Source organism: Colias eurytheme, chromosome 26 (genome assembly GCF_061535395.1).
Source record: "Colias eurytheme isolate Ceu_HAF_F1 chromosome 26, ilColEury1 Martin Lab GWU primary, whole genome shotgun sequence".
NCBI lineage: Eukaryota > Metazoa > Arthropoda > Insecta > Lepidoptera > Pieridae > Colias > Colias eurytheme.
The window spans coordinates 6,004,042-6,246,409 of NC_143005.1; the positions used below are offsets into that span (position 1 = coordinate 6,004,042).

The 242,368-nt window shown below is 32.8% G+C and overlaps 6 protein-coding genes and 1 non-coding gene across 9 annotated transcripts; 4 read left to right on the forward strand and 3 right to left on the reverse strand.

Moving 5' to 3' along the window:
* The first annotated feature begins 18,259 nt into the window (after positions 1 to 18,259).
* LOC149897212 (paired box protein Pax-6-like) lies at positions 18,260 to 60,741 on the forward strand. Of its 2 annotated transcripts, none has more exons than XM_090116579.1 (9): positions 18,260 to 18,344; positions 19,120 to 19,285; positions 21,473 to 21,653; positions 41,457 to 41,706; positions 54,961 to 55,137; positions 55,741 to 55,823; positions 59,140 to 59,372; positions 59,948 to 60,135; positions 60,653 to 60,741. In XM_090116579.1, the coding sequence occupies exons 1-9, from the start codon at positions 18,260 to 18,262 to the stop codon at positions 60,739 to 60,741; spliced, it is 1,452 nt and encodes a 483-aa protein (XP_089972705.1). The 2 variants fall into 2 exon arrangements, with proteins under 2 accessions (XP_089972705.1, XP_089972706.1); XM_090116580.1 differs by having other exon boundaries at positions 19,159 to 19,285.
* On the forward strand, positions 58,480 to 58,552 carry TRNAK-CUU (transfer RNA lysine (anticodon CUU)). Its single transcript has one exon. It is a non-coding gene; the product is annotated as a tRNA-Lys (tRNA).
* A 4,660-nt stretch (positions 60,742 to 65,401) lies between the features above and the next one.
* LOC149897214 (uncharacterized) lies at positions 65,402 to 74,362 on the reverse strand. 2 transcript variants are annotated; one of them, XM_090116600.1, is made up of 7 exons: positions 74,205 to 74,362; positions 73,882 to 73,963; positions 73,523 to 73,642; positions 73,175 to 73,312; positions 72,385 to 72,502; positions 71,285 to 71,482; positions 65,404 to 67,320 (listed from the first exon to the last, which is right to left on the reverse strand). In XM_090116600.1, exons 2-7 carry the CDS (start codon positions 73,939 to 73,941, stop codon positions 66,305 to 66,307), a joined length of 1,650 nt encoding a protein of 549 aa, XP_089972726.1. In that variant the 5' UTR covers positions 73,942 to 73,963; positions 74,205 to 74,362; the 3' UTR covers positions 65,404 to 66,304. The 2 variants fall into 2 exon arrangements, with proteins under 2 accessions (XP_089972727.1, XP_089972726.1); XM_090116601.1 differs by lacking the exon at positions 74,205 to 74,362 and having other exon boundaries at positions 65,402 to 67,320; positions 73,882 to 73,958.
* Positions 74,363 to 78,772: 4,410 nt separating this feature from the next.
* Positions 78,773 to 109,979, reverse strand: msps (msps cytoskeleton-associated protein 5). Its single transcript, XM_090116870.1, has 37 exons — positions 109,817 to 109,979; positions 108,741 to 108,973; positions 107,326 to 107,456; positions 106,533 to 106,777; positions 105,814 to 105,977; positions 104,651 to 104,889; positions 103,950 to 104,144; positions 103,694 to 103,874; positions 102,892 to 103,025; positions 102,419 to 102,548; positions 101,932 to 102,060; positions 100,815 to 101,022; positions 100,327 to 100,548; positions 99,793 to 100,030; positions 99,048 to 99,206; positions 97,945 to 98,164; positions 96,386 to 96,565; positions 95,639 to 95,808; positions 95,112 to 95,292; positions 94,613 to 94,726; positions 94,045 to 94,162; positions 93,410 to 93,647; positions 92,997 to 93,132; positions 92,471 to 92,664; positions 91,513 to 91,656; positions 90,714 to 90,805; positions 86,023 to 86,187; positions 84,796 to 84,928; positions 84,274 to 84,456; positions 83,257 to 83,444; positions 81,877 to 82,104; positions 81,379 to 81,502; positions 80,842 to 81,045; positions 80,315 to 80,468; positions 79,729 to 79,793; positions 79,416 to 79,550; positions 78,773 to 79,037 (listed from the first exon to the last, which is right to left on the reverse strand). Exons 2-37 carry the CDS (start codon positions 108,940 to 108,942, stop codon positions 78,942 to 78,944), a joined length of 6,039 nt encoding a protein of 2,012 aa, XP_089972996.1. The 5' UTR covers positions 108,943 to 108,973; positions 109,817 to 109,979; the 3' UTR covers positions 78,773 to 78,941.
* Positions 109,980 to 112,334: 2,355 nt separating this feature from the next.
* Positions 112,335 to 181,514, forward strand: LOC149897216 (E3 ubiquitin-protein ligase goliath-like). The gene is made up of 12 exons (XM_090116561.1): positions 112,335 to 112,652; positions 149,266 to 149,784; positions 167,960 to 168,157; positions 170,093 to 170,192; positions 177,721 to 177,853; positions 178,236 to 178,353; positions 178,602 to 178,673; positions 178,877 to 178,959; positions 179,244 to 179,340; positions 180,747 to 180,854; positions 181,076 to 181,185; positions 181,433 to 181,514. The coding sequence occupies exons 2-12, from the start codon at positions 149,584 to 149,586 to the stop codon at positions 181,512 to 181,514; spliced, it is 1,302 nt and encodes a 433-aa protein (XP_089972687.1). The 5' UTR covers positions 112,335 to 112,652; positions 149,266 to 149,583.
* On the forward strand, positions 130,925 to 133,244 carry LOC149897217 (uncharacterized). The gene has a single exon (XM_090116786.1). The coding sequence runs from the start codon at positions 131,530 to 131,532 to the stop codon at positions 133,045 to 133,047; it is 1,518 nt and encodes a 505-aa protein (XP_089972912.1). The 5' UTR covers positions 130,925 to 131,529; the 3' UTR covers positions 133,048 to 133,244.
* Positions 181,515 to 185,976: 4,462 nt separating the features above from the next.
* On the reverse strand, positions 185,977 to 200,462 carry Gcn5 (Gcn5 acetyltransferase). The gene is made up of 20 exons (XM_090116716.1): positions 200,210 to 200,462; positions 199,899 to 200,077; positions 199,430 to 199,559; positions 198,592 to 198,737; positions 197,102 to 197,326; positions 196,719 to 196,768; positions 195,884 to 196,049; positions 194,747 to 194,882; positions 194,281 to 194,361; positions 193,693 to 193,853; positions 192,695 to 192,827; positions 192,322 to 192,394; positions 192,022 to 192,097; positions 191,552 to 191,696; positions 191,020 to 191,180; positions 190,118 to 190,195; positions 188,673 to 188,795; positions 187,555 to 187,645; positions 186,868 to 186,994; positions 185,977 to 186,189 (listed from the first exon to the last, which is right to left on the reverse strand). Exons 1-20 carry the CDS (start codon positions 200,286 to 200,288, stop codon positions 186,123 to 186,125), a joined length of 2,427 nt encoding a protein of 808 aa, XP_089972842.1. The 5' UTR covers positions 200,289 to 200,462; the 3' UTR covers positions 185,977 to 186,122.
* Between the last annotated feature and the right edge of the window lie 41,906 nt (positions 200,463 to 242,368).

Sequence of the window (242,368 nt, forward strand, 5' to 3'; positions counted from 1 at the left end):
TTCGAAATTCTAAGAAATTTCACTTCAAAAATTTAAACTTTATTAAGATTTAAGGATAAAACATGCATTGTGTTCTATGCTTCAAAAACTATTTTGAAAGGAATAGTGAATGAGACAAGCATAGAAACATAATGAAACGTTGCTAGTAGCTTTATTTGCGTTATGAATTACGTAGAACGACGCCGAAATGGTAATCTTTTGCCGCGGGGAGATCGCAGAATTAAGGACCAGGGTTGCTACAATTAGAACAAAATGGACGGTATGTCCCTTTAACTGAATGGTTACTATGGCTTTATTTGAAAAAAAAAAAACAAGAATATACTACTAACGAAAAATCATAATTTTCTTAGATTATCCATTATACACAATACATAAATCTGTTATTGGACCTCCGACATAAGCTCGAGTTAAGTAAGGATATCTCGATTACGGTATAGGTATGTCGTTTCTGTTATAAGTCTTGTATAGGAATAGTAATTTAAATTTTAATATTGAAGCGAAGAAAAATCAGCAATAGCCAATAGCACTCTACATAAATGGTTTAAATGAAAAGCAATGTTATCTATATGTAGGTAGTTAATACGACAATCAAAATAGACAACACTATCCTAAAGGCATACAATCATTATTATAATTTAATAGAATATTATATGGCAACCCTGAAATTTTTAATGGCAATACTGTCCCACGAATTTAACTATTCAACAGTGTCTAGTAGAATTAGGATCACTTAAAATATCCAATAAATTGAAATTTACATTTCGGGATTGCTAATGGATAGAAACTAGATCACTTGATAATTTTATTAGGACGGGAGTTTGAGATTTGTTCAACAATTGATTTGATGCAATTTTAGAACTGCCAAATGTTATTACTACTTGAATTTACTCTTTGTTATAGTAGTTTTATTATATCTAGGCATGAAAGTGCTTTCGGCATATTTAGGGTCCTATCTTAGAAAGAGTAGGTATGATTTACTATCTATATCTTGGTGCATTTGTCAAGAGATGTTTTAGGAATTTTTAACCCACCTAATTCCACAGTATTTACTGAAGTGTTAGGCTAAACCCCATATAAATTTGGTGTAGTTATATCTTATACAAAATACATGTATATTTTAGTAAAGTAATGGCCATATTATTAGAATTTATGTGCCAAGATGACATACTCAAATTTTCAGCAGAGTTTTCAGCATTGTTCTTTTGGACTTATTAGACTCCATTTTCTTGAAATTGGACGTGATCCCACTAATAGAGACTACTTTTATTGAACGGAAATTAATCAAGCTATAACAAGAACAGTATTTGATTGTTTCTCACATTTATTTTTAAACTAAGTACCTTAGTGCTTCATCATTTATATATCCTCTGATGAATTATGAAACTTTTACGACACCAAAAAATATGTTAAATTTTGCTTTTGTTAAATTGTGGTACATTGATAACGTAATTTAAATTAAATGTACACAATCGTGGAGAAATGAAATAAATGGCTAGGTACATCGCGTCGCGTCGGTCGTGAGAAAAAAAAACTGTTGCATCTTTTGTACGGAAAAGTCCTTAATTTATCAGCAATGCAAACTTGCAGTTTGAATGGAATAAGATATTATATCTAGATAATATTATACATAAAGCATATTATATTACATAGGTAGCAAAGGTCATCAATATTTAACACAATTTTCCAATAAAAATGCTGATGAATATTTAGAATGATAAATAATAGTTGTATCCAATTATACACAATCATTAATTTGAAATTTAAATTGTAGCCATGTATTTATTGAGTAATAATGATCAATATAGTCTAATATTGACACAAAATATTTTTTTCAGACGCCATTCTTATGTTAGTCGTTACTCAAACAAATCTTAACTCAGCACAAATTATTTACAGATACTGCAATTAATTTTCTAGATATATGAATTTTGTAACCTTTTAAACTAAGAGCAAATTATTTGAAATAAATTTCATCCCTAGGTTACCTTACCTGTTACCATCCTAGGTAATCTATATTGTTTTTTTACCGTTTTGTAACGTTAATTTTTGTCTCTACAATAAATGTTGTCACATTTCAGTAACGCTTCAATACAATATGTAATATGATGTAAATACGAATAATAATATATTATGTAATACGAATAATCGTACATGTACAAGTGAAAATCTATATATATGAAAGAAAATCTTAGCACCCTTCAAGAACGATTGAACAGATTTTAATGCTTTCTGATTTACGATAATGACTTTTAAAATTTGACAAACATTAAAATACACGGGCGGATCCAAGCTACTAGTATTTTATAAAATATATTAAAAATTGTAACTTTAAAAATTTGATAATCATTTAAAATGCACCCTGGCTAGCTATTAGTATTTCAAAACCTTCGAATTTAGTATTTTATAAAATCTAAGAAAATATTACTATCAGCACTAAATCCCTAACATCCACGACACATCCAACTTACCGTTGTACACCACCTGTTGCCACTGAATGCTGTGTTTGCGCCTGAAGCACACTTATATAGGACGCTTCGCCTGCGATACAGCGCTTCTCAAACTCTTGAAATGCAAATTATCCCCCTGTGTGAGGATTGCGTGGTTGGAAGACTCGACGACTGTTTAAAATATTTGGAATGGAAGATGTGAAAATTGCGGAAATTATGATAGTAAGGTATATAAGTAACTAATTTGTTTTTTTAATAGGTTTATGTAGTTTTTATACGAAAAGTAATGGTCCACTTATACCTGTATGAAATTGAAATTAAATAGTAAGAAAGGGTTCCATAACTGGTATAAATTCAATGTCCTATAATTCATTGAAGATGTATTTTTTCATATTTTTCAGTGTTCAAAGAAACTATAAAACAGAAAAGTAAACTGAAACTCTTTTTCAATTCAATTGACATAAATTATGTTGCAGTTGGTACTTCGTCTAATGTCGCAAGATATCTCTAGGCTCTATGTCTATTGAAGTTAAATTTTAGAAGTGCACAATATAATTAAAAGTGACTTAAATTCTATTCCAATACCTTTTTGGAATAGAATTTACAAAGCACCAAACTGAACATATCCACAACCAATAGTATTATGCAAAATACTCTATTCTCAGGGGGTGATTAAGCTACACTTTGAGAACCCCTGTCCCCCGGGTCCGGGCATCACGTCCGCAGCGTTTGAGGTAATTCATTTTCACGACCGCGGGATTCTTACTATTTTCAGTGCGGATTTACTTGTATCAACGACATTATTATCTGTACAAATGTCATATTTTGTTCGTCATTGTTCATTTGTTTGTGACGTAGTTTTTAATACATGTTGAGTATCAGTTGATTGTTTGATTGAGTTAAAAATCTCTTTATTTTCGATTTATTCTTTTGGTGTTTTATTGATTATTTTTATTCGTTTTTTACATTATTACTAATTTTAAATGCTTGCCTTGATGCTATTTAGACTTCATTGTCTCTATAATATTGTTTTGAATTAAGGTATAATTAATACGATACAAATAAACTATGACCAAAGACAAATTATTAGGCAGGCTTATTTTTAAGGTTATAAAACAAATAATATGTAAATTTTGTAGAAATACATTTCAAACATTATAATTACTAAATCAGATTAATTTAAAGCTTTGTAATGTCATGGGAATACCTGTGATATGAGGGTCTTTCACTAACTTACCTCTCGTATTAACATCATATTATTGAATTATTATTAGTATTAATTTAATTTGAAGACCTCTTTAGCTTTTATAATCTATTAAACGTTTTTTGGAAATATAATATACCTATAGGTACGTTTTGCAAGTTGCAAGAAAGTAAAAAGATTTTGCAAGTTTTCTGTTTGTTAATTATAAGAACCATATATTATATTACATTAGTTATGAATTTAAATAACAAAGTTATTACTTTGAAAACTATTAATTTTATAAAAATTAAAAACTTCACACTAATAAACAAAAATAAATAAAAAATATGTGCGTACGATAGTGTCACATTGAACTAATTTCAAAATTATTTTAAGTACTTACAACAAAGTATTTATGAAACGAAATATGTATTCCAAAGTTCTAAATACATTGAATACAAATATACTAACTTATTTAATACAAAAGGGTTGCTTTTAATTAGACGGGACATTAATGTGATTTGCATGCATTTTCGAAGCTTTCAAACAAATTTGGTAATCAGTAAAAAGTTTGTTAGGCTACCGTTCATTGTTTTTGATGTGAAATATATTTATGATATTAATAATAGGTATGTATGAAATACTTAATTATTCACCTATTCAACATAGTAGTGCTTTTCTTATGCGAAATCGCGAAAGCTTGCAGTAGTGTTCTTGCAAAATGCTTTTTTTTAATTTAGATAAAAAATTCAGACCAGACCAAAACTATGTCTTCGTTACACAGTAATTAAAAACTAAACCAAATGTTAATACCTATAAAAAAATTACACACAAAATTCATATAACCTATCAACTAAACAATCCTAATGTTGCTTATTATGGGGAATTATAAAGGGGAATGTTTGACATTAATGGTACATCGCAAGAATAGCTGAACAGCTTTTACTGAAATTTTCACAGAGGTAGATAGCTAATAGCTTATAGTTTAATTCTAGCATGCTTAGGGCAGGGCATGCACATAAGTTATTTGAACAACATGCGAAAGATGTAGCGGGTAAGTAAGTCTGGAATAGAATGCACCGAGACAAGCAATTAAAAAAATATGATTTTTAGTATTAAAACTAAAAACGAAATTTAAAACGTATCGACGAATAATAACACGTTACAATAATGTTAGAGACGTCGAATTGAAAAAAATGTGATATCAAAAACAGATTCAACAAAATATAGATAGCTACACAGGCTTTTCTACCCTGATGTTCAAACAGTTTTAACACCATAATATCTACTAATCATAGCTTCCATACTTTGTTTTATTAGAATCGTAAGCAGTTTTAGTTTTATGCATGCAGAATTTTGTTAAAAGACTAAAAGTGTCTTTATTTTAGATACGTATAATATAGAATGTATAACGCCCCAGACGATTTTTAACCTATCCCCAAACACACATCCTCATTAACCGACTTACGAAACAGATTGTTCAGATGAATGAATGAATAATGCATGTAGCGTCCACACTTAGTACAAATTGTGAGTGAGTGTGCTACGTGACAATATTAAGATCACACTTAGATCTACAACTCGAAATAGAATTTACATTACGTATGTTTGAAGGCCATTGTTTTTGTAACAGTCTACGGTTTTAGACATTCTTCGGAAAATTATACCTAAGGTCAATAATGAATGTTGTCGCTGCAGTTATTATAATTATTGATGAATTTTAATATAGCTAACTAATATTTTAGTAAGAAATAAGATTTGTAAATCGTAATATATTATATATAAGGATGCAGGATAATACAATTTAACTAGGTGTAATGTAAAAAATGTATATTCCATTTCGGTGACTATTGATATAAATACATAATATAAATACTGAATAGCTTTCACTACATCTATTCAAAACAACTTATTTTCTCTCCTAATCGACCTTTTTCCTCCTAATGATTCTTTTTTCAGCAGTTAGCATAGACCTTACATAATTAATGTATCTATCATAATAATTAATATATCACAAGAGATAAAACGAAAATTATGTTCAAATTATATTGGATGACGAAATTTGATAAACAATAAGACCATGATTTGAGTAGAGAGCTACTTATGACGTCACAGCCGGCAGCCCGTACAACTTAAAGAGAAAAGTAGTCTGTAAAATTAAAAACGGGACCTTCTGTTTTTAATAAAATACTATTAGATAAGCCTTGGACACCTACATTTTAATGAAATTAACTGCTAATTTGTAGACTATTCTCAGCAGGGTCCAAATTAATTAAACTATTTACATGATTGTATTACCCGTTGATTAAGTATACAAATGACTACATTAGCTCATCAGATGGAATATATCTTATCTTAACGGAAAAATACTAAAGGAAGAGACTAGCTGCTTGCCCCAGTTTTGTCCGGGCTGACCAGATATAAAAAAATAGTACATGCAGCAATAAAGATGCAGCTTCTGGTGGTAAAAGAATGTTAATTTCAGTTTAGTAGATTCAGAGATTGCCTGGCTACTCACTTATCAGCCAATTCAAATGTTCTGATTTTATAAATTTATTGATTTTGCAAAAGCAAACAGCAAACAACGCATGAGATGCTTGATGTTATATTGCTAACGTCTACAAATATTTATCATATTAATTGGTCATTGATTAAAGGAAGAAACATGAGATTTTATTTATCAAAAGATTTTGATATATTTCTGTCCCTTACACTTCAAATAGGTTATCTTTAGTTTAACAAAAGGGTAATTGGGTCTTGTAAAATAGGTGTCTTTAACAGTAGACAGAATATTCTGCCTTTAAGTAGGTACCTACCAGCGATTCCATTTAAAAAGAAAATATTGCAAATGAAAATGATATACCTAATAAAGCAATATTACAATTTTATTTAAAAAGATTCCTTTCTAATTTAAGCTCTTTATCAACCATTGTTTTTAGTGGCTCGAATGAAAACTTATTTTGATACTAGCGCCACCTAACGTTATTACCCAAAATTACAAATAAGCTTCCCTTTTCAACTTTCAGTTCTCAAAATCAATGTAAGCGCCATCTACTGTTTTTTAGAAAAAATGCTAGCTACAGTGCGGCCATCTATGGGGTGGTTGAAACATTAAGTTTCACTTACCATCCCATAGATGGCGCCAGTGAGATGTTTACGTTAAGGGTGCACTCACACACATCAGTCACCGTCAAGTCACCGATGACTGATCGGTGACGGTTTGTGTACGTATCCACAAACACCAGTCACCGTCATGTTGTCCGTCAGTCACGTCGCCGGTTTGACTGAATCATTGAACACATACATCAGGTTAGTCAGTGATTAGACGTGTGTCACGCTAGAGAACATGTAGCAATTGACGGTAGCACGACGCTGACTGAACTGAGACGTGACGGCACCGGGTGAGTGGGGATAAAAGTATGATACATGTATGGAAAGATTATTTGACGTGCCTGACCGGTGACGTCACTGATAGATTTCGTGCCGGCGACTGTCGTGTGGGAACAGAGTCATACTAGAACTATTGATACATATTTTTTTTTAATCCTGTCCGGTGACGTGCCGTGACGGTGACTGATGTGTGTGAGTGCACCCTAAATCTACAAATCTAGCACCGTATGTAGAATTACTGTAAGATTAATTGTATTTCAATGAAGAATTACACAAGTCACAAGTTTATAAATGAGATATTGGTTCGCAGTTATTTCTTCTATCTTTGTGTATTCCTCTTCTTATATCATCAAGTTCTAAGAATAATTTCTACTAGGAATGATAATATAAATCGTAATTTTAAACATTTGTAAAATAATGTTTGTTTAATGCTCACAATAACTTAGAATTCGTTTCAAAGGTAGTCAAGAAAGGCTTTAACAACATTTTAATATTGTATTGCTTTTCGTACAGCGCCTCTAGCGGTTACGCGAGGAATTACACAATTAAAAATTTTGCTTTGCAACATTAACTATCCGAATTCTTCATGTAATAACTTCTTATTTTAAATTATAGAGAGATTTACTTATAACGTAAGGAAATTGCTTAGGAAATTGATATAATAAACGAAACCGTAGTAGATAGTAATATCAAACGTAATTGAAGGTAGATAGAAACAGCATGGTGCATTAAAGGAATGAATGCTTTATCTTTTATTTATATACAACTAAGCGCTTGCACCGGCTCCAGTAGTCTTTTGGAAAGTTTTCAAAATATTAACTTATTAAATATAAGAGCGAGCGCGCACGAGCAACTTTGTCTCCGCAACTATTTTGTCTCTCCCATCAATTTGTATGGGGAGTTGCGTCGCTACGTGCGCGCACTTTCATACTAGCCCATGGATGGAGAGACAAAATAGTTGCGGAGACAAAATAGTTGCGGAGACAAAGTTGCTCGTGCGCGCTCGCTCTTATCCTAATCCAAACGGCGAAAAATAGATTTTCTTGAGTTATAGGTAAATCGTGTAAACAACACCAAAGACGACTTTCACAGACACAGATACCTAAGGACAACAGTTTTTTATATAACTTGATCAGATGACACCATCATTTCACTTAAATCTATTCATCCAACATCCGTGCACAAAGTATGTACTAGAATAGAAACATAATTATAATAGTAATTAGCATTTTTATCGCAGTGCTGTGTAGGAAGTGAGCCCAGTGGGTGCACATTGCAACGTTATATGAGACCGTGGTCGAGATAACATCTAACAATCATGTAGCGCCTTTTGTATGGTAAATAAGGTTTTTATATAACCCTTTTATGTGGTACCCTTTACTGGGTACTTTGGACCGCCTCCTTGGCACAGTGGTTGACGCATGAGCGAAGACCCCAGGGGTCCTGGGTTCGATTCCCGGTGGAGACGAAAAAAAAATGTCTCGGTCTGGCAGGACACAGAAGGCTGATCACCTACTTGTCCCTAAAGAAAATCGATCAGTGAAACAGATGTATGAATCATATGCCCCTTACCCCACTAGGGGCCACGGGACTTCACTTCTTACTTTGTGGAGGTTATACTGGGTTACACTGAAAGAAAAAGGGAACCAAATGTCTGGAAACGTAAGATGTGCCTTTGCCAAGACGCTAACAACCAAACGCATCCACAGCAACATAGCATACCACATCTGTAGTGGAAAACCACTCTAATAACATCTACTCATGTTAAACTTACAACACCTAAGTTTATCGTCGAAAGTAATAACATAAACCTATTTGTCCTGGCCGAAAATAAACGTACCACACATACCATTCAGGATTTTTGCGTAATCTTCAGTTTCTAATTTATTTTTCTCTATATCTTATTCATGTAGGTAGGTAAAAAGCTGAAGAGTTTGTTTGTTTGAAAGCGCTAATCTCGGGAACTATCTACTTGTCCGATTTGAAAAATTAGTTAATAAATTATTAGGTAATTGAGGAAGGCTATATATCATCACGCTAAGACCAACAGCAGCGGAGCACTATACGGGTAAAACCGCAGAGCATAGCTAGTTAATTATAAGAGCACATTGATGCATTTTCTAGGAAAAGTTATCTTGCTATTCAATTTAAAAGTCAAGCCTAGACTGAGCCAATAATATTCTGCTAATCTTATTTACCTACTACTAATATAAACACGAAAGTTTGTATAAATGTGTAGAGGTACGGTATGGATGTTTGACTCTTTCACGCAAAAATATCTGATTGCATTAGAGCTGTCTGGATAAGTACAAAGGCTACTTTTTGACATGATACCACGTCAATGCAGTCGGAAGAATCAGAACTTTTTTTTAATTGAACTACAAAAACAGAACGTATGAATGTGAATAAAATTAAATTTGATTTATCTTACCTATACTGATCTAATATGGAGTAAAAAATAGAATAGTAGGTTCATAATTGTTATGAAGTTTCACAAAAGCAAGACTTTTATCCAACTCATAGAAAAATTCTAGAAGAATTAGCAAGAACCTTCCCAGTCACCAGATTGTGAAAAAATGACCTCGATCTTCATCATTCTCTATTATTCTAGTTTCTACAAGTACTAGGTACATGGTACTACTGCACTTTTCTAAGTGCATTACCATTTACCACGGCAACGATCGGGTTGCTTTATAATTTTTGTGTCAATTTTTTGTCCTTTGCAGAATGTTTATTTGTTCAATATTCGCAAATTCTACTGCCTTCTCATTTTGCGGAGATGAATGGCTAGGTAGATACTATCTTCTACTACTACTCTATCGCGGAAAAACAGCCATGCTGTTACCTACCCTATGAACAATCTGTGCTAAGATCTGTGCCTTTCTTTTTCAATCTTCCATCAGCTTTGAAAAATATGGCACAGATAGGTCATAGCGTAGACCGTACATTTTAAAGAAGGAAAATTTTTCCTCATATCATATTCGAGTTTATGTATTGTGGTCTGAATTAATTCCTTGTTAAGTAAATGTAAATGTCAAATTACCACGCTGTAATAAGTAGGGTAGTTAATACAGCGGATACAAACCTATAAATAGAAGCTATAATTAACATAGTTTTATTTAAAAATTTTTAGAGTTTTAAAACAACAACCAAGGCTCTCTCAGAGGCATTAATGTAGGTATGAGGATTGTTAAAAGAAAGTTTCTTATTTTTCTTTATTTCTTTTTCTAATCAATTGCAATATTTGAATAAGGAGACTATAGATCAAATAAACGCTAAGAGTACCATAACAAGCCATGCCAGAGTTAATATTATAGGTACCTACTTGACCTTTAAATATAGAGATACGTTTATAGACAACTTAATTTCAACCACTTCGTATAATTCTTCATTAAATATATTCAAGCTGAAAACAGAACAAATGAATTAATATATTAACTAGAAATTTTATTTTAGATTCGTAGATTCTAGTTGAAGCTTTTACCACATTTTACACTTAGCTGAAGTATCCACTTCTTCCAATAAAAATATTGATTGATCGTTAAAACATCCAGGTTTTTTTTCTTTCTAATTTTATCAACCTATATTACAAATTCGTTATACTTTTAGAACTGTTAATAATATCTGAACCCAAATTTTCTATAGGTACAATATACGAAAAAAAACAACATACAAACACAATATACAGATAGGTACATACAGTAAGGAAACTTCATACAAAATGTTCGAAATGGCTCCCCCCCCATCAAGCGTGTTTACAAGGGTATTGAGGGGGATCGATAGTAGCGGGTGACACATCCACAGATTTTGAATATAGTATGGAAAAAAGTTTAAAGTGATGTCAATTCACATTAAATAAATATCGATTGTTTCAGTTTGTAGCCCTTTCAATAAATATATTTGTAAATACCATATCTGACTACAAGTTAAAAAGAGACTATTTTTTAATTTCTATAGATATGGCAGTATGAGTTTTATATTATGTTGACATATTTTCTATCAAAATGATAGCTACAAATAGTACCTATTAGGAGTCCAGTCTGTTTAAAGATCGCATCTATTTTTTACGCAATCTAGAAGAGCACGAAAATATAAAAAAAGGAAACCTTAAAAAAATCTTGTTTAAATTTATGTGCATAATTACGTAAATATTAGGGAAGAAAAAGATAGATATTATAATTATTGTATTTTTATCGATACGTGGCGTCTCCACTTTGTCAAGCACTAAGCCTGTCAAACTATTTTCTTTTTCTTCCTAAAACAAAAAGGTAGAGGTTCTATGCTCGTATAATAATAATTTTAATTTATTTTTGCATATTTTGTGTTTTTTTAATTTAATTTAATTTATCGTTTTAAAAATAATTTAGTAGGTATACCTACATACAAGTATTGTAAATTCTGGTTTAAAATAATTATTGAATATATGTATAATACAAATAACAAGCATTATAAATAATTTAGGTACATTAAATAGCCTTCGGCGTCCATAACAAAACTAGATTTCGAAATATAGCACTGATAAAAACGTATTTACTTTTACAAGCTGTATTAATTCGGATTGTTTCTTCTTGTAAATTCATATTTAGGCTACACCATTTTTGTATTTTAACGGGTTTTAATCTCCAAATTACCACAAAATCAACTGTGAAAAAAAGCAAACAGAAATATACAGGCCGAATTGACAACCTTCTCCTTTATTTTTCAAGTCGGTTAAATATCAAAAAGTAACAGCCCTATAGCTATACGTCATAATTTCATGGGGGGGGCTTAGTTTCCTAACTGTATGTACGTAGTATATATCTGTCAACTGTGATACAAATGAGAGAACCATATACAGAGTGCTCATAATCATTGTAAAATAGAGCCAAACGAAAACATCCTTAAAAACTCAATTAAACATGCAAACAAAAAGACCAACAGCGCATCCGACAAAAACCGTCGCGAATAACGTTCAAATAATAAAACAAAAGGAACGGTAAAGCCAAAAATTTCGACCGCTTGATTGGCTGAAAATCGTTAGCGCTCACGTACTATTGGCCACAGATAATATTTGTGCGACTAAACTGTTGTGCGGGCCGGGGGAGATAAACCAAAATACGACCGCAAATGTTGACAGACCATTTTCCGTAATTAATTAACCGAAAATGCACCATGTATGCATTAGCTTAGGGTACAAAATTTGGTGACGAACATTTCTTAAAGACTGTGGGTTAGCTAGGAGAGCGAGATGGAATATATTTTTTTTAGATATTCAGACTAAAGGATTATGAGTGCTTTCTTGAAAAACGTGGACAGTATTTTCAACGAAAATATCAACTTGAATCAAGAAATACATTAAAAATGTCAAGTAAATATTTCCTCAACATTTCTTCTTATACCTTGCAAAGTGTGCATTCCATATAAAAGATGTAAATTATAATAAAAAAATGATTCTTATAGTATACTTCAAAATTTATTAATTAAATGAATAAAGCCTAAACAAAAGTAAATTAAATTAATAGGAGAGTAATGTATGCAATCGCGATATTGATAATTATTGAAGTAGACTTAACGCTAAGGACACCGTGGCAAATGAAACACATCATTAACAAAACCAACCCCTTATTTCACGAAATAATTTTATTATAATAGATAATTTAAAACTGTCCAACTTCGCCCCACCACTTGGGAATAAAAGAGAAGAGGGCGGAGCGAAAATAAAACAGAAACACGGCTAAAAATATAAGCGTCCTTCTCGCGCAAATGAGCAGTCCCAAGTACGGTAAGCGGCTTACAATGGGAGTTAAAGCTTTCTTGCCGTCTCTCTCTGTCATGGCGTCGGCAAATAGAGCTATCTCGATAATATCAGCCCTTCATTTCTGTAAAGGTATAAGCGGACGGCACGGTCATAGTTCCACGTGAGATTGTGTTTTGTAATCAGTGAAGTGGCGCCTTTATTCTGAACTGGAGGTACAATGTTCGCGCGCATGACTGTTTGACATTTGTTTGGCGCGAACACAATTTTCGCGTTTTTCGACACGCAAAGGCTCTAGTTAATACAGCCAAACTTAGTGATTACATTTTAAATGAGTGATGAATAAACGCAGTTAAAATTTAACCACGGTTATTGCATTGCCAATAACGAGGATTTAGTTTTATAAAGGTTTACAAGGTAAGAAAAAGTTATCTTACATTAATTTAGGGACCTCCCATAAATACCAGTGGCCTCTGAAAATAAAAAAAGAAAATGTACTTAATCTCATATGAGCAAAAATTATGTTAAAAATCAAATTTATAATTAATTTTACTTACCCCTAACGTAGATCTTTTTGTAATAGCTGATTTATTTTTAATTAGTGTTTTATTTATTGTACTTTTACGTTTCGGTGTTTCACGCTTAGGAGAAACTGTTGTTGAGTCAGTGGTTGAGTCATTAACTTGTTTTGTGAAAACTTTTATTGTTCCTTCATTTTTATTTACTTGGATAGTCTTGGGATTATTACTTGTAGAAATCTTTGGTATTTGATCATCATTTTTATCATTGTCAGTTTTATTAAGAGCCTCTTTTAAATTCGTCGTCAAATAATCATTTGGTTGTACAGCTTCTCTATTCGTTCTCACTTCAGAACGAGGAAAATCTACTAAAGAAGTTGCTGTTACTTCAGCCTCAATACCTTTGGATGTTCTTACAGTAGGATCTATATCATCAACAGCCGGCCTATAATATATTAATTCTTCATTCTGTAACGGCTCATGCTTACTACTTATTTCTTGCTTTGTACTATCGGAACTTGTTGTAGCTTCATCTATTATCTCTATATGTAATGCATCTTCGATCCTTTCTTTAACCATCTCAGTAATAGCACTAGAATTATCTTCAGGTGTAAATATAGAAGATACCGTTGTAGCCAATGTTTTCTTCTTTGATTTTTTAGTTACTTTCGCATCAGATGCTCTTAACATGATGTCCTTTTCGGGAGCGCTGTATAAACTTTTCAAGAATTTGTCAATATCATTTCCTTTATCATAGAGAAGTGTTTGTAATGAGTCTTCATAAGTTGTTCGTGTAACCTTTTTAGTATAAGCTCTTTTCATTTTATCCACATCGAGATACTCGATCCGCCTCGCTTTTGTCGTGAGTTTTTCTCTTTGTTTCTCAACTCTTTTCGTAAGCGCTTCTTTAAATTCTTCTAACGTTAAATACGCGTTGGGTAGTTTCGATTCTACTGGATTATTTATATAAATAAATGGGTTGTTACCGGATCTGGGATTCCCTTTGATCATAAGGTTGTGTTGTTTTAATCCATTTACTTCTTTCAACTTTTTTATATGGATTTCGAATAGACGATTATGATCAAATAGACGTCTTAATATAACGATATCCGCATCTATAAATGTAAAAAGAATGGTAAGATTGATGAAGAGATCGAATTATCTACCTATGTGCTTAAAAAAGGTATTGACTGTATAAAATAAGTTCTTCTGAAAAGTATAGACAATAGGTTTAATAAGTTGTTGTGCCTTATTTGACAAAGCTTAATATCCTACTTATAAAATCATAAAAAGTAGGAACTGATACGTGCGCAAAATATAAAAAAACCTTCAAATGAATTTATGTAGAGTCGAATCTTAGCGACAAGTTTGTTAGAAGTAAATTATCCAATGAAATTTAATACACATTATAATACATACCATTAGACACAGCTTCTTTATATTTCTGATACAAATCGTTAATTAAACGCTCACTTAAGTGTCCACTATCCTGCTTCGTTTTTCCTCTAACAATTGTAACGTAAACCAGTAAAATAACGATAGAAATGAATATTTTCCCTCCAAAAACACAATTCATGTTCACACATGGTGACATTTTCTATAAACAAGCAAATGATTAGAGGTTTCGTTTGAACGCTGCTGTGAAATTTAATCACAATATCGGTTTTCCAATAATGAATTATTGGGGACGATTTGTTGGGCAAAAGTGTTTTATTCATAGCGATTAATATTTCCTATATAATCTGGTAGATAATGTAGATGTCGTAGGTTACGGCCGTATTAAATTATCAAACCTGTAGTTTATGATTTTGAACATGAATATCATTGTCTTATGTAGAAGCATTTTAAAATTATCTAAATACATAAAGGTCTTTTAAATCAGTACATATCAAATGTAGCATAGGTATATTTTCATTACCTTTTAATCGATATTTATGAACAACTAACCGTCCGCCTCGGCTTCGCCCACGGTACATATTTACGTAAGAACTCTACATAAGAACCATCCTCGTCCTTCGAGGAATATAATAAAAAAAGAATTATTGAAATCGGTCCACCCGTTCACGCGTGATGCCGAGACCAAGGAAAACGGGTTTCATTTTTATATATATACTTAGATAGATAAAAAAATTATGTAACTACTAGAAAATACCGATATTTAAAATTTCTTGTTAAAATTAAAAATTAATGTTACGTATCGGTAAATTATTAAACGCCTCTAGCTATCTAGTTTATATCTCTACCTAAGTCTTTACCTAAGGTCTCTACCTAAGATCTCTTCATTCTATTGCACTTCAAAATGTAGATAATGCTTTGAGTATTATTAAGAACTTACCTACAGGTAACGATCTCCAGATGAAAATTTTTTACAGCCAAATATTCAAAATATTATCAAAAATATAAACAGGTTCTTGAATAATATATTATAAGAATAAATTTATATTTTATGTCAATTAATTTATTTGTCGTACAATAAATTTTCAAATATGTCAAATAGGAAGATGATGATTAATTCAAAAACGTATTGCCAATAAAAATAAAAATTCTGTCAATATTTTTGTGGATGGTACACACTTAAAAATACCATCACGCACACCATAACGTATATAATTATCTTTACAGCAATACAAAAAATAGGGTTGTCATACCTTAACCCAACGACCCTTTTAGCCAACGACCTTAACCTATAGATTAATAAAAAATTATCAATGCACATACCTTGGCACATACAAAATAAAAAAATGTCTTACATTATCATTGAGATATACATATGGAGACGACACCGCCTACATCACTTATGTTCCGCTCAACATACGCCATATGGCGTAACTGTACGCTCATTTTTTATTTGTTTTAAAGTGAAACGCATCAAATATGCCTTCGTGTGTGTTACGATATTGCACAAATAATACAAATAATACGGAAAAGTGCAAAGGAATAACTTTTATCGGTAAGTAGTTACATAACTAGATAATAATTTTTAAAACTTAGTTAGAGCAAAAAAATGGCGCACAGATTTTGTTTGTGGTGTCTCCTCCATACGTAGTAATATTATCTCAATGTACATTATATTATATCATTTCACAAAATACTTCTAAATGATATTCTAAATACAAATACCAACTCCTAAAGCATGGTTTTAGGGGATGCCAGTTTTTCCTGATGGTTTTGTCCACATATTTGATTTTGTTTATGGCTTTCTTATTTATTCAATTTTCTTTATTTATGCATCTCAAATCAGATCGCATTTTAAATGTTTATTTATCGGATTCTGGACCTACGTATCTGCTCTTGATTTATTTATTTCTTTACTTTCACAACCCAAATTACGTTTAGGTACCATATGGCATATGCATAGGTACCCAAAACATTACAAGGCATTTATATGTATATTAAACTAAGATTACATTATGTTTTATAGCTAAGAAAGGACAAACTTATATTTTTAAATTTATATAATTTCATACTTATTACACAATTAATACATAGGTCATATACTATTCAGTATAACAAATATTCAAAATGTTCCTACGTAATATGTATTTCAAATGTTATGGCTAAAATAAGTAATGAAAATAAGTAGGTACCTAATGTTTTTTTTTTAAGTGGATTCTGTGCGTAGAAATAAAAAAAATGCTTAAAATTTTAATAACAGTAGATATGCTACCTATCTTGTTTTAATTCAAGAAAAAAGTCATACGTGTTTATCACAATCTGTTTAGGCGTTTTTTTGGAATTGATAACAAAAAAAAATATACCGGCCGAATTGATAACCTCCTCCTTTTTTTGAAGTCGGTTAAAAATATTTTTACACACATTTAAACAAGTTTAATCCATACTAATATAATATTACAAATGATGCGAAAGTAACTCTGTCTGTCTGTCTGTTTCTCAATCACGCCTAAACTACTTAACCAATTTTCATGAAATTTGGTATGGAGTTATTTTGATACCCAAGAAAGGACATAGGCTACTTTTTATCCCGGGAAAATGACGCAATCCCGGAAATCCCACGGGAACGGGAACTATGCGGGTTTTTCTTTGACTTCGCGGGCGAAGCCGCGGACGGAAACCTAGTCCTGCATAAAAAGCTCATTGATTGTCCGATAAATAAACTGCCTAATTTACTACGAATGTACGAGTAAAATTTACAATAAAGGACTGTAATTGATCGTCTGATAAACCAGCTGACGCAATTTAAACTTTAAAAATATAATAATTTAGTACTTATTTTAGGGCAATAATAGATTCTTTTGAGGTATTCTTAAGAGGTTTAATTATGGACCAAAGTTTGAAGGGCAAAGGCGTCGTAGTCTTTAATTCTTAAAAATTTAAGCAAAGATTTTTTTGTAAGCCTTATCTTTTTTTCTCTTATATCTTATGACACGAATGTTGTATATAATTAGATTTTAAACAAATAAAATAGTTTGGGCAATCAATAAGAAAAACATATTATTTACCTAGGTAATTAAAATTTATTTACAATAGAAACAAACAATATCAATTAGTTTCATATATACCTATATTTACGAGATATTTTTAGTAAATAGTAGTAATTACTTTTAATTTTACTTTGAAGGTTACAAATTATAATTAATAATACACCTAAGCATGATCGACCTTACATTATGATTTTGTTACTCTTTTTTCAAACCTTTCTACAAGGAACTAAATAACACATTGGCATGGTCTAACATTCTATGTTTTTAATAAAACCAATTCGTTTTTGTTCTCGTCATTTTTTCCATTTCTTCAGAATATCTATATTCTATACTTTTGACGATGTTAATATATTCTTTATCCACCAAATTTCGTATCACATTAAAATTCAACCTCCGAAAAACATCAACCTGTAGCTGTAGGTACCATAAAAATCACCTGTACCTACCATAAAAAAACATCCTGTACCATAAAAAAACACCCTGTACTATAAACTCATACCATGTTTACAAAGGGCATCACCATAGAAGAATACGGTGTATACACGATGCTGCCGGCGCAGCAGATCACCCCCATCTCACCCTGGCCGCCGGACCAACTCTTGGACAGGATGGACGACTTGGCGCACAAAGGTAAAGGTAATGGTGACCACCATTGTTTATTTAATGAGTCTGATTGGAATATTGAAACTAAGTAATAAGAAAAGGAGTTTTTTTGAGAGGATGATTGATCTGTTAGATAGATTCAGTCAATGCAGTTTTGTAGAAATTCTTTACACAATTTCAGAATATACACTATCTATTTAGTTATTTCAGAGAAATTGAGTATCGGCAAAAAGGCAATCAAAATATCTACTACGTTAATATTGAAAAGCATTAGATTATAAACAAGGCTTATCAAAAGTTGTCAATATTTTGATCAGATTCTCACAACGAAACGATTTGAGTAGTGTTTGCCTTTTGATTTCTTACTATAAAGTGTCTAGAATCCGCTTATAACACCTTCGTTTTTATTGATCGGCTTTAACAAACCGTATTCAATTCTCAAGTTGCTTTATATTTTCACACAAGTGCACGGCAAGCTTGAAATATTATTAATCATATCACCTTATAAAATAATGGTAATAATAATTTCAAGAACGCTATTTTTCAGATTACTATTAAGCTTTTTAGTATATATGGGTCATCCCTATAAGCCAAATCAAGCCACGTAGTATTTAGACCTAGAAATATTAACTCACTAAACCAAATAACATTCTTGTAACTTACAAAAAACGCAGCGCAGGTGTGCTGCGTTTCTTGTAAGCTCGTTCGCTGCATTGCTGTGGCAGAACCTGTTACATTATAAGTCTGTGCATCATGAAGTGGAAACTTGATTAATTAGAGTAAGCAGGCTTGTGGTGAACAGGTCACAGCGGTGTTAACCAGCTCGGCGGCGTGTTTGTAGGAGGCAGACCGCTGCCCGACTCCACGCGGCAGAAGATCGTCGAGCTGGCGCACTCGGGGGCGCGGCCCTGCGACATCAGCAGGATCCTGCAGGTCTCCAACGGCTGCGTGTCTAAGATACTCGGCAGGTAACGTATTGTCGCTTTGTGCCACATTTTACTTATTCCTCACGTGAACGGCATACCGCTGCTCGACTCCACGCATCAGAAGATCGTCGAAGATTCATGATATTTCTTCAGCATTTCTACAGTTTGGACGGATAGACCTATGCTCAGGTACACGGTATAAATCGGAGAGGATATTAAACGACACAGAAGTGTTTATCAAAGGATATAAATAAAATTATACCACATTTTCAAATAAGATTCTATTGGGCTACTGTTCTAGGTGACCACTAATCCTTGGACCGGATCAATCAAACGGCTCAATCAATCGTAATATCCAAGATCAAACCACAATCGTCATAACGTAGTAGCATAGATCCCGACCAGCGCTGGCAACACTACACCCAGTTATCCGAAAAATGTTGCCTGTAATCAATACGAGGTCTAACAGGCCCCAACCGCAGTATCATAGTTGCAACCACATTTCATAGCAAAACAGCCAAACCGGCTAGATTAAAAATACCCGATCGAAGAGATTAATGGAATAAATATTGAAAATATAAATTGACGGTATTATTCGACGGACAAGGTAACTCCGAAGGTTGGTTTTAGGTGACAGACGTGTAACGTGACACGGTCTATTTTCATGACGCATTGAATATTGATTTTTATTAAGTTTGCGGTTGATATGTATATTGAGGTTTTATTTACTGATAACGGAATTCCATGTCGATTTGATGAAGGAGATTTTATATTTTTAATTTTGCATTAACTAATATTTATTTCTATCCTTGACTCATCCATACTAATATTATAAATGCGAAAGTAACTCTGTCTGTCTGTCTGTTACTCAATCACGCCTTAACTACTGAACCAATTTGCATGAAATTTGGTATAGAGATTTAGATATTTTGATACCCGAGAAAGGACATAGGATAGGTTTTATCCCGGAAATCCTACGGAAACGGGTTTTTCTTTGGAATCGCGGGCGAAGCCGCGGGCGGAAAGCTAGTAGGCTATATATCATCACGCTAAGACCAACAGGAGCAGAGCAATGCGGGTGAAACCGCGGGGAACAGCTAGTATGTATATAAAAATCAACAACATTTTTGCAATGTGAATAGAATGCAAAATAATGTTGTCTCTAAGATTTCCAAGCTCAACCACTTAAATTTCGAAGACTTTTTTTAAATAAATAGATAGCAATAGAGAAGATTTATTACACAAAAAAATATTTTTTTTTAAATAAGAGCTAGTCACTTTTCTGGGAATTGGGAAACAATACGATTACATAAAATACATGTAGATTCGTGTAAATAATAAAAACAAAATCAATAATTAATGCATAATATCAATACAGTTAACATTTCCCAAACGTTACAACTTATAGGTAAGGTATATTTTAGCATACTAAAAAACTCATAGTAAACATATGGCCAGGTAATAAAACAAAATACGTCTTCAAGAACCTGACACCAAACCAGTTCGCAACTTGATATTAGATAAAAACTTTTGCCGTGTGATATCGGCACAGGAAACCTTTTTAACATTGTAAATATCAAAATTCAAAAGCATACATAGATCTTTTTCGAAATATAAGTCTAGTTCTAGAATTTTTTGAAAAATATAAATATTCTCATGTTTGTAGTAAAACTCCTCCGAAACGGTTTGACCGATTCTCATAAAATTTTGTATGCTTATTGGTCTAAGAATTAGAAAAAAAAATATTTTTTATATTCCTAAGTGATAAGAAGTAAGGCCGAACAACGTTTTCCCGGGCAGCTAGTAAATATATAAAAGGGTAAAATTTTCGCACTAATTCATACACGTGTTTCGCCAAAATATAAACAGAATTACAGCTCAATATGTAGTAATATTTACGACCAATTTAACCTTCGATGATTTCCTTTAAAATATTTAGGTACTATTTTTGGTTTGAGAATGAAAAGGTGAGTCGACAGTTTTTTCACGAGTATGAAACAGCCAGAATAATTAAAATGTTTCTATTGTTCAATTAATTTATGCATCTTACTTATTTACATTTTGGTTAGCAAACGAAAAAATCTGTTTGAAACATTTCACAAATACATAACATAGCCAATTTAATTGTCCATGATGTTATTGATATTTCTATGTAGGTACATAATATGTATTTGTACACATCGATATGTCCTATTTAATTGCCCATATAAACAGTCTTCTACTTCACAGATACTACGAAACGGGGTCCATTCGACCTCGTGCGATCGGTGGTTCAAAACCCCGGGTGGCCACCGCAGAGGTGGTCAGCAAGATAGCCCAGTACAAACGTGAATGTCCTTCTATCTTCGCCTGGGAGATCAGAGATCGCCTGCTCAGTGAAGGAGTGTGTACTTCGGATAATATACCTAGTGTGAGTACCTTTTAAATTTTTATATACAGATTATTTGGGAGGTGAAATTCGTTTTATTATTAAGATCTCGCCTGTTCGTTCCACTGCATGTATTGCGATAATACATTCGAAAATTAATTGTTGTTAATAGGTGTACTACAAGACGACGATTGCTTATTTTTATTAATATAACATCAGTAAATAATTCTGCACTTATGCCTGCAGAAATCAAATTTTTTATTTCTGCAGGCATAAGTGCAGAATTATTTACTGACTAAGGGCGTTTGTCCACTACAAGGAATTTTACGGTCCGGCATTCCGATTTTTTACGGTCCGGTATGGCACGCAATTAATCTAAATACTAGCTTGTGCACTATACGTAATTTTACTGTCCGACATTTTTACTTTTCCCTATTCCGGATGGTTTTTTGAGTTTACGAGTCGCTGTAGGTATAATTGTTTTCGAGTGCCCACTTGCTTGGATTTTACTCTTTTTATTACATATGCCAATTGAAAGCAAGCTCTTGTTTTACTTTCTTTTAGCTGGCAATGAGATTTGAGAAGTCGGTATTGTTATTTTATATACATTGACCTATAATTATTATCTAAGTAAGTATTGGTAAGTTAAAGTTCAAGTGGGAATAGATTTAGCTCCTCGTCACCGATTAAAATAAATAAGTGAAACACGCATTTTAAATCTCTTACGGAACTTTACCGTAACTACTTTACCGTACTTTACTTCGTTTATTATAACGAAGTAATATAATATTTCACCTTCTATATTTTTACTCGTTTCTTGTAAAATGCGAAAACAATCATTTATGATAGCATTATACCGCCATTCTTCCTTGAACTGTATCGCACTGATCCGAGTAAAGACGGACAGGTGCACAAGCAATTCATCGGTTTTTTCATGCCACACCGGACCGTAAAAAATCGGAATGCCGGACAGTAAAATTCCTTGTAGTGCACAAGCGCCCTAAGAGACTGACTTTTACATTGACTGTTTACTATTTAGTAAACAGTCAATGTAAAAGTCAGTCTCTTATTTATTTAATTCTGACATGATATTTATTATTTACATAATATCGAACTTCTCGACCCGGGAAACTATATGTCACTCGAACCATGAATTTTCTAAATTTTACCGTCATTTTCCGATGTTTTAATAACAATTAATTATTCTTCTAATTAATGTGGAAACTAATTCGAAAAATAATAGACTTTTGTCTTCTGACGGTTTATCCAACTTGAAAACCTCGATCTAACTAAACCTACCAAATAAATCAATCGCAATAAATGTATATCTATGCATCTATATGAGTATTTTTATTTACGTCTTCAACTAAGTTATCTACGAATATTTATAATGTATAATCCCGGACATATCTAAATTGTATATTATTATTAGGTATGGTTAATTTGTAATCTGTGTATTGGAAAATTGAAATGTATGTGACAATATTAATGTAATTTTAATATAAAATTGTATTGCAATAACTGCATAAGGTTTCTAATATGTAAAATGTATTAGTATGCAATAAATTATTTGATTTGATTTGATTTGAAATCTAACCTTGTTTTAAGTCTTGATTTCAATTTGAAATAAATTGAGTGGTACAATAATTTAATAGGCTTATGTGAACAATAACGAATGTCATGCAACATGACCGCCTGAGGTTTACCTACTTGTAAACGACTTTACCAGCCTAATAATACGTTTTGTGGCCGGCGTTTAAACTCTTTGTTAGTGCACTTGGCCTACAATTATTTGAGTATCGGAATATAGAAATAGGAGTACACTCTATAAATGTGGTTATAAAAGCGATCAATAATGTAGTTTAGTGCTAAAGGTTTAATTAAGAGTGTAAAAATACCTTTTATTATTAATCAAATTATTTTTTTAATACTCAGGTAGTTAAAAATTAAGCTTATGATCGATAAAATGTTCTAAAACTAGGTCTTCCCAATGAAAATGTTTGCAGAATGCGACACAATATTATAATAGTAAATTTTACAGTGTTATTTAATTTAATCGATTAGGTACAGTATCGCTCTATCATATTAATCAAGTGGAAACATAAATTACATAAGTATTATTTAATTATACGAAAAAAGCTTGCACTCAAACCATTTTAACATAATTCAAAACTTCTACACACTTCCATTCTATAATACACGATTCGTTCAAATTTAAAATCCGTATCAAACTAAAGTATTTCAAATCGTATAAAACATCATACTAAAATATACATAGGATGTCATAACGCCTTATCTCCCGCACTAGCCCCCTCCCACCCCTTGGCAAAACAATATGACGACGTTATAACTTTTTTCTTCGTCTTTTCCCTTTTTTGAATAAGGCTCTCCCTACTGGTGCCTTGCGTCGTCGATGCCTCTATAGAGGTTGATGCTTTTGTTTGCTGGTTTTATTAAATGTGGATTTTATAATCATTTTATTTCTGATATTTATAGGAAAATATTAATGTGTTAGTCAACTAAGATAGGTAGATAGTTATTGGTATATAGGTAATTGTCTAATATGTAATCTAAAACTGAAATCTTTGTTCTTTCCTGCCCGTAAAGATTCTTATAATTATTAAGCTATACCTAAACAGAGAAATGATTATGGAAAGAAATAAAAATAATTCAGATAAGTAATAAGTCTGAATTTTTCCATACAAGGGTGTTGACAAATGAAACTCATAACAAAACATTTGCTACGTATAACTCATACTTTACTGTAGTCTTAACTCTTTACGGCCTCTAAAAAGAAACGGCGCAAAGAGATATTAAGATGCGAAAATAACACAGTCATTAAGTCGAATTTAAGCAACGGGCAAATTCCTAAACACCCCTTCTACTGAATACTTAACATAAATTAATTAATAAATTCATGCCATCACCCTGTCGTTGACGGTTCGAGAAAAAGAAGCATTAAGCACTCCGCCAAGAATATCGAGAAAAACATAAAACCCCGAAATGGAAGGTATCTATAAAATGAGATGAAGATATCGGCTTTGTAATAGGTGCGAAAGAGTTGGACGTTTTTTCAATGGATGGGGGGAACAGGGCGATTTTGACACGGAGCGAATAAAGAAAATATGAAGGCTTTTGTTACCGTAAAAATTCCTGTACAGGGGATAAAGTCTTTAAGTTATCAGCGAGGGTAGGGTGGGCTCTTAGGTATCTATAAACAGGTAGATGATATGTAAACGCTCTCTGTATTTATCGAGGACAGGGTTATGTCGTGTTTACGTAGATACATTTAAGGGTGCTTAAAGGTGAATATATTAACGTCAAGGGATCGATTCAGTATGACGTCAACTCTCGTCTGATTTTGTTAATGTGATGCCTGAGCTAAAATTAATATGAACGGGACTCTATATTAAATTAACATATGATTAATTGATTTTTTATTTCGTTGCTGTACTTACTTTTATAAGTATTATATTTTATTTCTTCTTATACTTTCATTCATAATTTCTAAACTACGATTTTAATGTTACGAACAAAGTAATGTAAGAATTTAATTTATTTCTTATATAAATTTATTTGAATGTTACAATTTACAGAACAACTTTTGTAAAATATTTGAATTTGAATTTGTGAATTTGATTCCCTTATTGAATCGTCTCGTTTAGCTTAATAACAAACAAGATTGAAACTACAGTTAAACCTTTACAGTAACGACCCTTAACTAAAAAAGCGGAACCACTCAACCTTACTAAATACACAGCCCTAAACGATTCGTTTTGCCGTTCAAATGTGTGATTAATACCCATAATGTTACAGTACGATTTTAATTAACAATAAAAATATGCGGTGAGAGGGTATATTGTCGTCAGGGTTGTCATAGGGTCATATCGTGTTGAGCATGCTTTCCCGTAGCAAATCACTTCCGGGCCACTAAATCCAGGCCAAATTAATGCATTTAGCACGCTCCCGGCACTTTTGCTGGGGATGACAACTTTATTTTATTGTATCGCGATATTTTCTTGTCACGTTACTGTCGGCGCATGATGTTGGACCATTTTTTTGGTGACACATTCGAAGTCGCAAATGTCATGGTAATAAAATTTAACACAATGTCATTTATATTTATTATTTCGTTCTAAAGTTGAATGGAGAAGAACGGTGTTGGAAATTGAATATATCTAATTATCGCAAACACTTTACATACATTATAAGTTGTATAAGTTAAGAGCTTATCTTATTTTACATCTTTTAACATTCGTACACTCAATAGGCAGGGAATCTGCCGTAATTTTGTAATGTAAATCGAGTTTTAAATCCCTAGTGAAGGCCCTATCTTTGTTCTTATTTCTACTTATATATTTATCGCATAAAGAATTTTAATTTTTATTCCTGTTTCCTAAATATATCCTTTACCGCTTTCCTTTATTATCCTATCACATTCAGAATGGCTTATAAATTTACACACGGAAAATAAATAAACAATATACAACGATATTAGGCGCAGATTGTTCCGGCAAATAGCTCAGAACACTGATTTAAAATATCATTACGTATCATATCTGAGACGGCGATCTCACGGGGGTTGGGATATCGCGGCAACAAATTGTAACAAAGAGAGTCAAAGAAGATTATCGCAGGAACGCGTGGCGCGCACGCGACATGCATGTGGTCCAGTATTACCCATCTTCCCCTTAAACCTACGCACACTGCAAAACATACCTTATTGCAACGCAGTAATGATCAATTTTCTATGACAATGCTAAATAGATCTGATAGCCAAAAATTTTTCGAAATTGTATTCTATTCATTAAACATAGAGTTCAATTTGGTTAGACATATCTCGTTATAAAGTTGCTTTAAAGCTAGAAGCGTCAGAGGGAAATTAATACCACAATTCGTGGGATTTAAGGCTTATATTAAACTTGAGTGTGATCGGTCCGGCAAATAAATATGTATTCGTAACAATTGTTTAGTTTTGCTGTTTGTGACGATGCCACATGCAAATGCCTTGTAGCTATAAAAAAAGAGAAACATAAAATCCAGTTAATCGAATTGCTCGTACTTACAACAATTGTAAAGAATTTTATAATTATAGATTTTATCTGAAAGTTTTTAATGTAACTTCTGCAGTTTTCAATAAAAAGCTTTCCAATAAATATATTGAAAAACTCATATAGATTAAGCTATCCCAAATGCACATTTGTTTTGTGTCTTCTTCTTCCAAAAATATGTTATCAGTTAAATGCATTTTTTTTGTAGAGTTAACCTAGAGCGCAAATAGCAGGATAAAGAACATTTGAATGTCCTAATTTACGTTTTTAAATGTTTTCCATACTACCCTAGCACTTGCAACATAATTACAATACTTATAATTTAATGAAACCAATAACTACAGCTAAGGTGTCAATAGAATTCTCCCTCAGTTAATTACAGGTTTTGAGTGCAATAAGGCGAGCCGGCACGTGATCGCAACCGCCTCCTGGACTATTGTGTTGAGTTTAATTCTTATTGATTCTTTATAAGTACCATATGGATTTTATACTAGCCGCTTGCCTTGGCTTCGCTCGGGATAAAAATAATCGTATTTCACTCATAATGTTAGTCCGGGATATAAATAAGCGTATTTCACTCATAGTGTAGCTTTTTTAAAGAATTCTAATGATAGGATCAATACTTCCCAACTCACCTACAAACAATCAAAGTCAGATATTTATAATAGCATGATAGTAGTAGGTATTCATCTAGGCCGATTTCAGTGCTTACTGATAAGATTCCTGATAGCCTATTTTACACTTTTAACGCGAATTTTCATACGGTATTTGTCGTTTTTGATCTGCAAAAAAGAAAGTGCTATCATCATCTGTATTTATCAATGTTGTTCTTAATTGATAGATAAGATAATAAGGCTGTGAAACCAGCCCCTGTGGGAGTACCCGTATAGATTATACATACCTAAATCCATAAAATGTAGAGTGGTATAACAATACCAACTACAAAATATACTATTTATATATGTATTACTATTTATAGCTTTGGCTTCCATTTTTAATAATATTTACGGAAAATTGTTTATTTATCTGTTTAATTCTTTTATAAATAAATCATGGTATATTATAAATTACGTAGTCAAAACGATTTTATCTAATCACAATTCTTGGTAGAGTTAAAATAATATTATACTTTAAATTATAAAAAAAATAATAGATGATAACTCAATAACTTTTTTATAAAAATATTATTAACAGTTAAGTAAAAACTCTATTAAAATTGTCTGGGTATTTAGATTCAATTTTTTATCTACGTTCAAGTCCACAAACAAAATTCCTTAAAACATACTGAAACATAAAACTACGCAAGTAAAGAGAACCTAATAACGTCACAGAACATACTATATACATATTTATATCTCACGTCGGTTTTCCGTGAGCATAATATTTGTACTTTTCAAAGCTCATCACTAACGCGAGCCGAAGGGTGACAATCGAAGCGAGATAAGTATCTAAACGCCACGTGCGTCGATGCAATTTTTATATTATTTCCTCTTATTATTATCGACTTGTGCAATATTTAAAGTGTTGTATTTTGTTCTAGTTTTGAACGAGATTATTTGGTATTGTAGTTCTGTAGAATTTTAAGTTTTACATTGAAGAGTATTGGAAATGTTTTGGTTAGCTCTTTTATTGAGAAAATATTAAATAATTTAATGTTATTATTTTAAGAATTTACAAAAAATTATATCATTGAGTTAAATTTGGAAAAGCTATATTTTCAACAACAGTTTTTCGCGATTTTTTTCCTTTTAATAATGCAAATAGTGTTTTTGCAGGATTTTTATGCAGGATTCTAGCTCTACTAAATTATGAAAATACAAGTATAAAGTATAAACTACTAATCTAATGTTATTTTTTTCTCTTAGAAAAAATTCCAACAATAATTAGGGTCAATGTACCACTAGCTGACCAAGCGCCAATGCATGACCGAAATTCAAATATACGCGCTAATTAAGAAAATACGGCAGCCCCAGATGATAGTTTATTGTTTTTTCTATAAAGCAACATAATTTATAAAATAAAAACAAACCTTGCTGCCAATGGTCAGAAATATTGACATTTTTTCAACACGAAGATGTCATTAAGTAGGTGCCCCGTAAGTAATCACATTTTTTACTAAGAGTTTTTTATCGGGAGTTGATTGGGAAATCTTAATTTATCTTGAGAGCAATCGATTACTCTTTATATGTCTTGTTATAGGCATAATGTTGAACCATTCTGTTATAGACTTTCGGCTTCATTTTTGGCATGAACAGTTTTTCATGATTTTTAGCGGCCTGGTTATCTTTTGGAGCAACAAAAACAATTTTTCGCCTATTGTTGACCAGTATGGTCAGCTCTTGGTTCTTTATATTTTGCTAAGAAAGACTTGCTTTGTTTTGTGCTTATACCTACCTAATTTAACAAACCATATAAGCCGCAGTTAAGTCATAGCTTTATGTTACATATTTCCAAAAGCTGACCACCGTAAAATTTTTATACCGAACTTAGTTGGTCAGGTTTCGGGGCCGAGAATATTATTAACCTTGAGTTGTCCACTTGATTTCCGTGACCAAGTGGTTTGATTTCATCAACCTATTTTTATTTATTAAATAATATATTTATTTATTAAACAAAACTAATGTTCGAAGAAGGACATTTTGTTCATTTTGAAAATGGTCAACTTTTAGAGCAATGATGGTCAGATATTGGTGATCAGTGGTCAAGTAATGGTGTTTTTAGCAGAAGTAACTTTCAGAGTAGTTTTCATAAAACCTTTAAAGGTTATCAAATTGATATTAAGAAGAATAGTTGCAGTGAGTATTCAATTATCTGTGTCCCAAAAATAACATTGAACGTAAAACAAATAACCCGTTTTTTATATGTAGCTAAAGATAAAACCGCTTAAATGGTCAACTATTGGTACATCAACCCTATAACAAGTTATACATATAAAAAATACCACTTTGTTCGTCGTATGAATATATTATGTACACAGTATAATTACAACATTAAAATCAAGTAGGAACGGATTGCGTATATTAGCGCTTAATCCCTTCGTCCACTACAGTTGAGATGCCACACTTGTGATCCCACGTGTACGGACAGCAAAAAAATTGCTAAGAAAATATAATAATAAAATAAATAAAGTGAAGATCAAGTAAAATTGTTTTCAATATTATATTCGTGCTGAAACGGAATTAGACAATTTTTACGATAAAAAAATGCAAGCAATAGCGTATCCAGTTAATAGGTAGATACTAAAATAAAAATGTCAACACAGATTTGTATTTATTTATTGATAAAGTGTATTTTTTCAGAGAAATTTTGAATACGATCCTATAATATCGCACTTTTAAAATCTCTCGAGATTAGGTCTCTTACTAATGACTAATATTTGCCTTTTATTCTGACCGTACCACACCCCTGTACGCAATATCAACAGATACTTGATTAGATAAAATACGAGATTACTATCAACTTGGGACTACATATTGGGGTATTGTAACGAATTAAACGCTTTTATTAGGCTAGGGTCTAGTTTGTAAAAATCTCTCATTATGTATTTGATTACAATTAAAAGGAACACGTGCGTTTTACTACGTAGTTTAAAGTGGCTTATTCATAGATTATATCATTTACAGAACTTATTTTTCACAATAACATAATAATTAGTTGGGTAGTATAATTAATTTCGTTACATAAGACAAATTGTTTCAAATAGTCACTCATATTTTTCTAATATTACTAGCCACAAACAACATAAAAATGGACAAAATTCCAACAATGAAAACACCGAATCAATAAGCCTATTTTATTGCTATAAAGTTTACATAAATCGGATGCAACTCTACATTTACACAAGAATTAATTGACTCTGTGTGTATTTTTTTATTTCTAGATATGTGTATTTAACTACATATTTATATACATACCACGCGTAGTCGTTTTAAAGTTCTATTTAGGTGCCAATATTATGATATCAGAGCCCGTGGGAGACCCATGACCACTTTTCGATAGGCAAGCAATTATAGGCATATTTGTTTATAAAAAATATTTAAAAAAAAATACGTCTCATCTGGTTATCAGATCGGTGAAGGACGATCTCCCACGGACTCTCCTACATTACAAAATTACATAATTACTTATTAATATACCTAGTAGTAAGCTTGTTATCATTCAAACTAGTTACTTTCATCTCCATTTACCTTCAAATATTATATACCTATGTTCTCTATACCTTATATATTTGCCTAGCAAGTTACGCAGTTAAAGGCATTCTTAGGGCCACAACGCTTGACTGCACTTCAAACGGAGTACTACCAAACAGTCATAATCAGCCTCTTAGGCTTTCTTTGATAAACATTAGCCGTTGTGAGGGAATTTAATTTGCTTGTCGTATTATCTTGTTAAATTTTGTAATGGAAATTCTGTGTATTTATGATAGGTCTTTGTATGTTCATCTGAGGACTGTTTTCTTTGGTGCTATAATTATAACCACTTTGTAAGATGTAGGTTTACCTTATACAGTGTGGAAATTTTCGATGGATCCTGGAGGGAAAGTACTTGAAATAATGGAGATAGCAAATTTTGCTTAAAAGAAATATTTCTTTATTTTTCAATAGAAATAGATCTGCATTCAAAGATTTGCGAAAATTCACTTGTTTCGCCCGGGAATTGAACTAACTAAAAATTAAAAAAAAAAGCTGTTTCCAGGGCCAATCGAAAATATCCACACTGTATAGTTGTAATTTAGGTAGGTAGCTTATATTTTAATGCCACATAATAAATATGGTCTATAATATTCAATTTGCCTCAACATTTTCTCACAAAAACAACCTCTGTATATGATAATTTGATTATTCTATAAGTTAATAACTAAAAGCAACTAATTCAAAGTTGAAAGCTTGGAATAAATAGTCATCAAAAAATTATAAAAAGAAAGATTATTTAACTTAAAATATATTAAGTTACAATAAAAAAACCCTCTACACAAATAGTCTCAAGAAAAACCGTTAGAACAGCCAATCTATTAACTAAACATCAAAAAAGCTTCCAAGACTAATTAATTTTACGTATTTGCTCACAATCAGGAACTTGGGAGCGTGATTTTATTTATTTTTTATAAGAATAAAATCTTATTTAGTGGGGTGCGGCCCTCGCTATCGACATATGCTATACGTTTTACGCAAGTTTAATTTTAATCCCACTTCAACCCGCTTGAGGAATCTCCCTATTTATGATATATTCAAATTAGTTAATGGTCGTTGAAATGTGTAAAATGTTGGAATTACGGGAATCGGCTTTATTTATTCGCAATATGGCGAATACGAAAGACAGGATATGTCGTGTTTAACAATATTTTTCTCAATTTAGTTATAGCTATCCAAGTATCTGTACGTTTAACAAATATATATTTCTGATTTGAAAATTAACGAAGGAAGGTATATAAACCTAATTAAAACATGTGAATAACTTAGTTGTAGTAAGTACCTAGTTTATAACTTTAAAGTGTGATGCATGATTCTTTGAACCAAAGTTGAAATTAGGTACTACTTTGTGACTTTGTGAGGTTTATAACTTTATAATTAAGGTACGAAAAAACACGTTTAAAAAAATTTTAAATATCACAAATATGATGTTAGCTTTACAAGCTCTACACTCGTAGAAGAGGGTAGAGCTTATTTATATATTTAATTATTACTTTTATTATTATAGTCCTATATCCTAGATTAAAAAAATATAATAACAACTGTCTTTGTATGAGTGTAATAATATATAATAAAGTGCCAACTAAATTAAAAAAGTTAGATACTAAATTATTTTTTATATCATAAATGGCTTCAACAGAAATGTTTTTATAGTGTTAAAGAATACCTAAACTCGTAATTAACATTGTCTACTTGCGTCTTAATATTAATTTTGTAATAATGTATGTAATTTTTGTAATGAATATGAATGAATTGTGAAATATTAATTATAATAATGTGAATGAATAACAAATGAATTGATTTTAATAAAATAAAATTAAGAAGACATAATATAAAATGTAATATCTAATGTAATCGAATCTAATCTAATGTAATGTATCTAATGAAAAATGTATTTGCATGCCGTTGAATAACGGCTAAACATGCTGAAATAATGTATCTTATTCTTAACACCTAGGTATGTATATACCATGTTTACTTGCAAATAAATGATTTATTTATTTATTTATTTAGTCACTAATATATCTCAAACAAACATCATGCAAACATATTAGAAGATTAGCACAAAAGTAAAAGGGATGCCTTGTATTGAATAGTTGATGAAACAAATCAATACGCTAATATCCAACTCAAAGCTCGCCGGCCAAACGCAGCCGACCATTCATTACCCAATCTGGATTAGCATTCCACACACGCCATCCACTGACCACGCATTCTGCTTGTTTAGCTAAATGCGACTGTTAGCATTCACTTCTATACATACAGCTTACATCTGTGGCTATAGATGCAGATTATCGTGCGTATTAGATAGGGAAATGAACGTTCAAACGCGCAGACAGCGCCCAGACACTGTTTCTTTTAGACAATGACAATTTAACCAATTTTTACGCCGAAGCCGGTCGAAGAGATAATTAAAAAGCAGTCAATACGCAATTATGCAATCTCCTAGTTAGGACCACATTCATGCTCCCATAGTCCCCAATAATTTTGCGAATTTAAAACCATTTTACAATAATTTAACAGATCACGTCGACCCTAAGAAAGCGTTGACAGCGTCGTCACCCGACAATAATAGGTTTCGATCTAAATCAGAATTCATAGTCATTACGATACCCCTCCTCGAGTTAACATGAGTTATGACTTATTACAACTACCCTACAACATTGATGCCCCCAAATGACATGTCACTATTGTCACCTTGCGATTTACGAATGTGGCAACACTGCAATAGCATTCGCGATGACCGCTCTACCCATCTTTCTCGCTCCGACTATAATTTATAGCTCTTTCTCATATTTATTATAATTTTATGCAGTGTGCAGTGCTTTTGTGCTTAAACGATGTCCTTGTCGGGTTTTGTTGTTCGAGGGTGGGTATTAAATGTAATAATAGTATCGAGATATGCTTAAATGAATATTTATGAAGTTTTTTTGGGAGATTTAATTCGGTGATTACAGGGTGTCAGTTGTCTGTAATTATAGACGATTGCGCAGCCGCAGTTTGGTTGGTGTTTGATTTATAATTATTATATTCATTGCAATTCGTAAAATTTATTACTAGAGTATCTAGATCTAAAATGGTTGAAGTTCACACTTATTGAACTACGACTAATTTTGATAAGTTCACTGCTTACAAACTTTCTATGTAGTATTAATTTTATTTTCTATATTGAAACAACATATAAAAGGTGAACTTTAAAATATAAATAATTTGTATCAAACCGTTTAGGTAGGTATTCGAATGTAAAGTGCTTAAGAAAAATTCGTTCAATAAGGTATGAGTACCTACTCTATCATTAGAAATACTTATACATACATTAAAATATCATTACTACCTAATTATCTTTTTTTATCTCACTTCATACAATACTTACTCAAGCGCACCTTTCGACGCGTCGCGTTGACTTGTATTGTTTCAAAAGTATATTTCATATAACACAATAGCACGCGTCAAACCGAACACGTTTTAACAGCAAACAAAAGTAACGCTTATTTTCATAAAATATAAACGTAAAAACGTCCGTTACCAGTCTTTATGATTCAGTCGAGCGTTCATCCTCGTGCCGAATATAATACATTATATTAATAATAATGATTATTGTCATTAAAATAAAATCACCATTATCGACGACTCGGAGCGGTTCATGAAATAAACACAATTGACTTTTGCCATTTGGTTGATTCTCAAAGATGAAGGTATTTAATTGTGTTGACCCTCCCTGTTTTCACTTTATTATTTGCTAGTTTAAAGAAATCTTCGTTGTGCCCTGGAGTGTACCTACCTATGTGTGAGTTTATTATTAAAGTATAAAAATAAATAACACACATAAATAAAAATGATAGTTTAAATAACTTTAATAAAAATACATACAAAAGTTACATGTCTTTAATGAACCCAATAGCTTTATGCTAATCATACAGATTAAAATCGGTCCAATGAGTATTTAAGCATTTAAGGGCAATCCTTACTCAAATATAAGTCTAACCTCAATCAATAAAATAACAATTTATCACGCTTTTACGACCGGCGCAATCACTTCGTCACACTTCCTATTATTTCACTCTTACCAAGCTCGAAAGGAAGCCACCCTTATCCATCCTTAAAAATATAATAAAATAAATCAATAATCAATTTCACGCCAGCCCTTTCGGGGGTTTTGGGCTCACACTGGAAACAGTCGACCATTCCGCGGAAAATAGCGATATATCTGCCGACTCGGAAAGGTGAATATTATATAAAATGTGATTTACTATAATATTTTCCCTATTACCCCTTCGAAGAAAATCTATTTTGGATATCACTTCGTTATTCACTTTGTTTAGTAAAGGAAATACTAAACAAATATAAATGTATTGACATTTTAATTTTCAACGTAAATAATAAAGGACGAACAATACATATTTATCGGCGAATTCCAAGTTTACCATTCAAACAAAATTAATTAAGTACCCCACCATATTGACGAAATAATTCACGGATCGATTCGCTCAGCAGCCACCATGAGAAAGCACCTAATAAATGGTTGCATATCATTTCACTCTCAAATGATTCAGAATGAGGAACGAAACACCTTAGATTCTTGTAATATTGTATGGGCGCACCCCGCAGCGTCACAATGCAATGCCGTATTGATAAACTGCCTATAAGTCTCAATCAAACAATGGAATTTATGAGCTCTTTACGTATTGACCCATTTCTTTGATTGCAAACAACAATAGTTAACGATTAAATTGAAATTTCAAATCGTGGGAATGACTCGAATTAAATGTTGACCCGCGATGTCATCGAGCATGGGCGGGAAAGTTTTTTTTTTAATTCAGAAGGCGTCGGTTCTTAAGTCAAGGGGCGTCTTGTGGTAGCTTTATTTCAATTATTCCAAGCATGAATTCTTTTGTCCTTTTATCACGCGGAATTAAGTATACAATAATTCAAATTTCGCAAGTCATTGTTTGATATTCTCCTTTAAATATTTTATGCAAAATATGAAATTCATTCAGCGTCGCGGCGTGCGCATTCGTATTAAGTAAGCATTTCAACAGATAAAAAAGCAACAAAAGGCTGAATATAATGACGCTGCATCAACACCAGATTTTCGCATTGAATTCGAAATTCAAAACGTGAAAAGAAAAAACAAAAGGATAATCAATGAAATGCAGCGAGGCCCGACGCACTACGAGGTGCGCAGTTGTACGCTTACGTTGCAAAGATTTAAAACCTCTGACAAGAGTAAAAGTCAGCCAAAATATTGACTCGCAAAGTGCCGACTTCGCGCACAATACACCCAGCAGGTTGCCTATTGTGAAGGACCCTTCAGTATTCAACAATGCTGAGAGTAATGCACTGCTTTTTTATTCGGCGACATTATAATTCTGAACGAAGTAAGCGAGCGTTGTACTAGATAGCGCGATAGTTTTAAATGGCATTTTGCAAATGATAAATACGTAAACGAAAGAAATGAATATGAAGATTGAATTTAATTGCCTGCAACTCGAAGATTTGATGCCAATAAACTTATTTGGATGTTTTATTGGGTTTAGGTATTTAAAAAACATAAAAAAGGAAAATCGTAGGTAGCTAATATTTTACGAAAGTGTCACAAAACTCATGTAGTTAATTTAGTTCTTGTCGTAGGCGTTTTGTGTGAAACCATCATGTAGTAGGTACGTTTAGGTGTTTTAATAACATACATAGAACCCTGAATCGCCCCTTCGGTAGAACTGTTAGTAGGTTTATTTTTAGATCAGAGACTTTAAACACGATATAGAGGGAACATTTTAATCATGTTTATAAAATAATGTAACTCTACCTGTGTGTGTGTGTAACGGTTTCATGCTTAACCAGCTTACACACTTGTAAAGTTTGTTAATTGATCTTTAAATGGAAACAATTCATGAAACATCAGGAAGTTCTTGAGATACTTTTATGAATTTTACTAAACTATCATATATTTCAGTAGTTGACATTTCCAAATCGATTTATTTTTAACTATGAACCCAAACATTTAACTCTATATTGTTCTCTTTTAATTAAATAAAATTAGGGTATTAAGTAAAAAATAAAATAAAAATGAAGATCTTTTTCTTTAAAGTTTTTCCAATAACTACCACCAAGATCCATGAAAATAAATGCATTCCAAGCAGGCTATAAACCGATTAAATGCAATTAGAATTATTAAATGCTCCCATCGATTCGTTTACAAGATGGCCGTGGTAAAAATAAAAAAAATCCCTAAGCTTATTGAAAAGTATTTTCGCCCTACGTTCACGGCGTCTGAACAAATATAAGATAATTTTTTCGCTTCACCTCACCCGGTATTTAGAGGGTACCTTTCATTTTTACTGTACCGTTTCGTAGGTACGGTAGGTATAATGTAATTTATTTTGTATTCAAAACTCGACTTCTCGTATCGGGGCTACGATTGTCGGTATGGTGTTTGAATTTCATTTCGTTATACGAATATTCCGTGGATGTCGCAGCGTTTATATATTTTTATTTCAAGTACCTTTTACGCGAGAAGAAACGCTCTTTCAAAACACAGGATATAAAATCGTGCGTGCGACATATTAAAATTCTGAATTTATTTTTTTAAGTTAGTTTTCTCTAAAATGAACCTGTCCAATAAAGGCATAGTTTACTTGTGTGTACTATTTAGCTATTGGTTTAAATATGTGTGGGTTTTGGCGACAGTGGTTTTCATTATAATTATGACATTACTAGCTTTCCGCCCGCGGCTTCGCCCGCGTTTTCAGAGAAAAACCCGTTCCCGTAGGTTTTCCGGGATAAAACCTATCCTATGTCCTTTCTCGGGTATCAAATATATCTATACCAATTTCATGCAAATTGGTTCAGTAGTTCTGGCGTGATTGAGTAACAGACAGACAGACAGAGTTACTTTCGCATTTATAATATTAGTATAGTATGGATAGCAGTTCTAGTGTATTGTTATTTAGATTTCTATGGTAAGAACATTTGTAATCTGAACAAGAAATATTTACCTACTAAACATCATTCCATACTAAATTCAATTGCTCTGAATATATTCAAAAGATTCTATGTACAATGTACATACTATTAGATAAATAGATAGGCTCTACATATTCGTAAACAAGACCGTAAGCGACTACGTAAAGTATTATGTTTCCTATTAGCTTACGGTTATGTTATATTTTTAATATGATATCGTTATTTTAATAGGCATTTAAGCCAAGATATAAAATGTCAATCTTTAAATACTAATTGAAGTAAATAAATCAGTCTTCTGTGATTTTATCAAAACAAAATATTTGCTCTACATAAAAATGTAATACCAAAATTTGAGATATATCAATGCTACAAATACATCTTATATATAAAATTCTCGTGTCACAATGTTAGTCTGCATACTCCTCCGAAACGGGTGGACCGATTCTCATGAAATTTTCTGTGCATATCGGGTAAGTCTGAGAATCGGCCAACATCTATTTTTCATATGTACCACGGGCGAAGCCGGGGCGGACCGCTAGTAGAGCTATAAATATGAAAGCTCCGCTACGTATTTTGCTTATTTGGTAATTGGTTTAAAAGGTTGAGTATTTTTTAAGTTCTTTTCTTTCGTGTGTGTATCTTTTTATTTATTTTCTATATGAAGCTTCTTATACAGTTTTTTTTGCGCTATCAAACTAAAATAAATCAGCTACGAATATATGCTACATCAAATCGAACTTAAGAAACTAATCTAACTTTTGAAAATATATATCTATAATATATTAAACATATGAAATTATTATACTAAATACTTCTTATAACATAAAACAAGTAAAGACTCTATAATCCAAATCCCAAAGGATACCTTTTTAAGAACATTTAAAAAGATGTTACTTGACATTTACGAGTTAAATCCTTCCAATAAATATAAGTAATTCACTAGTCACTACTTACGTTAGCTGCATTGTAAACTTAATTCCCCGTGAACATTTAAAACCACAAAAAATCTATTTAAGTCCAACCGAACGAGAAACGATTGTTAACTGGACATTGTCTAAATGCATTCTCATAAAGAAAATTAATATGTGTAAACAGATATAAACATAAATACCTACAACAGAAGGGTTATTTACTAATTGGTGAATTAGTCGAGTACAATCGTGAAAACAAGTCAATGAGTGTGTAATACGAATTATGGAAGCATTTACAGGTCCTTTGCCGAGTTTATTTTTTTACAAACGACCAGCGCACAGACGTTTTTCACACATGGCCACACTTCTACACGGACCGCTTGTTTATGGTTATGCATAATTGTTTTTTACAAACCGCGCACCTTTGAAAGCTTTCAGAGCACTCTAGTAGGAAAATATCTTTACGTTTTTATTCGCATTATTCATTAATATTGTTATGCTTATTTTAATACGCATTCATCCTAAAGTTTTCTCAGATTTGTTTTTCGTTTTAAAGCTTCGCTTGAATATTTAAAATTGTTGTCTATTATTAAAATAGCAAATATTTAATTGGCACGAATCATTGGCGTTCAATCTTTGAAAAACATCACTCGTTCCTTGTTAAAAATTTTCAGTTCATTTTGTTAGGAAATTTTATAAGTTGCAACCCCTTGAGAGCCATTTTTCTAGTCGGACAGTCAAGATTGTCGACTTTTAATTAGACGCCTTGTTATAATTTTCTAATCGAAGTATTCTGATCACCTGAGATTGCAATTAAGAATTCTTTACAGTAACAATAACAGTATCTTTGAATTGGATAATTTTAATTCAATTTTATTGTCTATGTTTCATAGGTATTTAGACATGAAGAAATGGCATAAATAGAGTCAATTAGAAAAAAATATGTAGGTATCTTTGCTTTCATATCCCTATAAATTCATGAAGGTGTTCATTTTCCTAAAATTGCAGCATACCTAAGTTTTTTAGATCGTGCTTATCTCTAACCAACGTTAACTACAAGTGTGTTGTAATTCGACAATCACAGCGCTCAATTACCCGCCAAAAAAAGTTGCTAATCATAGACAATAAAAAAATATCGAGCGTTCGTTTTTCGAACGTGCCGCGCTTTCTCGCTCGATCGGGCATCGCGCCAGCTGCCAGTCAGCACGCCGATCGGACCACCGCGTGTCTGCGTATCGTGTTACCGTGTCTCGCCTTCCTGCCCTACGTCTAAGTTACCGGTACGTCCGTTTGCCGCGCTGTCACATGTCAGTGTGACAGTTGGTGTGTGGACAGTTTTGGTCTACGCGTACCCGGGTGGCCTGGAGGCTAAATCTTGAGACTTGGATATACTATCTTGGGGCTTAGCTACTATCTAGGAAATTTAGACAGTATTAACTTTCATAAAAAAGATCAATTCAATACTTAGCATGCTTCTCCTATAAGCTGATGTTAAATTAAACAAAATCTACTGCTCAAGAAAGAAATAATTCATAATAGAATGTTAGTCTTGTATATTCAGGTGATCAAAACCGTAGAAGGATTCGATTACTACCTTATAATAATTTGTAATTTTACTTTTAACATAATCTTATTTTCAAAACGTACTCTATAATTAAAAATTTAGTCAAACTCTCTCTACCATTGCAAGTAAAATATTTAAGAGATTACAAAACAAATATTCAAGAGCAGTTTCCTGTTAGTTATAAGAATATAACATTGAACCACCATTAGTCTTAAAATAGATACTATATAATATTTAATAAAACATACCAAAACATACATAAATTCCAATAAGACGCGTACGTTACACGCTTTTCTGATCTCGCATTGACGACATTATCAGTGACATCGAACGATATCTTAATATTATCTTCCTATAGGACCACACAAATAATTTATCACGAGTCACAGTCTAATTAATATAGAAATATAATAGATATAAGTTGATGTGAACTTATGTAAATCTATCATATTACCACTTATAGATAAAATCTGCTATATGCAAAACATGTAATAAGGGCCTAATTATAAAAATATTTTGTCATCGATTTATTTAATTAGTGTTTTGTCTCTTTTACTTTCAAGCTATTTAATAGAAGGAAAAACGAGATAAAGCTGTTTAAAAATTGATTAATAAATTTCAAAAGAAAGTAGCGATAGTTTTTATTTTTACTTATTATCAATTTACTTAGCATTATGGAAAATACATGGCTGTTAATACGAGTGCTACCCAAACTCTAAATAGGCATGCTTATCATACATCACTGATCATAAAGCAAACTGACACAGCTAAATTCTTTTAGTGCGTCTATTTTGCTATCTGCTTCATCAATCAATTCCTATTCATTCAGGGTTCAATTATTATGAAGTGAATGCGATTTTAAGCACCATTAAGATTTTAGGGTATAAATGTCTGCAAAATTAACTACGTTAAAAACTGTTATTTTTTTGTATCTATGGCAAAGCAATGATAAGTTAGAATAATGTAGAGTTTTGATAAAAGTTCCTTTGACTTTTGGCCACTTTTGCCAATCTCCGTAGAGACTAATCGAGTTATAGATTTAAAAATGGCTCCAGAAAGCTTCTCCTTTCTCTACCTAAACACTGCTGTAACAGAAGACTCATTAACGTTAAGACATTTTTTAACAACTCTTTGTTGCAATTTTGCTAACGCTTCCTCTTTTCCAGGTATCATCAATCAACCGAGTACTCCGGAACCTGGCAGCTCAAAAGGAGAAGTCCACAAGCCAGCAACCACCTACAGACTGTTCTACACCAGTTTACGAGCGTCTGCGGCTTTTGGGCACTCCGGGGGCAGCTCCCAACTGGCCCAGGGCTCCCTGGCCGACGCAGATCGATACTCGCAGCCCGTACCAGCTGCATAGCTTGAGCCCTGGACCGCAGCCGATGTGCAATGGAGATATGGGGATGAAGAAAGGTCAGTGGTTTTGTAGTTAAGTGGAATGAAAAGAGGATCTAAAGCAGTAGTTGTTATATTGAAGTTACTTTCAAACACCAATGTAGGTATATAATTATTCTGCTTAAATACGCATCATAACTTCTTCTTTAATTCACAGTAAGGTAAAAGTTAAGGTTCGTTTCATTTACACGTTAGCCGCTTATATCAGTCAAAAAAATAATGATATATTTTATATAAAACATCATTTGTACATACATTCCTTTATAATATTACATTCATCAAAAAAACACATGATAAAAATTCACCAACTCGAAAACCAACCTCTAAAACAGCGGAACCCGCAACCGCAACGCATCACAGACGGGAATAATTAAAAAAAAACAACAACAAAAAAACAAAAAAAAATCGCAAAATGGCAATCCGCGGTCGGTCACAGTCTGGCAACACTTTTTTCCTCGGCATTTTGATAGTCGATTTGCGGGACACCCCCCGGCCTCCCTACCGTCAAAAACATTACTCTGCCCATCCGCTTGGAAGATTTAATTTTCATTTTTATCTCAAACATCCCCCTTTGTAGTGGTCTGTAGTCTGTATCCAATTAGGTTGGCTTTGAACGTTTTTCTCAAACCCGGACAACGGCACGGAGCAGTTATGGAATTTTTAATTTCGATACCTATTGAAGATTACGTTTCTGTAAAGTATTTCCTTATGTATTTGTGTTATATTATTATTTTAAATATAAATGCTTTTTATTTATATTTCCTACACACTCATGTGTAGGAAATACATTGATTGAATTCAATGAAATTTGTCGTTTCTTTAAAACGACTATTAAAATTCTTATAAATGTATGTATGTCTTGTCAGCTTTTAATAAGAAGTTTTGCCAAGCAAGTCAGTATAACTTTATAACAAATGAATATTAAAACTTAAAAGTACATATATTTATTTTTGGTTGCAAACAATAGAATGATAGCTCATAGCATCCTACTTTTATGGCAGCATTGTTAATAGATAACGATATGATAAGAAATACATTTTATTTAAATAAATATATAACTAATATCCTGTAAACATTTGGGAGAGGGTATTTAAAACTAAAAAAAGAAATTGTAGAGATCGCGACGCAGGATGCTCTACTATTTTAATTAACAATTTACAAACTTAAAAAATTCTGAGATTTGTCCATGTTGACATGTTTAAATGTTTTAGGTAAAAAACAATATAATATACAATGATGCTTTCTAGTTCACTATGATTATTAAAAAAAAAACTTTAAATGGTATTAATACAATCTTCGCTGTGGTTATATCGAAAAAGCTCAATTTCACCCGCTCTGAAATTTATATCCCCGCCATGAAAACCTATGGCTTTTACAAGATTTCATTTATCTTCTGAAAATTTACAATTAGTTGGTGTGAATTAAAAGTGATTAAATGAAAAGAGAAATGAAAGCTTAATTTTTTTTAATAAAAAAACATTAAATTGTTATATATGTAATTTAAAACATTTCATAATCGCAGCAAGTACTCATCCTACTTATTTACATAGCTACAACTAAAAGTTACTAAAATAACGTCTACTTTAAACTTTAAATTTTCTCGTATTTTTCTATCCCAAATTCGTACAGCTAGTGATCAAATATATTTAATGTAAAAATAATTATTTAACGAACTCTTCAAAATAATATGCGACAAACGCAACAATATCTCACGTGTGACTCTACATTGCGTGACACAAAAAACTGTATCGGAACAAGTCTTTTCTTTTGACCCGAAATAACTCAGAAGTGAACTCAAACTGGAAGACAAACAGACAAGGTCAAAGGACCCGAAGAATAAATCCATTAAGGACCCAAAACTAAATAACGCGCACTAAGGGGAGGTGGGTTCCGATAAACGCTGCGGAAGCGAGACGACACCACGCCAACACGTAAGAGTAAAAGAGACAAAATCACGTCTGGCCTGAGCCTTAGATAAGGCGAAGAAAAATGTCGCAGAATATTTATTCGCAGGGACCTGATAAATGGTTATTATGGGGTTCCGTAGTAGTAAATTAGTGCGATATATGGTACTGGTTAAATATTTATTTATGCGACGAGTAAGTTATGTTATCGTTAGGCCTAGCTGTGGCAAATGGACTGGTTTATTTGGATCATCTTCAGCTTCCTTCTTGAGTTTAAGAAAGTTTGCTCAATGATAGTTGACACGTTTGACTAGTAAAGCACTTATAGTCACAATTTCTTTCCTAGAGTTCAATAATCTTTATTTCACAATTAATTTTAAATATCTAATGTCATTAATATTGTTGAACTAGAACAGTCGAAACTGCCAAGTTTAATAATTTAAAAAACGGAATGAAAAAGACCGATAATACTCAATAAAATATTCATTGTAAATTTAATCAATCGAATAAGAAACGAGAAGTATGAATATAACAAGATTCAGGAACACGTATTTATTTTAACAATTATTGAAACAATTGAAATTAAATTATTACATATTCATAACCGCATAAAATTGGTGTCAAATCTAGTCATATATTTTTTATTCTTCATACTATCTAAAATATATATTCACAAAGATAAGGAAACGTATAAACCGAAGATTATTATAGGCATTACCATATTGAAAACTTTGCGTCAGATAACCGATGAAGGAAAATATCACACGAACGGGAATTTCCCGACGTATAAATACATATAGACTATTATTGCAGACTTCCTGGCACCTTGAAATATCAATATTTTTCGAACAGCAACATATTCTATTATTTATCTGTAATTATAGATGAAGTGTATGAATCTGAAATCTCAAATGTAGTCATAACTAGTATAGTATTAAGTCTACTTATAAACTTATTACGATTTTTAGTTCAACTTTTGACATTATTTAGGACCGATGAAACCTGTTAAAAAAAATTTGACTGACCTTTTTAAAATCGTACGAAATTTTCATACTTTTCTGAAACCTCAATACCTTACTTTTCAACTGTATTTACGAGACATCAAACACCCACACCCATCACACGTTTATCAAACCATCACGCATACATAGCACATTAAAATCCCGTACATAAGCGTATGTGATCCACACTCGAGTACATACGCCTGTCGGCGGCGGCACGCTCAAAGCACGCCGCAACCCTTTGATCTGTTTAGGTACACTAGGTAGTAGGTACCTACAGAACCCTTGCATTTTCGTCTCCTATTTTGAATCTGTGGATTTTGTTTTCATGTTTGTGTTAGGCTATTCAATATATTCATAACTGTTGATGCTTATGGTACTTAATCTATTTATTGGATACAAACATGATAATAGAGACCAATATACTATGCCTACAAGGCGTATTATGTTTGTCAAAGAGTTAAAACGATTATTTTATTATTAGTGTCTCTTAGAATATGTATCAATGCAAAATCAGTGGAGTGGAATCATGAGTCTCTACAGTATATATGAATGTGTAAAAAAACAATGAGACTCTACATTATAATATGTATTTGAATGTGTAAAAAAACTGGCTCTACTACTACATTTGCAAAATATTTATGATAGGTAATTTTATTCTAAACAAGTACCAATATTTAGCATATTTTTCTTTTACTTTGTAAAAATAAGTTTACGTTGTATCTAGTGATTCAGTATACGGTTAAATTATAAAAATATTAAGGTAGATTGTAGAGTCTGATCGTCATTTGTTAGTAAGTAGTAGTTAATTTATTACTATAACACAACGTGACACAACTTAGCTTTATCAGCAATTTTTAATACTCCATATTTTTTTCTGGTCGACGTTAGAAACATAGCTTACATTCAAAACAGTAATTTTTCGAATACTTAAACCAGAAATAGTAAAGTTACGGTCAACTCAACGGTCAAAGAAAATAAAAATTGTCTCTGATTTAAAAAAATACTAATTGCAATCGCTTAAAACGCTTGTTATTTAATGATATCCCTCATAAAATTCAACACTCAACATTTGAGATTTACTCAAACACATTAATAACTCGAAATATGACGTTAATAACGGGTATCTTCTCTAAACGGCGGATACACAGCAAATCCCCCAAAACACTGTACACATAACACAAGTAAAATAGCAATTAAAGCGTGTACCCTACGATACAGCCCGCGCGACCAATGAGGGTGCACTCATTGTGAAAGTATTAGCTTTGACAGAACGAAGAACAAAGTTATTACGCAAATTGCTCACATACAATAGTTTTAAGTTTTATTATATAAGTAAAAAAATTATTTGACTAATACTATGAATGTTCCTTTGATTAATATAATGATTGATACTATGGAAATCTCTTACATCTAAAATCTTTTCATGTTTGTTACTTCAACAGTGCAAATAAAAACCTTATTTTGTCAGTATAATTCATAAAAATCAAAAATGTATTTTCACCTAACTACAATTTTTTATTCCATATTTACAATATATTAACTCTATTATTATCAATATTTTTCAATGATAATTAGTATAGGTAGTTATATTAATATTAATTTATCTCTGTTATACTCTTTATCAAAGTAGCTACTTCAACGTGTAAGAAAATGCTCATTTCAACAAGTAAAGAAATATAACTTCATTGCAAGTGTAATAGAAGTTTAATCCTACATTCAGCAAAATACTCAGCCAGTTGTTGCTATTTATTCCCAAAATAAGAAAGCCCTCACACATACCTGTAAACCCACGTACACATATCTAACAAAAGCAAATCGTCAAGGAAACCCCACACCTCAAATGCCTATATTATTCAAAATTAATTAAAATTAACGAATAAACCCCAGTCTCCGAAACGTCGCACGGTAATCGAGCGAGCGGCCCATACAAAGGGTTTACCGACGCCAATAACGCATGAAACGGGATTATAAAACATGAAAACGTTAGCTAAAGGGCGGTTTCAACCCTCTGTTACTTTACATGTAATTATAGCTGTTAATTTTCGTGTGTTGAGGTAGTTACCTCGTTTGGAGCGCTTTCATCTGTATTCGTTAATTATATTACATATATGTATACTAGAGGTCCGCCCCGGCTTCGCCCGTGGTACATATTATTTCGCAATAAAAAGTAGCCTATGTCCTTTCTCGGGTATCAAAATATCTCCATACCAAATTTCATGCAAATTGGTTCAGTAGTTTAGGCGTGATTGAGTAACAGACAGACAGACAGACAGAGTTTCGCATTTATAATATTAGTATGGATTGTATGTGGAGGTGTAATACATTAATATATTTGTATACAGTAATAGAAATATAGAATAGATATGAAATTGATTTACAATAAAATATTGACTGAATATCTATTATTTGCACCAATTCACTTATAATGTCTAAATTCTTACGTCCGTTAAGAAAACTGTATCTATTCCTAAAATTATGGCAAACAGTACACAATTTAACTAGATGATGGCAAAAAATACTTAGAAACATACAGAATACAAGGTGGACGTTCATTTTTAAACTTTAACCATTAATTGTTTTTTAAATGTTACGAGTTTACCTTAGCCCTAAGGCTAACTTAGAAATCCTCATAATTACCTATTTTTGCCCCTAATTACATAACAGTATAAAAAAAATTGTATAAGTTTTGTTTGATTTGATTCGATTTGCTCATTTTTAAATATTGTTTCTCTTTTGATATTTTTATATCATAGACAAATATATCAACATTCAACAAAGCTTCCATGCAGACTAAAAAGTTATGGTAACTACATTGTCTAGACTCTGTCTAGAAGTATACTCATATAATATCATTTAAACCGCGACTAAACAAACTAACCACAATGGGAATTAATTTAAAAATCCATTAATTCAGTATCGAAATAGCGTATGAAATAATAAGTTAAAAAAGGCTAGGGCGCGGTAGGCGGGTCCACATTAGTGCCGCCCCGTTGCGCCGCGCAAACACATTATAATTATACTATGACATATGCGATGCCTACAAACCGTACCTATATGTTGTGTGGGGTCTTATAACGATTCGTATATAAGGCTTATAATTAAATGAAAATATGTCCAATCAATATACATTTTGGTTAAGTTTTGGGTCTCGTAAAACTTGGTCGAAAATAGAAGTAGAGCTCTGTTTCGATATCAATTTGGTAATTAATTTTAAAAAATTAACTTTGAAGTGTTATTCATATAATCATATTATGTTTAATTTAATTAATATATGTCGACGAATAAAGTTAATGATAGAAATTGTACGAATAAATACGAAAAAAATAATATTTTAAACAAATTCTGATGAACTCTACATTAGTAAAATACATATTAAATTGTATCTAAGTCAATGGAACAAACATATTATATGGAAAGTAGTCAAAGGCAGATTAATGAGAATTAATACTATAAAAACTTAATCTACATTATAATTATTGCAAACAATAACCGCGATATTGAGTTACCTAGTTTTACTTTTAGTTCTATTTGAATAAATTATAATGTATAAATTGTAATATAAAATTTATCGTAATAGCCTGAACAAGCTGACAGAATAACAATATCTTAACCATTATGCAATGAAATAATATTTGAGCGTTAAATTGAAAATAATTTCAAATATTAATTTTAAATTCATAGCACGGCCGCCCGTATCGGTTACAAAACACCTGTGCGGCCCTTTTCCCGCCGTTTTCCTACAAAATGGCCGACGCGTGACATGCCTGCTAACTACAAAAATTATTTTCCTAGCCCCGAAAAATGTTTAAATACATTTTTGGAAATTCATTTTTAAGGACATAATTTGACAATAATTGTTCATTGTAGATTGATTTGTAAAGTTGGAATTTAATCAATTTCTAAAAAATAATTTTATACTAAGTACTTAATTTGCGATAACTTTTTGGTCATTATTACAACCAATTCTAAAGATATACTTGCTCATTAAGAAAACCTCGCTCTCAGTACCCTGTCCGGACTAATTTTGAGTGACATCAAATAGAGACACATCTATTATCTGATATGGATCTCCGTACAGCACCGCTTCATGAAACATTAATGTTTTCCCGCCTGACAGATGGGCTCCCGATACACCGAATGTCATTTCACCGTCGTCGTGCCGTCGCCAGGGGATTTGATATTCTATAGCAGAGGACTGACGGTGTAACTGACGGTGCGTTATTTTTCGAAGATAGGAGATCATGTTTCGAGGTGTCATATTCGTTTGCGAAGAGAAGTGGGTGGGCTTATAATTACGAAATGTCAGCGGTTGAGTTCGCTTGCAATTGGAGTGAAAAAATAGGCACTTATTTATTTATAACTTAGTTATTTTTTGATATAATAGATCAGGTGCTAGAAGGTGACAACGTTCTTTATGTATGTTTTTTACGAAATGTGTGTAGAAAACACGATGAATTCTCTATATAATAAGTATATTTACGTTCAATAAGTTATTATATATTATTAGGTACGAATCATTTGAGATGCGGGAAGCATTGAAGTTTTAGAAGTTTGTCATAGTTCTCAGCATAGTTTTAGTGAACGAATTATTTGTTTGGTTGACTATTGAATGTAATATTGGTAGCTATTCCATTGCAAATATATTTATATAAAATAATTTAATTTGTTGCATAATGATTCATGTATTTCGTCACAGTCAGTAGCTTTTTATTTATTTTACTGTAATAAAGCTCTATAATTCAAGTCACTTCAATGCTTATTAAAAGAACGTTATTTACTTTTCACTACCTCCATATTTAAACACCGGGATCATTAATTATCATTGAACGCAATAGTTTTTGAAAATAAATATGATAATATATGCAAGCATGTGCGACACTTCGGAAGGTAAACTCTCACATCAGACGGGGGTTACAAAAACACTCGACTATGTAGTGCGTCTCTACCATGTTACCGTATCGATATCCTGCAGTAATTTAATAAATATTACATTTTTCATACATTACGCTTTAAAGGAAAAATTACTAGATTTGTGACATTATGCACATAGAGTTAACTAAGTTACATTGCAAATATTAGATTGAATGAAACTTTATTATTTTATACTCCTTTTTTGTACGTATCTTCTAATAACTTAAAAGATAAATATCTCATACTGTAGTGAACTAACTGTACTCGTATACGAAAATTATTTTTAACCGACTTCAAAAAAAGGAGGAGGTTATCCGATTTCTATAAATAATTAAGATACTTACAATAAATAAAACGTCGCATCGGTTCTTGAAGTTCACAATGAATTAATATGCAGACTTCGAGAACATTTCCCGATAAAGTTCAATTCTCTGTTGACTCTAGAACTCTAATTCATTAGTTATAAATTGATTAATACTTGTATAACATTTTCAAACACATAAATATACAATTGGAATATTATATTTAATTCCATTAAAACTTAATATATTACCTTTGAAGCAATCCATACTAATATTATAAATGCGAAAGTAACTCTGTCTGTCTGTCTGTTACTCAATCACGCCTTAAATACTGAACCAATTTGCATGAAATTTGGTATAGAGATATTTTGATACCCGAGAAAGGACATAGGCTACTTTTTACCCCGGAAAATAGGATAGGGAACGGGAACTATGCGGGTTTTTCTTTGACTGCGCGGGCGAAGCTGCGGGAGGAAAGCTAGTAAGTATATAAATTAAATATTACCGATGCTTATATTATGTTCAATCACCATGACGTGCCTTGTTCAACGTAAAGGAAAATATTTCTGCAATAACTGATAACTAGTATTATATAACCTATAAGTACTTTGTAAGAGATGGAAAGATCAAGTATTAGATACCTTTTTGCGAGATTTTTTTCTATAGAACCTGCTTTCCATACTCCCTACCTAACTAAATTAATAATGTTACTTAATTGCATTCAATAGAATAATTACATTCATTAATTTGTTAAAAAGGCTGCTTATAAAATATACATGTATGTATATTTTTTGTCTTCAGACTTAAAAACAACACCTTGCCAAAAGAACACTCCATTATGGGCCATACATTTTTAAGTTGAGATAACGCTATCGCATTCGCCAGGGTTACGTGGTAGGCTGGGCTGTTATCGTGTCCTTCCACATGAACGCGCACGTTACCCCCCCCCCCCCTCCACCGCCCGACAGACCCCCGCCAACGTACCCGGAGCGAACAGTCTTGACACTTGAAATTTACTACTGTAACTTAAAAGATAAGGGATATATTATTTGATACTTTGTTGAGATTTTTGTTGGTTCGGAAAGCTCAGTCTCAACGTTTTTTTAAGGAGTGCAATTCGTTCTACAACAAAAAACATCCAATGTTACAATATTCGTTATAATTTTAAATAACTATACCAATTGTATATCATTTAACTGAAGGGTACGTCTCCATATAATAAAATACAAGTTTAAATGATATTAAATATGTAATTCTCATGACTCATGTGTGTCTACATAACTATGGTTTGTTTTCGAATAACTTACATACAACAATAGCATGAAACAACATCTCATAAAATAATAATTTATCCAAACAAGTATCAAGGCATACAATGTACGTAGCACCGTAGCGGCTACGGTACTACGCTCCGTAGTGGGCCGTAGCGGCGAATCTCAGAGGATTACAAGATCTACCGCAAAATAACCTATCCTCCTAATCGGAATTACATATATTTAGAACACAATACGATTCAGATTCCTTGAGAATATTTGCTTATTAATAGAAATTTGCTTAAATTATATTGTTTAACGTAATGTCTTGTTCGAACGAAGTTTTTATACCTTTATTAAGTACGCAGTACTGCTTTAAAAACGTAATTGAAGTAAGGAGTAAATGGTTGGTTTGTTGCATACAAAACTTCACGATTTCGTTAGAAATATGATTGTTTAACTGTTATCTGCAAAACAGGCTTTTTGACTAGCGACGGATTGGTGAATATCATTAGACTATTGACTCAAACAAAAAACAATAAATAAAAAACTTTTTTATTCTTAAAATGACATACCTACAACATATTATGGATTTATTACAATATTATTATTAATAACTATAACTTCCTATACATGTATGTATATCAAAAACACAGAATAATGTGTTTTCTTGGAATTCCCCTTCCCTCGCAAACCAGGAAAACGAATGTTTCCTCGACATGTCATATTCCTACATCGAATATTGCACATCACTCCAAAAATACTACCAATTTTATTGACATCTTCTGATAGACAAATATAAATATTTCTGCACAGCATGTCATAATGTCTATAATGAATGTTAAGTTATATCTTTAACTATACTACTTAACTACTAAATATACTAGGTAGGCAATAAACTTATTATGAATTCTGAATACACATTTATAATAAAATAATGCGTAGATTGGTTTTACATATAAAACAATGCGTACATTAAAACATTTAAATCCTATTTTATTGTCACAAATGTAGATTGCCTGGGAGAGAATGCTGATAGTGTTTTTAATTTATTCAATCATGAACATTTGCATTAATATCAACGCAAGGCACAATAAAATAAATAAAATATTTAGTACATTAAGTATATTAGAAAAATCTTCACACTAACCGCAAAGTAGAACAAGAATGAATATAGTTATAAATCAAAAGCAATGTCACGGAGTTTTCAACTGAATAAGTTGTGAGTAACGATTGTTGCCCAACTTGCGGAAACACGTCGCGATAAGATTCCGTATCTGATACTTTGAACATTATTTAAAGGGAGTTGTGATTCATTGCGTTAATTTTATACGTTTGTATGTTGAGGTGATATCAAACTTGGTAGTAAAATATAGTACCTACTACGTACCATACTTGGCACAAAAGTTATAACTTTTATTTTATTTGGTGAAGCATTATTTCTGCTGTTTATATAGGTTTATATACTACATATATCAAAGTCAAGATTTTCAACAATTGATAAGATTTAACAAATAATTGTTTTTATACCACATCAAATTCAGCGTTAAAATATAATTACATGTTAAACTTACATTTAAAAAAAAGTGTGTGCGTGTAACCTTTACGCGCGATTGAAGTAAAACTTCTTTGGCGTTGACGACATATATCACTGAAATGATTAAATATTAACTTAAATAAATAAATATTATATTATAATTTAATTATATTTATTATTCATGTGCTTTACAAAGATTATTTAAATGTTATATTAATATTATTCATTCGAAACAGGTAATTGAATGTCATCATAATTTCTTACGTACGAAATTATAGGTTTGTGGTAACTATAATGTGAAACATAAATTTTACTCTCTAAATTTGCTACTTTTCTTGAAAATACAGCATCTATCGTTGTACCGAAACGCGTTGTTGAATGAAGTCGAGAAGTCATAGATAAATCAAATTTTTCTTCTAAAAAATCAATTAACGGCTGAGATTCCTGAGAGCGAAAATTAACATTAAAATCTCCAGTTAGAATCATCGGTAATTCATGATAATTACTATTTAAAAGTCGAGAACCTTCAATTGTGAAGTGAAGTAATTGCTGATGAATAAATTTTATGATATTTGTCAGGCTAGTATTTGTAGAAATATAAATAACAACGATAATCACAGGTTGGTCATTCGTATTAACACATCGAACCAAGGCGATGTCACCAATTTGTGAAACCTCATCGGAAATTTGTGATAATATAGTTGGTGAAATATTTTGAATTGGTGTTACATTGTTCAGTGTATCTGTAGATGAATGATATACAGCTACTCCACCAGCAGTTGAGTTGGGTCGTTTGTATTGGGTAACGCAATAAAAATTTTCAATAAGAATTTGTTCGTCATTTTTCATCCAAGTTTCGGAAAATAACAGCAATGTGGACCTTTTTAATACTTTATCATTCAGATCAGAAACATGAGCACGTAAACTTTGGCAGTTGAAGGAAAATAGTGTAATGTTACTCTCATTTACAAGGTTATATAATTCTTCCTGTTGTGTTATTAGGCGAGAATTTGAAAGTCTTTCAAATTCACACTGTAAATCAACTATTCCCCCTGGACGCTTTCTTCCATGATAAAATTTGTTGTCATCGGTGTTTGAGACAATGAACAATCCATTTATATCAGTTACTCGTGATAATGCTACATATAACAGCTGCTGACTGTGACTTTTATTGTATTCATAAACGATTTGATCAAAAGTACCACCTTGAGACTTATGTATTGTAAGCGCACAAGCAGATACTAATGGAAAGTGATTTCTCTTTGCAAATATTGTCTTATTTCTATTCATTGGTACAGATGACGATCTTCGTAAAATTGGGACTGCTGTTCTACTAATGTTTAGAGTTTGAATATGATGGGCAGCTTTTTTCCTAATTTTCTCTCCTATCTTACCAGGAAACTCAAGCCATAAGCGTATGATGTTATCACTGTCATCACGTTCAATATACACTAACTTTCCAACACAACCGTTGGCTAAGCCATCAGATACATCAATATTGGTTGTAATAATGTAAAATTTGTTAAGAACTAATATGATTTCATAAGGCGATCCTCCTGTATCAATAACTGACATTTTATGAAATTGTTGGCGTACATATGCTTCTTGTTCAACTGAATGACAACCTATATACATACCTGTTGCTATGGATACTACTTTGTCTTCAGCAATATTTAAAATAGATTGATTATAATCCGCAACATGTTTATTTTTATTTTTAATTTACTTATTTTAAAAGTAATAAATAAACAAGTATATTTAGAGATTTTCAAAAAATTTTGCAATTTAAAATAATGTTTTTAAAACTGTTGAATTTTTCATTCACTTTGCTATTCACAATTGATCCGTTTGAAAATTTGAAAATAAATAATCCTAATTGATTATGATATTTGCCACTAGCTGGCGTATAAGTCAAGAAGCGTGTAGTATATGACATATACTTACAACCAATCAGAATTATTATTTTTAAATGGCGGAAACTACGCAGACTATAGTAAGCGTTACTTCCGTCAGAAAATAAATCTGAGTTACTCCCTAGTCGCGCCTAAAGAAGTTTTACTTCAAAAACTCGTTGTTAAAAGCTTAACTGACTTTATAAATTATTATCTCTTTTCAATAAAATTACCACTCTTTTAAAAGCTTATTAATCCTACAAACCCTACATAATATATCCCTTTACAGGATACCTAAACCTAGGTATTTAATTAAAAGTTTAAACTTATCCTTATTAATAATAATAATATAATACAAAAGATTTATTGCAACCAACAGAACAACAGCTGCAACTGCATACACTTATACATATTACATTATATTACATTTCAAACACTCATTTATTTTATAACTCCAAACTTTCAACAGGCGAGGAAGCCCTGGAAGGCATAGAAGGCCTGAACTCCGACGAGACGGGTTCAGGCGACAACTCCAACGCGGGCTCTAGCGGTGCTGATGAGGATGCTGCAAGGCTGCGGCTGAAACGCAAGCTGCAGAGGAACCGCACTAGCTTCACTAATGAACAGATTGATAGCTTGGAGAGAGGTTATTGGTTTAAATTTTAAAAGTTAGGTGTAGGCATGCTGTTGTTTTATGTTTAGTTGCGTTTATTGTTTGGGTTTTTACTTTATTTAGCGACAACTTGGAATGAGTTATAAAGTCGTGCTTTTAAAACGTAATTGTTTGGTTATTGTGATTTGTTTGTTCATGGATGTAGGTTAATCACAAAATAAATATTGTATGCAGTGAGTGAGTTATTACCTAATTGTTAAACGAATTTTTTTCCGAATTGAAAGTTTGTTTAATCGCTTCATGCAGTTAAACGCAAAAGAGAGGGAATAAGAAGGTGGAATAAAGACAACCATATCTCAGTTCCTATAATGACAAATTATTATTAATCGTAATTTGTAATGTGTAAAAGTTTATTCTACAAACATCTGTTGCCATCTCACGGAAATTACACAATAAATATAACATGTTACTACCAACGCCATCTGTTGGCAACGAAGAAAATCGTCAAAGCTGTGCTTTTGCTTATACATAGTAAGTTTAAGAGCTATAAAATATCGTAAAACTTTGCATTTAATGAATTTTAGGTAGTAATTACATATTTATGTTAATATTTTTTTTGCAATAATATTATTGTAGAATTCGAACGAACACACTACCCAGATGTGTTTGCCAGAGAGAGACTCGCCGCCAAGATCGGCCTTCCTGAAGCTAGAATACAGGTAAGCTGCTACTATATTTGAATTTAAGGATTGTCCACTTTTTTTTAAGTCTATTAAAAATAGAAATGGCTTTGAAAATAAAATATAATTATGAGAGTTAATCATAATATAATATGGTCGATATAAGCACAGACTAATAATTACTACGTGATATAAGTAATATGAATATATTGGTCAATATTGTATAATATATAATTAATAGTAAAACCATTTAAAATTTCAAATAATTTATTTGTTAGAATTGTGGTAGATCATCACACACATCCATTTTTAATTTTTATAATAAAAAAAAAAGTGTGTGCGTGTAACCTTTACGCGCGATTGAAGTAAAACTTCTTTGGCGTTGACGACATATATCACTGAAATGATTAAATATTAACTTAAATAAATAAATATTATATTATAATTTAATTATATTTATTATTCATGTGCTTTACAAAGATTATTTAAATGTTATATTAATATTATTCATTCGAAACAGGTAATTGAATGTCATCATAATTTCTTACGTACGAAATTATAGGTTTGTGGTAACTATAATGTGAAACATAAATTTTACTCTCTAAATTTGCTACTTTTCTTGAAAATACAGCATCTATCGTTGTACCGAAACGCGTTGTTGAATGAAGTCGAGAAGTCATAGATAAATCAAATTTTTCTTCTAAAAAATCAATTAACGGCTGAGATTCCTGAGAGCGAAAATTAACATTAAAATCTCCAGTTAGAATCATCGGTAATTCATGATAATTACTATTTAAAAGTCGAGAACCTTCAATTGTGAAGTGAAGTAATTGCTGATGAATAAATTTTATGATATTTGTCAGGCTAGTATTTGTAGAAATATAAATAACAACGATAATCACAGGTTGGTCATTCGTATTAACACATCGAACCAAGGCGATGTCACCAATTTGTGAAACCTCATCGGAAATTTGTGATAATATAGTTGGTGAAATATTTTGAATTGGTGTTACATTGTTCAGTGTATCTGTAGATGAATGATATACAGCTACTCCACCAGCAGTTGAGTTGGGTCGTTTGTATTGGGTAACGCAATAAAAATTTTCAATAAGAATTTGTTCGTCATTTTTCATCCAAGTTTCGGAAAATAACAGCAATGTGGACCTTTTTAATACTTTATCATTCAGATCAGAAACATGAGCACGTAAACTTTGGCAGTTGAAGGAAAATAGTGTAATGTTACTCTCATTTACAAGGTTATATAATTCTTCCTGTTGTGTTATTAGGCGAGAATTTGAAAGTCTTTCAAATTCACACTGTAAATCAACTATTCCCCCTGGACGCTTTCTTCCATGATAAAATTTGTTGTCATCGGTGTTTGAGACAATGAACAATCCATTTATATCAGTTACTCGTGATAATGCTACATATAACAGCTGCTGACTGTGACTTTTATTGTATTCATAAACGATTTGATCAAAAGTACCACCTTGAGACTTATGTATTGTAAGCGCACAAGCAGATACTAATGGAAAGTGATTTCTCTTTGCAAATATTGTCTTATTTCTATTCATTGGTACAGATGACGATCTTCGTAAAATTGGGACTGCTGTTCTACTAATGTTTAGAGTTTGAATATGATGGGCAGCTTTTTTCCTAATTTTCTCTCCTATCTTACCAGGAAACTCAAGCCATAAGCGTATGATGTTATCACTGTCATCACGTTCAATATACACTAACTTTCCAACACAACCGTTGGCTAAGCCATCAGATACATCAATATTGGTTGTAATAATGTAAAATTTGTTAAGAACTAATATGATTTCATAAGGCGATCCTCCTGTATCAATAACTGACATTTTATGAAATTGTTGGCGTACATATGCTTCTTGTTCAACTGAATGACAACCTATATACATACCTGTTGCTATGGATACTACTTTGTCTTCAGCAATATTTAAAATAGATTGATTATAATCCGCAACATGTTTATTTTTATTTTTAATTTACTTATTTTAAAAGTAATAAATAAACAAGTATATTTAGAGATTTTCAAAAAATTTTGCAATTTAAAATAATGTTTTTAAAACTGTTGAATTTTTCATTCACTTTGCTATTCACAATTGATCCGTTTGAAAATTTGAAAATAAATAATCCTAATTGATTATGATATTTGCCACTAGCTGGCGTATAAGTCAAGAAGCGTGTAGTATATGACATATACTTACAACCAATCAGAATTATTATTTTTAAATGGCGGAAACTACGCAGACTATAGTAAGCGTTACTTCCGTCAGAAAATAAATCTGAGTTACTCCCTAGTCGCGCCTAAAGAAGTTTTACTTCAAAATTATGTTAAAGTAATAATTTGAGTTGATTATAACATGAAATATGAATCCGAAACTTATTGTATTAAAAAGATTTTAAATAATAAATTATGTGTTCCTGTATGTTTGTTACAAAAAAATTACCATTGATACAGAATTATTTTGTCCAATTATGCAAAATTTTTCTACTATAGTAAAAATTATTTTCATCTCACTCTCATTTTCGGAAACTAAAAACGAAAGAGAGAGATAAAAATAAACTATTTTAAAGGTTACACCAGTACAAATCATATTCTTGAATACCCAAAAATATAAACAGATACTATAATACCTATAAGCTAGTTGCTAATTTCCCTATCATCGTCACAGCCCGGCTAGCTCAGTCGGTAGAGCATGAGACTCTTAATCTCAGGGTCGTGGGTTCGAGCCCCACGTTGGGCGGAAACACTTTTTGTGTATTTAAATATTTTTCACGAAATATTTTGTTTCACAGTTACTTAATTTTTATTGATAATAATCCAATTTACTCATGTTTAAAATTATAATATACCGATTTTACTTTCCTACGATAATACTTTATATTAGGTACTACGATAATAATTATTATCTGTATACCTAACCGTAACCTGTGCCGTAACCTCACAGGTTACGGTTATATCTATTTTTAGATTTTACTTGTTTGCTCTCTCATTCAAATCGGTTGTCTGAAAAAGTGAAAAATAACTCTTTAGTCTAATAGCTCAATGTCTGTATGTATGTCCGGGCTAAACTCGAAAAGTACTCCATGGATTTACTTCAAATTTGGTACAGATATAGCTTGAAACTAGAAGAAGGATGTAGGATAGGTTTTATTCTGAAATTCCCACGGGAACGTTAACTATGCGGGGTTTTCTTTAACTATGCGGACGAAGCCGATCGCAAAAAGCTAGTATATAATAAAGAGGGCTTAAAAATACATAAGACTAGAAACAAACATTAGCCAAAATTCGCGTCCCGCGCGCGTGTTGTTAACCTAACCCGACATTAAGGTATGGTTCTCGAATCGTCGCGCGAAGTGGCGCCGCGAGGAGAAGATCCGCAGCCAACGGCGCAGCCCCGACTGCGCGTACCCGCCGCCCGCGCACCCCTCACACCCCTCACACCCCGCGCACCCCGCACACCCGTCACACCCCGCGCACCCCGCGCCCGCGCCGCTGCCCGCGCCGGCCGCCCCGCACGCGCACCATGCGTACCAGCCGCCGGTCAATGTGGATTCTTACAGGTACGTTGATAGAGTACTATAGCTTATAGGTTCATATAACTAGAACTTTCCAAGACAGCTAGAAAAATAAAACAGCAATTTGTTCCAAAAGTTTCAGTGAGGATAATTATCTACTGTTCTAACAGGTCCTAGAACAATAACTATACACCAGTCAGTATCGACATTCGAAATCGAAAATTTAACAATAATTCCAAAAGTTTTGAAACTTCGGTCAAGTGAATGGTACATTGGGACGACAATAAATCTCATTTTACAACCTTGTCCGCAGTCCGGAACATTGTTAAAATTGCAATTAAATTATTTTTTGCTGTATGGTCGTGAAAAAAATTCCAAAAGTTCTGCAAACTTGGGGGAGTTTTCGATATAATATTTCATATCACGTATTAAATTTGCAACCAATATAAGTGTACGGAACATTTTTTGTTATTGAATATTAATGTTTTTTTTTATAATGACCTATATCGTCGTACTGCGTACATACAGAACATAAGTAGAGCTTATTCTTTCGCAAAAAAACGTAGCCATAATACAGTATACTGCATCAACCTACAAAATATATTTAATAACACCCTTAGCCCGCTAACCCCCATGGGCTACGGAGCCAGCAGCGGCATGGTCTCCGACGCGTCAGTCTGCGAGGGAAGCGAGGCCGACCTGTGCAAAGGGGGCTTCCTGGGCTACCCGCGCTACGAGCTGGGCTACCGACAGCCACATCCCTATGTGAACCACGGGTACCAGCACGAGCCGGCTTCCCCTCCACCAGGTAATTGAGTACCTTATAACAGAATATCTAACAATATCCTACAAAGTCTGCATTTTCATTCCGACAAATTTATTGAAGTGAAAACTTCTTTATCTGGGTTGGACAAAAATTTAGTGTAACATTTTTGCGTTACGCCGTACGCGTGACATTTTTGCGTTACGCCAAACTTGTGACATTTTTAAGGTCATAAAGAAGTTTCACTTCTTACGTGTGTACTCTAGTACACGCATACATTTTTTTTTATTGTGTTTAGCAATAAGCCTTCGCCCTTCGATGTATATTTATTTTATAACAATGTGTACTTGCTTTGCACAATTTAAATTCAAGTTATAAGATGCAATATCCTTATAGTCGGCAACATTTTTCAGAGACCTATTGTAGCTTTGCGATATCCAGGTCTTAAATGACCCTTTTACGGAAGACTAAATTAATTATCTAAGAATAGTTATCGGAGTAATAGACACTGTCTCCTTGCAAAATATAACTACCGAACCTAATTCTAAACATCGATCCTCAGAATTAGGAGGTCTCCTGGGCGCCGGGGTATCAGTCCCGCTGGCCGTGCCCGGACAGGACTCGCAGCAGTACTGGTCGCGCCTGCAGTGACCCTGGTGGAACTAGACCTCAACACTATACACTAGACCTTCGAGAATTTTCTCCTTGGAGGGTTGAAAACGCTTTTTAAAGAACACGGGACAAAATGATCAATATCATAAATTTTATGTCACATATTCATTTCTGGTTTTACATTTTCATTGTATTTTAGTTAGGTACTGCTATTTTTAGAAGGTACCATTATAATTAATAACTAATGTTCTAAAGATAACTAAAAAGCTTTGCTCTAGTTAATTTATGTCATTTGCCAGGAATATTGTAATAAAATAATTTATTTTGTAGATCAAAATATGTGCTATGTCCCATTTTGTCCCGTGAACGTATGTTGTAGAACAATTATTGAGATCTTTCGGTAGGGATCCTATCGTTCTAATGATTGTAATTTTGGTGTTGACAGGCTTTAGTTCTTCAATTCGTAATTTTTAATAAAGCCTAATTAATTAAAAAGACGTTCAACACATAAATTACGAGTGTCGAAGTGTATGATAATGGATCGATGTTTCAATTCACATTTCATATTTGATAACTTAATAGCATTTAATTTTGAATCCACGCCAAATATAATTATCAACAAATTAAATTTCATTTTAAATATATTTTGGTTATGTGGCTTTTTATTGCAAGAATATAGGTCAATGTGATGTTATCAATCATAAATTTATTGTTGCTTGGTATATATTGCAATTATTTGTGATTTGTGCTCTATTATATACTATTTTATGTAAAGCATTATAATAAAAATAACAAGGTGGTTAACCACCTTCCAAACCTACATAATGTACTTTTTTTCTTCATAAATGGCTTTTTCATTCATTCTTCATACGAGCTCCTTCTCATCGACGGATAAAGCCATAGGCAAGAATTTCAAACGCTATTACAAGTAGGGGTTGATTTTTGAAAAAAGCATTGCTCTGGTCCCATAGCCTTTTTTACTATTTTTTATTCCAATCGGCTCTTTAGTTTAGCCGAGAATGTAAAAGATGATAGAGTAATGTAAAAGACATACTTGTGAATTTGTAATACCTAATACCTATTAGTAAGTACTAATAAGCATTTGCATAAATGTGTCACGTTTGTTTAAATTTTTATTTTACATTTATTATTTAAGTTAACTACATATCTGTCACAAATCGCACATAGCAAATGTACATCACAACTATAGGTAAAACTAAAATAGCAGCGTAAGTTTTAAGGAATTATTTCTGTTAAAAAATCTTATCATTTCATAATATACTAGAAACTTATTTATATGTACGTACTAAGTGCTTATTGTGTTACCTCAATTCCTGATTGTAAATTTCCTTTTAGTTTTAACTATTCTACCAACCGATAGTATAAAGAATTAACATATCTGTTAGCCAGCACACAGAGCACAAAATAAGGGCTCAAATTGTATGTATGTATTATACTTACCATTAAAATAAGCATACCTACTTAGTATTTAGTGCATCTTTGTATTAACATATTATTGTAATAGTTTTCATTTCTGCAAATTGTAATAATTTTAATACTTACGTTACATTATATGTATCTATCGATGTATGATGTAGCGGTGTACAAAATAATAATTAATCATGAAATTGGTGTCCATTTATTCGTGATTTTATGAAGTAATTAGGTGTAATTTTGTTAATCAACAGGGCTTCTTAGATAACTTGTAAATATTAAGACTTTATTGAATGGTAAACGTTTGAACTAATATGTGATCATTTACATCCTTTCATTTGTCATCAGATTTTTCTATGTATTTCTTTTCAATGAGTAGAGAAATTAGATTGCAATATCGTCCTGTGTTTATCAGCTGCTTGAATTTACAAAATCATAGCAATGTACCTATGTAGCGTAAAAATAAGATGCATGTCTTGGGTTCGATCCTTGATTGACTGTCGTCTCAAAAAGTATTTAAAATGTGACTCATAGTAAATTCACTCCGAAATAATTTACTTTAGAATGTATATTTTAATGATTTATAATGCATCGTTATATTATAAACATAGGACGATATAGCCTAGGTACAAAACCTTTGGGTTACTAAGCACAACAGTAACTACTTCTCACAACCGTAGAACTCAAAGTCCATTAAAATAAGACAATTAGTGTACAAAAATCAATTATTTAGGTAATTAATTTCGAATTTATTAATATAAATGTAAACTTGATAGGTACTTAACATTGTGAATAATTGTGTGATGTCGATAAAACGTTTTATTAATTGCATTATATTATATTACATTTTTGGAGGATATGTTGTGTATTATTTTACCCCCACTCCTTTGAACTACGTATAAATTAACTTATTTGTGACTAGCTGCGCCCCGCGGTTTCACCCGCGCGCGTGAATGAGTGTTTCCTTTTAATCATAATCTTGAAGGAATACATCGAGATATATTACTAGAGGGGTTATTCCAAACAAAAACATTGCGCGCGGCCGATGTGGTGGGGTACGTGTGGAACGAGCGAGGCGTGGCTTCAAGTTCAAAGATTAAGCAATGCGTGCAGATGCGACACATTGTGCAATCTGTTTACTCGGTACTATCTGGTGGTACTGATACTAGGGAATTAATAAAACGAGGATTTTATATTAAACTATGTTTTTTAATTTCCTTTAAATAATATCAATTTATTAAGCTTTTGTCGTTTTGTGTAGTAATCAATAGTTTTATCAGTTTTTGCTTCATGATGTAATTTAAATGGATACGATGATTCAATGTTGATGGCGTTTACGTATAAGAAACTCACATTTTGAAAAATCTCACGCGAGATTCGAGGATGGGGGAGGGGTTGAATAAATTCTCACGACATCTCACCAGGGGGGGAGGGAGGTGCAGAAAATTTTAAAAAACACCTCACGTAATTTATGGACGCCCCCTTACTCGATCACAATTTTTGTAACTTTACTATAAACGGAACTACATTTAAAAATATACTTTATTTATTGAGTTATAAGGTTGCTTCCATTCTGTTTATTTACATTCTCAAAAACATCAATCGCTGCAGAGGTGGCTTGCGACAAAGGCGGCTTGTGTCAAAGGCCTCGGCGATATCATTTAAGAACATAATATTATGTACTTTAGGCAAACTTGTTATAAGATCTATTTTACTTTCTTATTAGTCCATTTGACAAGGATATTGGGTAAGATACCTATTGGAATAATTTTATTATTATGTATGTACTTATTAAATCCGCGAATAAAAAAAATTTTTAGTCGTGAATATAGAAATTGGGTCGCATTTTTTTAATCCGCGAATAGTGAAAACACGAATAAAGGAAGCGCGATTAAGGAACTTTTACTGTATTAGTTTCTGTGAATGTTGTGTTTATTTGTAATTGTTGTGCATAATAATTTATAAATCCTATTGGAACAACTATTGATTAGGCTTTTTTTAATAAATAAAAATAGGTAAATAAATAAATATTACTTAATATAACCTACCGTTTTACTTTGCGTAGTCGGGTAAAAGTATAAATATTTAGGTACTACACCACGGTAATCTTTCCTAGTAGATATTGTATATACATAGTTAAAAAAATCCAGTTACATTTTTTTAACAGACTCATCGATAGTGTCACGTCTGTGCTGTTAGTCTATGAAAAATGGCGCGAAACGCAGAACGCGTGGTGATTTTTCGCAAAATGATAACAATATTAGTAAAATGCATGACTTACTCATAATAAGGAAACTTACTGGTGAAAAGTCACTCCTCGGGCTTTGTTTGTATTATGGGAACTGTTAAAACAATATCTAAGCAAACACGAAGGCATTTTGAACAGAGCAATAACACGTGTTGACGCGGCAAGCGGGGGGCACAGTCCGACACAGACTAAAGAGACTTGTGATTCTTACCTCTAGCTCGTGTTAAAGAGAGTGTAGTAGCGATCGCCTCTCTAGTACGTAGTACATTCTATCTCGATGAAGGAATATCAAAAATATCCTTAGTTACTCCTTATAACAGCCATCTGTCAGTGAAAGTCCCGTAAAAATCGGTCGAGCCGTTCCCGAAAATAGCCGGAACAAACAGCCAGACAAACATGGTAAAAATTACTATTTTGGTCTATGTACAGAATTTAGGAAAAATCGATTTTTTCAAATTTAAAAACACACTCAATGTTTGAAACCAAAATACTACACAAACTGGTGTAATCTCATATTCGTATGTCTTTCGAAACATTAATGATTCAAGATTAGAGAAGAATTGAGGGTTAAATAAAATAAAAGAAACGAATCATGTAATATTTTTTATTAACCATAACGTTAATTAAAGCTCAAAAATTTTCAGTTTTATATTGATTTTAATTTTTTGAAAAGTAATTACAGATAATACAAGTTTTTTAGATAACAGACAGATAACATAAATACACAACGAAAACAAATAAATTATGCATAACATAAACTTGTACAAACACATTGTAAGGCTGACATGGTACTTTTACATGTGGAAGAGACAGATAAACAGATTCCTGAGTTATGAACTATAGAAAAAAATTTTAACATTACAATATTCAACATGTTTTCATAAGATAGCAAAGTGTAGACGCAAGTTAAGCCTAACAAATATTGAGTCAAACAATACTAGTTACTTATAAAATTCTGGCAGTGATTGACAAAATATAGCTTGCTTGTTTTAATATACACTGCCATCTATGGGCGTCTTTCCGCAATAAAAAAATCTCAATTCTTTTTGGAACCAAAATCTCCAATACTTAGGCCAGTTTTTGTCCCAAATTTTCAACGAATGGATGAAACCTGTTGCTGGCTCTCACTAATTCCTAAAGCCAAATCCTTTTCAGCCTTAATTTTTTCTCTAGCTATTTTATACTCCATTTCTGCCGCGCGGTATTCCAGGTAACTTTGTTTTTCTAGTTCTTCATCACGACGTTTGCGTCTACGCAGCCTTGTATATACTCGTCTTTTTCTTATACGTTTTTCACGTAACATTGTAAGTTCTTCAGACCACCAGTATGGCCATCTCCGAAATCCGGGACCAGGTACCAACCCTGCCTCTTCCATAGCTAAAAATGTACCACTACATACATTTTCTATGAATTTATATACAAAGTTTCACTGAATTAAGGAAAAGGAAATAGAAAAATATAACTTCTATGGAAAAGAGATAATTAACATGAGATCAAATGTTCTACAAGTAATTTATTGCAAGTTACATTTTAGATTATTTAGAAAATAACCATCAAAGTATAGAAAACACAAGTTTAATTTTTAAGAACAAATTAATCTACCTACCTTATAAATGTGCTTATACGAAAAATAATAATAAATACTAATCACGCTCTTATACGAATATCGCACAGCTTTTTCAAAACGATGTCGTCCATTCAATAATATCAAAATGTTTAATAGTTTAGAAACACTAAACTAAAAAAAAATTCTACGTAACGTAGTACCACTAATAACATGTCTTTTGGTAAAACAAATTGTTACCAAATCGCTACTAATATATAATAAGGCGTAGATAATTGAAATAATTTACAGTTTGAACTAGTATAAATCACGTTTTACAACCTATATTGTGTTAAGCCCTATGAATTAATCTACGATCATAAATCCTCCAGGATAGCATCTATATCGCTTAAAATATCTTTATCATCATCAGGTTTAGTTAATACATTGCGACAACTGGCGACAACGTCTGGAACATTCTTAACTAGATCTAGGTCTAAATCGGCGATTGTAATCTCATTGTCTTCCTGTTCATCACACAGGTCTACTATATCTACCGGCTCGCCCATTCTTGTAGTTTCCACTTCTATAATATCACTGTCAGAATTCTTATCATCAAAACACTTTTCTGTTAACTCCACGCTAACGAATTGTACATCTGTATCTGAATCTTGATCTGTTCTACAATAGTCGTCGTCTTTACTTTCACTGATTGATTTGTTTGTGCTACGACTTCTGATGAGTCGAGGTTTGGATGTATGTTCCCCGATTTTTATTCTTTTAAACTCGTAACAATTATCGACTAGCTCATCTTCTTGCATTTCATACACATCACTCTGTTCTGATAACGTTCTCTTTCTACTATTAACTTCATCTGTCTTTTTACCATCCGATTTAGTTTGACTCGGTTGCGCGGGCGCATTCTTATCTACCTTCTTATAAACTATCGAATTGCTCCTAACTACTTTAATAATTTTATTGCCCGACGTCGTTATCGTCTCTTGTGTGGACAATTTTCTCTTCCTACTTAAATTTAGCGTTATAGGCGTAGTGTGAATTATCGTTTCGGACACTTTCTTTCTGGCCCTGATTTCATCAAGAGATAGAACTTTGAAGTCTAGCGAGTTCCTTCGTTCCGTGGCCGGTGTCTTACCTGCGATCTCGTCGAGGGTTAGTTTATCGTATTTGTTAGTGAGGTTGGTGCGGACTATTTTTCGTTCTTTGGGAGGTTCGGCCGGTGGGAGGGAGTCGTAGTTGTAGAAGGCGGCAGCTTCGGCTTGTATCTTTTCCAGCAGCAGCAGTTCCTGGGACTTGGAGCGAGCTATCCGCGAGGGATCGTCGAAGACTTCGCCCTTGGTCGGAGTAGTGGAAGGCGCGCTCTCGTTGTCCGACTCTGCGGAACACACCAAGTGATCGTTAAGGCCCGCTCTCAACTCGTACATGATTTTCGTAATTAATTTTGATACGACCACGAAAACTTGGTGTGTTCCTCGCAAGCATCTGAAACTGACTCGGGGGTGGACGGTCAAAAATAATTACAAAAATCATAATACGAAACGTATTTATTTGCTCGTCGATAAATTAACACAATTTCGTTAAAACAAAGCCAGAGTACATTCTCGTTACCGGTTAAATTAGTATAAATCGAAGTGCTCGATACGCATCGCTCTAAAATTATTGAAACTCTTATAGTAATGCTAATATTAAAATAACAACGTTTCCTCGAGAAGTGAACGAGAAACTCGGGGCGTTCCGTCCCCGAACATTAACATAACAGAAAACCTTCTACGTATCGACTTGTACTACGTGTATAGACGACATTATGGGATTCCACGCATGCCCACGACACTTCAATGCGCCATAAAAATTTAAACAATACATAACTTCATAACACAACTAAAGGACGCTGTAAACTGAAGCAGGCCATCCCTGGATCACCCACGCCTATACCGATACAACCTAACCGCCATTCCTTCCATACATGTATAAATAAAGTTAAAATATTGACCTGTAATACATTTTGCTTTGCGAATTTATCCTTTTGGTACAAAACCTTAAAAACTATGATACATGTATAAAACAAACGTCTTCCGTCTCTTTTAATTTCTTTCGAAACAATTTTAAAATAAGTCTCAATAAATACTTGACTATTTACGTACATATACATATTATGCAATTTTATCCAAATTATAAACCATTATAAAAAGCAGTCTTCCCATTCCATTTCTGTTATATTGAACAAAACGCTTATACGTATCGATATATAAATAGAAAAAAAAACAGTATATCTATATACCTGTAAATCATACAAACTAAACAGGTACAAACGAAACCGAATAAATGAGCTGCCTACCAAGATGACATTTTGTACTCAATTACCGAAACCGCCAAATAATAACAAACTTTTAAAGCCACAGTCGCTTCAATTTCAATCCTATTTTTATTAGACAAAAGTAAAAAAATCCCACGCGTTATCTCTATACCCACCACCGATTAAAATCTATGTTTTTATGTTAAAATATTGTTAAATAATCGTCGTACATAAATAATATAATGACTAGGCGTACCGTGGACCCTAACGAATTTTCCCATTAATTACAAGCATTCCGTGTTCGAAGTGTAACAATAGGAACTTTACTGTCAGTGCAAAACAATGTAACATCTCATATTATGGAACGAAATCAATTCCGCTATTCAGACTACAGTGCCGGTGTTGGATGCTCCAAGCGAATGCTCCGTCATACTTCAATACCTAATATTATATACTTTATGTCACCTAACTCGGTAATACGTTTCTTAAGCACGAAAATTTTAAAAATCGCAATAGAAATCACAGTATTACAAAACAAAATGTTCAATTCACATCGTCTCAGTCTAGTTGCAGTGCTGTGACATCTATCCGCCTACCTAACTACTTTTTTTTTATTTTTTTTTTTACTCATATATTAAACGCTCACAGTGCGAAATATAAATCATGTAAGAAGACGCGAACCTCTTAATTTTTCTAGACGTACAATATTAAACGCATCAAGCATTACTTTTTTTTCTTTTTTTTTTCTCATTTCACCTAATATTAATGAGTTACAGTATTGTGTATATATATTTTTATTTTTTAAATCGTTAACCTATATCTATGTACTTGGATTAGACAAGGATTACATCGACGTCTAAGTGGGCACCGCATTTCAAACGAATCCATTAGACATGTTTGAAATGTCAGTGTGTTTGTTTACATTATAACTAGAAAAATGAAAAAGCGAGTTACAATATTCTTCTAATAGATATAATTAGCTAAGATATGAACGAGAATACGTCTCTAAATTATTGCACATACAAAAATACCGACCTCGCTAGCTAATTTCATTTACGGTCGGACTCAGAGAGCTAAAAATAGTCTATAGGTTATAAATATAGTGAAAATTTATAAAATAAAATCTAAGAAATAAACAAAACTCTGCCGCTTCTGGCTTCATAAAAATAATACAACTATTCTCTCTAGACATAACTTCAGTTGTTGTATATGCAGTTTGATACAGTGTGTCCAAAAATGGAAGTGACCACAACCCAACAATTTTATTTTCAATACATTTAAATATCTTTAGTTCATATTTCAAAATTTAAATTTTATTTTAGTTTAAAACAATTAATTTCATTTTTAAATTCATGAAGGACACACTGCATAAACGCCTAATATAATATCAAATTTGCCCTAAAATAAAAATCCTTTGAATACATTTACTAATGTATGTAATATATAAGAAATAAACTTTGCACACTTATTTTATAATCTATGAAAAAAATATATTTAAAGAAACTAAAATAATATAACGTGTGAAAATAAATATTATCTCTAAATATACGTGAATTCATCAGCTTATGAATGGCAAGTGACAAATTCTGCCTTCTTAAGGATGAGCTAAAAAATGGCCTGTTATATATTACATTATCCAAAGCCCTTTGACACTAAAACTTCTACTTCGTCTCTCTTTTCCTTTCTAATCTAATTCATTTAACTTTCGCCTAACAACCTTTATAAAAAACAAACTAGTATAGTTTCCCTATTTTTTTTCTAAATCATCCAGGATTTAGCATTACAACCAAACAGTTGATACTCATATTGCTTTCCAAATAATTCAATCATCACCTATCTATACTTTAAATTTTCTGTAACAGAGTGTTTCCATACTGCCATTTTTCCTCGTTATTTTTGTATAAATACCGTAATATCCAAACCTAATTGACCGAACTGAAGTTCCTTCTTTTTCACGTAAAAATTTTTTTTGGCGTAGCGACTATATTATAGTCTACAATACTACTACTATATTATAGACTATATTATAGCGAGATATATTATAGTCTATATGCAGCAATGTTCTTTCCTACATATTACTTTTACAAAATAATGTCGATGTTTCATATGTTTTATAGTTGGCATTAGTGTTATCTTGCATTATATCGGTAGTTCTTATTACTGTGGTATAGAGAATATTTTTCGTTGTAGTGAATATTTTACTTTCTACATCGATTCGCGCCTAACTTCAGCTCGGCCAAATATATTATGGAGTACATATTCTTTGTAGTTTTGACATAGTGCCTTTTCATAAATAAAATGATTCCCTAATTCATCTACAAATATCTTTAATGCAGAAGATTTTTACGACTTGTGTCAATTTTTCTTCACATCAGGTATTATAATGGATTAAAGTTAAACCAAAATGTATAAAAGACAGAATATATCACATTTCCGCCACAATTAAAAACTATGCAGTGTCATTTAGGTGTGAGCGAATTTAACAAACAATATATTTTTGATTCGCTCACTCATATAAATATTGAGGAGTTATCGATTCACTCAAAACATTTAAAATGTCCGCCAGATAAAGTTTCAAGTTACAGAAAAAATAATATCTGAAAACTCCTACATATTTATACGTTTACACAATATGTAATGTCTTATTTTATTACTACTACAGATAATTTATACTGAAAACCGTCTGAATAGAATGTATCTAAATGAGTTTTTCACTTCAAATAGTATATTTGCGCCCTTGGACAACTCTCTCAAGTAAGCGGTTCCTCATTTCTACAACACTTCATAGTATTACAAAATTCGACTAGCTCTGTATTATGCTGTTTGTTAACATGGAATTCCCTCTTGACTCATAATAATATAGATTGAATCATTTCAATCTTTATTTTCGCACATTTAATTATCAACGGTTTACATCTCAATCATCTACCGTTACCATAGCAACACAGGGAGCTCCACTAAACAAAGGAACCGCTCACGTACCGCTTACACAGCGCACAATATCCACGGTCCAAGGGCGTTCGGCGCGTTCAATACAGGCGCATACCTTCCTCGAAGTTGACCACGAGCGGGTCGACGGGCAGCGGCGCGTGGGGGGCGTACGGCTCGTGGGCGTGGGCGTGCGCGTGCGCGTGGGCGTGCGGGTGCGCGTGGGCGTGCGTGTGGGCGTGGGCCACCACGCGCCGCCCGCCCAGGAGCTCCGTGGACGCGGGCAGCACGCCGAGGATCGCCGAGTCGAGCACCACTGGAATGCGGGAAGTGGTGTGTTAGTACTGCCGGAGTGATCATATAGTGAAGTCCCGTGTCCCCTAGTGGGGTAAGGGGCAGATATTATGCATTATGCATACATCTGTTTCACTGATCCATTTCCTTTAGGGACAAGTAGGCGATCAGCCTTCTGTGTCCTGCCAGACCGAGAATTTTTTTTTTCTTCATCTCCACCGGGAATCGAACCCAGGACCCCTCGGTTCTACGCTCACGCGTCAACCACTGTACCAAGGAAGCGGTCAGGAAGGAGTGATCATATGGAAAGTGTATATTAGTAGTATTGGAGGCATAGGCGTATTATAGTCTATTAGCGATGCTGAGTGATAATATTGCGAAAAACAGAAGATTTATTGTTATCTTGAAATTTAGATTTTGAGCTGGAAATGTTATAGTAATGCAATAAAAATTAGTGATGCTACAAAACGAAAAATATATGTCCTAAGCATTACTGATTTCTTAGATTTTTAAATGTATAATAAATTGAGGAAAAAATTAGATCTTGATTAGAAGTTAATTTTAATCTAATCTATGATGAAATTAATGGTATTTTTATATGTAAATCTATTGTCAATTGGTGTATAGATAAAAACATTCTGAAAAATGAGTTTGAGAAATGTTATCTACCCCTCTAAGTTAATATTAGAAATTGTCAAACATAATTAAACATCCATACTAATATTATAAATGCGAAAGTAACTCTGTCTGTCTGTCTGTTACTCAATAGAAAATGACGCAATCCCGGAAATCCCACGGGAACGGGAACTATGCGGGTTTTGCTTTGACTGCGCGGGCGAAGCTGCGGGTGGAAAGCTAGTAGTTTATAAATGACCCTCTATTCTTTTATTGGTCATACTCTCACATCAAAAATAAGACCTATACCTTGGCGCTGTTGCTGCCACAGCAAGGGAACAGCGGCTGGTGGGGGCACATTGGGTGTCGGCACACCGGTGAGGGCCTGCTCTGCACTCGCTTCTGGTATGCTGCTGGTTGCGGGGCTCTGCAATATTGTACAGGAATACATATTCACATAATTGTTGAAGTGAAAACTTCTTTAGCGGCGTTGGGTATAAAATCCTAAACTCGCGTCAGGACACGTGGCCTGATCGAAAAAGCGTAAGACGGATTTTTTTTAGCCCTTATATTCCATGCGTAAGACGGATACCATTCCAAAATATTAAACATGCTGAACGTTAATAATCAAGTTTTCACTTCTGCCGGCACTCCCGGAGTGCAACCCGTCTTTTTTTTTATTATTAAGTTGTATCATAAGTAATTTTGTTTCTTTGACCTTTTTTATATAGTTTAAAAAAATATTAATTTGATGAGATTGATCTATACTAAGTTTTATTGTAATACAAAACTTCTTTATAAAATTTTTGTTGTCTATACAAAGTTGTATTTATTTTCTTTGTATATTAGGCATTATAGATAGCCGTTTTGTATAAATATATTTTTGCCAAATATCTGGATGTGACTAAATATTTAAGTAAGAAACAATATTATAAGATAACATTTCTGATTAATCCATCAGGCCCCGGAATCACAGACACAATAGAAAATCTATTGTGTTGCGGCCGGATCTGGCCGTTTGGGGCTTAATGGGTTAAGAACAAACATAACAACATTATAATCATAGATTTAAGAAACATAGAGAAAATAGAATACATACAGAAGCAACAGGTATTGGCTGGCTCGGAGCTATGCCATCAGTGCGAGCATCTGGATTCTTGTGCATAAATGGGCAGTGCTTCTTGCGGCAGCCCCCTGGCTGGTTCTCCCAGTAACAGGGGATTTGCTTACGGTTTTTCTGTAATACCAATCAATTTATAAAGATAAATTCAAATTCAACAATTGTTTATTTGAAACAAAAAATAAAGTGTACATAAATGTATAAATAAGCTGTAGCTAGACAAAATAATACAAGAATTGAGTATCACAATTAGTTGTTATAATCCAGAATTCAACTTGTAATAACATTTCACAACAATTTAAAGCTAAATGTAAGCCTATCACTTACCCTTAGTTCCATGTGACGGAGTTTACAGTGTTTATCTAGACACTTGCCCTGCTGCCAAGCTGTGCACATAGTTTCGCATCCAAGGGCCGAAGGCTCATGGCGAAACACACAGTTATCACCCTGTTAAATAATTCTTCTATCAGAATTTATATTAAAATTAACAATCAACCAAAAGCTATGTTATAAAAAATTCTTGGAAAAATTTAATGAATTTCATGTTTTATCGCGGTCGTTAAATACGAAAATAAAACGAACGATTAAATTATTTTACACGGTACACAGTCGGTATGACGTTATGTAAACGATAAAACACCATTTATATAAAAACTTTTACTGTTTATAAACAAAATTAACCATACCTTAGTGCAAGTAGAATAATAATAGAAATAACAGTCATTAAATTTTCTCGGCGACTCCATCCTCACTTCGTGTATCCAGGGTCTGGAGAGAAATATATTCCGTATGTTACAATGTAAAACGAGTTGTCAAATAAGTTGCACATATACGCTACATCCAAAACAATATTTCCTTATTATTTGATTTATTTTGTCGTATGATTTTAGGGAATTATAAGATAACAAAATAATTTTAAACATTGACACAATCTCGAAGACACCGCGGTTAAAACATTTTTTAATTAAAAATGCTTTTAATGGATATTAACACTTTAAATTTAACTCACCGTGACTATTATAAACTAAAAATTAATTAAATTAACAACAAAATATTACACAACACTTCTATCTAATACGAAATAATATTGAACGTCAGTATTAGAAGAAAATGTAGTAGATATGGCGGACATGTGGCGGAAAGCGAACTTTCATTCGGTTTCTTTCACCTTGTCTTTGGTTTCCTTGTTTTAGTTGTGTTGCCATTTCTGCCATTGCGCATTGTTTAAAGATTTTTACCTTAGATTTTTACACATTTTTATATAATATCATTTGAACCGTTAATACTTCGTTAATATGATTAAAATATGTAGCGATGTAAGCTTTTGGAAGCCATTTTATTTTAAATTTGTAAAAATTGTAATGATACAATGATTTTTTTTAACGACTCATATAATTACAATATTACAAATTATTCATAGGCCAAAAGTTGATAATAATTATTAAAAGTTGTACAATTTGCGTGGGATTATAAAAATAAAACTTTTTTGAAACCAAATGTACATAATATATTTTGTTTTTATTGTCTATGACACAAGGTCAGCTTTTGCCGCTTTTGCTAATGAACTTTGACCTTAACAATTTCTTGCCAGATAAGAAAAATAAATTACGTTTAGGGAGATTCGTGGGAGATTCCTACTTATCATCTCATTAAAAAACAATTTCATTATTGAAGTTCAGGTATTAATTGAATTACTGAGAAAAAGTACAATAATAATAAGTAACTCTAAGAAAATTGAGAACGAGATTGTATTCCGAACGATGAACGATGGAGAAAAAGGAAAATGTATAGTTACTTCAGCTTGCAGTCTATAGGTCTACCAGAATCTGATGGCATATTTATATTTAAGAAATAAAAGATTTTCATGTGGCAACTTTCAAGTTGGTTGTCAAATTATTTGTTTCTTCGCAGTTGATGAATAATTTTTTTTAGGATTTTGTCTAAAAAATCTTCGAAAATGTTGAAAATGCCGCTGCGATCAGAAGCAAGAGGTGTTATTTATAATGTGTATAGAGAAAATATCCCATAAAGAAGGGTCAAACACATCACAATTTTCAATTTTGAAGATTTTATTGGTAAATTGGACTTACCCGTTTTGATACTTTAAATTAAAAATATTATAAGTAGGTAACTATAATATTGTTTGTTGATTACAATATAATTTTATGAAAACTTATTACAGGAGTTTCCAATACGGCTATTTGTCAAGTCCAAGCCGTCCAAGTTAATTTTATAATGTGTCTATCCGTTAATACTTACGAAAATAAACATGATTTTATTTTATTATTGTTTTATTTTATAAAAAAAATGTTGTGTGGTTTTATGAAACCACGGTAAAAGTGAAACTGTTCGAACGGTTCCGAACACTGCTTTGTGTAGCGCATGTCGATGTCGAGCACAGACCAAAAAGTTTGAGACGATGTAATAAAAGTTTCACTTTTAAAAAAATATAAACAATCTAGTTTTGATCTGCAATATCATTACATCTATATTATTACATGACATAATGATAATGAAATATACAAATATAGGTACGTGTAAATACATTTAATATGTATTACCTATAAAAAAGTAATATGTGTAAGTATGTACCTTCATAATATTAAGTCACCATTAAATTAGAAACGTATTGGAGGCGTCTAAAAATATCATTTATTAATGTTTACGTAGCTTTATGCCATTATAATGATATTCTGTTGGAATTATAAAAATTCTTAACATGTACGAGAAATTATATCAATCTGACTTTACGTTTACGTCCTACAAAACTTACATCGTTGGCATTTATCGAATAGTGCGGAAAGTATCGATAAACAAATTTCGATAATTGAAACGAGTTCATATTTTTTCCATGCTTAAGCTTTAGTTCATTCACTATTGAATGGAACAGAAGATCACAGCATACAACAATTGTATACTCAAGAATATTAAAAAACTTTCGTTTTACTTACCTACTTAATCTATGCTAAAAAACTTAAATTAATACATAACAACATAATAGACGTTAAAAATTTTAGTTCAAAATTAAGTTTATAATAATTGTAAAAACATGTTTACCGACGTGGCTGAATGCAAACCACGCCTTTGCCTATAAAACAGTAAAGTATCGACACGACCCATCATACGAGCAATCATTAAGAAGAACTGTCATAGGGATCATCATTCGCCGAGCCAGGTATAATGATATCGAGGACAAAATAAAAAATAAGCAGTATCAAGATCGTTCAGTCCATTTTCCCTAGGGTTGCACACTCAAAATTTTGATTTCCCTAATTGCCATCAGATTCTGGTTTACCTTTACCGAAAATAAACATTGAATGCAATAATCAATATTCGATAAGGTAAATATTTTTAAATAAATATAATTGGCTTCTTTTATAAAAAAATAAATAAATAAAACAACAAAATAAGTGTTGTATGAACTTTATTAATATTACATCATGATTTATTAATTTACATAAAATAAATAAATGCTCACAATTATTATTTAGTAGGTTCGTAAAAAAGCGCTTACTTATGACATCAATGCAAAATATTATGTTATTAAAAATAAACACGTACTTACTAATATTTTTTAATTTCACAGATTCTGTTTTAAAGAAATGCACAATGTTACAAATATATGGCTCTAAATTTATTTTATATCTCATTTCTCTTCTTTACTAATCGTTGATATTCTATTGAACCATTACTTTCTATTCTGGGCTATTTCTTAATACAATAATAATAATTGCTCTGTTATTATTTTCTTTTAGACTTGCCTAAATATGGATGTTTAGGAAATTTGAAAGCGTTTTCATGATTAACATTAGGCCTTATTGAAAAGGATAAACAATACCAATTTCTCAATTGTTAACATAAAGAACTGTAAACTATTTCAAAATCAAATACAACACTAACATTATCGACAATAAAATAGTGAAAAATCAGTCAAAGATTAATAATTTCAAACACTCGTAACTTTTCTGACAAACAAGAACATGTCATATCGAAACATTAAATAATTCATATTATATAAAATCTTAAAATCCGTAATTGTATGTCATAACTGCCAACATAAACTTGGAAACACAGTGGTAGGTGAATGCTAATACTAAAAACAATTGCACTGTCGTTTTCATACTGAGTGTGTAAGCCAATGTAGGAATGTTTTGTTCGATTAATGGGCGATGGATGGGTTAGAACTAAATGGAAAATGCCTCATCGCAGCTACAAAGTTTACTAACAAACCTACTGGATGACTGCTACTTAAAAACAAGAACATATGAGTATTCCTCGAAATGATGCCTCGATACCAGTCTTATAATCGTTCGACAGTCCAACATAGGATATAAAGTGAGTTACTATCAAACTGCTTGAAGTCATGGATAAATGTGTATGGACATTTTGTTCCACTGTGTCAAACGAACATGTAAACTCAATAGGCACTTTTTAACATTTATATTCCCAATATTAGAGTAAGTGTTATATATTTGATTGGTTGACTTAAAAATTTTGTCCATACAGCCGCTCTTAAAATCTAAATCACAAATTCATTGCCCTATAATCAGTTTGACAGTAACGTTTGAGAAAACAACTAAAATTAAACATAAAATACAAAATGTCAATCGAAGTTTTCAATACATTGAAGACTACATTGACATTATACAAAAATAAGACAATTCACACTACATTACTACATGGATTATCATTTATAATTAATGTACTATTCTCTACATGGTAATGGTACATGATTTTTTTTCACATTTCAATGTTTATACGACTTCAACTAGTTTCAATTACACATTACCTACATCGAAACATACATAATATCAAACATGGGGCAAAGGGATTAAGACACACGTGCAAAAACGAGTGAAAATGACTCCACTTTTTAAATATACTTTTCGACATTTCCATATATTTTCAACAGATTAATGACAAGCCATGAATGAATTTGATCATCCAAATCTATATAATAACATCACTGCAATCAAAAGCATGTTCAAAAACGGTGGAGTCATGAAAAATTAACACATTGCGGAAATTCCTCAAACACGAATGCCACAGTAACCGGCAAGAAATGTGCCAATTGTATCAATTTCAACCCCACTTACCCTGCAAGGACATTTATATTGTCATGATATACTAAGGGGTTAATGGACGTCATATTATAGCGTTAGGAACTAAAAAGCTTGGAATAATGCTATAGTAATGGTTCCAAACCTGAAATAGAAGCAACCTTAATTTAAAATCCTCTTTTGCGTTATGAAGACTTGAGTTCAAAAAAAAAAATAACACGCTTCGTTTACATATTTTCGCAAAAAATTCATAGACATTGTTAATGAAACAAATTTAAATATACTCAAATTAATAATTAATAGTGTGTTATACAATGTTATGACGGGAATGATAAAATTCGTGCATAGATAGCTCAATAGAGTCGTGCGTACGTTGATAGACAAATAGACTGCCAATAATACTGCGAATACATTATGTTGTGTCGATTCTCCTTTAAAGCATGAACTTATAGACAGAAAAGATCTCATGACTTTTTAATATGACCCTAATATAGCCTGACCTAGACTTATAAGAGTTATAAGTCACACATGATTAATATTTCCATAATGTCCTGATAGTCAGCCAGATTTTGGACGAAATAAAACGTAAATCGACACAATTTGTCATGTCGCAGTCTATTCGACATAATATAAACGTATTCCGCACATAAGTATACAAATAGATGCCGTGTGGTAAAGATGAATGCCTATCTCTTGGACGAGCTTTTGATTTGTTGCAGTTTGAGTCGTAGAGCATCTACCGCCGCTTCGTTCTTTTGTGATACCGACTGTGTTGAATGTAGCTGGAAAATAAATTCAAATTTATTTATACAAATTAATTTCCTAGTTAGTTCTTTTAAGTTGTTAATCGTAACAAGTTGTAAACTAAGTTGTTGTTGTTTTATTTTATAAGCATTGTTTTTTAGAATTACATGAATTTGTCGCTTTACGTGAAATTAAACTGTAAGAAGAAATAGTTGAATTAGACTTTTTTTCGATCTATTCTTTGCAAAATCTATTAAAGTGATACAGCTGATTTTGATTGGAATACCCTTTGAAAGTACGTCGATTTACTTTTATTTTACATTTTGTATGTACACTGGTAATTCTCAATATCTTTACTCTTACACAAGCTATTTATAAATATTATTTTATTTATACAATAAACTTAATAATTTTACCTCTAATTGTGGATCGATACTATGAGTTCTTGGCAAGGTGTTGTCATTGATAGAGTCTGTAAGCACTCGATTGTCGTTCACCGGTGTTCTGGGTTGAGATGATGGGTTCGAATCCATTTTGAGGCCAGCTTTAACCTAATGAGAAAGAAAATTTATAATCTTACTGTTGAAAATCGTCCGGATGTCTATTAATATCACTTTTCAAGTATGTTTCATGAATCTTAGTACAAAAGTTAATAATTACCAGCTACAACCGGTTTTTTTCAAATATATGCTATTAAAATTGTAGAATGTAATTTTAAATCCACATTACCTGCAAAGCTCGCAATCTCTCTAAAAAGTCGACGTGTGATTTTTCATCGTTTTCGTTGCTAACATCTGAAAATGAAAGTTGCAAAATGCCTTCAAAATAATCAAATATAATAAACATATTTTTTTTAGATTATCGTTCACGCAAGAAACTTACGCTACTACAACTAGTGTTCGTAATCAAGATCATCTTAAAGATGGAAACTCAAATATTTCCTATACATATTTTAATTAGAAAGCACAGAATATACTTTAGATAGAGAAGGTAGTTGAAGAATTGATTAATTTCTTATAATGAAAAATCTCTTAAATTGTTTTTTTACACTCTTGACGGTAGTTCCAACCAACACATACAAAAACTAACAAGAAAAAAGACGGGTTGCACTCCGGGAGTGCCGGCAGAAGTGAAAACTTGATTATTAACGTTGAGCATGTTTGATATTTTGGAATGGTATCCGTCTTACGCTTTTTCGATCAGGTCACGTGTCCTGACGCGAGTTTAAGATTGTATACCCATTACAGAAAAAGTGCTCAACGCCGCTAAAGAAGTTTTCACTTCAAAAATTGCGGGTAGTCACAAAATATCATACCAATATGCTCCGCCTTAATATCGGGCTTGTATACAGGGTGTGCCCGCATTTTACGCTGCTCGGCCACTTCTCGTAGACCGCACTCGACATAGTTACGGAAGTAGAACGAGGAGCCCGCCATGAACGTCCAGATATCTACTTCCGGGTGACGCTCCTGTGGGCAAATAATAATGTTTTATATCTACTGATGAAAGGATAACATGAAAAATTTATCTTAAGTAATGAGTCACAAATGTGGCATTTTTTACATTGTAAAAATCTTTCGCAAAACACTTAGATAAGTAACATATAACATACACAAGAGGTATAAAACCTTTATAACACCTGTTATTACACACTACAAAGTAAATATAACCTTTAATTAAGTTATTTGAAATAATGAATCAATTAAATATTGTTTATCGTACCAAATATATCCATATTTAATGGTTTTAAAAAAGTAAAGCAACCTAAGCTCCTCCTAACACAGTTAAAACAATACAAAATGCACCATAATTTCCTAGACCAATACACACACAAAAACTCACTCTCAAATCATACAGCTGCGCAAGCGCCTCCCTATTATGTTCCTTAGAGCCGATCCTTTTCAGAATAAGCGCTAATTCTTCATGCAATGCCCGTGGTAGTCTTCCAGAAGTAAGGGCAGTGTTCGTTACACCCATTCCCAGGCTTTGAAGGCTGCCGTTCATATTGTCTGGAGGTGCGTCTTTTTTCTCGTCTAATTTTAGTTGCTGAAATGAATGTATTACTTATTATTTATTTCTTGAACTTACCAATAGAATATAAGTTGAATATTTATGAAATGAAATCTAAAATAACTTTTCTGTATTCATTCTTTGACGTACCGACGTACATTCATAAAAAGGCGAAATATTAAAACATTAATCCGAATTAACATCTTATTTCGTTGTAGTAATCTTCAAAAATCTTTGCATACGCTCATTAGAAACTCTGCCCAATAGACGCGTAGGCAGAAATTTACTTCAGACAATTTTTGATTAATTGCCCTCATTTTCTTTACAGAAAATAAAATCAATTTCGACAGTATTCATCTTAAAACATACCTTCAAAACTTTGTGCAAATATGGATACAGGTCGGACTCGTTAACATCTGGTATCTGTGTGAGATGATTGGTGATGGACGCGCCTTTCATCTTCACAAGAGTGTGCACTAGGGTTTTTACCGTCCTATGGACGTATAATACATTGTTAGTGTCAAATAAAATAAGAAATAGTCCTTTTGATTAAATAGGGATATAACAGTGTTTGGGAATCTCAAACAGAACAACTAAAACATTAAACATTAGACACAAGCATTGTGACATAGAACTACACTAATATTTTAAAGTGGCAAGATTTGTAATTTTGGTATGTAACAAATAAACTCAAAAACAACTGTATATATTTTAAAAAATATATTCAAAAACCAAAAGACTTCAAATAAATATTTTAGCAAGAAACATAAGCCTTTTTTATATTTTGTGTCAAAAGGAAACAAGTTACATATGCAGTTTGTTAGAAAAGGACAAAGATATAATAGAAAATAAATAAATAAATCTTACCTGTACGGCGTATCACTAATTTCCGGATTCTTCTTCCAATAGCTATTCGGATATGCCTTATAGAACAAGTGTATCTTGTATAGTACTGCGTCATAGTCTATCGAATTGACTTCCCATGAAGATATCATTTTAAGAGTTTTCCAGAAACATTTGAGCAGTAGATCTTGATATCTGGGGTAGGCTGGGTCGGATTCAACTATCGAGTCGTGTAGGAGAGAAACTATTGCGCTGTGAAATGAAAAAAAAAATGTTTGGTTATTTACAATCCATACTAATATTATAAATGCGAAAGTAACTCTGTCTGTCTGTCTGTTACTCAATCACGCCTTAACTACTGAACCAATTTGCATGAAATTTGGTATAGAGATATTTTGATACCCGAGAAAGGACATAAGATAGGTTTTATCCCGGAAATCCTACGGGAACGTGTTTTTCTTTGAAAACGCGGGCGAAGCCGCGGGCGGAAAGCTAGTATGTATATTATAATACTCTATTGGGTGGAGCTATAGCACATAATAAGTGAATGTAAAAAATAATGTATAATGTATTGATATTAAAAAGGAGGAATCTGACGAACGTAGAATTTTCATGAACATTAGTATTTATTACTATGTAATTCAAAATCAATAATTTTAAAATTCTAATCAATAATTTTCCAAAATTAACACGCCCATTTGACTACCATACTTGAAGTTAATATTTAAGTAAGTTTCGCTATTCCACATACAAAATAATAAATAAATAATAAAAATGTTTATTGACACAAAATAATACAGGTAAAAATAATGAATCTTTCGGCTCTCGAACTAGTTTAATATCATGTCTCAGGAGCCAGAGGCTTCTCCCAATATTGATCTTAATATTACTTATGTCTAAACTAAAAAAAGCTCTGAAATAACAAACGTAATGCAGAGGTAAGTAAAAATGAACAATCTAAGATGTAAAGCCACCAGTAAAGCATGTAGAGATTGTCTAATCTAAAAATGAACGCCCTTCCACTAAACTTAATTGTTTCAATGTGTGAGGACAAATAATTATTGAACCACTTTTATATGTGTGCGCGCGGCGATTCTACTGCAAACTTTGACTTTCGCGCACTGATTTGTCAACTAATCGGGCGATCAGTTCAGGTGCCTAGCATTGTATGGCGGGGAGAGTGCGCTATGTACGGAATGACACGTCCGTTCTGTCGTGCATCGCGTCATTTATGCACTAGTTGGCCAACTGGTCCTGTCGTTCGGGCATGGACAGGACTGGAGGACTGAACGACCAATGAGGCAGACCAATTTGTGTGTATTGCGTCTATACACGTACTTTGAATGTGAGCGTAAACACAGTGGAGGGGCGTTCATTTTTAGATTAGACAATCTCTACAGTTACCATAGCAACGGCGTCCTGGGCGAGTGCTCGAGCACGCGCACGCACACGTTGTTCAGTATGCGCACGAGCCGCTCCGCGTCGGGCGCGGGCCGGGCTGGAGCAGCGCCGAGCAGCAGCAGCAGCTCGCCGATTAGCGCGCGGAGGGCTGCTTCGCCTACGGAGCCGCCGCAACCGGCTGTTTCGTAGAACTGTGTAACATATGACACATGTTACTTAATGAATATGGAATGTAATGGTAACTGGTGTCTTGGCTCGTTGTCTCCTAGAACTTCACATTACACATTAGTTATCTGTGACACGCATATATTAATGTATTGATAATCGGTGTTTTTGGCTGGTGTCTTGTAGAACTACAACTCCGCTTACGTAAATATGCATCGTACACACATATTATTAGCTTTTTTTTATTTTATATAGTTATGTGTGGCCATATCACGGTGTCTTGTCAAACTATTGTCTCGTCCAACTATCTATGTGTGTGTGTACAGTACGCCATAATTATTTTCCGGTGTATCGTTAAACTAGTGATGTAACGATACATGATTTTTCCGATACGATACCGATATTTGTATTTAATAATCGGCGATACCGATGCCGATATCGATGGCTTGGTTGATAAACAGGTAATGAATTATGCACTTATTATGCATAAAAGTTACCTACACCAACAGAAACTTCACTATAAATCGTATTTTTTTAAATACAAATGTCAAATCAAAAAACAAAGAAAGCATTATTTTAGTATCATCATTTTACAAAGTCAATAAAAGTATTACATAAATCAGTAATCAAAGTTTACTGTTGGTAGATTTATGTTCAGAAAACAAAGTGTCCTCCCGCCTCGTTCATTCGGCGCGCTTTTTGAATTGTTTGATTTCGATATCGGTTGTTTTATAATCGGTGAAACCGATATATCGGTCTGTCGATTATATCGGCCGATATATCGGTATCGGTATCGTTACATCCCCACGTTAACTATTTACTCGTCCATCTGTATGTGTGTGTGTGTGCACGCACCGTGGTGAGCGCCCCAGCCAGGTACTTGTAGGCGGGCAGCGCGCTCGCGTCGGGCGGCGCGGTGCGCAGGCGCCGCAGCTGCGCCGCCACCGCTGCTACCAGCCGCGCCTCGTGGGCTGCCAGTGCTGCGCCCCGACCGGATACCAGCGCGCCGGATATCAGGGACAGCGCACGAATTGCCGCCTGGTGGACGAACAAACATTTTATTTGTATACAGTCATACATGCTTTCAAAAAGTTCTAAAATTCACAATTATCTGCACATGTTCTATTATTAAAAAACACAACATATAAAAAAAACCAAGCCTCTCGCAAATGAACTACTTATTTTTACTTACTTTTCTCTATCTACCCATAAGAAAAATAATAAAGTCCACATTTCTATACAAACTTATTAGTTATTAGTTTTAAATTTTTTTTTAAATGAAATTTTTCGGTAACCTATAAAACTATTTTCTATACACAACTATAACCAAGCATAAATCATCGAGAAAATATTATTTTTATCCAAAATAGCACTCACATTCAAATCAGGACTAGCTATAGAGTGTATGGTGTCAGCCAGCTGCGAGTCATCCACAGAGGCGGGCACTGGTTGCGCCGACACTAAAGGATGCGGCGCCGTTGCGCGGGGGGGTGATAGTGCCACCATTGAACTGGAATAGAAAATTACTATAAGAAACGATATGCACAAAAAATTTTAATAACAATCGGTCGAGCCGTTTTTCTTCAAACATCGCGACTCGAGATTTTTATATATTATGTTATGCTAGTATACAGTGTGAACTATGTGATTGTGCAAAGTGTAGTAGTTTATTAGTGCACAATGCGCAAAAGTAAAGCAGTAATGATATATAATATGACAGTATACATAATGTAAGATGGTAATATTGCGATATGATAGTATGATGGTGAGTTGCCGTGTAGCAGTAGAATGTCGCAGTATAGTTGTATAGAGCGACTGGGTGTTGTTAGATTGCGATATAGCGCTGCCTTGTAAAGTTGCAGTTAGTAGTGTACCGGTGTGGTGTACCTTTATCTATGTTATATGGGTAGTGCGGTATTACAGCGCGGTGTATGGGAGTATATCAGTATATTAGCTAGTTCAATAAAGAAACGAATCTTCAATGGCGGCCAAAGCTGACTTTGACAGATGGTAGGATCAGCAAAAAAGAAAATAAAAATAACGTAAATTGATAATTATTTTATTAATTATTTCAAATTGTTTGTTGACAAACTTTTTTGTTATTGTATTTGTGTATTTATATGAATTATCATATTTACGTATACAGAATGTAATAAAATCCCCATAATACTTGTAATAAGCCCATAAAACTGAACAACTTTTCCCAAAGAACATATTTTGTCAAATTCCAAGAAAACATTATTTACTTTCGCAAATGCATAATTGTCATTGTAAATTTATGATAAAAACTATTACTTATAGGGAAAATCAAATACATTTTAGTGATTTTATTTTTCCATTTTTTTTTGCATACCGTACGGCCGTGTGTGAGCGAGAGGGAATGATAAGCGCCGCCATTGAAGATTCGTTTCTTTAAAGAACTGACTAATAGTATATGTATATAATATGTATGTGTATAGTCTGTATGTGCGATGTGACGATGCAGTGTATCGGAGTATATCAGTCTATCAGTCTGTATATTGTATGTATTTATGTATCGGTATCGGTGTATAGTCTGCATGTACGTGTACGTATATACGTGTATGTATGTATGTACATGCATACCTCGGTCGGTGCGGCGCAGAGATCGCACGCACGGGTTCGTCCAGGAACTTGAGGTCGAGGTCGGGCAGGTTGGGGCGGCGCACCACCGGCACGGCCGCGTCCAGCCGCGCGATCAGCTCGGGGTCCAGCCCGAACGGGCCCGTCACCGTGCGCACCTCTTGTTCCCTGGACACCGCGCTTTAGTTGTGGACATTACACAAATTTATTATCAAAAATTGTTTATGTATGTAAATTTTCTAATCTTCACAAAAATATATTGAGCCGTACTGTAAAGTTTCACAAAAATATATTGGGCCGTACTTAGTAGTCTTACTAAACATTTTTTTTATTTTTATTATACACCAGCTTTCCGCCGGCGGCTCCACCCGCGGTTTCAAAGAAAAACTCGCATAGTTCCCGTTCCCGTGGAATTTCCGGGATAAAACCTATCCTATATTACTCGTGGATAATGTAGCTTTCGAATGGTGAAAGAATTTTTAAAATCGGTGCAGTAGTTTATGAGCCTATTCATTACAATCAAACAAACTGTACGATTACCTAATCGTACAGACAATAAGTACATGTATGAATGCAATGCGTCGGTGGTGCATATTTTATTATATTGTATTAATTATTATTTTAAGTTTTAACACACAGTTCAGTTCGCATTCGGACTCCGTACCGGGCGGAGCTTCACCATCTCATCCCATTACAGTTAAAAATAAATATATCTCTTTATCCCAATCTCATATCTTATCTTTTACCCCAAAACTCCCCCTAACATTGGTCCTTCGAGCAAACGGTGAATTGCGGGACCGGGACAAAAAGTGTGCATAAATTTTGTGCTGTGTTTGTGTGCGTGGTTCTGGTTTCCGTGATCACATAGCGACCTCGGTGCTTTGGGAAGGCACCACACATATCTTCACATCTCTACCCTGGTGTCTTGGGGGGACACCACACCTCAACCTCGGTGCTTTAGGAAGGCACCACACATCTTCATATCTCAACATTGGTGCCCTGGAAAGGCATCGCATCTCTACACATCGACGGAATAATTCACATCTCGGCGCGGCGTAAGCGTAACTTGAAGCTAACCAAGTAAGGTTTCTTATTTTATCTCTTATTTTGAAACATGTCGATGGAGGATATTTTAGCTACCCAAGAGCAATTAATAGATGCATTGGATAAGCTACATATAAACTTTAAAAAGGATGGAGCGGAGCGAAAGACTTCCGATTATATACGACGAAGACTAGAAACGCTAGAACAATATTTTGTAGACTTCCACAACAACCATATGATACTTCTATCTTTTAACGATCACTCTCATGAGTATTTTGCATTCAATAGATATGATCAAATTAAGAAAAAATACAATAACATAAAGACAGCCTTGCAAAATTATAAATCTTTAGAAAACCCTGAATTACAACCTCCAACCTTTCAAACCCCGTCAACCTCTCATGAATATCAAGAAAAACCTCCCAACAATATCTCTAATATGAATAAAACGGAAGAGCTTATGAAAAAACAAACAACTAATTTTAAGGCTTTTTTGCGAACTGTTTCAAACATAAATCTTGATCTTATATCGGAAAAGTGGGAATTTGAGGATATCCTAAAGTCCTTGCAAATCCGCTGGTCGGCAATTGATACCTTGCATTGGGAATTAGAAAACGAATTGAGCGGAACGAACACAGAATATGAAGAACAATTTACTAATTATGAAAAACATTACTATAAGTTAAAAACAGATATCAATAAAAAGATGTATTCTCTATCTCATATAGAAAAATCAACCCCAAAAGTAGAGCTGCCTACATTCGAAGGAAATTACATGCAATGGGTTTCCTTTAAAGATCTATTTACGGAAACTATTCACAATAATCCGTCACTATCTAATGCACAAAAGTTACAGTTTCTTAAGAGTAAAGTTAAGGGCGAGCCTGAAAAAATGATACAACATCTCCAAATCAGCTCCGACAATTATCTCATATCTTGGAATATTCTCAGTCATCGTTACGATAATAAGCGACTAATCTTTACATCTCATCTTAATAATCTCTTAAATATCCCTAATATTCAATATCAGTCGTATCAACATATTAAACGGATTCATGATGTAACATATGAGAGCATTAATGCAATTGAAAACCTTGGCATTAACGTATCATCTTGGGACCCTTTTCTTGTTTGTATATTATCTCAAAAGTTAGATACAGAAACATACAATGATTATATGCAATCCTTAAAGTCGCCAAGAGAAATTCCTGTATTGAAAGATTTTCTACAGTATTTAGAAACTAAGTTTATGACTCTAGAGACCTCACGAAAAAAGCATGAAAGCTACACAACAAAAGTATTTGATCAACCATCCAATCAGCATACACATTTAAGAAACTACAAGAATCAATCACCCTTTTCTAAAAGTTATAACAATAAATTTAAACAGAGTTTTAATAACCCATATTCTACAAATCATGCTATTTCGCAAGTAACTTATTCCAATAATATAACAAATGTAAAACGCAAGCGGTGTCCGATATGCAATTCTAGCGAACATCGCCTTTATACATGTCCGACGTTATTACAAATGCATCCTTATGAGCGAAGAAAAACGGTTGAAAACATGAAACTTTGCCTCAACTGCCTACATTACCACAAAGGAATGAAATGCTTTTCACAGATATTGTGTAAGCAATGTAATAAAAATCATAATACCCTTTTACATGAATGTTTCACGTCACAAAATATGACACCGGAAGCCTCACGTTCAAGGTTACACGGGGCTCATTCGAAACCTTTACGCCAGCAACAAGAAAATATGAACACATTAGTATCCCTTCCATGTGACCCCAGCGAAATACCTATTACCCGCTACTGCAATTATCAAGGTATCAGATGGATCTCACCTTAACACGAGAGCGCTTCTAGAACAGTGCTCACAAATCTCAACTTTAAAAAATACCCCGTAAAAATGAATATATCCATGTAATCTTAATTTAAATAGCAACATCCAGCAGTTATGGGAAATGAAGGATGTACCTTACTTTAAATCTATCTCAGGAAGACCTTTAAAGAAAATTTCGAAGAAAAATTGGGTGCGTCAAAATCTCAAATGTATCGCCTAATTTAAATGCGATTAGAAAACAAATTAATAAAACAACGTCAATTAGCACGCGAATATAAGCTATTCATATTGGAATACAAAGAACTCAGACATATGATACCCTGTGTGTCGCACGCCGACTTAAGGCCCAGTGGCCACCTACCGCGCACCTTACTCGCAGAGTCATCAACTACAGCCTTGCGAGTGGTTCGACGCATTCTAGAAAACCTTAAATGGATTAACCCTTAATGATCTCATGTATAGAGCGCCTAATCTGCAACATGACCTTCAAATCCTAATTTTAAGATGGCGCCAATTTAAGTAAGGGCTAACGGCGGAATTGATCTCAAATCCTACAAAGCGACAATTTTTGTCCGAAATATCGAAAATCTTTGATCCCTTTACAAGATGAGATTACATTATAAAATAATGTGATGATTATAATTATCTTACTATCTTACTATGAAACGATCTATTGTTAAGCTATCACTGTTACCTTCGTAAATACTATGATATAAATACTATTAATGAATCTACCGACTATGATAAGGAAGAAATTAAAACCTCGAAAACATAGAATTCATATCTCAAAATAATATGTACCATGATAAGAGAACATATTTTAAACACAATGCGAAGCTATAATATTACAGCGTGCGCACGAGTTCGGCGAAATGGAATATTATAATAACATTTTATTTATGTGTGATTCATTTGATATTGGAGCTGTATGAGTATATGTTAATTGGAATCCTGGTTGTTGTGGTTGTTTGTGGAAATAATAACGTACGAAACAATTGCTTCGTCAACGAGCTTCAGCAGAGCCGGCGGTGGAGGCTGCGACCAGTGTCGCGGTCCCCGCCCGGCCACCTCCAACCCCAGTGAAAAGTGATTATGTGATAAGTGTTAGTGAAATAGTGAGTGTGATGTGCGCGTAAATAAACATAACCAAATCTTTCGAGTGTTTTCGCTTCCCAACTTAAGTGAATCTCTGTAACGCTATTATAAAAAACAATTGTAACATAATCTTGTAACCCTATCGTAAAGAACAAATGTATCTTAATCTTATAATTATTGTATCTTCATCTTGTAATCATAACTAACACAATCATTTAGTAAATAGACACAAAATTGTAATATCACCTTGTTAGTTTTAAGTTCATCTTTCATCAAGTTACTAACCTTCACCTTTTTCTCCCCCGGGAACATGTACGATTACCTAATCGTACAGACAATAAGTACATGTATGAATGCAATGCGTCGGTGGTGCATATTTTATTATATTGTATTAATTATTATTTTAAGTTTTAACACACAGTTCAGTTCGCATTCGGACTCCGTACCGGGCGGAGCTTCACCATCTCATCCCATTACAGTTAAAAATAAATATATCTCTTTATCCCAATCTCATATCTTATCTTTTACCCCAAAACTCCCCCTAACACAAACAAACAAAGTTTTCCTCTTTATAATATTAGTGTAGAAGTGTAGATAAACTATAACATATCATAGAAATAACTAACAACTTCTTATTAACCTCACTCCGATCTCTGTCAAAATAAAATAAGACAAACAACATTATTCTACACAAAAATCAACTCACTGCTGAACTGGCGGTGGGGGGGGTTCATCCGGTTCCTCCTCCTCATAGTCCACGCCCGGCGTCGTTTCCACCGTGATTACACGCTCGTTTTCCTGAGAGCCCACCATCACACACGTTTATTTATTTATTTAACAATTTAATATATCACACCAAGTAATATTTACAATTATACAAAGAGGATTAATATGGTAGGTACATAAGGCGGCCTTATCGCTTACTAGCGATCTCTTCCAGACTGCCCACGTTTTATTATACTACTAATGATATATCATGATATATTTTCCTAGAGTTGACAAAAATTGTTATATCACAACTCGAGTTCGTAATGAAAAAATCGTGCGAGTACGAATAAGATTTACGCACGTAGTTATATACGCGAGTTACATCTCTACGGTGTTTGTTGAACAGGTAATTTGAGAAATATTTGTATCGAATGATTTTAAGAATGTGGAGATTACATTTATGATAATAAATTGTGATAATAAGAAATTATAATGTATTGATAATGTGATTAGCATGCGCGATAAGACGATGCGAATTTTATAATATTAATGCAAATTTTATCAACGTTATTCATTTATAATTATTGATACGATAACAGTAAGCGCCTGTCTAATTTCCATACGATAAAATCGTAACAAATTTTGGCTTACTTTACTGATAACAAAAAAATATTTGATGGTATTCGGATTCATACTTTTTTGATATTTTCAATGTCATTTTTAACAATATCATTATAATTCCTTTGGAATATTTGTGTTTTTTTTTACAAAGTATTTAATAAACATATTGAAAGTACCTCAGGCATCTGTTGTTGTTGTAATATTATGGGCTTTCCAGTCGCCGAGAGAGGGACAACCATAGAGCGTCTCGCTTCCGCGCTGCGTGTTTTTGTCGCGCGCTTTATACGCTCTTCTAGGAGAGATAAATCTTTGTCTGATATCTGAAAAATAAGAATTTGTTGAATTATGTTTATGGTGCATTACTTTCGAAATTTTTATTTACAAACTAGCGGTCCGCCCCGGCTTCGCCCGTGGTACATTTTTACGTTTTCTCTATATAAAAACCATCCTCGTACTTCAAGGAATATAATAAAAAAGAATTATCGAAATTGGTTCAGCCGTTCTCGAGTTATGCGCTTACCAACACATTTTGCGATTCATTTTTATATATAAGATGAGATTACATTTTTATATTAAAGATATATGTGATTTAACGCTAAAAAACTTATAGATGTCATATCACTCATACGTTTTGTTTAGTTTGTTTCATTTGATAGCGTTCTCACCTATAAATACAGTCCTAGTTTAGATAAGTATTGTTTATTTTATTGCAATTTCTGTATAATACTAGTAACAAACAAGTTTTAAACTTTATCCATGTTTGTTGGATAAAGTTTTCAACATACATACATCTCACAGAAGTTTTTTTTATTAATAGAAATTATAAAAGTAGGTACGACTGAATTTGTCTCGAATTCTACAAGTATTGCTACAACAAAAACAAGAGATCATAAACATGTAGGCAACTAGAAGTTTTCAACCAACAAGTTTCATATAAGTGCATCTTTTGTATACAACATATTTTACACATGTCTATGAGAAACGAAAACATTGCATCAAATTTGTAAAATACATGTATTATACTTTGGTGAAAACGAGGGGTTAGAAAACCACCACTTCAGTTTCACCCTCATCCGCTTCCAAAATTTACGCACAACTGGCAACATCAACCAGGCAACATCTGGCAACACTCACCTGGCCAATACTCTTGTACACCTTCTCGCCGTCCAGGAAGTACGCGCTGGCAACACAGTTGAGCGCCGCGGATCGCACCGCATTATCTCTGTCGCCGATTAGTCGCGCAATGTCGCGCAACGATGCGCCACCGCCACCCGACATTACTGTTGACCCGTAGGTTTCGAGCAGGTGGTTGATGCATTCGAGACACTCTGGTAGAGAAAAAAATAAAGACATTACCGTAAGAGTAGAATAATATGTTTAACCCATTGAGCCCCAAGCGGCCCGATCGGTCCACGACACAACAGATTTTCTATTGTGTCTGTGGTGCCGGGGCCTGAGTTATTAAACAGATTGCAAGTTGCAAGTTGCAAGAAATGGCACACATAGACATGTAAAATTATAATTGAATCTAAAGACGACAACTTTGCTAGTAACATCTAAAAGAGACGATACATAGATTAACAATTAACTTTTTATCGACAACAAAATAAACCTAAATTATTTAATTCCAGAAGCAAGAACGTCAATAAATTAAACTTACCAGCTCTTTGTCTCGCATTCTTTGACTTCAATCCTTCCATCAAATATCCAAACAGTTTTGTTACAGAGTAAACCACGCAAATTTGTCTGAACAGAGCCTTGACGCCATTCCTCACTGTGTCTTTAGGATCACCCACCTGTGAAAATAGTGCGAAAAATATTTTATTAATATAGCCCGTTTAAATATGTTAAAAAGATTCCAGAATTTTTAATTACCGAGGTTTACATATTTATTCCAACACTACAGAAAAAGTGAAATTATTTACAAGTTTTTTTTTGTATATTCATTTTTTAGACCAATTATATCTATAAATTCCTTCAAATAACTCCAGTAAATAACTCAATTTGTTTTGTATAATTTATGTATAATAAAATATCGCACTAAAATTTGTTACCATACTAAAAACAACATACCTTCAACACCAAATAAGGTATAAAGCAGTTCGCTTCATACTCAGCCATGGTATAATCACTATCAATCAAGTACTGGAACACTTGACTCAAATACTCCAATCCCTTTAGTATGACCGATGGGTTAGTGTCAAAGAACCGTAATGTTAACCATTTGAGTACTAAATCCAAGTTTGCTGTTAATGCTTGACCATTTTCGTGTAAATCTTCGGATAGCGCTTCTATGGCTTTTAAGTGATACCTGTGTGGAACAAGAATATTGCATATATTATCGATTGTAATAAGGTATCAACCTTATTACAAAAGACCTATGTGGTAAGTATTGTACACCGATTTTAGGTGGTTCAAAAATAAATGAATCTGACTGATTTGCACATATAAAAAAATAGTAATAAAATGAGTAATGGTAAGAAATAGGGTTATGTTTATGTAGATATATGTCTTCAATGTATTGAAATTACTGTGAGCTAACTGATGGCAAGAAAAAAATATTTTGCACAATTGTAATAAGTTCACATATTTGCATTTATGATGTGGTTGACGAAGTATCACCTATAACCATTGGATTTGAATTATATCTAGTAAAAATATCAATCTTTATAAACAGAGTAAAAAAATACATATAAATGTTATCTTACCTAAAATCACTGTGGAACATATTAGCGATAAGTTGTTTATTCATGCCAGCACTATTCATTTGATCCTTTAGTAAGTCAAAGAACTCCTCTCGTGGCGTTGTGAAATTCCATTTTAAAACTAAAATAAATACCGTTAAAATAAATCATATGTTGGCTAACTAGTTTATGGGGGTAATTTAATTTTGAAAGTCATATTTAAATAAAAAAATAGGTTACTGGACATTTTTTTTTTACTTTAAATATACTTGTAGCATAAAAATGTCAAGGTAACAAACTATACTCACTTTACTAGTATTTAATGGTTATAAATTGAACTCAATTCTTCATAAATTAAATAAATGTTATTTTAGAGTCGATTTTTCAATGCTTGGATAAAACTAATTATCCATCCAATTAAGTATTACACGATAATAATAAAATGTCACGTAAACTGCCAAATACGGGCAATTAGAATACGTTTTTAAAATTGTAGTTTTATACATTATTCGACGAATAAGTTTTAACCAAGGATTGAAAAATCAGCCCTTAAGCAAATACCCATTACTTCTTTCATAATATTTTCACATACCCTTTAACTTCTGATCATCGACAATACGCTGATTCTTGGCATTATTGTTAGGCAGTAGCGGCGTGCAATCTTCGTCTTCTTTTTTACCGCGACTGCTTGCGGACGCTGGTTTTGCTGGGCCCTATATTATAAAGATATAATTTAAAGACTATGGATGGAATTTCAAATGAAAATTGAAGTCATTAAATATCTTATCCTACTAATATTATAAATGCGAAAGTTTCTGAGAATGCATGTTTGTTGCTCTTTCACGGAAAAACTATGTGATGGATTTGAATGAAACTTTACAGCAATATATGTCACACATTAGAATAACACATGAACTATACAAATATTCGATTTTAGATTTACGGCTTCGTTAGCGGCTGAAACCTTGACTTATCAATTTATCCAAAAAACAAACACTTTTTTATATAAAATAGGGTAGATTGAGTCAAGCTTTTTCTAACACCGCTCGCGCTATTACTATTCATTTTAACCCTGGCTGTACAAAACCAACAAATAATAATTACCTTAGCTTTAACAGCGACTCCTTTCTTTTCAGCTTCCTTTTTCATGGCTCCCGCGGATTTAACCCCCCTTGGTTCTTCTTTTCCTTTAGCTTTTGCGGGTAGTGGCTGTACCGGTAGGTTAGGTCGAGCCTTGTCTAAAACCGCTAATACTACAGATTTCGATCCTGGCTGTAGAAATAGAAATATGACGGTTATAATGGGCAAGAACAATAAATAATACATGTAGAAAGCATAATTTTGGCTTTTATGCTGCTATAAATCAACACCATATTTTTTTTTCATTGAGTTGCATTAACCCATTGAGCCCCGAACGGTCCGATCGGTCCACGACACAATAGATTTTTTATTGTGTCTGTGATTCCGGGGCCTGAGTTATTACACCACTTGTTCCTTACACAATTTTACTCAAGCGTTTTCTTCTGCTTTATTGTGTCGTTAATTTTTTTCTTTATTTTGAAGATTCTTCTCTTCGAAACAAAATCTATAAATAAACGTTTCTTGTTACACAAATTACCTTAAGTTTATCCAGCTGTTTGTGCATAGGCTCGTAACCGAGGTGCAGCATGAACGGCAGCACACAATCAGCGGCCGCTTTTCTTACATCAGCTGACCTATCTTCCACACCCGCGTATAGTAAAGCCACGCACACTGAGAGCTCCTCGCGCGGGAACGAGCGGGGTGGTACTGGGGATAATAGTAGTGTTAAAATTAATAAATAATGATAGGTAATAACTGCTCAATTTGAATTTTAATTAGGACGAGGCATTGAATTGATTGATTGCTTTGAATTTAATACTAGATTTATGCAAATAATTATTTTGTTGTTCAGCTAGAAAAAGATTTAGCAATAGTCGGATTGAAGAGGAGCTACAATCAATGGCAAATTTAAATTAAATTAAAATTTCATGTTTAATTTTTGAAGTTTCACTTCTTCTTCAGTCGCGTTGAGACTAAAATTTCAAGGTCACGTCATGGAGTAAGGCGATGATTTATGTATGTTTGAATCTTGCCAAAAAAGTTTCACTTCTGACACGTGTGCTTGGCTTACACGCTCTTTTATAGTTTCACAGTGTTGCTAAATATCAAAATAATAGCTGCCTATTTTTCTCAGTATACCAATTACCAAGTTACCCAACTTGAAACAAAGCAAACTGGCCACTTCCCAACACCAACAAATAAAAAAAACGAACAACGCGGTAATTCCATTCCAAAAAAAAAAAACATTTAAAAATGTTCGAAATTCAAATCCCCCGGCACTCACTGTGGGGCAGCTTGTCCGCGAGCCAGGCGAAGAGCGCGGCGCGCAGCACGGGCGAGCCGCTGCGCAGCGCGTCGTGCACCATCTCGCCGTCCAGCGCCGCCGCCGCGCCCGCCTCGCGGCACCACGCCTCCACGCACGCTACTGCTGCGGTGCGTATCCACTGCTTGCTGTCGCCGAACGCTACACAACACGTGTACTGGTTAGTTGGTAATGTATACTGTATAAAGATATGTGTACAATGACACGCAAATTTCTATTGCTTGCTGTCGCCGAACGCTGCGGGTGGAGGAGCATTAGAAACGGTTAATGTATGGCGGATATTATGAGTAAACTGTTTATAGAATGACTATTTGCTGTCGCCGAACGCTGTGTAATGTGTGAATTGTGGAGTGATTAGCGATCAATGTGTTATGGACAAAAAAAGTATTATAAACATATATTAGTCTGTTTATCTGTCTGAAATAACGCAGTACCGATCTGTATAAAACACATTTTTTCGTTTTTAAAATCAACTGATTAACCCGTGACGCGTCCGGCGCTCAGCCGGCACCGATCCCGATAGTGTCAAGGGAGTTCACGAAATCTAGCTTTTTTATGACTACCGAGTTTGAAAATTTTATTTACCCTATTGTTCTATAATTATATGCCATGTATGATATATTTTTGGAAAGAGGAAGAAACTAATTATAGCATAAAAATGTAATCATGACGATATATTTTTTCTATAAAATTATAAAAATTGATTTTCTTTTGTTTTAATTTTAATTGCTTACATACTAACACTTACATGATAATGCTGAGTCATCAAATGATCATATTCACGTTTTCATATCACTACACGATTGCCAAATACATTCACTTATATTTTCACACATTTAACACAACGTATTTCACTATGAATAATAACAAATCTCCATTATTCACAAACAAGAAAAAAAGCGCCATTTTGCGTCTTCCGCACTGAAAAGTTGAGACACTTTTTCACTGAGTATTCTTCAAATATCCCTAAAACCAATATCATAAACGTATTCTACGTAAAATTTCCAGTAATATACGTCTCAATTATCACTCATCTAATTATTCCTCTCGGCATAATTCACAATCCAAATATTCGTTGAACAAGACAAATGTCACAAACTATGGCCGATGACGCAACTCAATCAATGATTCACTTTTTTTTTTTATTTTGTGGTTTTAGTCTTTATTGCCAGCGTCGGAGTCGTACCGATTCGAATTAAAAATGTATAAGGCATAGACAAATATTTTTTATACTGGAAACATTCACTTGTAAGCAGCTACAGGTGACCTTCAAAGTCATTGGCCGCGTTATGAACAGTCGTTGTTACACAGGACGCTACAGTACAGTTTTAGTTATGAGCAACCGCCTGTTCATAGGACGCGTCACGGGTTAAGGTTTAATGTAATGAATAACTAAACTACTATAAGTAATTTATATGACACGACAAAAAGAACAGTAACTTTGGCCAATTGATGCACACAAAAAGTTATATTAATAAAAAATTTTGAAAAATCAATCATAAAATATCTCACAAAATTACCTTGAAAGAATCCCGGGAAGAAGGTCCGCACGTGCTGCTTACACTTCGGCCCCATAGACGTGGCGATCACTTCACAAATCTGTAGCGCACTCTGAGCCAGCTTAGAGTTCGAGTCTAGCAGTCTAGCCGCTAGGGCTGCTGGCAATTCGCCGAGTGTTGGTTTTATTGGCGCAGAGTTTAGAATTATCGCTTTTAACTTATCTAGTGCTTCGTTTCGGACCTGAAATGTAAATGTATAGAAAAATAAAACAATACTTTTTATTATGTAGGAAAAATAAAATAATTTGGAAAATCCAAAAGTGCACGCCTCATAATTTTTTTTTAATAAATATTAATTATTATTTTTGTTTATTTAATAACAATTAAACCACATCGAATCAGACCCTGAAAAATGAAAGGGTTCTATTCCTGAGCATACTCAAGCGTAAGAGAAAAAAAAAGACTCGATTAGTAAAGTATTTCGGTCGCTATCGTGTTAACAAGAAAAAGGATCCGCACATACAGACACACGGACATCCAAGACAGAACTTTTTTAAACTGTTTTTTAACTAGTTTAAATAACAAAAATGACATCAAAAATATCATGAACGTTAAAAATAGTGTTTTTTCTTAATATGTGTGTGTATGTATTATCTTACAAGTGCAATGTATGATACATAAAGACATTTTAAGTTTGAAAAATCAGATGTTTTGCGCGAAGTGACAGTAGTACCCACCTCAACGCTTCGCTTATGAGGCGTGCAATACGCTTTAAAATACATACATACATTTTTATTGGAGATTGTTATTCAATGTTAAAATCACATTCACAATGAAACTCGATTTAATTTTAGCTTTTTACTTTTTATCAATTTTACACATTTGGATGAACTTTTTATACATTATCATTTTATACATTACATATAATCATCAGTCTTTTTTTTTGTAACTACACGAGGAAAAATGGATAGAACAGAGAAATTATCAACTCAAATACAATCCCTTTTTTATATTCCATTATTAAACCATATTTTTAATTTATTGTTTATACTTTCCAGTTCTTCACCGGCGGCTCATCACCCACCGAACTTTGCTTGCTAACTTGTAGTCTGTATAACACATACCTTCCAGTTCTTATCGTTCATCTCGGCCACGAGCGCGTCGGTGATGAGCGGCGCGATGTCGGTGCGCGGCCGCGTGTCCTCCACCACCGGCGGCTCATCATCCGCTGCGTCCTCGTACACGTCTTCCAGTTCATCACCCACCGAGCCTTTGCTTGCGGACTGGAAACAATTATAAATATTTCAGGACAATTTTCACACACGGCACAATCTGATCCCATACTAAGCTTTCGCTTGTGTTATGGAAACCAGATGGCTGATAAACATACATATATAATTTTAAACTAATACTTATATCGATAATTAACATCCAGACACAGAGCAAACATCTATGTTCGTCACAAAAATATTTGCCTGGGGTGGGAATCGAACCCACTACCTCTGGCTTGGAAGGCACGGGTCACTACCAACTAAGCCCTGGTCAGTTGAATCAAATCATGGTATCAGTTATCTATATTCATGTTGAAGAGATGAAGTCTGTTTGAATATGATAAATTACGCAAAAAATGGGAAAACATTGCCTTTGAAAATATATACATATATGAGGTTACATGCTAGTTGGTATATGAAGTCAATCAGCTGTTTAAAACAGCCATTTCATTAATAGCCTAGGCTCTTTATTAAGCGCCTATACAACATTAAACAAATTGACTAGCTGGTGCAACTATTCATATAACATTTAACAAGGCAATAACAAATAACAATTTTAACACGTAATTTCATACTTTTGCAGTATCATAATAATTACCTTACTAACACGTCCCAATTGTCGTGTAGGCGTGGGTGGTGTGCTATTAGCGTATTTATCAATTTCCAAACTGATCAGCTGTTTTGTGGCCGGTTTCTCGCTATCAAAGTGGTTGAGTAATGATGGGCCAGTGTATAGAGACAGCACACCAAGGAAGTTTATAGTTGATGTGCGGACATTTGGATTTGTGGCGGATAGAGCCTTCTTGCTGTGCGCTATTATTGATTTGATGTTCATTCTGTAAATAATTAATAGAGATTATTAAGTGGAACATATTAATATGGCAACGTTGAATGTTAATTTTTTAAAGTTTTTTGTTTAGTGGCAAAACATACAACTATTTTATTGAAAAACAAATACATAATCAAGTTGTAACACAAAACTTAAGATAAGTATGATAAAACATAAAATATTGCTGTTATTTATCATACGAGACACTATTTATCTAGTCTCTAAAATTTTATTACACATTTTAAATACTGTTTAAACACTTATTAGAGCTTCACTTGTTTTCATAGTTACCAAAAAACTTACGAGAAACCAAACTCCTTTATCGAGCTAGTCATCCAGTTGAACATCTCCGACTGCACCTTGGGGTTCTTCTGCGAGTCCATAGCGAAGCCGAGCCCCTCGGTCACCACGTGTTCCAACCCACAACCTTCGGCTAGAGAGGTGAGACAGTCTGATGCTATGGCCGAGCAGGATGCTTCACCGAGCTTGTTCACAACGTCGTGGAGCACGAAGTCCGCTGCCGTCCTGTGAGTAGTTAGAATACGTGATATAAAAATGTTCTTAATTGCTTTAATTACTGTTCAGAAACAGAATAAGAAAATATTTCAGAGAAAACAGTATCACGAATGGATTCAGTTATTCACACAATAAAACGAAGCATAATTTTTAACAAACTCATTATATAAGCTTAGAAGGAAAGAAGAATTTATATATTTGCACATAGATTTTAAATTATTGACATATTTTCAATAAAAATGCTAACTAATATATAGTTGATATACAAAACTTACGTAGAAATAGGGAAGTTCTCCGTAATATACTTGCAGGCTTCCAACCTGGCCTTCAACACTTGCACATTGGTATCTTTAAGACCTGGCTTCTTATTCAGCACTCGGTATAACACTTGCGCATTTGTGTCTTCCGTGGTAAGACCTTGGACAGTTGAGTGGAATGATTGTACGGCAGCCAGACGATTCTTCCAATTGCCATCTACGAGGCCTGTATTTGAAAAATGGGAAATAATTTTGAGTCGAAATTAAAATTCAATGTTGCAAATATTTTTTTTGAATATCAATAATACTTGTTCAAATTACTCAAACCGGGAATATTGACAACAGGATACAGGAATCAATCAATCATTTTTTGACCAATTTATATTTTCTTTTAAAAAATTCTCAGCATGGAATTACCGTTCACAAATAACTTTTCAATAAGACATCGAAAGTATTTAGTTTAAAAAACAACAAAAGGATTTAGTCCGGGATACATCGCCCATTTTTGCAAGTGATTACTATCAAGCTAATTTTTCGTGAGTAGCTTTATTTTGATGAGATGCCCAATAATTTCATGTACGAAACTCTCGATTGTGGTAGCTACCAGAGGAAACAAGGATAAAATATTTTGATTTGATGGTTCTCAAACATTAATTACTAACTGAATGTTTTTTTTTTTGTTCAATCTCAAGATAATTATCTAAATTATTCGAAAAAATATTTGTCCTACAAAATCTATGGTTTGATCAGAGAGTCCCCCTTTCCAATGTGTATCGATAACGAAGTCATCATAAATGATTACTAACCAGCTGATTTTTTTATTTTCACTTATTTAATACTTATATAATTCAACAGACATATTGTCCTACAAATTGCGTAATAAATATTTGAGAACCGTCAAATCAAAAATTTTTATCCTTGTTACCTCTGTAAGCTACCACAATTGAGAGTTTCGTACATGAAATTATTGGGCATCTCATCAAAATAAAGCTACTCACGAAAAATTAGCTTGATAGTAATCACTTGCAAAAATGGGCGATGTATCCCGGACTAATTCACAATGAGTGTTTCTTAACAATAACTTTAAACATATCACATCAATAAAACAAATATACTTAATATAAAATTATCTCACCGTTTATTACATCAGGCGGGAACAAAACCTCGGCTTTAGCGTCCACCTCCTCGGGCGACAACTCTTGCTCTCTAGGCGGACTCTGTTGCACTTTGCCCACCGCTTTCTTTGTCACTGTTGGTTTCTTGGCTGTGTAACAAATAAAAAATATATAAAAGCCCGAAAATTTAATAGAAAAAGGCAAATTTTTAATCAACCATGAATTCAGGAGTAAGGGATAGATAGATAAAATTTTAAATATTTATAACCAATTTCACAACTTCTTGATAAATTCTGATTAGCTTATCTGTCAGTTAAAATTAGAAATATTGTATGAAAACATACATAAAAGTGATAAATGAGATATCAGAGACTTTTCAGCAGGCAATAAAAATGTCTCTATAACTTAAGTTACATACGTCACAAAACAGTACCGATAAAAGTTCAATTAACCATTAAATAGACAACTAACAAACAAAAAACTCATTAAATTCAATATAAATCATACCTGAAGGTGGCCTTTTCACTGGTTTAGGTTGTGCGGATCCCGCACTGGGCTTAGCGTCTCCTTTACCAGCCGGTGCCGCTTTTGGTTTCGCTTCTTTCTTTGGAGCTGATATCTTTACTTTGATTTCAGCCTATTAGAAAAGGATAATTACATGTACAGATAAGTTAGGTTACAGTTTACAATTGTAAAGGGTATAAAAAAATATGGGCATGTTTCTGCAACTCAATATCCATTTTAATGCATCAAATATATTTGAGGTAATAGTCAATCTTGTTGTAAACTTTACAATTATTTTCTCTTTAAAAAAGATCCTGTGTAACTTTTGTATCCCAATGGAGTTAAACATTAATATAATTGTGAATAAAAATTACAACAAAAATTTGAAAAAAACAAGTGTAATACAAGTCCAGCTATTATTTAAATTTTATTGTAATGTCAAATAAATATAATGCTCTTTATAATACTGCACATACCTTATCTGCAAACTCCTTAATCTTCTGCTCTTTCAAATTGTCCAGTTTACCAATGTGTGGCGCTATGTTCTTTTCACCAACGAGTTTCGTGGCCGTACCCAAGGCTTCAGACGCTGCGTCTCTTACTATTGGATCTAGATAAAAAAATATCACTTGAATTTCTGTGTTGCTATAATATATAATGTAGTAAGGAATATTTTTGCTATCTTTTCATTATTTTTTTTTTATCTATGACAGGGAAACGGACTGTAAGTAAGGCCCTGCGCAGACGGCACACTTTTTGTGCGATCGAGTCTGCGGCGCACAAAAAGTCTGCATGGCGCGCAAAAAGTCGGTCGCGGATTTTTCACAGACTCAACGCACACGACGCACATCTTCGTCGATACGTTCACCCCTAGCAAATGCAGATTGCCGACTAAAGTGTGCGCGTGGTGTGCGCCGTAGTCTGCGTTAGCGCGCGTTGAAGCAAACGTTCAATTCTTTTCACACACTTTTTGTGCGGAGCGGCGCGCCGCGGCGCGGTGCGGTCTGCTCGAATTACACGGATTTTTTGTGTGCCAGACTTTTTGCGCGTCGTGTGCGTTACTGCATATAATTTCATAGGTTCTATTTTCACAGACTAAAAAGTGCGTCACGGATAGTCTGTCGTCTGCGCAGGGCCTTATTTTTCATATGAAACACTATTAACACTGCTGCATACCCTATATAAGATAGCTATCTAGAATTAAACGAACGAGCTAGGAACGTAGCGCTTTCCGCCTTTATTGACGGGTTCTTATTAAAACAAACAAATAACACTTACCAGCGCTTTCAAGCAGCTTCAGCAAGCTGGCCACATAAGCTTTAACGAGTTTCTTGTTAAACGCCGCGGGTTGTGTGACGCACAGCGAGCGAGCTAGGAACGTAGCGCTTTCCGCTTTTATTGACGGGTTCTTGTTATCGAAAGCCGCTAACATGTCTTCCATTATCGCTTCTAAGTTGGTCTGTACAAAGATACCTCAAATTAATTTATATTTTTAACGATATACTAAAAATGTTAAAGAATCATTAGTACTCACCGACGGATAAATAGCATCGATACAATCCCTCAAAGCAGTCACCACATTGGGTTTTTTTTCTTTAAATTTCTCTAAACACGCCTGTATACACGACACAGCATACGGTTGGAATTTGGAGCGAAGGCCACTTGCCACCATGCCCATTAGTCGAGTGCCGAGCGCTACTAGCATTACGTTTGTGTCTTTTGATATCACCTGGGGAATAAATTATTACATAATACAGAAAAAAATGTATGCGTGTACTAGACACGTACACACGTAAGAAGTGACCTTAAAAATGTCACGAGTATGGCGTAACGCAAAAATGTCACGCGTACGGCGTAACGCAAAAATGTCACGCGTACGGCGTAACGCAAAAATGTTACACTAAATTTTTGCCCAACCCCGATAAAGAAGTTTCACTTCAAAAAAAAAATTATAAAACAATATAGGTAATATTATTTTGGCAGTCAAACACAGAGATGACACTAATCAATCCTATAATCAATGGCATATTTGTTGAAAATTAGTTAATTGAGAAAGTAGATAGTTAAGCTACATTATTAAGTTATAATTTTTTTTTTAATATTTATTAATATATTATCTATCGCTTCTCAAGGATACCCATTTATATGACGATAGATATCAATATATCATTAGTAAATAAATTAATGTTTCTTTTTCTATTTCATATTGGAATTTAATGTAAATTGCTACCTTACCTTTTTCAAAGCTCTGACTAGATCAGCATAATCACCAGGTTCCAACTTAGGAGCATTTTTCAAAAGATTTTCTAAAGCATCTAGAGCCTCTTTTCTTTCCTGCCATTTCTTATTTTCGAGTTTGTCGTAAAAGTCTTTCGGTAATTTAGATAATATTTCCACGGGATCTAATAGATCGTAAGGGTCCATTTCGCCGGAATCACCGTTTCCTATTTCTGCGTCGTCATCTTCCGCGGCACCTATTGTATAAGAAGTTAAAAAAATAAATAAATAGCGTATTCATTTTAAGGCTAATTTATTTGTAAGTAACTAAAATCAATAATTTTCAGCCACTGTGACTTTCAACTCTTTCGTAAACAGTTAAAAAAAAAATGGTTGCCTGTAAAGTCGGTTTTACGGGCGAAGATTTTACGTGACAACGTCTTTTTCTCGATCATAGTTGAGTGGGAGAGAGACGCAAGGCATTCGGCGGGCCTCTCTCTCGTTCGGTGACTCATCGTAACGTTACCGAGCGTTACACTTTTTCATAAGTGACTCCCAGTCGCAACCTAATTTAAGACGTTGTCACGTCAATATTGGTATGGTTAATAATACAAACTTGTCAAGTTTTCCATTCATTATACATGTTAAATTCATTCATTGCCAAATATATAAACAGCAAAAGTGTCATTACATATACAATGTTTATTTTTTTTGAGGATTAATTTGTTCTGCCTATTCAATATTAGCCATGGCCATAGAAAGACCCGAATGGAAGAGATTGGAGGAGGCCTTTGCCAACTGACAAACGGACACGCAAAAATGGATCTAACCGAACATATATAATTACATACATGTGTAAAGTCTGAACAAAGGCTAATAATAAAAAAAATGTATGCGTGTACTAGAGTACCTACACACGTAAGAAGTGAAACTTCTTTATGACCTTAAAAATGTCGCGAGTATGGCGTAACGCAAAAATGTCACGCGTACGGCGTAACGCAAAAATGTCACGCGTACGGCGTAACGCAAAAATGTCACGCGTACGGCGTAACGCAAAAATGTCACGCGTACGGCGTAACGCAAAAATGTTACACTAAATTTTTGTCCAACCCCGATAAAGAAGTTTCACTTCAATAATAATTCAATATTAAACCAAAACTACCATAAACAACAAATCTCACCATCAGTAGCATCAGCAGTGGGCGTATCCCTAACCCTATTCTGTTGAGATCTCAAATACCGAGTGGGCTGGGCTCCACCGCTGCCTGCGAAGGCATCTCGTAGCTCCTGTTGTACCACTGCTTGTAAGGAAGCTATGTGCGGCTCTATCGCTCCACCGATCCATCTGGAAATTGAATATATGAATCAATTCAAATTTTTAACGTGATAACGTTTTTAAAATAGTTTTAGTCGGGTGACATGTTCAGAAACTTGTGTCACATCAAAACCTCACGAGCGCGATCGCAGGTATAACGAGAGAGAGACGGACCGATCTCCATCTCATCTCGAGCGCTGCCAACAATAAGACGTTATCACGTAAACATCTCAAACGTAAACCTACTTTACAAACAACCAATTTTTTATTGTGACCTATATGTTGCTTTGCTGATATATTGGTTGTGGGATAACTCAGAATTTTCTTTCGAAACAAATTTTGAACTAAAGTTGTATTGAAAAAGATTTTAATTGAAAAATCAAAACAATAGTTATCTCAGTTGCAATCTATTAATCCGTCAGTCCTCGGATCACAGACACAATAGAAAATCTATTGTGTCTCGGCCCGATCGGGCCGCTCGGTGGTCAATGGGTTAATTTTAAAAAATTTCTTATTAGACATTGAAGTTAGGAACTTCACAAAATTAGAATTTAAATAATAATATAATAATAAGTACCAATTTACCTGTGCATTTCAACAACCAGCGCCTTCATTTCATCTCGTACAGTCTTGTCTCTATCAGCAAGCAGTATTGGTATTTTCTTCACCATAGGTTTGATCGCTATAACTTTGTTGCCAAACTGTTTAAGTGCTGTATTCAATGCTGCTACACATGCTGCCACAACTTTAGGGTTCTTCTGTTCCATGCCTTTTAAAAGTTCTTCCTCAACAACTTCATGTTTCTCTATTTCTATGTACATTAGTGTGATCTAAAAGAGTAAAATTTATAACAATATTACAATTTACAACAATGATACAATCTTGATGTTAAAGTAGCAGCATTTATCTAGGAAACATTTTATTTAAATAGTATTAAAAATATATAAAATGTATTGTGTTATCTTAATACTATTATAAAGGCGAAAGTTTGTATGGATGTATGGATGTATGGATGTATGGATGTTTGTTACTCTTTCACGTAAAAACTACTGAACCGATTACAATGAAATTTAGCACACATATAGAGGGTAACTTGGATTAACACATAGGATAGGTTTTATCCCGGAAATCCCACGGGAACGGGAACTATGCGGGTTTTCCTTTGAAAACGCGGGCGAAGCCGCGAGCGGAAATCTAGTGATATATAAAATGCACTATTCTTTTTTCATAACACAAGCAAGGAGCGTATGAAAAATGTCCTGAAATATATAAATATGTATTATGAAAATAAATAACTATAATTATTTTTCATATGCAAGAAATATTAATAACAGTAAGCAAGGTAATAATAGGTAATTAATTATTTCTTAATTTATACCTGTAGGGCAAGATCTTTAGTCTTAGTTCTAGGAGCTGCAATGCACTTGGCCACAATGCCTGACATAACTTCCCCTGTCGTCTTTCCTGCATGTCCACAATTTTCCACAAATACCAATGCTGCTTCAAGACCTATAAGAATATTACATTTTAACATCATTGGAACTTATATTACAAGATTAAGTTGTAAATTTCAATAAGACAACACTATTTTTAAAAAAAACTAGCGGTCCGCCCCGGCTTCGCCCGTGGTACATGTTTACGTTTTCTCTACATAAAAACCATCCTCGTACTTCAAGGAATATAATAAAAAAAGTATTATCGAAATCGGTTCAGCCGTTCTCGAGTTATGCGCTTACCAACACATTTTGCGATTCATTTTTATATATAAGATTATGGCATTCCCATTATTTTGCCTCATTATATTTTGCCTGTCATAACAAATAAGTTTACATTTCCACTATCAATTCAGTATACAGGGTGTCCCACTTTCGGTATACTAAGCGCAAAGGGACTTGTAGTTTTGCATACGCTGAGTACGTAAAAAATAATTATAAAATTCCAGACACATTTTTTATTAAAAAGAGGAATTCTTAAAATTCCATGTGTACACCCCCAACAAGCAAACCGCCCAACTTTGCCACCCGCATGTGAGCTATCGTTTAAGATTATGTTTTCATAGACAAAATACTCACATTAGCGAAGCGGTATATGCCGGCTGCGCGAAGCTAGAGACGAATACATGGATTTTAAGGAAAAATTTAGCAAAAAATTTTTCGCGTAATTTTGTTATTTAAGTATTTTTTATGTGATCAGTGTATGCAAAACTACAAGTCCCTTCGCGCTTAGTATACCAAAAGCGGGACACCCTGTATAATTATATAAATAACTTATGAAAGCATAAATTTCCTATAGGCATGGTGACTTCATTTCTAAATAACAATATGAGCAACAATAAATTTAAATAATGACCATAAAAGAAACTGTTCTATATATGGATGAATAGTTAGGCGTATATATGTGGGTTGATCACTTTTTGATAAAATATATGAGAACTGGGGTCATAAGGTTATTGTTCTCCTTAAAGTATAATTGGTAATAGCAGGAAGTGTATCAACTTGCAGACAATACGGCTAAACAATAACTAATTACTCTTTATTAGTCTTTAATTGAGATTCATTAGTTATTAAAGATTATGCCTAATTTATATGAGAACATTGCAAACAATAAATTGAGAAGACTTGTATATAAAAGGTGGTTATAAAAAGTATTTAATTTTAATTTAGTTCAGTAGATATAATAGTAAATATTATGGTTTACTGTTATAGCCATTTATGGTAAAACAATGTTGCCTCCTAACCAATTATATTAATGTATTTGTGCAGTTTGATATGATATCCTTTATAAATATCAAACCTTTTTCCTGCGCCACAGCATTACTGTCAATCACAAACTTTTTGACAAGCCCCAGGTATTTATTCCATTCCGGTGACTTCTCATCGTCAATTTGATTAAATAACTTGATGGCTTCTTCGTAACCAGCCACGCGAGCCTTCCATAACTTGTGCACACATTTCTCCTCTGTTGGTAACTTTTTAAATTCATTTTCATCTTCCATTTTGATGTTGTGTCTTCAACTTAACTTATAACTGCCAATTAAAATATTGAAATAAATATTTGTTCACTAAGGATTGTTTATAATTGAATGCAGTTTTTATTTTTTTTATGAATCAGAACAAAATAGATAAATGATACTATAAAGAGAAACTTTCTGAGACATATTATGTTTGTTAATATTTTTTTTTCGGGACTGTTTTGTTTATTTCATGTTTCTTGGTCTCAGATTATACAGATGATATAAATGTATTAAAATCAAATAAGGGTTTAAAGGAAGCTGAACTGCAGACTTTAAATGGATGTTGTTTGCCATGAATACAATTTGTTTACTGCATGCAGAATGACCTTTTGTTGCTTCCCTTCCAAGGTCAAGGACTGCAGCTGTTTTAATGCAGAGGAATTGCATTTTTGAAAAATAAAATATCATATCAAGTTAACATGAATAACTCTTACTCAGAGCACGAAATACAATGAGTAATTATTTCCAATCGTATTGTCTCGCGTGTTACAAAATTATCTGAAAATTGTTACGCTTTCTACATACTACAGATGATGCATATACATTTAAAATTCAGAAGAATGCAAAACGATATCGCATAAACCGTTGGCACATTACTTTATTTGAAGAAAATGAGATGCAGTAGAAACGGATAAGTGATGATTCAACGCGTTAACGATAGGTACCCGTCTTGTAGACAACATTGCAGCTAAAGCGCAGCTGGTTCCTTAAAGACGTAACTAAATTACTAAACGGTTAATTTATAGCCAGATGTGAATCTAGAGCAACTAAATAGTGTAACAACCGCCCGACAACGGTTACTTTCTATCCACTATTTTAATAATACAAACAAAATGTCTTGAAAGCCTTAACTTACCGTTATTCTGTGAGTTATGTCCTGTTATGTTTTAAAACTAAGAAAAAATACGAATAAGACTCTACATGCAATATTTCACATCGTTTTAAATGGGAAAATTTAATAAGTCAACCGACAAAAGAAATTCTTTTCGACGTCGTTTTTTTTAAGTTTGCAAATTGATAGAAAATGGACGTAATATGAATGTTACCAGATTAAAGATTAAATTACTATCTCCGTAAAAATAGTGCAAATAGGAAAATAATATTAAGTAATTAAGTTTGGTTGCAGACTGCGGATTTATTTTTATTTAATTAAACACTTCATTGTCAATGAAATATTAAAATTAAATAATAAATGAATTTGTAATATTTTTTATTATGTGCCTTCTCTGAAAAAATGACCATTTCAAGTGTGAATTCACATGACACATACACCATATTTATTGGGCCATACTTGATATTTTATACAAAAAGTTTTTTTCATTCAGTTTCAATACAGTTTAATTTTATATTGACATACTTTGTTTATTGGATTTTGACTTTTGTCTACATTCTCATAGTGGTCATTAATCGGGAGATTTGGTTTAAGCAATGGCAATTTTTAATTTGCTGTCATTTAACCATAGATGATAGAGCGTGTAAAGTCTTCCAATCTCGGAGCAATTAACAAGCCTGGAGAAGTAACAATTAATTGAACGTTTCTTATATAGTGGCTCTCTTTTATTCAATACCCTAATTAATGCGATAGAAAGAGACAACACACTGTTATCGGCTTGGCATTCAAATCCACATGTAGCCACTTTTTGTTCTAAAAAGGTAGTGCTTGCCACTTTATCGAATACTAAAATATCGATAAATAAAAAAATTAAGTTATAAAATTGCTTGAAGATAATTTAAGATTCTTTTAATTTTGAATTATGGATAGGTAATTCCAAATTTTAAGATTCGTTTAATTTGGAATTATTCATTTACGATGCGTATTGACTGCCGTCTGCCTTGCATTGTATGGTAGTGGTATTTATAAAAAAATATTATTAGGTATTTCGGTTTAGGTTGTTTTTTATGGTTTCGTAAAAAGGTACGTATTTTTTCCTGTTTTCATAGATTCATTCATAGAATTATACGGAACCCTTCGTGCGCGAATCTGACTTCCACCTGGTTGATCTTTTTACAAATCAATAATCGTATCCTACTAATATTATAAAAGCAAAAATATATAAGAATGGACATTTGCTATTCTTTCACGAAAAAACTACTGAATGAGTTTATAATTTATATGGAACTTTAGGTACAATTATACATATTATAGATTATATATCAGAATAACATATAGGCTACAATTTACCGCGGGAAAATAACTCATTCCCACAGGAAAAAAATGGTAAAAGTTTTTGAATAAATTGCTTCAAATAAAACAAATAAAATTTTAAATTTTTTTTAAGTACAACATTTTATTTCGATACTTAATTAACAAATTACAATATTTATTATTTAAAATAGATGCCACCTTAAACTTGTGGCACAGCATCTCTGCAAAGCACTTTATTTTTCTTCCCGTCTGATTCGAAATGATTTGAACAAGGCCGAGAATGTTTTGAAGGCTTCCAATTTTCCCCGTGCTATAGCTTTAACCCAAACATCTTTTAATTTTTCTCAAGCCAGAAACCTGCAAATAACAATAAAATCCATACTTAAATACCTTTTTTTTTCTCCTAACCTAAAGCAGTCATTATCAATGAAGTACTTCGTACCTACTCAAGTATCGATAATTGCACAACACTATGGAAGTTATATTTTGCATTTTTTCTAAAAACTAAGCTGATTATGATTTCATTTCAATGATTACGGTTAGATAAAACATAGATGATTATGAAAATAACGTAAATTAACTTATTTATAATGCAATTAACAAAAAAATTGATCAAAACACTAACCTGTGAAAAGACACATTCCAATCTTCATCCGATTTCCCAGTACTACGGCTTTTACAGCCGTGAACAACACAAGCCATGTAATCTTTAGTAAATTATCTTTTCAGAAAATAACATAAGAAACTAGAAAACACGTTTTTCACTTCAAAAACAATAATTAAAATCACCATGCGTTAGTGACCAGACTGGTCACTAAAACAAATTGTAATGGCTACATGTCATTTCAAACTGTCGAACTGACATATATCTGTCCTCTTTTTTCGCATGACATTTTGCCATAAGCCAAAAAGGCCAAACTAGTGCTTTATTGTTCAATTAATTGTTACTTCTCCAGGCTTGATAATTGCTCCGAGCTTCCAATACTATTGTCTATTTTCATATTATGATTGAATCTATCTAATTTAAATTACAAATGATAAATGGAATTATTTAATTAAATAGGTAAATAAAAATTATCATATTAATGACCCATTATTTTTTTTTAATATTAGGTGTTTCCAGTTGCGACCTGTAATATTTTTCACATCCTCCAATCGCAGCTTCGGTATCCACTACAGTGTTGCCAGATTGTAATCTATAAAAATCTTCGCTCAAATCAGAATTTATACTCAATTTTAATCAAATGGTTTTTCGCTCGTCTGCGTGCGAGACGTGTGTCGCGCTGCCGTCGTGACTACTGTGCGTTCGCAGTTTTGTTTTTTTAATTCAACGTACATTATCAAAATAGCAATTATAAGCGTTTAACAGCAAATAAGTGTAACTTTGATAATATCTGACGTTTTACAGTAGAGAATACAGTGAATTTGATAAATAAAATAAACAAACAGTTTGTTGTTTTCATTTGTTGTTGGGGTGAGCAGATTGAGTTACTTCGAACCGTGAGGGAAAAATTAACAGCTGTTTGAGCATAGTATGCTTCGTATTGTAAGTAATTTACAATATATTTGTTTTTTTATAATAGAAAAGCTAATTCATATCGCGAATTTAAAAACGATCACAGTGTTAAATGTTGCTTATCGATTACTATCATGCATTGCCGAAGCTTCATTGTTTTCTCATTGTTTTGACCAATAAATACACCAAGTGAGTTTTACTTTATTATTTATTTAACTCTTAAATAGCTGTAGATGTTTATAGTAAAATAAAATAATATGCTTAAAGTCAAATAACATAGTGATTAGTGATATTCTATTGAAATCAACGAGTTATAATAATTTTATAACAATTATGTTTTGCTTACAATAAGAAACATCAATTTAAATACAATACAAAGTACGTACCTTCCACACGATTATATTTATAAGTACCTAACATAATTATTGTCTGCATAAAGTGTGTATTTTTTAAAAATGGCGAATCTTTCAAATTACCTATTTGTAGATTATCTACTAATGGTACGGAAGCTAGCAACGTTTTAAAAAAAGTCATTTTAGTATAGTTGGGTTTTTGATATACTTAACTGTTTCTCTTGCTATTTCGGTTAGAGTCCGGGCTGTCAGGCTGGCGGTACATAGTGGTTGCGTTTATCACTCTCTTTAAAATTCTACCACGTTCTACCTTGGTCCTTGTCCTCTCTTGAAGTAGGTATCTACCTACCTATCTACGGACTACGTATCGAATCGACAATCGTTGTCGATTAGTTTATTATTTTCATAAAATAAAACAAAATATAAAATGCAATTAAAAACATCACAAACAAGTTCAAAATATATACCTACCACCTACAGGGTTATTGAAAACTAGCTGCTCCGCGCGGTTTCACCCCCGTGGTTCCACCCCTGTTGGTCGTAGCGTGATGATATATAGCCTATAACCTTCCTCGATAAATGGGCTATCTAACACCGAAAGACTTTTTCAAATCGGACCAGTAGTTCCCGAGATTAGCGTGTTCAAACAAACAAACAAACTCTTCAGCTTTATAATATTATGTATTAGTACCTATAGATTAGCGCATCACCTCTTTCAGGCAGCTTCACTCCCATCAATCCCAACAACATTTTATCGACCTACGTCTTTTTACATATCTTGATGATATAAAATTAATGTTATGATGTCTGAATGTATGAATGTCTTAGATTACTAACATTGGTTACGATTGATTTTAAAATTAATGAGGTTTCCGCGAGAAGCGAACAAAGTCGCGAGTTTTTCTGGGCCCTCCAAATACACACACAATTTCAAAATACTTATCTTTACAATTACAATAATACCTAGTTATGAACATACGTATTACATATGAAGAACGTTTAACGCAGTAAGCCCGGTATTACACGGATGCGTATTGCAATTCCCGCCATAATGCAGGCGCCATTTTTGATGATTCATCCGCTCAGATGGACGGACTCTTTGTTGAAAACTAATATCCTGGTTGATTTTTAAATTATTGTGAATCATCATGTCCGTTATGACTTTCTTCGAATCTAAATTATTGCAATTTAAATGTTTTATTTCTTAATTTTGAGAGTTACTACCGAGTTATCTTCTAGGAATTTATAAAAGGCTTAATTTTTCTTATATTATATACCTATAGACATAACTTTCGTTCTGGTTTTCAAGCCAGATAAACCAAAGTATAAACCAGACAAAAAATAATTTTATCATCCGTTGGATTTGCTTGATAAAAATATGTTATTCAGAATATGAAACAGATACACACATGTATGTATCATGCTGCCAATCACTTTACAATTGAAAGAAGAAATTTCATATTATGGTTACCACCCAAGGACTAACGGGATCTAAATTTTACCGAAACATGCTCGAGTCCGACATGACATGACTGATCTATGCGAACCCACTTTCATTTTCACAATCAATACAAACTTTCATCCATTGATTCACATACATTTAGTTGATTCACATACATTTAGTTGCTTATCGATTACTATCATGCATTGCCGAAGCTTCATTGTTTTCTCATTGTTTTGACCAATAAATACACCAAGTGAGTTTTACTTTATTATTTATTTAACTCTTAAATAGCTGTAGATGTTTATAGTAAAATAAAATAATATGCTTAAAGTCAAATAACATAGTGATTAGTGATATTCTATTGAAATCAACGAGTTATAATAATTTTATAACAATTATGTTTTGCTTACAATAAGAAACATCAATTTAAATACAATACAAAGTACGTACCTTCCACACGATTATATTTATAAGTACCTAACATAATTATTGTCTGCATAAAGTGTGTATTTTTTAAAAACGGCGAATCTTTCAAATTACCTATTTGTAGATTATCTACTAATGGTACGGAAGCTAGCAACGTTTTAAAAAAAGTCATTTTAGTATAGTTGGGTTTTTGATATACTTAACTGTTTCTCTTGCTATTTCGGTTAGAGTCCGGGCTGTCAGGCTGGCGGTACATAGTGGTTGCGTTTATCACTCTCTTTAAAATTCTACCACGTTCTACCTTGGTCCTTGTCCTCTCTTGAAGTAGGTATCTACCTACCTATCTACGGACTACGTATCGAATCGACAATCGTTGTCGATTAGTTTATTATTTTCATAAAATAAAACAAAATATAAAATGCAATTAAAAACATCACAAACAAGTTCAAAATATATACCTACCACCTACAGGGTTATTGAAAACTAGCTGCTCCGCGCGGTTTCACCCCCGTGGTTCCACCCCTGTTGGTCGTAGCGTGATGATATATAGCCTATAACCTTCCTCGATAAATGGGCTATCTAACACCGAAAGACTTTTTCAAATCGGACCAGTAGTTCCCGAGATTAGCGTGTTCAAACAAACAAACAAACTCTTCAGCTTTATAATATTATGTATTAGTACCTATAGATTAGCGCATCACCTCTTTCAGGCAGCTTCACTCCCATCAATCCCAACAACATTTTATCGACCTACGTCTTTTTACATATCTTGATGATATAAAATTAATGTTATGATGTCTGAATGTATGAATGTCTTAGATTACTAACATTGGTTACGATTGATTTTAAAATTAATGAGGTTTCCGCGAGAAGCGAACAAAGTCGCGAGTTTTTCTGGGCCCTCCAAATACACACACAATTTCAAAATACTTATCTTTACAATTACAATAATACCTAGTTATGAACATACGTATTACATATGAAGAACGTTTAACGCAGTAAGCCCGGTATTACACGGATGCGTATTGCAATTCCCGCCATAATGCAGGCGCCATTTTTGATGATTCATCCGCTCAGATGGACGGACTCTTTGTTGAAAACTAATATCCTGGTTGATTTTTAAATTATTGTGAATCATCATGTCCGTTATGACTTTCTTCGAATCTAAATTATTGCAATTTAAATGTTTTATTTCTTAATTTTGAGAGTTACTACCGAGTTATCTTCTAGGAATTTATAAAAGGCTTAATTTTTCTTATATTATATACCTATAGACATAACTTTCGTTCTGGTTTTCAAGCCAGATAAACCAAAGTATAAACCAGACAAAAAATAATTTTATCATCCGTTGGATTTGCTTGTAAAAAATATGTTATTCAGAATATGAAACAGATACACACATGTATGTATCATGCTGCCAATCACTTTACAATTGAAAGAAGAAATTTCATATTATGGTTACCACCCAAGGACTAACGGGATCTAAATTTTACCGAAACATGCTCGAGTCCGACATGACATGACTGATCTATGCGAACCCACTTTCATTTTCACAATCAATACAAACTTTCATCCATTGATTCACATACATTTATATTCCTCGCGACGAGCGTAAGCCCTGTTCCTTCAAGGTCTTATTTGCGGTTCTTTGGTAACACGTGATTAGGAAAGACAGAGCATAGACAAACTGTCACATTTATATATGATACGCTATTTCGCCCAATGCGAATTGTTTTGCTATGTTAATCATACCATCACGTGCGACACATTCTAGACTAATAATGGGATTGAGGTGTTCTAGTCGTTTAAGCCCGCACTACGTGGGATTCATCGCTCTGATTCAATTACAAATGGTGCCTACGCATGTGACATGTATTCTGTTTCTAGTGCAGTCCATGTGAAAAGCGATAGTGTTCGACCCATGACCTATCGTAATATAAAAGGATATTAATAGCCCAGCCCGTGTTGAAAGCGCAGGAAGGATCTCATATCCAGCCCCCGCACCATGATGTCTTAAAGCGGTATTATTTCCAATGTGGAAAAATGACCCTGCTATTATAGGTCGTTAGCGCAATCAGTTTTCCAAACTGCATATAATACTGCTATAAGAAGGCTATAGCCTATAAGGCATCTTGATGACCCCCCTATTCGTTACAAAAAAATAAGCAAAAAATAGACATTGTGCTTGTTGTTTGTATGGTTTTTTTAATAATTATAAGAATGATGCCATGTAAATAATCTTTGAATGCTATGTTGTAGGTAATCTTTAACGATCGTTTTTATAGCAGAAAACTCTTTTATAAGCTAAGAAATTACGTGTAAAATACTAAGAAAATACAAAGTAACAGTATAATAATAGTGAGGCTTTCACTTCAAGAGTACTTTAAAACACATTCAAACCTACAGTCGTAAGCATTTAATAAACCTTAGTTAGAACAGGCTTAAGAGACAAGAGATTGTTTAGTTCTTTGATTTTATATGCACTATAGGTGTTCTAGTCTTAAGTAAAATATATTTTATACTAAGAGTATATGTATCTTATTTAAAAAGTCACACAAAAATATTGCTAGCTATCTATATGCACGTCCTTCATGGTTAAAACATTAATCATGATATTACCAAATATGTCTGAATTCTTTTCAAGATTTACACATAAGTTCGTTCTTTATATCGAATCTTTCTCACCCATAATATAACTCAAGAGCTTAAAAAGAAAGGTTGATAGGTACATGCCTAAATAAACAAAGAAAAATAACAACATATTTTTTCTTCAAACAACATTTGTGTTATATAGAAAGCGTCTTGTGCTACAAGTGTGATACGCTGTTGCATTATCTTCGATCATTACTACTTTCTCCATTAAGCTTTCTTTTTTTTGTGAAATTATAGATTATAATAAAGCGATATTGTAGCTAATAGATAATCGTAATCATCCATGGTTACCATTTCAAACAGAAATTTGAACAATGCATTAAATTACTGAAGAATTAATGTAACACGCAAAACATATTATTTAAAAGCAAATTGGCTGCAGTCCACTTCTTACTTCTTAGTGTCAACGCAGAAAATATATGGGCATGTATAAATAGTTTTAAATGAATTCATAATTATCATTAGGTACTGTTACTTCACTTTATCTTAAATCCCAGAATCCAGGTAATCAAACGGATCAAAGCATCTTGTAACATCTCCTGGACTCCTGAACGTTTCCGACTTCGTATACATACCTAATTATAATTAAGAATTGATCAGCTGAAACATAAAATAAGCGATGAAAAATATGTGTGTATTATACATAGTACAATGCACATATCATCGAAATTTCGCGTATCGGCGTTAGGTGTGTCGAAAAATATGCAATTCGTTTTTGTATACATCTGTATTTCAGACCCAAGTACTTATTATTTGCTATAGATCCAACTAACAAAGTTGTTTTAAAGCACTTTTAAAGCAATTAAACAATTGTACGGTAACTAAATATAGTTCGGTAAGCGCTGATTCATTTTAACTGGAGTGTCATCTAACTTGTTTATAGTTGCAGCTGTTCCAATTGTCTATTAACTGTGTATTTTATATTTTAACGGAAAATAAACTGTAATGGATTGTTGTTTTACGATTCAATTGTGTTACTGTACGCTATTATGTAATTTGTTGTGGTTATAATTGGTAAAAAAATATGTGGACAGCTGTCTATATCATCTGGTAGAATATAGTTTATTCATCGATTATCGAAAATAATTAAAAAACAAATCCTTTCTATATATTTTGCTTCATTAAAATATTATGTTTATAAAAAAAACTAATTGTAAATTCAACAAACTAGTAGATTAACATTTGAAAATCATACTGATCTTGTTTCATGTGTTTGGAACCTGTTTTATAATGTTCAAAACATAAAATAAACATATTATAGGCTTATATTCACTTTATTTATTATCTTGAAAAAAAAAAAATACGCAATAACACAGGATAAACAATTACGTCAACATTTAATGGTTGCTATCGTTTCATAATTAATGAATATATAATTGGTTAATATTAATAGCGCATTACGAAAAATCGATTACGAACTAGGTTAATGTATCTAAAGTGGATATAACAGTAGATACATGAGATCTTCCTTTGAGATGTAAGTATCGATCCTAATGTATTTGGGTCACACATTTTTGTCGCAATAAGATAAAATGCACAACTCATTGCGCTGAGTGATCTTTTTGGGGCGAATTCTATTAATGGAAGTGAATTGAAAACGAGAACGAGTTTATCTCGTATCGCTTTGGTTGATGGTGATGATGTTGAGGTATTTTATAGATATTTGTTGTAAGATACGTTGGTTACGAAGTACGATACGAGGTTGTAGACGAAAGATCTTGTGCAAATAAAAGACAGAGAAAATACCGATAATTTCTCCAGAATACAAAACTGCTTCTGTTACGCAAATATTGCAGTAAGTTATATGGAAATGATTTCGCAATTTCAATACAATTTGAATGCATTTTGATTTCATGATAATTCAATCCATTAAGATCACTTTCACTCGAAAGTACGAAATACTTTCCGTAATAAAACTGCGCTAAATACTTTCTTCATAACTTTAATTAAAATATGTAAAATCGAAATAATGTCGCGTCGTAAAAATCAAAACGGATGATTTCATAACCCAGTTGCGTGGCGAGCAATTTCAGTTAACAGTGAATAGTGATCCTAAATTTAAATCGGTGCAACTTGCGGTAGGTATAACGAGTTGCAAGATATCGACAGATATATCGCGTTATAAAGTTTGGAACTAATGTTTTTGTGCGTTGAAAGTTATGTGTAAGAGTCAGAGAATAAGCCGGTGTAATCATGCTGGTTCGGTAAATATTTAGTTATGTATTGGATTGCAAAACGATTTTAAAAGAAGTCCAGTTGAGTGTGCTGAAAGTAAATGATAACGTGATTGTCTAATTTCCATTTTTTCACGTACTTAAATGTTCTAATGTTGTCATTTTATCTGATGGATAAACTAAACGTAACATATACGTGCATATATACACAATACTAAGAGCGTTTTTATTAAGATTGTATGGCAACTGGCAAGAATGATAATCTTCCAGTTAAATTTCCCTGTCTTTCTCCATATTTTATAAACTTTTTTAATAAGCAATATTAGTAAAAACGATATTATTGCACATTTTGTTTTGGATCTACTTTGGATGCAGCATTTAAATTATTATTTAACTTTTTTTGGTGTATAATTGCAAACATTCCTGCATCAGAAATTGTAATTCATTTTTTTCATTTTTTCATTAAACTAACTATTGTTATCCGTTTAAATATACGATTGTTGTAATTTCCTATAAGTAAAGAAACATATATTGTTATTATACGATAAGCAATTTTAGTATTAAGAGTTTTTAAATTATGTTTTCTTTGTTGGAAATTCTTAATAAAAATGAAAAATGAAATGAAACTTTCGATTAACATTATAATGTGGTGTTTTATGTTGTCGTTCTGTAGATATTACAAAGTTTAAATGTGTACGCTGTTAAAATATGCAATAAACATGTAGGTAATAGGTATGAATAATATGAGCTTCATGTGTAGATACGACTAATTTATTTTAGTTCATTTGTAATTGCGGAGAAACGTTTTCGGTGTGTCATGTAAAAGTATTGTCATACATTCAGGTATTGCGTACCCAACTAATAAGTAAACTCATGATAACAAAAAGTACAAAGCATAATGAGGCAATTATTGGGTAATGTGGTAAATATTTTATAAAACAATTACTTCCTGATGATTCAAACCTACAACATGATAAATGTTTGCAAGGCTTAAGCACAAAGATGCCTGAATTGGCAAGATGGTATATTTAGATAACAAAAGACGAACGAAGGTAAATATTGCGTATGCGAACGTAGGGCTTATTGTTAGTACTTAACCGCTTTATTTCGTCAAGTGATAAAGGAGATAAGTAGGATATTACTTCACTAAAATGCAGGCGAATATAAACACGATGACGTTACATATAACATTTATCAGATATATTACCTAGGTAGGTACTACCTTAAAGTGTTTAAATAAAATAGTTCAGTAATTTCGTTAAGTTATCAATTAAATGGCTTATTATTTAAATCTCAAACTAAGTATAGGTTCATTAGTAGATACGATAACAACTTACCTTAAATCGCAAAACAATAAAATCAAGAGTCATTCAATATAATACCTCCTTAAAATATTTTAATAAATCACGACGCATGTTAATAAATTTCGAATTAATGTATTATTAATTCAAGTAACTTCCTCTTCTCACTCACCATTTTGGTCAGCGGCGAATTTAGTATTCAATAAACAGATGGGACAAAGGAATTGAATAAATGATGCTATAGGAAAAAAAGTTTGATTCAGTCGCGCTCCGCATAACATTAAAGTTTCGATTAGGCTTCCTGATGTTTAAAAATAAACAAATATGGCTGGCGGAAGCCGATCGGCCTTGATGGGTCCTTTTGTCTCGACTCTCGTGTCTAGATATCGTGGGTTGTTATGGGCTTTAAGTTGTTGTGAATATTGTTCTTTGTTAGTTAGACCTATTAATACATACTTATCTCTTAAGCTTAAATGTCTTGCGTTAATTATAGTTTGTGGGAATCTCTTTGAAAATTAGGGAATTAGGGCAGGTCTTTATAGCACATTTTACTTGTAGTACGTTCTCATCCTTTAATCTATTTATGCCTGATATTACGGCCAATGCCATACAGTTGTATAAAACAAGATGTCTTTACTGTTGTGTTCTTTATGGCTGCGATAAGTCTAGTCAGTATTTGTTGTTGATAAGAAGGCATACATATTTGCACTGCATAGCGCTATTTTCAATACACTTTCTTGCAAAAGGATCTTCTTCTTCTTGGGTCAATCATTTGTAGATAAATATGTGAATATTTTCTTATATTACTTATCCTTTATAATGAACAGAGCCGGATTAAGTCGGTTTCCGGTCAGATGGAAGCGCATTGAAAGTTAGTTCAATATTCAGTTTGTATTTGTATTACAAAAACTTACGTGGCTACACATTATATACTATATCTATCTAGCAGACAAGTTATACGATAAATTATATAAAGTACTAGTTTAATTATATAGACGCGGGCGCAGTCACGTACGACATAAAAAACAACCTACTTAAACCATATTTAAAACCTTTAATATTCCAAACCTCATAACGTCCCGATATTCACGTCCATGCTCATTAATATTAAAAACAACATGCGATGAAAATAAATTCATCCAACCGCTATAATAACGTCTAAACAGATATTATGAGAGCTTAAAAGTAAATATGGTGCGCGGCATGTGGGCGGCTGTTATCATAATAAGCTGGTAGCAATTTGGTTCACGTGTGGTGACATTGCTAAATATAGATCGTATCGGTAAATGGAGTTATTACATGGTACTGGGAAGTGGGAACAAGGCAAATATACGAGCATTGTATAGGATAGGACAAGCGTGTGTAAGTTTCTGAAATGTCTATTGTATGCAGCTGGTAGCGGTGTGGTAATAGGTTTAAGATGTAATAATATGTTGGTATCTGTGTCTTCGTAGATCAGGCGGGTGAAGCGTGTTGAATGTGATTTTATCAAAAGACGTATCTGGGAACGATTTTTTACCATGTTTGGCGCTAATAGATGTACATAGTATGTTGATACATACTCTGATGAATATCTGGATATTTGTAAGTTTTAGCAATTTCTATATTTTATTTTGAAATGCTCTCGTTAATCGTTATTAACAATTCGGTTTTAGTCCATTATACTAAACCAGATAATAAACTGGATTGGATTATATTATTCGGTATGCGCTAAGGAACAAAAATTGGACTTAATCTTTATCGCCTAATGCAAGAGCAATTTTATCTTATATTTATTAGCTGCGCGCGCTACGTGCTATATTTATCAAAATTAAAATAGCCTGTATGGATAATAAAAAGTGAAGTCTGTTGACCCCTTGTGGGGTATCATGGGTCAGATGCATAATGCATTACATCCGATGTATCTGTGGCATTGACCATATACATAACGAGAAGTGTTTTATATTATTAACTTTTTATATCCTGAAAACGTTTTTTATATCAAAGTTTTCAATATACTTACCGGTGATAAAAATACAGTTTTTGAAGTCAGTCAAAATAAAGATTAAAAAAAAATATTTTTTTTTACTTTTAAGCTATCTAGTATCTACTGTAAGTAGATAGTTTTAAGTCGGTTTGTTTTATTTTTACTACTCGAAATACTTGATTATTATTATCAAGTCGTGCATGACGCATGCAGCATGACTGGCTTTCATGCAATCATGCATCTAAAGACCAAGCTAGTTGTGAGGTGAGTAATAACCCAGGTTGCCTGGAAGAGATCACTTCTAAGTTATAAGGCCGCCTAATAAAGTAAACAGATATTTATACTGTTTTTTTTGTTCTGTATAAATTAGCAATAAGTTTCCCAAGGCAGATCTATTCCCATTTGTGAATTAATAAAAACGGCGTTTTCCAACCTATAAAGAAGAAACAAACGTTACATAATTATTATATAGATTTAGTCGTAAAATCAATTGTTGCAATTGAAGACCTTGTTATCTTAGCTTTCAATTACGGTTGGCAATGATAGAGTTCATGGTTTTAATAGGGAAGTGACGGAAAGTGGTGTAAAAAACAATCTTAGAAAAAAAAATTGAAGACATAGAGTCCGGATGTGTAGTACGGTTAATTTAACGGCATCTAGAAGATCCTGATTCGATTTTATCTTACGTAGTTTAGAGGGATCCCTCAACGTACCTACAATAATATCGTTAGGTTAGGTTAGGTTAGTTACTAGCTTTGTGCCTGTGGCTACGCTCGCATTAGTTCACGTTATCGTGCGATAACTGTTCCACTATAATATTATATTGCGATAGATCCCCTATTTTACTTCAATTTTGACTCAAGAAAGTTGTAGCAAAGTTTAAAGAATACTTATATGTTTATATGTTTTCTATTCTCTTCGAATTTCTAGTATTGTAGGTACTGTAATCACCATAAGATTAAGTCAGTTTACGATAACCAGCAACAAGAGAAAACCTTCTAGACGGGTTCTAGGTTAAGTGGCCACACGACGATTTAGCCTTTTACAAAAAATAACAATAAGAAAGAAAAGTGACCATACATTAACATCACGCGCAACCATTGTATTCAAGGCTGTCGTGTCTCGACCGGATCAAACGAACTGCAGTCAGCGGAATTTAAAGGAAATTAAACTCTACTTCGTTGTGATATGATGTATATTGCTATGTAAAAGTAACGATTTGTTGTGGTGGTGTAATTGCAAAAATGATGCACGCTTTCTGATCGGCGAATTGTCCGTTTGGAACAGAGTTACTGAGTAAACTATGAAATGGGTAGGTCGTTTTTCTTCATTTTCTGTTTTATTCAAGATATCCCAATAGTTTTACTGAAGGTTCTCATTAGATAACCTTCTTACTTGTTCCATTTTGTCGATACATGGATACTGGATAAATGACTTGATGAAAATTTAAATAGGTAGCTAATTTTTGCGCTGGCTACAAATCAATAGTCTCCCAGGACGAATCCACAAGATTTTAGAGCATTATTAGGTATATTAATTATTAAGCAACATTTACATGTACATACTTACATAAAAAATGAAACCGTATTACAGTAATTTCAATACAAATTTTCTTTATCTTAAAACAGGTAATTGTTTCAGTTTCGACCTTTGCATACTAAGTATTTAATATTTTTCGCCTTGGATTAGATGTTTCTATTGCTTTGACAATAATTCACGAATATCGGGGTCATGTTTTCTAAATTCCTTCAAGGATTAATCTCTTGATAACGGTACAATTAAAAAGATTTTCTCGTTGAATTAAAATTGCTTTAAAATAAAACATGTCTTACAGAAGTATTTTTTCCTGTGTGAGAAAGTGATGGCGCTAGACGACCCACTGCTGTCTTTTTTCCACACTGGATATAACACTGTTTTAAGACATCATGGTACCGATGCAGGTTTCACTATTTATAATCTTGAATATTTGAATAAATAAATAATTCATAATTTATTTATAAATAACGACTGTATCCTTGATGTAGGTACTGGTTAGTGCTGAAACCTTATCAAAATATCCCGCTTCCATTCCTATAACGGGTAAGAAAGTTCTAACAGGTCCTGGGTTAAAATTCTTCGAGATTAATAAAATACAATATATCTTAATTATTATAGACATTATAGTAGGACTCAGAATGGTTCAGTTGAGGACTCAGGTGGTTATCAGCTATAGGTACTTGCCTAAATAATATTAATCAGTAAAAAATGTTCTGCTTATCTTCCCTATCTAACATAACCTCATATGTTTGAATGCCCATCTACAACATAAGCTTGAAGCATGTGAAACCCCATTGATTTTTTCCATTGATTGACCCCCATACACCGAAAATAGTCATACCAGGGCAAAAACAAACACACAGTTCATGTCCATTATTATTGTTTATACCAAGATAATGCAACCGAAGTCAATTAGCACGTTATTCGCATTATAATGCTTCTATTATTGTCTTCCATTACTATTGTACCTACACTAATTACACCATGACGATAAGTATTATACAACGCTGTGAACCGTGGCTTCATTAGCACTTTGGCACACGCACTTAGTATTGCCAGATGCTATAAAGTATAAGGATTAAAATAGACTTTTTTATCTGTATAGAAAAAGAACCTTTCAGTTTTCACGGACGCGCAAATGCAATGGCGCGGGCGGTAAAATTGTATGGTTTGTTGTTATGTTAGTTTGCGATTTCTTTGTAAACAAGTAATTATATAGTTAAATATGTTATATATATGTCTTTGTTATTGGAATTCCATCAAAAAAACCTATTGGCTAATTATTTTGTTTTTGATATTGTTTTTTCACTTTTTATCTTTGATCTTAAGTATTCATCGATGCAACTTTATTTTGAACTAAATTACACTGCTGCGTCCATTTTAATGAATAATGTTCAAGACATAAACATACATAACTATTCCCGTTGACCTTAGACCTCGCATCGAAGTAGCAAAATAATGAGCAATAATTTCCCACTTACCTTGTAATATAATAAATGGTGCTTGCATATAACAAGTTTCCGTCATTTGGCGACGTTCCTATTTATTTGGCGAACGTATAGCTGTCTGCAATCGCTGTATATTCTAGAATCTAGGTGTTGCTATAATAAGCTGTCTGTGTGATGTAAGAAAATAATGATAGAGGTATTATGAGGTTTTTAAATGGATAATTTTAAGGCAACTATTATCTGATCAAAATTAGGAGTGTGCAGACTACAGGGCTGCAACTTTCATTTTAAAATTGTTATGTTCATACATTATTAACTGGTTAAAGAAGTACCTACATATAGCATAGAATAGCTTAAAACATGTTATTCCACGTGTCTTCAATCTTCATATCATATTCCCTTTTCGTATAAACTTAATATTATTTACAATATTCCAAAGATAATTGAACCAGCACGTTAAACAAGTTTAATATACATTGCAGTACATAAAGATGTAACAACGCTACTGTAAATGCCAAGGGCGCAATGAAACGCAATCACCATGAGCTGACCTGCGGGTAGTCGAGGCTAAGGATCATGACGTCACGCCGCCCACGACATGCTATTGGTGTTTACTACTGTTTATTGGCTTTAAGTATTGACGTACTGCATCGATTTTAACTATAAAGTCAACTGAAATGTTTTCTGTTTTTAACATAGTGTTATTTTTAAAATAATGTTTATTTATATGTGTAAATCAATTCACTAATTTTCAATCATTTTGTATCTACGCATATACGATTTGGTAATGAAATCAGCAAAAAGTTCAGTAGTCCGTACCAGTTTGTAGCATTCAATCAAAAAATAATAATATTACGATACGCAGCTGAGGTTTTATAGTTAGAATAATTTATAGATAAGTTAAAACTTTTGTTTGAGAAAGAAAAAGTAAGCCCAGTCAGATAACAAACAGGGTTTTGGCGCCACCAATGTAAATAGTAAATACAGTGAATGCTGCCAAAATAATTTAAAAATTGCAAATGAATTATTTATCAAACGTTTACCGCCGGTGCTGCCAACATAATAAGTAGCATATTCATTGCAGAATAAAAACGCAAATTAACAATTTCGTAGTCTATACCCGTAGTTTGTATTGAAAGTAAAAACACCATGAGAATTACGTCGCATTTACATTGACGATTATTCTTTAAGAATAGATGTTGAGATGATAATCATAATGGATTAAAAACAATTGTTATGAATAATTACATTTTATTTGCATTAAATAAAATTATCTACAGACTACAATTACAGTGTTTATCTAAAATAAGGTACACGTAAAATGTTGCTATATTAGTAGGTTTTGACTTTTGATATACATTATTAAACTTAAAATAATTTAAAAGCTTTTTTAACAAGTGGAAGAATATTCATCAGCTTAGAACTTCATCTTTGTCTATTACCACAGACTAATAATAATATACTACGCTATTACAAACATTCTATTCCTCAATAATGTAAATGTAGAGAACGCTTTTCAACAGCCAATTTCATTTCTCATTTATAGTTCCTATTATTTCTAACCTTCATATTCCAATGTCAATATCGAACCATAATAACCTTCTCAGTGTACATAAGTTAATGGAAGTGAAGTAAGTATAGGACAAAAGCCGGAAGGGCGTTTTACGATGCTTAGACAATGTCAATTATTAATTCCACTAATTTTCAAGGGTAAGGGCTGAGGAATGAAAGATTGAATTTTATGAATGTAACAAGAAATAAATTATGTAAATGAATTGATAAATATGTATCTAGATTTATTATTTCATTAATTCATTTAAAGAAAGATGAATGACTAAAATACTGTGGTGTCGGTACGATTTTCTTCGTAAAATAATTCGTTTTTTTCAGAGAATACTGAATCGTTTTTGTATAAAAATAGTGAAATAGTTCAAAACCAGATAATATATTTTTAAATTATACATTTTTTAAACACGCATAAGTTAGAGCTTTTAAATTGTACGTAGGTTTATAAATTACTAGCTGCTTCGCGCGGTTTCACCCCTGTGGCTCCACTCCTGTTGATCGTAGCGTGATGATATATACCCTATAACCTTCCTCGATAAATGAGCTATCTAACACCAAAAGAATTGTTTAAATCGGACCAGTAGTTCCCGAGATTAGCGCGTTCAAACAAACAAACAAACTCTTCAGCTTTATAATATTAGTATAGAATATAGTATTCTTAATAATTCTTGTTAAATACGTCGTGGTCCGCTTTCAACTGTCATCCCATTGTAATTCTATTTACCACTTGAAGGCTTTAAGTGACCGTGTATCAAGATAAGCCTGTCTTGAATAGTTTTTATGTTTGTTTGTATTTTTTATATAATCCTCTTCGCATCTAATCATGAACTATTCGAGATTACTTTCCTTTTAAAAAGAAAATAAAGTATTTCTCGATAACAGGTACTTATTATTATAACATTTTCAGCGTTCAAACTTCAACAACAAACAAACGAAAAATAAGCTTTATGTGTCATAGCTAAATACTGAATAGTATACCTACGTTTATATTTATTTCAAAGCATTGTTAATATCACATTTGGTATACCTTTATACTGATTTTAAAGCGTTTTTTATATTTTATAAAAGCAAGAATACAAATCAGTTACAGGTCGTGGGAGCATGAACAACCACTTTATGTAAATTTCACTTTCTAAACCTCAAATAAAACAGCCATTAAAATGACGTTAGCGTAACTTATGATTTTTATGCATTTTAACTAAAGTTTTCAAATAACTACGGAATACTAAATCAACTATGTACAAACTTTCAACTACATAGTGTAAAACAAAATCACTTCCCAGTTCCCGATGTCTGTTCCTATATGTAGATATGATTAGATCTTTAGAAGTTAGAACTACGCAACGGATTTTGATGCGGTTTTATTAAATAGATAGTTAGGTTCCTGACAAAGATTTTAGTAAGTATGTACTTACCTAATTTGTTAAATTGTACACAATGCGGGTACAGCCGTAGGGGAAAGCTATATAATCTGAAAATTGATTTCAAACTAAATTCATCTACATATTTAGTTCTATACAATGCCTGATAATATTATTATAAGTGTTATTGATCTTCAAAGCATAATAGATATCTCAACAATAAACAAATGATCCTCACGTACTCGATTCGTAAACAATTATATAATATCTCGTTCTTATATAACATTGCATAATGTGACTAGGCATGCATGAACGATCGTATGACTTCTATTGACCTCAGAGTATTTCAATTATTTTATATCAAAATGTTTGCAATTTAAGGCTAAGGTTGCTGTCACGTGTTTGTGAACAAAAAGTATTATTGTTACGAGCATTTCGAACATCGCTAGACGAAATGAAGCCAGTGTTTTGGTTGCAACCTAAGTGAAATGATGTGAAGCTTAAAATGTAGTTGTATTATAATCGTATTTAGAAAATGTTTGCAGAAGCATGTCTATTGTTATGTGGTTGTGAGTTACCTATTGGATTTTGTGATAAAGACTGAGTCAGACATTAGAGAGTGGTATGTATTAGTTATTACACGGTATAATAGTACCTACCTATGATTAAGAATTAATGTGAATTTAAATAGGTATCACATTCGATACTAAATATTCGATTATTCAAGCAAAAAAATAAAAATTGTTCGTGCAAATTTTAGGTGCAAATAATGTATTTGATTTTAATTCCCAAAAGTGTGAAGTGATTGATGAATCATAGTTTTAATGGAATGAAAAAAATATTGCGTGCTAATTTATAATTGTAGGGTGGGAATCGTGTGTATAAACACAGGAATTCGGTCAAGGCAATACGATTTCATGTAAAAAACGTAGGTACTTAAATTGTACGACGATTTAGTTTTATTCGTTTTGATAATCATCGGCCTTCGGTAGGACCACCTGTCCTTGAAACGTAAAACGGGAATTAATTAAATAATACTGTCATCGCTTTGTGTTTGGTCGTTGTATATAAAAAATAATAGATGTAAATGCTTGTATAGCTACATAATATATAGAGAATTCGGTATTGAAAAGTCGAACATTCTCCAGCCTCCTCCGAAACACATTTAGCATATTAATTCGATCACAGCTTTGAGTAAATATTCACGCTATTTTCTATAACGACCTACTATTAATCAAACAATAAATTGTTATAGCCTCCCACTATATTATGTTTACGCGTATTCAACATTTTCTTGAGTCATCAGCACAACACAAAGTATAAGGTACTAAGAAAGTAGGTACCATTCATGCATCTTTGACCCAACATGTTGATAAGAAAAGCGTTGCATTCATTGTAATTTTATAACGATACATGTGCCGACATTTTAGAGTAAGTACTTATAATATAGATAAAATGAACTTGATAATATTATCTGTAAACGTGTTTATTGATCACGTGAATAATTAGATTTAGATGATTATGAGAATCTATGGGATAATGTAACAAGGGTGTTTATATAAATGTTAATAATTCTTTTTAATTTAATGTAGCGATGATTATTATTAATTGGCAAGTACAGGCTTTCCCTTCATGTTATTAGGTGATAATAATATTGCAGTATCTTCATTGGAGATCGTATTTAAATTGATATTTCTAAGATCAATTTAAATCTAAGATCTCTATTAGATTCTCTACACTTTATATTAATTGAAATTTACATAAATGAATGTTAATTATATTCCTAGGACCGTAGATACAGATATTTCCTTCCTTTTATTCCTTCTCTGTTATGATTGTACTGATTGATATTATACATATTAATTCAGTTTCTCCATAAATATGATTTACAAGTAAATTAACGACCACCCGCATTTCATGTCGAAACTTATAACAATATTATTTATTATTATATTATTACAATATTTATAACAGGAAATATAAATTTGATACAACTGTACGATAAGAGTTCCTTCTTAAAATGCCTATAAATGTTCCTTCGTGTGTTTATAAATGTTCCTTCTTAAAACGGATGACAGATGTCAACAGCTGAGTGAATATCAGCTCCTTAGTTTTAAATTCAAAAATCATATTAAATTCAATAATTACTTGTAAAAACAGTATAAATTAGTAATAGTTAACTATCTTATCAACGTACAAGTGTTATTTAATGTGAAATACGTATAATTACGTGACTGAAGCTGCGTTTTGTATAACGTGGATGTCAACGGCAACGGAAATTCAAATTCGAATTTCTTCTTGGATAAAACCAGGGGAGTACTAGTTTTAATATATCTTATTTATAGATACACACAACATTCACATTCATTTAAAGTTTAAACTAATAACACTGCTCATATTTTATGAGTAACGTCACAATAAATACATGAGCGCATAGTTATCGTCTCACTTTGCTTGACAAGTTGGAAGCAATTTAGAGGACAAAAACTAATAGCTCCAGACAAAATATACTTCAGTTCTAATACAAAACCTATATCTTATCCATTCACTATCTACTCTTTTCTTATAATTAAACCATATTAAGCCTATCTAACACAAGCAAAATTGTTTTAATTGTATCATATTATTATATACAATTTTTAACATCTATTTCACCTGTTTCAGCAACTAAAATTACAACATGCTGACCCGCAAGGCAGTGGCCAAAGATATGGAAAACAAACTAAAGGCCACACTACAGGATTTAAAGGCTTCTCAATCCCTGTGTGAACAACTCTTGCTGGAGAGAGAGGAACATGAGGTAGAAATCCAGCAAATAATAAACAAGAATACTAGTCTGAAGGCCGAGCTAGCTGAACTCCACACTCAATATATGGACAGCCAAAACAAATGCACAGCCCTTCAAGACCTTGTCGACAGCTTCCAACAGTGTTCCAATGACCACGAGAAGGCTCTCAGTCGTATCGCTGAACTGGAATGCAGTTTAATGGAGGTTCAGGAGGATAACTCCAAGCGGCTATGCAATTCATCCAACAGTCTTTTTGATGAACTGCTTGAATGTGGACAGTTAAGTGGTTTTGAAAACAGTAGAAACATTAAGTTCAATTCACACAACAAATTGAAAAAATATCTTAGATTAAGTAAGTTTATAAAACGTACAAAATCAATTATTAGAAATAGATTTTCATGGAAAAATGTAGTACAATTACAAAATAAAAATAACAGTCTTGTGAAAGAGTTAGATAGATATCATAGGGACTTAGAACATTATAAAATGATATATGAAGTGGAAACTACTGAACTGAAGGAGAAAATAGACTCATTAAATGATACATTACTTGACCTCAACCAAAAATATTCTGCTGCCCAGTTACAAATTAATGAACACATAAAAGAGGCAGATTACCTAATTAAGTTAAGCAATGAAAATATGGATCGTTTCGAATCTCTAACCAATAACTATGTATGTAAGTGTTCAATAAGTGACAATAAGCAACAGTCGCCCCATAAGCTAATTGACTGCACTGATATACATAGTATTCAATCAACGGCAACAATTCCATCTACTAAAACGAAACATCTTTCCACGCAGGAAATTATTGTGTTGTCAGACAATATTGGTCAGGGATTTGGCGCTTTGCTTAACAATTTGGGGCATAAAGTAACTAATTTTTGTACTCCTAATAGTTCATTTACATATATCATGAATTCATTAGATAGTTTTACTTTTAATGAAAATAGTATTGTTATTATATTATATGGAGATAGTTTTAAATTAAAAAAACATGACATAGATATAGGATTTCAAAAAATGTTAAAAATTAGTAGTGAGACAAAATGCAAATTTATGTTGTGTACATTACCATATTTGCCTGGTTTGACACAAAATCAATATAAATTTATCTATAATATTAACTTGAAATTATATAATTTAACAAATCATCATAGTGATGCATTTATATATTTTGACATAAATTCTTGTATTAAATCTTTTTGTTTGACAAAGAATACAGTGTATCTGCCATTTAGATATAAGAGAGAACTTGCTATGTTAATAGCATATAAAATTATTAACCAGTCTGGTACATGTTTAGTATCAGACCCTGGATCTACTATAATTTTATGTAGTAGTAATTATATACATCAACCTAGTTTAAGTGTTGACAGACAATCTAGCCCTAAGCTAGATTTAAACTAGTTTATAAGACAACAGCTAAGCAGTCTTTTTCTATTGTGCATCAAAATATTCAAGGCTTGGCTAGCAAATTATTAGAAATAGAATTATTTTTAAATCATAATAGAATTAAAATATTTTGTGTAACAGAACATTGGCTTAAACAATGTCAGTTGTTAATAAATATTGATAATTATAAATTAAAAAGTATATACTTTAGAACAAACTAAAATTAAAAATTTTTCTTGTAGGTAATTCAATTGTTTGATTATATAGATATTTTAGTGTTTAATTATGGATAACATATTTTGTAATTCTGGAGCTAATGCAAAAATTGCAATTTTAAATAACACCAGTAAACCAATGTTTGTTTTTATTTAACAAAAGAGGCGTGGAAATAAAATTCATGTATAAAACAATGGACATTATCTCTACCAGGCACCTCGAGCCTAAACTAGTTCTACTATTAAGTATTCTGTGCCCATACTATATTAATAAGCACTCTACAGGGCCTAAGAGAGAAAATAAATATCCACTCACTTGCGAAACATTCATTTTATTGTACCATATTTTCTTTATATCTGTACTTGCGATATTACCATAAATTAGCAACTCATGTCGTAACATACATATTGAAACGTTTCCTGTATGCTCCCAAGGATCTTCCTGGGTTACACGTGCTCTGTTTTATAAATTACAAATTCACTTTTTGCAAATATGATTAAAATTATGGACATGCCCGTTTGTGTATGAACGGACATCTAGAATTTTTATCAAGTAGAATTAATAGGAGGATATCAATTTAGAGTCCATGTTTTTGTATCTATTTTACGTGATTATATCCCTTCAATTATTATATTTTAATGCTTCAAATTATTTTGTGAGATCATACTATAAATAAATAAAAATATAGTATTTTATTTAAGACGTATAGCTTTAAAAACCTAAATAATAAAACTAATTAAATTTGTGTCAACTCCAAGTGCCCAGAGCGAAATAATGTTAAAATGGAATCTAGTATGTAGTTAGTGAACAGCTGTTTTAATAATTCATTAATTCACATAAGGTAATGACCCTAAATTAAAATTAATTAAACATATTAAAATATGTAATACTAAAGTTAAAAGTTACCTAAATATTACGTATATTCTCGCTAATTTTGTATAATATATATTATATTATACAAAATTAGCGATTTATATTAATTTACTTAATTTATTTGATTTTTATTGCCATGGCTAAGTGCACATTTATATTTATTTTTTCTTATTCGCATTTGTTGCACGTATCAAAATGTATGTATCCAAACTGTGGATAATGTTGTTGGTTGGACAGTTATACCTGTAGGTATTTAGATTAAGTTTTATTGTACAATTTACCACTGTTCTGCTGTTTATTATCCCTAATAAAGAAAATAAAAAAAAATATAAGCAAATTTATAGTAATTGTTACAACACGTTTTTGTTCATTGTTTTGATTCGAAGAAATGTCTGATTTAAAAATTGCTAGCATAATTCTATTTAGTCGACTCAGCTTATAATTAAATACTCAAAGATTCTTTAGTTTTTACAATTAATTGAATTATATTTTATTTTTATTAGACGATAGAATACGTTTTTTAATGAAATTTTTACATATTTGATTGTTAACACTTCGTGACTTGTTTAATCATTTCGCGTTTGTTTTTACCGGGTACTGACTCACAGATTAGAGGTTAACTAAATGCTAATGTATTCTGCAATGTTCGTACTTTATGCTAACAAACATAGTTTTAATTTGTATCTGAGTGTGATTAGCAACATGCCAATTATAGGCACGAAGAAAAACTTTATACATTCACCATAATATGATGTCAGATTATTAGATACTAGCTGTGCCCCGCGGTTTTACTTGATTTGCTTTCCTGTTCGTCTTGGCGTGATGATATAATATACCTATAGCCTCCCTCGATAAATGGGCTATCTAACACCAAAAGAATTTTTCAATTCGATCAGGCTTCGGGCTTTATAATATTAGTATAGATATTTTCGTTCTGAGCTTTTCTTTTAATGCAAACAAAACTTAACAAACATATAAATAAAGAGATATATGTATTTGCATTTAAAATTAAAATTTACGTATTTAACAAAGCATGAACATTTGAATTTCTACGAAAATTCTGTCAATCATAAATGTTCCTTAGATATTTTGATATTTCATGAATTTAATTTCTATACGAAAATACTGAATGAATGTTTATAAATTAATATAAATAGAGCACAAAATTAACACGATTAATGTCAAAGGATTAAGCGTGGGAGGGCTTAATAAAATACGCCTCTGAAAGGATTTTCAACTATAAATGAAAAGCTTTTCGCTAATGGTCGGTTAATTACTGTTCTATATTATTGGATATCCGTAAAATGAATTTCAGGGAACGCTATTTTTAGAAAATTTTCATCGTAAAAACGTCAACTGCAGAAAATATGTATGAAATGAACAATAATGTATGAAAATATACGTTTAAATTTTCATAACTAGTCTTCCGCTTAGTATATTTTACTAGCAGGTATAATTAATGTATGTATTTATACATGTATAGATATAGGTATACCTACATCTAAATATAACGCAAACGTGACTGACAGACAATGCACACTGCACAGCACAAACAACTGCACCTATTGGGCTAATATTTGGCATGCAGATAGCCACTAGGTATGATGTAGACATCCGCTAGGATTTTGATTAATTCTATTCCCAAAGGGTAAAAACATGGAATGAAAATTTGTACTATAAAAATTTACACCACGCGGGTGAAGCTGCGGGCAACAGCTAGTAAGTAAATAAGTACATATATATACATATATAAGTAATTAATATGAATAGACCACTAGAATCAGCATTGACGGGCAGTAACCCCTATCTTCAGTATACCATTACAACATTGTTTTACGAAGAAAGCGGAGTAACGGGAAAAAGTGGTGTTAAATATCAAGTGTTTACACATGTATTGTATGTTGGCGCTTACATTATATAAATACGTCCAGTTCGTCCTATTTAAGTTTACAATTTACAAAGCTGATGTGCAGTTTTTACTAGAGGCTTATTTCTTTTGCTGGCAGAACTTATGTTAGGGAGCCAGGTGCAAATTGGGTTCATTATTTCCTCTCAAGAGATAATTCGTCAGAAGCATCAGAGTATAGTATTATAAAGCCTCGTGAACGTCAGCTGGCGCTCGGTTGGGGGGGTGAGCGGTTGTAGCCTCCCACGCACGTAGGAAAAAAAATACATTCATTCATTCATTTCCTCTCAGCTAAAAATTTGTCAAATTGTAGCTAACCCAATATCTCAACGAAAAAAAATAATCAGCTGGTTACAACATGGTGTATTATACGTCAGCTGGTGTCTCGAACATGAAAGTTAAATTTAAAGAAAAATTTATTTTCCGTGATTTCCTCTCAAACAAAAATTTACCTGATGATAGCTTATATGTAACTGTGGATAAATATATAGGTCAGCTGGCTGTATCTTGGTGGAAAAACCGTCAGCTGATACGGGAGGCTACAACCGCTCTTCCCCCCAACCGAGCTCCAGCTGACGTTCACGAGGCTTCATAATACTATACTTTGATGCATTTTACTAATTACCGCTTGAGAGGAACTTGGTCATAAAATCTGTTCCTGGCTCCCGTACCATAATAATTTGTAGGTGTATGTAAGATATTTTTCAGTAGGTATTGGTTTTGTGGAAATTATATCGCTTTTAGTTTTAATCATATCGCAAGTTGTAAGTCCTTGATTTCTAAATATTAAACTAAACAAAAGTAACTAGACCATAAGTAATGTTTTAACGTAAATGGAAGAAAATTGTCGACATAAATATAAATTGAAACAATACATTGAATACAAACATATTGAAAAGACGCAAAAAATAACAATCTCTTTGTTGTTTTAGAAACAAAGCGGTAATTATATAAGAATATAGTAATTATTATGTCGATAGTTGTAATGCTTCCTCAATAGATTGTGAAATAGTCCTTGTTAACCTTCCTATGTCTAGATAATAGTAATTTTATTACATACTAGCGGTCCGCCCCGGCTTCGCCCGTGGTACTTACGTTTTCTCTACATAAAAACCATCCTCGTACTTCAAGGAATATAATAAAAAAAGAATTATCGAAATCGGTTCAGCCGTTCTCGAGTTATGCGCTTACCAACACATTTTGCGATTCATTTTTATATATAAGAAGATAAATTCCACTTTTTATAAACAGTTTAAAGCCATACAGTATGCAATTATGAGTGGCAGTTTATTATTTTAATCGTTATTACTTGAATGGCTTAGGGCATATTATTTATAGCTATACTTTTTCTTCTGAAAGCAGAGTATATAATGTATTAACATGTTGGTCTATAAAATTCTCGTGTCACAATGTTAGTCTGCATACTCCTCCGAAACGGGTGGACCGATTCTCATGAAATTTTCTGTGCATATCGGGTAAGTCTGAGAATCGGCCAACATCTATTTTTCATATGTACCACGGGCGAAGCCGGGGCGGGCCGCTAGTACAATTATATAAATGCTGTGAATGATTTATGTTTTTGTTGATGTATTACGAACGAAAACAATGTTTTTATACTTTACTTTTCAGTTGTACAAACAGATGGTTTATAACTTCACAACAAAATAATATAAACAATAGATCTGGTCTTATCAGATAAGCATTATTAGCAGACTTAATATTTTTTCCATGAGTTGTTAATTTAAAGTAGGTAATAGCAGAGAAACCTTACAACATCCACGCTCATGTAGTCTAGTACAATCTAGATACTTGTGGATATTTTCTCATTATATTGACCTACTTGGGCTTCACATAACATGTTGTCTAGGCATATGTTGTCATTGTTAAACACAATTCAAAAACCGCAAGTTTCAAACATATTTTCGAGCAGCTTGAAATATTTTTGCATAATTTTCTATTGTTCTGTTATAGTAAAATTCGTTATTGTTATGAATCTTTGTTTGGTTTGTTATGAGACCCGTAATATGTATGATATTAAATAAAGTCTATTTCGTTTTGTTAATAAAATATAACATTGTAGGATGAAGCTTACTACAATAGAAGTTGTATTTTACTGAAACGACAAAAGCGCTCATTTCGCAGAGCATTATTCACGGACCACGGTTCCATAAAGTACCTACTCAGTTGTATTTCTTTTACATTATTGTTAACTTCTTTCCCTTTGTTAATCTATATGATATAGTAAAGAGAGTATTTTTCCTCTATATTAAGAAACTAGCTGTGCCCCGCGGTTTTACACGCAGTGCTCCGCTCCAGTAATCTGTTGGTCTTAGCGTGATGACATATAGCCTTCCTCAATAAAAGGGCTAACTAACACCGAAATAATTTTTCAAATCGGACCAGTATTTCCTGAGATTAGCGCGTTCAAACAAACAAACTCTTCAGCTTTATATTATTAGTAAGTATAGAATATAGATGTTATGTCGCGTGACGTTGTCGAACAAACAAATTATCTAACTCAATTATTATTGTAACTGCGCCCATTAGCGGTAATGATAAGCCCAACGTGTTATTGTTTGTGAAGAATAAAGATACTCATATGTCAGGTTATATTTTAAAGTGTAAGGAACTATATTTTTGTGAATTAGCATAGGTATTGTATTCTGGTTATATGTTCCTGCTATACATTTTGTGAAAATTGTAACCTACAAAAATGTGAATAGCTTCAAGTACTTAAGTTTTTTTAACTTTATTGTATTCGTTACTTAAAAGTATAATGAACATCTGGTATAAAAAATGTATTAGAATTTAGAATTCACGTATCTTTATCCATAAGTAGAAATTCAATCTCAAAATAACATTTCCGATCAGAAAGTCATTTGTCTCAGAGGTTAATCAATTAGTAGCGTAAAAATAAAAAAATATTGTCCGAAACGAGCTGTGTGAGATTAGTTCTCATTGTTATTAAAATTGTAATGTTTTTTCTTGTTTTAATGTGTAAATATTTGTATAAGTTGGATTTCAAAAGGATATGTAGATAAAGTACGAGTGTAAACTATAAAAATAATATTTTTTTCGTAATATTATTAAACATAGATTAAGAATAATTTGGAAAATCCAAAAGTGCACGCCTCATAATTTTTTTTTAATAAATATTTTTAATTATTATTTTTGTTTATTTAATAACAATTAAACCACATCGAATCAGACCCTGAAAAATGAAAGGGTTCTATTCCTGAGCATACTCAAGCGTAAGAGAAAAAAAAAGACTCGATTAGTAAAGTATTTCGGTCGCTATCGTGTTAACAAGAAAAAGGATCCGCACATACAGACACACGGACGTCCAAGACAGAACTTTTTTAAACTGTTTTTTAACTAGTTTAAATAACAAAAATGACATCAAAAATATCATGAACGTTAAAAATAGTGTTTTTTCTTAATATGTGTGTGTATGTATTATCTTACAAGTGCAATGTATGATACATAAAGACATTTTAAGCTTGAAAAATCAGATGTTTTGCGCGAAGCGACAGTAGTACCCACCTCAACGCTTCGCTTATGAGGCGTGCAATACTTGCATGTGTATTCAAGAATTAAACTGTTCATTGTAAAGCAGCATATGCGTATTAACTTATGCATTTAATAACAATAACATCTTTATATTTCCTATTTACACATAACATTGAGATCGTTAACCAACATTGAACTTGCAGTTGAATATCGGATTCGACAACACCTCAGCATTGAGCAGAGGAACGTTGCTCTCTGATAAAGCTAACCCTTTGACTCGCGATAATTGAAACAACGACACTTTATCCTTATCGCACTTTTATTGAGGAAACAGATGGAACGTATTAATTGTCCTCGTTGGTTTCTTTATATCCTGTGTCTTGTGCGTATTGTGCATGTGTATGATAAATGTGCATTCTAAGTTGCAATTGTCATGGAGATAATTGAGCTAGGAAAATATTGTGTACTAGAAATTTTAAACACAATGCGTTCACTATTTCATTCAGCTTTAGATACCTTTCAAATAACTATACTTCCTTTTTTTAATATACATTGATATAAAGATTGAACAAAACTTATTTCATCTTATTTCTGCCATACATTCAAAGCTTGGCCCTGCCAATAAAAGTGTACCTACCATGTTTTATAGGAACCGTAAGTTTTACCCCAATTGCGCTTGTCCTAAAAACAATAATTGAATTACGACTCTTCTGTTAGTAAAATTTACTTGGTATCATACCGCGTTATCAATTAATTAGAGGCTAAAGCAATACTTGTCCGTATTCTCGCATACAAATGGAATAAACTAGTTTACGTGATCTATCACACCGTCATGTCACGCAACGCGCTGGTATTTACGCATGGAGGGTTTTGTGGTCAGGATGTTGAGGATAGCTGTTCCAGCTGTTCACACGGTCGCAGCTATTTTGTAGCCGTGTGAAATGAAAGAGAATTTATTACTGAAAATTTAGTTCTAGGCAAATGTGTGTGTGTGAAAAGACCCTTCTTTGCTCTCTTTACTCAAACTGTACCTAATTAATTTTTGGAATGTCACTTATACCTAAAAAAAACTCTAAGAAACAAGTCTTTTCGAAATATATTTTAATAAACCGCCCATGTGTAGATATCTAAGGCTATAATTTCACGCTTAGTGGTGAATTTAATTAGACGAAAGAATACTATAAAAGAGGTCATAAATATAATGCTATGATTTTACGCAGTCCTAGTACTTTATATTTAGAATTTGAGTGAAGATTACAGAAACTTATACCTAAGTAAAATTAAAATAAAACCTCTTGTATTTTTTCATCAATTTTCTTTTCTTATATTTAGTTTCGAATTAAGTTTCTTGTATGCGTATCGCCTCTAGTGCGTCAATTTCAAAGTAACAAGAGTTTATGTACGTCTATAAAACTAATATTTCTATGACGATGACGCGTCTACAATATTTATATAGGAATACACGGTATAAATTGACGTAAGTACCTGAGTAGCTGTGCTGGTCATTCATGACTTGAGAAAACATACAGAAATCAGGTAATATGTATTTTTTTCTTTACCTCAATCTCGTTCTTCATAGACGAATTGTTTGGTTTGAGAAATAAATGCTTTTTTTTAGTTGTAAATTTGTAATACTTGTTAGTCTTTAAATTTTAAAGCAACTAGGTATACCTTTAAGACGTACCTGGTTTAAAATAGAGGCAAATTGAAATATGAGATTATAATGTGTACTTAATTACTTTTTTCACTTTCATATAATTTAGTTTACATCGTAACTTCCACAAAAACCAAATTAATAGTTTAGTGAGGATGAACGGTTAATTAACGACCTCTTGCAGATGAATTAGTAGTCGTTTTTCATAGGGAAGTGTCAGCGAACAAAAACTGACCAATTAAGACTATTTCGCTCCATTTCGCCTTTTGATTGAATCGTGCAAAAACATTGAGGAAGCTTGTTCCGAGTCACTGGACGTTGAGATGGGTCTCTTTTTAACCTTATTATTCTAGTACTTTCCTGCGCATTTTGTTATTAAACCCCTATAAGAAGTTGCGTATTTCACATGTTTGTCTGTATCGCAGATCTGAAACGGATGAATCGATGGGTGTTTTGTTTGAATCGATATTGTTGAAATGATCTCTTATGTGAGGTAGAAATTGAAGCAGTCGCCTCTCGAAAGTTTGGGTTAGTTTTAGTAGCATTTTCAGGAGATTTTAATAAAATTTATCTATATTTGTACTTGTCCCTAAGGTGATTAAAATATGATCATATTATTGTATGTTACTTATCTTTCTTATTGGCAAACTGGAAATCGCAGGTTTGACTCCAGGGGCGGCAATCATATTAAATTATAAATATTATCACAATTACGACCACTTATTAACATTTATGTCAAGGCATGAAAAATAGCTTGGTTTGTAGTTATTAAATATGTATTTATCGTAAAATACGAGTTGTCCTTCTACAAGTATTATACACGCAGGGCTTATTAAAAACTGGTTTGTTATAAAAAAATAAAAACCGGCCAAGTGCGAGTCGGACTCGCGCACCGAGGGTTCCGTACAAACCTGCAAGGTTTTTTATGGTTTTCGTAATTTTTCCTTTATCTATGCTATAAGACGTTGCTTCGTACCAAATTTCAAGATTCTGAGTTCACGGGAAGCACCCTGTAGGTTTTGATTCCCTTGCAAGTGTCGAAAATTTGCGGCATAAACGGCTGTATCTTTTGATTGCGTTGGCTTAGAAGTTTGATTTTTTCACAGCTTCAAGGGACAGTAGACTTGAGTAATTGATATAAATTTCAGCTTCATACCTCCACGCGTTCCTGAGAAAAAGGGTCTTGACAGACGGACGGACGGACGGACGGACAGACGGACAACAAAGTGATCCTATAAGGGTTCCGTTTTTTCCTTTTGAGGTACGGAACCCTAAAAACTGTTTTATATACGTAAATCAGTGCAGCTATCAACTCATGTTCACAAATAGTAGTGTTCTATTTTATATAAGCTATAAGTATTCATATTTACTTGCACCGGTAGATATTATAATTAATGAATTTCAAAGAATGCATCATTTCCCTTTTAAAAACGAAGTACCTATCTGATTTGAGTATGATTGTATCCAACTTTTTCTTTAAAAAATCAAATAAATGAAATCAGTGAAAATCGATGGTTTAGTAAATTTATAGCAAGACACACACATATATTTTTAATCAAACGTGAGATGTTGTCATGCACATGGTTTTAGCAAAATGAAACACATTAATGTAATATAAACCACGACCCTCTCAATAGGTGTAAGTAAATAATATTAAAAGACCATCGCGAACCTATCCAGTCGTATAATTACAATTGAACCTCACTTCAGGATAGATCTAAGAATAAAAAGTAAAAAAGTGAAGTCCCATGTCCCCTAGTGGTGTAAGGGGCAGATGCATTATATACATATGTTTCACTGATCGATTTTCTTTAGGGACAAGTAGGTGATCAACCTTCTGTGTCCTACCAGACCAAGACATTTTTTTTTCTTCGTCTACACCGGGAATCGAACCCAGAACCCCTTTGTATTACGCTCATGCGTCAACCACTGTACCAAGGAGGCGGATATAAGAATACACGAGCACAAATCCTGTTCCCTATACAATGCTACGACGAATAGCCACAGTTCATTGCCAATGTCGATCCATTAGGTTAGGAGTTCGTAGCCTCAAACAAATGGTTAAGTTCATGACAGAGAACACGCGAAGGGAAATAACAAGGTCACAGGGAGTTACGTGCCTTTTTGTTGTCGATGGTTATATTGGTTGTATTCCAAAGAAGTTTGCGATGTTCGATGTTGGAATTGACTGCTGTGTTTCAAATTTGAATTGATATCTGATGCACGAGCACGAAAACTACCTATCGTCAAAGAATTCCTATTTTTTTAGCTATTTATTTAAAAATATTGTTTAAGCTATGTAATTTTTACTTTATGATAAAAGTACTTCCTTAAAAGAAAAAAACTTAAAAAAATGCATGGTTTTTTATCAATGCCAGAACAATAACATAAAATATATGAAATTGATAACATTCCTACAATCAACATAAAAATAACAATGCTAATTATGCGGTTCATTAATTCATGCATTATTTACAAATAATCAAGTTCATCGACCCTCCATTTATCGATAGCAGACATCACTACAACACGGAAGGCAGCGAAGGACGCGCCTTGGCCCTCATGGTCAGAATATGCCCTTCCGACGTCGCTTTCTCTGTTTGATATATTTACCATAATTATATGGTAAACTGTTTTTAGTATGTGATTAGATATTAATAGTCTTTATTCGTTTTATAGTCTATTGGTGTGAGTGTTTTACAAGGTTTTATATTATGCGGTTTTCACAGACATGTATATATTTTTATTGTGTATGTAGGTACCTATCTTGTTGTTTACAAAGACGTTATTCTGATGAAGTCTATTAATTTATTTAAAAAATAAAAAATTGTTCATACCTACTCACTGGATTTTGATTATGTACCTACATATATGTATTATTTGTTTTTATACAGATTAAGGCAGAAAGTAAAGAGATGTGCCATCTGATGTTAAGTGGTCACCACCGCCCATAAATACTAGCAGCATTAATTTAAAATAATGTTTATGCACATTCCCAAATTTAATGAATCGATACGTATCAATTTTATAGTTTCAAATTTAATGATTTTTGTTTTATAATTTATATTTTGGAATGATAATATGTTAGTTTTTCAATTAATTTCCAGGACAAATATCTAGAATACTAAGCCCCGATAGCCTTCTTCTAGTACTAATCTGCAAAAAACATATCGTAATGTTCTGCTAACCGATACAGCGGTTATTGACCTTATGTAGAGATAGCAAATAAATAATTGTTTGTTTTTTAATTTTTTTCAAAATTATGTCTTTGTGAAACTTATCGTGAGAATTATTTTAAATGAGTTTATGTAACCTTAATTTTAGTATCTCAGTGGAAGATAAGATAAATAATGAGAACGTTAATTACTTACTTATTTGTTTAAAACGTTTCTCTGCAATATTTCCTTAAAAGATTTAAAGAATATGTGCAAAGATAAAGAAGTAGTCCGTAATTGTAATATCAAGGTCTTTTAGTCAAAATGTCGATATAATATTTGCATATTTTATCAATTAATTCTAAGTTGTATGTACCTATGTGTATAATGTAGTGAATTTACAAGTAGAACGTTAGTTCAAAAGATTTTGGGATCCATTAATAGTAGAATTCTATTTAACAGTATTTCATTGAGATCGGTTTACGCTAACAGGTGACCTGTTTTAAAGGATAACATTAGATTTCGTAATCCTTTTTCCTGAGATTAGCGCGTTCAAACAAACAAACAAACTCTTCAGCTATATAATATTAATATAGATTTGTGCTATTTTATACGGAAGGGTAACCGTTTCTTTGTGAAAAAATAGGTTAGTTGTTATACATATGTAGTTAGACTGTACAATTATAATAGGGACACTTTCATGAAATAAAAGAAACGTATAAAATAGAAAAGACCGACCATACAAATACATACTAGTAAATTAAATGCTACATAAAAATACTTCCTATTTCCTACACAAACTAACAGCTAGAACCTAATACAAACAAGTTTACTTTGCACTTTGCAGATTAATTCAAACAAGTAACGAATACAAAACGTTTCAATATTTTAAAATGATTAAATATTTGTAATAAAAACCTTCGGCCTTGTAGATAACATAATATACAGCTATCTACAATCATTAAAGGTGACGTAGAATTAGCAGACAATAACTACATAATATAATATTATGTATGTCCAATATTCATGTTTGAATGATATCTTTTTGTTCAATTTTATTCTCCGGATTTATATACTTATAAGATCATTCAGTTAGAGATATCCTACTATTCTTATTTCTATTCAGATTCATGTCCAAAGCTTTCCTAATTTTTCAGTGTTTCATTCAGATCAGATTAAACACACACGTTTTCCTAATTTGACGTCCGATTCCTAAAATACATAATTTAGGAAATAATAAAAAAAAGGTAGGAATAGCGTTACGTCACGGATACATTTTAACATAGCAAAATTACCAATACTTTACTCCATAACTTTACCTACTTCCTCTAAAGATTGCGCCTTATTTCATTGTTTGCCAATAAAACTGATGAAGATAAATCCCGCATTCCCAAAGAACTTTATAAATTCCATTCCAATAGTGCAATAATACAGGATGTTTATTTTTTATTACGAAGTCAACGTTAAGTTACGCAATACTAGATACTATTAAGTATTACGATATTTATAATGCAATATATACAGTAGGCTGTAGAAAAAAACATACATTCAAACAAGAAAACAATAAGCTCGATTTTGTAATCTTTCCTATATTAAACAAAAAATGACATAGACAAAAAGGGCCGTTCTGGAATTTGAAAAATGAGTCTTCTCGGGATATAAACTTCTTAGACAAAATAATAGACCATACATATACTATGGATACCGTATAGGTACATATTATATCTAGCTAGACTTAGTACCTACTTTTTTTAATACTTGGCACACACTTAGGTTTTCTTTTACGGCTCGGTATAGTGTCCTAATTTCCTGTACCTTTGTGTTTTTATGACTATTTCACGGCCTCAATGCGTTTTATAGTTTTTTTATTTCGCCATTTGTCTGTAAAAGACGTATTAGTTGTGGGCTTAATAATGGAAGACTTGTAGTATGTAAACATTGTGTGTATGTAAACATTATTTTTGGTGCTCCATCAACTATTAATGAATCAGGTATATTCGTCACAAACAAAATAAAATGAATATATATTTCAATTCATGAATATTCCTTTGGAGTCGATTATTGAGTTTGGAATAAGCAATGACTATGTAATAACATCAAAGGCTGAAGAAATCAGCTTGGTTTACTCTGTTGGTAGCAAAACTCCTGTCGCCTTCTTGGTACAGTGATGAACGCATGAGCGTAGAACTGAAGGATCTTGGGTTCGATTCCCGGATTCTGGAGACGAAGAAAAAGTCTTGGACAGGCAGGACAGAAGGCCTACTTCTTTAGTTAACTAGACACGGGACGCGGGAGTCGCTTCTCACTAGCAATCCTCCTAATAATAGACAAAGCAGTTTATTTTACTGTATAGTGGCGATAGTCTGTTTTCTTTTAGATAAAATTGTATATTGTATAATATATCTCTTGGTTGGTTGTAACTAAAAATGTTGCGGTTAAGCAGTAGTTAACACAAACACGCTGCGGTCGTGTTCAACATTATTACTTGTAAAACCAATTATAGGTGAGCATTAACTATCATGTTTAAATATATTAATGCCACATACTAATTCCTCTATTTGTATGTAGAAAAAACATCCCTTAGTCAACTCTTTTTAAGGAATAACGTTTCCCATTCATTTTCACTAAGCTTGTAGTTCACACATCGGTTCTTATTTGGCTTTATTTCAATGTTAATTTCCAGTAATTTATTCTCTCACAAATATTGCAAATTCTCTCGACACATATTGTACACATTCATCCCGAATGTGTTAATCCTGTGTTTTTAATTAATTTAAGTCCTTTGTACCCATTTTCTGGTCTAAGGGTTTTCAATTACGCATTTAATGGAATTCTTTAACATTTTTACATACGTACCTATACAGAATATTAGATTTAGAGACATTTATTTCAAATAATTTTACAATTCACTTATTCTAACGATTTATAATAATATGCGCTGCTATATACATATACGTTTACATTTTCCATTGCGTATTTTGTACAAAAGTCGTGAGCATTCTAATTATTATTATTTAATAGAAAAATGTCGTGACTCCTCACAATTGGAAACGTGTGGAAATATTGTTACACCATCGATAACCTTAATAGGGTATTTAATAAAGGTCATATCGGACGTCGATCGAAGATTTTTATTTAATTGTTTTGTTATCTTCGGAATTATTAAGATACTAGCGGTTCTCCCCGGCTTCGCCCGTGGTACATATTTACGTTTTCTCTACATAAGAACCATCCTCGTACTTCAAGGAATATAATAAAAAAGGAATTATCGAAATCAGTCCACCCGTTCACGCGTGATGCCGATTAGAGTATAATTTGACTATGGTCATTTTTATAATCTTTTGTAAATTAAATCATGCAGTCGAACAGACGTTCTGATTTCTATAAAATCATTTATTGAATTCTTTAATTTTCTGCCTATAGTTTGGTTTATTTAAAAATATAACATTAGTTATAAATACTTACAGTTCTATATTTAATACACGTATTTACTATTTACTTACAAAACTGTTTGTAGTAAGAAATTCTATCTTCGCAAAATTTATTTTACCGATTTTATGTAACTTTTACGGTTTACCTACTTGGAACGAAGCCTTTCTTTCATCAGAAAATTAATGAAGCCTCTATTATTATTTATTATGCGGTTACTTTAAAATTATAACTATATTTAAAAATTTGTGTACATTGTATTTTTGGTTTTCTTATTTTAGACGACTTTTAAAAACCAACATTTTTATAATTAACGTGTTTTATGCATTTTGCTAAAACCTTTTGTTTTAAATAAATAACATATTTCTTTTAATATTTCTGCCAATTGAAAAAAGGGGCCTATCTTTTGGTATGAAATAAAATATAAATAAACTTATTATTTTATTGATTGCTACGGTTATTGACCGCGGTTCAATGACCTTTCCATCTGTGTGTTTGTCCGTGACCTAATTGCAATAAAATCCAATATGATTATAGTTTCTTTCGATGTGTTTTAAATATTTATAATAGGTTTGTTTAGAAATTTTATAAACATTTAATTTTTCAAAATATGTGTAGAATTTAAATTTAGCTTGAATAATCGAAATAATAATGAATTTAAGATACAGATGTAGGTTTTAAGCTCATCAAGAAAATACTAAGAAAAGTCTAGATTCCGTTAGGTATTATACGTGCAAAAACTGCCTACGTGAGACCTAACATGTAGCCTGAGTCCTATAATTTGGAAAGGCATGGCACGAGGTTTTGTGTCAACTTCGTGTACAGATTTACATGTTATGTACGAGGATCACTGCACATAACTCGTGTTACTAGATAGACTGGTTTCTTTATGTATATTGAATGTAGTAGGGATACTTCATGAAAGTTACTTTGTTGCTTTTAATTGAATAAACTTTTAGTTATTTTTATACGTGGAAAACACGAGAGCTATGCTTTTGACACTGTTTTATGACATAAATAAAAAGCCCTTTGTATATTTTTTCTTACCTTATTACCTCTTTGCGCACTTGTTAATGGAAAAGTTTCTGTAAAAATAGTGTTAATTTACGTCTTCAAATAAAGTTAAATTTAAATAAAACGAGGTAAAATGAAATAATTGAGCTTTAAATTCATTCGATGAACCTTCATATTATTGGTTCAGGTTATTAATAATTTGTTGTATTGTTCTCATTCAATACTTAAAACGGAACAACTGCGCAAATAAGAATTTATTCTTCAGAACGGACATTACATACGTAAATTATAATACTAGGTATGAATTGTTTGTCACAGTTGTGAGTTGATATTATAAGGGCAATAATTTCCGTTTCTCAGTAATGAAAATACAAACTTGAGGACAAGCGATGGTTTTCTTCGAATCGCCAATTAGGCTACGCGAGTGATTCATTAGCCACGATATTAAAACAACTAACGTCATGCTTTTGTTACAGGTGCCGGCTGTCGTGAAGTACCTCGCCGGTTATGGGGCAGCTGTTGACTTTCAGACCCGTGTTATGATATCCTAGCACCACCCATGCGGGAGGCTGCGTCGAAGACGATAACTCTCGCATAAACTCCACTCGGATATGACAGCGTTCTCAAACTAGTGTCTCGATAACGATAACAAGAACCATCGCGTCTGACGGTCCGATAACCCGGTCACACTGTGTAGAATCGTGCGCGCACGCAGACGTGTTCCGCGTTCGAGCTGCATTGACAGTACGTAGCCGAAGTGAGTTTCGATTGAATGTGCAGTGTTTGTTGTTAAAATGCGTGCGGAAGACCTCTGGTCGGGCCTGGCGTTGAGCTGGGTAGTGACTTTAGTGGGGTGCCACTCTCCGGGGAGCGAGCTGGAGTCGGTCCGCTACGGGCCCGGGGACGAACGCTTCACGAGCGACACATACACCATTGCGAATATAAACATTACATACGAGGACGAACACGGCGAGATCTTTAATGATACTTCTGAGGTGAGAAAGACACACTTCGCAAGTCAATTCGTGAGTAGATATTATGGACATTCGTTTTATTACATTATTGACGTAGTGTAAGATGGTTTTTGCAACTAAACATTAACTAAAAAAATAAGATATATATATGTTAAATGTATACGTATTCGACATAAAACCTTGCACGTTATATTCTTATCAATACAAAAAATATTAAAAGCAAATAAACTTTCGCATGTTCATTTTTTTTGCGAAAACTAGGCCGTTGATATCGTATCAAAGTAGGTACCTACGTTACTCTTTGAAATTTTATGTTTCTATTCAATTAATGTTGTGTTAAAGATAAACCAACGGTTGCTATGCTGTGCGAGGTATTTATTTTAAATTGTAATAAATTATCGATAAAAATAGATTTTTGCTGGCCGGGCTTATCGTACAATTACACCTATTATTTTATAAACAAAAGAAATCTACGTCAGACGATATACATTTTCCGTATAAATAATAAGTACACAATAATATTGTGGAAGCGATAATTGTTCCAGTTTTTTTTAAATAACGTCCGACATTTGTTTATTGTTGTAAAATAAGTGATTCTTTTCCTTTGAATAGTGAACAAACATCAAGAACCGTAAATAAGGTATTTATTTAATACTTAAACATTATTCTAGAAACGTCCATAAAACCTAAATACGTGTATAATCATGGTTAACATTACAATAATTTTGATAAGAAATGTTTGAACTAGAGCAGTTGAGTTAGTCTAGTACCTATTTGAAATTTAAATACCTACTTACTTTAGATAATGTAGTTTTTAATTCTTCATTCTTCAAAAAAATAATGAACTATTTGTATTATAAACTAAATTAAAATTTTTGGGCATCATTAAAATATGAGTATTTCGCAATAGGCAAAAATAGTATAAATATTGTATGAATATTTTGTGAAAGGATATTTTTTTTCATAAAAGGCTAACACTATATTGGATACTATAGATAACCGCCCGCGGCTTCGCCTGCTTTGTCTAAAACCTAATTAATTATATACTGAAACCTTCCTCTTGAATCACTCTATCTATTACAAAAAACCGCATCAAAACCCGTTGCGTAGTTTTAAAGATTTAAGCATACATAGGGACAGAGAAAGTGACTTTGTTTTATACTATGTAGTGATAAAGACTGTAACACTGTATACTAAATAGCATGCAATGGGATGTTTGTTTGCACTATTATTTAAACATACATTTAATCGTAGTCTCCATAAACAAATTACTAAATACATAATTAATTGCATTGGGAAACATCTAGAAATATCAAATCACGTAATTACTCTTGTAGCACGTAATAAAAACGTATTTTTAACCGACTTCAAAAAAGGAGGAGGTTATCAATTCGGCCGGTATGGTTTTTTTTTTTATGTATGTACACCGATTACTCCGTGGTTTCTGAACCGATTTACGTGATTCTTTTTTTGTTCGATGCGGGATGGTGTCGAATTGGTCCCATAAAAATTTTATTCGGATAGGCCCAGTAGTTTTTATTTTATGAGCATTTTTGTCTGTATTTGTAAATGTTGCAAGTGCAAGTTTGAAGTCGGTTGTTTTTAACGCAGTTATTGACTTGTTAACATTAGATATATCCTATTTATTTTACATTTATGTGTTTATTAATTATTTATTAACTAGACAGCTAGCTCATTGCAGCATCAATTATTATTTCAAAGTAATTTCCTTCATCCTTAATCTAATTTTATTTCACTGTTCGATAGTCCATTTATCGAGGAAGTCTTATCGGCTATGACCAATTGTTAGGAGCGGCGCAATGCGGGTAAAACCGCTGTGCACAGCTAGTGTATTCAGATAATTGAAATTTGAAACACTTAAATTGTAACAGCCTCAGTAACAGATAACTCTCTCTCATAATAATACCCAATGATTTAAGGAAGAACCCCGTAACTATTAACTGTAATGTTTATTTAACCGCAATTAAACAAAACACGGATAATATTATTGTATAATTAGGTGAGTTAGCGGTAAAATGTTTCAAGGTATTTGAAAGGCTAAATATAATTAAGTTTTTATTCCTTCGGTGGCTCGAATTTTCTTTTCTGTTAAACTAACTCTTCGTAAATAATGTGATATTTATTTAGTATGCTTGACTACCCTCGTCAATATAGCTACTTAAAGTCTTTAAAATATACTCATCTATTAATATATACATAATATGTATTTCGCTTTTTTCCTTTAGAGATCACTGCACAGTGATAAAGCCGCCCTTTGTGCTTTTTATTAAATGTCATATTATTACCTTTTTGTACCAACTTGTTGCTATGCAGAAAAATGTCTTAAATTTAATAAATAATTGTATGATAAATTTGGTATTAAATGAATGATACATAAGACAATTTTTCCTATCATCATGACCATAGAGTAAAGCTGATTGTACAAGCGTAGTATTACTTCAACAAAGTGAATGTATCATCGCGATACATTGAGAAATCTCGCTGAAATATATACGAGATTTTTTTACGTTTAATAATAATAATATAGAAAAAAAAACTGTTTACAAACATCGTGTGAATGTACTCTACGCTCGAGCTCGTTGGCTCGGTCTCAAATTGAGCCTTTAGATACATTGTTGCGATAAATTTATCAGTTGTTAGCCTCTACGAAAATATCTGATTAAATATTTCTTACGTATTATCCGAAGTATTGATAAACAACTTTATTATTGGACAAAATATATAAGTTGATGTCTCGTTACTTACTAAACTAAATTCTTTTACATATTAGTCTGAACGACAGCTGAATCAATCTTCTTCATCTTGAAACTGTTCTCTAAAGTCTAAACATTATTACTAGTTTTTTACTTTTTTGTAAATTTCCTGAACCCTCTTATTACACATAGTTATTTAGATTATTTGTTTTACAGCACTACCTTATAGCTTTTATAATTGCTTTCTTACATTTTATTTCACAGTTTTCTATAGCAGGGTAGTAAAAATTCATATATTTTGTATTTTTAGGTTTTAAAGATTTTAAAGGCACATAACAACTAACAAGGTTTGCGCCACAAGCTTTGCCCGCGTAGTCAAAGGTCCCATGGAAATGTGATGTGTAATCGCGGTAAAAAATAATTAAAAAATCATAATATCACTCAGTTGTATCGTGAAAGACAGACAAACAAGCACACATTCGTAATTTATAATACATATTAGTAGGATTTTATGATAGCTTTATTTTGGCTCGCCATTTCGCTATCACATTGGGGAAGTTTGTTGACTGCCGTATCTATAGATATTGTCTGTAGATATTATTATTATCTTTATTATCATATCTTGAATTTAAATCCATAAACAATATTACTAGAGATATGTTACGTAAATGTAACACATTCGACTATTCAATTGTTTCATTGTTTCACGGTGGGTTATTTTACTACAAAGATACTGTTATGAGAAATAAGAAATAATCTATTTGTATGAAAGCTTATATCGTGGCACTCTGACTATTATTATCGAGGTTAATTTTTATTTTTGGTCTCATATATTAATCTTTAGTAGGTATTTCTGATTGTTTTTCTAATTAATTTATATTTTTGCTCTATCAGTGTTAAATGACTCATGTTGTAGATACGGATTTTCTGGAAAGCTGTAACTCTTGTGTAAGAATAAACAATACGACACAATACGAACGTTTTACTTGATAATGTCTATTTTAGTCATAAATGCAATTAACCGTTTGGAATTAACAGGGAATCCCTCCGGGTTTTGTAGTGATAAAATATTTCTGTACTTAACGTTTATATACTTTATTCCATTGAATTAAGATTAATAAGTAGTCAATGTTTACAAAATTACTTTTTTAATGACTGTTACTATAAATATACACAAAATACATACTTACAGACAAACATAAAACCTCCACCTCTTTGGGAGTTGGTTAATAAAAATATACTTACAAATCTTCGTAATACATATTTTGTTCCAGTTAAAAATTTCGGTCAATTAACAATATCAAATTGAATGTCATTTGTATGACGGTAGGGTTGACTCACGGTAGTAATGAATAGTAATGATTTTTCACAAAACAATTAGTCATTGTTCAGAGGCAATCGATTGTTAATGATTTTGGCGTCAGCATTTTGTATTGTTACAATGTAACATATCAAAATGATATTTGCGGCAACCCTGAGCACCTGAACTGAACCCTGTTGTTGTTATTTAAAGTAATAATGTAATTTGTGTAATGAAATAAATAGTAGAAAAGGTCTATCCTTTATTGTACCATTATTTCTTACCTTTATGACCATTTTATGACCAATTTACCAGAAGTGAAATACAGAATTTTGAATATGTGCCATATTATACAACCGACAACATCTTAATTATTAAACTGAAAGCTGAATTTCTCTCTCTCTGCTATTATTTGCGAAAGTAACTCTGTCTGTCTGTCTGTTACTCAATCACGCCTAAACTACTGTACCAATTTGCATGAAATTTGGTATGGAGATATTTTGATACCCGAGAAAGGACATAGGCTACCTTTTATTGCGAAATTAGATGTACCACGGGCGAAGCCGGGGCGGACCTCTAGTATAGTATATGTCTTTAAACTAAAAACCACTACACGTGTACATAACATGACGAAAGTTAAAAGAACAAATAAATGTCGTAACATAGATATCATCAACACACTAAAGGGCATTGGGTATCATATATCACGATTCACGTTATATAACAACTTTCACTCAATTTATTAGCTTCATAATAAATAACCTTTACCTTTCGCCTTTTATACGTAGATGGAATAATAACTAACCGTTATTATCTTAGCTGTTTAACTAATTTACTTGTTAGGAATAATAAGTATACGTAGTTGATTAAGGGTATGCCATTGAATAAACAACTTTCTGTTTAAATGTTTTTTTTTTTCAAGGACGTGTATGTAATGATACTGATATTTCTATTTGATAGATATTTGAAGGATCCTTATTCATTGTTATAATAATATGTGGTTCACTTTTATTGCAATATATTGGATTGTGAGTGAAACCGTAGTGAATGTTTTTCTGGGAATTAATAAAGATTATTATTTTTATCAATTGTAAATGTTAATATATTTATAACCGATATATGACTCACGTTAATTGTAAAGCTTTCAACATCGCTTTACAAATGCAAACTGCAAGTTACGCCCACATACGGTTTGTTAACTGTACTAATTTTATTAAACGATAACGTATTTACTGCGAAATTCTATAAGTTGAATATGTAGTACAACTTATAGAATGTGTATTTGTTCATAAATGTATCTGAGTGTAAACTACTCGATTATAATAAAATTACATTGACAAGTTCAGACGTTTTCTTAAGTACCAGAAAGTATTGTGTAGATGTTCCACAATCAGTAAGTTTTTTATAAATTTGTAACTTTTTTGAGTATATAGTTTTCGTTATTATATATGGGGCTTTCGTTGTACTAGCTATGCATCCCGGCTTGGCGTGCTGTATACTATACAGTGCACTGCGCTGTATAGTTTACAGCACGAGGTACACACTGGCGAAGATAAGTCGTACCTCAGGGTCGTACAAACTCAAAAACGTTCGTGAGCTCATGCACAACGTGTGTGTGTTTCTGTGCTGAAGAACATCACATGATCAAATTCATAGTTTACACTACTATAAGGGACATAAAGACAAACAACATTTATGCAAAGGTATGTTATATAGATAGTGCAAATACCATTACGTGTGTTACAGTGTCGGTTATCATTACAATTACGATAAGCTGGGGACATTAAATACTTTTATACTAAAACACGTTTAAACCAGGAAGTTTAAGGACTTCTTTATAAACCAGTATTGCCATTTTCGCAAGTTGACTCAGCTGACCGTTACACGTGTGCAAAAAACCTTGTCGACGTAAATGTACATTAGTTTTTGTTTCATTTATTTTATAGTTGTTTTTTTTCCTATAGTTTGTATGAATCAACTGAATAGTGTAAGATGGTGTAATTTTGGTTCTAAATTATTGACAAATCATTGCTGAAGATATATTGTCGTAATAAAGCGAATAAGAACAAAAAAATATAATCTTCATACAAATATTTATTTTGATAAATCGTAAAACTGGTAAAAGTGGAAAATTTTTGGAACTTTTAAACATGATAAAGACGTCAAGTCTCAGTAATTTCGACTCGATTGAAACTTAGCAAAATTGTAATACCTATTGTGAGCCGATTTTTTGATTGATCGAAGCCAGTAAAACTTTGAGAGATAACAATTTAGTTCGTTCGATATTATTTTGCTGACTGTTATCTGATAAGCGGCTTACAACTTAATCTTCTATCTGGGTGACTTTTAAATATACACTGTGTACTATAAAAACAATTTTATCATTTACTTTACTTCAATATGGGTATGTTTTCAATCTCGATTTGTTAGTTTATTAACTCGATAATCAGTATTTATTGTGCAAACTGTCGGTATTGACCATAGAAATCTAAATAACAAGACACTAGAAGTCGTAAGCGTGCGTGACCTTGTCGCCACTCAGGTGATTTGCACATCACCAGTGCATTCGTCACTGTTCAGTTGCTCTGGAGACGTATGAGTGTATACATGGTGTGTTTCAGCAATTCCCATTGCGGAAATTCTTCCACAAGTTGTAATTATACTTATAAAGGAATAATATTTCATCGGAAAATATATTTTTTTAGAAATAATGCCGTTTTTCCTTAAAATTATAGAATATTTACAAGTATTACGAGTGTCACCATAGTAATCGAAATAACAATGAATGACACAGTCGACCATTCTTATTATCACGTTTGTTCGTATTGGAGCAAAAAGTCTCATATACTTAGGGATGTTATTCTAAAATAAACCGTAAATTCGTGCGTTAGGATACATATTCAAAAGCTTAATTTAATAGATAGTTAGTTTTCACTAAAATCAAGCTGTCCAATAAAAGGCATAGTTTACTTGTGTGTACTGTTTAGCTTTCGGTTTGAATGTGTTGATTTTGGCGACAGCGGTTTTCATACGAATTATGACATTATAGCCCTTCTATGTGTCTTGTTATTTAGATTTCTATGGTATTGACACTAATTAAAATAAACAGCATGTGTTTTCTATTTATTTGCAGGAACAACTTTATACATAGATACCTATAATATGTCTTATTATTACCTACCTTAAATCTTAGATTCTTCTTATTTAAGTCATCCTAAAACGAGGAAGCGTAGGTATTTGTTGCTAAAATCTTTTAATATATTAACAATTATACCAACATTAATAACTGTTGTTGTAGTTAATATATTTTCACATTTTTAAACTACTTTTCAGTTACAATGCAGAAATTTTAAATCGGTACATAGTACATACCTATCTAGGGAAATGTTTACACTGGAACAAAAGTTTGTCGACACTTTAATCCGAGATTTTTGGGGAATATATTGATATCGAGTGCATTGGCCGTGCCAAATCGTATCATTGGCTGAGTGCCATGGGCTTCTATAAAAACTAAATGACCTCAGGTTATAGACCTGGATTAAAAGGGCGAATACCAGTTGGTCCTAATATTTATTAATTTACATTAGAAATGATTCGAATGATCGATGACAAGTGAAAATAAACTTCCTTTACTCTAAGTACTAAGTAGCAATCAAAATGCTAAACATATACTCATTTGATATTAGTGGTAAAGTTTTGACCGGTAATATTTACTTACGTAGGTATCAACTATCTCATACTCTAATAATATTAAGTACGTATAAATATGTATTTCTTTTTTTTCAAAAAGTTAACTTACGAATGTTATGTTTCTCAATAAAGTTGACATTGATTCTGGGTGCTAATTGTGGGTGTTGCTGTTAAGTGTTAACGAAATAAGTGAATATTTCTTGACACATAGGTACCTACTACAATTCAGGGCTACATCCCTGACCTTTTGTAAAATAAAAAAAAAACCTATTAGTGTTCATAATACAAAAATGTTTTTCCTGTAGGTATATTTACAACAGCTGTTACTACCCAGCTGTTTATAGTAAAATATTCATTAGTACGTTTGTATCAATATTTGAACAAGATTTTACGTCGCGGGTGATAAAATTTCGGTAGAAAAACAAGAACTACAGGTAAATTAGCTTGAAGAAATTTTTGCGTTTGTAGTAGTGTATGGTCAGCAAATAAAATAAAACAACATTTTATTTTTAGTTTTTATTTTATACAGGGTTACTTGTAAAACACCAGCAACCTCGCAGGACAAGATAGCTAACATCATAAGTAACAACATTTGTTCTACGACTTTTGGCATAACGCAATAAATTATTTTTAATTGATTTTTTAAACTTTTATTGTACTCTCCTTACATTTGTAAGTCTATGTTCTATTAATTATCGGATGGACGACGCGACGCCCCCTTCCCCCTCTCGTTCGCTTTTTGTTTACGTAATTTTTGGGAGGCGTAGAGTTTATAATATTCAGACGGAAAATTAAATGAATATTTATTTTTGTATGAAAATAAAATCTAACAAATTATCAAAAGTCGAAATGTTGTTACTTATGATGTTAGCTATCTTGTCCTGCGAGGTTGCTGGTGTTTTACAAGTAACCCTGTATATATAAGGGATTTTAAATTAAACTATATGTGTTTCTCCTCTGAAAAAGATGAGACTTTATTTTAATATTTGCACATTTAACATACATATAACTTTTACATTAACAATGTTACTAAAATGAAAAATTTACTAACCTGAAAAAGAAACGACATTTAAAGTTTAATTCTTTAGTTTGAGAAGTCAAAGGCTTGCCTCGACCATGTTTTAACACTGGAGCCATATTGAATTAACAATATAAAGTTACACACAAATTAAACACTAGTTATGGCCCTGCCTTCATACAAAACTGCTGAATACGCCGTTCGCACGGGAATAGAATGTGGATGCGATTTCCCTTAGTTAGCATCCAAGCTTACGTCTTTATAATTATTAAACTGTATAAATTCATTCTTTAACTCCGGTCTGCATCGTGCAGACATGGGTGTAAAAGTCTCATTTTAGCTATTAAATGTAGTTTTTAAGTACATCTGAGTTTTCATTTGGGGCCTCCGGCTGCGGGACATGTAATTCACTTCAACAAATATTATAACAATAATAACAAATAATAACAACAATCAACAAATACAAAATTTATCAATTAAACTACGTACATAATAATTATAATTTTTGAATGAAATGTGCTTTATGTTCTAACGCTACCAAACGACTGCACGTGGCACCTGCGGACAGCGTAAACTGGTTTATTCTGGTTTTGTGCGTGTTTCCACTTTCCACTATCAAGTGACGATTTATTTATTTGTTTTGTTTCGTAATTATTATGGTCAAATATTAATTATGAAACAAATTATTATGGACACGATATTTTATTGTTTCACGGTAGTCGCCTTGTCGTTTGCTCAAGGACGTAAAATTGAATGATATATTATTTTTATAAAGTCAAAACCATTTTCTTTCAAATAAAAACTTGTTTTTATTGAAAACAAAAGTGTTGCTAGGAATAAGTATAAAATTAAATAGTAATGTTAGGATATCGAAACATTTTTGTATAGGCCAGAACGATATAGTGGAAACGCGCTCTAAGATCTGAGTAATATACACACCACTACATATGCAAAAATTTCTCCAAGCTAATTTACCTGTACAAATATATTTATTTGTTGAAAAATTTACTTTATAACATTAATTTAACGATTTTAATATAGATTGAAATAATGCGAATTGCCTATCAACATACAAATGATTGCAATTTGCTATTTCATACATATTATACGCAGATAGATATGAACAGTAGTAACTAGTAACACACTAGTCTTTGATAAATTATGGTATTCTTTGGGATAAACTGGAAGCAACAGGAGTTTCTTACAGTGTAGCGCGTCTGTTGAGATTCTGGTACGGAAATCAAACAAATTATGTCAGATGGGGCGACTCCATGTCTAGCGGGTATAGGTTAGAATGTGGAATACACATGTACAATTCTATTATGTACATTGTAACTTGCATATGGGAACACAATATGTCCTGAAATAAAACAATTTTATTTATTTTTATTTTAAAAGTTTCCAAATAACATGTGATAATTACAAAATTTTCATTAATTGCTATCTTACACAGCATTGCGACAAGTCAGTGAATAACATTACCGTAAATCGTAATGATAGGATTTGTATACAAACGGTAAAAAGATAAAACTTAATATTGACTTATGATTCATTTTTCACCATTCCGTGTGTTTAATGATGTGCCAATATTATATTAGCTTATCATTTTTGTTAGTTTGTCTGTATGATAACAAATATATGTGATAAAAACTTATTTTATCTTATTTTGTAGACGGAATCTGATCTTTTAAAATGTATAGTAATGAAGCCAATATGAATTAATAAACATTGTATGTAGTGCATTAAAACACAAAATATAACATAACTTATAATAAAATAACATACATATTTGTAGGTAGGTATAATCGTGCTGTTTGAAAGGCACTAAGTACGTCAGAGAATAATTAATGCTTATCAGTTACCGTTAGGAAAAAAATTACCTTAAAAATATCTACTCACTTATAACTAGGTTATACATAAATAAAAATTTATACAACCGTCGTTCCCACAATATCCATAAACCATATCCTAATTATTAAAACAAATCGTCATACAACACCAAAAAATAATTGTAATTAACACAGTTCAAAGTCCATTTGCATGTTTATTATACAATAGCTTAATAAGATTTAGATAAGCGAATGATTGTTTATCTCGATATATAAACATACAGTAATTATGTAACCCATCTTACATAAGGTTCATTATTGTACACTAGCTATGCCCTGCGGTTATACCCGCATTGTTCCGCTCCTATGGCATAATATATAGCCTAAATGTTGACCCGATCTGTTAGTACATACTTAGTAATAGTGCAAAATTTGAGTTTAGCTCGGACATACATACAAGCACAAAAATTCTAAAAAAAATCTCAAATATTTTTGTACTCTATATCGTTTTTGGATCACGCCCTAAGTATTCTTAAAAATATTCAATGTATGTAAATAATATTTAGGTATCTGATAATGAAGCGTTTTAATGATGCAAAATAGAACAAAACTATGCGTGACTCAATGTCAATGTAAATCCAGAAATACAGTCAGAGAAGTTAAAATAGATTCAGATGGTTCAACGGATGTCATCGATCAATGTGTTGTTTTGCAAACGGTGTGACCGTGTGTGATATACTGAATATTTTATAGTGTAGCTTATGATGGAATGTAGCTTAATGAATCATTTAACACCTATACTATCCACAGTAGAAACAAAAAGTAGGAGTTGGTTTAACAAGATACAAAAGGCTGATCAATTAAATTTATCGATGAAGATATTATGTGTGAAATTTCCAAAATTCCAAATTTTCAATTTTGCATTTCCTCAATAGGTCCACGAGGGGATACGAAAAGCATGTCTTTTTTAAACCATAAAACACTTATCGTAATTAATTGTGTCTTTTAGTGCTGTCAGTATCATATAGCCAGAATTTAAAACGATATGAAATATAAAGCCTACCATTTGAAGTGCGAGTTACATATTTCTTAAATATCTTTTCAATACAAAACACATACTTTCACACTTTCTATTATTATTAATGCATAATTTGATCTATTTATTCTTGTTACGTTTTCAAACCTCAGCCCTTAGATTACAAACTAAAAGAAGAGCTAGCGCGCACGAGCAACTTTGTCTCCGCAACTATTTTGTCTCTCCACCCATGGGCTAGTATGAAAGTGCGCGCACGTAGCGACGCAACTCCCCATACAATTGATGGGAGAGACAAAATAGTTGCGGAGACAAAGTTGCTCGTGCGCGCTAGCTCAAGCCTCAGCCCTAGTCAAAAAACATATAAAACAAAGCTGTGGACAGAAACTATTAGAAAGCATGCAATAATAACAGAAATTAGTAGTACAGTCATGTTTTAGCTCTACATAACTACAGAAGTAATGATAGATAGTTATTTGTCCGCAACCAAAGTCATTCAAATCTATTATTAAAATAAAGGATAAACCAATATCCTATTCCTGAAACCGATTCGTTATAATTATGGCGGTTTTGAATGACATTTATGACACAGTGTGATAAATGTGTATTGTTTATAAATAACGAGCAAGCTCGGCTATAATGTAATAACTCTCTAGAGTCAACAATATCGAATTAAACTCGTTACCGTTTTAATTGAAATGTATGCGTTCAACAACTAATGTTGATATGACTATTAATAAACATATTATAATATCGAGCCAATATACTCTTTATTACACTCTCATTACGCTTGTAAATTGGTTGCACTATTTTCACAATAATGAGATATGTTGTGCGTATACTGTTTGATTTCCGTGCACATGACTCATGAAATAGACGTGGTCTCCAGTGACCTCAAAGTTCATCGGCGATAGTTGTACATCTTATTATTGTATAATATGCAAATACTTTTACGGATATTAAATATTATAATTAATCTGAAGAGTACTTGAATTGGGTACATTTTCGAATTTACTTCTTTATTTGTTTTGGCATCTTGTAAAGTTGAGTGAAATGCGTATTAATGTTGATAAGAATGTTAATTTTAAGACTGGTTCGATTTGTATATAAATACTGTAAATACATGCTTAATGTAAAACAGATATTTCTCTGTTTGTAACTTGAGATTTTACTACCAAGTAAATTATAAGGATGCGTGTTTATAGAAATTACAAAAATTACTTTCATTACCTAAAATTACTCATGAACAGTAAGGAAAATATGCCAGGAACATCAAACAAGTATCATAGATATAAATAGCACACAACAATCTGTGAAAATTATTCCATGTTAACATTATTTCGTATATTGTATTTCGTTCATCTGAAAATAATTAAAACTGCGCATAGTCCCGTATTAAAATGGCGTCTATTGCATTGCAGTGATCGATTTTTAGTCCTGGATAGTTGTAACTACGACATTACACAGTAATTTGTTATTTCAGGTGTTTTTACAGTTATTTTAATGATGTTAGAAGTATTATTGCTTATGTTGAAGTGCTTTAGTCGGTACAAAACATTAGTTCAGGTGCTGGGTCTTTTTTGTTAAAATTGAAGAATGTCTCTAAATTTTCTAATTAAAAATATTGACGTATAACATCTTAAAAATATAATAAACAGCCAAACAGCAATAATATAACGGTGTATCATGAGGTTAACTGAAACAATATCTACGGGATACTATCAATGGATATCTTGATTGTCAATATTGGTAGGTATGTATAATACAAAGTTACTTTGTTTACATGGTTTTTGTTTTTGTGTGATTTGGAAAACTACAGAATTTCATTGCAAAGTCCTTATAATTGATAACCCAAATAAATGTTCGGGCGTCACATATAAAATGAAATACACTTGACAAATTAATAAACGTTTTCAAAACAAGCAAGTTACCATACAGGGAAGCGGAAGACTCGATTGGTCCATTTGTATGCAGAGTATAGGACTGAGATTGGCGATATGGCGACTTATGTATGTGGGGTCTGTTTTAACTGTACTCAGTTTTAAACTGTCAAACATATAAAATTAGTTTATTTTAAAATAAAACAAAGATTCGAACTACTTCCAAAGAATTTCGTAGAAATTTGTTATGTAACAGAACATGTTTTCCAATTCTTTTATTTGAGATGACGTACAACAGTTAGGCCTCTTGTACACACACGGTTTTTCAGGACACAACTGTACAAGCTTCCATTATAGTGACCCATACAACACTGACGACCGTGCCTACACACGGCGAATTAACCGTAGATTTTCAAGTCGGAAAACCGTGTGTGTACAAGAGCCCTTAAGCGTACCTACGGTTTAACAAACATTTATGTTTAGCATGGCTTTGTTTGAAAATTTAACAATACGTTATGTCATAGTTTTGTATTACCAGTATGTACCTACTAGAAACATTGAGTTTAGAAATTGTAAATTAAAGTTGCTTGAAATTACGCTATTAGAAATATTTACAAAATTTACAACACAATAATAGATCGATTTATTTAACACATGTTTTATCTTGTAACTAATCTTATCATATCGCAATTGTATCAACTTCTAAGATATTAAAGACAATTATACCAGAAGTTGAATAGAAAACAATTATCGATTTTATTGTTAATAATAATCAATTTTAATTATCGTGACATAAAAGTAACATTAGCCTTATTATCAATAGATTATCATATAATATATAATAAAACGCAATTTTAAAGTTACATTTTATTATAAGACCTTACATACAGTAGGTAGGTCTCATAATGAGAGAAACCTCGACTGCATACACGCGTAAGAATGTCAAAGAATAAACTACACAAAAGAATAAAAGTTATTGTAGTGCAGTACCGATACCGATAAATAATACATTGATTACAAAGGAAGAAACCTGAAAAATTATATTCCCGATAACTTCTTTGTAATGGTTTCAACACAATACGTTTTGCATACTATCTTAGGATCTCGAGGCTGGGCTACATTTGCAAGTGTAATGACAGACAGATGTCAAACCTGGCTATATTAAGAGTATGCATTGAATATATAATAGCAATTCAAGGCCGAAGGCCCTTACGAAAATACTCTGTAGATGAGAAAATGTATGAAAATTTAAAGAGGAGATTCCATTTTATGACCATACAATTTTCAGGCGTTTGTATTGCATATTATATTATTGATACAAGTGTATGTGTAAAATTGTGTTTACTATATATCCAAATTTGAATCGTCACTTGTTTGAGTTTTACAAAAGTGTGAATACAATAGTAATCCATTGCCTTGCTCTGATTATATCTGTTTTTAAAATGTTTATTTTTCACATTGTTTGCGTTAACTTGTAGATAAAAAATGTGGGGAAGGATAATGAAAAACATTTTCCGAGTTACGAATTTTGTTGTAGTATTAAAATATATTGAGGGATTAACAGTTAAATTTTACTGATAAAAACATTCTATTCAAAACTACGAAACCGTAGCAAGAGCTGAAATTGTGATAATACACACGTGAATATAAGCACGTGTACCTATATTATATATTATTTAATATTTTATATTAAACCTATAAACAATGGAGAGGAAATATTGCAACGAATGTTTTATATTGTAAATTACTGTGTCCGACCGAACTTTCGGTTTCGGTTTCGGTTTCGGCCGAGTTTCGGCCAAAAATCAAGTTTCGGCCGCAGTTTCGGTTTCGGCCAAAATCGGCCGAAACTTTTGCCGAAACCGAAACTTATTTCGCAAGTTCAGTGAACTTAGTTCACACACGTTCACGCTCGCCTAACTTCGTTTTCCTCTGCAACGCTTTGACGGACGCTGTCAAAGCGTTGGTTGTCCCCAAGAAGCTTATATCTAATACACTGGAGATTGCACTATGACCATTAACTTGTAACAAGAAAATATGATGTTGAATGACGCCTGTATGTTTTTTTATCCCTTGGCAAGTTGACCCACGCTGGTGGAAACAATTTTTGATTATCTATGTTGAGATTGGAACTGGGTGTAATAGTAATTTATAATTATTATTTTTATATGTGAGGTACCTTAAAGAGACTGATTATTCTTCTAAGTACCAATCCAAAGTATTAAAGACTCTTTAATAAAGAGAAAGATCTCAAAATACCAAAACTTAGTATTTAAAGTAACAGTAACAATTACTGATTTGATTTAGATGACTGATTTTACTGAGAACTTAATTTGAAAAAATAATAAAAATTAAAATTGTTATTATTAATATTTTAAAACTATTATTTTTTTATTTTATATTAAACTAGCTTTCCGCCCGCGGCTTCGCCCACGTTTTCAAAGAAAAACCCGTTCCCGTAGGATTTTCGGGATAAAACCTATCCTATGTCCTTTCTCGAGTATCAAAGTATCTCTATACCAAATTTCATGCAAATTGGTTCAGTAGTTAAGGCGTGATTGAGTAACAGACAGACAGAGTTACTTTCGCATTTATAATATTAGTATGGATAAATGATTACAACTAATTTAATATACTGTGTTTTCATTTCATGCCCTAATTTAGGCAAAATAATAGGTAAAATGCACCAAAGTTCAGTATTTTTAAAAATTTCATACTTGACCACGTGAGTTTCGGTTTCGGTTTCGGTTTCGGCCGAAACTGAAGCCACGGCCGAACATTCGGTTTCGGTTTCGGTTTCGGCCTGGAAACCAGTTTCGGTCGGACACTATGTAAAAGTAATATGTGTGATATTCTATGATTTTTAGCCATGTATATCTATATAGAATGAATCTTTTTACCCCTTTTAATATCTGTACCATATAACAATATGATGCAGCAAAGCTAACTGAGAGGTTGATGGCGAGAAAGATAGTAAGTAATAAAAATTAAAAATATTACAAAAAAGTTTTTGCGTGGGGATACAGAAAATTTATCAAGTTTTATTACAGATTACAGCAGACGGAACATATTTTTAAAGATCAGCATATATTATATCAAAAGCGTTTTTCTTGTTATACTAACATTAATTTGGCACTCACGTTTTATAAACTCTTTTGATCTTTGGACCAATTCCTTTGATGGAAGAAAATACTTATTTGGATTTATTTATTTTATGATTTTAAAAACGAGTCTTCTCAAAACGTAACGCGTACTGTATCGTAATTTTGTAATTACAATTGCCAATACTCGCAAACTTATTCCAATGTATAAAGGACTTGTATTCTTTCTGGCTTCTGTTATATTACAAAGTTTGAATATCAGCTTTATTAATATGTATATAGTCCGCTTTATTATTTATTATTTAGTTTAGGTTTCTACCCCGCACTGTAATGCGCTTAGGCGCTGTCTCTATATGTAATATACTTTAATCTTTAAAACCGTGCAACATATTTTGAAGCGATTTTTTAATAGATAAAGTAATTCTTCAGGATGGGTTCAGTGAATAATTTGTAAAATTTTCTACAGAGCGAACGAAGCCGCACGCGAAAAGCTAGTAAATAATAATATAGGAAATATCTTCTTTATCCTATGTTTATCTTCCGTGGTCAACATATAAATGCTGTAAACTGCCATTAAATATATATAAGAGGTTTGTTTGTTTCTGGTGTAGGGAAGCAAATGCTATTTAATTGTTTTAACGACTTCCTTGTGAAATAAAATTGATCAATAAAAAAGATGCATGTCTTGTACTTACATACTTTTTAAGTACATACTTCTTACGTCATGCCATGCGTAGTCAGATCAAGTCAGATGAATGAAAAAGTTTGAAAAAGTATCGTTTCTTTTTACGTATTCGCCTAAACCTCTTAAAAAGTTTTAACGATTTTTTGTACGGAAATATTAATAGGATTTTCTCAAAGGAAATGGACTTGATATCATGGCTATAAAACTGGAGGGGTGTGATTATTGCGTGTAAACGCGAATTTTCTTAGCGAACAATATGAAAGTTAGTTAATTCTTATAAGATAGACTGTATATTAAACAATTATAAAAAATCTGCTACCTACTAGGTACTTCATACTAATTGAAAATTTGTATTGAAAACAATATAAGAAAAAAATATTTGTACATTAACAACCATCAATACAGTAAAACAATTAGCGGTATGTATACTAGGTATACATATACCTACGAAAACATTTATATATCGCGATCAATTGGCAATCAAAGGTACCTATACTACCTATATTATACATTCGCAAAGTTGCCTATTCATAAACAATTCAGCGCTGCGAAACTTTCGATATTAAACACAAATCAATAATCCCAAACGAAGTTCCTGTATTCCAAACAAAGTTTTGCACTGACGCTTGTTTTGTTGTTTAGTTTAAGGCGGGGATTCAGATTGAAATGTTTTCGAAGGGCTGGTATAAATCATAACAAATGTTTACCGAGAAAGAAGTAAAGAACCATTTCAAAGTAGAGATGAAGGCAAAGTTAATTGAGCACGCATTATGAATAATAACTCAAAATTATTGCTCGTTAGTTCTACATCAAATCTGACAAATGAAGGCGAAAATTGATTTACCCTATAAAAATAAAGCTGTCCAAATAGATCTCGTTCCTTTTTTATCTACTAATAAGTCCGTTAGAACCTTCAATATCTAAACGCCTTTTCCATTCTTTACAGACCGGTAAATACGGTGAGGGCTACATCGGCTCAGCGCGCGGCATGGCGGTGCACGTGCGCGCGCGAGGGCCAGACGGCGCGCACGACCACACCGGCTGCAAGTGGCCGCTGCTGTCCGTCGCCGCGCCGCACGACCCGCTGCCCAGCGAACCCTGGATAGCTGTGATTCGCCGGGGCAGCTGCAATTTCGAGATCAAGGTATTACATATACCTAGTCCTAAGTATACTCGATATCAGTTTCTAGCTGAAAACAGCTTTAAGCTTTGCTGATTGGAGATGGATTTTTAAATTGTACAACACTAGGTAACCGCCAACCGCTTTTGCAACATTTCTCTTTGGTGGCCCGCTCCTATTGGTCGTAGCGTGATTTTCTGTAACCTTATATCCAACCCAAAAATAATTTTACAATTTGAATAAGAAGTACCTACCTGAATATAGCACGATGGACTAAATAAAGAAAAAAATCTTTAGATTTATTATATGATTTTATGGATTAAGTCATGGGCCAGGGCAACAGATCCTATCATCCTGCTGACAGGGAAACTTTTATAACCGAATATGTAGGTCAACATGACAGTCCTATACACAAAGACGGTAGTCCGTAGTATAGATAATTAGATATGTATGGAAAATACTGTAAACAAGTATGTCATAACATATCGTTTGATGAAGTGTCTCACTTATTCGGGTCATTGAGTTAAATCCCAATTTTAGAGGTAACCATCTAAATTCTCTGAAATGAAATGTTGAAGTTCAACTTTTTTGATGTACACCGTCCGTGTAAATAAGACCAAATTACATTACCATCTAACACAGAAAACATGAATAGGTGATATTTCTCAAGCTAAAAACATCAAACATCTTAACAAATGAGTTGTTAATAAAATGGTCATTGTTATTCAGTTCACGTATTTATAAACATGAGAAATATGCAAATTAATCCTAAGCTAAAGTCATTATTTCTTAGGTAATTGCATCCATGAATATATTTTACGTGTTTTTGGGACTAGTAGTAGCAATAAGTTTGTCCACGCTTTTGTTATAAGTGGACATACAACCGAAACAACCATATTTTTATAGCTTGGAAGAGAAAATGATTAAATAAGTTAATTATCAGTAATACAAATAATATAAAGTATCAAGATCAGAAGAAAATAATCTCTAATACCGGTCTTAGACCATTATTTTCTTTGTGCTATAAATGTGTTTTCACATTATTTCCTTATTTAACACTTACACTAGTGTTGCAAAACTCGATTACGACTCGAACAACTGAAACGTTTTGAATATTTCTTTTTGTTTTTAAAGTTTATTTATAGAAACAGAAAATTGGGAAAATCCGAGTCGAATCAATTTCAGTTGAAACCAAGTTCACCGGGTCGTCTAGTTTTAATTGAATTGCAAATAACACAGAATGACAGTTATATTTTTGTTTATTGTAGATGTTGCAAGCACAGGTTGCAAGTGCTGTTATTTTCATTTCTCTTATTTCATCTCATTTTTCACTTGTTAGCAAAAGGAGATCAAACATGTGTCTGTGAATTGAGGATAACTAAATATGAGGCATAATAGATTCACATGTTTATTTTATATTACAAGAAAAACGCGTAAATGCCTTGACCATCCACAATTGTTTAGAATTTAATGTCTCAAACGTAAAACAGAATACAAAAAGCTGCAAATACATAAATACTTTTACGACTATTTCAATGTTACTTAAAAAATATATGTATATTCCTATAGGCTATATCCAAACAAGTAATATATACTATTATATAGCTTGAAAAATTTGTTTTAACGCGCTAATCTCAGGATCAATTTCAAAAAAATCTTTAACCGTTTGATCCGCGATGCCTTGTTTTTACGTGAGGAAATTCATCATGTATACCGGCTACTTCGGGGGCAGCAGCACGGTTATGTCAGACTCCTACTGACTAAAACTTCACGGCTACAACTAAGGAGGGGATCCCGGGATCTCCGGTGGGAGCGCTCACAGTTTGATCCGTGATGCCTGCGTGCTATAATAGGCTATGCATATATACCACGAACGGATCCGAGGCTGACAGATAGTATGTTTATAAACATGATAATATACATAATTACATAGTTTAACATAAATATAATCTCTTACAGGTGCAGAACGCGTGGCGGGCGAATGCGTCGGCGGTACTCATATATAATGACAGAGACACCACTCTGCTGGAGAAAATGAAGCTATCTACTGATAGTGGACGTAAGTGATGACAATTTATATGTAGCTATTAATAATAATATAAGATGGTGTAGTTTTGCGAGAGATATTATCCAAGTGTACAAGATTACATAGGATTGAACATATATAGGTACATAATATTATAAGTAGGTACCACGGATGCTATAGATTTGAAGTATCGTATTAAAATTTTTTGAATCTCGAATCTGAATCAGCTTATGTATGACTCTAAATGTTAAAATAAGGAATGAGAAAGTTTACGTTGCATTGATAAAATGATATACGCGACCCTAAAGGAAATGAGATAATGATGTTTTTAGATCACTATTATTAGAAAAAACAGAAACTAAAACTAGAAAAGTTACAGAATGTTGTGACATAATTTACCTTACATTTTGACGAGTACCTACTACGATAAAGAATAAGATAATACATATATCTTTAAATAAAAAGTTTTCAGCAAAAAATATACCAATAGTTCCCTTGAACCCCACAGTATCAATTAACAAAATTTTTACTTCATAATATGGGCGTGACTAGGCTATTTTAAGTAAGTTAGTATAAAAAATCATCAAAAGGGCGATCATGTGAATAAGGGTCAATTTAAAAAGGTTATTGTTATTTTAGTATAAAGTGTCACCCCAACTCAATTTGTCTAATGACTTAAAAAACTGGTTTTAGAAATGGTTATAGAAAATATACTAAATGTACAAAGAAATAAAAAACATATTTGTTAAAACTGCTTTAATAACCGTTTTGAGTATTGTATTAATACTTATAATTGAGTTATTTTCTAGAACTCTTGAACGACTTATCTAAGTTATTTTGTCTGCAATAATCACACTAACAATATTATAACCTAACGTATGGTTTCTGTAACATTATTTATCTTATTATATCGTCTGGAATTAAAATTAAAGGAATTATTCCTTATGATATACAATTCACTATAGTTATGTTATCATATACTAGAGATAAATATGGGCTATCTAACACCGAAATAATTTTCAAATCGGACCAGCAGTTCCTGAGATTAGCGCGTTCAAACAAACAAACAAACACTTTACACTTCAGCTTTATAATATTACTAGCTTACCGCCCGCGGCTTCGCCCGCTTTGTCTAAAACCTAATAAATTATATACTAAAACTTCCTCTTGAATCACTCTATCTATTAAAAAAACCGCATCAAAATCCGTTGCGTAGTTTTAAAGATTTAAGCATACAAAGGGACATAGGGAAATAGGGACAGAGAAAGCGACTTTGTTTTATACTATGTAGTGATAGTATAGATTAAGTGTATGAAATATCTCTTTACAAACAAAATAACGACCTGTATGAAGATACTATTTATATGTAAATACACAGTAAATATATCAGAAACAAAAGAACTGACCTACCTTTCACATGAAGACGTTCTTTGTTTATCGAAAATGATGACAATATAATATTATGTTACATATTGTGTTCGTCTAATGTACAATGCTTGCTTATTTGCTTATGACGATAAATTCTAGATGTGTCATTGTTATCAGAATCCATCACAGATATCAATATGGTATATATAGATAGGAATAAAATATTTTAAGTATGAATCCTATCCTACTAGTCCTACTAATATTATAAATGCGAAAGATTGTGAGGATGGTTGTATGTGCATGCATGTGTATTTGTTACTCTTTCACGCAAATACTACTGAACCGATTTTAATGAAATTTACCACATATAAAGAAGGTAACTTGGATTAACACATAGGATACGTTTTATCCCGAAAATCACACGGGAACGGGAACTATGCGGGTTTTTCTTTGAAAACGCAGGCGAAGCCGCCGGTGGAAATGTAGTAAACTTATATTTTTGCAGCTATCTACATTTTTATAACATATCAAACTGTCAATTGTAATTATACAGGGTGTCCCACTATTGGTATACTAAGCGCGAAGGGACTTGTAGTTTTACATACACTGATCACGTAAAAAATACTTAAACAACAAAATTACGTCAAAAATTTTTTGCTAAATTTTTCCTGAAAATCCATGTTTTCTTCTCTAACTTCGCGCAGCCGGCATATACCGCTTCTCTAATATGAACATTTTGTCTATGAAAACATAATCTTAACGATAGCTCACGTGCTGGTGGCAAAGTTGGGCGGGTTGCTTGTTAGAGGTGTACGCATAGAGTTTTAAGAATTCATCTATTTGAAAAAAAAAATGCGTCTGGAATTTTATAAGTATTTTTTACGTACTCAGCGTATGCAAAACTATAATCTCCTTTGAGCTTAGTATACCAACAGTGGGACACCCTGTAGAATTGGTTTACAACTATAGATAAGATTTATTGAATAGTAATAACTTTTACATTTATTGTTCGTGAAATTTCGAATATAACAAAAATATTATCTTATATTTTATATTTCATCAGCTGTTGCTCTATAAATCATAGCGAAGTTATTATGTTTGGACGTTTACAACTCAATACTGTAAAACAACGGACTTGTTTCGGTTGAAATTTAGTTAGTACCTTTATATTAATTTATAACCTGGATTTGAAATTCTTTATCACCTTTCAACCCGTACGAAGTTTCTTTTTATTTTCTTATAGCATCATTAATCTACACTAATAATATTATAAAGCTGACGAGTTTGTTTGTTTGTATGTTTGTTTGTTTGAACGCGCTAATCTCTGGAACTACTGGTCCGATTTGAAAAATTATTTCGGTGTTAGATAGCCCATTTACCGAGGAAGGCTATAGGCTATATATCATCATTCTAAGACCAACAGGAGCTGAGCAATGCGGGTTAAACCGCGGGGCACAGCTAGTATATTATATGAATCTTCAATAATAGTAGTTTAATTAAAAAGGTATACTAATTGCATATTACTGTGTATGTATTAATACTATTTTATCCAAATTGATTGTAGGTATTGTAAGTAGGTGGCTTCTTACTATATTCTCGTTAGTCTAAGTTCCTAGAATAAGAAATTAACCCAGTTTAGGACGGGTTTCAATACTATATATATTCTGAGTCTATACTTAGTAACTGAATGCGCCAAATGGCAACATTAGGTGCAGGATGCAGAAATATCTTGTGAACTAACATTTGTTTATGGTCACTGTAGCATAGGTACTAGTTTTTATAACCTTTTAAAGGAGTACTTATAAATAGAATTTATACATTTTAATTAATCCATTTAGGATATAAAAATATAATATAGGTAGCAGTTATAGCATACGTTTTTACATGTTTTATGTATGAGATGTAGGATGAATCTTATTACTTATGTACTTTTTTTTACTAAAAACATGCTTGGAGTTTGGTTACTTTTGACGTATACAATAAGCGCTAAGCATATTATGAGATTTTTCTCATATTATTATCTAGTGATTAATGTTACATGTTATTTATTATATAAATTGTTGAATTTAAATTATTTATTTATTTAAGCGTTCTTTTCGTTGGTACCTACTCGTGTTTCGCAATTCTCAGACATAATTTAATTTCCATAAACATATAAATAATCAAACAGCAAACAATGTGTATTTGCTTGCAATTACATGACATATTTACATATTTATAAGACCTGTCATGTATTACATAAATTAAAATGCTACATTCTTAGTTAGTGTATCACGTAGGTCTACCTATTGATCGTTAGAATATTTAAATATTATCTATTGAATCTATATCGTCTGTTACTTCCTCGATACATGGACTATCTAACACTGAAAGAATTTTTCAAATCGGACTAGTAGTACCTGAGATTAGCGCGTTCAAACAAACAAACTCTACAGCTTTATCATATTAAGTATAGATATAGACAATCAATTCTAAAATTAATATTCGCCTTAAACGCAACTAGAATCGTCATATTTTTTCACAAAGTTAATTTCCAATAATACGCGCCATAAGAAGACATCATACTGCTTCTCTTACAAACGTCATTCCAAAAGCACAACCACCCCGTGTGGCACGTGACTTGTTAATTAGATTTAATCAACTCTAACTTCAATTTACTAGTGATTAATTTTGATAATTCGTTGTAAAGGCATGAACACATGTATGTTTGAACACGTGCTTTCGACGGATTATTTTGTGGTGGTTCCACTAATTATACAAATACGGTGTTATTTGTAGAAGTAGGTACTAATTCAATTAAGTTATATTTAGATGGAAACCGATAGTTTTGAAGTCTGGTCACGTTTGGTAAAGGTTAGGAACCTGGGGATAATGTAATGAATAGCTGTTGTGTTATGTTTCTATGTGAAAGTTTCAATTTTAAAATGTACTAGCAAACCGGGCGAACTTCGTTTCGCCAACAGAGACACCTTTTCTTTGCAATAAACCACACGGAGCCCGAGACCTTTCCAACGAATGCATAACCGTGGAAATCGGTTCGTGCGTTCTAGAGTTATAGCGTCAAGAAGGAAAACCCGACTTATTTTTATATATAGTCGATTAAGGGCTAGGTTGAAATAGGTATGTATAAATGTATTTGAAATGTACAGGAAAAATGCATTATCATTTTATTGAAAAATAGCATCAATTTTTTTACCTTATCGTCCTACAGATAACATAAAACCTGCAAAGCCAAGTGGATAGCTAGTTGCTTAATTCTATTGATACCGTCAATTGATGAGCATTCGCCTCTATAAATAATACTCAGGGAAGTACACTGTACTTATGTGTTAATGTGTGGTATAAAAAGTTTCCTTTTAATCCATCAGGCCCCGGAATCACAGACACAATAGAAACTCTATTGTGTCGCGGTCGGATCTGGCCGTTCGGGGCTCAATGGGTTAATTATATTTAATGTTTTATTTATTCTTAAAATAGGAAGATACTTTTATATGGCAATGGTTACAGTCAAAACTGTGATATTAAAAAAATCCATCATTGCTTAAAAAACATCGGTGCAACATAGCTTTCTATCTTCAGATATACATATATAAACAAGCACAGTTGCATGCAACCTTGACAATGAAACCCTTTTAAATCTAATTAGTTCACCATAAATACATAGCTGCCTCAGTTGATGTAATAGTGTAATCAGTGAACCACCAGGGAACGGGTATAATTTGCGACTAAGTTGATTAACGGTAATATTCAATTATGAATAATTGCGTTATGGAATTGTGAAACTGAAAATCCTATTATACGCCTATTATTATATTGTTTATGTTATTATAAATCTATGGGGATTCGATTCGATACAGATAACGTTTATGTTATACCTGCATTGCGATAGTGAAATACATTTCGTTATTAGTTAGTCAACTTTGCAATGACAATGTCTTATCTTTCGATACTAGCTGAGTTCCGCGGTTCTAGTTGCACTGCTCTGGTCCTATTGGTCGTAGCGTGATGATAATATAGCGTTAATCGATAAATGGGCTATCTAATACTGAAATTATTTTTGTAATCGGACCCGTAGTTCCTTTTTTTACGTGAGGAAATACCTGAAGTTCCTGAGATAACCGCGTTGAACCAACCAATCCAACAAAGTCTTCAGCACGTCTCGATTAAACATTTGTAAATATAATATCCCCAACATATAAATGATTGTAGAAAAGGTGTTTTAAACAATCTGTTAACGATTGTATGATATGGTATCATAAGTAATTTTTTAATTAAAGAAATTGTATCGTTTACTGCAAAATAAACTGATCTGTAGAATAATCTAGAACAATGTTCCATTATAATTTAAGTTGTGGCCAGATAAAAGCAAAGGAAATAAATGTAAGAGTCAGCTTTACAATGGCTCTGTTTATTTTTTCAAGTTTAAATTTTTACGTCGCTCGGTAAAATTAAATTTTGTATTTTTTATTTGTTGTTTTAATATAGGAAATTTCTGTTTATTATTTTACCGAACAGTCTGCTATTATGTTTTCCAAAAGTATTACATATTTGAGTCAAATCGTCTGTTTAATATTCCATCATCAAAAATATAACGTTTTCTATATACAGTGAAACCTGGTTAAGTGAGACATCAAGGGACCTGCAATGTCGTTTCACTTATAGAGGTATTCCACTTACCCAGTGTCTCAGATATACAGGTATAAATAAATATCTGTCTCATTTACAGAGGGTTCCATTAATAGAGGTGAGAATACAGGTTATTTCAGTTATACAGGTGCGATCATTAAATAAAATATATCGTAGAGTAGAATAAGAATGAGTAAAAAAAAAAAATTTATCTCAGTTACAGAGGTTCATGCATATAAAATTTACTAAATACAGGTTATTTCAGTTATACAGGTGCGATCATTAAATAAAATATATCGTAGAGTAGAATAAGAATGAGTAAAAAAAAAAAAAATTATCTCAGTTACAGAGGTTCATGCATATAAAATTTACTCGCTGTCTCAGTTATAAAGGTAACTATGATGATAAATCGAAAGAACAAATCCCAGATACAGAGGTTTACCTCGTCCCACTAACAGAGGTAATTCAGTGCCAAAGTGTTGGGACCTCAGCATGAGTTCCAGTTATGGAGGTTTATCCAGGTCCCACTTAACCAAGTTTCACTGTATTTAGCCTTCAAGCTATACCTATTTTAATATTGGCAATAAAACAATGTCATTAAATATTATACAATGTTCCTTATCCGATATGTAAAGCCATTGATATTGGTATTTGTTATCCGATAAAACTAATATGCGGTGACATTATACAGAACAATTTTAATTCATAATATTATACAAAATACTAGTTTTACTCCAGATTTTGAAGTGAAACTTCTTTCGGCGCGTTGAAAGTAAAATTTCAAGGCCGCTTCATTGGAATAAGGCGACGATTTTTGTACCTTTGAATCTTGCTAAAGAAGTTTCACTTCTGACACTTGAGCTGGCACACACGCTCTTTTTTAAACAAATAACAATAAGATCTTTACGTTCCTAAAACTTTCGGTTTTATAATACAAGTAATATCTTACTTGTCTTGTTAATTTCTTATCACATAGATTATTTGGTAAATCGTGTGTATTTTTACAATTTCCACTGACAAAATCGTGCAACTATGATGTTTACTTTCACTCGTGATTCTTGATCTTCAAGCTATTTGTGGTTTAAGATAATTTGATCCGCAAATAAGATTTCAATAATATTATGATCGTACTATTGAGATCAAAATAAAAACCTTGTTTTGAAATTTAGATACTTAACGTGTTTTTTATTCATATGACGTACCTATAGGCTATAAGTATGTAAGATAAACTGACAACATTTTAGCACCTTTATGGATATATCTGCGTATATTTTTAATAGTATTATTTCTAGAAAAATATGGTTAATTCAATTCAAAGGTGTATTTTGAAGGTTTCCAAGCTTTTGTGATAAAAAATATAGTTTACTTACAATATTTTTCCAAATAAATCTTATATTTTATTCTTAGTGAAAGAGCAATAAACATCTCCATAATAGATGTGTAACTACATATATTTTATCATAGTAGGTATTTGACTATTTGGTAGTCGAGAAATCCCCGAACTATCTCAACTAGTTTATTTTTTCTAATAAGATAATTATTCATATGAAAAAATCTTCTTTTTCAGGAAACATAAGTGCAGTATTCATATATAAGTGGAAAGGGGAAGAAATCACTAAACTGGTGGACAATGGCACGCGCGTCATGGTAGCGATCATCAAGGGCCGGACCTTTACACATATCAACAATAATATTAATAAGTTAGTACTGTTTTTTGTTGTTTTGACTATCTTTTTAATCGAGTATATCAAGTATCGTATGTCTCTGAGCCTTTTTTTTTGCAAAAAGCCAGGTCCTATAATTTGCTAGCTAAATTACCATTTCGAGTGTAATTATATACATGTTGCTATGGTCATAATAGGTTTTTAATTGTAAGCAACAACATTGACATTGTTGTAGGGGGGGAAAATATATCATCATCATCATTCATCTGTTTACTACTTATTTTCCTATCCTAATGTATACCTAACATATATTATCTCATCGTAACATCCCCATAGTCTATTTCCCGCAGTAAGAACTCTGCTGATGATGATGATTATGTAGAAGGTGATGATGATGATGATGTCTTGTACATTCCAGAACATCGGTGCTGTTCGTGTCGATATCGTTCATAGTGCTGATGGTGATATCACTGGCGTGGCTGGTGTTTTATTACATCCAGCGCTTCCGGTACATACACGCTAAGGACAGGCTCTCTGTGAGTTCATATTACACTAGCTTTTCTAAACAAAAACCTTCCTCTTGAACCACTCTATTTATAGAAAAAAACTGCATGAAAATCAACAGTTAACAGTGGTATATAATTTTCGTTTCAAATAGTTATTGTTATCCATATTGCTTGTGGTGAATTCGATAATGCATTTATAAATTTAGAGTATGATTAAATTTCTTGAATTGAAGTTTTTGAACAATTCACATAAAAACATTTTGCTTTCAATATTACAGAAGCGACTGTGCTGCGCTGCCAAGAAAGCTCTATCGAAAATACCAGTCAAGAGCTTAAAGACTGATGACAGGGTAAGCATTAAAACATTCTTTACAATTCTTTCGAGATATAATAATTATTCGATTGATAACATTATCAAACGAATAATTATATCTAGCTTGTTTCAGATATTTTACGAATGATAACATTCAGATAAATAGAAAAATATATTAGATGTATTGTTATTATAGTATCTATGAACATATTATATTTTCTATTTATTTTTTTGCTTCAGGAGGTGCAGGGTGATGGCGAATGTTGCGCCATTTGTATCGAGCCCTACAAAGTGTCGGAAACGTTAAGATCTCTTCCTTGTAGGTGAGAGAACGCTTTATTTTTGAGTTTTATTATTTACAATTCCACATAAACTCATTAATTCAACATTTAAAATAGAAGACTATTTTATACTTTTTGAAAATATATCTTAATTATTTTAGATATGTACTTACTATTATCTGTTTAATCTGTCCTTCTGTCAAAGTGACATTTCACGCATATATCTGACGTTTAACCATTTATAACGTTCAATTTTTTTTCCAAAATTTCAACACTATAACTACAATATTTACCCGAATAATATTAATATATAAACAAACAAACAGACACGACTTCCACAAGAACTGCATCGATCCGTGGCTGCTGGAGCACCGCACGTGCCCCATGTGCAAAATGGACATACTCAAGTACTACGGCTTTGTGGTGAGTACTTATTTATATAATATATTTATATAAAAAAGTAAATATATACTATGTAATTGTTTTATTTAACTATTCCATATTAAACAATAACTATTCGTATGAATGAGTGGGCCATGAGGATCATCAAAAATTGGACGAAAGTTATTATTATTAATTATCGATTCAATAAAACTGTTTGTGTTCTACATTTTCACGATATTTCTGCATGTGATTTCAAGCGGATTTTCATAAGCTTGCATAAGCTTGTTATTTTTACTTTCATAAACAATCTATCTGTGATTATGACTCAAAATAAACATACAATAAATAATGTATCCTTTAGTTTGAGAGTTGAGACTAAGAAGTAATAGAATAACAGTGATAGTAAATAAAAAAAAGCTTTTATTTTTTTATTTTGGTGACATAGTTTATATTTAAATTTTATTTGCACGCTTCTCTATAAATCAGGCGGAAAGACACGAAAGGGCGCGACAAATAGTGATTGCTCCAATTCTTCAATATTACGATGAAATATACTTTTATCCTTTTGCACGGAGGTCCTTATACAGTACGTATGAAATACTAGTCACTCGCCCTGGCTCTGCCTGGGTTTACTTAGGAAAATTTAATTTCCATTGGTGTTTCGAAATTGGTAAAGTATTTTTGATTTTGTTAATTGAAAACGATTTCACAAGTAGGCTATGGATTTTTAAAAAGCACACAAAATAGTTTTCGTTTTAATTTATTTTCACACGTATAGCTATTTGATACGTACTGTATTACTGAAATACATTATATTATATTGGGTGTGTTGTGTTTTAGATGTCATGCTTTATAAATATAAAATAAACTTTATTTTCAAACATATTCCTAGTCCTAGAAACTAAATATTGTAATGCCATTTAATTATTTTATTGTACAGTTTGTTTCAAATCTAGCAAAATTTTTAAATTCCAAATCGATTATCATACTGCCACGCATAACGCACCTACGCGCGTATGTGCTTGCTGTGTAATGCACTCACGCGCGTAGTAACGTTTTTTAGATACGGTACTCATTTTATACAAAGTTCGATACTTTTCCAAAGTCACTCTCCCTGGGTTTCTCCGCTTTTATTCGCGTAATTGATAAGTCAGTAGCAAAGTATTAAGCTATATAAATTAACGTGTGTAGATTGTTTATGCGTTGTGTTGTGGGCAACGATAAAACATGCATTCACGTATACGTTGTACGCTGCGTAGTGCGTTGTGTGTGCGGTGGTTATTAATTACTTTTTTTATAGCTATACTGTCAAATTTGTCAACGTTTAACCCATTGAGCCCCGAACGGCCCGATCGGTCCACGACACAATAGATTTTCTATTGTGTCTGTGGTTCCGGGGCCTGTGTTATTAACAAAGATGTGATTGAATTCGATGTGTCGTGCAGTTCACGGGCAGCCAGGAGAGCATCCTGCAGCTGGACGTGGAGGAGGCGCGCAGCCGCGCTCTGTCGCCCGCGCTGTCGCCCGCGCGCACAAGGCATCCGCTCACTTTGGTGCGTGCTATACTCACTGACATTTTGCTTTTGAAGTGAAACTTCTTGAGAGTAAAATTCCAAGGTCGCGTCATAGCAATAGCGTCACGTCATGGAGTAGTGGAGATTTTGGTATCTTTGTATCTTGCTAAAGAAGTTTCACTTCTGACATGTGTGCTGGGCATACACGCTTTTTTTATTTTTTGTTTAATTTTAATAATTTTTATTATAATGTTGTGCAGTTGTCGAGCGACAGCGGGTTCGCTGCGTCGGCGCGCGGCGGCGACAGCGCGCGCAGCAGCCGCGCCGCCTCGCCCGACCAGCTCGTGCGCAGGGACGACTTGCAACACGGGTAACTTTTAACTTTCACCTATAGTCTTGGATAAATGGGCTATCTAACAGTGAAAGAATTTTTCAAATCGGACCAGTAGTTCCCGAGATAAACACATTCATATAAACCAACAAACAATATAACAAAATATTCAACTTTATATGCACAGAATATCATAATCACTGTAACATATCACTTACTACATGTTTCTAAATAAAAAATCATGTAATTTCTTCATAGCTATTTAATACGCTTTTTCTTTTTCCAGACCCGATAATGAGGATTCACCAAGCGAGCAGAACGAGGACTGTTCTCCCGAAGAAAGCTCCGGCTCGGGCCCCAGCGACTGATGCCGCAGCTCTCCCCCCTCCGTGCCAAATACCCCCCAGGGATTTCCCCCCCTAGGATAATCACGCTAGGATATCCCTCTAGGATGCCTGCCCCCTGGGATTACGCTAGGATAATCCTCTATAGGATGTTCAGTGTCCACCCTAGAATTCCCGCTAGGTTTTCCTGCTCAGGATGCTTGAAACATCGTGGAACCTTCGTTAAGATATCTGGGATACTCGAGGAATAAGATATCCGCTGGTTACATATCCTCGGGATAATATGCGCTAGAATATCAAGGATGTGTTCTGACTGCAGAGGACGCGAAATTATCCACCATTATGAACGAGATGGGATAGAGAAGATATCCATCTTTAGAAGATAAGAGAAGAGATTGTTTTGAGTTCTTCCATCCTAAGATATGAGGATTCGACTCCTAAACTGGGATTTTTATACTGGAAAGTTTGAAACAGTGCAAGGATAAGTGTCGATAAAGAGTTGTAAATATGGACCAATTAGCACATCGCGATTTGATGAGTTTTATAATAATTTACTAACCAAAAGTTTGAAGTGAATTGTGGATTTTTTCGTTCGCCTTAGCTAACGTCAGTGACCAAATATGACCATGTTATAGGGGTGCTTATCAAAGTATGGAAAAAGGCGAGTTTTATCTAAAAACCTAATGTCTAGGTTGCATCCTTTAGCCTATTTTTCATCTTTGTTAGATATAAGTACTAAAACAAGAATTATATGTTGCTATATTGTTGACTCGAAGTATTCTATAATAAGGGTAATTCACAGCTTATAGATAATGTAGTCGAGGTAAATTGGTGTAACATATAATTCTGGTATTAGACAATTCATTCAGAAGCAGCGCATTGTAAAATAGTTAAAAAATCTGATTTATTCACATGATTATAAATTTCATTACTCTGTGTTTTTTGAGATAGTTTTCATTAATATTTGAAAAAGTGTCAACATTTTTTTGTATTCAATATTTTCACAGGAATATGAACTTTATTGTCATAGATAAATATGTCAGATTTCTTTAAAGTATCGTGTAAAAGCTGCTACTGTCTCGCCCCTTACCATTGGTCAGTATTAGCGCTAGTGTTTCCTTGTGTTCATTTATCACTAAGCTAAGGAAAAATACTCAAAAAAAGGCAAAAAAAAACAATCTTCCAGTGATAAGAAAGAATGGTGGACAAGTGATATTTTTTTAATGGACTATTTAGCATATAGACTAGTTATATACACCGCGATTCCGCCTAGTCAACAAATTTCATGGTACAATGGATCAAATAATAAATTTCTTTGTTATTATGCTTTTTAATGAACTATTCTGCTAAATATTCGTTGACACGACTTGTTATATCATCTTTTTGAAAATCAATTGAGTTTTTATTATTCCTTTAATAAGAGAAGTGTTGATATTTAGCAGAGTTGTTGATCCATTGTCTTACAATCGAGCCGTCGAAATTGTACTTAATCCCATTTGGTTGATCTCATCATTGTATCCAAACATTTACAATCGAACGAGTGACACGGTTGTGTTGGCCCTTCCCGCTTGTTATATCAATATCGTCATATTATTATAAGATGTCCGTCCATAGTATAATTCTATAACACTATTATTCTAACGTTTGCTTAATATTCTTTCCTTTAACGTTTTCATAGTTCGCTAGTTATTTTAAACTTATTTGTGTTGAACTTTCTAGAAATTCTTTAATAAATACGAATCGGGCCAAGCAACCAGCCGGATCAGTTGGTCTAGGTAACAGCGGTAGACTGCAAAATTCGTGGCTCTAAATAATTTAGTAAATAAATTCTAGTCTGAACTTGGAATTTCATCGCTTTCTAATCGTTTCGTATTATTCTCTTTTGGTACGTGGAATTCAACCAAAGCTTCGGTACGAAAGCGATGTCATTCGTGTTATTTTTAAGTAAAAATATATTAAGTTTCGTAAGTGAGCATTTAAGTTATTACTTACTGTACTTCTAAGGTACTTATTATTGAAAATCCATTGGATTTTATATTAACAAGGAGACTGGTATGTACTTTATGGTAACAGCAGTTATGGTGTAAAAGTTATATATGTATTTACATTCCCCTCATAAATATTCTAATGTACTCTTCGTGTGTACACCAAGTGTTAAAATAAAAACCAATACAGTATTGATATTTGTGTTTCATTTAATACCTTTTCCATACCTAACATGATGAATGATACAAGAGAAAAGCTAACTGAACTAATCAATAAAAAAGAATGAATGAAATCGTCCGAATAACAGAAATCTTTGTATGTTTAGTTTCACCTTTTTTCCAGTCAGTCTATGCAATGCAAGAAATAAGTGTTCTTTCCTTCTTTCAATGTTAACATAACGGAGTATGAACCCTAAGCATACCATTTTTATTTGGATAAATTAAATAGTGACGATGCGATACCAAAGTATTTACAGAAATAACACCTACTTGCTCACTAATTATTCTGTCTGATGCGTAGGATTACACGATCAATTATCAAAATAGGCAAATTTCTTTAGCGTTGACGCAGTAGTTAAAAACAAGGAAACGAGTAATAATTGTATGAAAGGCGCGACAGTAGCCATGCGCAATAACTCCTCCACATTTCACTTAGCGCTACAGTTACGTGCCGCCTAATATTTTGGCCTGCACATCTTAAATGTACAGAATGAGTGCTGTTATATTTTCCCCACTATATTGGCATAATAATATACTTTAATAATACGCTCTATAAACTTTATATTTATTGTTGAGATAAAATGACAGGTTTTTACTGCAGGTACTGATATAATTACTTAATTTATCATGAAGTGAGGTATGGTTAATGTGATAAGAAAATAAAACTCTTGTTGGTATAAATTTATACTTTATTAAACACTAGCAATGCCCTGCGGTTTCATCCGCATAGATAGCGATATCGTTACAGTGAAAAGTCTACTATAGGTCGGACTATAGGTTTAATTTTTAATCACATGATAATCACCTTTACCCCGTCCCGCACTACGGCCTTTTTTTTTTTTTGTTTTAGTGGGGAAATCTTTCATAGATACCCACGGCCTCCGGGGGAGGGGCCGTGGGTTATGTCGGATTCCTACCGACCAAAACCCCACTGTGTTCCGTCAAGACGCATATTGGTAGAATTCCTCCATGACCCCCGCACTACGGCTTGCTCGAACAGTATACCTACTATTTTCTGTAGATTGACACTTTTAAAAATTCGTTATATCTTTTGAATGGAATATCCAATTCTTTTCATTTAAAAAGTATTTTGCTGGTATTGAAACAGTCTATAATAAAACATCATTTAATGGGATAAGGATTAATATATGTGTATCGATAACATGGTTTGATTACTGTCGGCACTTCTATTTACTTTGAAAACGTAAAAAAGTTGTTGTAGTAACATAACTACTGAAGATGGACATATGGTATCGCGGACTTTCTTGTAGATATTGATCCATTCTATAATACCGTAGAACATTTTTTTGTTCTATCTTCAATAGATTCCGCAGCGCACGCGATGACAGATTTTTTATTGAGGATTTTTTTACACCTTGGGTTACATTATTGCATTTTTGGTAAGGATCTCTAATTTTTTTGAAAATGCAATATAGCCTATGTTGCTCAGTAAAGATGTAGCTTTCTAATGGTGAAAGAATTTTTGAAATCGGTCCAGTAGTTTTTGCGTGAAAACCATACATACATACATACATACATACATACTTACAAACTTTTCCTCTTTATAATATTAGTATAGATAAAAAATTAAAAAAAACACCAACTACAAGGTATTGTAGTGCACATTTTTTTCTGATATTAAAACACAACAAGTGATTGAAACAACACTATTTTTGATAGTACGATCTATCAATATTGATAAATTAGAATATACTGATTTTTCTAAAAATAAAATAGCAGTGTCTTTATTTCCGATTTCACACATATCTCACAAAACGTATTTAAATCAACGATTAAAAACACTTTCACTATTATTTGTGTTTACAATTTTTTTTCTATTCATCAATTTCAACCTAATTTTAGCTATTTCACAGCACAAATGTATTTAAATATATTTTTCAGCAGGACTGAGGGCTTAGGATTAAGTTCTTGCAGTAGCAAGTTAAATAAGTGTTGATTATATAAATAAAATTAACTAAAATTTTCCTATACACCACATATTATCCATTCATGTGTATGAACTTGATATAAGAACACTTAAACATGAAATATTACAATAAAATTAGAACCGTGGTTCTTACCAAATTAAATTGAAGATCATTTTAATAGTATAAATTAATAATTATAATATTTTCATATTATACATATTTTATTGATACAAAAGTTGATGCACTTAACGGTTACAAATTGAAATATCGTAATTACTTTTTCATACATAAAAACGGTATTACACACACGGTTTTATCAAAATATTTATAGCAGACATTTTTAACAAGAACAAAGTAACCATACATAATACATTTTATATTCAAAGGTGGGTAAAACGACTTATCCCCAAAAAATATTGCCTACAACACAACTTAACGAGATTTCACTTAGTAATTATAATAATATTTACAAAACAATATATTTGAATTAGTTTGGGTAGTTATTTATCCCAGAGGCCAGCTTCTTTCATTTTAGCTTGGAAGTATTTTTCCAACGTATTCGCGCATCTGTAAACAAAAAATACAATTAAATGAATATATTTTTTTTTAAAGAAAGGTCAGTAAATTTCGTATTAAATAACTTTATTGATATTAATTTGATTCCTTTAATTCTTACTATCAAAAATAGTTTAAGATCATTTACCGTTTTACTGGATAATTAAATATAAAAATTCCAATAGTAATTAGTTCATCAGCATATCATACAAGTTAAATTAAAAATTATATTAATTTAAAATTTGATTTCTATTTCGTCATCTATCGAGTTCGAGAAGAAGCAATTAAATTGTAATTAATTGTACATAATATGGGAAATACCATTATTTAATTTTTATTTTATTGTGATGAATATATAATTATTACTAGCCGTGCCTCGCGGCTTTGGGTCTTAGCGATAAACTTTGAAATCGGACTCGTAGATTCCTAACATAAGCATGTTTAACCACACAAACAAATAAACTTCAACGATTATAACATTCAAACTCAAACATTTATTTATTAAATTTGACTTCTTCTAGAAGCACTTGTGAATCGTCATTACATATTTTTAACATTTACCACCGATTCGGAAAGTAGTATCTACGAAGAAGAACCGGCAAGAAACTCCATAGTTGCTCTTATATCATGTCAGTTAAATTTATAGCATATATTATCATAATATGCCAAAGAACTATAAGTATAGATTACCTGTAATAATCCGTATCTGGCGAGTTATAAAGCCGGCAGTTGGTAAATATACGCGTCATGTCGGCTATGAACAGCCGCTTGGACACGTAGTAGCGCGCCTTTAGACGCTCGCCCATTGTGCGCAGGTCTGCAAGTGCAAACAAAACGAATTAGATTGTTTTAACTAAGAATACTTTCTTTTTTATTTAATATCTATATCTATATAAGTATTTAGTTAAAATTACATATATACATATTTATGTTTATCAGCCATCTGGTTTCCCGAAGTTAACACAAGCGAAAGCTTAGTATGGGATCAGATCGTGCCGTATGTGAAAATTGTCCCGAAATATTTTATATTTTTAACACGCTTTTATTAGCTTCACAGTATTTTTATTCTATGTAACCCACTACTTTAGACTCGATTTTGACCTACTTTAAACGGACAGATTTAATTCAAAATTTTGTACTTTTATCAAGAATCGGTGACACTATTTAGATAAATTTTAAGAGTTTAAGCGTGATTTGTTTAGTTTTTTTAAAGTACATGCATTATTATTTGGGTTTTATATAAAAAACAAACTAGCCCTTCACTTGCATAATGTATGTATTTTGTTACTAACTTCGTCTACAATCAAGTAGACGGAGTTAGAATATGAATTCTCAAGATCTTTTTTTTCCATTTGTTAATTCCCAAGTGTAACTCACCCATGGGATATTTAATATGGTCATAGTAGTCAGGTACTTCGGTTTTGTCCACCGGCTTCAGGAAGGGCCAAGCGGCTGCGTGGTTCTTCACCTGAAATTATAATTAATTAGATATTAAGCCGAATTTTCATTTATTTTTCAGGGAAGACATAAAAATGTTGCAATGGGGCTTTTTTAGTGAGAGGGCGCGTGATATGCGTTGCCTGTTGTTATTGTATGTGTTTCATGTGTAACTTTAGGGTACGCGCAGACAGAGAGCGTTCTGCGTTCCGCGTTCTGCGTTCTGCGTTCCGCGTTCTTTGTAATGTGAAGGATCTATAGCGCCGGCGCACATAGAACACAGTTAGACCGCGGCGGTCATTCGGAACGCTTGCGTTCTCGCGTTCTCTGTACAGAATTACAAAGAACTCGCGTTCTCGCTATGGCTGGTCCGTCTTCTTTAATTGGTATCTTGTTTTTCTATTTCAGATTTTACATAGTCATGTAACTCATTGAAGCTATTTATTGACATTCGAAAATAAATATAAAATCTCTCTTCATCTTGAAGCAGCTCAGGGATAAGAATACTAAATTCTCCCATATCATCTCGTTTCGTGTTGATAGGGTGTACCCAACATTTTCTACTTTTTTTGATTCCTCTAGATTCCACAAAAGCAAGGCTTCATCTTCGGAAGATGAACTTTCGAGAGACATGTTTCACGTGCGGAGAGTCACGAAATAGAACGCAAATGTTTTGAACGGATCCTGTGTGCGCTAGAACGCAGAACTGACGAACGCAGAACGCAGAACGCGGAACGCAGAACGCTGTATGTCTGCGCGTAGCCTTACATAGTGGAATTTTGGTAATGCCACTTGGAGGAAATTACTCTTAATACTGTAGATAGAAAATTCTACTTTTGAATAGAAAGAAAACTGCGTTCAAACATTTCCGATACCTCGAATAGAACGGAGAGAATTATATTAAGGATGGAATATTTTAAGATAAATTAAATGAATGTGTGTGTGCATACCGCGTGCTGTATGTTGCGCAGCGGTTCGTGTAGTGTGTGTGTTTTCTTATTGTCATATTATGTATACGTGTGTACTGTGTTTATATGTATGTTTGTATATGTGCATACCGCATGCAGCATGTTCCTAAGCGGCGCGGGGTCCGCGTCGTGTGCCGGCTCGGGCGCGGCTCGCGGCGCCCTGTAGCCCGCCTCACGCAGCCCCGCTACTGCCTCTATGGGGATACTGCGCACCTGTACACACAGCACTTTATTACATATAGAAAAAAATGTGTGCGTGTACTATAAGTATACACAAGTAAGAAGTGAAACTTCTTTATGACCTTATTTTTCAAAAAAATAATTTACTATATGCAACTTTACAGAAATACGTCACTCACGCGTGGTAGGGATAAAAACAAGATGGTGCGTAACGAAAAAATGTAACACAAATTTTTTTTCCAACCCCGATAAAGAAGTTTCACTTCAAAAATCCCTATGTACGTGTACATAGTATATATACAAGGTGACTGGTAAGACGTCAGACGCATTTTGACAGGAGCTTCTGCTCATGAAACTGAACAACTTTTGTTCTACAACAGAAAAAAATTTGGACTTTGTATGGAAATTGGTCAGCTGATTAGCGTAGTTTCCTTACAAAGTCCAATTTTTTTTACAAATTCAGCAATGTTGTAGAACAAAAGTTGTTCAGTTTCATGAGTAAAAGCTCCTGTCTAAATTCGTCTGACGTCTTACCTTTCACCTGATAGAGAGAAGTAGGCCAACTCCCGGCATTTGTCACCTATCACAATTATTTTGGTCAGGATAAGACTGAATTAATACACATTTTTATTATTTTAGACTTTTCAGCTGCCCCTAAGAGAAACCTGATAAAATAATTTATCAAATGATAAAAACACACCCCCACATCTACACACATCACATATTGAAGTCGTATACATAATATTATATTATACATTGATTATAATATCTAGGGTTGTAACGGAGGCCTACTTAGCGGAGGCGGAGGCGGATGCGGAGGTGAAGAGGTTCGCCTCCGCGGATGCGGAGGTTAACGGAAGCGGAGGCGGAGGTGAAATTTGTTGGGAAAATTTATAATTATCGTCTACTTCTACAAAGTACTGCCAAATTTCACTAGTTTTCGGCTTCATCACGCTATTTGAATAACAATACCTAATAATTACGCACAAAATTACTTAAAAAAATCACGGATCAATTGCAACTACGCGGTACCGAACGCTTTGACAAGTTGATTCCTGTTATTCATTCACTCACACTCCCACCACCCGCTTGGCCGTGTTCCCGCGGCAGCGGCTTAAGCAATTAGCAAACTCTCGACCATTTCACTTGAAAACACGCAGCCGAGCGGCTGCGTCGCCTAGCGTCGCTCCTTGCGCGTTGTTTGTGATCGTAAATGAACTTCCGATATGACTCCGCATAAATTTTGCGGAGGCGGATGCGGAGGCGGAGGTTAAATTCTTTGCGGAAGTTCCGCAGTAACGGAGGCGGAGGCGGAGTTCCGTTACAACCCTAATAATATCATATAAAAATCTTACCCCCTCTTTGAAACATGTTAAGCCAGGATGTATCTTTCGCACTTCTTTCTGTCGCATATCAATCAATTTCTTAACTATCTGTAAAACACAATACGATTATCTTTTTGTACCGAAGAGCAAAATGCACTGAGCTAAACATAAAAACCGGAAAAGTTAACACTATTTCTTAATGATGCTTCAAGCTATTTAGAATACCTTATTACAACACATATCTTTAATTTTTTTCTTAAATTATCAGCCATAAATAAAACAACAAATAATACAAATAAAGATTCTCATGCATTTTACATTTATTACTATATAGTATATATGTTACGGCTAAAGGTAGGTGAGAACATAAACTTAAGATTAGCCGGCTAAACTTAGGTTTATTTTCGACGAGGTGTTAATGTTAGTTTGTTCTATCTTTAGCCGGCTAAACTTAAGTGTAACCGCAGGCCCGTGGCTAAAAATGTCGGGGTGGGTAGATTTGGTTACTATAATACATGTAAGGAACAGGGCGAGTGTTTTCTGGCACTTCGCCGGCTGCTGCCGCAGCACGCTCGCTGCGCTCGCTCGGCTCGTGCGGGTCTTAAGAGTTCTAACCTAACCTAACCTAGCCACCAGCTTTCTGCCCTGAGTCGGGGTGGGTAGATTTGGTTACTATAATACATGTAAGGAACAGGGCGAGTGTTTTCTGGCACTGTGCGGGCCCCTCAAGCCCTCCACCGGCCCGGCGCTAACCAAATCTACCCACCCCGACATTTTTAGCCACGGGCCTGCGGTTACACTTAAGTTTAGCCGGCTAAAGATAGAATAAACTAACATTAACACCTCGTCGAAAATAAACCTAAGTTTAGCCGGCTAATCTTAAGTTTATGTTCTCACCTACCTTTAGCCGTGACATATACAAATAATCTTACCTCTTTCTGTCTGCGTATAACAGACGTGAACTTAGTATACACTATTCTTGGATTAAGTTCGCAATGCATTAGCGTAGCTCCTTCATAATCCTTTATATAACCTTGGTACATAGCACGGGGTAGCTTTATATCTTTACTGAAACCTTGCTTCTTGAAGTAACCTGTGAAAAATTGAGTTTAAACATAATATCACATATAAAAATGTATTAAAGTATATGTAAGATATTGTTCGAAGGACCATTTAATAGGTAATTTTTTTAACTCAATTTTCATAGTCGATTGAAGTCTAAAAATAATGTCTTTGTCTTTTTATGGCACCTACAATTGCGTCACATTTTGTTCAAGTTCTATATGAGATTTATTTTTTATTATAGTTTATCCCTGTATTATTATTAGTACCATTCAAATCAATATGTCCATGTTTAATCATGTAACAGTTTCACTCGAATAAAATATACATATATCAACTACCCACATAAATTCTTACAAGTTTATACACATTTTCTTATCTACCCTCAAAAAATACACTTACCAATAGCGAATTCGTCGGCAAAAGTGAGAAAATGCAGTATATTGTTACGAATGTGATAATCCTTGAGATGGTTCATGAGGTGTGTGCCGTATCCCTTCACTTGCTCGTTGGATGTTACTGCGCAGAATACTATTTCACTGAAACCCTAGAAATAAACGTATTAATAAATTAGCTTATTTTTGATAATAGTTACTTTATCAGAATGAAAAAGGAAATTGGAAACTGATGTATCATTGATATTTTTGAAGTGAAACATTTTTAGACGCGTTGATAGTAAAATTTCAAGGTCGCGTCATGGCAATATAGTAACGTCATGGTGACGATTTTGGTATCTTTGAATCTTCCTAAAGAAGTTTCACTTCTGACACGTGTGCTCGGCACACACACTCCTTTTTTTTAATACATATTGTCTTACAGAAGTGTTTTACATTTTCAAATAAATTACTTTTTAAATAAAAATAATTGAATACCTGAGAATGAAAAGTCCTAAAGCAAATGCCACCAATCGGTCGTCCTTCTTTGATAAGAGCTAATGTTTTGTGTTTTCTGAAAGAAAAGGAAATATATTCGATATAACTTTCTTCTATTTTCATAAATATAATCTGTAAAGTCTCAAGTTTACATCAATACTTAGTAGAGTAAAAAGAGTTTTATAAAGTCAATCAATTAGAAAGTGTGGAATTTTCTTGCATTTATTTATTATTAGTCTTGCATTTATTATTTCGCGGTAATTATTTATGTAAATAGTAATAATAGTAAAATATACTCACGGGTCAAAAACTAGTTGTGAAATATATTCCTTAGTCATTTCTGGGAGCTGATGCGAGAACACGTTGTGGAGACCTGCATAGTAATATTTAATCATTTTCATAAACCGCTTAAACATTAACATCAGAAAAAAATGAGATTGTGAGGATTTTTTTTCTATTGTTACTTTATGATGTAACTATACTTTTAACGAACTTTTCCAAAATCATAATTAGTAGGTTAACTTTATAATATAATCATGATTCACTATCTGTTCAAACATACGAAAAAATTACAACCGATTACCATAAATTATTAAAATAAAAATGTAATAAATATATTTGATCTCGAAGTTCAAACTACATACTTTGTATAAAATAATACAAACTATCCTACCTATAAGCCACAACATGGTCTGTTTATTGACGGGTCCAGTAAGCGAGTTACCGATAACATGAAACTCTATCAGCTTCCTCTGCTCTTCGAGTTTGGCGGCTTCATCCCGCGGCGCTTGCATTTGAAACAATGCCTGCAAAAAAAACATTTTTTTTTGTTATTCTACTAAATATTGAAACAATGCCTACAAAAAAATGTTTATCTCTCAAAAACTCTCTCTTCTTTTATTTGAGGAAAATAACTGATGTATTTATTCGTTTATTTAAAAACGAAATAATTTTATCGAGACTGACAAGCCTATGACTCATACAAAAGAGAAAATAATAAGGAAATTATTTATACTAGTTAATCCTATGAGCAGCCAGCCTATAATTTCTAACTATGTTGAGTCACATAACAAAATTCATGCTTTTTTATAAAAGTAAAAAATAACTTACTACCAATTGTGGTCCTGTACAAATAGTAAATCATGAGATTTATCTGGATTTTTCATTGAGATAATGCTTAGATAGCCTAGATAGATATGATTAATTTCAGATATTGTACACAGCATTCATTGATACTTGTTCCTAAATAATAAGACTTCGAGATATAAATTTATGTCAGGAATTAATAAATAAACTGGTTTTCCAATAAAGGCTCTGGTTTTCTTTCTATTTCTGTGAAGCTAAAATTTCATTTTAGTTTATATACTAGAAAAGGAGCGCAAAATGCTATTTTTTTAATAATGTATAAAAATAAATCCAATCAATATGGTGGTCATTGTTGTGAATTTAACACTCACACGTAAACACTTAGTTTAGTTTATGATGTTGGTCAAATTTCGAGCACTGGACGAGCTTTAGTACAATTAAATACATGTTGTAGACATTTATGACATTTGTAGACATTTTGTAGACATTTTATGAATAAAAAAAAATATTGGATATCACACAACTGTTCATTGCATACGGCATTGTGTCTTGTGTATGTGTGCTAGATGCAGATTTAATACTCACATCAGGTCCACACATATAGTTAGGATCGGATATAGTTGCCACGATCTCGGCTACCGTCCTTTCGCTGACGTCATCACTCTCTTCCAATCTCCTTCTCTTGCCAGAAGAGATCTCCGAACGTGACTCTGCGCTACGCTTTAGGTTCTCTTGTTTTATGCAACCTATAATTTTTTAGAAGGATTCATTGAGAAAATAAATAAAAAACAGCACACAACTGGCTTAAGTATCAACATGTGCTATTGGCTATTGTGACTACTTTGCAGTTTTCGGATTTTTTGAAATTTTTAATTACATGTTAAATTCAAGAATATGCTATTCTCTTATGGGAGTTGGCGTCTTTAGGGTAATGGTTGGTTCTTTATCCTTTTACAATTTATTTGTGTTGATTTTTACCTTTAGAAAACAACTATCAAAGAAAAGACTAATCGTCTTTGATAGTTGTTTCTTGCGTCTTTGTTAGTTGCGTATTTAGTAGACGCATACAATAACAATTCATTAAAACTAATTCCGATACATAAAATTACCGTGCAAAATTTCATGCAACCTGACCGAACAGACAAATATTTATATATATAGCAATCAAAATACCTGAGGACAGCGACACAGTGGTGAAGCCGTCTTTGCTTTCCCCCGTCGCGGTAACACGTTCGAATTCACCGCGCTTACCAGCTGATAAAAACAAAAATACTCTACTGAGGGACTTTTGCTATAATAAAATACTAGCGGATCGCCCCGGCTTTGCTCGTGGTACACATTTATTTATATATTGCATATAGGACTTAGGGATCAATGGTGAAAGAATTTTTGAAATTGATCTAGTAGTTCCTGAGATTAGCACGTGCTCTACATAATTATTATATAAGGGCTTTAAAATGTAATGTGCAGAAATTTTCCATTTAAATAAACCAGGTGTAAAATAAAAAAAATATGTAACCTATAGAAAAAACTGTATTTTTGTTAAATCACAAAACTTTAAACCCTCCATCAACATAAGGTCCATACATCTCTAAAAATTATAATAAGTTTATAACAAAATATTTTACTTATAACTTACGTGTCTTATCTAAAATAGTCTGTAGATGGTTGGGCGGCATTTGCTTAAAGTCGGGATCCCATATAGGCGAGTTGGCGCTAAATATCTCCTCCTCGAGCAAACCAAGGAAACGTGGGAAGTGGTTCAATACTAGTACCTGGGAAATAAAATTAATAACTATAAGGGCCGATTTTTCAATCGTTGGTTAAAATTTATCCATCCAATAAAGTATTACACGAACATTTTAAAATGTCACCTGTATACTGTCAAATACGGACAAATATAATATATGTATTTTTGAAATGGTAGTTTAATACGTTATTCGATGAATAAGTTTTAGCCAAGGATTGAAAAATCAGCCCTAAAAGTTATTTGGTCATAACTAGATGAACAATTAGGAAGAAAATATTCTGTAACTAAATGTCCCTCAAATTTCATAATACTAACAATATTTAATTTTGAATACACAAAACAAAACCAGATTAACTCCATTCTAATTATTATAATAGCAACAAACTACTTGACATTTTATATATTACTGAGCAGCCACAACAGGCTGCGACATGTATTATCTGAACAAAATATTCTTTCATAAACCTTGTGCATAAACTTGTGAGTCAAATTATATTCTTAAACTCTTATAAGTTTACATAAAAGAATTAGTTTCATTTTAAGATTAAATTAAAAGAATCACTTCACATGACCAGCCGGTTGGCTTGGTTGGTAGTGACCCTGCCGTCCAAGCCACAGGTTGTGGGTTCGATTCCCACCCAGGGCAAATATTTGTGTGATGAACACAGATGTTTGCTCCGTGTCTGGGTGTATATAAGTATTTATTTAAAATTTTATATGTTTATCATCCATCTGGTTTCCACAAGCGAAAGTATGGGATCAGATCGTGCCGTGTGTAAAAATTGTCCCGAAATATTTATTTATTATTATTTTTTTATTTTTTGTTAATGATTTACCAACGTTTCTTTACATCACAGATAAAACATCAAAGTTAAAATACAATTTTATATGACCAATGTAAAAAAACACTTATAGGCAAACACAGCATGCGTAAAGTAAGTTTAAAAGTATGTATACAATTAATGAATTAACTACTAAGTACCTTCAACAATGAATAAAATATTTCACATAAAAAAGAGTACTCACTCTCTTCTCAGGCGGCATCCTGTCCCTCTCCGAGTGACACTTGTCCATCAGCTGACGGCAGACTGATTTGAACACTGCTCTTAGTAACGTTCGTCCGAAGACGAGCGATGTGTCGTAGTGCGGCAGAGAGTCACAGAATGCCGGCACGTGACAGAATACCAGCCATCTGAACGAAAAAATGATTATTTTGTTAGTAATTGAGACTAAAATATTACTATTTTGATTATTTTTTATGAAATGACTGTGTTGAAATCTTCTAGCAATTCTACTAGCTCTTTACCCGCATTGTCAAAGGATTTTCGCTAGGAAATGTTTCACCATAATGGCGTAAGTGCCTTTTGGCTACAGCATCTTAGTCATTGGTGTCACAAACAAACATTGAATTTATTTATTTATACTTTACTAGGTTTCCGACCGCGGCTTCGCCCGCGCAGTCAAAGGAAAACCCGCATAGTTCCCGTTCCCGTGGGATTTCCGGGATTGCGTCATTTTCCCGGGATAAAAAGTAGCCTATGTCCTTTCTCGAGTATCAAAATATCTCCAAATCAAATTTCATGAAAATTGGTTCAGTAGTTTAGGCGTGATTGAGTTACAGACAGACAGACAGAGTTACTTTCGCATTTATAATATTAGTAAGGATTGTACATATATACCAGACAGAAAATAATAAGATACAATAATACAAAAAAAGAAACACGAACAACACAAAGGCACATATGTACGAAAAGGCGGTGAATGTTTGTTTACAGAATTTGTAGTGTCTCTAACCACTCAAAGTCAGATCCTACACATTCGGGAATTTTATTAGGATAAATAATTAATGAATGGTTTTTACCTGGTGTAATTGATTTGATATGCAGATATATCTTCGGGATTTGAAACTTGCTGAAAACAATCAACTCATATCAATTTTCATCTTTAAAACACCAATGATTTTATAGAATTTTGTTACAGAAACAAGATTATATATTTATACTAGCGGTCCGCCCCGGCTTCGCCCGTGGTACATATGAAAAATAGATGTTGGCCGATTCTCAGACTTACCCGATATGCACAGAAAATTTCATGAGAATCGGTCCACCCGTTTCGGAGGAGTATACAGACTAACATTGTGACACGAGAATTTTATATATAAGATTTAGTCTTAAGCTAGTCAGTTGATACAATAATCAAACAAATTATAGTTTACATTCCATCATATAAAAAAAATATAATTACCAATTTCCTAACGCTAGGAGTTTCAAAATTCCAATGATTGAAGCAATGCAAGAACATCTTCGCCAAGTCGTACATGGTCTGCCACTCCCTCTGCGGCAGGGTGTTAAACTTGTACAGCACAAAGTTGGTGATCGCCCGCGCTATGGACGGCTTCTCGAAGGGCGGCTGGCCGAGGGGACCGTCTATTTGTGGTTCGGAACGCGTGAGGATGCATTTTCTTAAGAGCTGTAAGGTTTAGAATGCATTAATAAATAAATAATAAATAAATATTATAGGACATTATTACACAAATCGACCTAGTCCCACAGTAAGCTCAATTAAGGCTTGTGTTGTGGGTACTAGGCGACGATAAATATAATATTTAATAAATACATATATATAGATAACACCCAGACCCAAGAACAAATAATTGAGTTCATCACACAAATATTTGCCCTGACCGGGGCAGGCCTCCGTCACTCGCTCAAGGTCGCGCTATAAGCGCCTACCGCACAGTAGGTCGGTACCGACCCAAGCGGCAGTTGGTTGGCACACGCGAGACTGCGCACCCGCGTCACGTTTCCCGCGCTCGCTACCAAGATGCCCGGTTATTGCGATGTGGACGGGTGTCGGAGTTCAAGAGTGAATAACAAGGAATTGTCTTTTTTACTACTTTGCTACTTTTTATCCAGGAGACACATATAGCGGGTCCACGCGGGTGAAACCGAAGGAAACAACTACTATCAATAAGATTTCATTTTTTTTATTGTATAATGTAACAAATATAATTAACAATAAAAAATTAAGTGTTTCAGCAACTCTGTGTTTAATTTACGCGCTCGGTACAACCCTAAAGTTTTCGTTTGATGACGCAATCACGCGGCGTGCGCGGGAAACTCGCTTCTCGGTGCGTGTTCGTAGAGTACATTTCTTACTGCAGCCGAGTTGCGGCGCATTTTGTAGGTAAATATAGCGTAGGTATTTTAGCTTTTGTATGGGAGTGATGTATCTGTTACGAAGTAACTATTCTCTAATCTGTGACCGGGGATCGAACCCGGGACCGTCGGCTCAGTAGGCAGTTACTTTACCACTGCGCCAACCGCGTCGTCCAATTAACTTCACCTACATTTAAGATTGTGGTATGTTGTAATAAATAATTATTGGCACATAATCCAAGGTTCAATTTTATTACCTTCATAAAATATATGAATTTTATTTTAGTTATCAGATTCTACAATAACTTTTATACAAAGCAGTTTGAATTTAATTAAGGAGATTCAATGTCATTTTTATCACTACATAGTATAAAACAAAGTCGCTTTCTCTGTCCCTATGTCTCTTTGTATGCTTAAATCTTTAAAACTACGCAAGGGATTTTGATGCGGTTCTTTTTAATAGATAGAGTGATTCAAGAGGAAGGTTTTAGTATATAATTTATTAGGTTTTAGACAAAACGGGCGAAGCCGCGGGCGGTAAGCTAGTTAAAAAATAAAGATAAAGCCATTTCATACCTTAAACAAAAAGTAATACACTCTCTTTGTGTCCTGATCATCCTCTCTATGCATAGACATAAATATATTTTCTACATCCACTACAGCTGCTAACAGTCTATTGATTTCAGCACCTGATAGTCCTTGTAGTTGAGTCACATGTTTTTCTGTAAAAAAATGTTATGGCTATCATAAAAGTGGATAGAGGTTTGTACAACTAGAACTATTCAAATAGGTTAGATTAAGTTATTTTTCATGTGTGTTATTTAGTTATTTGTTATCTTTAGCAAGTAACATATACAGTGCAACCTTAATATAAAGTACCTCAATACATATAACGATTTCCTCAATTTAACAAATTCTTTGTAATCCCCTTGAATTGTCCATAAGAGTCAATGTAAAAAATCCCTTTACATTATGAACATTTTTTGCGAACAACCTCTTTATAACGAATTTTTAACTATCAAGAAAAAGTATAAGTACCTCTAATTAACGAATTTTGTTTGATGGAAAGTAATGTAAACACTGCTCCTCGTCACTATTGTTAAAGATTCAAGTTGAAATGGCTCAGAAACGTTGTTAACTCTTTATAACAAATTTTAGACCAACCTAACCTCAACATTACGAACCTCAGTTCAACGAATTACTTGATATAATGAATATTTATTTGTTCCCTTCCGATTTGTTATATTGAGGTTGCACTGTATTAAGTTTTTACTAGTGTATTATAAAATATTAGTACAAAATTATATTAGTAAAAAAAATTGTGTAGCGAACAATTTCATGTAATATATCAGAAACCATAATCAGTATCAAGTTAAAATGTAGTAATAAATTTAGTGATCAGCCTTGAGCCTACCTAATATATGGTTACAATTCCGGCAAGGGTCTGTGAAGCTGGCCAGCGGTTGGTTATCTGTCCTCGTGTTAGGTCTGGCTGTCTGCTGCGCCACTGGAGTCTTCCACCCATTGCAGTTACATTCTGGGGTCTGTGCAGAAAGTATTTATAATATAACAATATAATAAATAAATTAGCCTATAATATAATCAATTTGTTTCATAGTTATTTGCAACACAAAATGTTTACAAAATGTGTTGCAAATTAAGGACAGTTCACTAAATATGTATACAAATATAATTTCATAAGAATGGACTCTAGTTAATAAAATGAGAAAGAGAAACATTAATATTTACAATATAGGAAGTCAAGAAAATGTAATTTCTTAGCAATAGCAAAGAAAATATTAGCATTGCAGTAACAATAAGATTCCAATTAAATTCTTAACACAACTTAACTTAACGTAATACTTCAGATACTTCATTTTTACCTGACAAGCAGAATAAATGGCCAATTTCAGTAATTTCTTATTATGCGGCCAGTTGTACACTTGAAGCTTTCTTTGCTGAATCCGCTGCAAGTTTGATTGTCTGGACGCCTGTCCCTCGCTGCTTGCGGGGGTAGCTGCATTGCTTGACGAACCATCGTCAGCGTTTGCACTAGACGAGGCTAAACCACAGTTTATTCATTAATTAATTTACTTTATTTTTTTTTATAATAATTATTATTCACATATTAGCATAAGAAACATTTTTCGTATAAGTTAGGATAAAAATTATAGTTTAAAAGTTGTTTATTTACCTTCATGAGCGTGTGTTTGAGAATCAGCATCAGAACCGATCGCTATGGCATTTATGTCATCTGTCATTGGCGTGGTCATTTTAGTGCAAATCACTAAGTTTTGCCTATTTTATGCTTCTTGTTACATGCATTAGTGATATTGTATGTTTAAAAATAAAGTATAATAACACAAATGTAGTTTTAAAGAGATATATGGCAGTAAATACAAAAAAACAGACGCAATGCAACACAACGTTACGATCGAAACGTCAAAGTCAATGTCAATTTTTTTCGAATGAGTTTGGATAATTTTGGCATCAAGGCTTTTCGATGTGATAATTACTTAAATACTTTAATTTGTGACTTAAAAATGGAAACGTTGTTCTTGATAAACATTTTTGTCTTTAAAGATATTAGGATCGGGAGACAAATTAAAATTTATGAAAATGAATTTTATATTTTTACAAAACAGGTAGATGCATAATGAATCACTAATATTTTTGTTTATTGCAACTAGAAACATTACATACATTATACATAAATACATATAATAGACTAATAACAAGCTAATAACCCGCTTGGTCCATACAAAATCCATATAAAACAGTTGCTTTGGCGCGTCTTTCCAAACTATACAAGGCCAGTACGCAACGGTGTGAAACTAATCACGTATAGTTTGGAAATAACTTTTTCACAAAGTTCTTCCAATCTATACAACAGCAGTACGCAAGTACTCGCGTATACTTTGGAGTGAAGTAAGTAAGAATAGCGCTCCAAAATATACAGCGCCAGTACGCATGCGGACTAATCGTGTATGTTTCGGAGTAAGCGCGGCGTCTTTCCATTGCTCGCGCTTATATTATTGTATTGCTGTTTTGAAATCTATTATTAAAATGCATATGTGTATTGTGTATGTAATGTTGCGTACTGATCGTATTTTTTTTTGTATCGAGGATGCTTGTGTCTTCGTTCCCGACTATACTGCACGACTTACAATTGACAATAGTGCTAAAATGTAAGAATCTAATAAGTCCAGAAGAAGACGGTTGCGAGGCGACGGCAATTTTTGTGTAGTTAAAAAAAACACGAACCTAACCTAATTACCTAACCCATAGGTAACCCTTATATACCTATCTGTTACCTATTTATTTTTCTAAGCTCACCTAATAATATTTTTATTCCATATTTTACTGAATCAATCAAGAAGAATAAAAGTAGATAGATATAGCTTTACAAGTCTTTGATTGCCTACGCCTATTTATTATTTCGCTCAAGCGTAAGTGGTGTAGTAGGTATATTTAGTTATATTTTGCGTACTGATCGTGTATAGTTTGGAACGAAGAAGCAAGCATCCGTGTTACAAAGTATACACGATCAGTACGCAAACTTCGTGTATATTTTGTAATAACAAACTTAAAAACAGCATTACAAAGTATACACGAGCAGTTTCCTATGGTTGCGTTCTGGCTATGTATAGTTTGTAAATACGCTGCTTTGGCTTTCCTCTTTTGTGTTATAACCACAGTTTATCCCGTTGACCATGTGTCATGTGATTTAAAAAGTACTTTTAGCAAGATTGGCTATAAATAAAGCCCTTTCGTTTCGATTCGATCTATTGAAAACCCTTTTAGGCTCAAACACTTTCCTAGGAAACCACTTGAAGGTGAAAGACTGGCAAACGCTTGATTTATTTTGTGCCTATGTTAATTATTCTCATTTACATATTTACCTTTTTTGCAAGTCGTATGTGATATGGCTTTACAAAGATAGTACATAGGTAATATATTATAATATTTAACATACATTATTGCCTATAATTATTATTATATAAGTGTCAATAGGATGAGAACAAAAATGTTTTAATGCATCTAACCAATCTAGAAATTAAAAAAATAGCAGTGGCCATGTGTAGGTATGTATATCCATTTTCGGTGGCCCCAACAATGATAGAGTGAACCAATTCCTATTTCCCACCAATTCTCAGACAATTCCAGCAAAACATAGCAAAATTACTTTTACAACAACCAACAACCACGTCATAAATTACGATCGTAAAAAGTTTTAGTAGAAAGTCGTATCTAGGATATTGGAAAAGGAGTTAGCTTCAAAGGTCTAGTGTAATAAGTCCTGGCTGAAACAAATGACGGTTTTTTATGAAACTTTCTAAAGTTTAGTAAAAATAACTAGGACTTTATACTAACCGAGTTTACAGCGACCGGAAGAAATAAGTTACCATACTAATTGTAGTGTGTTACAAAAACATATATCACTTACTGTATCTAAAAGAAATAAAAATACTACATACATAAAACTTATTATAGGTACATAATGAATAATTATATTCGATGTATCAATGAAAATATTCACATTAATGCTGTGTAACCAATTTAAACAAAAGATAAAATGAAAAAAATATATGGCTTTATTCTTCTTAATTGTATCTATTATTCATTGCGAAAAATAAATTCCAATTGAGTGCGTAGGTACTGCGTTACAATGCCTCATGAAACTGAATAATTCTGGTTTTACGATATCCGAAATCGTTTGAATGAATGAAACTCAGAATCACAATAGAGGAACAATTCCTTTGCAACGACATAACTACCTATGTTTTAAAACACAATTATAAAAGTTAAAATATGTTTTTAATTTTTTATTTATTTATTCAATTAAAATTTTCGTGTTTCTAAATATTCCAACTAAGCTCCTCTGATTAAACATTTTTATGGCTTTTTGTGTCACCTACCGAATAGAAAATTGTCAGAAAAGATCGTAAACTATTTCATCGTTTATATTCCAGATAAAAAGAGAGATAATTCTATTTAGATTTGATTCATTTTTTAAGAAACGACTATTTTTCCGCCGGCGTTTTTTACCGGGCATCCTAAGGAAATATTCAGGGAAATTCAATGTTTCACCGCGATAAAAGATATCCCATATCATACTCTGGCCAACTTACTATCTGGATACAAAAATCATTTCTTGAAATAGCTTTTTTGCGACGTGAATGAAATATACAAAAATAAACACACTTTCGCATTTATAAAATACCTATTAGAATTTAGAAGTAGTAGCAAAATTCTAATGCAATAAGTTATGCTAACGGAAAACTGCTGAAAATCTTTTATGTTGTGTATACTTGCTCTAGTAACATTAAGGTTGCTAGACATTAATATTGTTTGAACGTTACAAGCATTATGCAAACCTTTTAAAAGTATTTAAACAGGGTTTAAGCAAATATGTGCTTTAACATTGGGTCCTATGATTTAAATTGCCTCATGCACAATAGATGACCTCACTTGACTTAGTCGTGTTAAATTTTCTATCAGTAAATATTGGCTGAACCAGGAAGTTGAGTATCGGTCTGTAGGTATTATGCAGTATTGAGCAACTTGGCAAACTTAGCCTCCTTTGACAACTATAGCGTAATGAAGGTTCAACTTCATACAATTAATTCTATTTGTTAGTTACCCAACATTAATTTGTTGTTGTGTTTCGCTGAATCGTAATTGGATTTCGATGAATACATAATATTATGTGGTTACAAACTTTATCTCACACACAGTCACATTCTCGACGGTCGACCCTATTGCACGCCTCATAAGCGAAGCGTTGAGGTGGGTACTACTGTCACTTCGCGCAAAACATCTGATTTTTCAAACTTAAAATGTCTTTATGTATCATACATTGCACTTGTAAGATAATACATACACACACATATTAAGAAAAAACACTATTTTTAACATTCATGATATTTTTGATGTCATTTTTGTTATTTAAACTAGTTAAAAAACAGTTTCAAAAAGTTCTGTCTTGGACGTCCGTGTGTCTGTATGTGCGGAGGATTTTCTTGTTAACACGATAGCGACCGAAATACTTTACTAATCGAGTCTTTTTTTTTCTCTTACGCTTGAGTATGCTCAGGAATAGAACCCTTTCATTTTTCAGGGTCTGATTCGATGTGGTTTAATTGTTATTAAATAAACAAAAATAATAATTAATAAATAATTATTAAAAAAAAATTATGAGGCGTGCACTTTTGGATTTTCCAAACTATTGAAATTTACTTATTACTTGTACTTTGTAGTAGGCTACGAAAAGTCTACGATAAACCGTAGATCAACGCATCGTGCTACGAGTGTGTTTAGGAAATAAAAGTAGGTCTATAGTTTCTACGGTATTAAATGCTACGAATGTAGAACCCATATTCTATACTTATGTAACTAAAAATCGCTATTAATTCAATATTTTTTTTTTTCATAAAATACGGTGTATATTATTCGTATCTGTATATTTAAACTTAGTATCTGTATATTTATATTTAACGTATATATAACGTTATAGTATCTGTATATTTAACTTATGATACTCCTATATTTATTGCATTTGTTACTATGCCAGCTTTTCCCTAGTCATAAATTGTATGTAAAACAGCAAAAACTTCGAACCAGGAAGTATATAAAGTCGATGTAGTCTTCGACAACCCGAGCGGACGTAAATTTCCATAAAGAACATAAAGTTGGTATAAACGGAGCTATAAAATCTACCATGGAAAATCAAATTGAATAAAATCGACATGAGGCTTATCATTTTGTCATTCTGTTCAAGCATGTGAAAGTAATGTGAAACACAAAGGGATAGTTTTTCAATGTAAGTATTGCCTCTTGTCAGTTGCCAGTAGTTCGTATTGTATGTATGTATTTAGTAAGGCGATTTTGTATGGATGTTTGTTACTCTTTCACGTAAAAACTACAGAACCGATTACAATGAAATTTAGCACACATATAGAGGGTAACTTGGATTAATACATAGGATAGGTTTTATCCCGGAAATCCCACGGGAACGGGAACTATGCGGGTTTTCCTTTGAAAACGCGGGCGAAGCCGCGGGCGGAAATCTAGTATGTACATATATTGTGTATTCGGTAATCCGTATTGGCATGTGATCAGCGTTGAATTTGTATTTATACATTTTAGTCATTAATTAGGTATTAAATTGTGGATACGGTAAGAAGGCGCACGAGTTCTAGAGCACCGCTGTTCGCATGAGTTTATAAATAAGTAAGTAATTAATGTAAGTAAGATTAACGGTTGATTATTTTGCATAATCCCTCAAAAAATTTATGTTAAGTCCCTCAAAATCTGAAATATATTGCCGAATTTTAGAAATCAATTATTTGTTTCCACACGTTTTAAATCCTCACTTATTTTTCCCTTAGTTTCATCTCGTCTCTACTTTAACTTTAAGGACACTGACATGGTAAATTATTGCCGGTTCAGAAACTTTTCACTTAAGTGCATCTGGGATTTGAAATTATTACTTTGATGTTACAGAAAATTCTAAGTTATTAGTGTAAACAGTATATGGACGAAATACATTTATAGCTGCAATATTTTCCGCCTTTATTTCCATACATTTTTAAGAAAAACATTTTAGATATTTACGCCGATATATTTTACAACCACATATTAGTTAGTTTTATTCCTTATATAGTTTACAGTGAATCAATCTTTAATCTTTTATTTACAAAAGGTTTATCTCAAAAAATGAAATAACGGCTTCAGAAACTAGATTAACAAGCTTTGATCGATTTTCAGTCCCATAAAAGTTAGATAAGATGACCGACGACAACTTTGTAACTAGGTCCAGGGTTCTAGATACATTTTAATAAATATTATAGTTGATAGATAACTATCCTTATGTATTTATGTACGTAACGTATTAAGTAGTACGAAATTTGCTGAGTAAAATGGATTAAAAAAGGGTATTTTGTGTTATTTTTTACCTGGTGTAGTGGTGTCAACACATGAAGCCAAGACGTAAGGCTTGTATAATACATTCTTATACCTCACAACCAGAAATATATTTCTAAACAATACATTACAAAACATACCTTCAATATAATCTATACCATTATGTGATTCGTGATATCCAAGTAGTGTTTATGACATAACAATTATTTCTGATTGATTTCGGCGAACATAATACAGCAAAGCGATAGCTTTGTCTTGGTCTACTTGGTCTACACCTACAAACTCATCATGTGACATCTTCTGTTTTAGTTCATATATTATATTATAGTATACGTATACACTTCATAACGTCCTATACACAGAGTTACTTATATAGGTATAACGGTCATCTATTGACCCTTATGATTCAGTATGCTTATTGTTGCACATATACATTAGTTGTCGATTTAACGATAGCAATAAAACTTATCTCGTTATTTCGGAAAGCTTTATATAGTCACCATTCAATTACTCCCAAACTTCGATTGGAGCATTCAGCTTCGGTGAAATAGTTAGTGATTTGTTTAATATAAGATGCTCGACTATTTTTTATTAAATTCAATTTATTATCAGCGTAAAATTACGCTGAATGTAAAAAAATACACTTTCTAAAAAATCGTTTGTTTTGTAAATAAGACATTAATATAAAGATCAACTTTAATAATAAATGTCAACATTACTTTTTTTATTACAATATGAACTTTATATGAAACTAGAGGTCCGCCCCGGCGTCGCCTGTGGTACATATTTCGCAATAAAAGGTAGCCTATGTCTTTTCTCGGGTATCAAAATATCTCCATACCAAATTTCATGCAAATTAGTTCAGTAGTTTAGGAGTGATTGAGTAACAGACAGACAGACAGAGTTACTTTCGCATTTATAATATTAGTATGGATAAAGACTTTAACACTTTGGTGGAGGGCACAATTGTGTGTATAGTATCAGAATTGGCAAGAGGCGTGACAAGACTTCAATAAAGTACCTCAAAATCCTAGGTTCATTTTTAATCCACGGTATTATGCGTACAACAAAGAAAACTTATTTCTTAATTCTTATTTATTTCATTCTTTAACTTTTAAAGCAGAATAGATTTATTTATGACTCAAAGTCCTAATATTATTTATATCTGAACTTTTCGATATTTTTATAAATATCAAGAATATTTTAATAAATGTTTTGATAAAACGTATATTTTTATTGACGTAAAGACTTTCTAAAGAGCTCCTGAAGCGTGAAAATAAGTTTTTAGCTAAAATTAGCTTCAAGTAACTTAGTTTATTAATGAAATCTTCTACCTTCAGCCGATATTTTAGGCTTAGGTACTTTGCTTAGAGCTTTCTCATTAGCGGCAAGTACTTAGGTATATTTAAACGATGCTTATAATATATTAAAATAACATTTAAGAGTTACTTAACTACATACTAAATAATAATTATCTAATAGTAAAGTATTTAATTACTAGCGTGTGGGATTTCCGCAACAAAACCTATCCAATGTGTTAATCCAAGTTACCCTTTATATATTGTGTGCTAAATTTCATTGTAATCGGTTTAGTAGTATTTGCGTGAAAGAGAAACAAACACACACATACACATCCTCACAAACTTTCGCTTTTATAATATTATTAGGATAGGATTATAAGAGATTGGTGTATTAATTTTAATTAAAAATTAAATAACGTTCATTTACTCAAAAAAAAAATATTGGAATCGGACTGTTTGCCGAGCTTCCAGTAAAATTTATTCATATGAATATTCTAAAAAAGTTCTGTCTGGAATTAATTGTCGAATAAATTAAAATACCATATCCCACTGGTGTTCAAAATGTAAATGCATGTTGTCATACTAAACACAGGTATAACGGTTTATGCATATAATATAAAGATGGTAAAGGCCACTCCAATTTAAATTATTAAGTTATTATTATAATTAAACCTTATCATATAATGATTTAGGTACACAGTCTAGAAATAGGCTATACAACATGGTGCAAAGACCCTCACTATTTAAATGTATTGTGTTTGTACATAAAGCAGTTTCACTACCCAAGAAAAAATGGGATCCGGAATACTGATATACATACATATTATTATTGGGAGGATGAATGGCAATTTTATTTAGTAGGCATTTTAATTTAGTAGAATAATATTATATTTAATCGATGCTAAAGAAGACGCGTAGGTATCGTTTGAAATATTATATCGTTGGTAATTTATACAAAGCATTATTTTGACCAAATGAAAAATACTGGTCTTTTATTATTCACGTTTTTATTAATGAGGATCGAGTATCATGTGTGAGACGTATCACCTCTAATATGTTGGATATTTTAATCTATTGAATATTATACAAACACTTATAAATTTAACGATGTTGAGTTTCGTTAAATTAATGATTATTTATTTATTTTTTTCTTTCAGCGCGTTGAAAGTAAAATTTTAAGGTCGTGTTATGGCAATACCGTACCGAGACGGAATAGGCGATAATTTTGGTATCTTTGAGTCAAAGAAGTTTCACTTCTGATATGTGTGGTCGGCAAAGACGCTCTTTTTTTACTCTATAAGATTGTTAAAATTTCCTTTTCTTTTCTTACAAAAACTTGGAAGCGCTACCAAGAGTATAAAGTCATATTGTTTACATACAGTTTGCCTAACAGCATTAAAACTAAATGTTTTCCAGCTTTGAGGTTACTACAGTTAACTTAATAGTTATACTATTCCTTTGATATGTAAATATCTCTCTGTAGACATTTTGTCCGGTATATAAACATAGAAGTTATTGTATCTTCAGCATAAAATGTTTACGAATGAAGTGAATGAATAATATAATAATAATATATTGTCTATGTGACAATAGATATTCCACCCGTGCAATCAGTCAACCCGCAGGACACCTTGTGGCGGGGTGTCGGGGAGTAGCGACCCCGCGGGAACCGAGTGCTCCCGGGGGAGGCCCCTGTCTTCATCTCCGGCTCGCCTTCACCGGCCGGTCGGAGTGAAGCCTGACGAGGACAGGACCCCCACCTCTGGCTTGCCTTAACCGGCCGGCCAGAGTGGAGTCGCGAGAGCTTTTAGCTCGAAGGGTGGATGCGAAGCGTAAGTGGCGAGTGGGCACGTGATGCTGGACCCTCAGGGAGCGCGTGATCGTAGTTTAAAGTCCAGGGACGCCTCTCCACCCTTAGCTGCTCACAATATGTTGCCCCCTTGTCGCACTTTTGCAGTGACTTATTTCGGGGGCCCATACAGTGAGAGGGCGAGTCACCACCTGCCAACATATTTTTACTTTATTTTAGTAGAAAGGCAGGTGCCATAGTTTCCAATAGTTCCCAAATACCGGCCCATTTAACATCCCACTCCATAGCCCAGTTTATTTTGTTTTCCATATCTCGAAATAGTCCTACATCGGCCGCGGACTGCCTAGGACTGTATCTCTATAGTGCAGTCATGGGCAAGCTGCGGCTGGTGTCCCACAACACAGTAAAGTTCTCTATAGGGCCTCTGCGTGTTGGATCCGTGTCCCCACGTAAGCCTTCCAAAGGACCGGGTACCTTCCTTATGATGGTACCCGAGTATTATGGATGAGATACACATAATAATATAAAAAAAATATAATAATAATAATAATAAACATACTTAAAGAAAATATACCAACAGATAGATGCCGCAAATGCCAGAGACAGCCCGAAACCATACAGCACATTACGGGAGCATGCTCTAGTTTAGCACAAAATGATTACACACATCGACACAACCAGGTAGTTCATTATCTTCATCAAAAGTTAGCTGTAAAATATAATTTCAATAAAGGAAAGCTCATACCATATTACAATTATAAACCAAAACCCGTATTAGATAGCCCAACATCTAAAATCTATTTCGACCGCGCTATTCTTACCGATAAAACTATTCATTTTAATAGACCAGATATAACCCTCGTAAATAAAATCACAAAAACTGCTTATCTCATTGACGTCACTGTACCCAACACACACAACATACAAAAATCAATTAGCGAAAAGCTCCACAAATACACCGAACTAAAAGAAGAAATCCTCCGAATTTGGAACCTTAGGACTGTTTACATTATTCCAATAGTTCTGTCATGTACTGGAGTTATCCCAACTAATTTACATCGTAGCCTGAAACTTCTAGATCTACCAAAAAATACATACATTACTATGCAAAAGGCAGCTATATTAAATACCTGTCGTATTGTGCGAAAATTTCTTAGTGACAGCGAAACTACTGTAACCGATATTTAAACCAAACCGTAAGTTACCTAGGGTCTCTTGGCTAAATAGCCCGCGCCCCTAGCAAACAAACCCCTGAAAAGGGAGAAATAAAAGAAAAGAAGAGAAAAATAATAATAATAAGGGCGTAGGGATGTGACGACCCCATCGCCCACGGTTGGAATATCTATTGTCTACGTGACAATAGATATTCCACCCGTGCAATCAGTCAACCCGCAGGACACCTTGTGGCGGGGTGTCGGGGAGTAGCGACCCCGCGGGAACCGAGTGCTCCCGGGGGAGGCCCCTGTCTTCATCTCCGGCTCGCCTTCACCGGCCGGTCGGAGTGAAGCCTGACGAGGACAGGACCCCCGCCTCTGGCTTGCCTTAACCGGCCGGCCAGAGTGGAGTCGCGAGAGCTTTTAGCTCGAAGGGTGGATGCGAAGCGTAAGTGGCGAGTGGGCACGTGATGCTGGACCCTCAGGGAGCGCGTGATCGTAGTTTAAAGTCCAGGGACGCCTCTCCACCCTTAGCTGCTCACAATATGTTGCCCCCTTGTCGCACTATTGCAGCGACTTATTTCGGGGGCCCATACAGTGAGAGGGCGAGTCACCACCTGCCAACAATTTTTTGCTATATCTTAGTAGAAAGGCAGGTGCCATAGTCTTCCATAGTCCTTAATTCCGGTCCATTAACATCCCATTCCATAGCCCAGTTTATTTTATTCCCTTATCTTGCAATAGTCCTACATCGGCCGCGGACTGCCTAGGGCTGTATCTCTATAGTGCAGTCATGGGCAGGCTGCGGCTGGTGTCCCACAACACATTAAAATTCTCGAAAGGGCCTCTGCGTGTTGGATCCGTGTCCCCACGTAAGCCTTCCAAAGATCCGGGTACCGTCCTTCTGGTGGTACCCGAGTATTATGGAACAGAGAAACATAATAATAATAATACTTTTTTTTTCGAGGGTAGGCGCCAAAAAGTCATAACGTATTTTTCTTGCTCTTAAGTGTTTAATAATAAAATAAATTAATTTAACGTACATTTTTATGAAATTACAATCTTAAAATATTCTGTACCTACCAGCTTTAATATCCACTAAAAAATTTCATTTGAATAAACTGCTTAACAACAACTTCACTAGAACATAATATTGATCCAAATCATGGCATCTATAGAATCACTGAAACAGTCCATGGTTGACCTGACAGTCACTTTTAACAAGAGGATGGCAGAATTCCAGAAGAATTTGGTAAATCCAGCCCCTGCAAGCACTGATACATCCACTCAAATTGCTGCCGAGTTCAACACATTCCGTGCATTTGTCACAACATCACTTGATTGCCTGCAGTCCCAATTGGAAATTTTGATGAAGCTATATGATCAACAAGAAACAAGAAGTAGACGCAAAATGTTACTCATTCACGGTGTTCCTGAAAAGAGTCAAGAGAATCCGTCAGTTCTTGTGTGTGATCTTATCTCCAAGCACTTCAAACTTCCAAATTTCTCTGAAGAGTCCATAAATCGTTGCCATCGTTTGGGTCGAATGCAGGAGAGTAAACCTAGACCAATCATTTTAAAGCTAAGTGATGTGAAACTCCGAGATAAGTTGTGGTCAAATAAAATCTCCTTAAAAGGCTCGGGTATAACTCTATCTGAGTTTCTGACCAAGCAACGTCACAATGCTTTTATGTCTGCTCGTAAGCGTTTCGGTATCGATAAGTGCTGGACTAGAGACGGCTGCATTTTCATAATTGGACCAAATGGCTCCCGCTACCGAGCAACCTGCATTGCAGATGTTGATGCAATATCCGTTCCTGATGCTGCTTGTTCTACATCTTCTGTTCCAGCTAGTGGGAATCATACGAAAGATGACAAGATTGTAGGCTCTAGACCAAAAAGACTGCAAAAAGTGAAATAATGTGTAATTTTACTTTGTTATTGTTGTGGCTTTGTAAGTATGTCATACTACACTTTTTATTTAATCTTTTCGACGATTACCTTGTTATTTACTTTCTTATATTATATTCCATATATATAAACTTTCTCTAAATAACATTAATTGTAAATTTATACATAAAAGTAAGGTAAATCTAAAATTAACAACAATAAACAACCTTCAAAGTTATAATTATTTTTCTTATGTCACTTAGTTGTCAAGTCAATGTCAAAATCTGTCAAAGAGTAGTTTTTAGTCGTGTTGATACTAAGACTTTGGTTCAATTAATTGTTAAAATTAAAAATTATGTTCTGCCTTGTTTTTGTATAGATATTGTAATGATTTGGTTTGTCAAGCGTTTATTATGTAATAATTTCATTTTATTTTGCTGGAGGGTACAGGATAAATGCATAGTACAACTTCGTTTATTTACTATAATTTATATATTATTCATTTATTATATTTTTTATAGGTATATATTATATTTATATATATATATTTTTTTCTTATTTATAATTATTTTAAAGAATGTCTTTTAGCGATATAAATAGTAGCTCTGATGAATTCCATTTCCTCGTCTGGTAGCTCGTGCAGTAACGATAATTTTTACGATGCATCTTTTCCTTCTATTAATTCCTCAATTTCTTCCGAATTCTCCTCTTATCCTCAAAATTTCAACGTAGTTCACATAAACGCTCAGAGCATTCCGGCGCACTTTCCTGATATGTTGATCTCTTTTGACTGCACTAATCTCCACGCTATCTTGGTGTCCGAGTCTTGGCTCAAACCTAGTCTTCCTTCTTCCTTCTATCATCTTCCTGGCTTTCACTTAATTCGTAACGACCGTGTCGGAAGGGGTGGTGGGGGTGTGGCTATTTACTTACGATCGCACATTCCTTTCACTATTATTAGCTCTTCACCTCAGCCTCCTCCATCCGATGCGGCGGAACATCTTCTCATCGAAATTTCCCTCCTTCACACAAAAGTTCTTCTGGGTGTTTTCTATAGTCCCTCTGTAACCACTAATTTCTTCAACAACTTTGAAAACACTCTTGACGAGCACATCCCTCTATATACTCATGTAATTTTGATGGGAGATTTTAATACATGTTTATTACGAAAAGATTCGCGTAGCTCTAAACTCCTTTCTATCACTGACTCCTTTAATTTACATTGTCTATCCTCAAAAGCAACACACTTCTTCCCAAACTCTACTCCTTCTCTTTTAGATTTAATGTTTGTCTCAGCACCTAATCTGGTTCCTAAGCACGGGCAATTCCCAGCCGTCTCCTTCTCCTATCACGACCTTATTTTCCTCTCCTACAACATCCAGTTGCCCCGTGCAAAAAAAGTAACTGTCCTGCGTCGTAACTTTGGTGGTGTGGACAAAGAGCGACTTTGTGATGATGCCCGCAATATTAATTGGATGCCTGTCTTAAACGCTGAATCGATTGACGACAAGGTTCAGAACTTTAGTCTCCTTATAACTCAGTTATACGATAGGCATGCACCACTTAGGCCAGTAAAATTAAAGCAAGCTCCTTCACCTTGGCTTACACCCGAAATCCGACTTTTGATAAAGAAAAAAAATCGTGCAAAAGCTAAACTGAGATCCTGTAAGTCTGATGATAAACGTGAAAAATACAAGAAAATACGAAATCACTGCAACACTATGTGTAGAGATGCACAACGACGCCATATCCACGAATCGGTCGAAAACGGCGACCCCCAAAATATTTGGAAATTTCTTAAATCATTAGGAGTTGGGAAAAATAGTAATCATCAATTCCCATCCGACCTCAATCTTAATGATCTTAATAACTTCTTCTGTTCATACAGTCCTATTCCTAATTTTAGTAGCCAAACCTGCATAAATCAAATCTCTAGCCTTCCAACTCCTAACTATCCTCCGTTTACTTTTACTCAATTTGCCGTTGGTGATGTTAAGAAGATTATCTTGTCCATAACTTCGAAGGCCGTTGGCACTGACCGCATTTGCCGTAACATGATCATCCCAATCCTTGATATAATTGTTTCCATCATTACTCACATCCTCAACTTTTCCATTACGTCCCACAGCTTCCCGTCCATCTGGAAAGATGCTCATGTCATCCCCCTACCTAAAAAAAACAATCCAACATCCTTCAATGAGTATCGTCCTATCTCTATCCTACCTCTTCTGTCCAAAGTACTGGAACGCTTAATTCATAAACAGTTGAGCCAGTTCTTGTACAGTCACAACATCCTAAGTCCTTACCAGTCCGGTTTCCGCCCTGGTCATAGCACGGTAACTGCCCTAGTCAAAGTCGCCGATGATATTCGTTTAAGTATGGACAAGCAGCATCTCACAGTTCTAACATTGTTAGACTTCAGTCAAGCTTTTAACTCCGTTGACTTTGAAATCCTGTTGAGTTTGCTAAAATCTATTAATATCTCTCCTCCGGCAATTGATTGGTTTCGTAGTTACCTGATTGGTCGTCGGCAGCGTATTATGAATGATGATCAATATTCATCGTGGTGTAATCTCGTTGCTGGTGTACCACAGGGTGGCGTGTTGTCTCCACTCCTTTTTGCCATTTTCATAAATTCTTTGACTCCTCATATAACGTCTCTCTACCATATGTATGCAGATGATCTTCAAATTTACACTCACTCAGACGCAGGGTCTCTGCCGGAGGCTATCAGAGCGACCAACACTGATTTAGCTTCCATCAGTAAGTGGAGTACACTTTTTGGAATTCAGATCAACCCACGCAAAAGTCAAGTCATTATAATTGGAAGTCCACAACTCCGCTCAAAAATAAGCTGGGCCGATTTACCCCCTGTGCACTTGAATGGAATTGTCATACCCTATAGTTCTGAAGTAAAAAATCTAGGCATAACTTTCGACGAGGTGTTATCATGGGTGCCTCAAGTCAAAGCAGTTAGTAAAAGAGTATTTGCTGCCGCAAACTCTTTGAAGCGCTTGAGTCGTTTCTTGCCTATACCCACCAAAGTTATGCTAGCTCAATCCCTTCTCCTTCCCCTTTTAGACTACGCGGACTCTTGCTACACGAACCTGAGCGAAGATCAGCTCAATAAACTTGAACGATTGCAAAATTTCTGCATCAGATTTATATATGGTCTACGTAAATTTGATCACGTGTCAGAATTTCGCAAGAAGCTCAAGTGGCTACCTATACGCCTGCGTCGGAATGCTCACACTCTCCATCTCCTCTATTCCATTCTTTTTCATCCCAGTACTCCCTCCTACTTGAAATCCAATTTCCATTACCTTGCTTCTGAATCCTATACTCTCCGATCCTCTAATAACTTTCTACTCCGTTTTCCTGTGCATGGTAGTAAATTATTCGGTACATCGTTTACTGTATCGGGTATCCGTTTATGGAATGCCCTTCCTGAAACGATTCGTGGCGCCCAGACGATAAGATCCTTTAAAAAAATGCTTAAAGACTACTATCTATCTATATAAATATTGTATGTATATTGTATATTTTGTATAGTATGTATATATAGTATGTATGTTATCTATTTATAGTGAAGTATTTATATATTGTAATCTTATGTATAATTATGTTTATGCATTTTATATGTATAGAAATATAAGTAATTTTTATATATAAATTTATGTTGTATTTATAAATTATGTGTGACGTTGTGCTTTATTTTTATTTTATTATTATTATTTTTTTTTTTTCTTCAAATTAATTATTTTAAATTTATTAGTTATTTGGCTTCCTAGCCTTTGGTATAATATTATGCTCTGTCCTTTACCTGAAGGTTGCCTGGCAGAGATGGCTTAGAGCCATAAGGCCGCCTTTTGTACATTTAAATCCATTAAGATATTATAAAATAAGATTAAACCTAATGTACAATAAAGAATAAATAAATAAATAAATAAATATAGTATTGCCGTTCAAAAGAAACCGTTCTAAAAAAAGTTATAGAGAAATGCAAAACCAGAAATTTTGTTAAAGTTTAAACATCGTAGATTAATGAAAATTAATAGTTTTCTACACTTTATCCGTTGTTTTAAATAGTATTAACATAGATAAATTAGGGAAAAACGATGCCGTACATTTTTGTGCAGACCACATCTTTTAGGCTGATGAAAGCGACGAAAGCTACAATTTTAAGGGTGCTTTATGGCCATTTGATACAGTACGGCATTAACATATTCTTACCCAACTACGGCAAAGCAAAAGGAGGGTTATGGTTGTTTACAGGTCATGTATGTATGTTCATCTATTCCCTCGCAACTTCTAAACTACTTATCAGAATTCGACAAATGACATATCATTAGAAGCGTCTGAATTGTTCACTGGATAACCAGCGACCAGCTAGCTAAAGGCTATATGGGGTTTCACAAAATCTAATGTGGCGCCCTCTAGCGGACAAAACAAACAGAGTAAAAAAATAAAGTTAAGATAAATATGCAGTGTTTGGTATCATTTGAAAGCGCTTTACTTGTACATTTTGAATATGTATATATTACTAGCATTTGCTTGTGACTTTACCTGTATTCATGGACTGATTGCATATAATTCACATCTTTTCGTTCATAGCTTTTTTATTAGTTCATCAATTTAACGGAGTCCATTCCACCTGACTCCGACTTTCCAAGGTGATAATTTACCACCTCGAGCTTCTTAATATTAATGTATATTTATATTTTATTATAAAAATATAAAGCAAACATTTCGTTATATGGATTTTTTTCTTTTTCAGATTTTTCCCCTTTGAACCAACGAAAATGTACGGCACATGAAAAAATATTATCTATGCATAAAATACTTTAAAAATAAATTTATTTCGTGTTGTGTCAAATGACCCCCTGGAGTGGGGAAAGAGAGGGGATTACAACTCTCGATTTTTTCCCCTTGTCCCCATGATTTTTGTACGGCGTTGCGGAATAATGGATTAAAAGCAGCATAGCAATAGTATGACACAGATGCCGTACATGGTCAAATGACCAAATTTACCCCCGGTAACTCTCGGAAATTAAATAAAAATTTCGACTTGGTGGACCACCATTTTTGTACGGCACTGAGCGGTTTCTTATTATTTTTAATGGATCTATCGATGGTTAAGAATGCCGTACAAAAATATATGACCAAAATTTACCGAGTCTACCTGTACTTTTCAATTCTCATCTGCACTCAGTTGGACAGCTTACAAGTGACGGCATAGTGATGAATCTTATTATTTTTTGCTCTGCTATCGTTCTAGATATGTCCCCTGGTGGTTCATTTGACCCATATTTTTGTCCTATGCGGGCTTGTAGTCTATTAAGCGAACGAGCTTAATCTAATATATCTATTATTGGATTATAAAGTTGTTGTGGTCTTGAGAATGTTGTTACGTATTAACTCGGAAAAAATGTGTTTTTTGTTGCACCGGTTGTTTTATAGTCTGATGCAGTTTCAAGAGACAAAGTTAAATATATTCAAAAGGTCATCGCTGATATCAATTAAACAGATTTAGACAAGATTTAAACTCAGAAGTCTTATTTTAATCAACTATCTATTGAATACAATTGTAAGAATTTTAAAGACGATTAAAGGCAAAATAAAAAGGAGAAAGACGATCGAAATTATTTTATTTTGATTAAATATAACTTTCTTTACTTTACACTATTCTCGAATATAATTAAACACCTTTGTTTCTGATTTAAATTTTAGAATTAAAGAAAGGGGAAATTAATCTGTTGTAGATATTTTTTATATTACCTTATATTACCTACAATCTTCAGTCTGTAGAGCCTTCTAATAATAAGGACGAAAATTATTATTACTAAAGTTTAATTTTGCAAATTACAATATATTAGGTAGGTAGGATATAGGTTGAATTCGTGTCATTAACCTATCATTTAAGATAGTTAGACGATGTTCTCTGAAAGTTGTTATACAATATATAATAATACTGAAAGGGATACTTCCACGAGTCGTTTAATTTTATCAGCACACATATAAGTTTACTCCATGTCCCGTTAGAAAATGAATTTACGACGGTCCAACCTTCCATATTGAACTACGTAACTGGGTAATGGCTTGGTTATATTTTTGCCTATTAGCCAGTTTACAAAGTTTTTAAGTGATTTTACATAAATATAAACTGTTCCACAATGACACTAAGTTCTCCTCGGCTGAAAACTTGTAGTTTCGGATATAATATCTTGCTTTTACCATCGATTAGATCCCAGAGTCTAATTTTGTTTTTTAATAACCGACAATATTGAATTACTTGACGGCAATAATAACACAATGAAGGCTTACAAAACCATATTAAAATATTATCGTCGTTAGCAGTAGTCGAGGTGAACTGTTTACAACTTATCTCCTAGAAAATATCTACAAGTCGTAACCGTAATAATATTAATAACGAAAATCGGCTCCTCAAATGTGAAATTTTTTTGTATTTGCTGGCCCAGACATGGCTACTTATTTATAGCTTTTCACATTTTTGTTGATTTCACGAGTTTGCTCGAACATCACAACCCAATATAAAGATAATTTGCGATAGGATAGTTTCTTCGGAAAATACATTTAGTTTATATGTACGATAGCTCGTGGCTTCCATTTGGTTGCACAAAAGGTTAACCAAGAAGGTCACCTTATGTTATATAGTAGCTATCGTTATTTGTTACAATTTAAAATGTTTCTAATAATAATTATATAAAGATGTTGTCCTTGATTTGATAATTTGTTGCTCCCACGGGTAAGCTGTTGATTATCTGTTTCAAATGAGATTCCAATCATTTTCATTTCTATATTCTGCTGATATGAATATTACACTTTTACACATATTACCTACAAGTACGTTTTCTTATCTCTATATATTTTCAAGTAGCGTGGTAGCGGTCTTTCATGTCCCACTGGTTTCAGTTTCATAGAGCAGGATCAATTCAATTAAAAAAGAACTTTAAAATATTAGAAATAATCTTAAAAGGTCTTTAATCATCAGCTCATATTACAATAGTAAAATATATAATTTCTGTGAATTGCAATTGAGATATTGTGAAGGATTTCTAGGATTTAAAAGAACGTTGAAGACCCCTTGAAAAGGTAAAGAGTCAGCATTTCTAAATATCTTATTAGCGTCTCTTCAACATTTATAATGAAATAATATGCTATCATCCTTCATTTAAAAGGACTCAAATAATTCCCTGCAAAAAGGTACGCTGCCTCTGAAAAAATACGACGAGCGAAAACATACTCTGTCTATTTACTTTAAGGTACATTTTTCAAATAAAGTGTTTCACTGAAACGTGTTTATCTATGTAAAGAAATTGAAATCTCCACGAGACTTGATTGTCGTAGGTACACAGATACTTCTTTTGAGATAACGAGCTGATACTACATGTTTTCCTTTTTATTATTTATTTGGAAATACATACAATTTTATTATACAGTTTGATATAAATAATACCTAATTGAATAATTGTATCCTTTATTTTGATTTTTGTAGCGTTGATTCCGGTAAACAGTTTTTATTCGTGAGAAATCATTTAATCATTTAATACACAAATCTGGTTGAATATTTGTTGGTTATGAATTCGTATATTTTGATTATTTAAAAATTTGATACCTATTTATTGTCAGCGGATTTTAATCGCGATTTTATCGGTAACGTTTCTTAAGTTTAAATCTATATAGTTATCCCTATCATATTCAATTATGTTTATATACTAAATATCTACACCGTTTTAACTCCATAATCCAATTAACAAATTCGGTGGAATTCCTTAAGGATGTCACTTCCATGAATAGCTGTTGTCGACCCGGTCCCCGACCCTCGTATAAAATTCTTGAAAACATCTGTCGAAAGATTGTTATTGCATACTTTGGGCACAGATAATTGGTATACTTCTTTAGGATAACGCTTATTTTATTCACAGATCTCTGGAAATAATATATATCGAAGACATCTATTTAAGGGTTTAAAATCGGATCTTTATTTATAATTAACGGTTAGATAACTAGGTTTTAAAAATTGAAGCTATCGTTTAAGATTATGTTTTCATAGACAAAATGCTCACATTAGAGAAGCGGTATATGCCGGCTGCGCGAAGCTACAGAAGAAAACATGGATTTTCAGGAAAAAATTAGCAAAAAATTTTTGACGTAGGTAATTTTGTTGTTTAAGTATTTTTTACGTGATCAGTGTATGCAAAAGTAAAAGTCCCTTCGCGCTTAGTATATCAATAGTGGGACACCCTGTATATCGATACCAGAAGCTGTGTTTCAAATATAATTTATATCCTTCTTCCGTCATCACAAACAAATTTCAAGCACTTCCTGTATCACGACCGTTTAATACTGATAAAACTAAATTGAATATTAAAGCATGAGATAAAATATTTTACAAAGGTTTCGTTTCCGTGTTACTTGTATAAGTGAGCATTTTAACATGATATTACTAAAACGTTAAAAGGGTCTTTATTCTGGAAACCAGATAGGGAAAAGTACTTTTAGTTTGGGAAACCAAGCTATACTAGAGGACCCTTCTGGCTAATCAAAAACAACATCAAATAGAGCTAAGTTTAAATTCCTCTTAAAGGTAATATGAATTTGTAAATCTTTGAGTCAAATATTGTAAGATGAAACGGACGCTTGGAAATGTGTTTTGCTTTCCATTTTACCTTAATTATTTAACAATAACAATATTTCAATTAACTTGACAGTTCCTTTGATTAATTTATTATCAACAGCTTATTGAATACCAACACTGAATCTGTTTTATAAGCTGTCCGTTGTCCTTCAATATTAAATCTAAATAAATATTTTAATACAAAATTGAATGCTCTAGAATGAAAAGATTCTCATCAGAAATGTAATATGGGTAGGTAATCATTTTGTAGGAGTTTTAATAAAATACAAATAATTCGTAGATTAACCTCCCACATTCATAATATGAAAAAAAAAATGTGTGCACACGTAAGAAGTGAAACTTCTTTATGACCTTATTTTTCAAAAAATAATTTACAATATGCAACTTTACAGAAATACGTCAATCACGCGTGGTAGGGATAAAAACAAGATGGCGCGTAACGGAAAAATGTCACGCGTAACGAAAAAATGTTACACTAAATTTTTTTCCAACCCCGATAAAGAAGTTTCACTTCAAAAAACATCCTTGTATCTTGGCATTAATATTACGTTATAATTATTATTTCCTTTACTATGTAAGTCGATCAAAAATCTAGGCTTATGATGTAATCAATAAGATGTTGTTCAATATTATTCATGGTGAATCGCACTGTATAGTTTAGTCATATATCACGGTGTTCCATATCCAAAAGTTTTTATCTTCGGCAATCATTCGGCAATAATAACATTAGTATGTATTAACTTCACTTACCAAGAAATCAGAATTCAGAAATTGGGGACATTGCCTTATAAATAACTAGACATCGGATTATATGCACTAACAAAATGCCAAAATATGCATGCAAATATGCACTAAAAAAGGCCGAAATATGCACTAAAAACGACTGATATGCCTAAAATATGCACAATACAAAATCAAAAAACCTTTATTATTTTTATATATTTAAATCAAAGATTGTACAAAAACAGTGAAATTTTCTTGAAATTAAGTATAGTTTTTGTGCCAATATACAATTAAGCATTTTTACCAAATTTTCGAGCGCAAATTTGTGACGTTTATCACCCGCGAGCCCAGTGTTGCCACTTTAGACTTTTCCGGGCTAAATCTAGCCCTTTTTTGGAATTCAACCCGTGTTTTAAGTTTTTAGCCCCAAAAGGGTAATCTAGCCCTATTTTGAATGGCTCATAATTTACTTAAAATGGAGCCCATTTTGTAATTTTTTGCCATTTTACCATGCCAAAATAGGGTTTTTTTTACTCGCTGAGCGTTCTGATTGGCTAATAAAGGTTAGTCGACCAATCAAAACTCCCGCTACTTAACGAAATATGCACGATTGGGGAAAAAGGCTAAAATATGCACTAACGCCGTAATTGGAGAGTTTTATGCATTTGCATATGCAAATATGCAAATGCATATAATCCGATGTCTATAAATAACCATATAAATATGAAGGCACTAGAAGCAAACAACCTCCAAATAGTACCTATGTGCAATTATGTGAATATTAAATGCCCTTATATTGAAACGAAATAATAGTAATTTTTCATGACGATATTGATGATACGATAAACTTTTAATAAACCAGCCAAATACGCGAAAAAATCTTAAGACAATAGTTATTGAAATTTATTCAAATTAGACCAATTTTATGACTTCTATATCGTGTTTAATTACGTAAAAACGTCTCTATTTATTAAAAATATAAACATTCAAATAAAATTGTCTCCTCTACTTTCCAATCCGCGGTGTTGATACCGAACCTAGAATAATACATAACAAATAATGATAATATAACAATAACGCAATGTATTAATATTTAAGCTATAATTTTACAAAAAATTTCAAAATAACTCTTATCCTCTGTGTAAACAACTGTGTGAGACGAAATTACAGAAGATATATAAACTGCCTCTAAAACTATTCAGTGAACTAGGTTAACTTATCACATCGTCACTAAGTCCCAAAAGTTTTGGACTTGACATTCCGGTTTCCATAAATTGTCTTGTTTGTCAGGCTTTGAATTACTTATGATTAATTAAAATAACATTTTCAGATGACAATTTTACAGCATAAAATTGTATACTTACAGTAATTTATTTACAATTCATTTACAAAAGTTCAACTGATCAAAAAAAGTTTTATTTTAAAAGAATAAGAAAGTTTTATCGAATTGTATATTGCTTTTCTAGCGTTAGCTATTATTAAGTATTCTGTGCTTTTACTCGAATACTATGCGTATCACGTGTCTTGTCATAATATATCTAATAGCTCCTAATATAAATATAGGTGAATTTGTCTAAAACTCTAAACTATAAACTGTAGGTAAAACCGCAACCTAGAGAACGCTAAGAACGCTTAGAACATTATAGTTAAAATCGTCTCACTTATAGAAATTACATAATCTATAGGATAGGTCAGATTCAGTCTTACATTTGAATAATTAGTTAATAGTTTGTTGAAATAAAAAAAATCTTGTTATTAAACTATACGGAAATGAATAACAAACAGCCGCTTAAATCATTATTATGTTTTAATAATAAAATGCTCTCATTCAAGGGAAACATCCTTAGTATAATAACCTAACTTATGTACCGTAATAAAAAATTATTCCTAATTTAATCCGATCTGAAAACACAATAAATAACGATTGTAGCTTCATTGAATTTTATGTTCATTGAACGATAACATTAATGGGCGAATAACCGATATTAGGATCATATTGAAAAAAAAACAGAAACTACAAAATGTATGTATATTTCGTGGCAAAAATACATTAGATTTTTTTGTACGCTTATTTTAATATAACGAATCTTTATAGTTAGAGGTGATTAATAAACTGTTGAAAGAAGAGGCTATACTGCAAGCCTAATTTTCGCCTACAAAAAATGTCTTTAAAATCCGTGTCTGAAGTTCGAAATAATTTCAGTAATTTATCAGAGTATCGTTTTTCACTTAAATTCAATTATGATGATATTAGCCGTCTACACTCTACTAACGATCGTTTCAAGTTATTTCTGTCACAGTCATTCTATACCAGCAAATATAAAGAACAAGATAGGTAACGTTTAGGGTAGATTTTGCTATGGGTAATATTCTTTTCCCCTCTTGAATATATCACTATCCATCATCAATGTTATAGCATGTTTGGTCTAGTTAAAATGCCCTAAGCATTTCGAATCGGTAATCAATTTAGTCAAATACTTGTCCTTCTTACGAAAACACCCAACAATTGCCCCAATCAATTATGCCCTTTACGTGACTTTTTTTATAAAGGCGACTTTTTAAAGGTTTTCAACTACAATATTTAACATTTTTATCAGAAATCTCATTGCAATTCTTGGAACTTGGTGTTCATTTGCATATGTAATTAAATTTATGAAGTTTGCAGCTGGATTCATATTCTCCATTCATTTGGAAATAGTTTGCAGCGATTTCAATATACTTGTGCAGGTGTGTAGGTAGTAAATTCTCCAAGAAATAGACGTGCTTGAATTAGCAAACGACATACACCATTGCCATACAGGCATGTTACATACATACAGGTATGTTATCTATGCCATATAATATAATTGTTTCTTTTTCTTTATATATTGGAATGTAGCAATAGTGCTCAGATACATGTGAAATGTTTTATATTAACTCTAAGATATTAACACAGTCTGTGTCACAGATCACTAAAATAAAGTTGACTTGAAATTATTCTCATAGAAAAAGTAATACATGTCATTTCTAACAATTTATAATATTTTCCTACTAACATTTTATATTCTTGCATGTCTAGACTGTAAATTAATATTTTACGCATGTCTTACATAGTTAGACACCCGTGAATATTTCTTTTTTTTAAACGTTATAAATCTTTCACTCTCTTTTGGATTGTTTAAATAAAATATCTTTTCAAACTCAAACATTCATTTATTCAATTAGACTACTATTTAGTAGCACTTTCGAATCGTCATTACATAGTATTTTTAAAATTTACCACCGATTCGGAAAGCAGTATCTATGGAGCAGCGGCGGCCTTACCCATTGCGAGGCTCCGGGCGGCAGGCCCTTTGCGAGGCCCTTTGCTCTTTGTGAAATGTATGTGATGCGAAAGTAGGTCTGGTTGTTTGGTTTAGGTATTTGTCATGTTTGAGGAGAAATGATAAAGTTATACAAATGAATAAAATTTGAGTTTTAAAATATTTATATATTTATACATAGAAAGATTTACCAAATTAACAAATACAGAGATGATAAATTTTAAAATTGATGTTTGCGGCTTTTCCTAAGGCTAAAATCTTTAATTAAAGCACAATAATCCAACGAATGAGCTACGTCATTTTCGATTGAAAGAATAGCAAGGGCTGAAAGCCGATCTTGTGTCATCGAATTCCTCAAAATATATTAATATCGTATAGGAGCTACCAACGTTGACAAGAGAACATTTTAGTATAGTTGGTTCTTTGATATACTGTTCCTCTTGCTATTTCGGTTAGAGTCCGGGCTGTCTGGCTGGTCGCAGTGGTTGCGTTTATTAGTGCACATCTTATCTGCACAGGAAAATATCCTTAATTTAAAGTCATTTTTTAACGCGTAATTTTTAATCTTTTGCCTTTAGATAGATCCATCAGACATAATTTTTTTATTGCATGACGTTTTTTTCGTTGTTAAATAGGTGCCAGACGCAATTTTTTATTTCAAAATCATTAAAATGTCATCGAAATAAGTGAAATTCCATCAACATGAGTCCCCGTGAAGGATATACTATGTATAATATTCATTTTACTATTTACAATTTTTTAGCAACAATCTGAAAGAAAGAGAAGAAAGAAAAAACGTTTATTTAATGACACATAGCCTCACACATACATAATGAAAAACAATTTATACAATACTTATATGCTACAATACTTACTTACTACAATACTTAAAAATACACATTGAAGTGTGTAGTCTGTGAAGCATGATACCATTAAAAGGGGAAATCACTCGGTGAACATCTGTGACGTAATAAAAACGTCACAGCACCGATTTTCAGTGAGCCCCGAGAGCAATTATTCGTCATAATAATATATTTTTAATTGAAGAAAAGAAAATAAATACAATATTAATAGTATAATGTAAAATATAGACATAATAATATACTATAATATATATACACACATACACGTATTATAATATATTTCATATAAAAGAATTTAATGCATAATACATTAAGTAGAACCACTAAACAGGATTAGGTAAATTGGTAAATAAATATATAAATAAAACAAAGCAATGAAAGTTAATAAGGATTCCGCTACAGTATATACTTAAACCTACAACCATGGACGTGAGCCCAAAATCTACCATGGTGCCTCCTTTTCCCAACGAATCTCAAATAGGACGTTAATGTAAACTTGATAAAAACCAAATATCATCAAATTCATATTAATACCCAAAAGTGTAATAAATATGAAACCATCTAATAAAAATATTAGTTTACTAATTATTCAATATAAGTATTAAAAAAGGATAATATAATATAAGTAATAAAGTTATTACTTACCTTTTAAGCGGAATCATGTTGATGTAATTTCACTTATTTCGATGACATTTTAATGATTTTGAAATAAAAAATTGCGTATGGCACCTATTTAACAACGAAAAAAACGTCTTGCAATAACAAATTTATGTCTGATGGATCTATCTAAAGGCAAAAGATTAAAAATTACGCGTTAATAAATGACTTTAAATTACGGATACTTTCCTGTGCGCACTAATAAACGCAACCACTACTGCCAGCCAGACAGCGCGGACTCTAACCGAAATAGCAAGAGAAACAGTATATCAAAAACCCAACTATACTAAAATGACTTTTTTTAAAACGTTAATAGCTCCCGTACCAATATGTTTTAATAATTTTAAGCCTCGAAAAACTCCTTTCAGCAGACGCAACTGTCACAGGTGTGTTGGCAATAATTCTCAGGACTATTTCGATAGTGGGGTAAACTTCAGTTAATTTGTTTTCTATTATGTATTTCAGCACCGAGATAATATCGTCGTTTCCTTCATACACACGCATGAACATACTCAGTACACGCACACATTTTCATTTTTTTAAATTTGCTTGGGTGGGTTGTTGCTTGTTGCGCGAGGCCCCTGCAAGAGCGAGGCCCCGGGCGATTGCCCCGTTCGCCACCCCCTAAGGCCGCCGCTGCTATGGAGAAGAATCGGCAAGAAACTCCATAGTTGCTCTTTTAAATAATGTCAATAAATTTACATAATATGTAACTTATATCTACCTAACTACATAATATGCCAAAGAACTGTCCTGTGGTTTTTACGCGACAACCCTCCATGGGTCTTTATCGTCCATATATTCCTGAATACTGTAGTACGCTCTCTGAACTAGTACATTTTTTATGTAAGTTTTAAATTTAGAACTAGTAAACTCATTAATATTGTGAGGAATTCTATTGTATAAGCGTATACCTTGACCCATACATGAATTTTTAACTTTAGCTAATCGGAAAAATGGCATTTCAATTCTATTCTTGTTCCTTGTGCCATAATCGTGTCTATCTCCTACTCTTGTGTGTAAGTCAGAGCTTTTGAATTATGCTATCATATACAAAAGCTTTGAATTATGCTATCATATTATATACCATAAACGAAAAAAAAAAATGTGATATTTACTACGGTTTTGATGCGGTTTTTTTTAAATTGAAGAAAGTGATTCAAGAGGAAGGTTTTAGTATATAATTTATTATGTTTTAGACAAAGCGGCGGGCGGAAAGCTAGTTAAGAATAAATTGTTTGAATTACAGGTGTAGAAACAAAAGCTTCTTTCTTAATACGATTCACTGAATATTTCAGTCACAGTTCAATGATATGCTGGTTGTAGACAGTTAATTAACTACTGTTGAATACCCGGCAAATTTATCGTATGGAGTCCCCAATTACGAACCTTTGTCAACGATGATTTTTATGTTCTCAGGCGTTTATTTACTCTGCTATGAAATGTAATGTGAATGAACTTTTTTCAGATTCAGAGAGCTCCATAGAATTGTCGATAATATGAAATTCAATAAACAATAAAATTTACCACCGGGGAGGACAAAGTAGGGATGAAAAGGTAGTTTGAGTTAAAAATTAAAATATGAAATGAATTTTTTCCGCTCTGTCTCCATACACCTACGTCCCCATTCATGTTCACTTTAGTAACAATAGAAATATGGGTCATTCATTTTTTGTTTTCACTTTGGTGGAAAGATAACGATAATAAATTATATTAATATTAAGTTAGGCCTAACAAAATTTGTTCTTAGTTATATGGTGGGTCGGTATTATTGTAATGAATTTAAAATGGCTGCCTTTATACTAATATTATGTATTTTAAGAGCAGATGTTTTAAGAGATTATGTACAATTATTGAAAAAATCATCAACTTAAATGAACCCCTTTTAAACCCTAATATTTAATATAAGGTAAAAGGGTGAAATACCCTTTTAATAAGTTAATGTACTTACATTAATATGTTTTCGATTCAGGTGCCGATAAGGGATTAGGGTAAAAGCTTATATGATTTAAAAAATATAAGTTAAGATCTATAATATATAAAAATGTGTAATATTTTCCTTGGTATGTAATTGGAATTGCGTCATTTGTTAGTCACATTTCTTGATCTTCATGTTATTAGTTTCGTTTGATAATGTCTGTTCTCTGACAAAATAACTCAGTCCTTTTTCAATGAAGTAGTAAAAGTAATATTTAAAAGAATGTTTCAAAAAGCCAGGGCATATCTCGATTCACTAAACTTTTGAAATATATAATCCAACTCGCTCGTTCATATAACATATCTGACACATTAACAAGTTACACGAACCACTGTGGCTAGGTTTAAGTGCAAATAGAAAGTTTGATTGCAATCGCTATTGTAATATCGAAATACGTTCACACATGACACATTTGCTTCTGCCAGAAGTTTCGAAGGAAATTAGATCCACTCCTATGCATTTATATATTATAAACTAGCGGTCCGCCCCGGCTTCGCCCGTGGTACATAATATTTACGTTTTCTCTACATAAGAACCATCCTCGTACTTCAAGGAATATAATAAAAAAAGAATTATCGAAATCGGTTCAGCCGTTCTCGAGTTATGCGCTTACCAACACATTTTACGATTCATTTTTATATATAAGACTAGCGGTCCGCCCCGGCTTCGCTCGTGGTACATAATATTTACGTTTTCTCTACATAAGAACCATCCTCGTACTTCAAGGAATATAATAAAAAAAGAATTATCGAAATCGGTTCAGCCGTTCTCGAGTTATGCGCTTACCAACACATTTTGCGATTCATTTTTATATATAAGAAGACTAGCAGTCCGCCCCGGCTTCGCCCGTGGTACATGTTTACGTTTTCTCTACATAAGAACCATCCTCGTACTTCAAGGAATATAATAAAAAAAGAATTATCGAAATCGGTTCAGCCGTTCTCGAGTTATGCGCTTACCAACACATTTTGCGATTCATTTTTATATATAAGAATAAGATAAACATTCTCTTGAATGAATCCTTTCGCATTCACGTATGTCACCACTGTTGATTATGTTAAGGCTGCAGTCTAGCAAAATTGCGTTTTCAACAAGTTATTTGACAATTTTTTCCCGGCTAATGAAATGATAAACTGAATTTTTTTTTCTTGTTTATCAATTAGTGTTATATACGCAATGCGCGTGAATTTTTTCACATTTATAAAGTTACTTTATGTTACCTTAATCAGGCCTTCAAGATAAGTCTCTTTCCCCCAAAGACATTTCGAGCTAAGTTTGTGCACTCAATACGTTGCAACCGATTACAATTTACACAATCTGATCAGCGCATTATTATCCTTATATAGTCGTTATTAAAAACTGCTGAATACAATTGACGAAAAACTTATGATTTTCTTAATTAGAACGTTATAAATTCATTAAATTTCCCATTTTTTGCCTTACAAAATCTATTGATAAATACTGCTAAAAGTTATTTTTTCCATTAATTTATTCGAGTTGGTTGAAGACTAATGAGTATTAATCCTTTAAAAAATTTTTTTTTTAATTTTGATAATTCTTTAAATATTAAAAAAATATTTAAAATAATTAGGAAAAATCCTAGCGAATTTCTTTAGTCGCGCTCCTTGGGCCGGAGCGTTCTGACGTGTGCTCTACGCTCGATTTTCCTTCATACCGAAGTGAAAGTTGCTCTACTTCATTAAATTTAATATTTTTGTTAATTGATTATTTTTATCTTAGTTTTGTGCAAATATTCGTATTTTTAAACATTTGATTTCGATATGGAAAATAAACGAAAAAAATACGCGTGTAACTACATACTAGAAAAAAAATTATCTTCGAACATAAAGTTAATGAAACCAAATAGATTGCAAAGGTGATTGGCAACAATTTCTTTATTTTACGGGGTGTCAGTAAAGGGATGTATATTTCTTTAAAACTAAAGTAAGCTCTTTAAAACTAAAGTAAGATTTTCTTATAATATAATTTTTTTTAAGTTCCAAAAATGTTTATTTTTCGTTTGAGAAATACGAAATATAATATAAACTTGTATTGAGAACTTGAACTTCCCAAGTTCATCCGGGGAAATCCCCATACGGGGAAAATGATTTGTTTACTCCAAAATTGATCCGAGGTGTTTTAATTTTTTCTTCTAGTCATTTTCAACGTAGCGGCATGTTGTTTGATTATTAATTTTGTAACTTAAATACAGGATGTTGGTTTTATATTCTGATCTTACAGACGCGCTGACAAATTTAGTCCGCCATTTCTAGTTTAGTCTACCAACTCTAAGTATGTACCAATATTAAAACGAATGGATTATCATCACATCATCAAAACTCAGATGTAATGGAAGATCACAATAACATAGAAAATTCAGTGGGTGTTGAGAACTAAACAAACAGAAGTAACAGAGACGCGAAGAATAAAAAAAGAGGACGAAAACGATAATTCGTTGATGCTTTCCCTTTTCGACGTATTGTTAGGGTACATCACCAATCTGCAAAAAACAAAACTGATGATTCCCAATTGCTGATTAAAAATGAAAAACAAATAATCGACAACAGTGGTGAAAATTTGCATCACAATGAAACATCCTTCAGTGGTAGCAGATTTACTCATTTCAAATGTATCGGTGAACAGCGTAAAGGAGAGGAGGACAGGAAAACATTATGAATGTGGATGGTGGATTGTATACAGGGTGTAATCGATAACAGAGGCGGCTCGCCCTAAGGAGCGCTGGTGCAGTGAACTCCCATAAATAATTATAATAAAATCATACTCCTTAATTTAATTATTAACATTAATTATTACTATTTAAAATCAATCGTAATCCCAATGATTATATCCATCATTCCATCATCCCATACACCTGTATAATACCTACTATATTATGTAACGCGCGAAGCGGAGCGCTCACGATTGCGCTCCAATGAAAAAAGATTTAGTACATTTCCTAATACGAAATCCAATAGGAGTGAAAGAGAGGGTTTTGCCAGAGCCCTGCGCGTGAAACAAAAGATTTTCTATGGAAAAGTAGCAAAATTCGGAGCGTCGCACCCGCAAACGTTGCCGGTTCGTTTTTACCGCCCGGCAGGACAGCGATTGCGCGCGACGTTGCCAGTTACCTATAATATAAACAAACACTCGAGTCAACTTCAATGCACGCGCGCGATTCATGCAATTTTCTAATTAAAATTATAAAATACGTGTTGAAATAGCCTGTAGTTATCAGTATTACTTGTGAGTGTTAAAATGAACAATAATTATAATGTGGCGTTCATTAAAAAGTGTGATAAAACGTTACAAATTCGGCTTGAATGTAAAGCTAAGGGACCGCCACGGCCTGAACTTGATCTTACGCAAAAATGTACGAAAAAAACGAAAACATATACGCGTGTGTTTAAATCTGAACAATATGTGAAAACACCGTGGTTGTGTGGTTGTGATGAAAGCAACAAACTATTTTGTTTTCCGTGTCTTTTATTTAAAGCAGGCGCGGCCGGCAGAGGTGAGAGTGCTTGGACTGAAACGGGCGTTGACGACTTAGCTCATCTTTCAATCAAGGTGAAAAAACATTCACAATCTCGGTACCATTTGTTGAATGAACTGCAATTGGCGTCTATCGGTCTTGTCGCTTTAAGTTATAGATATTTTTGCACACCAAAAAGAAAGACGTATCACGTATGCATTTTCTTTATAAGTAATTTTTTTGATAAATTGTACCTACTGCTTTACACCATGTATTTTCAGTGTTTTATTTCAAGTGAACACCCATAAAATTTTGTCACGAGCCGCCTCTGATCGATAAGTATGTGCAGGCGATTATGACGTTATTATTGCAGGTATCAAAAAACTTAAAACTGATATCGAAATTACTTTACCTAATGAGCAAAATGACAATAATAACTTTTTAAAAGTATAACGAGAAATATCTAAAAAATTTACTTTATACACTCCCATATCAGAAAGGGAAAATGGGACTAGTAGAAGTTAAATGTCTAATTCCGGCAAAAGACATGAATGCGGAAGATGCGGTTAAAAAAAAATTAATATTTGAAATACAATGCAAAAAATAACACTTTTGTCATAGATAAGAATCATGACTATTTTTTCTAAATTCAGGGACAACTAAACGTTGCAGAAGCAGAAGTCTGCTTTTTTGCTGTTTGGACTGGAGTGAATAATTCGTTAAAAATAGAATATATAAAAAAGTATGTAACGTTTAGGCAAAATAAAATGATGGACCATTATCAAGATTTTACATAAATTGCCTACTGTCAGAATTGATTGATTCGAGACTTCAGCATTCGATGCCCATCAAGGACCCATCCTATATCATTCAAGCGATTGAAAAAAAAGAGATAAATCCAGTGCAACCGATAAAGCATCAGAATGCTAGCAAAAGATTTATTAGGTTTATCAATATAAATCTATATATTACACATAATATAATAAATCTGTAGAAGACGCGAAGACTGACATCCGCGCGGACGGAGTCGTGGGCGGAAGCTAGTCAGAAATAAATATCTTTTGTTTTCATTTAACACAAACATTACATTTTTTTTATTATATACAAAATTTGTTTATCCGTTTTATTAGTTAAACTGAACAACTTTCACTAAGAAACTTAGGTCGAAAAAAATGTATAGAGTTCTGCATTTTGTATGGAAAGCTTATTTTTTTTATATTTCGTCCAAATTTCTTTGTAAAAGTTGATCAGTTATATAAACATGAAGTTGAAGATATCAATAGAAAGTATTCGCAAATTTTGTGTACTGATAAAAAAAAATCACCCGGTGTAATTTTCACGAAAATTGTTTCAAATTGTCATTTTTGGTACTTATTACGAATATTAAATTATGCATACGAATGATTTAATTTTTAAAAATTAAGTGGAGCAACTTTCCCTTAGTACATTTGTATTATTTACATATAGGATGACAGGATGCATTTGTTTGCACTACTAGACCAAGCCCTTAATACGGTCTTGTATAGTATTATATTATGTGTGATACGGTGCTACACTTATAAATATTTTAATGCAAAATGTACCTACTGAAGTTTGACAAGTTTGATGTAAAACGATATTTGTAGAGGATTAAACATGTGTTCAAATCTTGAGTTTACCCTGTTAAAATCAAGCAATTATCGCGGTAGGTTTATTTGAACAGGAATGTTATATTACGGATTACCCAGTTTATATTCAAATACTGTCATGGGTAGTTTCAGTATTAATGTCCTTCAGATAACTTTTCTTGTAACATCTTTAGAAACTTTCGAAACGACTTGAGTGAATTTTATGAATTTTTTGTGTACATTCAGTAGATCTGAGAATAAGTCGTAAACTATTTTTATAGCCCTAACTGATAAGGAAGCCCCGGCAGAACAATGTTTACAAGGTCGGCTAAAAAGATAGCTTTTTTTTTCTATTTCTTTTTAAAAAAAGGCACCCGTCATCAGGTCATGGCTATCTACTTAAAAGACAGCTATATTACACATATATAAAATACGCATCGTAATTGACAGATGTGATTTCTCCCTTAATGAACCGATCGCATCTGGATAGAAGATTAGATGAATATTTATGAGCAACCAGCACGTGTCAAGAAATTCGTATCAATGAAATATTACTTAAAATATAATTAAACTAGAGAGCCATGCAGATGAAAATAGCAATAATTAATTACGTACACCAGCCACATAAATAAATTAAGATGTTATCTCGTAGAAGTCGTAGTCGATGTATAACGCTTGAAGTCTATTACATAGGTAATATTATAAACATAGGTAAAAAATGTAAATTTAAAAAATCTTTATTAACCAAAAGTGTAGAACATGCAGTGTTACTGGAGATCCAAACTAGGCCTGTGTCTTGGATCTCAGAAACGGTTATACATTTATGTTGAATTATATAGGTACCAAGTAATAGTTATTGAAATAAAAAACGGAAAATATTATGTGAGTTTTCATTTACTATTCCTTATATAGCTACTGTTATTCCGACTGGTATTTTTGTGGAATTTGACCTAATGTAACTTTGGCACATTTCACAAGAAATTAATACTGTTCTCCACGTAAAATTGTTTACCGTTTACTTAGTAATTTTAGCAAGCACTTACCCTATGCGACGGTGAATTTAGTCTTCTTTTATAAGGTTTTGATTACAGAAACATCAAACATTTTCAGAGGTAAGTAGATGATTAATATGCACAATCGTTATAAAAGAAAATTGCCTTACCTTTTAAAGACTTTGAAGCCAAAAGTAAAGTTGTTGTGATTGATGTGTTTGTGTTCGTAAGATGAATGCCTTTATTTCATTTCATATAGTTGATGATTTCAAAGATATTAATAAAGTTGGTTGGGAACCTGGCTGGCTTAAAGTAACATTAGAGTGTATTTTGTATACAATATTTATATATAGACCGGGAGATACTGACACAAAATTTCGAGTCATTTGTAACAAGGATGGCGGTTCTACAGGGGTCTTAGTACGCAATGACAAAAAGAAAAATGATGGTGTGAACGCTGGTACCGCTGGCTTAGTCGCGTGGGCGTTTGTCGAACTCGTCGGAAAAATAGCGAAAGTCAAACGATTTGTAACACAAAAATTTTAGAATTTGCCGATAGCCCATAAAAAAGTAGTAGGCGGTAGTGTCATGCCATACTTTTCCGGTGTGACTTACAGCCCGCCATACCGACGCGAATGTGTTGATTTAAATAAAACAATCATTCAACCATTTGTACCAGGCTAACTTTTGCACAGGTAACTATCGTCGTGCAGCCATTTACGAAAATCGCCATGCCATACTTTTCGGACGATTCCAAATGGTCGCCATACCGCCGAAAATCTGCAAAAAATTTTTATTTCGCCAAACTTTTTGTACCAGTATTGCATTTGGATTTTTGGAGAGTATTTGATAAAATGTGACCATTATTATATTTGCCATACTTCTAGTAGGGGGAAAAAGTGCTGTCATACTTGAAAACTTAATTTATTATTAATTTATATAAGTGAAGATTTCCAACACATAGATCTTTGAAATTTTGTATTTATATTTGTTGATCCTCAAACTTACAGGAAAAATAAGTGCCATACTGTTACAAATCGTTTGACTTTCGCTATTTTCCGACGAGTTCGACTAACGCCCACGCGACTAAGCCGCCGGTACCAGCGTTCACGCCATCGTTTTTCTTTTTGTCAATGCGTACTAAGACCCCTGTAGAACCGCCATCCTGTTACAAATGACTCGAAATTTTGTGTCAGTATCTCCCGGTCTAATACATCTACTAGTTAGATGCAAACATGATTATGGTCCGGGAGCCAGCAGCAGATTTTATGACCAAGTTCCTCTCAAGCGGTAATTAGTAAAATGCATCAAAGTATAGTATTATGAAGCCTCGTGAACGTCAGCTGGAGCTCGGTTGGGGGGAAGAGCGGTTGTAGCCTCCCGTATCAGCTGACGGTTTTTCCACCAAGATACAGCCAGCTGACATATATATTTATCCACAGTTACATATAAGCTATCATCAGATAAATTTTTGTTTGAGAGGAAATAACGGAAAATAAATTTTTCTTTAAATTTAACTTTCATGTTCGAGACACCAGCTGACGTATAATACACCATGTTGTAACCAGCTGACTATTTTTTTTCGTTGAGATATTGGGTTAGCTACAATTTGACAAATTTTTAGCTGAGAGGAAATGAATGAATGAATGTATTTTTTTTCCTATGTGCGTGGGAGGCTACAACCGCTCACCCCCCCAACCGAGCGCCAGCTGACGTTCACGAGGCTTTATAATACTATACTCTCATGCGTCTGACGAATTATCTCTTGAGAGGAAATAATGAACCAAATTTGCACCTGGCTCCCTAACCATTAGATAAATTATGTTTCTAGAACCAATGACTACAGTTTATTCGAAAAACTAGATACACTCATATAAGTATGTACATTTAATGCTACTAGATGTTTGATATTTAACAGGATAGGAACAGAAAAACACACGTACGGACATTAACGATATTTTATTTTATAAACATCAATGAATTAATCAATTTTAATTATATTTACAATTACATACATGATCCTCGTAACATATTTTTATGTAAACACATTATATTTACAAAATTTGCTTTAAACATAGACTTACTTTACTATATAAAATACAATACTACTTTCATTTATTTTTATAGAGTACTTATATCGAAAATTGAAAAATCTACAAGGGTCTGGAAGTGACGGATTTTCTTCAAGATAAGACTGACATGGTTTAGAACTTATCATAGGTTTTATATACAAGTAGGAGTAGTTACCTACTGCTTACCATAGATTACTAAATCCATACTAATATTATAAATGCGAAAGTAACTCTGTCTGTCTGTCTGTTACTCAATCACGCCTAAACTACTGAACCAATTTGCATGAAATTTGGTATGGAGATATTTTGATACCCGAGAAAGGACATAGGCTACCTTTTATTGCGAAATATGTACCACGGGCGAAGCCGCGGCGGACCTCTAGTAGTAAATATATAGTTACTATGTAGGTACATTGTACATAGAAGGTTTTTCGGAACTATATTCGGAATGATATTCTACCAACTTAAATATATTTATATGGCACGTTTATTTTTTTTTAGTAAAACGCTTAACAAAAAATCCCCAATTAATATGATTTCAATACCTAATTTCCCATAAAATATGTAATGCATTTTTATTATTAGATTTCACAGCATGAAGGCAATTAGCGTCGTCAAAGGGCTCTTGAGAGGAATTTGCGAACTGAACATCGACTTTACACACAAAGTAAAAAGCTCAAAGCAAATGATGCTCTTTACGAAAGGATCAAAATGGCAACTAACAAAAATTTACGATAATAAAACCAGACACTCAGACAGTTGTTATTATTAAATATTCTCATAAGTGTTGGAGTTTAAAGCTAAGAATTGATAGGTAAGTACCTATTCTTACCAATAATTTAAATGCAAAACTTTGTATGTATATATGTTCCTAAATAAAACCAGAATACCTGAACAAATCGCGATGATGTTGCACTTTGGTGTAAAAATATTGACATTGTCTACGGGCTACAGGCTACGACGTCTACGAGGAATTTGTTTTGGAAAAATATAAAGGCATGTTATCTGGATATTTAAGTCAATATAACTTTACAATGCCTAATTATAGTCGTGTTTATTTAAGAAGTGAGTCTTTTTAAAAGTGTTTATTTGGGAACAATTTCGTAAATTAAATAAATTTGACTAATTTTATGGACAGAAAATAAAGAATTATCCCAAAATAAATATAAAATATTATCTCTACTTCTACTATCTATAATATATTTTAAAACCATTCTTAATAATTATCTAAAAATACATCAATTTTATTTACATGGTGGCAAATAAAACGCTTTCTATTTTTATTTCTAAATTCTAATACTTACCTAAATTGTAATGTTCACTGAATTCATATTATTCACAATATTAAATATTATCAATTAATATTGATAATATTTAATATTGTGAATCCCATACTTTATATTTCGATAACAAAAAATGGTTTTACAATAAAACTGGTCAATAGTTCACTTCTGAAGATACTTATAAAAACTATTTCTTAATTTATCTAAATATATTACAACATCGTATTAAAATAGTTACGAGATCTTCATACAAAAATCTATTACAAGTATTACAAATACACAATACTATCATTCGTATTATATTATAACAAAATAGACTATTTTTACAATGTCCTTGTTTGTTTCTTCATTAATTTTCTTTAAGATACATCTTATACATCTTATACACTTACACTGAATATGAGTTTTCGTTTACACCATAAAAGATCACGAAAGATTAAAGAATGCTCTTGCTCTAGCTCTATGTTCGATACATTCACTTAAAATTACATCTGATTCTTGTCACATATATTAAGACTTATTAATAAATTAAATCAAGGGAAAATTCAGAGTTTATACTTATACACATTTACTTAAAAAATATAAATTGACTGCGCTGAAACTTCCAAATTCGCGGCAGACGAAGTACGCAATCATGAAATAGCCAAAAGTTCAATTATTAAGTTTTATTGGATCCAGTTCTGTGCCATTTGGTATCGATTTATTGTCGTTGGAGTAATAAAATATCACTTCTTCGTCTACCTTCGTTTCGATGCAGAAAGGTCGGTGGTTTTCTTTAACGAAGTCTACCTTCGCTTGGCGCGATTCGCCGTAGAAACTAGAACGAACTTTAGTTAGACTGGACATGGTTGTCTCACGTCTCGAGTGATCGAAGTTTCTCGAACCTCTTCGATCTATTTTTCGACAAAAGAGCGTCTCCTTGAATGCTAAACGGTACCTGCAACAAGAAATTGAAGAATTAGGATTGCTCGCATTGCAAATAAAAACATACATCTACCTAATTTAACATTTATTATTAGATATTAGTCTGACGCAGACATAGACGGCAGATAGTATGAATAAATAAGGAAGAAATCTGCACATCATAATATGTTTCTATAATTAGGCAAAAATTATAATTGAATCTGCAAAAACTCCAATAATTAATGTAAAAAATCATTCCATCCCAACAACAAAAAATAATTAAAATATCGTTTCACATATATAGCATTTTGTTCAATAAAATACGAAGTAATTGGACGCGAATTGATATAATAATATGTAACAGACACTATAAAAGGAATTCAATGAATTTTCAGTTGAAATTTCACTCGAATACAAGCACTTTGCATTCAATTTCGTAATCATACAGTTCAGCAAATATAACTGGGTTTGGGATAAGTACCTACCAATCATTAAAATGTCTATAAATATCCTTATATATATATATTGAGAATAATTAATTGGGTCTGGTTCAAATAATGCGCGTGTAGTTATCAATTTAATAAATTGTATTTAATTAATATCTCTCTATATAGATAAAGGAATAATATTCATCCCATCACATCATATTCTTACAAGGAGCTCCGTGTCTATTCTGTCTGTTATTCATTAATTTCTAGAACAAAAACACGCAAGTGACACAATTCGCAATGCATGAAAATAATATATCAAAAGAATTTGTTTTATGAAAACATAAATGACTTTTACAAAGATAAAAACAATAGCAGTACCTTTTAACATATTTTGTCGATTACTAAGAATATCGAAAGGATCATTTTAATAGGTAATAATATACAGGGTGTAATCGTTAAGTTTGCACAAGCGATTATTCCGTAACTATTGCAGATATCAAAAAACTTTAAACTGATATCGAAAGCCTATATATATGGGAGTGTTTAATGTATTTTTTTGGATATTTCTCGTTTTATTTTTAAAAAGTTATTATTGTTAGGCATAGTACTTTCGATATCAGCTTACAGTTTTTTGATGTCTGTAATAGTTACGGAATAATCGCCTGTGCACACTTAACGATTACACCCTGTATATTCTAACTTTATAAATCGATTAAAAATTCGAAAGAAAATTCCACGATCATCTTTAATAAAAACTTTATAATCGAGAATCTCTGGAAAAATGCTTAGGCACGCCAATATTTTAAATAATATCATTTATGAAAATAAAATAGCGGGCAATGACTTACAACTTTTTAGAAAACATTTCATTTTAAAATTGATTAGATTTTAATCATGTAATCTGCAATAAACATCTAATTTACAATTTAAGACTGAAATTTAACTCTGAAAGGATTGTATTTCCTTAAAATGTGTGTGTATTTAATTTTCTAGCATGATATATCCTGATCCCAAATGTGCCTAGTGCGTGTGACGTCACCGTATTATTTATCAACTTCACATACAGCTGTTGTACATGGAAAATAAAATTATAACGATATTACACAAGAAAGCAATTTTATAGAATTATGCTAAATCACAAAGTTTGATAAGACTTAACATATTATTTGTGCATTTACATCAAACGAACATAGAGCCAGTCAAGCTAGAGCAAGAGCATTCTTTCTTGATCTTTTAGTGTGAACGAAAACACGAATTCAGTGTTATATTAGAGCATTGCATAGAATCTTTTCGAACGCCTGTTTACACTAAAAGTACTATCTCAATCTGGTGTTAGAATTAACTTGTAGTTTAATCTTAATGCACCGTGACATATAATCGTTCGAAAAATAATGTTATTTGTGAAAAAAATGAATTACAAAAACAATATAATATCGTACAATTCTATTAATTAAAGGGTTTGTAGAAGCGTTTGTGGCCAGGGCAAGATTTAATTAAACTAATTTGTATTTAGCAAGCACTAGCTCAAAGCCTGGGGCTTTACTTTGTTAGGAGATAGCCGTTTTCCTCTTTCAAGTTTCAACCCTTCCAGTTTCTTATTTAACATACAAAATTGTTAGTATTCCCTTCTGTCCATTTCTTGGCTTTATTTCGCTGATATTGTTATACCTACTTATATCCCTTTTTCCATCATCACCACAGACATATGTATGTCTGTGATCATCACTATATAAAACAAACATTCCGCCATCAGTGCTTATAGATCTTTAAAATTACGCAACAGATTTTGATGGGGTTTCTTTACATAGATATGACTACGATGATTCTCGAGAAAGGATTTAATAAATATAATTTATAAGTTTCCAGAAATAGCGGGCGAAGCCGCGGGCCGAATGCTAGTAAATATATAAAAGTTAATCTCCAAATACAATACAGCCGTCCGAGCAAGCAAACATAACAGGCATAGAATTCGCATTTTTAATATATCCATAGATTTCATACATTTCATATTCCCAACCAGACTCGACCGAATACAGCGTTATACCATTTTTATTTCACGTCGAATACTTTCAATCGAGTATATTTCCAATCATCGTTGAGCTCTACAGAAAATTGCCAACAAAAATAGGATTATCATTGAAATAGTATTACGGGATAAGGATTTGTATGGTAGACTTAATTAATTGCGTCTCGGCGAGAGCTTATAACAATAAATGCTAATAATTAAAAGCTCAAAAAAGTTTGTGGGCAAGGGTTATCATTAATTGAACTTTCTACGGTATGTTATGTATTTACAAAATTATAATAATTTTTGTATCACTCCGTCATTGGATAAAACCAAAACACAATTGTTTTGGTTTTAGTTTTGCTCTTTGCATGGTATTCTTATTATTATTTTCTTTTTCTTTCCTTTTACACTAACAGTGTTTGAGTTGGCTCTTCAACTAATTTAAGAATATGATGAATGAAACCTAGAGATTTTATCGAAATAATTACCATTTTAATAATAATGATACACTTTTATCTACGCCCTACATAGCAACCTAAAGTCACGCAATATTCGTCAATTTGGACTTGAATTACCCCTGTTTAGTTATCACTAATCCGGTAATACAAACATATTGCCACGTGTTTCTAGTCTACGTTTACGTTAGCGACCATAAGTAACGTCCCAGTTAAATATGTACCTAATACTATATGTATAGTGGTATTTAGTTCTAAGTTAGTTAGAACTTTGAATACTCTATGTGTGAAAGGTTTTAGTAAGTTTGCGTTTAAGTTATAACATTGAATGTATAAAAATATATAATATGTATTTAATATTTTAAATAGATGGAAAAATATATGGGGGTATGGTTTTAATAAGGTTTTAATGAATAAAAACTAAACCTATTTAAGTATCTAGAAATTTCTTTCTCCACCAAAAAAACAACATTAGGTATGCCTAAGTGTTAATAGAGCTTTTAACGAGCGGTTTTTAATTTCTATCACGGGTCTCCAAGGTGTCGTTTCGGCTTATAAAAGTAGTAAGAAGTTTTTATAAAATCCCTGCCTTCTTGCATTGTATTTAAAATTCAATTTTTATATCACTAGCGAGTTTTAAATAAGATTATACCTACCCATTCTAGACGAATATAAATGTGCCTTATGGTAACTGAAGGCATAATGATTTTCCGAATGTTTTGAATGAAGAAACGCCTGTTCAGTAATTATTTTAGCATACAAATACTTGTATCGTTGCATAATAATATGTGTGCTTAGGTAATACGAGTTTCTATTGATTGCGGAACAACAAAAGTTATTATTACAATATAATTGATGATCAACGTT

What these genes read in the sequence shown, in the direction of transcription:
- LOC149897216 (XM_090116561.1), top strand. Translation starts at nt 149,584, where the DNA reads ATGCGTGCGGAAGACCTCTGGTCGGGCCTGGCGTTGAGCTGGGTAGTG. An exon ending in GCTGCAATTTCGAGATCAAG is followed by an intron (nt 168,158 to 170,092) that starts GTATTACATATA and finishes AATCTCTTACAG; the next exon opens with GTGCAGAACGCGTGGCGGGC. An exon ending in CAAGGCATCCGCTCACTTTG is followed by an intron (nt 180,855 to 181,075) that starts GTGCGTGCTATA and finishes AATGTTGTGCAG; the next exon opens with TTGTCGAGCGACAGCGGGTT.
- Gcn5 (XM_090116716.1), bottom strand. Translation starts at nt 200,288, where the DNA reads ATGACCACGCCAATGACAGATGACATAAATGCCATAGCGATCGGTTCT. An exon ending in GGATGCCGCCTGAGAAGAGA is followed by an intron (nt 194,883 to 195,883) that starts GTGAGTACTCTT and finishes TTTATTTCCCAG; the next exon opens with GTACTAGTATTGAACCACTT. An exon ending in TGCCGACGAATTCGCTATTG is followed by an intron (nt 191,181 to 191,551) that starts GTAAGTGTATTT and finishes AATTTTTCACAG; the next exon opens with GTTACTTCAAGAAGCAAGGT.
- LOC149897212 (XM_090116579.1), top strand. Translation starts at nt 18,260, where the DNA reads ATGCTGCCGGCGCAGCAGATCACCCCCATCTCACCCTGGCCGCCGGAC. An exon ending in GTGTCTAAGATACTCGGCAG is followed by an intron (nt 19,286 to 21,472) that starts GTAACGTATTGT and finishes TCTACTTCACAG; the next exon opens with ATACTACGAAACGGGGTCCA. An exon ending in TTCCTGAAGCTAGAATACAG is followed by an intron (nt 55,824 to 59,139) that starts GTAAGCTGCTAC and finishes CCCGACATTAAG; the next exon opens with GTATGGTTCTCGAATCGTCG.
- msps (XM_090116870.1), bottom strand. Translation starts at nt 108,942, where the DNA reads ATGGAAGATGAAAATGAATTTAAAAAGTTACCAACAGAGGAGAAATGT. An exon ending in GAATGCGAGACAAAGAGCTG is followed by an intron (nt 92,665 to 92,996) that starts GTAAGTTTAATT and finishes TTTCTCTACCAG; the next exon opens with AGTGTCTCGAATGCATCAAC. An exon ending in CGCAGCTGTATGATTTGAGA is followed by an intron (nt 80,469 to 80,841) that starts GTGAGTTTTTGT and finishes ATTTGCCCACAG; the next exon opens with GAGCGTCACCCGGAAGTAGA.
- LOC149897217 (XM_090116786.1), top strand. Translation starts at nt 131,530, where the DNA reads ATGCTGACCCGCAAGGCAGTGGCCAAAGATATGGAAAACAAACTAAAG.
- LOC149897214 (XM_090116601.1), bottom strand. Translation starts at nt 73,941, where the DNA reads ATGGAGTCGCCGAGAAAATTTAATGACTGTTATTTCTATTATTATTCT. An exon ending in ATTATTCTACTTGCACTAAG is followed by an intron (nt 73,643 to 73,881) that starts GTATGGTTAATT and finishes ATTATTTAACAG; the next exon opens with GGTGATAACTGTGTGTTTCG. An exon ending in GTGGCAGCAACAGCGCCAAG is followed by an intron (nt 71,483 to 72,384) that starts GTATAGGTCTTA and finishes CCCGCATTCCAG; the next exon opens with TGGTGCTCGACTCGGCGATC.